The following is a 288,358-nucleotide window of genomic DNA, read 5'->3' on the forward strand; positions in this document are numbered from 1 at the left end:
GTCAGTCTGGTGGGAAAACAATACCCTTAACCTAAGCTGGCTCTGGGGCCAGATCCTGCGCTGGGCTCAAAAGGCTCGAGCCACGAGCCACGAGCCACGGCAGCTGACTTCCCTCCGTGTGCATCAGAAACGGGGCGGGTGGCTTCCACCTCCCAGGAGCCCTGCTTCTAAGATCTCTCCATTCCTTTCCATCTCCAGTCTCTCCTGTCTTTTCTTTAACCTGCTGGCGGCCGCAAAGACCAGCAACCAACACACTGATATTCCAGCTCTTTCCAGTCACTTCTCTTAAGAGCCGTGAGCTCAGCCAGCACACGAGCAGCCTCCCAAGGCGTCACAAAGATGGTTTTACCACCCGCTTTGCCGAGGTCGAACGAGCATCTCCAACCTTCCAGCCTGCAGCGCCTGCACTCTTCCCACCTGCAACAAATCCACTGAACCGATGCCTCAGTTTAGGGGTTCCGTTAGAACAGCAGTAATGGGGATCCCTGGGTGGCCCAGCAGTTTAGCACTGCCTTCAGCCCAGGCTGTGATCCTGGGGTCCCAGGATCGACTCCCACGTCAGCTCCCTTCGTGGAACCTGCTTCTCCCTCTGCCTGGGTCTCTGCCTCTCTCTCTCTTTCTCTCTCTCATGAATAAATAAAATGTTAAAAAAAAATAACAGCAGTAATAAACTGCCAGTATTGCTGTTTGTTTGTTTAGGGTCAGGGAAGGCTGCTATGATAATGAGACCCGATGATGGTTCAGTGGCTCAGAGAAGATGGACGTGTGTTTCTCTGGCACGTCATGGTCTGTGAGGGCCGTTCCAGATTGGCGGCCGCTGGGTTCCACAAGGTCATCCAGGAGCCTGGGGGCCTTCCATCCTGTCGCCCTGCCGTCCTCTAGTCCATTGGCCTGGGCGGCTCGATCGCCGCTGGGTTGCAGGCGCGTGCGTCTATGTTCCCACTCGCGGGAAGGGGAAAGAGCGTGGAGGCGGTGGGAGGGTGCGCTTCAGGCAGAAGCCTGGAGAAACGTGCTGCTCTTCCCAATATATGCCATTGGCAAAACCTTCACTGAGACCTACACATAAGAGCGTCTGGGACCTAGACCTCGAGCCTAAGCTGGGAGGACGGGGATACCTTGGCCTGTGTGGGAGGCCCTGGCCCTCTGGCCGCACACACAGGCCACACTGGGCTCACTGCCTTCCAGAACGCTGGGACACGCGTTTGCTGGCAAGCTGGGCCGTACCTGAATGTACTCTGCAGGACCCCTCAAGTGACGCCCAGCATCCTCCCCTGTGCCGGCGGGTGCTGAGAGAGCCGCCGCCGGGCAGCCCCAGCGACCTGCTGGGGGACAGAAGGGTATGCGGGCCTGGAGTCTCCAGGAAGCAGACGCTGAGACGATGAGGTGTGCAAGGGTGTCCTTGGAGACGTGGCTGTGGGAAGTGAAGCAGAAGGGGTCGGGGAAGGCCCGGGGCTCAGCGGGGCCGCGCGTGCAGGAGGGGCCCTGGGAAGGAGGCAAGACAGGGGCCCTGGCATCTCCGGAAGCTTCCGCAGAGCCACTGGGAAATCCTGGAGCCAAAGTCAAGCAACACAGAAATCCGGGTCTCCCGGGACAGATCTGCGCTGGCATTCAGCTCTGTGCTTGGTCATGGGGGGGCGGGGGGGAGATGCTGGGGGGGGCATGGCAGGGACCTAGAGCCAGGGCGGCTCCCCCTCCCTGTCTGCAAGGCCCATTCTCGCGGCTGCTGCAGGGCTTTGGGAAGGAATTGGGGTTCATGCTCTAGACAGAGCACAGGATTTAAACATTCTGAAATTAAAAAGAAAAAAAACCCAAATTATATGGGGTTGCCACTCCAGTCGCCACTGACGAGCTGTGTGGCACCAGGCTGGGAACTTGGCTCCTCTGACCCTTATTGGCTTCCTCATCCTTAAAATGCCCAGGAAATGTTTTCAGGAGAGAGCAGGCTCCCAGGGGTGGAGCCACCACCTCATCACCCCTCTCCCTCTGCCAGCCAGAGGGTCCAGGGCCCCCAGGGCGCCCCGAGGGGGGGTTCCCGCGGCCACAGGCCCCTTCCTTCAACGCCCGGGCCCAGCGCAGCAGCGCCTGCGAGGCCGCCGGAGGCCCCGGTGGGGAGGCCCCTGGTTCCCGAGTGTGGGGGGGTCCGGGCTCCAGCTTGTTTGAAAGCCCGTCACCCAGGCTGGGCCGTGGGCGAGGCCCAAGTGGGGAGGAGGAGGGAGGTGGCTCCTTGGACGAGCCTGAGGAGCGGGCGGGAGGCGGCAGACGGTGCAGGCTCCCACCCCCGCTGCTCTGCTCTGGCTCCTCGCCCTGGCCCTTCCCCGCAGCACCTTCTCGGCCTCCCTGTCTCCCGGCCCCCCCCCCCCCCCCCACCAGTGCTGGCCCAGCCTCCTCTGTCTCTCGCGCTGTCTGCATTTCCCCGCCTCCCGGCTCCCGAGGGGCCTCATTCCTCTTTCTCATGCTCTTGGGCTCCTCCTGCACCCTCTGACCTCCCGGCCCAGCGCCCTGGGAGCTGCTGGGAACGCATTCAGGCCACAGGACCCCTATCCCTACCCGCCCTCTTCCTGCCTAGGGACCCGGGACGGAGAATGTTCCCAGGGCAGCACCCCACACCCAGCCTGCTCCCCCTAACTATCCCGCATCCCCCCCCACCAAGCCCCTCTCTGGGTCCCTGCCCCTTCCACACTTCCGTCTGTATCCAGCCCTCAGAACTCATGGCTAGGCACAGGCAGTACTACGAAACAGGGACACATAGGACATGGTTTTTATACCAAAGAGTGGAAAATTGGCTTAATTAGAGGTGGAGTATCTATTCAGCAGGATCTTATAAAAACCATGATGTAGATCCATACGTATGGATGTTAAATACAAATCCAGGTAGGCCGAGAGCAGATTAAAAAGAGTATTTGGAGCATAAACCCATTTCATAAAAGAAATGTGCACAACACCCCAAATACCGTATGTATTTCAGGTGGGGGGGGATGAGTGACTGGTTTTGTAGGGTAATGAACAAATAAAGCAAAGTAGGACTACGCAAGGTGGGCATCGCCCTTCCTCACTGCCTCTTTATTGATTTTAACTCTTTATATGATTTTGGAAGCACCAACCGGGGGCTGGGCCCGACCGGAGGCTACACAGAAACTGGGGTGATCAGATGCCGCCGGACGCTGTGCCAAGCAGTCCCTGGACATGGGCGGGGCCCGGGGAGCCCTGCGGCCGGGGGTGCAGGAGGGCAGTGGAGGAGGCTCCCCGCTGCCGGGACGGGGCTGGGATCCCAGGCATGAGGGAGGTGAAGCCCCCAGGCCGCCCCGGGAAGGCTCGGGCACCCGCCACTTACACGGCAGGAGCGGGACAGTGGACAGGGGAGAGGGACGAGGGAATAGACTAGGGTCGAGGGTTCTGGGCGTCACCCCCTTCCTCGCACCCCAAGGAACAGAGCAGCCGGGCCTTGGCAGCTGCAGAGGCTGAGTCTCGGCTGCGCCAGGCCGCGGCCTTGCAGGTAAGGGGCGGTGGGTCCGGCCCCCCAGCAGGGGCACCTGGGGCGGGACGGGGGGGGGGGCGCAGACCTAGCCCTGGCGCCCGCCCGTTGTGGCTCCTTTGCTTCCCTCCCTGTGCCCCCGTTTTCTGCGGGGCCGGCGCTGGGGGAGGTGCCGCTCAGGGGGGGCCTTCGGGTGCCGCGCCCAGGTGCCGGCGTCCACACTGCGGCCGGGGTGGGGCTCGCGCGGGGCCGGCCCCTGGGCGCGCTGGGGCGTCCCACCTGGAGGCCTCTCCCCCAGGTTTGTTTTGTCGTCTGTGCACTCGGGGCGTGGGGAGACGGCGGGGACGGCGGGGGGCGCCGTGCGGGGGCTGCGGGGGGCAACGTGCGGGGGGCAGCGCCCGGGGCCCCGCGCACCCCTGGGTCAGCGCGAACCGAGCCCTCCGCGGAGGCCCCCGACGGGCCGCCTGCACCGAGGAAGGAGGCGCCCCTCGGTCCGCACCGCGCCGGCCTTCCCCCCGCGGGCGCAGGGCTCCGGGGCTCGGGCGGGGGGGGGCAGGAGCGCTCCCCGCGAGCGGACCCCCGGGGGCGGCGATGGCCCCGCGCAGCCTGGGCGCGGCCGGGTCGGTCCGGGGACGGGAGGTCGGAGCCGCCCCAGCGCTGCCCGCCCGGGCGCCCCCCGTCCCGCTCCCGCGTCCTGAGCCTGCGCCCCGAGGCTTGGAGGAGTCAAGAGCTTGGAGGAACGCGGCCTGCAAATAGACGGACTTTATTCGTCTCGGCTCGGGAGCCCCCGGACCGGCCCCGGGACGAAGGTCGTGGCGTCAGCGCCGTCCGCCGCCGTGATGCAAAAATAAATATCCGTCCCGCGGCGCCCGGCCCGTCCGCGCCCGGCAGCTCCGACGGTGCGTGCGGCGGGCGCGCGGGGCGCGGGGCGCGGGGCCGGGCTGTGGGCTGCGGGCTGCGGCGGGCGCCCCCCGCACACGCCCTTCGCGCCGTCCGTGCGTCCGTCCGAGCGAGCGTCCGTGCGGGCAGCGGCGGCGGAGCGCCCCCCCGCCCCGCGGCCCCCGCCGTCACACGGCCGAGTCCGAGTCGCTGGAGTCCAGGCTGTTGCGGAGCCTGCAGGCGCCCAGCGGCTCCCTCTGCAGCGACAGGCTCTGCGTGCTGCGGCGCAGGCACTCCAGGCTCTGCAGGAACGAGCGCCGCGCCTTCTCCTCCTCCAGCGGGGACGCGCCCTCCTCCTCCACCTCCTGGATCTCGTCGAAGGTCACCGGCTGCGTCTTGAAGCGGGACTGGCGGGGCCGCCGCAGCCGGGCCTTGCCGCGGGCGGGGCGGGCGGGCCGCGCGGGCTGCGGGAGCTCGGGGCCCAGGCCGGCGCAGGGCGGCATCACCGCCTGGTAGCTGCAGCCCACGCGCGGCGGCTCCACGGGCGCGGCGGCCGCCATGGCGCTGCCCGCGGGCTCGGGGCCGGGCGGCGGGGCGGCGGGGCGCTCGGGGGGCGGCGGCGGCGGCGGCGGGGCGCCCCGGGGGGCGGCGGCCTGGGGCTCGCGGGCCGGGGGCTCCAAATCGGCTGCGGGGCGGCGGCGGCCCTGGCGGGCCCGGGCGGCGGACTCGGGCGGCGGGCGGGGGCCCGGCGGGGGCGCGGGGGCGGGGGGCGCGGGGCTGCGCTCCGGGCCCTGGGCTCCGCGCCGCGGCTGTCGCCGTCTGCCCCGCGGGGCCCGCGCGCCGCTTATATAGCCCGCTCCTGCCCACTCGCCGCGGGCGCCGCCGCAGCCCCCGCCCGGAGAGCCTGCGCGCCCCGCGCCCTTCCGCCTGGCGCCGCCCCGCCGCCCCGGAGCACCCGCCCGGCCCCCTCCGGAAGGCACGCCCCGCCCGCGGCGCTCCGGGAGCGGCGGTGGGGGGGGGAGGGAGAGGGAGGGGGGAGGGGGCGGGGGCGGGGAGGAGGAGCGGGGGCGCCGCGGGGGGGCCGGCGCGGGGAGGGCAGGCCAGCGGCTCCGGCTCGCAGGGCCCGGCACGGGAGGCGGCCGCGCTCCTCTGGGCCCCGCCTCCCCGCTGCCGGCCGGCTCCGCCCCCCGCCGCCCCGCCCCCGCCCCCGCCCTCATCACTCGGAACGACGACGCCCCAGGCGCCCGGACAGCAGCGCCCCCAGCACCCGCAGGGTCACCCGTCCCCCCCCCGCCCCCAGCCCCACCACCCCGGCGCCCCCCGCACTCTGCCCGGCCCACCCGCGAGTCCCCGGCGGACGCCCGCCACCCGCCAGCGCGCCCAGGCCGGCCTCAGCCTCACTGGGGACCCGCGGGCCAGCTCGGGGTGCCCCGGCCCTCAGCAGCGAGTCCCTGAACACGCCCGCGTTCCCGTTCCCGGGTGCAAGGGCGGCGGGGTGGAGACTGCGGCCCGGCCGGAGGCCCCTCAGCGCCCACAGTTAAGGTGACCCCGAGACACAGGAGTGACCCTGCTGTGGCCCACTAGGCCCACTACGGCCGCCCTGCCTGCGGCCGCCTCTCACCAGCCGGGGAACCACACTGTGTCGCGGTCATTTACACACGGGCCTCGGCACAGAGGAGCCCGGCCGCTCCCCCAGGCACGGCGGAGGCAGCGGGGTTGGGGCTGAGATGCCCCCAGGTGCTCCAGCGGGACCCTGTGCCCTGGGCAGAGAAGGAACCGGAGTGTGACGGTGGGACAGGAGGGTGCTCCAGGCAGCGGGGACCGTGCAGAGGCTCTAGGGCAGGGAGAGCATGGCTCCTTCCAGGAGCAGTGACAAAGCCCAAGTGGCTGATGCAGAGCGGGAGGGGGCGAGGAGGAGGCCAAATGGGAGGCCTGGGCAGCCACGGTTTGATCCTAAGGCAGTGCTGAGGCGCGGGGAGCCTGGGCACGGAGGCTACAGGCGGCTACAAGCGCCGTCACATCTCTAAAAGCTCACCGCGGTTGCCATGTGCAGCGCTGACTGGGGGGCTTGGGGAAGAAGCAGGGAGCCCACTTACAAGAGTGTGACATCACCCCCAGATACGAGGCTCGGATGACGTGGACTGGGTGAGGGCAGTGGGCAGGTAGGGAAATGGGCAGATGTGGGATTTGTCCGGAGGTACAGTGAGAGGACTGGATGGGCTGCTGGGAGGCACCCAGCTTTGCTTCCATGGATCTGGCCTGAGCAAGTGCCAGGCGGGCAAGTGTAAGCCGGGGATGGGGGGTGGGGGAGAGCAGGCTGGCGAGGGGTGGGGCCTGGAGCCTGCCACTAACCCTCAAAACCCCCCACCTGAGGCGGCAGGGCCTGCAGTGCTCTTATCAGAACTGTATCATGTGACAAAAAGGTAATTTATCTAATCTTAAAGTCATTGTATTTGGGATTTTTTTAAACAGCAGTTTAGCAATACTCTAATACAGAAATTGGTACCAGCAATGCAAAACTGCCAGGTATAAAAACCCTAAAATAAGGGCGCTGGGTGCCTTAGTCACTGAAGAGCCTTGGGCTCAGGTCATGATCTCAGGGTCCTAGGATCGACCCCCACATCCCACATCGGGCTCCCTGCCCAGGGTGGAGCCTGCTTCTCCCTCTCCCTCTCCCTGCCGCTCCCCCGGCTTGCGTTTGTGCGCACTTTCTCTCTCCCTCTCTTTGTCAAATATAAATAAATAAATAAATAAATAAATAAATAAATAAATAAATAAATAAATAAATATCAATCTAAAAAAAAAAACCCTAAAATATGTGGCACTGGCTTGGCCAACAGGTGGTGAGCAATCAGAAACAAGGAGCAGAGGATGGAAAGCTGGTGACCCTTGTTATGCTGTGACAAAACATTTATTAAAAACATTACCTGTGATCATTTGGAAGACGGGCCACATGCCCACTGAGCCTGTAATTCTCAAAAGACGGTTGGAAAGAGCCAGAAACACTTGCACGTGTTGGCTGCTCAACGATGCTTTTAGCAAGGTCCTCCAGGGCACAGACTGGCTAGCTTGCGGGAAGAGGGGAGCAGAGGGGAGGCGATCCAGGGACCCGCTGCTGTCGGGGTGGGCAGCCCCGCTGGTCCTGTCCGAAGAGCAGGTCAGGCTGCGGGGCTCGCGCCAGGCTGGGCTGCAGGCCGCGCACCGGGCCGCGTGGGCAGGGCCTCTGTGGCGAAGTGCTGCAGTCGTTGGCTCGTTGCCTGGCCCTGCGCTGCGGTCCATTATTTTCGATGCCTTGAGGGTAACTTTCATTTAACGTGAGAGAGGGGAGCGGACAGGGCAGGTGGACCGGGGCGAGCAGGAGGAGCTCGGGGGTGGCTGCGCCCGGGCTGATGGAGGCCCACGAAACTGCAAACCCGCACGGCTGGGCTTCAGAGCTCACGCGTGTTCTGGTGCTCAGAGAAGACAGGCTCTGCTGCCCCGTCGGCGGTGCTGGGGAGGAATGCCCACGGGCGACCTTGCCGGGGGCAGTCGAGGGCTGGGAGGCGCAGGGCGGAACCTCCTCCACCGCCAGGGCAGCGAGGCCTCCCCATTCTAGAACGGGATGGTGGCGGAGCTGCTGGCTGTTCCCCAGGTGGGTCACATTTCCCAGCCTCCCTTGTAGCTAAGGTAGGGCCATGTGTCAAAAGATCGTCTGTGGAATGTGAGTGCAAGTGGGCAGTCCGACGTGCTAGAGGAAATTCCCACCCCAGGCTCCCATCCCACGGCTTCCCTCATACGGACTAAGTGGCCTCCTAAGTGGCCTCCGGGTTAGAGGATCCCTGCAGGCCCTTGGGGCGGAGCTACCACCCCCCGAAACACTTCCCCTGGGCCTGCTCCCTGAGGAAGTCCTCACCTGGGTATTCTTGACTACTCTGGTTTCGGGTCTCTATCCTAGTGACTCAGCCTTGTCCCAGCCAAGAGAGCCCTTAGCCACCCAGGCCAAGCAGGACGCTGGAAGAGCCGGGAGGAGTGAAGGATGGAGGAAGGCGCGCTGGGGGCAGCCACCCCTGCGGGTACGGTGAGTCAGTCAATGACTCGGAGGAGCAACGTCCAACACGGTGACAGGGAAACCAGGGAAGCATGTCCGAAGGCAAGAGAAGGATGCTTCTAGAAGGAGGAAGCTGATGAGAGTGGGAGTCCAGAGACTCCCCCTAGACCGGCCCACCTGACCGTCCCATGTGGCCTGGGGCAAGCCGCTTGCCCCGCACTGTCGGAGCAGTCTCCCCTGGCCCCCGACTTAGCGCTGAGCCTCGGTCACCACACGAGCAGCCTTCTCACCCGTTTGCTCCCCATCAGGGGGCCGCCTCCCCCAGCAGCCGGGCCAGCGCAGGCACCTGGCAGGTGCACCTCCACTCTGCCCCCTCCACCGCGACCTCGCTCCCAGGGCCATGCCAGCACCTCTGGACCCCCAGTCCCCGAGCCACCACGGCCTGGGGCACCCTAGGCCACTCCGCTCAGCTCCCCCGGATGAGAGACTCCCCATCTCCGGCCTCAGGAGGTCAAAGTAGGAAGGGAGGAGGCCGGCCCTGTTCTCCCCCACTGGCCCTGGGGGTCGGGCCTGGGGCCTGCTCACTGGGCCTTCCGGGGGAGGGAGGCACGGGGAGAGAGGTGGCCCCCCCCCAGGGACGGCCTCTGAGCTCCCACCCCCACCGACCCCCGCCTCCATGCCGCCGGGCTGCCCCAGCCCCGCTGTGCCCTCCAGACCTGCAGGAGTCAGCCCAGGGCCCCGGTGGGTTGGGCCACATGGCCCTGGGGTCCAAGGTCGCTGTGGCACGAGCTCACTCCCTGCCCTGAGCAGGCCAGCCTGCCAGCACCTCAGCACCCAAGCAGCGCGGCTGGGCATCGTTGCCAGCATGACACACTCGTCCGCCTGGTGGCACGAGCTCGTGCTCAACCCTCCCCGCAGGAAGCTCGGCTCCACGGGCGCTGGAGGGTAGAGGGTTCGGGAATCCTCTGTCCGCCTGACTCCCAGGGCCAGGGAGGGAGCAGACAAAGCAGCTGGCTCCGGTAGGCAGCGTCCCAGCGTTCCTGCCACGGCCACGCGTGCTCCTAGGGGCCCTGGGGTTTCAGCTGTGTAAGGGGCGCCGCCCAAGCCCGCCTCCCTCCAAGGGTGCTCAGGCTGCCCGTGGGGGGAATGGGGCGCCCCGGCGTCGGCAGGGGCTCTCGGCCTCTGGGCCTTGCTGGTCGGCGCGGGCTCTCTGGGACGGACGCAGTGGCCTCCCCTGGGCCCACGGCGCAGGGGACAGCCGTCACAGGGGGGGTTGGAGCAGCCCAGGGTCCGCGCCCTGCCCCTGCTGCTTTGTGTGTGCCTCGGGGGGGGGGGGCTAGTCACCAGAGGGGGACTCGGTGCTCCGGGGCTTGGCGGGGCCACTCTCAGCGCCTCGTGTCCCCAGCCCCAGCAGGCGTGCCCGACGCAGAAACTGTGCTCACCGCCTGAGCACCTGTCTCCCGTCCGCTGCTATGCCGGCCACGGCACCCGACGAGTCCGACATGCAGGGGGCTGCGGATCGGCTCGCTCACCCTGGGCTCCAGGGCCTTGGAGCAGCTGCCCCCACCCCTGGCCGGCTTCCTGGGGCCACCAGCCCTAACGTCAGGATCCTCAGAGGCTCAGGGACAAGGTGACCCATCCACAGGCCGTAGATGCTTCCCCTGGTGCCGGACGGTGGCCAACGGCCCAGGCGCAGGCTGTGGGGCAGGCTCGCGTCCCTGGGGGGCTGCAGGGGAGCAGATGGGGCAAGAGGATGGGACCAGACCACCGAGGGGCCTGGCCACCACCTCCCCCACCAGCCCCAACCACGCTCTGGCTTTTGGGCAGAGCCTAGGTTTAAAAAAAGCAACCACCAGTTCTTCAGCTATTAACAGGGCTCTGTTGCCAAGGAGCCTGCAGCACCCCGGCCGGGTCGTCCTGGGAGCAGAGGCTGGGCGCCACGGAGGTCCCGCGCAAAGCTGGCAGCGCCGGGGTGGAGCAGTTCTGCTCACAGGTGTGCCTCTGCGTCTGGGGGCGGGGGGGGGGGGTTAGGCCCCCTCCTGCGACCACTTCGCCCCCCTGGCCTGGCCGGTTGCCAGCTCGAGCCCTGGCCAGTTGGGTCCCCGCACACACCCAGGAGTCTCCCCAGAGTTGATCTCAAGCCTCCAAAGGCTGAACGTGGAGACAGCTACTCCAGATGCTGCTGTTTTATGGGGGTGTTTGGTCCCCACTGTGCATGTCCGTGTGCACATGTGAGTGCGTGCATCTGGGTGGATGCAGTGGGAAATGTGAATGTGGTGGAGGGGAAGGGAGGGGTCGGCAACAACTACCACCTGAGTGCCAGGCTGTCGGGCCTGCTGAGCCACCCTCACCTCGTGCCCCCAGGAGCCTCCCTGCAGAGCCTGTGGCTTCGGCCTCTTACCACCTGCTTCCGCCTTGCTCAGAATTAGCACCTCGTCTGGTCTGGTACGAGTGTGAGCACAGAAGTGTTTTGATAATTTTGCTGGAGAGTTGCCATGACAATCCTCAGCAAGCTCCAAGAGGGGGTGTCAGTGTGCATGGGAGGGAGGGAGGGGGAGGGAGAGAGGGAGGGAGAGGGAGGGAAAGGAGGGGGAGGGAGGGAGAGGGAGGGAGAGGGAGGGAGGAGGGAGGAGGGAGGAGGGAAAGGGAGGGAGAGGGAGGAAGGGAGAGGGAGGGAGAGAGGGAGGAAGGGAGAGGGAGGGAGAGAGGGAGGAAGGAAGAGGGAGGGAGGGAGAGGGAGGGAGGGAGGGAGAGAAGGAGGGAGGGAGAGAGGGAGGGAGGGAGAGGGAGAGAAGAAGAGGGGAAGAGGGAGGGAGGGAGCCCAGAGGCGTGGAGAGGGAGAACTTGCCAAGGCGGGGACAGGAGCCAGGGCGGCCCAGCAGGTGTCACCAGCCCGCAGACACCCGGGGCAGCAGGGCCGCTGCGCTCCCAGGGGACCCCGAGCCCCACAGCCCGCGGTGCCCGTCCAGCCACTGGGCTCCGCCCGTCCGAGAACTGCCGCCTGTACGGCCCGCGGCGTCCCCTGTGTCCCACGACCGAGGCCGGCCCGAGCAGGGGCAGGGGGCAGGGGGCAGGGGCAGGAACGGGTGCGCGGCGGGCCTGGCCGGGCCGGGCGGGAGCGGCCCACGACCGCGGATGCCCTCCCGAGCGCCGGCTGCCCGGGACCTGCGCCGCCGGCCCGTCCCCGCCTGGGCCCTGGGCTCCCGCCGCAGCCCCGGCCCGGTGGTGGCGAGGGCGCGGCCAGCACAGCAGCCCCGGAGCCGCCGCCAGCGCCCCGCCAGTCCCCGCGACGCGGGGGGCCTCGGCCTGGCGCCGCCTCCTCCAGGACGGCCGCGGGGCAGCGCCGGGCCACGAACCCGAGGACGCGGAGCTTTGCAAGGAGACTCCGAGAACCCGGGCGGAGGGATCCCTGGGTGGCCCAGCGGCTTGGCGCCTGCCTTTGGCCCAGGGCGCGATCCTGGAGACCCTGGATCGAATCCCACTTCGGGCTCCCGGTGCATGGAGCCTGCTTCGAGACCCTGGATCGAATCCCACTTCGGGCTCCCGGTGCATGGAGCCTGCTTCTCCCTCTGCCTGTGTCTCTGCCTCTCTCTCTCTCTGTGACTATCATAAATAAAAAAAAAAAAAAAAAAAAAAAGAACCCGGGCGGAGCGTGGGAAAGGTGCCCGCGGCCGCCGGGAGGCCCCGCCCGCCGCAGCGTGGGCACCGCGAGCTGCCGCGCCCGTGGCCTGCCCGTCGGGGCCGCGGGGGTCCTCCCGGGCCCAGCTGCGCGCGGCCTGTCCGGCTCTGGCCCCGCTGTCCCCGCCACGGGCCCCGCACACGGAGCTGGGGTCGCTCCCAGGCCCGCCGCCGCCGCAGCGCATGGAGTCCCGGGCTCCCGAGCCTGGGCAGGGGGTGGGGCGGGCGCAGGGGCTGGCGGCGGCCCCAGGTGCGAGGCCGTGCGACGGGCGGCCGCCCTGGGGCCCAGGCAGGGGAGGCCCGAGGGAGGCCGCGGTGACCCGGCGGGACCGGGCACCCGAGGGCCGGCGCGGGAAGCAGCTTCGGGCGCCTCGGCTGCAGCGGAACACGCCGCGGGGGCGGGGACGCAGGCTTTTTTTTTTTTTTTTTACCGTGGGTTTTGGTCAAAGAAGCTCCTCCAGGGACGCCGGTGGCTCAGAGGTCTGGCCCCCCATCGGCCCAGGGCACGACCCCGGAGTCCCCGGGCGCGCGGACTTCCCTGGCGGCGGCTTGCAGGAGGCACCGGGTTAGGGACCCGGCATTTCCGCTCCAGCGGCTCAGGGCGGGTCGGGCCCGGGCCTCGGTGGGGGAGCAGGAGCAGTGGTGGGTGCGGGTGTGGGTGCGGGCGTGGGCGGTGGCGGCCGCAGCCAGGGCCTCCCTCCCAGCTCCGTAAGGGGCCTCCGCTGTTCTCACCCGTGGCTCGGCCTGTGGGGGTCTGGCTCCTGCGATCCTGGGGTCCCCAGCGGCCACGCTGCTCTCTGCTGGGGCTGCCCTGCCCCCCCGCTCCTCCTGAAAGCGGCCTGCAGCCCCCTCCCGCCGGCCAGGCCCCGCAGCAGGCCACCTAGGCCGCCCGTATCACCCGACAGCCCTCTCCACTGGCTGCTGCCCCTGCGCGCAGCCCTTCCCCACAGCTGCCCCAAATCCCATCTCGCTCGGAGCGCAGCGGCGCTGTCAGGGCCCCGTGGTTCACATCTACCTTGTCACCGAGCTCCTTTGCCAAAGTGTGGGTCTTGTTTTCTCAGCAAAGGACACAAGACACAGTCTCAAGGCTGACGCTGCCGGAGACAGACTGAAGGCTGGCGTGCTCCGGGCAGGGCGGCCTGCTGCCTCTTCCTTCCTGGACAGAGAGGCCTCGTGGGGGGGCCCTGCGTGGGGCCTGAGCGCGGGGCCTGCTACTCCCGGTGCTCAGAGCGCAGCTGGGGGTTCTCAGGTGTGCTCAGCACCACTGGTAGAAGCAGCTGGCAAGCCCTTTCTGGAAAGCCACGGACACCATAGATTCAAGGCTTCACGGATACACAGAGCCTTCCAACTCCGGGCAAGGACCCTGCTTTTAGGGACGTACTCTAGGAAATAATAATGGACGGGCACGAAGGCCAGCCACAGGACAGCAGCCTAAGTGAGGGGGTGCTTCTGTTTCCTGAGTTGCAAAATGAGGATAAAAATAGCTCCTGGCCCCAGGCCGCTGTGAGGGTTAATAGTCATGAGGCGATACAAGTTTGGCACTGAACACAGCCTGGGCGCCATATCCAGGCTCTGTAGAAACGTTACCTGTTCTTTTTATTTGAACTGAAGTCTGAATGAGGCCAAAGCCTGGGCTCTTAGCTACCACGCCACCCGGCCTCCCACGGGCCCCTCTCCTGATTTCCAAAACTCACCGGTTACTGATAACAGCAAACACCACCCCAACGTCAATGACGATCTAAATATCCAACGTGATGGCACAGGTTAGAGACCACCACGACCAGACACAACAACACTACACGGCCACGCAGAGCCATTTAATGGAGAGCGATTAATGTCCCGACGGAAGAGCAGCCCGGGAGCTCAGCGGGTTAGCATCGCCTTCAGCTCTGGGGGTGACCCCGGGGTCCTGGGATCGAGTCCCCACAGGGAGCCTGCTTCCCCTCTGCCTGTGTCTCTGCCTCTCTCTGTGTCTCTCATGAATAAAAAAAATATTAAAAAAGTCACATACTGATGTTCTTTTTTTTTTATGGTGAAAAAATTTATATTTAGATTTATAGCCAGCTGGACTCAGTTTAGATGATCCCAATCTGATCAAGGTGCTGACCTTGGCCACATCAATGTCATAGAGCTTCTTCACAGCCTGTTTGACCTGGTGCTCATTGGCCTTGACGTCCACAATGAACACAAGGGTGCTGTTCTCTTCTGTTTTCCTCATGGCTGTTCAGTAGTCAGGGGAACTTGATGGCATAGTGATCAAGCTTGTTTCTCCCAGGGGTGCGCTTTCGAGGATACTTGGGCTGACTTTGGGGCGCAGGGTCTTGGGCGATCGGAATGTAGGTGACGTGCGGATCTTCTCTTGGTGACTGTGCAGCCTTTCAGCACCGCTGTCTTAGCTTTCAAAGCCTTTGCTTTTTGGCTTCGGGTTTGGGAGGGGCAGGGGCTTCCTTCTTCATCTTCAGCACCATCTTTGTGAAAGGATGCACTGATGTTTTTTTTTTGCACTGATATTCTTAATAGAAAAGGCTAGGAAAGGAGGAGTTCCGTACAAAGTTGCTTTTTTTTTTTTTTTTTAAGCTACAAATACGTACAAAAAACACTGCAAAACGTGAAGAGCTATTTGTGGTCTCTGGTTGTAAAGTTACAAGTGATTTTCCTCTTATCTTTCTTTTTAATTTCTTGCAAAAGAACACATACTGCTTTTGTAGTCAGGAATAAAAACAAATTTTTTTTTATAAAAACAAAAAAAAATTTTGAGAAGGAAAATGAAAGCCATGCTGGCTTACTTGCATCTGTGACGGGAGGGTCATGTCCTCCTCTTGTATGTTCCCCGCTGCATCTGACACATGCTCTGTGGACGTAAGAGCCCTGGTCCTGAACCACGTTCCAGCCTGGCAATACTGTTTAACCTTCCAGGCCGAGGCGTTCTGCACAGAACTTGGTGCCAGCAAGGACGAGAAAACCAAGTGACTGTGGGGGTGCGTCCGAGCCTGGCTGGCGACCTGTCCCCCAGGCTGAGGACCCTCCAAGGCAGCCCGGGGAGAGACAGGCAGTGGGGTTAGGCAGGGGACCAAGCCTAGAGCATGTGGCGGGGCTGCGGGGAGCACGGGGCCCTGAGGCCAGGCCGCTCTGGCACCTGGGAGCGCTCGGCCCCGTGGCCTCGGAACATCCCAGGAGACGCCTAAGTGCAGCCGGATCTTGACAATTTTAAGTTGTGGACAATTTTCATTTCGGCCATCCTCCTCCCGAAGCTCCTGGGCCTCCCTCGCTGTTGCCCGCAGAGCCGTGAGGCCCCGGAGCCCACCAGGGGCACAGGCAGGGGCACAGGCAAGGCACAGGGCCGCGGTGGGCGGCAGAGGCACAACTCGCCCGCAGGAGGCCGGGCTGCGGTCACCAGGGCACGTGTGGAGTCCCACTTGGGGCCAGCAGCCCGGGTGACCAGCCACAAAGGAGGCCTGGCGGGGGGGGGGGGGCGCGGGCCACGAGCTGAAGCCACCCGGCTCCCTGCCCCCACTCGGCTGCCGTGTCCCCACTGTTCCCGGTGCCCGGCGCCGAGCAGCCCTGGACCTTGGCCTCCTGATCAGGGCGGGGGCAAGCAGCCTGCCAGCTCCGGCCCCCCCCTCCCCGCCCCGGCTAGACCCGGGGCCTCCGCACCTCCTGCGGGCCTCCTGCAGGTGTGGGGACCATAGGCTCCCGCCAGAGACGGTGCGGAGGAAGTGGGTGGCCAATCCCCAACATTGCAGAGGAAACACTGCAGTTTCCTCTCCCCAGCAAGAGCGAGGGCGCGGGAAGGCATTCTCGGGGGCCTGCCTGGGCATCCGCAGCATGAACCCCGGGGCCAGAGGGGGAAGCCCCCCCCCTGCGGCGTCCCTATCCACCCCTCCCACGTTCCTCTGGCAGGGAGGCGTGTTCTTGGGGGGTGCGCACTCCCCTCCTGGAGGGCCCCACCCATGCCATTCTCCAAGCACAGGCGGGCGCAGGGTGGGGGCTGGCAGCACAGGGACAGATGGGTCGCCACGGCCCGGGACGGGGTGGCCAGCCCTACACTGCCCAGGGTGCACAGCTTCCACCGGCCTGCACAGGGGCGTCCTGGCCACGTGTGCTGCCCCGCAGGCCGCTCTTGGGGTCTCTGCTGCTCCGGTGTGAGGACCAAGAAAGCAGCCCCTGCAGCCCCAGGAGTAGGAGCAGGGGCGGAGGGAGAAACCGAGGCCGACTCTGAGCGGAGCACCCAGCCCATGACCCGTGCGACTATGGCACGAGCCAGATCCTGAGCCCCCGAGCCCCCAGGCACCCCCAGGCCCAACGCAGGCCGGGGAAGCCCCTTCTGGCTTTCACCTTTGCTTCTGCTCAGAAACCTGTAATCTGCGTCCAGAGGGACAGCTGGTGGGATGAGAGGCCAGGATCCTGCCTGAACACACCCACGCTTCTGGAGGCCCCAGGAGAAAGGGGACCAGGCGTCCAGGAGTGTGACAGGGGCTAGGGTGACGGCACAGACGCTTCTGTAATGACGATGTGGTCACTCATACCGTGCACAGCACCGAGAAAACCGGCTTTCCAGGAATGCTGCTGCAAGCATCCCATCTAAGTGCCCCTGCTCCCCACACTGCTCCCGGACACCAGGCCCCTCACCGACCGAACAGTGACGAGGAGGCCGGCAGGGCACCGAACAGGGGCGTGGGCCAAAGCCCGCTGGAGAGGAGCCCGCTCCACTCTGAGGGACGAATGCCCGCGTCATCTCCCTGCTGACCTCACACAGGGCGCCGCGTGCCAGGCTGGGCTCCAGCAGCCACCGACGGGCTTCACGCGAGGGGTCTTTCTAAAGAGGAGATGGGGAGAGGGGCACGGCTACGGCCCAGGCCCGTCCGAGGGCAGCGCGGGGCTGACTCATGTCAAGTAAAGATTCAAACCAACAAAATGCATCGCTATGGAAACATTCAGCTTTTTCAAAACCATTGTTCAGAAAAATAAAGCAATCAAGACTTCAGATTCAACACTTCTCAAGTGTTTATGACCAGAAAAGGCAATGTGGGTCTTGGATATTCCGCAGCCAAGTAAAGCTGCCAGACTCAGCGGGGCAGAGACCCATCACGTGCAGGATTCCTCCACAGACCCCCTGGGGCCTCTGCTCAGCACAGCACCCTGTTCTGTGGCGATTCAGGGCACAGAGCCACGCACTGAGCAGGGCCAGCCACAGGGGCCAGGAGGCCGCGGACTCAGGGGAAACGTCAGGGTTACGGGCTGTGATCCAAATGCCACCGAAGTCAATGGACCAGGTTTCACGGCGGAGGATACACAGATGCTGGCTGCTGTTCTGAGGCGGCCTGCCTGTCGTCGAGGCGCTTCCAGTGCACCACCCGACCCGTTTCTTTGGGCCACCTGCTCGCCACAGCAGTACCCTCGTGAAGTATGAAGCGTGATGCTGACTTTGGGTGTCCTCGGGGGCCCCAGATGTACTCACAGGTAAGCATGAAGAGGAAGGGGCCACCACCCACCGGAGTTTGCTGGGATACCACCAGGAAACACGGTCTGGGTCACAGGAAGGGTGGATGAGATTTATCCAACTTGCCAGAAACTGGGTTCTGAGCCCCAAAATGAACTTCCTTAGTTAAAGGGCCAGTTAGAGCTGCTAATGATTAGGAAGAGAGGAGATGCAGAGGCCTGCCCTCGCATACGGGAAAGCAGAGGACAAACACGGGGGCCTGGCAGGGGCCTAGGGTGAGCAGGGCCTAGGGTGAGCTCTAGCAGGGGCTTAGGGTGAGCGGGGCGGCCAGCTCTGCAGGAGCGAGCGCAGGGGTCCAGGTTCTCAGGGATGCCCGGCAACTATTGGGCCTACATCCATCATGGCGGAGGAATAAGCACACAGTTTAAGGGCTCACCTGTGGTCTGAATTCTGGTTCTGCTACTTCCAAGGCCTATTACCTCACTCTACCCTGCTTGGGGGACTCAGCTGCCGGTCTCTGCAATGGGAAGAGCATCCCTCTCCTGCAGGGCTGTGGGGAGGATGAAGGATGACATAGAAAGTTTCCAGGACAGTGCCTGGCAGGTTACTAAAAATCAAAAAAGGGCAGCAAACAACTAAGGGGGTTTTTCTTCACGGTACGTTGTTATATTTACTTCCTCCGTTTTACAAGCGCTGTCGGCAAAGTAGCTCAGCCCCGAATTCCTGGCTAAGATTTACGGCCAGTAAAACACAGCGGCAGGTTGGTGCGGTCACGGAGAGTCCTCGGCCAGGTTCTGAAAAGTCCTGTCCAGTCCTAAACCCTGTGCTTTAACTCCACGGCAAGTATCTGCTTGTCATTTCAAAAGGGACATCATCTTGTGGTTAGAGGAGAAAAAAAAAAGGCAGTCCTACCACCGGGTGCCGAGAAACAGAAGATGCAGTTGCTGCTCTCAGATGAAGATGCCCCGGCGGTGGCCCGGCTGCGGGCACAGAGCACGCATCTGTCTCCCTGGCAGCCCCAGCAGCGACGAGGGAAGAGATCAAATGTGCAGCTGACATGAGGGGAGGCCCTGACCCTACCTTAGGAGGGACGCCGTAGGACCGGGGACCAGCTGCGGGTTCTGTGGTCTACGGGGGCGGAAGAGGAATTTCCCGATGTCATGCATCAGACTCACAACCCAAGCTGGCTGTACCACCCTGGCCAGATTTTGTTTAATAGGAAAACAGCCAGGAATTAGAGGCTTTATTTTATTTTTATGGTAATTTGTATCTCCCTCCCCGAAAGGCTTGGTGTGATGTTCAGATTTTATAAAGCGCTGAGCATTTTTTACAGAAAGGAGCTATCCACACGCAAAACATCACCAGAAAAGGGAGGGGGTGGGAGGGAGCTAGAATCCGACAGAGAGCAGGGCCTGCCTGGCCCAGAGTCCCATCGAGCTCCGGGGAAGAGCCTCCAGCCAGTGGCAAGTCCCACCATCCCCGAGACCATGCATCTTACAGCCCGAAACACAAACAGGATCACAAGCAAGAAGCCTCTACACATTTTCCCAGCAGGCAGCCAGGGAAACTCTAACTCTCCTGCCCTGTTTTCATCCCTTTAATTCCATTTTCTTTCTCTCGAGTTTTCCATATCTTGGTTTGGAATCAATCCTGGGCAGTGCTCTTAGGTCAAGAGGTCAAGATGACACCTGATTTATGATGCAACACAGGGCGGCCACCCTGTTCTGTTTTGGGAACCTCGGTGACATCACGGACCAACTGTGGGATCTCGGGAACTTGTGTCTAAGAGGGCAGACACAACTTGTGTCTAAGAGTCAGAAGACAGCTTTCGTCACAGGGCTCCCGGAACCTAAAGAAAAAATGACTATTGGGTAACAGAGTGTGTCCCCAGGGGACTGCTCCTGCTTCTCTCTGGCTTGGGCTTAAGTGACTCAAGTCGTTCTCCAGGGGAAACTCATCTGTGCAGGACAGCTGTCACCAGCAGGACATTTGCTGCTCTTCAGCCTAAATTTCTCATGACATCACTCCATTACTTCTCTCTCCGAGGGGACAGGCTTCTCTCGTGTTACAAGTTTCCCGGTGGCTGCCTGCAGATGGCTGGGCTACCGGACGAAGCCTCTGCTCCTTATTCAGAGGCCTGTACCCAGCGTGTCCCAGGAGGGAGACTCGGTTAGATGAAGTGCTCCCGGAACACGCAGCTTTCCATTACGGAAGCGGCAAGCCAAGACACTGGGCCGTCGAGGCGGACTTCACGAGACTCGGCGAGGCCTCCTCTGGGTCCGGGCAGCAGTCTGCCTGCCGAGGGCTGCGGTCGCCGACGCCTGTTTATATACTACTTCACGGAATCACAAGGAGCAGACACGTGCGCATTTACCCTGGCGGCAGGGCCCACTCAATTGCCTCAAACGAAGCAGGGAGGGCAGGAAGAAACGGTCCACAGACAAAATCACCCGTGAGCACGGCCACAGCAGTTTTTAATTTGCCTAAAGAAAATATGTGATTTCAAGATGCGATCGGGGAGCAGCGTTCCTGCGGTGAACAGAGCACGCACACGAGCCGCTGGCCGTCTCTGAACAGGACTCCGAGCTGGGAAGCAAATCCCACCCCGTCTTCCCTACAGCCACCCCACGAGATGAGCTGCACCAGCCTCTGCAGGTTTCTTCATGGCAGAAGGTGTGCTCGGCGTCAGCACGGCTGCTCTCTCAAGGTCTCACACCACCAGTGCCTCCAGGGTCTGGATAAACCGTCCGAAAGGTCAGGTTTATTCTCAGTTCTCTAGAGTGGTACTCTCTGGGGACTCGGTGCTGAACAGAAATATAAATAACGCTGACATAAACACATTTATGACGACAGGACGATTTTGATTTCACCCCCCCTCGTCCTCTGTGAGCATCAGTAAAGGATCTGAAGTCTCGTGGAGAAAGGTTTTCTTCTCTGAAGCCAAGCCCCCCCCCCCCCCATCACTCCGATAAGCCAGCGCCTTCACAGGGAGGTCTGTATCTCTTGTAATCGTGGATCTTCCTCGCAGCTTCCTGCCACTTCCCACATCTCCTAAGCACATAAGCGGCTGAGCGCCAAGACGGCCATGAGCCCGCACTCCCGTGCTAAGCGTTTACGTGAACTTGCACATCCTACAGGTGACCTGGCTTTAACACACGCAGGCCTAAGATGTGAAGCTGTGCTAGCCACTGGCTACCTGAAGCTATTGAAACGAATTTAACTTAAATTAAAAATTCAGTCTTTCAGCACACTAGCCCCATGTCAAGAGATCAAGAATAGCTGTGGGTACTACACGGGGGCTTAGGAGACGCAGATACTTCCCCCGTCACAGAAAGCTCGACCGGACGCCCCTGCTGCGGATGTTTGCTCTGTAGAATCAAAACTCCTTGAAAATGTGCCACTGTCCTGCCTCTCGATCATGATAAAAGCAACTTGCTTTTCACCATATGTACTAGGGAAAGTACTACTCGTGGCCATCAGGGCACTGCCTCCGTGTGAATCCAAATTCCTTGCATGTTCTCACCTGCCAGTCGGCTTGTGTGGCTCCTTCCATGATTAACAAGGTCCCATGATCCAAGGGTATCTTCAATCTTTCCACATATGTGTAGTCTCCGTTCTCTTCCTAGAAAACAGCATTCATTGCACTACATTTTCTGCTTGTGTGATCAAGATGCAGCAGAATCTGACAATGGTCAAGGGACGTGAACCTCTGCTCAGCTAGACTGCAGGGGTTCACCTATTGGCTCTGTGCATGGCAGCCGCTGGGCCTTAGGCAGGTTGTGTCACCACTCTGTACCTTAGTTTACTCATCTGTAAAACGGGGACGACGACACGACCTGCCACATCGGGCTGTTTTAAGCCTCCACTGATGCGATTTGCGTAAGTCACTTGGAGACTGGCACATATTAAGTACAAGTGCCAGATATTATCATCATCAGCATCTAAAATGAACAAGAACCCGTTCTGGCCTGTGAAGAAATTAAGTCACTTACACAAGAACTCTTTATGTGTGTTTTATGCTGCGCTCTGTATTTTGACATAGTTAGTGTGGAAAAAAATGGGCTTTTAAACAAGACGTGGTGTGATGAGTTCTCATCGCCTTTTTAGAATTTATGCTAATTCACTAATCATGCCTATGTTAAAACAGTTTACAACTCTTCCTATGGCTCCTCTGGCGTCTTGGAGATGTATTCTTGTTTCTTTCCAGAAGCGTCAACAGCAAGATTTTCTTAAAGAAGGGAGCTCTGGCTTGACCCGAACACTGCTGCAAACCGGGACTGGTGGTCAAACACTTCAGATACAAATGCCTTGCATTTACATTGCCCCTCTACTCCAGGGAGCTCAAAGTCAACACCTGTCCGGGACTCTAGTGGAGCTTCCCGCATGGCCTGGGAAACAGCCCAAAGGTGGGGTCCTCCTGCTTTGCAGCCAACAAAGGGGTGCATCCGAAGAGCTAGTCAAGAGTTGAGACCCAAGTTTCCTGAGTTTTCCACGTCCATTCTGGGCAGATCCACCCATTCACCTACTTCACTTCTGATGCAAGGGATTGCGTTTGGCTTACTGTAGGATTGATTTCACTGCAATACTGTGTTTATGTTTATACTGTAGGGGTGCTTCTCAGAACATAACTATTTATAATGATTTCCTTTAGGAAAGTCAAAATCAAAACAATAATGAACTTGCATAAACAGTTTAAGTTCCAGGTCCCGACCCTTGGCAGTGACTCTGTGGAGCACAGTCCTAACTTTTACAGGCAGAAGATAAAAGCAATGTTTGAAATAACTTTTGGTCTTGGTGATTGACTTTAATTATGTCGCCACCTTTTCTTTTGTAGTAGCAAGTAATAACTAACCTCTGACCCCTCAGCCAGCCAGAGGGCAGTGCGAAGGTGACCTGGCCCTGGGTGGCCCAGTTCCATCTCCGAGAAGCAAAAGGCAGCTCTCTGAAAAAAAGGATTCCAACCAGAGAAGATGTATGTCCTGCTGGACAAAGTATACCAGAAGGGAGCGCATCATCCATGAGATCAGAGGTGCAAGGCTCCTGGATTTAGGCCGCAGAGTCCGTTACCGACCACGGCTCAACACAGGGAGGAGCAGACCTCCCGTGGCCCTCCGCATGCCGCATGCTCGGAGCGCAGCGCGACCTACTCTAAGTACAGACACGGGACAGGGCGGCGTAGTGGAGAGAGGAAAGACGCTGAACCGCACATGAAGCCAATCCTGAGACAAAGATCTCTTCAAGCGGTAGAAACACTACTGAGGAGGAAGGGGCGCCAAGGCCAGTGGAAAAGGAGTGAGCACTGTACTTCCGCCTGGAAACATGTGGCGGGCACAGAACCAGCAAGGGAGAGAGGGTTCCACGTGGCAAGGGGGAAGCATCGGCCCTGACGGAAAGTGACGTTCAACAGAGCCATGTTTCACTTAATGTTCCTAAGATGTGAATTTTTCAAATGAGAGAAAGCCTCAGGTTGCTGTTAAAGACACTACATTCCATTTAAACTTTAGCTCTACCTAAAAGCAGAAGACAGAAATCCTTCACGAGGGATAGAGCTACTCTTGATCAGTCCCCAAAGGACAGTGAGACCCAGGGCACCCACTGTAGGAGGTGAGGTCATTACTTTGCTGCTTGTTATCTGTCCCTTCCAACACCCTTTGCTCCAAAAGCGCATTCCTAATTTGTAGAAGGAGATAGGAAAGAGGGCAAGGGATTCTACTAAGGCAACACAGCTCACAGATACATCCTCCTCTTGAGGCCAGAGCGCCAACAGACCCCTGAGCCACCCTCTAACTTAAGCAGGGCACACACACACTTTTTCCACTTAGGAAACAGATAAAAAAAGAAAGAAAGAAAAAAAAAAAGGCCAGTGGAGCTCATGTGGCTGTGCCTAAAGCTCAACTTGATAAATGGATAAGCAACGCTGGAAGCAAGGGTCAGACTGTTTAGAGGAGTGTGTTCACAGCCATTAAGCATGCTTAAGTTACCAAAACACGGCTCTGTAGCCCTTTTCATTTACTTAGGTCTTTCTTCAAAACAAAACAAAACAAACCCCTAAAAAAACCCATGGCCTAGGATAAAATTTTCCATTCCTGATCTCAGTTAAAAGAGGCTTTTTAGGGGCGCCTGGCTGGCTCAGTCAGTAGAGCATGTGACTCTTGATCTCAGGGCTGAGTTCAAGCCCCATGTTGGGCAGAAAGCTTATTTTTTTTAAAAAAGAGTTTTTTTAGGGTCTCAATCAGCTTACAGGGTGGGCTCCGTTGTCACTGACATTCTGGTTTTCTACACAAAGTTTTACAAGTAGATGAAAAAAACAAAAAACATGCTTTTATATGGATTCTGATCAACACTCTCCCCCCTCTCCCCAAGCACAGCTGGTTCATCTGAACACTCAATTATGATTCCCAAAGAGCGCTGGGGCTTCACCTTCCTGGGTGAGGCACGCCCACCTCTGCCTCTCAATGTAAACCTATTCAATTTCCTTTAGAAAAATGGTATTTAGGGGAAAAAGTCTGGCTGTATTTATCGTTCTGTCATTACTAACCATCCAACAGATAGGAAACCTAAATATGTTTCTTTTTTTTTTTTTAAGATTTTATTTATTTATTCATTCATGAGAGACACAGAGAGAGAGGCAGAGACACAGGCAGAGGGAGAAGCAGGCTCCATGCAAGGAGCCCGATGTGGGACTCGATCCCGGGTCTCCAGGATCACACTCTGAGCTGCAGGTGGCACTAAACCGCTGTGCCACCGGGGCTGCCCCCCTAAATATGTTTCTTTTCACTGGAAAGGTAACTTCACATTTTATAAGCTATATGTAGATTTTTTTCACATATTCGCTCCTTTCTTGTCCTAAAAAGGTGCCTTAGGAATTACAACCAACGACCGATGCTTGAAAATCCGCAGCAGCGGTGTTTCTCTCTACTAAAGTAACACACGTTCACTGAAGTAGGAGACACATGCAAACGACTGGTTTGATGTCTGCCTTCCTGCTCCCTCCCCGATAAACCCCGTGAACAGAGGACTGCGTCGTTCCGTCCTCTGAAACATGCTCCGCGCCTACCGCAGGCACCAACTAATACCTGCTGAAAGACTGAGTGCCAAGAGCACCAAGAACATACAATCCTATCATCCAGGATCAGCGCCATGCATGCACAGGAAACATCCTCTCTACATAATCACTTTACACTTGGAACATTAGAGCGTGAGCAGGTTCCTTCATCTCAAATGTATAGTATTTCAGAAATGGGGTTATAGAATATTCCTTTATATGAACATATCTTTCCTTCTTTAAACTCACAAATATTTTTTCACCACTCGTGTCTGTCAGGCACTGAGCGAATGCTAAGAATATAGTAATGAGTACACAGTGTTGGACACGGAGATTTTAATACACCACCAATGCTGGGAAAAAAAAAAAAGAAAACAAGAAAGAAACAAAGGCTACTGAAGTAGATACTGAGCAAAACATTTTTGATTATTTTTCTAAGGATATGCTCTCAAAAATGGAATTACTGGATCCAAGAATATGAACTTTAAACCAGTTTGATTTATACCATCAAACTGCTTAAGAAGGTTGTGGCAATTTAGAATTCCATCAGGAAAATACTACAGTACCTATCTTTTGGTCACATCACCAATACCAAACATTACCAACTGAAAATGACGAAAAAAAATTCAGGGGAAAAGTGACAATTCATTATTCAGAGAATTCTTTAATTATTAACCCCGTTCAACATTTCTTCCCATGACTATTTGCCGTTTGCACTTACTCTGTTGTCAACTCTCTGTTCATGTTCCTTGTCCATTGTTCTACAGGATGTTAGTATTTCTCTTATTGATCTATAACCACAGATAGATGTTTATCCTTTGTCATACTTTCTGCAAATATTTTTCTCATTTGGTATTTGTCCCTTAACGGAGTTGATGATATTTAACATAGAGTAGCTCAAAGACTTTTGGAGTCAACTCTGACCTTTCTTTGGTTCTCCTCCATGGTTTTTATGCTTAGAAAGTCTTTTCTCAACCTGGGGGAAGTTAAATATACAACTGCATTTCCCTTTTGGTTAACAAAAAAAAAAAAAAAAAAAAAAAAGAGTTACACTTCTTTAGATTTAACTTTTTAATCTACCTGGAATTTGGCGTCCCCCAACACCAGGCTTTTTTTGGTGACAATTTCCAAATACTTAAACCAAGGTATCCTGCTAGACTTTTTGGACAGGATCAACCAGTGTATGCTGCCCAGGGACAAGGCTTATTAGGAACTATACGTACATCATTGCTAATGCTCATTACAACCCCATAAGGGAGGTGATACTTTCCATTTTATCATAAGCAAAGGGAGCTGGAGGGAAAGCACATCTCCAAGGCAGAAGGCCACAGGAGGAAGGCAGGGCTAGGATTTGGATTTAGATCTGCCTAGCTCTAAAGCTTATATTCTTTCCATTATACTGTGTTCTCCAAAGTGCACTCTATTCCTTCTGAAATCCCACAACACTTTCTGTCCTAATTACACGGCACCCTGACTGAACTGTTGAGGGTCACAGACACCAACAAGTGGCATAAATGAGGAGTGTGGGCAGGATGCAATGCAGTGGGGGAGTGGAAACCGTGCAGAACCAGAGAAAATGGGGTCTACACACAGGCGGGGCTGCTCCACGGCTCCGGCTCACTGTTCCCTCAGGGTTGTCTGATTCTCTGGGTTTTCCAGGGAGGCTAATATATGGGATTTTTATGTGAAAGCTCCTGAGTCATAAAATTTGACAAGTAATTGGATTTCTTTAAAAACGCTGAGCTGTATAAATAAGTCTGAGGAGCAGATTCACCACAAGAGCTGCCCACCGGGGCTGATGATGGGCCCATTCCATGACTCCTTCTATGCCCACGTCTTGTCATCCTATCTGGCCTGGAAGTTCACAAGCAAGGCCCGTTGTAATCTGCTGGGCTTCTTTGATCCTGCTTTGCATTCCACACAGTAGTGCCTGATAGAAAGTTCAGGAAATCTGCTATTTCAAGTATATATTCTTAATGCCAGTGACCCAACTCAAACAGAAAAGGTCATTCAAAGCAAAATATACTTCCAAATTAGTGATCTCAGTTTACAGTGAGAGATCTGAATTTTCAAGTCATCTCTGATCCTCTGATAAGTAGAGAAGCCATTTTTTAAAAAGATTTTATTTATTTATTCATGAGAAAGAGAGAGAGAGAGGAGAGAGGAGAGAGAGAGAGAGAGAGAGAGAGAGAGAGAGAGAGAGAGAGAGGCAGAGACACAGGCAGAGGGAGAAGCAGGCTCCATGCAGGGAGCCTGACGTGGGACTCCATCCGGGGTCCCAGGGTAATGCTCTGAGTCAAAGGCAGATGCTCAACTGCTGAGCCACCCAGGCGTCCCCAGATAAGCTATTTATTAAAAAATTTCCATCATTTCACTAAGAAGATGTTGATAAAAACAAAACGAGCAGAAAGAACAAAGCAGGAGCCTGCTACCTGTTTCTCATTTCCTGAGCTCTCAGGAAGCACCCGACACGCAGTAACTATGATTAGTTTCTACACTGGAGGCATCAGGGAAGGCTTCAAGGCTACAGAGAGCCTGAATCCTAGAGCGGACTTAAGTTAACAGGTAGGTGGAGAAAGGTGGAGAGTGAGCGCAAGGGAGGGCAGAGGTGATCTCAGGGATTGGTGCAATCACACAGGGAACAGGCAAGACACCGAAGCAGGTTGGGCATAGATTATGTAAAGATTTGACAGTCTGAGTGAGGAGTGGACATTTATCTTTTGTTCCAATTGGAGCAAATAAAGGCTTCTGAGTTGGGAAACAAAGTGAAAACAGTGAGCCCAATCCTGGCTCTCTGCTTCTCTTTAGCTATTCTCTTGCTCTGAATGATGATGTGCGATTCCGTAGCTTCCCACATTACCTACATCATTAGTTCTAACTCAGTGTAACAAACAGTTATCTGAGACACGCTACGCAAGTGATTTACCAGTGAGCTTCAGCTGCCTCATCCGTACAGCGGGGCGATTAGCGGTATGAACTCCCCAGGGTCATCGGAGGGCTGAATATAAAGCACTCACAACAGGGCCAGGCAGAGGCAGCACCACACATTTGCTATTTATCATCATCAGTATCCTGTTGTCATTCTGACAATTCCCAAATGACGTTCCTAGCACAGGCCTGTCATCTGAACTGCATACCTAGATAGCCAACGGCCTGCTTCCCGCTGGAAGTCCCAGTATCTCCAGATAGAAGGAACTCTTGATTCCATCTACAAATCTTCCTTAAACAAAACCACAATCGAATGCAAAAATCCCTGCTCCATCTCCATCTGAGTAAATAGCACCTCTACCCACCAACTGCTCAAGCCAGAGACCTGGAAGCCACTGATTCTTACCCTTGTATCTAAACTATGGTTGACGGCTTCTATTGGCTCACCCTCAAAAACACACCTCAAGTTCATCCACTTTTCTTCATCCTCATTGCTACCACCTTAGTTCAAACCAGGAGTCTCCCACCGAGTCTCCCATTCTATTTATTCTCCTGCTCTTGTCTTTCCTCAAACCATTCTTCACACAGCAGCCCGAGTGATCTTTTCAAAATATAACCAGATCGTGTCATAATCCCATTTACTCCTACTGAATCTGGAGTAAAATCCAAACTCAGAGTTCTAACTACAAGTTGTAATTATTTCTCTGTTCATTTGATTACTGTCTAGCTCCTAAGACCCCCACGACGGTAGGCCATGTCCATTGCTCTATCTTCAGAGCTGAGCATAGTACCTGACATATAGTAAATAGGTGCTGAATTAGTATTTGAGGGACAGAGGAGATAGAGAGAGAGCAACCTGTTCTGACTCTTCATGTGAGCTGGGACTGTGATCTCAGGGTTGTAAGATCGAGCCCCCCCATGGGGTTCTGTGCTCAGCGGGAAGTCTGCTTGGGATTCTCTCTCCCTGCCTCTCTGTCTCCTTCTCCCCACTGAAATAAATAAATAAATAAATAAATAAATAAATAAATAAATAAATATATATATATATATATATATATATATTTTTTTTTTTTTTAAATGAAGATAATTTCTATGTGAACCTGACCAAGAGAACAGTGATATTGTGGACATAAATGGACTTACCAACAGGTAGAACTGTGGAGTTTTCTGAGAGAACAAGAATACATCTGATTTTATAATTTCAGTTCAGAAGCCACATATGCTATTTAAAGTGGAAATGCCCCCCCCCAATAAATAAATAACTATAAATGTCCTCTGAACACGTAAAAGTGATGACCTGAACTTGAGATAAAAGTCAAGACTGGAGATAAGAGACTCAGGAAGTCACTCCACCTTAAGAAGGAACCGTTGAAGCCATAAGAACAAATGAAATCATGATTATTAATTTATTCAACCAAAATACATATATACCCACACACAGCGCTAAATAATGGGGACGTGGTAAGAGGGAAATGGACCTTGCCCATATGGCATTTACAATCTATAGCCAGTTGATAATCTCCTAAAAACTAACGGAAACAAAGGTTAACAGACAGAATCAAAGATAATTTTGAATGTCTGTATCAGAGGGGTTGAATGGAAAGGAAAAACCCTTAAAGGAGGTAGGGAAATAGCAATGAGAAAAGAGGGAGAGTAGCTAAAACAACAGTATTCCAGCCAATAGGAAAAGGAAAAGGCAGCTAAGAGATGGTTGAGTTTCAAGCAGAGAGGTGATGGATACGGAGACCAATATACAAGGAAGACAGAATGATGATCGAGAAAAGGCTCTTTAGGACAATGGTACCTCTGTGTTAGTAAAATGATGGAGATGGATCTACAGAGCAGGTGCTCAAGAGTGAGTTCCGTTGTAAGGAAAGGCAAACTGCAGACGTAGAAAACTTATTCCTAAATTTGTGCCTCAAAAGCAAAGAAACAAAAAGCCACCCCAGATGTTAGTAAGAATGTCTGCAGAATCAAGGAAAGGGTTTCCTCAAGATGGTAAGAGGTAGAAAGGGATTTCCCGAGCTCTCTGGTCCAAGCACCGATACATGATGGAGCTGCCTGACAAACACGATTAAGGCTTTCTGCAGACTGAAATGATTATTGAAACTGAACGTCAGCCTGTGCTACAATTATGCAACCTGCTGAGGGCCAGCTGTCCCTTTACTTGCCCTGCCTCCCAACTTAGGACTATGCCAATGCTGTCTCCCTCTCTGCCTTTTTTAAAAAAAGATTATTTGAAAAAGAGACAAAGAGTACATGTGCACGTGTCGGGGGGCTTGTGGGGGAGAAGCACAGGGAGACAGTCTTCAGCAGACTCCCCACTGAGCGCAGAGCCCAACTCCAGGCTGCTGGACATGGGGCTCGATCCCACAACCCTGAGAGCATCACCTGAGCTGAAATCAAAAGAGTTGGACACTTAACCGACTGAGCCACCTGGGCACGCCTCCCTCCCCACTTTTTCAAAGATTTCTTTTCAGCTTGTTTTTCCAATTAAATAATGGCGTTTTCTCTTGCCCTTGAGAGCCCAGCTGGCTTCTAGACTGCTTCAAGGATCATCTAAGCTTGCAGCTATATTTCAACTGCAAAGTTGTTCCTACATTATAGAGCGCTGATACGGGAACACAGCCAGACTTAATCTTCATAGTGGTAATATACTTTTTAAATCTGACATAAACAAAATATATTAGTCATGGAAATTATGGAAAGAGAATAAAGCTAGGACCTGACAATGTCATTTCTAGTTATTCCGCTGACTCAAACCACACTTTAAGTGATGGCATCCTCAATATTGATCTGAGTAGTAGCTGTTTCTGAAACAAGATCTGCTAAAGTAAAAGGCTGGCTGGAAAAATAATAGATTTGAAATCACTGAGGTTATCTGTTCAAACAAGTTTAAGCTCTCTTGCCACATACAAATCCTTGGGTTTTTATCCAACTCTTTCCTGATTTTTGGCACTGATTTGGTGTGGAAGGTTCTGATGAGGTGAATGAGAATACTAAATAGGCGTGAGGGACTGGTACGGGCGATCAAGCATCATATCCCAGCGATGCTCAGTGATCTCAATGGTTCAGTAAGGCAGGACCTCACCCAGGTCTTGCTTGGGAGGTCTGGGCAGTTGTTCCTCACAACAGAGGCTCTGTTAAAACCTTAGCACGGGGGACCAGACTAGCAGAACTGCCTGTCCTTCTGGATGGAAACACATGGAAAGGCAAACGGAGGGAAATACTGCTGGCAGCGTCTGTTGTTCAGACTTGTAGTCAGCATGGTGTTGGGGGCAGCAGGGGAGCAAGGAGTTAATGAGCTTCAGCAAAAATAAACATGGCTTTACCCTCATTACAGTCATCTAGCAACACTGAATGTGCATTTGCAACCAGAAGACTCGATGTAATGATGATTCCATTCTTGGTAGGATATTTCCAAGAAATGTAACTTAAAGGAACTGCTATCTGGAAAGAGCTCCCAGCCAACACTGTAGCGCCAGAAACAAATGCTCTCCTTCGTCTAAGGGCAGGCAAACGAGAACAAATTCCACCACGTCTGACATCCCGCTGACCCCAGGCCCCAGCCAAAGTGCAGGGTTCTCCAGTCATCCATTAAAACCACATAACTCATTCCCCAACCGTTCTTGCCCGTGAGCTGATCACACACAATTCCCCCACTCTCTCCCTCCTGTACCCCTCCAATGTGTGCCCCGGAATTCCCAGTCAGGGATGAGCAAACACTCCTAAGCCCCCAACTTCAAGTGCTCTGAAGGTTCCCCTGTCCTGCGTGTCCTAAGAGAAACTTTGCTATCTCCAGGATCCCGAATCCCTGAAGCCTCTCATGTGGAAAGTGACTGTATCTTTCACCTCCAGACAGCCGGGAGCTGCAGCACACGAACACTTTCAGACCATTATTCCCATGCCTCTTCTAGAAATCCCTGCTCCTCTGAGCTCATGTCCCTGCACCTGCTCATTTCCGCCTTCTCTGCCTTGGTGCCAGGTAGGCACGAGAACTAACAAGCTCTTAATTGGTCTCCTGGCTTCCCCTCTTGCTCCTTTCTAGTCCGGGCTCCACACAGTAGCAACTGACTCTGTAAGACGGTAAGATTATCCATCAGATCACGTCACTCTCCTGCTTCACACATTTCAGTGCTTCCTCATGTATCTCAAATCTGCTCTTCCTGAGGCTCAGGAGCCTCTCCACGGCTTGGCCCCCGCCCACTCTCCCTATCTCTTCACCTGCTCCACTCCTCGCCTGCTCACTCTGCTCTGGCGTGGAGCTTCCTTCTCCTTCCTCAGACTCACTAAGCCCTCTTCCGCCCTAGGCAAGCAGTCATCTACCATGAAAACAGCACTTAGGAAAGAAGAGAACATCACCAGAAGGCTTAGGAATACTTTTTAAGAGTATGGCAAGGGGAGAAAAAAAACTCTACCATTGGGACACGATTTTAAAAAGCCAAGTTTGGAAGCAGACCTCCTTCCTAACCATGGCACATGCAAATCTGATGAATCACTTTGGAAAAAGTTGTTCTTCCAACACTAAAAGGACTGTCAGCAGCACTATAAAGCTGGGTGATCCTTGGCAAAAATTACTTCTTCCCAGTGGCAGTCAGGGCACGGATTCCAGCTGAGACAAGGCCCCAAGGCAGCAAATGATGATTCCAATTCCTACAGGACTTCGAGTCTTAAGATAATTCAAGTCCTACCAGAACTACTCAGCTTTATCAGCTCAAACGTACATTTTCATTTGTCCACCCACCCACCCACTCACTCACTCACTCAAACCAAACCATTAAACGGCTCTAGAGCTATGAGCTCAAAAACTCAGTCCACATTCCTGATGCACAGGTCACTTCACCTTCTTCCCCAAGTCTCCCTTCTACTCCCTTAATGAATCCCATTTCACAGCCAAGGCAATCTTGGGATTTTGGTTTTCACGGCTATTCATTTCCTTTTCCGATTTCTGCATCTGAGAAGTCACTGTGGCATCTACCATTTTTAACAGCTTAAAAATTCACTGATTATTCCAACAGCTTTGCTCCCATAACATAGCCATCAATTATCACCCCATTTACAAAAAAAAAGAAAGTATAAATGAGATGGATAGGTACTTTTGACAGAAACAGAAAATAAAAAAGTGATCTTCTAGATTTCATTTGGAGTTGTATTAAAAAGACCATAGCTACCAACAATTTCTTTCCAGTATTTCTCATAACTTCTCAGAACAGACGCTCTGAACTGTAGAGGGGCTGATTAAGAAATACGGATGACAGGCCCGGCAGCAGAGGGGTGCCGGCTCCATGAAATACTGCACCGTGTAGTTTATCTAGCTCTTAAATCTAGTCAGTGTTACAGTATTTTGGATTCTAATATCCTCACTTCTTCTGAAGTCCTGGAAAAATAGGAGTATTGATGATTAAAGTGAGCTGCTCACACTCCACTCTCCCCTTAGTGGGCAAAAAACCTACGAGCAAGATAGGTACTAGGAACTCTAATCCACGGGAAGCTCACACGGCCTCCACCATTGGAAGTGGTTTTACAACCATCTCTTCTGGTGCTATAGACAGGGTCCGCATTCATCAGAAGGTGCTAGAGAAAGAAATGGCTTGAGAAATGTTGAACTTGCCTCAACTCAATCACCCTGGGTGGACAAAAGCCCTTCACATTTTCAGGATTCAGCTGATCAAGGGCAGAGCTTATCCATGGGTGATGTGCTATAAGAATAAGGCTTCTGGCATCTAAACCTCCAGCACATCACAAACTTCCTGCTATTATCTAATATCCCCCCAACTCAGCCATCACTGTTTCCATGGTAACCGACAGAGAAATAGCAGCCTGCCAAATGGCTTTTGTAGTTCCTTTTCCAGCTTGTTTTTCAGGATAGAATTAAAGCTAGCTGGGAAAAGAACCAGACTAATCTTTACAGCAGAGACACGATGCATTTTGGAAAGTACAACTGGGTCTGGGACAACGAGTATAGACAAACTTTAATGAGCCCAGCTTGACAGAATAAAAAAAGGTTCTTGGTTTCTAAAAGAGTGTCCACTAAAGTATACTTGGTAAGCTTTACTTTTGTCTTGAGATAGTATATCCTGACATTGGCCAGAAGGTGGATATGGTGCTATTCACACTGTCTTTAACTGAATTAACAAAAGAAGAGATGGGGTGAATGGAACGGCAAGATCAGGCAAGTTTACTTCACCATCAAGTACCTTGTTATCCTTAAAGGAAATGGTGGGACACCTGGGTGGCTCAGTGGTTTGGCGCATTCCTTTGGTTCAGGGCATGATCCTAGGGTCCCGTGATCGAGTCCCGCATGGGGCTCCTGCAGGGAGCTTCTGTCTCTGCCTCTCTCGTGCTTCTGTCTCTGTCTCTCTCTCTGTGCGTCTCTTATGAATAACTAAATAAAATCTTTTTAAAAAAATAAAGAAAATGGTAATTTACTCTAAAATCAAAATGAATGAGCAGGAGTTGACTGGCTTGGACTAGAGGACAGTGAAGAAGGATAAGCATCTTGGAGGAACAAAACATTTATCCTAGGGATGATGCCTACATGAGGCTGGCTGGGCCAAGTACATGGATCAGTACTTAGGAAACAAAGAGCTCTGAGCCCTCTCAGCACAGGGCAACTGTGAGGAAGGCCATGTAGAGAGTAGAACTGGGGCAGCCTTCAGACGATCAGCAGCTACGGAGACCTGCCTAAGGTGCGAGACAGCACGACAGACAGCTGCCACAGGGGTGGAGGGGATGGCATGTAACAACGATGACAGCAAAATGGCCCCAAACGGATGCTTTTCCTGTCTCAAAACTGCATACTTGAATAAAGTACACAAAATCTCATGATTCTTCTGTGTCACTTTCAGATGAGAAACTTTGACTCAAGTCAAACAGGTATTTAGCTTCTCTTCCGATAGGTTAAAACAAACTGGATTTTGAAAGAGATTCCCTCCCACAACCTCTAACATACTCTGAATGTCTCGTTGACAGACGTGAAAATTACAGCCTATAGTGGCCTACTAAGTTGGGTTCCTAAGTTTCCTGACAGAAAATCAGACTCCTACAAATTCCGCACAGAACACTAGCGTAATTTATACTTTTTAATTTATGCTTTTACCCTGAGTTGTATGAATCATGAGTCATGCTCTCAGAGCCTTCACCGGAGTTTAGCAAGAAGATTCACAATAACCACTTCCTTTCAATCCTTCAGAAAAGGGATCATTATGATGAGATAAAGATGATGTACTCGAACATGCATTTCTAAGGCTGTCAGCTCAAAGAAAGGCTTCTGTACTTCCAGTCTAGCTTGATTTATGAAGCCCTAAGGTTTGGCGTCAAAGAAACCTGAGTGCTTTTTGAAGTTTAAACTTGGGTCTTATTTACCCAAGAACAGAACTTACAGGTTCTGGGGGTAAAAAGCCACTTTTAAACATATTCACTAACGCATGATGATAATTTCCAATACATTCTCCTTCAATCTTCCCATCTTGAACAAACGTCAGAGTTGAAGGGATGTACAATTACAATAAACTCAATTGGAATTCAGATTACACAGGAAGCCATGATGTATTAGAGTCAACAGCCTGGGGTAGGACACTGACACCTTTATGTTTTTTCCCAAATCTGTTGCCTCAGCCGACTCAGTTTCAAGATCCCAGATGAATTTTCTTATGAGGTCTGTATTTTTATTAAATCGGCCATCATAGGTATAGTGTAGATTCCTTTGTTACTGGCAAATAATTAGAGGGATGTTACCACATTTTCAGTATTTCATGGCTTATATTTTCACTATACTCATCAAAATAAACTGTAAGCAGCCTTGAGAAGATACAGCTTCAGTAGGGGCAGTCTCCCTCTTAAACTGAGATTTTATTCCAAATGGTTCCCTTCAAGGCTGCGTGGTAGCTGTATTATCCATCTACTCATTAACCTAGAACATAAGTCAGGTGTATTACCAAGAAATAGCTTTTGGTTGCCACGAATAATGTTTTTATACGAGAAAATGAAGACCTTCCGCTGTCTGGGGGAGAAATGGAATAGGGGTATTCTGGGCACCAGAACACTGCTGATGCTTAATGGCTGGAAACTGCTTCTACAGTAAAACTAATTATCCAGACAGCACGCTTTGGGAATCCTTAGGCTTCAAATCTATAAATAGGCCAAAAATGTTTGTAAAAGGGGGTGGTGGCGAATGTATGTGTGTAAAGAAACAGTAATTGGACACTTAAATACCTGGCAACAAAGAAAGTAACTGAAAGGAACAAGAGGCTGGGATTGTACCAAACATTATAGTGGATCTCCCACAGCTTATGTGCTGGAGCTGGAAGGAAAACTGTCGTAGGAAGGCACAACACTAACATGTGCTAGCTCATAAGCTCCAGGAGGGAAAACATGACTTCATCTTACTCAGTCATTGCTACAGCCCCAGCTCCCATGACCATGCTTGACAAAAGGTTGGTGTTTCTTACTCCCGGCTTGAAAAGAGGATCTGAACTTAAAAATGAGACACATGGTGTTCCTCTGCTATTCATGTAACAGGAGTCTTACCAAGGGCAGGCTGAACCATTCATATAATTTCTTTAACTGGGTTTTAACTGAGTAGAAGGCTGCGTAAAAAAATATAACCATACCCGAAGACAGTATGGCAAAGGCTGGGTTGTCTGCTCCTCGAGTGGTACTCCTGGTACGTGAGAAGGCTAATAATCACCAGTGAAACTGTGAAGTCTCTTCGAAGTGCTCAGGAACAAGTTCACTCAATAAGTCACTGGCAACTGACAATCCCCTGCTAACACAGACCAAAGAAACAATGCAAAGAAAACCTAATCAATGGGAATTATACCAACAAAAGCTGCTTCATGGCATAAATGCAAAACAACACAATATGCTTCAAAATACCATGCTTGGAAGCCGAAATCCATGTCAGGGAAAGAGCCCAGTCCATTAACTATATTCTTAGAAGCATATCTGATGAAGAACAGACATGAGCACTGACACACTAACTATTTGGTCTGGATTAGGTCATATTCTAAACATAGCCTTATAAGCCTTTCCACACGGACTGGGTCTGCTTTAATGTTATAAGCTAAATGGCTGTGAACCTTGGTTAGAGAAAGACACAAAGATAATAAGATAATCTGGTAGAGGTTTGATCTTTTGAGTTCCTACTACCCTTAGTCCTACGGTCTTATACTTCCTTGATTTGAGAAAATCAACAGTCTTCGTGTCCCTCAAATGTCATGAAATACAGGCAAAAGCTGGGATGGAAAACTAAAGTTATTATGTAGTTTAGTGACAGCTTCTCTAGCCTGGACAGACCACCACCTCTGGTGATCTGGCCTGAATATATACCCTGTTTCTTTCTTTTTTTTTTTTTTAATTTTTATTTATTTATGATAGTCACAGAGAGAGAGAAAGAGGCAGAGACACAGGCAGAGGGAGAAGCAGGCTCCATGCACCGGGAGCCCGACGTGGGATTCGATCCCGGGTCTCCAGGATCGCGCCCTGGGCCAAAGGCAGGCGCTAAACCGCTGCGCCACCCAGGGATCCCTATACCCTGTTTCTGAAAGCACTGCAGGTTCACCTCTGCCTCAGAAGATGGCTAAGAAGGGAGTGAGGATGCTCACAATGTTCGCTCACAGGGAGGCAGCAACACCGCCGCGGGGAAGCCTTACTTACACTAAAGTGTTCTTCAGGGGCATCCTTCCCACCTCACATCTACTAGCTCGAGCCTTCCCTTTTCAAGCCTCCTTCACAGCACTCATCGTGGTTCCAATATTTCAATAATTAGCACTATCTGTCTATCCCGGGTCTCCCGAGGACCGGGATTACGGCTGTCTTTTCCACCCAATGGGAACAGCCCCAGGCGCTGGCGCACGGTAAGCAATCTCTGTCGGGTAAGTGAATGAATGAATGAATGAATGAATGAATGAATGGCTGCTTTGGGAGTCCAGAGTTAACCAGCGGAGAGGCAACCAGCTGAAAACGTTTCAACAAAAAACACATACTCCTATTTCCTACATCTGAAAACGTGAGCTTTTAAGAGCTCTACTTTTTTCAGAGTATCAGAAGGTATGAAAAAGATTAAAAAAAAAAAAAAAAACAGAGAATACTCACTGGTGGGGGCTTCCTTCTCATCTCAAAAGTGCGTGTGGCACCAAAACTCAGTGAAGCAATGACGGGACATCTCCCCAGCGAAGGTTCATCGTCGCTATGCCAGTCAACGCTGTCCTTCTCATCTCGGTAAAGGTTGCAGAGCAAGGAATTGAAGGTGTGGCCAGTGTTCTCTTCGATTTGGTCCTTTAGTGTGCACAGCACAGCAGGCCACTGCCATGGCAGGCCGGGAAAAGGGGGCAGAGACGGTTCACAGAAGACACAGGGTGGCAGCCACATGTAAAACAGAGGAAAGTGTAAAATCGGCCATGTTATAAACAGGGGCGTGGAAGAGGCTAAACACTTGGAGGGAACAGCCAGAGGCACGAGGAGTCTATTCCCTCCCGCTGTTTCTATTTTGAAGCAAGGTGACCTCCACGATCTTATTAAGGTACCGAATTGGTACAGCAAGGTCACGAGGGCCAAGCCCACGTACCCATCTCAGACATTCCGTGTGAAGGAGCACCTGTCGTTACACTCAGGGCAGCCACCTCCTTAAGGGACCAGGTCGCCCCCATGGGTGCCAGGCGCCCAGGTAGTTGGCAGGGACAGCCCGAAGTATGGGGAGTGAAATAACTTTCCCGCTGGGTGGGCCTCTGTTCATTTGATTGCTATTTTATCATGAATCACAGACTTGCTTTAAAAAAATATTTAATATTTCCAGAGTGGCTAACTTCCTAAAAATAGAACCTGAAGGGAAAAAACATTCTACAGAATAGAACCATGACGTGGCCTGTGAACTAGAGTTTAACCAGATTCCACGGCCCTGCCTCCTGAGCACCAGCTCGCGTCTGTGCAGTATCTGGGACTCGCTGTCCCGCCGCGCGGGCTGCAGGAAGCTGTGACCCCTGACCTTGGGTCGTCCTGGAGTTACCGCAGCAGAGCTCCTATCAGTCCTTGTTAGACTCCTGTCCTTCCAAGAAGACTCAAGAATTTTACAGAGCTTCCTTTTCTGACAGTCGTTCTCTTATCACTATCAAAAATTATTGAGGACCTCACAGAACTTTCTGTTACAGCTATGGCGTTTATCACATTAAAAATTAAAACTTAGAAAATTAAACTATTGGTTAATTCATTTAAAAACTACAAACCTGTGATGCGTTAACATAAATATTATTTCACAAAAAATAAACTCTATTTTCCAATACAAAAAATTAGCAAGAAGAGTGGCACGGTTTTCCAAATCTCTTTAATGTTTGGCTTAACTGAAGAGAGGTGATTCTCCTGTCTGCTCCTGCATTCAGTCTGTTACAATATGTTGTTTTTATAGAATTATATGAAGAAAACTGGCCTCACAAGAATATGTTGTTAGAAAAGGGCACGAGTCTTTTCCAGCCTTTCCAAATAATTGTGGATACTCTGTGCTATTTAACACCAAAACTTAACAAATGCTGATCTCCTAAATGTCCGTTGCAGTGTGGGATCTGAGGTGTGGGATCTGAAGTCGTATCAACAAAGTTCTCATATTTGGTTACATTTAAATCTACTGGTCTGGGACACCTGGGGGTTCAGCGGCTGAGCGTCTGTCCTTGGCTCAGGGCGTGACCCCGGGGTCCTGGGATCAAGTCCCGCCTCGGGCTCCCTGTGAGGAGCCTGCTTCTCCCTCTGCCTGTGTCTCTGTTTGTCTCTCTCTATGTCTCTCATGGATGAATAAATAAAATCTTAAAAAAATAGAATAAAATAGATCTGCTGGTCTGGCTTGCACTACTGGTCTTTTAATCCTGCATGATTCTGTAACATCAAGCATTGGTCATGTGGAAAATACTGACCCACTGAGTAACGCAGGCTGACATTCCTGTTGATACATTTCATTATATAATTTTTAAAAATCATACCCACTAATATCACCACTGATCTCATCAGAAAAGACTAAGTAATAGAAAGAGGTCAGGATTAAAGTGGCAGATACAGCTTTTTCCAAAATTCTAAATTTCTTGAAAACTCAATTTTCATAAGTAACAAATTCTATCCATTGTTTTCCTTGCAGTAACACTCACTTCACTCATTCATGAGAAAATGTCTACTAAAAACTCAAGCCTGAATAACTACAGTTTGTCTGCTAGTTGTTCTACTAAACAAAAATGGTCCGTGATAAAAATAGGTAGTTCAGCTACAGCTTAAACAATCACACAAGTGTTTTGCCTTGACAACCACCATAGCCTGGCTTGTAGCAGGAGGGCTTTATGCATGTTTCCACTTCTTCAAACTATCAAAGAGACAGGAGCTAAAATACTGAGTTTTAATGAAACTAATAATGTTTACTGGTTTGAGGAACATTCTTAAATGAAACCAGTTTTTTGTTTTTTGTTTTTTTTTAAAACTGGAAGTACATGGTGGTGAAGAATACCATGATTACTTGTATAGTTTGGTGACAATGACCTGATTTATGCTCAGGCTCCAGCAGTTTTATCCACCATTACTTTTGTATCATCAGTGCAAATTCGACATAGTGAAAATGTCATATATTCTTAGTATTATCATAAAAATAGTTTGGACTTGGCACTCCTCAAAAGGACTTTGCAGACCCCTCCAGGTATCCACAGATTCTACTTTAAAAACTTTATTTTAGTGAAGGATGTTCAACAAAGCATGATATATAAGTATATCCCATGGCTACTTTGGGGTAAAAATGCCAAGGAAGCATATGTGGGAATCACTCAGCTTTGCTGTGATGTAGCAGTCATATAAACTGGGATTTCTTATTATGATATGAGCATTACATTCTAAGCAGGGTTTTTTTAAACATAAACAACGACAACACCGCATCCAACTTAGATCAGTAAAACAGAAATGTTATTAAACTAACCTACGTTCAAGAGAATAATTTCAAAGTGAAATCCCATAATAATGTTAAGTAAGCTGTATTTCCTATTTATTTTATGGTTTTAAGCTTATCTTCATGGAGATAAAGATCAGATGCTAGAATGATACACTTAGCAAGAAAAACAAGAATGTAAAAGAGGAAGATAGCTCTTCTGTAATGTGACTGAGAAACTAATTAGCACCTCCCTGACTTGCTTAGGGACTGAGTACTGTGATAACTCCAAGTTTGCATTATGTTTCTAAGTGGGCATATATTTTTACTGGTTATTTTTGGTGGTGAAGTAAGGAGGAAAAAAAGGGGATAATGAACTCGAGGATTAATTTAGACTCTCCAACCAATACTCTATATACAGATCCCTCAGAACTGAATGTCTAAATTAAAATTCAGCATCATCTCACTGTTCAGTGAAGATATTCTATCCTTAAAGGACATTTAAGGAAAAGAGTAGGAGAAAATATGAATCACAGAAGTAAAAGGACCTATTCAGTGGGTTTCAAAAAGTGTTTTGTAGAGTCTTAGGTACCACAGAGAGGTGTCTCTGGCATTACAGTAGGAGAAAGGAGAGGTCAAGCTGGTGGGACTCTCAGCCAGTCAAGGCACTCCTTCATTTTCATACATTGGATTCATTAAGATTTAGTTCAAAAAAGGCTAAAAGAAGTTTCATAACCTCTGACTGAATTTGCTCCTGTGCTTTAGGTTATTAAGCTTGAGGTAATAATTTTAAAATTAAACAAGTTAAAATTAAATAAGAACCCCCAACACACCTATATACCTTTAAAAAAATCTGAGAAAGAGGCATCTCTTTTGATTTTGTTCAAGATGGCATATAAACAAAAATCTTTTAGCAATAAATGCAAACTTATGAGCCAGCCAAATTCAAATAAAAGAATTCTAATTCGACACCTTAATATCCAACAAAAAAGCTTGCTTGAATAAATTACGGTATGTACATGTAGATTATGGGATACTACAGAGCTATTAAATATGATGGAAAAGAATATTTAATGATATTAAGACATGTTAATGATATAGTTAAATGAAGTATAGTATACATAATTGGAATTTTTATAGAAAAACACTATTTCCCTAAAATGAAAAAAAAAGGGGGGCCTTGCTGGCTCAGTTGGTAGAGCATGTGACTCTTGATCTCAGAGTCGTGAGTTCAAGCCCCATGTAGGGCATGGAGCCTACCTGCAAAAAAAAAAAAAAAAAAAAAAAAAGACTGGAGCCAAACATCAGATGGAAGAATTACCCAAAATTTTAATATTCTTCATGTTAATCTGCAGTTTGTAAAATTTTCAGTAATAAATTCATATTACATACATTGTAAGAAAGACTGTCAGCAAAACATTATTTTGAAGAGTTGTCAGATTGTCTTCAAAGCGTAGGTGGCCATATCTCACGTGCCTTATGTTTACCTAAAGCAGTGGTTCTCAGCCAAGGGCAATTCTGCTCCTAGCAGATGTCTGCAATATATGGGGTCATTTTTGGTTGTCACACCTGGGTAAAAGAGTGCTCGGGCACCTACCGGGCACAAGTCGTGGATACTGCTAAATATCCTACAGTGTACAGGCCAGCCCCAACAGCAATGCATTATCCAGCCCCAAAAGTCAGTAATACCAAGGTTAAGAAATCCTGTTCTACAAGATTAACTAAAATGATGGAAAAGAACTTCCCTAGAGCCTATTTAATCCTCAACTTCTCTGCTATGACTGTTGACAAGCAGGTAAATTAATTTTGGCAGGAACATGGCCAGCCATCTGCTGGATGGGTCTAATTCAATTCTCTTCATGTTTCCAAACCAACCTCAGCTAGAAAGGGTCTCAGCACCTCGCTGGTCACAATTCTAAATGCAGCCCTACAAACAAAAGCATGCAGCTATCTCTTAGGCGAAAAAGCCACGTCCCCACTCCCACCTCCATCAATATTCTACCCTCAAACATTTTAGTTAAGTGGGAGTTTATTATTACAAATTACTACAAGCTCTAAAATGTGTCGTATTTCTGCTTATCTCAATGTCCTAAGCAACACTCCATTTCCTTCAAAGTCTCGTTCAATAAAGCACAAAATCATTTGCCAAAGGCAAGATTCCAAGAACTAAACAGGGAGCTAGTTCTTGGACCTTAACTCTATCCTTTGGACAAGCTTAATTTATATACTAGAATCTCCTTGTCTACTGTCATGGAAATTTTCAGAAACAAAAGAAGCAGTAGAAATAAGCCAAAAGCACAATAAGATTTCCAGAGTCTAAGAGCTGCAGCCACAAAATGAGTACAAAGCCAACAAGAAAAACACCCAATTTTTTTTCACAAATGGCAAAAGAGCCTGAGAAATGGAAAGAGATGTTCTGACCTCACTGGCCAGTCATAAGAATTTGGCTCCATAGCAACGTGTACCAGAAGGCTATGGTCAGAAAAGTTGGGGAAAGGGGAAGATTTGAAATAATGGTTCATTTTCCTGAAATCCTTGAGCCTAGTTCCAGTTTATTCTAGTTCCAATTTTTCTCATTCTGAGTTCATCTCTAGACCAAAAAATACATCAAGAATAATAAGCACAAAGACTCAGTGTTTGAACCCAGAGGATTTTTGGAACTAGGAACCAACATGCAACTGGGTAAGAAAATATGCGTTATTTTATAGTAATCTACATTAATAGTACATAGTCTATAAAACCATACCAACAACAATATTCCAACATACGTGAGGATTTGGTTCCATAGTGATTCTTGAGTAAGTGTAAGGAAGTTCTCCATACCATGCTGTAAGTCTCGGTTGCTTGTAAGTTACATCTAAGAAAGAAAATATAGGGCCTTTGAAATGGTTTAATGCCATTTAGGGTGTATCTACTGAGTGCCATGCAAATGTGCAAGAAACTATGAGAAATACACAGGCAGAGTAAAGATGGGCTCTGACCCAGGGTTCCATGTTCTTAGAGGATATGGGATTTCAGGAGTAGAAGCAGTCAAAGGAAGAAGACGAGAGGGTACATGGGCAGAAACCACGTCGGCAAAGGCTCTGAGGTGAGAGTATGTGTGACTTGTTTGCATCAGCGATGACATGAACAGGAGTGGAGGCACACTGCAGAATGGTTCAGACTAGGGAGGTCTACAAAGCTGCGTCTGAACACTTGTAGGTAGGAGTCTGTGCCACCAACATCCACACAAGAAACAGGCAAACTGTTCATCCACGTGTCACCTTTTGATTTTGATGAAGACAAAGGGGCTCTGACCAACCACAGCATGCAACCGGCTGTAGTCAGAAGTTTCTGATGTTCAAGTGATCTAGAAGGGAGTTATGCATACATCTATTTTTCCCTACAACTGATATCAACTGCTATCATTAGACCGATAATGATAAAGGCAGCCAACCTTCACTGAGGGCTTACTGTGCACAAGTCATTCTGCTAAGCACTCATCATGCAGTATCCCACTTTATTATCACAACAACCTTATGAGGTAGGTACTATCATTAGTCCATTCTACAGATCAGAAAAGGAAGGATCCGAAAACTATTTAACTATAATTTGCTCAAAATTAACATTTACTGGACACCTGGGTGGCTCAGTGGTTGAGCGTCTGCCTTCGGCCCAGGGTGTGACCCCAGGGAGCCTGCTTCTCCCTCTGCCTTTGTCTCTGCCTCTCTGTGTGTCTCTCATGAATAAATAAATAACATCTTTAAAAAAAAATTAACATTTACTTTGTATGACAAAGCCAGCAATCAAAGCCAAGCTGGCCACCAAAAGCCCTACTGTGGAAACTCTGGAAGTCAGGAGAAAAAGTGGACTCCTATTCTATCGTCTGAGTCATAGAAATGAAGCCAGTATACTTTGCCTCTTTCTTTACAGAAGATCTGAATTCAATGTACCAGAAAGCAACTTTTACGCTGGAGCATAGACGTCCTCAAGTGGCCACGTCTGGTACAGCAGAGACCGTTGGCCTGTGGATGCCCACAGAGGAGCCGGTTCCAAGTCAGGTAATCTTTACAAGCTCACGAGAGCACAGATGCTGAAATGAAAGGACACCAGACTCTTCCAGTGAAACTAAAATGAGAACAAAAAGCCAGTAACAAAGATTATAAAAGAACGTCTGCCAAATAGTATCAGAAAAAGGAACGCTCTGCAACTTTCTATAAAGAAAGAGGAAAGCTGGCACTATTTAAAGTAATAAAGGTAATGAACAAACCTGAAAAGAGAGATATCAACCAGTGATCGGCCTAACAAACATCCTTTGGTTCCTTGACCACCCCCCCTCCGTATCCAAGTTCCTGCCCATGGCCCAGATCTCTGAGCCTGCCACCTGCTGTTTCTTCTGCCTGGAAGACTCTTCCCTGCCCCTTTTGACTGGTGAGTCCCTACTCATCTCTAGGGTCTCTGTTAGGTTTTGAATCTGTTTAATTAAGACTGGCCATGGTCAAAGAGGCAACGGCATCAGAAAACATTCTAGAAAGGGAGACCAGGCAGCAAGTGCGATCTCAGACATGTACTTACCCTCTCTGATGCCGGTCCTCTGCTTCCAGGGAACGACCTCACAAAGCTGTTTCAATACCCAGTCGGCTTCTTTTAAGTCAATAAAACCAGGATACAAACACAACCTTGATGCAGAAAGAACCATTATTAACTAAAGAACATAGAAAAGAGAGATGCCTAGGTGGCTCAGTTGGTTAAGCATCTGACTCTTGATTCCCATTCAGGTCATGATCTTGGGGTCCTGGGATTGAGCCCCATACTGGGGGCTCCACACGCTCACTATGGTCTGCTTGAGATGCTTTCCCTCTCCCTCCGCCTCCTTCCCCACTGGTGTGCACCCTGCAAAATAAAGAATAATAAATTAAATAAATGAATAAATAAATAAATAAATAAATAATAATATTTTTCAAAAAGAACACAGAGGTGTTCCACCTGGGGGGCTCAGCAGTTGAGCATCTGCCTTTGGCTCAGGGCGTGACCCCAGGGTCCTGGGATTGAGTCCTGCATTAGGCTCCCTGGGCAGAGCCTGCTTCTCCCTCTGCCTGTGTCTCTCATGAATAAATAAAGTCTTAAAAAACAAAACAAAAAAAAGAACAAAGAGAAGACAGGCTAGTCTCTAACCGTTAGTGGAGGAAGTTAATCTGGATGCTTCCTTTCATGGGTAGATGAAATCATCTTAGCACATACGCATGGTAAGCAGAACCTAAGTATCACTAGGTCATCACGTTCCAAATGTGAAATAAACTTTCATGTTAAGGCAAATAAAAGAGGCAAAAAGGGAAAAAGAATGCATGAGGGCTTTTAGAAACATGCCTCAGACAGTGCTCCATGACCACCTACTGTGAAACCTTGGGCAAATAACTTAACCTCTCTGAACCTTGGTTCTTCTTACCTGTAACACAAAATTAATCCCACCTCATAGTTTCACTATGAAATGTAAAGAAACTAATAAAATGCCTGGCCCTGTGTATTTTCACAATTGCTCGTCTTCTGAGACTGTTATTGATAGGGAAAGCCATCACTTATGACCGGATCAAAATAAACATTGCTTAATGAGGGTTCTTTCTCTCATTGAATATACATGCATTTCAATAATGACGAATCAGCTAAAAATCATTTTGAATATCCTTCTTAAGAAATGTTCTCAAAGGGATGCCTGGGTGGCTCAGCGGTTGAGCACCTGCCTTCGGCTCAGGGTATGATCCTGGAGTCCCAGGATTGAGTTCCGGGATCGAGTCCTGCATCAGGCTCCCTGTGTGGAGCCTGTTTCTCCTTCTGCCTGTGTCTCTTCTCTGCCTCCCCCCCTCTCTGTGTCTCTCATGAATAAATAAATAAAATCTTTAAAAAAAAAAAAAAAAGGAAACGTTCTCAAAGCCCTTGGAACATTCTGTTGAACTTCACACTCTGCAGGTGTGTTTGATTTTTTTGAAAGAGCCAAAGCTCACTTCAGCCATACCTGGTTAACAATGAGATGCGACCAAAATAATGCAACTGGTTTTCCTGCCTGATAGTTAAACTGCTTGGAAAGAAGTTTCTGAAGTTCTTTCTAACACCTCATTTAGATATGCAAGTTCTGATATATTCAATTTAAATGCCTCATTGTTATAGTGACAATTAGTATACTCTTGCATTAAGGGAATGCTTTCAAAATGTTTTAAGATTTTTATCTATGTATTTGAGATACACAGAGAGAGTGTGTGTACAAGCAGGGGAAGGAGCCGAAGGGGAGAAAGAACCTCAAGCAGACTATTCACTGAACACTGACCCTGATGTGGGGCTCAATCTCACGACCCTGAGATCGTGACCTGAGCCTAAACCAAGATTGGACACTCAACCACCTGAGCCACCCAGGCATCACTCAAGGTGTTTCTGTTTTTAAGATTTATTTATTTTAGAGTGAGAGAGAGAGAAAGAGAGTGTGAGTGCACGAGTGGGAGGGGCAGACGGAGATGGAGAGAGAAACTCAAGTAGACTCTGTGCTGAGCGTGGAGCCCGATCTCACCACAGGCAAGATCACAACCTGAGCCGAAACCCAGGGCTGGATGCTTAACTGACTGCACTATCCAGGTGCCCCTCCAAATGTTTTTAATGATTAATGCTAACTATACCCTAAAGTGTGTATGCTTTAACTTGACTAAAACTTACCTTAATATAGATTACTCATGTAGATTAAGGATTAATTTTTTAAAATAATATATATGTAATAATATTATTAATGTGATGATAATAAATGTAGTAATACGTATAATGTAATATAATAATAATATGTAGCACTCAAAGCACAGCAGTGGAGGCTAGATAATTTAATTTTTTTTTTATTTTAATATTTTTTTTTAATTTTTATTTATTTATGATAGGCACACAGTAAGAGAGAGAGAGGCAGAGACACAGGCAGAGGGAGAAGCAGGCTCCATGCACTGGGAGCCCGACGTGGGATTCGATCCCGGGTCTCCAGGATCGCGCCCTGGGCCAAAGGCAGGCGCCAAACCACTGCGCCACCCAGGGATCCCGATAATTTAATTTTTTAAAAGATTTTATTTATTTATTCATGAGAGACACACACACACACACAGAGAGAGAGAGAGGCAGAGACACAGGCAGAGGGAGAAGCAGGCTCCATGCAGGAAGCGTGATGCGGGACTCGATCCCGGGTCTCCAGGATCATGCCCTGGGCCGAAGGGGGCACTAAACCGCTGAGCCACCCGGGCTGCCCTAACTCTAATTTTAAGTTACTATGTGGCACTAGGAAAAAGTTCTCTATCTCCCTTTGGCCTTCATTTCATCTGGAAAATTCTAGAAGTAATAGTTATTATACCTGACAGAGAGGCTATGAAAATGTTTTGAAGTTAGAAATGCTATATAAAAAGAGATATTACTAAATTCTCACTCCCCAAGACCTTCAGAGGCAGAAGTTAACTATTTCAAGTAAGGGAGCAGAATATCCTAAGAGACTATAACTCGATAATAATTATGGTCACTTTGTAGAGAGGATTCACTTACCTAGATATGCCTGTGGGTGACACGCTGATTTCATACACACCCTCTTTGCTACAGAAATTAAGAAAACAGACTCGTTAATACCAGGCAAAATAATATATTCCACCCAGTGAAAGAGCTGTGCTTAGTAGTTCCCAAACGTCTGGTCACCAAAATCATTTCAGAATGAGGATGCGCTACGAGGGAGGCATAACCGCACCTTCTTCCACCACTGAGGTGAAGGGCAGGGTAAGATGGGGGCAGATCACTGATGTCACTGGGAACTGAACTCTGAGAGTATCAGGCCATGGAGACAAAGACTGGGATAAAAAAAATTCTGACTCTACTCCACTGTATTTCATCCATAATTTAGGCTGACGTGGTCCAGAAATCTAGCCAGGTGGTACCAAAAGGAGCATCTCTTTGGGGACTCTGGATTAGGTGCATCTTACAGGTAGCACATACACCTCAGGGCTGAGCTGCTGCTGCTTTCACATACATGTCTGATGAGGTTCTGCTCTGATTAAATCCTTCAGAGGCTCCCCACCAACTTCTCAGCACTGCATTCAAGGTCCCCCTGATGTAGCTCCCATCCACTTACGATCCTCTGCTGCTGTTTGGAATTTCCTGAATACACCCCAGTATTTCTTTTTTGTTGTTAAAGATTTTATTTATTTGAGAGACAGAGAGCTCAAGCACGTGCAGGGCAAGAGGGAGAGGGAGAAGCGGCCTCCCCGCTGAGCCGGGGGCCGACGACGGGCTCTATCCAGGACCAGCCTCCTGGCAGACACTTGACCGACTCAGACACCCAGGCGCCCCATACCACATATTTCTAATCCTGCTTTTCTACAAGCTGGAAGGCCTCCCTGCCACCCAGCACCCCAATCCAATCCACCTGAGCTTTGGTCTGGCAGAAAATTCTAATTCATTCCTCAGTATCTCAGTTCAGCCTCACCTTCCGTGATGCGTTCCTGACCTTTACCCACCCACCCAGTGTTGACCATCACCTCTTCTGTGCTACCTCTAGACCTTACTCCAAGTCTACTGTTTCACCATATACATGACTGCAATTTATCTGAGCCCATGCCCCTTTCACTTACTAAACTTTGGTGCTGAGGGGCCAGGAATGGGTTACTGCTCTGTCTCCCAGTGCCCAGCACGTAGCAGATGGGCAGTAAAAGCTTGGAATTTAATCAAATGTGCAAAAGTACAAAACTGTTCCAAATGTGCAAGGTGGCCAGGCCACAGTGAGAGAACTGATCCAGGCTGCACAGGCTCCTACACCAAGCCAACGGCATCAGATCCTTCTCTGACCCAGAACAACATGAAGGGACAGTTTCTACGTCACCGTCTGCCATGCGAGTTAGCAGCTGGGCTCTTAGGCAGATGTGAGAGCGCCTATGAGCAAATATGTAGGCAGTTATTGTCACGTTTACCACATCCCTGAATGAGTTGCCTATAGTTTCTCAGAAGGCAAATACACTGTTTCAGTGTGATTATTTTGGACCATGTTTAGAGATTAGCTAACGTCAAACATGGGTGAGATTTTTATTTAATAAAAATCTAACAGAGTTAACTTAAGATAACCAGAATTAACAAACCCGGGGGTCAAGCAGGAAACAGCTGTGTCATTTTGCTCTGACTTGAATATTCACAACTGCTCATTTTTTCAGCCTGCGTGTCCCATCTGTACCTGGTAACAGGTTTCATGGTTTTGTTTATTCTCCTTATCACCAACGGAGGCAATGTCACATTGATGTTCATAAAGCAGACTGTTAGAGCCACCAGACTCTGCCTTAAGTGATCATGTAGTCCAAACCTTCAACGTTACAGACAAGGAAACTAGAGTCCAGAGAGATGGCCTTAACTTACCTAAGGACTAGTCACATAGCTAACTAGTGGCCAGGCCATGATTACATACCCTCTTTGAAAGTATGATGACATTCGTGTTGGTTTTGAATTTTTCTAGGCTATACAAGTCAACCTGCAAACAGCCAAACAGCCTAACAAACCGTTCATGAGCAATAACATACACACGCTGATTTGTTAAAATAAAAGGATGCTTTCTAGGGCAACCTATCTATATCAGAAGGAAACACAAGGAAAGGAGAAGTCAAAGCATTTTTTTTTTTTTTTAAGATTTATTTATTGGGATGCCTGTGTGGCTCAGCGGTGGGGCGTCTGCCTTTGGCTCAGGGCGTAACCCCAGGGTCCTGGGATCAAGTTCTGCATCACGTTCCCCGCAGGAAGCCTGCTTCTCCCTCTGCCTGTGTCTCTGCCTCTCTGTGTCTCATGAATAAATAAATAAAATCTTTAAAAATAAATAACTATTTTTATTTATTTAGAGAGAAAGCACACAGCAGGTGGAGGGGCAGAAGGAGAAGGAGAGAATCTCAAGTAAGCTCCACCTCCCTGTTGAGCAAGAGCCCAATGCAGGGCTCGATCTCCTCACCCTGAGATCATGACCTGAGCCAAAATCAAGAGTCGGACACTAATCAACTGAGCCAGCCAGGTGTCCCACAAGGCATCTTTCATTAATTCTGCAAAAGAATATTTTACATACAGATCAGTGTAGGAGGAATTATAAATTAAAAAGGATATTTTATATACAAATCAATATAAGAGGAATTTAAATTGCTCTGGAACAATTGCAAGAACACGTAAGGCCCTTTAGATTTCTAGCAGCTTTCATAAGTGTTGCTAGTAAAATAGTACCTGACTAAAGTCACTTCAAAAAGCCGTGTTTTAGGGCCCCTGGATGGTGCAGCCAGTTAAATGTCTGACTCTGGTTTCAGGCCAGGTCATGATTTCTGAGTCTTGAGATTGAGCCCTGCAATGGGCTCCAAGCTCAGAGAGGAATCTGCCAAAGTTCCTCTCTCCCTCTGCCCCTCCCTGAACACACTCTCTCAAATAAATAAATCTTAAAAAAAAAAAAAAAAAGCGCCATGTTTCAATGACTCAGAAAAAAATTCCCCTCTGTTTTTAGCTAGGAGGTACTTTAGCTTACTATCTACAGGGATCTTAATGAAACAGGGTCAGGAAATCAACACCAGTGTCCGAGTTTAAGGTACACACATAATCTTGTTGCATTTTTCACACCACCAGCAAATCGAGGAAGGCTTCTCAAGAGACCAGGTGTAAAGACATGTAAAGATATAACTATTCCAGCCTCAAATTAAGACAGTGATTGGGCCGTTATCTCTTCCAGATGGAAAAACTGGGTGAGGGAGAGACCTGGGCTCTCCATTTTACTGTGGGCAACAAATGCAGAAAGGCAGGAAATTACTTACTCAATCACTCGTGGCTCTGGGGCTCTGCGTACTACCTGTAAGGAAACAGGCAGGTTTTACTTCTGGAATGATCCTTAATGCTCAGAAAGGCTTATTTGCAAGATTACCATATCCTCTCATTTCTGGCAAAAATTAAGTCAGATTTAAAACTATCTCTCTCTTATTTCAAGCTCTTACTATCTCACCAGAGACCTTGTCTAATTTTCTTAGAACTATTTCACAGTTGCTAGTGGGGAAGAAAAAATAATAAAAGCAGAATTAATCCATTTTCAGAGCAGCCGATAATTCTGAAAAACCTTCATTCCAGGAGATCTTCTAAAATAGAAGATATATTGGGCCACCTGCATGGTGCAGCCAGTTAAGCGTCCGACCCTTGGTTTCAGCTCAGGTCATGATCTCAGGGTTCTGAGACCAAGCCCTGCCTCAGGCTCCACAGTTAGCACGCAGAGTCTGCTTGAGCGATTCTCACCCTCTGCCCCTCCACTGGCTCATGAGCATGCACACTCTTTCTGTCTCTCTCAAAAAATTTTTTTTTTATTTTTACTTATTTATGATAGTCACAGAGAGAGAGAGAGAGAGAGAGAGAGAGAGAGAGAGAGAGAGAGGGGCAGAGGGAGAAGCAGGCTCCATGCACCGGGAGCCCGATGTGGGATTCGATCCTGGGTCTCCAGGATCGCGTCCTGGGCCAAAGGCAGGCGCTAAACCGCTGCGCCACCCAGGGATCCCGACTTTCTGTCTCTCTCAAATAAATAAATAAAATTAAATCTTTTAAAAAATAAAACAGAAGATATAAACTTTAAATATTATTTATGCAATCACTATTACAGAAAGATGCCTGATTTTTAGTTTTCCATGTTACTGAAAACAGTGAATCTTCACTGTTTCTTACAAGTTTTCCCCACAAGAAAAAAAAAAAGCTAAAAAATCAGGCATTGTACTAGCTGAAAATTTCAACTCAATTCCAGAGACGTCTGCTACACTAGCACCAAAGACGATATGGTTTTAGAACTGTTAGAACTCAGATAACCAATGTACGTGTTAGTCGTGGTATAACATCCTTTCCCCCAAAATGGAAATTCTATGTGGTCATGTTGGGAGCAGACTATAAAGAATCTAGACAGACTAAAGAATTGGTGCTCCACATTTCATTATTATTACAGGCCTTTTATTCATGAATTTATCCAGCCACTAATGGAATGCCTACTATGTGAATATAGCTTTTACAAGCAAATCTGTTAGTGTCCTAGCAGAAACAAGAACTTACCTGCTGGGGTTCTTCGAACACAAACTGCTTGTCCAAAAGCTGATGCTCCTGGTTCATCCAGGTCTGACCAGGTCTCTGGTGGAGATGGCTTCTAGCAGTGGCAGCTGAATCAAGAGCGAGAACAGATTCAAACCAGACTCAGAAAGTCTGTTCTAGAGAGCAGGGGCCCACAAAATCTACCTGAAGATAGCCTATGACACCCAGAAATTAACTATAGTCGGTTGAAGACCCCACTACACACACTGAGACGTTTGAGAGCAGTGACTAAATATGAGGACCACCAAACACCAATCTTCAATAAAAGATCACCATCAAGAAAATAGAAGTACTAGGTACATTTTAAGCAATTCCTTAACATCAACAGAAATGCAAGTGCATTCACACGAGATCCCGACAAGTCCTTGCCTGGCTGCGCAGTGGCCTGGCTCTTAGGGCCAGCCCAGGCTCCCTGTACTCGGGCTCGGCGTCTTTTGTCCTCCATGCTGACCAAAAAGGCTTCTGCAGTTAGCTTTCAGATTTCACTGATTAAAACCACACAATGGTATCTGTTTAAAAAAAAAAAAAGTGCTTTTAGTTAGGATTGGGAGCATGGACTACCTAAGGGAGTAATTATAATCCTTTCAGTGTCAATGCAATCAGAGATTCTATGTAAAATTAACTTGTCATCACAAAATCTCAAACAAGGAGCCTACTATCACTTAGGACTGCTGGTTTTAATGTTTTCTTTTGCAATTTTATAGTCCTTTTTTCCTTTCTTTCTTTCTTTCTTTTTTTTTTTGAAATAAAAATTTTTAAACAGGCTTCTTGCCCAGCACTAGGCTGACGTGGAGCTAGATCTCACAACCGTGAGCCAAAATCAAAGAGTTGGACGCTCAACCAACTGAGCCGCCCAGGCGCCCCAACAATCTTAGAGTGCTTTTGCTTCTTTCACAACAAAGTACATATTAAGAAATTCTAAGATCTGGGCCCCCCGGGGTGGCTCAGTGGTTGAGCTTCTGCCTTCGGCTCAGGGCGTGACCCAGGGGTCCTGGGATGGAGTCCCAAGTCGGGCTCCCTGCAGGGAGCCTGCTTTTCCCTCTGCTTGCATCTCTGCCTCTCTCTGGTCTTGAAAAAAAAAATTGTAAGACCTATCATAAACCACATTAGCCTTACTAGTCTGCAAGAAACTTGTACTACTCCGTCACCTGTATGGATACTGAGAAATAGGCTGAGACTCCGTTTCCAAGGGCATTTCCATATTCCATTATAACTGGGGCACATCAAACTTCCCTGGAAGCTCGTTAATGCTTGTTAATGGCCTTGTCTCCGAAGATCTGACCCTGGACAGATACAAGTGTGGGTCTTTGCGACAAGCACTGCAGATGCCGTTAGTGGGCCTGTACAAGGACCACCGGGTTGATGGAAAATCAACTCAGGAAGTCAACAGGAGGCAGATTAACATTCAAACTTCATTAACTGGGCAGCCCCGGTGGTGCAGCGGTTTGGAACCGCCTGCAGCCCGGGGTGTGATCCTGGAGACCTGGGATCCAGTCCCACGTCGGGCTCCCTGCATGGGGCCTGCTTCTCCCTCTGCCTGTGTCTCTGCCTCTCTCTCTGCCTGTGTCTCTGCCTCTCTCTCTCTGTGTCTCTATGAATAAATAAAATCTTAAAAAAAACTTCATTAATTTCCAGCTTATAATAATAATAATAATAATAATAAAAGACACCTCATAATTGCCATTAATACTAATTTGACTTTTTTTTTTTTTTTAGCCAATAGAAACTTTAGCTCCCCTCTGCAAACACAGGAGCATGGCTGCAAAAAGACAAAAACAGGGAGCTTCGTGCCACGTGTTCTGAACCCGTGATCCATTTCCTTACTGATCCAAGCAAGGAGAGGTCGGGGTTACGATCTCTCCTTGTGGCCTCTTCGGCCTACGGTTTCCAGCCCTGCTGAACTGCGCTGAGCTGGGCCCAGGAATGTGGACCTTTAGCAAACTCTCCGCAGGTGATAGGTGTGTCATTCCTTCTCGTTTAATAGCTGGGGGGAAGAGGGAGCCTGCCACCCGCCCAAAGGAGTTACGGGGAGGCAAGCAGCAGCCCTGCCGCCCGACCCCGGGCCCATCCCCGAGCACACGAGCTGCTCACTCAGCCTACCTTGCATCCTGGCTTTTATTTTATTTTATTTTATTTTATTTTATTTTATTTTATTTTATTTATTCATGAGAGACACAGAGAGAGGCCGAGACCCATGCAGAGGGAGAAGCAGGATCCCTGCAGGGGAGCCCGATGCGGGACTCGAACCCAGGTCCCCGGGTCATGACCTGAGCTGCTTAGACCCCCCCCCCGATCGCCCCTCCCCCCGAGCCACACCTGCCGGCCCGCCCGCCGAGCGCCTCCGGCCCGAGTCCCCGCTCCGGGAGGTCGGGCGCCGCGGTGCAGGCCGCGCGGTCCCCGCGAGGGAAGAGCCTGGGCCTCCGCGGCGGCCGCGCCTCGTGTTCCGGGAGCCCCGGGCGCGGCGGGGGAGGTGGGGGTGGGCGGCCCTCTCGCCTGGAGCTCCCCGCGCCGCCGCCGCCTCGCAGCACCCGCCGCTTCCTCTGACGTCACGCGCCGCCGCTTCCGGCGCATTGACGCCGCGGTCCGGGCGGCTCCACGTTCCCCGCGCCGCGAGGGCCGGGGGCCGAAGGGGCCTAGAGGGGCATGGGGGTCACAGGGGGGACCGGGGGACGCGCAGCGGGGGCACAGCGGGGAGCGTGGGGGAGGCCGCGTTTGCTGGGCCGGGCCCCGCAGGGCGGACCGCAGGCAGCTCGGCCCCCGCCTCCCGGGTCCGCGCCGCGGCGGCGGGGCTGCTGGGACACGGGTCGTGGTGCCCTAAGCGCAGGACCCAAGGTTAGGGACGCTCGGGGGCTCCGCGGGGGAGCATCGGCCTCGGCTCCGGGCGTGACCCCGGGGTCCCGGATCGATTCCCGCATCGGCTCCGCGCGGGGGGCCTGCCCGCGTCTCTGCCTCTGTGTGTGCCTCTCACGAATAAATAAATAAATAGAATCTTTAAAAAAAAAAAAAAAGACTTGAATGCTCCCCGGGAAGGCCCGGACGCCCACGGGGCGCGCTCCCATCAGAGCCAGGCGTGACCTGGGCGTGACCTGGGCGAAGCGCCGAGGGGAGGCCGAGCTGCTGCTGCGCGTAGGGTTGCGCAGGGGCTTGGAGCTCCGCGGAAATTCGACGAAGACGGCTTAAAAAATAAAAAAGCAAAAATGCATCTGATCAGTGGAGGGGCGGGGAGGGAAAGAAGGGTCTTCACCGCATTTGAGTCTCCGAGAAGCATCTCTAACCGCGGATCTCACCTGCGAACGTGGCACGAGCAGCCCCGCCTGTTCCCAGGCCTACCACGTAGCAGGCACCAGGGGTCCTTAAAACCTGGCCTGTACCACCTGCCGCTGACCTGCACACTCGGGGTACCCCGCCCACCTGATCCACGGCATCCATCATCCTTTGTTCTGCTTTGTGACATTGAGCAAAAATGATTTATCCTAGAACCGTAAGTAATGAAAAGTAGTAAGGCCACACTGTGATTTCTGTCTTTTTGGTTTTTTTTTTTTTTTTTTTTTTTGTTGTTCTTTTTTCTTTTTGGTCCCCATCAACTAGTAATTTGAACAGTGTCTGTTCCTGGATCGGGAACCTTGGCTGTGTCTCCCAAGGGAGGTCATTTCTTTCTTTTCAGTGATTACAGTTTTGGAACAGGGACAAAGAAGTTTGGACGAAGGGGTCCCTAGGAGTAGTGATGAACACCTCTTCAGCCACCAAGTTGAACAGTTGTCAAAAATCAATCCATGGCCCGCTTGCATCCAAAATAACTGTCTTTTTTTTGAATTTTTATTTATTTATTTATGATAGTCACACACAGAGAGAGAGAGGCAGAGACACAGGCAGAGGGAGAAGCAGGCTCCATGCACCGGGAGCCCGACGTGGGATTCGATCCCGGGTCTCCAGGATCGCGCCCTGGGCCAAAGGCAGGCACCAAACCGCTGCGCCACCCAGGGATTCCCAATTAACTGTCTTTTTAGCAAAATCACCTGCATTTTTTTTTTTAAACCAAGTGTTCAAGGTGATTCGGATGCAAGGAAAGTTTAGGAACCTTCAGGATGCATGTAGGGCCCGAGAGGTTTTCCAGGACACAATGCTAAGGGCAGGATGGCTCAGGTTGGTTACCCTCAATACCCGGGAGTATATAGTATCAGAAAGCTGTTGCACGTGAGCCTCTCATCCGGGTTCCCCGTCCCTGCAGCGTCTGTGTTGATCAGGGGGCGCCCTGCCCATCAGGAGCCTGCATTGGCCTGCCCGCGCCAGCGTGTCTCCCCCGCCATGGGGTCCAGCCCTCAGCATCTCCGCAGCAGGGGCTGCAGGTGCGGTGGAGGGGAAGGGGCTCCTGCTGACCTCAGGGCCCCCCTGTCAGCGGGCAGTGCTCAGGCCTCCGTGGGCCAAGTGCAGCCTAGTGGGGCTCCCAGCCTCGTTGGGCTCCTCTTGTGAGGCAACAGCATCGGCCTGAGAGCAACAGGACCCCAGGGTTTGGAGGAGCGACATGTGCTTGGACCCGCTGGCCCCGAGGTCACCCTGCACATCTGGAGGCGCTGCACATCACTTGCTCCTGTATCCGAACAGACTGCCCGTCCTTTGCTTGAAAACCCCGTGAAGCCCTCACGGGGAGCCGAGGACTCGGAGCGTGCCATGTAGATGCGGACTTCGCAACAGACGGCAGCGCCTCCCCGTTTGGTGGTGTCCTTGGGGGCTGGGTTACCATTTCGTCCCTGCCGGCCTGGACCAAGGTGTTGGTAGTGGTGTCCCCGCACCTGCGGTGTCTGTGTCCTTACGATGTCCCTTCCCCTTGAGGTGATACCCTATGATGGGATTTGTGTGTGTGTGTGTGTGTGTGTGTGTGTGTGTGTGTGGTTTGTGTGTGTCGGGGGTGGGGTGGGGTGGTGGGTTTTTTTGTTGTTGTTTTTTGCCTGGAACTATATAGTTTCTGTGTCCTTTTGGTTCCTGTTTCAGGGTGATCGTGGTAGCAGGCTGGGAGCAACAGCCGGCAAGTAGGGGCAGCTGGGCCTGGTCCTTTGAGTAGCGGGCGGGCCCCCCTGCCCAGCCACCCCCGAGGCCGGGTCGTGCGCTGCTTGGGCTGCCCTGTCTCCCTGCCCAGGCCGGCGGCTCCGCGAAGTCCGCCCGTGTGCACCGGCGACCCTGGGCTGCGGGGCCACACCAACGTCGCCGCCCATCGAGGGCTGGTGGGTGCGGGTGGCTGCACCCCGCGTCTGTGCCTGCTCACCCCAGAGGCCGTAGGTCAGGGGCTCCGTCCAGCCGCAGCGACTCCAGGTGCAGACCGACGCTGCAGGCTTGCCTTGAGGGCACGAGGGGCCGCGGGCCGGTGGGGCCGCCTCCGAGCATACGGCGGGGTGTCCGCGGCCAGGCCGGGACCTCGGGCAGGCTCCCGCGGCTGCAAGGACACGGCTGGGCGGCTGGGCCGGGAGCGCCCACCCCAAGCTGGCAGCCAGGCCGCCTGGCCCCTCTGCTGCCTGCGGGCTGCCCCGTCTCTCACAGTGATCCCGAAGTATTGCATTATTGCAACTGACACTTCATATTCACATAAAGCATTAAAAGCATTAGTGCAAAACCACCAGAACTGCAGAACGACTTTTGAAAAAGAATCAAACATAACAGCGAAAATTAAAAGCCCAAATGAGGTCTGGAAGTGTCTGCCCCGGGCTGGGGCCTCCCGCTCGGCCTGGTCCCCTGGTCCCCGGGTCCTGGGATCCACCCCCACCCACTCCCTGCTCAGGCTCAGCGGGGAGCCTGCATCTCCCTCCCCCTGCTTGTGCTCTCTCTCTCTCAAATAAATAAATAAAATCTTAAAAAAAAAAAAAAAACAAACCAAAAAACCCAACGAAGACTCTACTTCTGGGTGGGCCATGGTAGCAGCAGGCCATTACTCCACTGGGACACAGAAAATAAACAAGTATTAAAAAAAAAAGAAAAAGAAAATAAACAAGTAAATTAGTTTTGTTTTTATTTTTTTCCCCTCTTTGAAGACTTTAGAGCTCTGTGATGCAGTGCAGACTAGCTTACCTGAAATGCTGAAGAACGAGCCCTTGCCGGGTAAGTTGACCGCATTGTTCTCTGGGGACATTTTCTTTTTTTTTTTTTAATATAGTCAGAGAGAGAGAGAGAGAGAGAGAGAGAGAGAGAGAGGCAGAGACACAGGCAGAAGGAGAAGCAGGCTCCATGCACCGGGAGCCCGACGTGGGATTCGATCCCGGGTCTCCAGGATCACGCCCTGGGCCGGCGGCAGGCGCCAAACCGCTGAGCCACCCAGGGATCCCTCTGGGGACATTTTCTGTGTGACAGCTGGGGATTGGGCTTGAGAAAGGCAGTGGCATCTCCAGGGGGAGACAGAGAATCCAGCAGACCCCCTGACAACTGGTGGGATGGCCTGATGGCCTGGAACCCTGGGAGCCCTTAAGTGCCCCTAAATGCACGAGTTTGCGGAGCCAACTTGGAGGCATTTGCAGAGCCACCAGAGCAAGAAAAGGGAGTGGGCTGGGCCGGGAAGACAAGGCGAAACCGTGTACAGTCTCTGTGCTTAAAAAACAAAGTTCTGAGGAAGAAGAGCCCACAAGAAACATGCGACAGGTTTCTTATGCCGACATTTGAAACCACAGGGCACCGAGGCTAAAAAGGTGGCAACCTAGCCCTGGCTCAGCTCATACCTGCTTGGATCCATCAGTCCTTGCTCTGAGCCTTCTCTGGGGAGCAACATCATTGACCTCAGTCTTTGTGGTTCTTTTACAGAGAATTTCTGGCATATAATAAAAGAACAATTATGGGACATGCAAGGAATCAGAAAAATGTGACTGATCATCAAGAAAAAACAAAACAAGTAGATCTCCAGATGACCCAAATGTAGAAGTAAGCAGAAGGAACTTTAAAACAATTTTTATGAATACATAAAAACAGAGGAAAAGCAGAAAACAGGTGAATATGGTACATTTTCAATAGATAATTGGAATTAAATGAATCACATCAAGTACATAGAAAGATAATAAAATGATTGAAAAAAATACATACTACCAAATACTAATCAAAATAAAGTAGAGATGGCTAGTTTGGTAACATAGAAAACAGATTTTAAGGCAAAAAGCATTAGCAATAAGGCTGTCACTAGATGACCAAAAAAAAAAAAAAAAAAGAAAAAAGAGAAAAAGTTCAACTCGTCAGGAGAGCATAATTCTAAACTTTATTCACTAACAAGATAGCCTCAAAATGTATAAAGCAAAAACTGATAAAACCAGGAGAATTTGAAAATCCATCATGACAGTGAGAGATTTCAGAGCACTTCTTCCAATTACTGACAGGTCAGGCAAAGGACTGTGAGTGCAGATATGGAGGTTCGCACAATCAACAAGCTTGGTGTACGTATACAGAAAACACTCGGAAAATAAACATTCTTCTTGAGCACAGGGGGTCCATTTTAAAAAAGAGAGGGAGGCAAGCCGTAAGAGACTCTTAACTCTAGGAACCAAACTGAGGGTTGGTGGAGGGGGCGTGGAGGGGGACGGGGTCACTGGGGACGGGCAGTGAGGAGGGCACGGGGTGTGATGAGCACGGGTGTTGTGTGCAGCTGACGAATCACTAAATTCTACCTCTGACACTAGTAATACAGTATATGTCAATTAAATTGAATTTAGGTAAAAAAAAATTAGCCACACCTAGACATAAACTACATCTCAAACACTTTCTAAGAATCCGTAATATTAACAAGTTTACATTTGTATTAGTTTCCTATGGCTGCTGTAATATTACCGTGAACTCAGTGGCTTAAAACACGATTACTCTCTCACGGTTCTGGAAGCCAGAAGTCCAGAGTCGGTGTGTAGACCAAGATCAAGGGGTCAGCGGGGCCCTGACTCCCTGGAGCCGCTGGGGAGTAACCCCGCGCTGGTGACTGATGGCATCTGGAGGCTGATGGCCTTCCTTGACTTCCAAGCTCTGCCTCCGAGCTCACGCTGCTTTCTCCCCATGTGTAATCGTCCTCTTACTAATGTGTGATTCCATTTAGGGTCCGCCTGGATAATCTCATCCCAAGATCCTCTAACCGAATCACATCTGCAAAGACCCTTCCCCACATAACACAGCAGTTACAGGGTGCAGGGATGCGGACCTGGTATCTCTGGGGGCTGTTGCTCAGCCTTCTGCAACATGAATAAACATATTTACTTTATGCCACGTTACACCTTGAGCACTTCAGAAATAGGAATTTTTGCTCACCAACAGTCTACGAGATAGGTGCAGGTGCTGTTGTTATTCTCATTTTTAGTAAGGCAAAACTGAGGTAGAGGAAGTATAACTCACCTAAGCTGTGTCATACCCACATGTTCTCTGGCCACGATGCAATTACTTAGAAATCAATAACAAAATATTTAACTTTTATCCTGAAAAAAATTCAGATTTATAGGAATTTTGCAAAGCAGTACATAGAATTGCCATATACCACCTTTCACCTATATTCTTCCAATGTTAACATTTTAACACATTTGTTTAATCATTTTCTGTCACATAATTTTTTCTGAGCCCTTTGAGATTAAGTTGCATAGTTAATGTCTCATTATCCCTAAATACTCTAGTGTGTATTTCCTAAAAAACAAGAGCTTTTTTACTTTTTTACAGCACAACGATCAAACTCAGGAAATTAACACGGTACAGTGTGATTACCTAAGCTACATGCCTTACTCAAATCTCACCCATTGTCTCAAACATGTCATTCTTAATCAAGATTCAACCCAAGATCATGTTAACATTTACTTGTCACATTTCTTTAATCTGAAACTTTTGACAAATTTAATTTGGTTCTTTAAAAACTACTAAGGGAGACAAATTTCTAGCAAAATGGTCAGGGAAAAGAAGGTGAGAAGACACAGAGGATATTGGGAAAGGAACGAGCAAGCTCAAAAAAAATCTAAGATTCCTCAAGTTATGACAATAAATTTGGGAAAAAACAGGAGTCAATGCTTAGAATTTTTTTTTTCAAAATTGACTCAAAAAAAAAAATCAAAAGCTTGAGTAGTCTTATCACCATGAAAGCAACATCAGCAGTAGTTAAAAATCTTCCCACAAGTAAATACCAGGGTCAGATGCTTTTATAAACTTCGAAGGACAAAGACTGCTCCGATCTTCTCGTCTTCCAGAGCCCAGTAAAATGAACCACATTCCCCAGCTCATTTAATGCAGTTACAGTATCGACACGAAAGGCAGACCGGTTCCTAAATACAGATGCAAAAATTCCAAGTAAAATACCAGCAGCTTGAATCCAGCAGTCCAACGAGAGCAAATGATGACCAAGGACGTAAAGGTGATTTTATACTAAAAAGCAGCCACGTAAACTTGACAGTATGTGTCAATTAAGTTGAATTTAAGTAAAAAAAAAAAAAATAGTACAGGATCTGAGGTCTCCAGCAGACTCCATGGAGGCAGGTACCCCCGGCACTTCTTGGACGTGCCAAGCATGTGCGCCCCCGCTTCCTCGGGTGGGCGGGTCCCGCCGGATTTCCCTCCTCCCCGAAAGGCTCCCAGGACCCTTCAAACGCCACCTGCCGCACGCCCAGCCTGAGTACCAGCCCCCCACTCTCACCCCGCGCACACTGGTGCCCCCCCTTACCTTGCGTGACATCCTCCCCTGCAGCACACAGCACTTCCACTATGTCTCTGTCTCGTCACCTGTCTCCCTCCTTGACTTGCCTCCCCTTCCCCCAGCTCCCTTAGAAGCTCTCGGGGGCAAGAACTTCTGTTCCTTCGTTCGCTGTAGCTTCTCCAGCACCCTCAGGAGGAGGGACGGGCGCAGGAGGAGTGGACGAGGTTGTAGGGTGCCATTGTCACACGGACACGGTTTCATGTAATATGTGTGTGTTCCCTTCTAGAGGTTTCCGCACAGCCCTCTGCTGAAAGAATCCCATTCTGTAAGGAATTCAGGTTCTGTCCACATGTGCAGGTTTTCATCACGAGGTGAGCAGCAAAGTACAAAGCCGTGAGGCCTTCAACATTTCTAACTGAATTCGTTTCTAACGTGTTCGACAGAGAGCTTTGAGAATTTCCTTTGACACTGTAACTGCAGAGCAAGTAGCAGAATCCGGGGCCACCCAACCCTCAGGTAATTGCTGGTGTCAACAGACTTAAAAAAAAAAAAAATCAGAGCACTACCTGAGTTCATCCTGCGAGGCGTCACCGCACGCCACCACTCGCCGCTCACTGGGCAGTTCTGCTGTTTCAACGCGACAAACGATCCCACAACGGGAGCTCATCTCTTTAGGGCAGGGCCACGGTTGAGGAGGCCGAGAAGGAGGACAACACCTGCAGTCCCTCCCAGCGCGTGCTGGATGGGCACAGACCAGCAGAGCGGCGACGTCATGACGCGGGCCACATGATCCTGTCGTGCTCCCCATGCCACCGCTCGGATGGGCGAGAGAATGAGAAGCGTGAGCCTGCGGATTCTACAAATCATTCTTTTACTTTACTGGTTCGGGTTCAAACCTTACCTGGCACGCATCAGACTAGGACATCACGCGGAAACGCACGTAAATCTAAAAAGCGTGCTCCACTATTTTGAAAGTTCAGAGTGTGCTGGGCTCTCTTTTAATGACTTCACCTGCCTAGAGACAGATTTTCATGCCACTATCTTCAGTCTTGAGTGTCAGATACAAGAGGATACTTGCCAAGTTGAAGTAGGAAAAGCTACAGCTCTGGAGTTTGGAGATGGCGACAGGATTTCCTGGTCAGAACACAACTGTTTTCCAACTTGGATAGAAGAGAACATATTTTGCGTGTTTGTACATCGATCCCTCCCCAGCGCTACAGCCTCCACCGAAAACTACTTACTACCCACAACAGTCAACCAAACAACGTGTGAGAGTAAATGAAATATCGCCCAGGTGGTTTCACCATTTCAACAACAAAATGAGAGAGAAAAAGGCAATGTGTTTTTCATAAAACTAAGTTTATTCAATTTGAATGATTCTGAGATTATGGTCTTGCTTTTTGGGTGCTAAAATGTCTTTTCTTCTATATTATGATGCTAAGAGCGATAGTACTTTGAATCTTCCGGTTTTTGCTTTACATCCTTAGCTGGCAAAATTAAGAGCTAGAAACACCTAAACAATGTGATTACTTTTTCTTATTTATTTTTTTGGAAAAATCTCCTCGTGCTTAAAACTCAGAGCCTAAGAACCAACAAGCCTTGGTAAAGACCTACCTTCTGTGTTACTTGTTTCATAATATTGAATTATTTCTTGGGGATTTCCCTAAAACAAGCTTTGGAGCAGGATACAAGTAAAGTTTAATTTATAGTAAAAGCAAGTGTAAAAACAGCCTTAATTTCAAGCACCAAAGAAATACATCTTCAATCAACACTGTGGTTATATCACCTTTTATTAAAACTAGTCATCTTGCTATGTATAGGGTATCAATTTAAAAGCAGAAGGCCACTTCTGTGTTATCATTATGGTTTTAGGAATAGCCTGCGGTCACATACACGAACAGGACTGGTGCGGTGCAGAAGCGAAGGTGGCAGAGGCCCAAGCAGGCCACTCTCCTGGGTCAGGGTGTTAGTGGCACCATCGGTGGCTGCTCATATCAATGTATTTTTTGGTCCTTTTACTTATAAATCATACTATCTAGTTTTCAGTATTTACATGCATTTAAACTTGAGAAGAAATATGTATTAGGGGAAAGCATGTATTAGTGGGCTTCAGGTGTCAAAAGGAGCTCCATATTTCTGTGTATTATTTTTACGTCATTAGCTATCCTTGAGAACAAAAAGTTCCACATAAGTGTACAAATTGGGACATGTTTTTAGGAAATTTCGTAGCAACGCGTATTGCAGTGTGTCCTTCCATAAGTGAATCATTTAATCTCCACTCCCTCAAAGTGTTAAAAACAAAAGAAAGTAGCTAGCCATTACTTTGTAAAGTATATTTCAGAGAAAATACAAGAACCATCATCAATGGTATCTGGGGCCAGATGAAACCACTGAAGCATTATGTCTGATTCTGTCCCTCTGTGATTTGCCAAAATGGTGTTGCTTCCCATTACACTGTTCTTGCTAGTATTCGTTTTATGTCCAATTGATATGAGCATTTATCCTAAACTTCAAAATAATTCCTGGTAGAATTCAAAATATATGTCCAAAACTCCTGAAAGCAACTTCTGCTTTTCTCCCAATTATGCCAATTTCTAGCCTAATAATAACTGATAAAATGACCACCGCAGATTTTGGAGAGGGGTGGGTGCCTTGCCATCAGCGTGCGTAGGATGGCACACCTGGCCAAGCTACTCAGTGCAGTTATCAACGCTTAGTTCTTCTTGGCTTTCTTCATGTAGTGAGCCCGCGTGGACTTGCCCAAATTCATGGTTATTTTAAAATACAGCCAGGTAGGCATGGCTGAAATTATTGAGTCCTATGGAAAGAAACAGAGAGATATGTAATTACAGCCTACAATTTGGGCTAATTTAGAGCATCTGATCTTATGTTTCACTATATTGTTGTTTTGTCAGTAAATTTTAAAGTTCTTGGGCGTTTGAAATAAGACGTAAATGCCTCATTAGTAAGTCTAGACGGTGTATGGATGCTAATACATCACATGCTATTGTGTGGATGCTAATACATCACACGCTATTCCGTGACTCCGTGGGGAAGAAAACCCCAAACCAAAGTACTGACTGGAGACTCGGAAATCCACATACCATGAGAGAATGGATCAGATACCCGGTGGTTCGGGACTGCAGGCCCACCGTTTGAATCGCAGACTTCACATACGTCTCTGCAGATGGCTTATCCAGGGTTGGCTTTCGGATTTTGGATAGCTTGGTAGCTACGTAGTAGGGCAGGACACTCTGGAAAGGCAACACACATCCGCACCACAAAGAACAGAAACAAAAAAAAAACATGCTGTTGATTAGGGAGACCACAAACTCGGAATTCAGTGACGCTTGATTTCTCCTGGTGCAGAAACATGGGGAAGACATTCGGGTGAAATCTTTAGAGAGAGAAGAAGGGAGAAGCACACCAAGAGCCAGCTTGAGAGAATACATGACAGCGTAAAATAAACTACAAGGCAATCTATCAACCAAACAATTTGAGACTGAGAAAGCATTAAAAATATGCACAAATAGGGATCCCTGGGTGGCGCAGCGGTTTGGCGCCTGCCTTTGGCCCAGGGCACGATCCTGGAGACCCGGGATCGAATCCCACGTTGGGCTCCCGGTGCATGGAGCCTGCTTCTCCCTCTGCCTGTGTCTCTGCCTCTCTCTCTCTGTGTGTGACTATCATAAAAAATATATATATATATATATATATATGCACAAATAGACCTTTTTGAACCTTTAAAAAGGAGGCACTAGACAAACCTAGAGAGCAGAGCTTCTGGAGAGGATACTCTTTCTACCCTCACTACACTGAACATGGTTACAAAACCACCATGAAGACTTTTGACATTTTATCCTCCTAAAGACATAATGCTCATTTTCATAATTTGTGGCTCATTAACATGGTTCTATCAGCTTCGGTGCCTCGAAAATAAGCATTTCGGGCAGCCCAGTGGCTCAGCGGTTTAGCACCGCCTTCAGCCCAGGGCGTGATCCTGGAGACCAGAGATCGAGTCCCACGTCGGGCTCCCTGCATGGAGCCTGCTTCTCCCTTTGTTTGTGTCTCTGCCTCTCTCTCTCTCTCTCTCTCTCTCTGTCTCTCATGAATAAATAAAATCTTTTAAAAAATTAAATAAAATAAACATTTCCCTTTCTCAGACCTTAGCTACTACTACCCTTCCTCCTCAGTTTACTACTCTGTGTCTGAATTTTATACACTTTGCTACTGTAAGACAGGATCATCCCTCCCCCCACTTTTTTTTTTCTTTTTTCTTTGCAGGGGAGACACTATAACCATACGGAAACAGACTGGGTAACCAAGAGAAAGACACTTGACGGGAGTGGTGTGAGATGACAGATCTGAACACTACTTGTTAGAAAACCGTAAGTAGTGCCAGGTTCCTTACTGCCTAAGTTTGGTTCATTTGGGGAGGATTCAACATAGGACACAAGGAAACCCTATTACAATGGGTCCTGAGTCATGGCACAAGAGGTTCCTTCTATAGTTTGGAATAACTGGTTTGGTTGTTCAGTAAAGACTCAATGAATGGGTTTTGAGAATTTATCACTATTCATGTATTCCCCCACTTACTGAGCAAAAATATTTTGTCAAAAAGGTCTTTAATTTCAAAGCCACGCTGCAGCAAGGATATAGCATGTGAGAGCACAAACCAAAGAGAGATCTCAGACTCACACAGTATGAAATAGAGTTCACCGAGGCCCTAACAATCGGTAAGGAAAGAAAACTTTGTTTACCGGGGTGATTAGCAAACAAAGCAAAAGAAAGCACATGCATATGGACTATCTCAAATAATGAAGGAATATAAGCAAGTCATGTCACATCTCTGTCCTGGTTACAAAAAAACCGTGAAGATTTAAAAAACCATTTCCATCTACAGATCACAAGCCTGCTAAGGGTACTGTAAAGTTCTGAGTGTCTCAGGATGAAGACAGTCTGATAATTATACCTTCCAATTACACCATGATATTATCACACACACACAGCCTGTAGATACACGGCATGAATTGGACTATTTTGATCTTGTAGAAGAATTAAGTGGCACTGCCTGGCTGAGCCACTTGATGGTGCCACAAGTTAACTCACCATTCAGCTAAACCATCCAGATAGCTGAGGGAACCTCCTAGCTCTGGAGGTGGAGGCAAGAGACACCTGGCTAGGAATTTCAAGCTGAGCTGTGTTTTTCCAATGAAGAAATGTAAATTCTGTTCTGGAAAGGGTGTTTATTTCCAACAATGGCTCAAAATCAAGGCAGTTACCTTGGCCTAGCAGAAGATGCAAAGGATTCAGAGAAGAAATGACTTTAGAGCTAACGTCTTAAATAAAGTGGAGGACATTGCCAGGTAAAGAAACAACGGAAGAACGTTTTGGGTAATGAGAACAGCAGGAGCAAAGAAAGGGAGAGACAGAGAAGATGATGTTCTCAGGCAACTGCAAGCTATTCAGTATGGTTCAAATGCCAGAAATGTGTGGAGCAGGGGCAGGAGGAAAGCTAAGTGGAACAGAGAACTAAACCCAATCACTGGACAATAGTGATTTCTAAAGCATCAGCTCCATGAAAACACGGTCTTATTCCCCACCACGTTGCCAATGCTCAGAGCAAGTAGTACCTAGCAGACAGGAGGGATGCACATAAGATCTGCTGAGTGACTTAGCAACAGAGCACCTCCATGTGCATGGAACTGTAGAACTGTACTGGGGTCCCCTTGCACTGCTAGGGGTTAATTACACCAGCAAGTCGACGATGTAATATGAGATTTTAAACCAAAATTTTAGATATATTTTTTAAAAGATTTTATTTATTTATTCATGAGAGACACACACACACACACACACAGAGAGAGAGAGAGAGAGAGAGAGAGAGAGAGGCAGAGACACAGGCAGAGGGAGAAGCAGGCTCCGTGCAGGGAGCCCGATGCGTGACTTGATCCTGCGACCCCGGGGTCACGCTCTAAGCTGAAGGCAGATGCTCAACCACTGAGCCACCTAGGTGTCCCTATATTAGATATTTTCAAGCTTAAGCAAGATCTTCTCTCTAAACCATGACAAACTTACCGGTCTAGCTACTTGCCAAGAATTTAAAAAGGAGTATTTCAAGTTCTATGTAAAAGCAAAGAAATCCACCTCAAAATGTCATCTAGGCATATCCTCAAAGAGTTTACCAAAACCACAGTAAATGATAATTAATCCATTTTCCTGCCTACTCAAGGAAACATTTCAGTGAACAGATTGAGAATATACTCACCCTTCCACAGGACGTATTTTGGGCAGAACAAATTTCACCAGTCGCTTAAGCTCAAAACTTTGCCATTATAAAGATTACCGCTTGGAAACAACCTGGGTCTTCACAGCCACAGGGAGGCAAGTGCCTTGGGATTCCAACTTAGAAGCCCAAAGTGAAAATAACTAGTTAGGCCATAAAGCAAAGCTACTGAGGTCTGTCCTTATTCAGCTTGTTTTTTAAAAAATAAAAATCCCTGGAGACAAGATGGTATCTTTTTTCTCACCCACTAGAGTAGCTTGCTTAGTTAATTTGGTCCTTAGAAAACAAATCAGGCGGCCTGACTCAGAACAGGAAGGCCACTGTAACTAAATGTCATGGAAAACTGGAAAGGTGGATACCCAACACCGTGTGGGGTTCTGGTGGTACAGCACCATTGGAAAGGGCCAAGCAAAATAGAAATAACATCTATATAACATCAATGACAAACCCGGAGATTCACCTGGCTGGAAAGGATCGGAGTCCAGTGATCCCCAACAGGACTAACGTTACTATTTTTTAAAAAAATATTTTATTTATTTATTCATGAGAGACACACCGAGAGAGAGGTAGAGACACATGCAGAAGGAGAAGCAGGCTCCCTGCGGGGAGCCTGATGCAGGACTCGATCCTGGGGCCCTGGGGTCATGCCCTGACCCTACGGCAGACGTTCAACCACTGAGCCACCCAGGTGCCCCCTAATGTTACTATTCTTAAGCCATTTTTTAACGTTGGTACAGCTGACCAGATAGGATTATTTCCTGGGAGAATTATATTGCTTTATAGTTCTACTTAGATTCCATCTGTACTAACAAAGACACACTCCATTACCTCCTTTTATTGGCATTGGCAATTAACAAGAAAAATGGATGAAGAATTCTGTTTTCAATCCTAATAGCCACTTCTCAGTGTTTAGCTTTCTAGCTCTCTGAAGCCCAATAGATGTCTATGATTATTCTAAGCTATAAAATATTTAACAAAATATAAAAAAGGAGTATCTTTTTTCATTTTTAAAAAAAACTTGAATTTTATTTTCTCCTTCATCTCAATGTGTCCTATTTATTTTTTAAATTTGTTCTGATTAGGGCAGGCTGGATGGCTCAGCGGTTTAGTGCCGGCCTTCAGCCCAGGGTGTAATCCTGGAGACCCCGGATCGAGTCCCATGTCGGTCTCCCTGCATGGAGCCTGCAGACCCTCTGCCTGTGTCTCTGCCTCTCTCTCTCTCTCTGTGTCTCTCATGAATAAATAAATACAGTCTTAAAAAATAAATTGTTCTGATTAAAAACTATATTTAGCTGAATTAACAAAACCACCAACTATCACTACCCAAGAGGTCCAAAGCACTGGAAAGTGATAAATTAAGAGAAGGGGGCCCAGTGAATGTCCCCATTACAGTGAGTTCACATCTAAGCGAGTATTCTTCTGTAATCTCACACTAAACATGATAAAACCCGTTTCATTTTCAGGCCAGTTGAAACCTACAACTGCCTTCTCTGGGTTTCTTGGTCTCAACCTATGTCCTCATCTATCCTCTAATAAAGAGTCAGATAAACTAAACCCTAAGGGATGGTTTCGGTTTGCAAATGATCTCCTTGTTGACAGCATTTCCACAGACTTGGTTTCCCAGCTCCAAGGCAGAAAATTCTATGAAGCAGAGCAATGCCTCCGAAGATCACAGACTTCGGAGGTATTCGAGCCCAGGATACAAAATCATGTGTGCTGTTTTGGCCAGGAGAGCATAACATGAATCTAATCATGAGGAAGCATCAGATAAACCCCAAATATGGAATGTTCAATTCAGAAAGAGCAAGAGGAGTACTGTGCTCTTTAAAAATGCCAATGTCTGCTGTTTGAAGCTGGTAAAATAAAAAAATAAATAAATAAAATAAAATAAAATAAAATAAAATAAAAAAGAAAAATGTCCATGTCATATAAACAATGAAAGGCTGTGGATATATTTCAGATTAACAGAAACTGAAGGGATGGGACAAATATAGGATACATGGTCCTAGACTAAATTCTTTGCTGGAGGATAAAAAATGCCATAAGGAGTATTATGGAGTCTAAAACTGGAATACAGACAGTAAATACGATAAAAGTATTATATCAATGTTAACTCTGAAGTTGATAACTATGTTGATAACTATTACATAAGAAAATATCCTCATTATTCGGCAACAGACACTGAAGTATTTACAGGTAAAGAACCATGACGTCTGCAACTGACCTTTCAATAATAAAGCAAATGGAATAAGTTGCATAACATTAAGTGAATCTGGGTAAAGGGGACTAGGGTGTTCTTTGTACTATTCTTATTCTTACAGTTTTTCTGTAGATTTGAAATTATTTCCAAATAAAAAAATTTTTAAAAACAAGGCAGTTAGTGAAGGTTTTACAGAATAAAAGTTCAAGAAATATAATTTCAGGAAGTTGGTGCAGTCTTAGCTACTTCTTATACTTTTTCAGCACCCTAGCTAGCTGGTACATGGCGTACAGAAGGAGCCAGTGCCCAGTCCTACCAACTCGCCAGTTGGGTCACTTAGGATTTTGCCCTCTGAAAGAGTTAAGCGTAATTCTGACTGGGCTTTAATTATAGGGCAGTAATGAAAGCAGTCCTCACCAACATACCAAGAGCACACTTTTGATAAGGCCTACTTAAGAACGAACTTCTTACCCTCAATTCAAATGTAAGAGACAGAATTTATCAGGTCCCAAATTCACCTTTCCATTTGCTGTCTCCACTGTTCATTTGCATTTCCACAAAATCCTTATTTCACAGCAAATCTGAATTTATGAAGTAAATTTTAAATGCTCTCAATTATTATTTTGCTCTCAAAAATTATAGGAGAGAAGTTGAGGGAAAGATGGGAAGAGAAAAGCAAAGGAAAAATACGGATAAGGAATTAATATAAAACAACCTAAATTCAAAAAACATATTCTCTTCCTCTCCCCAAAGAGCCATCTGATACACATTCACACACGGAGGCAGACCTAAAAAGATAGTTTTCCTCCCAAGGATTACGAGAAACTGAAATTTGGTAACACAGCATTAGCCTGAAAGCCCTCTAGATAGAGAGGTCGAAAATTCAAGACCAGAGGCCTATGTGAGCAAGAGAAGCAGCTCAAAAGGCCTCTAAAATGAATGTCTGTGTCCCGCAAAGCATGGCCATGTGTAACCAGAGTCTTCCGTGACCCCAAGCAAAAGGCAGGTCCCTGGTGTGCCCCAAATTACATGTGCCATTAGCAACACAGAAACAAACAAGGTTTAACCCCCCCCCCAAAAAAAAAATCCAGATCTCAAGAATATATTGAAGTGTGGGGAGGCAGGGGGGCCAGACTCTCTGGCCAAGGTAAATAATAAGAAACAGGAGAGCAGAAGGAGAGGCGCATCACGCGGCTGAGATCGGGTTTCCCAGGCAGGTGAAGTGTGGCCTGAGCCCTGAGAGATGGACCGAAATCAGAGGCTCAGGTGTGAATGGGGTGCGGAGACGGGGAGGGGAGAGGAGAGGAGAGGGGAAGGTATGCCAGCACAGGCGCTAGTCCTGGGCACTGCCGGGGGCAGAGCATGTGCTGGACGCCACATCGCCCAGGCTGGCTGGACATACGGAGAAACGATGGGGTGGCAGGAGAGGCGATGGCCAGCTAGAGTGTGAATTAAATCCTGAGCATCGCAGGCAGCCACTGGGGGGCTATGAAGGAAAGCAACATTACCTAACTTGGGTTTTAGCAAAATCACCCAGGAAACAGTATGTGGGATGGAGTGGAGGAGAAAATTGCCAATAAATACTCCTGGTCCAAAAAAATGTGCAGACATAAACCACCACCAAAGAAAAAAACCAATAATTTTTAACTCTGAGCTTTATTTAGACCAGATGTTTTTGTTCCTTTGGTCAGAACTAGTATGATATCCTGAATAGGATAGAAGTAGAATTACTTCAGCATTCTGATGTGTTCACACAGAAATGACAACCGTATTCTCCTTCCCAAACATGTGCGTTTTAATTTTTTCGCCAAATTCACACTACATTTAAACCTTGAATGAATTCATTTGAAGGAAGACAATGAGCAATGAAATTACATAATTCAGAATTCATTATTGGGGAAAAACAAGTTTATCAAAGTTAAATGTCTCAAAAAACAAATGCTAATATGTTTTTGTAGTAGCTTCCAGTCATGCCAGACTAATAGGCGGAGAATATGGAAAAAAGATCTTTGAGGAAAACAAGCTGTGGGAATGAGAGAGGAGACAGTCCTGTCTATTCAGAGAATTTCAGAAGTCGCTCGTCTGTGCTCACAGAGTGTAATATCCCCCTTTGTCATTCAAACACTTGCAGCTTCTGGCCATGCTGCCTGAAGGTCACCCACTGATGGGTCTGTAGGATTCCTGCTTAGTCTCAGGAGGTGTTTAAAAATTCTGAAATTAATAACTTGATTACAATAGATTCCTCAGAATGAGGAAATGGCACGACTCCGTGTGGCACGGGATGCCTGACCTCCCATGAATGCTTTGCTGCTTTCTTGTTACTGAAAGCCAGCACGTTCTGTACGGCAGATTTCAGCTACTGGCATTAAAACGAGAGTCGAGGGCAGAAGGGGGAGCATGATAGTTCAGTGTAAAATTCAGGATTCTTGAAAACCCAGTCTTCTTCCCCAATGTGCCCCATGTATTTACGGGAAGCTGCAAATCACAATAAGACCAAACGGCTAGGGCGTCCCTGGGTGGCCCAGCGGTTTAGCGCCTGCCTTCGGCCCAGGCGTGATCCTGGAGCCCCAGGACCGAGTCCCACGTCGGGCTCCCTGTGTGGAACCTGCTTCTCCCTCTGCCTGTGTCTCTGCCTCTCTCTCTCTCTTTCTGTGTGTCTCTCATGAATAAATAAATAAGATATTAAAAAAAAAAAAAAGACCAAAGGGCTATGACGTCTGAGGTCCACTTGGGCGAGACCTCAGGTGGAGGCTTAGAGGAAGCTGACTCTGGATGGTCCTGGAAGATGAGGAAATTCTGACCTGACCCTTCCCTAATGACTACTCCCTCTCACTGTGGGTGCAGTCTCCACAGATAGAATAAAAAGGGTTAAAAGCTAGATCTACACAACAGGTAGGGCTGTCTTGACTGTCCAAAGAGACAAGGGATGAAATGCAACCACTCAGCTAAGTACCTTCTGATTCCAGAAATGCCTGAGCTCAGATGGCAGCAACGTGTTCAGTGCTGTCCTGAAGGCCTCAAATAAGGAGCCCAGTCATTAAAAATAAAGGTTTTGGCGCCAAACAGCCTTGGATTTAAGTCCTGGTTCAACATGGACAAGGGGCTTAATAACCTCTTTAACCTCAATTTCCATAAATTTACAAAAGATGATAATCACACCACCTTATGAGGTCATTACGAGATAAAATGAAATAAATGGATACATATAAAGTGCTTAGCTTAGCGCTGTGCCTGGAAAGTAACCCTTCAAATATTAGCTATTGCGATGACTGGTCATCTGGGGCTTCAGGGTGCAAAAATTGAAATACTGGGCTCCCAGTAATGAGAGCCATGATAACAATGGGGTGCGTCAAGAAGTGGGGGCAGGTCGCAGGTGGGAGTAGGAAAGGGGTTTAAGCATTGCAACTTCTCCTAAGACATTGTCACAAATGTGCCTAAGCATGGAAATGCTGTGAGACATTATTACTTTGTGTTGAGCAAGAGCTGCTTTGAGACAGATACTCGTAAAAAACTCCTACATTTGCTTCCTCTCACATTTGGTATTGTATTTCCACAGCATTGTATCTGTTAGCTACATAATAAAAGCAAAGATCTCTACAAAAATTAAGTCAAAATGGGTCAAAGGCCTAAATGTAAAAGCTAAATCTATGAACTCTTGAAAGAAAACAGGGGAGACCTTCATGATATTACATTTGGAAATGATTTTTTGCAAAGGACACCAAAAGCACAAGCAATGAAAGGAAAAATAGATAAATGGACTACATCCAGAGTAACAACTTTTGTGCCTCAAAGGACACAATCCACAGAATGAAAAGGCAACCCACAGAGTAGAAGAAAATATTTGCAAATCATGTATCTGATAAAGGGTAAATATCCATAGTATATAAAGAACTCCTACAATTCAACGATAAACAGGTAAATGATCCAATTCAAAAAGGGCGAAGGATCTGAACAGATGTTTCTCCAAAGAAGATATATTATGGCCAATAACGAGGCTGAAGAAGTGCTCAACGTCAACTAATCATTGGGAAAATGCAAATCAGAACCACAGAGACCACGTGCTACCCATTAGGACAGCTAATACTCAAAAAACAAAAACAAAACAAAATAACAAGTATCGGCAAGGATATGAAAAAATTGGAACTCTGCTATGTCGTTGTGGGAATCTAAAACAGGTAAGCTCCTATGGAAGAAAGTAAGGGAGCTCAAAGAAAACAATACATACACACACACATACATACATACATTTAACTGCCACCTGATCCAGCAATGCCACTTCTGGGTACATTTCCAAATGACCTGAAAGCAGGGCGTCAAAGGGATAGGTGGACACCTCATGTTCACAGCAGCCAAGAGGTGAAAGCAACCCGAGCGTCCAACAGCAGCTGGATGGATAAACACAACGCAGTGTACGTTCACGGTGGAATTCTACTCGGCCTGACAAAGGAAGGCAGCTCGCACATGTAGCTGGACGTGGAAGATGTTCGATGGAGCGCACTAAGCCAGGCACAGAAAGACCAAAACTGTATGAAGGCCCCCGAACGAGGTCCCTAGAGCAGTCAAATTCAGGGGGACGAAAGCAGGGCGGAGGCTGTTGCCCAGGACGGGGCGGGAAGGGAGGCTTACTGTTGAACAGACACTGTCTTGGTTCCGGAAGATGCAAAAGTTCTGGAGATGGATGGTGCTGAGGGCGCACAACAAGGTCCACGCACCTAATGCCCCTGAACTGAATACCCACAAGTGATTTAAACGGTGCTTTCTGGTACATGTTTTTACCACAATTAAAACAAACTGAACCTCACTCCCACACGGCAGTCATCCTGAGCATGCCATCCACCTGCTCTAGGAGGAGCTGGCTGTCTTCCGCTCCCCATCAGCCCTGCTGGTTCTTACACAGCGGCCTTGGGAACAGTCACAGCACACCTTACACACCTGGCAGCTAAGAGATGCCGACAGTCCCAATTTTCTCAAAATAATACTGCAAGAAATAAAACCGTGCACTTGGTTCTTCTACTTTAAGAATCCCGAGTTAAGAATTCTAGGGGATAATTTTTAAAAATCTAGGCATAAGTGCATAAAAGAAAAAGAAATCATGTCTTTAATGGTGTGCTAACGTCACACTCACTTCCTTAGGAATGGGATTTTCTTTCGTTGCCAAGACAGCAACAGTTGCTGTGGAAACCACACAAAAACAGGGACACGCAACTGAAACAAACCCCACTCACCTGCACAAAGATGCCCTTGCTCCTATATTCCTCATGGAGGCACCGAGAGAAGAAATCCACAAAAGCCTGGGATGGGGTGGGAGTGAGAAGGAAACACACGTTACATCAATCAGCCTGATTTGTAGCCATGGCAACACAAATAACAAACTACCCATTTAACACTGGAGTTTCTAATCATTCTTATTTCAAATGCAGAAGAGACCCTAAAAAAAAACCCCTCAAAATCTCAAGTTGTTTTCTTTTCTGCCACTAAATCAAGTATTCTTAGCAAACATAATCTCCAGATCAAATTTTGACTTAACCAGAAAAGGATCTTTTCTTTTTTCAGAAAATTAGTTTTCAAGAAGAAATGTTTTATTATATAACAAAGGCTATGTTCCTCCTCCCCACTTGCCATTCAAACAGAAACACAATATGAATTCTGTTCCACTCTCCTCTATAGGGATTTTGTTGTCAGTAAAGAAAAGAAAAGAACAAGAATCCTCTTGGTCCTTTGGGATGGCAAGATCCAAGAAGTGCAGGTTTGAATGTGACAGCCCATCCTCTGATAGTATAGTTTTAAATCTATTTGTAAAATATAATGTATCATTCTTCAAATACGGACTCAACTCAGGCTTAAAATGCAAAGTATCAATAATGACTCCACTAGGACCCAATTAATCATGTGCCCATGGAGAGCAGGGTGAGAGGGTCCAACAACCACCTCAAGAAACATGGTGTCCGTTTTGACCCCCCTCCCCATATTTCAGACACAGAAAGCAGGTAGATTGCAGGAGGGGGCGCGGCGCCTCACTTTTCCAAAACAGTAGTCACTGTTGACGGTTTTTCCAGCGGACAAAGAGCCAAGTGAAAAAGAAGGCAAGCATTTTGCTCTTGGAAGTTCTTATATATTTTGCTCATTTTCCCCTCAAAGCTGGTTTAATCTCAGCATCCCAATGGTCCTTTTCATTTCAGGGATGTATCCTTTGCCTCAACAATGTATAAGGTGCCATGGACCTGCAGGCAGCAGGAAATGTATCCTAAATAACATTTCCTACTAGTAATGTGAAGACGTGAGTCGTGACGTAGTATACAATTATGACATCTTACAGAGAGTTCTAGAAAACTCTGGTCTCATTCCTGGAGTGACAATAAATACCCAGGATTCCGAGTAAGTGGCAAAATACACTCTCACCCGGGCTACCTTGCACCTACTGAGTGAAGTTACGTCCTGACTGGCTGCAAATTCTTCCTCTGGGCTTGGGAGAGTTGGAACTTCTGCTGGAGGAAGCTGCCTCATTCATGAACCAAATCCCCAGTCATAAGCCTCACGCTCTGGTCAACAGAGCTGGCCTGGGCCAGTGAGCTCTCTGTGGAAAGCACAGTCAGGCATACCCTGTTCCCTTGCACTTCGCTTTGCCTACTTTACACAGACTGTGCTTTACAGAACTGAAGGTTTGTGGCAACCTTGCAGCAGGCGAATCTGTTGGCAGCATTTTTCCAACAGCACGTGCTCACTTCTTGGCTCTGCGTCATATCTGCCAATTCTCACAAGATTTCAAGTTTTTCATTATTATTATATGTGTTATGGTGATCTGTGTTCAGGGATTACCACATCTCGAAAGCTCAGATGACAGCATTTTTTAGCAATAAAGTACTCTTTAATTACAATATATAGACTGCTTTTGTAGACACAATGCTGTTGCGCATGTAATAGACTACAGCAGAGTGCAAACATAACTTTTATGTACACTGGAAAACCAAACCACTCATTTGACTCGCTTTATTGTGACACTTGCGCTTCTGTGGAGGTCTGGAACCACACCTGTAATAACTCCGAGGTGTGCCTGAATCGGTTTTAAAACCAGTCAACTATTAGAAGAATAAAGCATCTGTGGATCTGGGATGTTGGCGTCCCACCCTTTCCTTCCCAGTCTGTTTGAAAACAGCCAAGAAGAAAACTTCAAGAAGCTTCTATGCTTATTTCTCAGACTGAATTGTACTCATCATTCTTATTCTGACATGATTCACTAAAAAATTGTTCACCTTGGTTGCAGAGTAGATGGCCAACAGTGGGACTGGGGCTATGCCACTGGCAGAGGAGATGTTCAGAATTGCCCCTTTAGACCTAAAAAGGAAAATGCACCAAGTAAACCGAATGAAATCATATACATGATGGTTTGTAAATTACAGATCGAGATACAGAATGATTTTAAACAGAAGAGCAGAGCTGTCTAACACACATCTCTCCGCGCCTTTCATCAGCACGTGATATCCGTGGTCAGTGAATGAGGCATAACTCAATCAACTAAAAATAGCTCTTGTTTGCCATGAGCTCATTCCTGTGTTAGTAATCCAGGGCATGACCAGATCAGAGCCACAGTCTCCTCAGTCGATCGCTCCTGTAGGAGGTCTCCTCTGGCCGCTTCACCAAGAATCCTCACTCTTAGAAACACTCTCATAGTCCTTGCGCGCCTTTATTTTGGCCTGCCGTCACATACTGCCTTGCTGTCCTGTTTAATCATCACATGTGTTTTTCACATGTTTCGCACGTTCTTCTCCCTCAACAAAACTACAAGTTTCTGTACATCATAGTCTTTGTCTTCAGCTTTTCCTCAAAACTACCCTGCACAGTCCTGAGCACGTAACAGGTGCTTAATAAACCCACCTGGCGCGAGTGAATGGCTAGGTTCTGCCCTCCTGCTTCCTTCAGGTTAGATATTCAGGCGCTAAACAAAGAGCTGACGATAAAATTATGTAACTCTATAGGTGATCAAACCATATTCTTTGCTAAAAGGCAAAGCTCAATTTCTACTATAACTTCTAGTGACTTCTGAAAGCTGAAAGTCAGAGAGTTATAGGAAATACTGATTTTACTAATAAACGAAAATTAACTGGAGGAAAGCAATGCTGTAAAATACCCGTTATTAGCAAGCACATAAGGGCAAAAGGGTTGCCTGAAGTGTGGAGTTAGGGTTTTAGGAATTTTAAACAGAATTAACGGCCAACTCTTCCCTTTCTTCTCAGGCTGGAGGATGGGATGTCCCCTTCAGCTACTGCGAACAACCCTACCTACCTCCCAGCCTCCAGGTGAGGTTCCTTTCCTTTCAACTCAGCTTCCCTTTGTTCTTTTTCTGAATTTACCTCCTCCAAAACCTATTTTTTTCATATTTTTTAACAAGAACTATATAGGCCTGTTTTATGCAAAATAATAAAAGAAACATGATTAAATGGAATCTAAGTTATTTTAGACATAAATCTGAAAAGAAATAATCCCAAAAGGTCACCCAGTCCATCTGCCAGCCTCTAGGCGAGATGCCACAAACGAAGTCTGGACCCTCAGCTTCCTGTGTTACCGGAAACAAACTGTTGTCTTTGTTTTTATTTTTGAACCCAAGTCCTTATTAGTAACATAAACGTTCCTAGGCAGTGAAATCCACTCACATTTTGGTCATTGAAGTCAAATTTAAAATTAAAAAATGTAATATTACGGTTTTAAGGAAAGTTGGAAATATTTAGGGAATGTGTTGATTATATCATTCTGGTATGTTTTGCTTGTATCTCAAGAGACAGAAAAGCCTTTTGTTTTTATTTTTTATTTTTTTTTATTTTTTATTTTTTATTTTTTTTTTAAATTTTTTTATTTATTTATGATAGTCACAGAGAGAGAGAGAGAGGCAGAGACATAGGCAGAGGGAGAAGCAGGCTCCATGCACCGGGAGCCTGATGTGGGATTCGATCCCGGGTCTCCAGGATCGCGCCCTGGGCCAAAGGCAGGCGCCAAACCGCTGCGCCACCCAGGGATCCCAGCCTTCTGTTTTTAAAAAGTGGTAAGAGAGTAAGAGTGTCTCTCAGGAGTTAGAACCCAGTCACTCTAAGGTAAAAGCTAGTAATTAGGAATGAATATCTAAGATTTTGATTTTATCTATATTTGTGAGAAACTCCTCCTATCAAAATGGACTAAAAGCAATTTCTGTTACTGAAGACTTTTAATAGAGTATTAATTTATGATGTTTAAAATATATTTATCTTTTTAGGGTGTTGAAAATGTTCTCAAATTAGATTGTGGTGATTGCTACACAGCTTTGTGAACACACTAGAAACCACCAAATTGTACACTTTAAATGGGTGGCTTTTATGGTATGTGACATAGATCTCAATAAATGTGAAAAAGATAAATATGTATTTTTGATATATTTTAAGGTGCCACCTGTAAGCTCAGAGTAAATTCCAACCAAGTGGAAGCTAAGAGAGCTATGGGATCTTCTGCAACACAGAATGCTTTCTGAGAAGTAACTCCAAATCCTGATAAGTTGCACCCCCTCCTGAGCCCTAAGCATCCTTGTAGCTTTGGGTAGCATTTTATTTTAACCTCTTCTCATGTAACCGGGAATTGCTATGGCCTCACTCATTCGGAACAGATGAAGAAAAAACTAGTTTAGAGTAGTTGTAGATGATAATGTTCTTCACTGAAGCTGTATTATATCAGTGCTGGTTTTATTAGCTGGATTATGTGCTCTATTATACTCAGATTGGCAGAGGTGGTTGCATATGCCCTTGAACAAAAATCTTAATATTTTAAATTTCATTCCTCACAAATGAAATGCATTTTAAAAGTCTTCCAAAATTAAAGTTTAACATTACCAAATACACTTTAAAAATTAAATCTTGATCTTACTAACACACGCTCTTAAAACTTCACTCACCAAAGCAATGATTTCAATGAAGGAAAATTTATTTAAAGGCAATAAAAACTACCTGTTTTAAGAAATAATAGACTAATGATCAAATATGCCACAATTATGCAGGTATGCCCTTTGAACTGTTTAGTTCCTTTGAGGGAACTAAGATCTTTGTTTCTCAAATACTCTATTCCAATTAAAATTTCTAGGAGGTAGAGTTTGAATTAGCGAAAAGTCAGAATTTGAGGGAACATTATTCAAACACTCTAGAATACATTACACAAACCCGAGACCAATGAAGTCTAAAGCAAGAGCCCACTAGACCTGAGGAAATAAAAGGAGAGCATTTATAATTGTATCATAATGACAGCGGAGAAACACCCCTTCTACGAAAACTCTGTGCTAACAAGAAGCACACGTATTTGTCTAGCAAAAACCTTCCTCCCACACCCACACTAGCACAGAATTCTCTTTCTCTCCAAGGATAATAATATTCAAGTTAGTTTTGTCTGAATCATAAACAACACGCTGGTGCAGCTGTCTCCATCCCTGTACCGTGTGCGGTCTCTATTCCTCACGTAGGGATGGGAATGAACACTTGGGACCGCGAGGCACAACGGACTCATCTTTAAAATCAACTACTTTGTCTGGCTTTAATCCTCCATCTAAGCAGAATTAGTGACGTCAAACCAGTTTCCATGGCAGAGGCAGACTCATGACAGCTCTGTTATATCAAGCAGAAGGACAAAATGGGCTTGTGCTTAATTGCACACAAAAACAAACATAAAACCGAACCTTGGTTAATCTCTCATTTTCTGGGGACTTGGGGAGCAATTCTAAGATTGGAAGGTACATTAACAATATTTGCTGAAGTTCCATAATGAAGACTCATGTTGCTCATACTTCAGCACACTTCCCAGCCCGTTATGACAAATACCCAAATAAACAACTCAAGTAATATTTTCTGTGATAGAACATTCTTAATTCATCACACTGCCTACTTGCTAACAGCCACACGATGGTGTCTCAGTGGTACAAATTACTGAGGATCTACCAGAACTAAAATACCACAAAAGCAAAGCAGAAAACACCACTGCTGATAAGGAAGCACCTCTCCACAGAAACACACTCTCTGCAATTACTGCCCTTTCACCAGCCAAACGTGAAACTCATCCAACCCTACAAAATTCAGTATCTGGTATTTGTGGCTTCCTATCGCTATGATCTCCAGTATAACTCCCTCAGACCTGTGAAAACCCCATCCTAATACTCTCCTTAATTGTCACCTGGATAAAAAAAACTGGCCAGGCCTTAATTTTCCCATAAGTGCCCCCACTATTCCATCAAGCTGTTGCAGGGTCCTCGTCCACAGCTCTATAAAAATACTATTGTCATAGAGGGAATGCTAGGTCTCCTTTGAATAAGTCACTGATTTCCACCTTCCTCGGGAACCTCGGCACTGCCCTGCGACGGGGGCTGGGCGGGGGTGGGGGTGCTGCCGTGAAGGACTGGAACACAGGGTCAGCTCCAACACGGGAAGCTAACTGTATACGGCGTTTGATGGCAGACAGGGGAGACTGCAGAAAAGACTCCATGATGATCCTTCCTGTGTCCATTTCTTCCTGGAGGGTCATTATTTATTTATTTTTCTTTAAGCTTAAACATAACACTGAAATTGGTACAGACAATTCTCTAACAGACTCTCAAGACTGAGAAACATATCAAAACAGAGTTCTATGTCAGAGAAGAATCCTGGAACATAGGGGTCAGACATATAATTAGAACCAGCAATCCAAATACATTATACAAATCCTGCTTTGCTGAAGAAGTTTGCAAACATTTCCCACATGAAAGAGAACTGCCTGCCCTAAAACACCATAACATGTCATAATTCCACCTTAAGCAATACAGTATGAAAGGGGCTATTTTTAGCTTTTCCATGGTTGTTATGGCAACCACCTCCTGGCTCCAGCTGTACACAATGTTTATAATTCCAGAGAAGTGGAAAGAGCAAGTTTCCTCTATAATGTAATTATGCTTTCTACTTCTGTGGTAATAATACCTTAGTTTAATTATAGATACTTGTTTAGTGATAGTCAGTTGGCTTTAGGCTATCGTTCTAGAGGGTTTGGAAAATCTTATACATCAGAGGTAGAAATCAGTGAAAGGGGAAAAACAACAAAAACAACAAAGGATCTTTATAAAGGACTCCGTTTTACTCAATGGAAATACGACTCCTATGGAAACCAACCATAGGAAATACGCCATTTAAGGATGGTGTAAAGGGCAGGCTATACTAAAATCACTTGCAGATGATCCTCTCCTCCTGGGCACAAAGCTAACAACATTTCTGGACTCCTAGGCAGTTAGTCGTACCCTGCAACTGAGTTCTGGACAATGGACTGTTGGCAGCAGTGATGTACACCATTTCCAGGCCTGGCCCAAGAAACCTCCCATAACACCATCCTCATTCTCTCTTCCCTCATCTGCTAGCTGGATGCAGAAAATACAGCAGAAAACTACAAAGCCCAGGGGAAGAAAAGCCCCTATGTGGAAGGAGTCTGAGATCCCAGATTGACGGGGTAGAGCAAAGCCCAACCACTGATCCACACCGGCTGTGTACCAGCAATCAGGGGGAAAAAAAAAAACCTAACCTCTAGAATGTTAAGCCACTGAGATCTTGGGATGGTCTCTTCTAGCACTCAGCCTACCTTAATTAACACAACTAGTAACTCCTTTAATTTGAGTGGACACCGCTGTCCCCTCCTCTCCCAACCCAAAATACTGATTCACAAAGTCCACTTCCCCTTCTTACTAGTTCTTAGCAAGTGCCACAGTCACCCTCATGGTGTCAGGTTCAGGCCACAGCCTGTGATGGCTTCCCACCAGATCATTTCTCAACCTTAGTCTAAATCAACTTGATTTCCTACAGGCAAAGATCCAGTTCATCTTCCGTATACTCCATGATAAACTCTGCTCGGTGAGTGCCTGCTGAATGAATGGATCCCCTTCTTTGCATTCTTATCTAATGCTCCAGCTATGACTGCAATCATGGCTGCTAGGTCTCTAGAGATAGGAGTGAGGTTCCTGGCACCCTAGGTCTGTATCATTTACTAATTATGAAGCTTCACAGCACTCCAGTTCTTTGGGACTCCAACTTTCCGTCTATCAAATAAGGGAGGGGCTGGTTTCAATTACTTAAAGTACTAAAATTCTATGACTATTGAAATCCATTATGATCTGCAAGATTATTTCACAACCATCATCTCTTCTGATATGGTTTTCACCAACTTACTTAAAAATTCCTTTTCCAATACTTCTGTGGCTTATAAGTATTTTGTTTTTAATAGATGGATTCACTGTCCTGAATTAACACCAAGTCACTGGCAGATATCAAACTGGGTTAAGATGATGGCCAAAATTTCATCCCTCCTGAGTTCTAATCTGTCAGCCTCAATTCTCTGTAATTTACCATTTTGTCTCCTTTGACCAGTTTGTCATTTCCACATCAGACCATTGGGGGCACACTCCCACTGTCGACCAACTCGAAGCAGTGTCAGGGTTTGAAGGGAAATCTTACTAAAGGAATTGAAATATACCAAACTTCATATAAAATGGAATTACAAACAAAGACTGCAAAGAAGCAGTTTCTCAACCAGTCTCTGCAGATGCCAAGCAAAATGGATTCCTAACCTCGCTTCCTCAACTCTGTACAGTGGTTGGAGGCTATCAAAGGTAAATGAGTTCACACACATCAAGTCCTTGTATACTTGGCACATAATCGGTACTCAATAAATAGCTGTAAGCCCTGCCTGAAGCTGGTCATAGAGGCTTCTTCACAGAAGTAGGGTCTTTGGGCTTTGCCCTTTCCAAAGCTGTGATTCCTCTGGATCTCTTCCAAACTCAAAACTGTTTTGCAGAGAAGGATGACTGTGAAGCCCTAAATTTAGCAAATGATCAAGCCAGCTCAAGATGTAAGCCCAGATCTTTTCAACAGGTTTCCTTTGAAAGCCTAGACATCATTCAGGCTTTTCCAAGGGAGAGACAGAGCTTAATTACAATTTTACACTTCGTGCTATTTCAAGAAGAAACTCTACGACACATTTCTCAATGAAAATGAAGACATCTAGCATATCTTAGTGGAACCCAACTCAAACTAGAACACACATGGGGCTCCATGGTGCAGGTTTGTGCTCCAAGTGTGGGTTTGACATCTTATAACCATTTTAGAACATGCCTAAGTTCTTCATATGCCCATTTATCCATTAAGAACTACCTCCCCCCCCCCAAGAAGATGGGGTCTTGCTTTGTGAAACTCCACTGATTGTAGTTCTGAGAGCATATAGCTTTAAGAAGGCATTCCCGGGAATACCCCAGGAACTCTGTCCGCCCCCTCAGAATAGCAGGCAATTGAGTTGGTGATGGTGACTCAGGCAGACTTTTTAATCCTGATCTAAAGGAACCACCACAACCCTGGAGAGAGAAATAAAAAGGGAATCCAGTGGAAAAGGCCTCCACCACCAGATGACTCATGCTCCATCGTGTGACTCGCCAGGCACATTACTCTGTTGCTAAGACATGGAGGATAGGTTCATTAGTCACTTTAATGAATTTTGCAAAGAAAGGATTCTCCCTATAAATAATCATGAGCTGTCTCTCTAGTGTTTGTGTGAGAGCTCGTGACTCACCTTTCCACCATGCCGGGCAGCACCAGTCGTGTCATCTGCAAAAGAGAAAACAAAACATTCATGATGGCTGAGAATGCAAGCAACAGATAAAGAGTAGAGAGAAGCCACCCACTCAAAACAGAAGGGAATCACGAAACCACTCACCACTCTACAGACAGCAGTTTATTTTATATACTGTATATAATTTGGCTGTGTCAAGAGTGCATAAAAAGGAATCAGATGAAATCGCTGGAGATAACACTGGGGATACATTCAGTACACTTGGCTAAAATTGGCCTTGCCTTAAACGTAATACTGGCACAGAGATCTTCAAATAATTAAGGACTTACAGTGAGATCTCCCAAAATGTCCTCCTGGAAAAGGACATACTTTATCAAAACAAATATCTGCAAACCAAGATTACTTAAGATTTCTAATCTTAAACACTCCAATGATCTTTTCCTATCAAAAGAGACTTTAGAAGAATGTCATAAAGTGACAGCTTGGCAAATGTTACGTGTATCTTCCTCTTGTTGGGCAAGCTAGCTGTGAGTAAAACACATCCTTGAAGAAAGTTAAGGTTATCATGATCTCTCGTAACCAATGACAAAAAAGTGACACCTCATAATAGGTCAAAGGGCCTCATAATAATTGCTGATGACATACACTGAATATGAGAGAGAGGCTACTTCTAAACTCTGTTGTAAGATATTATTAAGTAAGAAAAGGTAAGACATCCGCCAGCTTAGTCAAGGCCACATCATAGTTAAGTACTGAGGTTAGAACATGAATTCCTGATTTGCAGGTACCGTTAATCTTCTAAGAAGCAAATGCTGCTTTGTCATAGAAAAGTTGGCATGTATGCCAAACACCGGAATTTTAAGTGTTTTTGTCTTGAATAGTAGTTGTATGTCTTAATGAAAACAGTACTCTGATGAGAAAATAATTTTTTTTCCTAGAAATACTTTGAAGAAAGAAAATGTATTCAGCTTTACCAAGGTAAAATCTGCTATGCAAGTGCTCCCAACCCAGATGTTAAGCTGGGAGCTGCTGCATACACTTTTCCAGGAAAAACAAGTTCAAACTGATACTGCATCATGGAAGACAAACTGACACACTGCCAACTTCGAAACAAAGAAGTGTCTTCAAAGCCTAGGGGAATCATGTTGACAGAAATTTCTGGATTTGACTGAATCTAATGGCCCAGATTTAAAAAAAAAGAAGAAGAAGAAGAAGCCATGAGAAAGCATTTGGCCTAAAGCATCCCATGTCTCCCTCCTTCTTATGTACAAGTCTACGTTTTTCATGTTAAGCTCATCTTCACAGAATGAGGGGCATGTGCTCTATGACTACATTCTACAGCGTGAGATGTGATCAGAAGTAACACCTGCAACTTCTTGGTCATGGCCTTAAAGGAGAGAAAAACACACATCCTCTTCTTTACACATTCCTCCTCCTGATGGCTGGAATGTAGCCGTGGTACAAGGAGCTAAAACAATCCACTTAACCCCAAAGATAAGAGTCATGTAATAATGGTGGCTGAGCAACGAGATGCAGAGGCAGGATCCCTAATGACTGGGGAACTACCCTGCCAAACCCTGATTACCTACCCAGCTTTTTATCTGAGAGAAAGATACATTTCAATTTTGTTTAAGCCACCGGTAGGTCTCTGTTTGAGCAGCCAAACCACTGCTCTAATAAAAATTGACCGTTTGTGTTGATGAAAACCAAGTAATGTTAGGTTTTTAAGACTTAAAGATGAAATAATCCCCAGAGCAAACCCAACCAGAGATTATGCTGACAACCCAAATGGCCTATCTTATAATTTTTACAACATGATCCTGTTTCTTCTCTTCTCCAGGTTTGCTGACCTGATTCAGGATATGCCCTCAGAGCCTCGAACCAAACTGGGTGGAGCCAAGGCAGAGAAAAAGCTGATTTCAGAGTTGATCCTTTCAACACTGTAGTTATTTCTGTTTTTCAAATTAAATAACTCTTCGAACTTCTTACATGCTTCCCAAGATGTGCCTTCTTATGGGAGCATACAGTAATTGCTCAACATATAGCTACTGAATGTTCCGACAAGTGTGGTACACAGCAGGCCCCGTTCAAATCCCAGCCCTTCCACTTACTAGCAGTGTGACCTGGGGTTACTTCCTTTTCTGCAGAGTGCATATGGATTCAACAAAGGACACTTACACAACATAGGTTTTTATATTTTTAATCTCAAATGAGGTAATGTATATAATGGACCCAGCACAGAGCTCGTCACAGAGCAAGCCTCTGAAGAGAAATCAACATCCCTTACTGCCACCACGTACTCTTCTTTCAGGATGCAGCACCACCAAGTATGCAGGCCTCTTGTACATATGTTGTATCCAACATAGTCCAGAGCCAAAAACAATGATAAAGTTTGAGATCATCAAGTTCAACCCACAACACAAGTTTCTGGACAGTTCCATCATTCCATCAATACTTAAGAATACCTCAGTTGGGATCTTCTTGGGGTAATGGAATTTTTCTAAAATTGGATTCAGTGATGAATGCACAACTTTGTGAATTTATTTACCCTTTAATTATATACTGAAAGTGGATGAATTTTATTGGTTTATAAATTATTCTTCAGTGAAGTTTTTATTTTTTTATTATTTTTTATTTTTATTTATTTTTTTAAAAGATTTTATTCACTCATGACAGAGAGAGAGAGAGACAGAGACAGAGACAGAGACAGACAGGCAGAGGGAGAAGCAGGCTCCGTGCAGGGAGCCTGACGGGGGACTCGATCCCAGGTCTCCAGGATCACACCCCGGGCTGAAGGCGGCGCTAAACCACTGGGCCACTGGGGCTGCCTCTCAGTGAAGTTTTTAAAAAGATTTTATTCATTTATTTGAGAGAGAAAGAGACCACGAGCAGAGGGGAAGGGAGGGGAAGAGGCAGGTTCCTGCGGAGCAGGGAGCCATGGGGCTCAATCCCAGTTCCCCGGGGTCATGACCTGAGATGAAGGCAGATGTTTCACCAACTGAGCCACCCAGTTGTCCCTCAATGAAGTTTTAAAAAATATCTTAATAATCATATGACTGAGTTAAAGAACTACAATCACAAAATACAGTGGATATTACTTTATCAAACCCAGGAGAAAAAAGAGCTCTCAGGGCTCTCAAAATGTTCTATGTTTATCAACTTATGGCCTGAGCAACCTGAGGTAATAAAGAGACATTCTCTTGTTTAGTCGAGGCCACGTGATGTACTTGAACCTGGGCTGGGTGACAGGAGCTCACTACCTAGCTGGAGAACAGACGTACGTAGAAACAAATCATTGCAAGACATACTATGAGTGGGACAATAGAGGTAAGAACAGAGAGCACTAAACCTTAGGAGAAAAACTAGTTATGTCTCAGGAATCAGGTCTAGAGCTTCACAGATTGCATTTCAGTTAAGTTCTGAAAGAATAAATAGGAATTCATCAGGCAGAAAAAATATTACAGTTGAAGGAATAGAATACAAAGTCAAGCAGCTGCAAGAAACAATGTCCGCCATAGAACTGATGCATTTTAAAGAAACTTCTGTTGAATGGAGTTTATAAAGAAATTCACGTGCATCCTGTGATAGATGTCATGCAACCTGCATATCATACTACATCATGGGCAGTTTCCCATGCTCACACAAACGGATGTACTTCAGGTATATCAACAGTTGTGAAGCATTGTATCGTAAGCCTCGGTTAGATGCATTCCTAGCAACACCTGAAAACATTTTTTATTTAGCACATTTCATCGGGGGACCATAATGCTTAGCTAACGTAAGAGGTCCCCAAGCACTCCATGGAGAGAAGCGATCATTTGGTCCTCCAAGTCCTGAGATCACCAGAAACAGAATAAGGAGACTGACAATAGACTGTTCTCGCCCCATGGCAGGGATGTGTGCATGCGTGCCTGCTTGTGCGTATGTGTGCATGCACGTGTACACATGTGCACGCATCTATAAGAGGAAATGAGACTTGTTAACTGAAGACTAGCTAAGTGGAGTTCACTGGGGTAGCGATGACTGGCCCCCCGACACAAAAGGAAAGGATGGGATTTGTAGGCAGTGATCACCCTGAAAAGCTATCAGGGAATTCTACAAAACCTGTCGATAGATTCTTTTATTCTGACCAGGGAACCCAGAACTATATGGCTATGAACAAGTGGTTGTGCAGAATTGTAAAGTTCAATTTAGATTTTTTCCAAGATATAAATTTACATCCCTAAATATATCTAATAAGAAATATTACTTTAGCTGGGATATTGAAGAAATACAAATGCATGCATGGGGAGCTATTTTTTCCTTACACTGTGTGCATGTCATACATTAAATGTTTCCTTTCTGAATGGCAAAAACAATTATCCACAATCAGAGACAAAATAAAACCCTGTAAGATAGAATCTTACTTACAAAACTACATTAATAGGTAAATATTAAATATTTGTGGGATGGTCTTTGATGTACAGACATGTTCAAAATATATCCTTCCCCTCTCAGTTTTAGTAAGATATAACTGATGTAAACTGTATTAGTTTAAGCTCTACAGCATAATGATTTGATATACGTATATACTGCGAAAGGATTACCACAATAAGTTAACATCAAAATTATGGAACGCTGCATGAATTTCTAGGTCATCCTTGCATATGGGCCATGCTATCTCCATATCATTTCAATTTAGTAAGTATACTGCTGCTGAAGCAAGCACCAAAATGTATTCTTTATACACGTGAATTAAAACTCAAGAAGTTCAGGGGCTCCTGGGTGGCTCAGTCCAGTTGAGTGTCTAACTCTTGGTTTTGGATCCAGTCATATCTCAGGTTCGTGGGATAGAGCCCCACACCCGACTCCACACTCAGCTCAGAGTCTGCTTGTCCCTCTCCCTCTGCTCCTCCCCCTTCTCGCTCGTGCATGTGTGCTCTCTCTCAAATAAGTAAATAAATCTTAAAAAACAAAAATAAAACCCCTCAAGTTTAAGTAACTTAACATAAAGATGAAGGAAGAAGCAGTGTTTTTGACGCCTAGCTATTAAAGGACCAGAAATACTTGTTGGATGCCCAATGACCAAATAATCCATCAAGTCCTCTCATGAAAAAGTTAATTCTTTTGCATTGTTCATTAGCTTCACCTTTTGAATTCTGGCTCTAAACTATTTCTCCTTGCCACAAAATGGGATCTTTTTTGATCTGTCAAATAATAACACCGCAAAGCCTAAGAAAAGTTAACTTGAAATCTGCCATGCTTTTATAAATCTGATTAATAACGCTTTCATCTATACTTAAATTCTCTTTTCTTCTTTTAAAGATTTTATTTATTCATTCACGAGAGACACAGAGAGAGAGGCAGAGACACAGGCAGAGGGAGAAGCAGGCTCCCTGCAGGGAGCCCGATGTGGGACTCGATCCCAGGACCCCGGGGTCATGCCCTGAACTGAAGGGAGACCCTCAACCACTGAGCCACCCAGGGGTCCCTAAATTCTCTTTTCTCCTAATAAGATTATAAGTCATAATAAATTCGACTTCAAGCCTTCTTTGTTTTCATGTGTATATACAAATAATTCTTAAAATTCTATGCATAAGCAAAAAAAATTCTATGCATAAGCAGAGAGGCTTCACCATGTTCAACATCAAAATAAATCTCCTTGACATCAAGTTTTACATAGGATATTTTAACTAAGCTATCAGTAGTCTCATTTTACTTTGCATGCATCGATTGGTATCTTGATATCTGGTTATTTATACCATATACCAAGCGTTTCTGTGAAATCTCACTATCTATCTGAACTCCCATTTCACAGCTCACAAGCTGTTTCTGGAGTTAACTCAATATGCTAATTTTAGGCCATCTGCAGGTGATAATTGCTGTACCAGGAAATTTTTTGTTCCTTTTAAGATACTGCTAAAATAAAGTTACCATAAATTTTAAGTTCAGTGGTTAAGAATATTAGAAAAGTAGCAGTAAACATGATCTCTAGACTTGTTTTCTTCTGTGTTGAAGTTGTTTCCAAAAGTATAGAGCCGACAATTTAAATTTAATTCTTTCCTAAAAAGTGATAAAAGTTGCTGCAGTAGTACCTCTCCAACAATGAGAGCTTCAAATCTTTGCAGAAAAAAAAACAAAGACTTAAAGATTTCATATATATATATATATATATATATATATATATATATATATATATATATATTTATTTATTTATTTTAGTGACAGTTTCATCAATCTTTGCCACAAAAAAAGTCCCAGAAGCCTAAAATCAAAGGGAGAAAGGTCAATATATATCATATTGCATCTAGATATTGTGTTACTTTGTATGCAAGTTGGCCATAGAGTATACAAATATACAAAGATAAATGAAAGTCTTTAGCAATGACAGCTCAATTTAGAAGTCTTTCTGGGGAATACCACATATTCAATCTCAAGAGTGAAATATTTACTGGTATTTATTACCACAGCTATATATATTCTGGCGAGGAAATAAATAAGAGGCTGATTTAACTCATAAAAAAAAAATCAAATCAGGATTATTAGATCATTTAGCTGAGATACCAGACTTAAAAATGCATCGGGTGGCTTAAAAAAAAATCTCTGAAAATGTTATATTAACATGTAACCATCTTAGTATTCTTAAACTTTTCTCACATTTTCGGCAATCACTTGTATGGTTTTTGTAATTAGAAAAGCCCCTACAAATAATGTTATTTCTGAAAGAAATTAACATGAATAAATTTTTTTTTCTCTTTCACTTCTCTGGTATCAGTAATCAAGAGCTCATGGAAAGGAACTTTATTTTACACTCAAAAGCCCTAAACTTGTAATACAAACAAATTATACAAATTACGCAAATTGTTTTACAAGCAAGTGATTTATTTTAGAAGCAAATTATTTTTGTATAGTGGAACCTCTGGGATTTGGTCAGTTTCTGTAGAGAACAGGACAAAGAAAACACTAGTGTATTATGCTCAAAAAGACAACCAAAAACCCAAACGGGAAGATTAAAATTCAAGACAACTTAGTAAAATAAGAAAACAAATATTGTCACCCACATTGCCATTATATAGAAATAGAATTTAAAGCGTAACAACTTAACCTTAGAATCTCGGCAAAGCCCCAAGATCCAGGCTGTTCATATAAATAAGTGGGTCATCACAAATCACCACTTTGTCCACATCTGCCCTGCCTTTTATCCCAGAGAAACCTGCGTGGGGTAAACAGGATCTGAATTCAAGCAACTGAAATACGAACTCATACCAACTAGAAGGAAGTAGATACAAATGCCTTAAACAAGTTTTCAATTGGAATCATTAACAGTAATTTAGAGAATCATAGTCTGATAGTGAAAAGCATTACATAAAGTGACAATGATGTTACACCATGCCTGTTTGGGAGGAATTAAAGGGTGACTCATTGGAAGTCATGCTGGAATGGCACAGCACACATTTCCTTTAGCAACTGTGTAATTTGAGCTCCCTGGCACTGAGAATACAACTTTATTAGAAATTCTTAGAATGTCACCTGTATGGCTAATGGAATATTTAATGCAGAGGGGATTTGGGGTGTAGGCGGTAGTCCAAAGCTTAATTAGGTAAAAAAAAAAAAAAGCGTGAGTGTTTTGAGGTCTCCAGGTATTCTTTCATTTTCCTCTTTAATCATGTTTTAAGTCTATGGAAGTTAACAGCCTTCCTTACCATGGCCTGCCCCTTACCACATATTACTTAACCTGAAATTCAACCCCACACCATAAAAAAAAACACAAAGTTTTTCCTATCATAATAAATTCTATTTTGATAAATGTTAAAATAATTGAACTAAAGAAAAATAAAGAAACCTTCCAGAACCAAGAGGGCTGCACGCCAACGGATAATAATGAATTTAAAGGCATAACCTATAAACTCTAAACAAAAATTAAAAAAACACATAAACCCCCATACACTCACTGCTTTTCCAAGTTTAGCGCATTATGATACGCTACGTTTCCATTACTTAAATTTTCCCCAAATAAGCTGACTTCTCAAAAAGTGACAGATTTTAGGAGGAGAAAATAATTTCTAAAGTTCTCAAAGAGATTTTCACATTTTCCCCCACATAGAAGGCACCTCTCCTATAAACTAGCTTTGCTTTGAGCTGGGAAGAACCTTAGAACCAATCTACAACTACTCACTCGTTTTTCACAGATGAAAGCTATGCAAAGAGTGGTTGTCATGCGGTTTGGCAAACCCATCATTTTGTAGTTATGCCTGAAGCAGCCCTGTTACTGTGAGGCTCTAAGGGCTAAATGTACCCAATTATTTGGAAATTTTTAGGAGCATAATGGTAGTGGCTTTCAAAAAGGATTAAAAGACTCTGGAGACTAACTTGGAACGTCTTCATCTAAAAAGCCCCAGGTGGGGGTCAGGGCTGAAGGTCATTCTCTCCCTTCCTACAATTTATTAATTTCCCAATGCTGTTAACGTAAATTCTTGGGGCAGGGTGGAGGAACGCGTTCTTAGCACAATCCCTAAATTAAATCCAATTAGACAGATGAACAGAGATCCTTCTCATGGATTTCCAGATTAATAGAGGGCTCCCTCTACTGGCACTGCGTCACATGCCAAAGGCAAGTCCAGGTTAAGAAGGAAGCCAGGGCTTCTGTGCTTTCCCCCCATCCGCAGGTTTCTAACCTACGCTGTGGGCCGAGCGGAGCCTTACGCACTTCTGGCTGAGCACGATGGAGGACTGACTACCTAGCGGTAATAACAGGGAAAAAATAGCTTCTCAAAAGCACGCAAAGCACTCCGAGTGCTTTGATTTTAGATAATCATAGGGATGGAAGAGCCTGATTTGGTTAAAACCGTGCTAATCCTTCAACTCCATCAGGCAGGTATTCCGTGGAGGAGGACCTCCGGAGGAGGACCGGGCACCTGGCGGTACCCGGTCCACCTGCCCGGGGGAGCCGACTGCAAGGCCTGACGGGCCGGGCGGGTGTCACGAGGGCGCCCGGCAGCCGGCGCAGGCCCAGCGGGGCCGGGGGCCTGGAGGGGCAGGCCTCGCCCCCGACGACCTGCCCCGACCTGCCCCCACCTGCCCCGCGCTCACGTCGGGCGGCAGGTCAAGTCCGCGCGTCCCCTCAGACCTCCCCGGAGGAGCCGGACGCGAGGTGGGAGTGTCCAGATCCCGAGACCACGACCCGAGCCGCCGGGGTCCGCGCGGGGCACACGCACCCGGGCCGGGCTCGCGACCCCGCCTGGAACCCGGAGGGCACCCGCCGGCGGGTCCCACGCTCCCGCCGCTCACGTCAGTGTAGATGCCGACCGCGGGTGGAAGCTCGGCCTCGCACACACAGTACGTGGGCCCCTCATCCCAAAGACACAGGGTTTTCCGTGTTCTAACTCATTCATTTACTCGGAAGCATTCGTGCTGGACCGGCCCGGCGGGAGGCCCGGGCTGGGGGCGGCAGAGAATACAGAGAACGCGGGTCCGGCCCTCGGGCTCCCCGCGCCGCCGCCGAAGCTGGGCGAAGGGGACACCCGCGAGCGTGGAGGCTCCCGCGGCCCCGCGGCCAGAGCTCCGGGCCCCCACTTTGCCTGAATATCTGATGAAGGAAAAACTAAATCGGGATCCCCCGTGGGAGACTCCTCCCCGACCAGTGAACCCAACAGAGCTGGGGGCCCTCGCCGCCCGGGGAGGCTGAGCTTACCCGCCCCGCCCGCGCCCGGCTCGGAGGTACTGCAGGGGCCCGAGTGGCCTCTCTGCTGTCAGGTCGGCGGCCCGGGACTCTCCTGAGGCGGTCAGGCCCACGCAGGCCCACCACCCTCGCCGCCACCTTCTTCGGCAGGGCCTCCGCAGCCCCAGGTCAGGGCCACCAGAGGGACCGGCTGTCCCACCCCCAGGCAGGAACTGCAGGGAGTTCAGCTAATACTGTTCCGGTAGGGTCGCCTCAAGATACCCTAGAACTGTCACTAAAGTCCCTCTGAGGCCTGGGACCACGACTCCCCCCCAGCAATCAACGGCAGTACCAGTTTCCCTTGACAACTCTGGGGCTTCTGAGATGGAAAGCCCCCCAGGCCAAAACCACAGCATTTTGGAAGAGTCGGGGTTGCTACCCGGAGGCTTAGTGACCTCCAAACGCCCCCCATTCTGCTCCGAGTGTCGCTGCTCTTGAGGAGAAGGGAGACTTACCTCGGATTTTAGTCACAGAGCATCTGAAATCACATGAAAAAAACCCCAACACCCTGGCCAGTAGGGCCTCTCTCCCAGAGGAAGGGTGCCCCCCCTGCCATGCGGGTCAGCCTCGGAGCTTCCACACCCCGCTCTTTGCGCCTGCACTTCCCTGCGCGGCAGAGGCCGAGAGCAAGACCGCAAGGCTCGAAGCAAGGCCTCCAGAGAAACGCCCCGGCTGACTTCCACTCGCAGCTGTATGTCCCGTTAAGCAGGTCTCCCACAGCGGCCGGGAGGGCCAAGCTGGGTGCCAGGGTCACGCGGCAGGGCTCCAAGGTCAGAACTATTCTGGTTAACAGTACCCGACTTCCCGGGACCACTCACCAGCCTGCACCGGGGATGACCCACAGTTTCTCTGGCCAGGATATCTCGCTTTTATTAGTCCTCTGTTGGCACGTAGAACGGAAACAACTTTTTAGAGTCCTCTGCCCCCTACTACGGGAGAACCGGACCACGACCTAATCCTGGTCCGAGGGACCAGGTCATTCAGTGTTCGCAAAGCGGCCCGGGACCTACAACAAGCTGCCGGGGCTTCCCCAGCAAACAGCTCCAAACTAAGGGCACAAACCCGCGACGGCCAGGGCACGGTGACTTCTCAGCCGGCCGTTTCCTACTACGTGGTTTGGCGAGGACATAAAACTTGGAGCAGCCTGAAGATGAGAAGACGCTCTTCTCTTTCTTGTACAAACCTTTTTCAGTACACGTGTTACGACATTAGGCGGCAGACACCCCTGCCCCAGATCCCCTGATGTCCAGCCACCATAAAATCTTCTAAGATTCTAGAGCCAGACCAATTTTCATCTTCTTTTAAGTTACCCTGGGGCTCCCAACAAAAGTTACATTTCTATGGAAAATGCAGCCCTGGCCCTGGCAACGTAACACAGTCAACTAAAGCACAACAGGGACAATACACCCTAGGGCAAATCACAGCAGCACCAAAGGACAGAAACCTGGGAGCCTCACACAGAAAACCTCATCAAGGTGCAGGCCCTTTGTTCAGGACAAAGAAAATAAACACCCACACCACGGAACACACAGGCCATGTCACTCTGCCACCAGACCCACCTCTTTAAAGGTCCGTGGGATCATACCTTCCTTCTGCTCCTAGGCTTCCCAGGGCTCTCCATCCTCCTGCGCCCGGCACCCAAGCTCCCGCACAGTCGCATCCTCAGTCCCCCCCCACCCCCCGGCTGCTGGTTGGTCATCCACTGCACGACCCTCGTCTCCCGCTGCTCGAGTCAAACATTCTCCCCCTGAACGAGTACTCGCTAGTCAACTGTGCGACCGAGATGCCAGCCCCACAGATCCTGTTTACGGCACAAAGGCCACTTGGCTGTCCTCCAGATGCATCAGGTTCCATGACGAATAAAGCAAGAGTTTTGGACTGTTTTTCCACTACAAGTGCCCATCACAAAGGCACAGGAAAATTCGTGTTTACATGAAGGAGAAATTAAAGGATGATTAGTTAGCATAATGTACAAGTGGTTTAAATAGCAAACTCCCTTACTGCTTTGTAAATGGGACTTAATTTGCAAAAATCAGGCTTATACACACACGTGTTCAGCCTATCTATCCAGTTCATCTGGCGGTGACGCTTCTCAGTAATAGGATTCACGGTGGGGTATGACAGGACGTGTTTAATAAGTCAGCATGCCCCCCCCCCAACTCATTTCGTGGGAACAAATACATATGCCAACGTGAAAAGAGAAAGTGGAAGAGGAAGACTGAAGAAGTGGGAGAAGCATTTTGTAATCTGTCCAGATCTTAGGACCGGTGCCTCGTTATTACCTCATTGTTGTTGTAAAGAACCTGAGCGGTACGATACCGTGCCACTGGACTTGAACGGCTCCATCCACAATGCCTCCCGGAACTACTCATCTTCAAGCAGGAACATGAGGAGCTACCACCGTCACACCTGCTCTTGCTCAGATGCGGCGTGGCCATGGAGCACAGCAAGCAGACGGGTTCGCGCAGGTCAAGGTCAAGACCCCGGCCTTTTATCATTAGTGTTCTATAGACTGCCAGTCAAAAACACATCTTTTGGGAGTCAGAGGTGACCAGGGTTTTATATTATAAAGGTACACAAACATTTAAGTACACTGATAAAAGCAGGACGTTGCAGGAGAAAATACTAACGTATCTTGAGTAAAGACTTTGCACGCATCTGACAGAGGAGTTACAATGATCAGAATTAACACCGCTGTAAAATTGAATTTAAACACTTAAACATATTTTCATCATTAACTCATTAAAATATATTAAGAAATACATGTACATAGTTTTAACACTCATTATTTTTAGGCATTTGGCCAGATGTTCCAGAAAAGATAATCAAAACAATAGAACACATCAGTCATTTCAAAAGGCAAAACCACAAATCATAGACCAGAATGCTAATTTTGAACAAAACACTTGGCTTGCTAAAAAATAAACTCACGGTTGCACTATTTACTACAAATCTTAAGTAACATTTAGTGACATTCTTTAGGGGCCTTACGATGATTTGCGTACTCTTCTAAGAGATTTGCACATATGACCTTGTTCAATTCCCAAAACGACTCTATGAGGTAAAGAGATTAACACCCTTAATTTACAGATGAAAAACTGAAGCACAGAGGGCAGGTAATTTGTTCAAGGTCATACAACTAGTAAATTGTAGAGTTATTTAATTATCTCTCGAAACCTTACACAGTTTATTGAAGAATGTTAACATTTATACAGGTGTACCAAGGGAAATACCTTCCAAACTTACAGACGGCACCCGGGTGGCTCAGCTGGTCAAGAGACTGTCTTAGGCTCAGGTCATGATTGAGTCCTGGGCTCTGTGCTCAGGGGGAGTCTGCTTCTCCCTCTCCTCGGCCCCTCCCCGCTGCTCATGCTCTCTCTCTCTTGCACGCACGCACACAAGCACTCTTTCTCAAATAAATAAAAAAAACCCTAAAGAAAAAAAAGCCTATACACATCTATTCATATCGACCATGTTTTAAAAGCATCCATTTTGTGTGTGTTGGGTCTTGCTCCAAATCTACTCAAAGATCCACTTGTTAGTAGTTTATCTTACTTAAACCAAATCTTATGTAAGAAAAAACGCTGGCTAAAAACAACAGTGGAAAAGACATAGTAATTATTTCTTTTATAAAACTGCCATATTGCAATATAATTCGGATGAAGTGCCTTTAAGTAGCAAGCTACCAAATGTTACATGGTATGCATACAGCAACGGTGAAGCTTTCGTTTTGGTAGCTGGTTTATGTGAACCCACATATTGCTAAAATTGTATAAGATCACATAAAAACTGAATTACCGGGCAGCTTGGGTGGCTCAGCGGTTTAGCGCCTGCCTTCAGCCTGGGGAGTGATCCTGGAGACCGGGATCAAGTCTCACGTCAGGCTCCCTGCATGGAGCCTGCTTCTCCCTCTGCCTCTCTCTCTTTCTCTAATAAATAAATAAAATCTTAAAAAAAAAAAAAAAACCTGAATTACCTAAGCACTTGAAAAGCAACATATATATTATATTACCCAAGGAGATGGGCACAGCCATACATGAAAAGTTGGACAAGGCATGAGATTTTAGGGTCCTTGCACTTGAAATCAAAGCAGGTAACAGATACGATTTCTCAGGACATGAAGACATAAAGAGACTTTTTCTTTGAACATTCCCAATAGTGAAAAAGATCAAGTCTGTGCCATAAAGTGAAAATTAGTAATTAAGTTCTTATTTGTATTTATCTGGTTAATTCTGATAGTTTTGAGGTATTTTTTATTTCCTTAAATCGAGTATGTAAGAAAATGGATTTGGCTTTTGTCAGTACAATGGCTCCTCCTCCTTTTTGTTTTTGTTTTTTTTTTTTAAAGATTTTATTTATTTATTCATGAGAGATACAAAGACAGGGGCAGAGACACAGGCAGAGGGAGAAGTAGGTTCCTTGCCAGGAGCCCGATGTGGGACTCGATCCTGGGACCCTGGGGTCACGCCCTGAGCAGAAGGTAGCCATTCAACCACTGGGCCACCCAGGGGCCCCATAATAGCTCCTTATCTTCCCAAGGTTTCAAGTTACCCACAGTCAACCCGGGTCAACTGCAGTCTGGAAGCAGATGATCCTCCTCTGACCTACACCGTCAGAAGGTCAGTAGCAGCCTAACACCAGGTCACAGCGCCTACGTCCTTCCTCTCACTTCATCTCATCGCGTAGGCATTTTACCATCTCACATCATCACAAGAACGGTGCGTACAGTACCATCAGATATTTTGAGAGAGAGAGACCACGTTCACATAAATTTTATTACAGTATATTGTTACAGTCGTTCCATTTTATTATTATTGTTAATCTCTTACTGAGTCTTATTTATAAATTAAAGTCTATAATGGGTATGTCCGTACAGGAAAGTATGTATGTATAGGGTCTGGGAGTAGCTGTGGTCTCAGGCATCCACTGGAAGTCCCAGAACATATGCCCTGGGGACAAGGGGGACTGCTGTATGTTCAAATGTGAAGCATTGTCTATGGAGCTTCTGCCTCAGGCACTACTCTCTGCTAGGCGAGGATGTATAATCAAGGTACGGTACCTTACTTTTAGTGATTGCTAACACACAAAGTGTGCTCAGAGGCTCATATTTGCTACCTATTCTTCCTGTTAGCACATGATTAGCTGTGGTATCTTTGGGCAGCACATACAAGTAGCATGCCCACCAACTAGAAACCATGTGTGCCTAATAACAGTCACTCTTGCATTACAGCCCCACACTACCACACAATGCTTTACCCCAGCATTTAACTCATCCATTTACATGGTCACAGGGGAAACAAAATGTAAATAATTTATCAGTGAAGAACTGTGTGTAGATGAAAACTCTGTAAAAATCAATCCTCAGTCTAAGCTAGTTTGTGAGGTCCCAGGGCTACTACACTGTTTGCATATGTTTGGTGGTTGTTGTTGTTTAAACATTTTATGTATTTATTCATGAGAGACACAGAGAGAGGCAGAGACACAGGGAGAGAGAGAAGCAGGCTCCCTGCAGGGAGCCCAATGTGGGGACTCGATCCCAGGACCCCAGAGTCATGCCCTGAGCCGAAGGCAGACGCTCAACCACTGAGCCACCCAGGCATCCCTGTCCGGTTGTTAAAAAGCAAAATTATACATTTTTTTGATCTTCAGCTCTTTCTACTTCCTGAAGACATAAGGAAACAGACGGCCTTCATCTGGAATACATACTTACATGGAAAACAGGAGTTTGAAGAGAACAAAGTGATCATGTGATTTTTAAATAGAACGAACCAAAAAAAGATGACGTATTTATAAAGAAGCTGCTTACCTTACAAACAGAAAGAACATTAATATTAATCAGTTTCTTGATGGTCTGCAAAAGAAAATATTGATAATTTTATATACATATGATCATGGAAGGAACCATATTAGATATATACGTAAGTGATCTAGCAAACCACAGAGTATTTCCCCACGTAGAGACAAATACTGGAAAATGACAGGAGTCAGGGTAGAGAGGCAGATTTTATTTTACTCTCAGTCTATAGTACTTTTCTACCAAAAGCAGCAATTCATGCTAATATGCAAAGTTTAAGGTAGATGTATTAAGGAAATTCTGGAAGCAAAAGACACTAAATCTAAAATAAATATGCTATTTTCTTTCTGCTAATATCAAAAGGAGAAATTATTGAATCTGAGATCCTCAACAATTTTTTAAAATTCACGTTATTTCTTCAATGATATGCTTTTCTAATTTTTATTAAAGAATGATGTATGCTGCAAGAATACAGCTTTCATTTTGGTAGGTTTACTTGAATCAACCATATTGCTATATATTAACATATTTATGATTTCTAAATTGATGTTTAGAATCCTGATACTTAAAAGAGAGCTATTTTGATATAATAAAAATAGAAATAAAAATAATACAGTGAGTTCTTATTGAACCTGGCACTATACTAATGAGGTTACATTTTCTCATTCAATCCTTCTAACATCCCTATGAAGTTGCCTATTTTATGGACATGGGAATGGACACTAAGCGTGGTTGGGATCATCTCCAGTAACTCAGGGATGAGTCAGATGAGCCCAAGAGCCAGAGTGTGAACCTCGGGCAGGTGGACTCCAGTGTTCACACTGTGAACCAGTATACCATACTGCCTCGCCAATATTCACATGCATTCTTTTTGTTACCATACTATACAAAGAGAGACTTACATTGTCCAAGTCAGGAACATCCAAAAAGTATTCGGGATACTCATATGACATTCCCACATTGTTCACTGAAATAAGACAAGATCGTTAGCTGGCTGACGTATATTCTATTACACAGATTTCTTGAAATAATGACATTAATAATATCAAGACTAAAAATGACACATAAAATAACTAAATACTGTCGACGGCTGGTGTGATTTTTTCCCACACTCTTGCATCCAAAAATCTATTAAGTATATAGTTCAACCGTCTTCTCCGTCATTAAACCCTTCCTGTACCTACCATCCAACCCTTGACGAAGGGACTTTTTATTCGCTTCCATTTCCCTGGCCCCCTGGAGTGGGTGTACTCTGCCTCTGCAATAGCTACTTGTACATATCGTCTATCTCCTCTCTAGACTTACATTTTCATAATGTGGGAGAAAGAGCGAAGAGCCCTGTGGTGTGAGGGACTGGAATCCAGAGCTCTACTAGAAGGGGAAAGCATGTGACTTGGGATAAGTCACATATGAGATGCATCTCGGTTTCTTCATCTCTAATGTGAGGGTTTGTTTAATCATTCAACAAATATTTGCCATACACCTGTGTTTGTTTGCCATTCGCATGCACTAGGAACTAGAAACACCAGGAAGGAAAATGCGGTTTCTGGCATCATGGAACGTACTGTATTGCAGCAAGAGAAAGGCACTGAACAAAAAGAAACAGTTATTTCATTATAAAGGACAGTGCCGCGGGAGCCTATTCCTGTGGTCTGACCTCGTCCAGGAAGTGAGAGAAGGCTTCCTTGTGGAGGCCAAGAGAGTGGGCCAGGCTACACGTCTCCAGTGAACCATCCATCCTGACCACATCATGAGCCCTCAAGGATCACGTTCTGGTCCTCCTGTACCTTCTCTCCTCAGTCACCTCACCTAAGGTTGGAACTACAACACAATCGAGAAGTCAAGAAAAAAAATTATATACAACTAGATATAGGATTAACACTCAGATATGATTTTCCCTAGCTTTGGAAAGACAAACCCCAAATAAGGAACATTTGCAGGAATCAAAAAAATACATAAAATATCTTGGAATTTATTTTAACTAGTGTTGAACTGGATAATCTTCTCTATCTACATTTACTCACTATAACAATCCTATTAGGTAGTTCCTATTATAATCTCCCTTCTACATAGTAGGAAACCAAAGTTCACAGCAGTTAAATAACTTGCCAAAGGTCACAGAGCAAAGAAAGGCTGGGACTCCGACTCTGGAGATGTGACTTCGGGGGCTCGGCTCTTTACCACCACCATTAAAACCACAATATGCCTTCATCCAGTATTCAGTTTTGGGGGAAAAATCAGTAATAATTGGATAATAAACAGAAATCTGGTAGCAATTTTTAGTAAAACTAAAGAATTAGAAAAGAAAGGTTTCAGTTGCAAAAAAAGATGATGAAATTATCAGACTGCTAAAACTTAGAAGGAATTGTGCCAAATAAACTTGACAGTAGTAACAGTTACTTTTTCAATAGACTATCAAAATTAGTAGTTTGAAATAAATCAATAAGGGTTATATTTAGCAGTAAGCCAGTCACTTGAGGCCGTGAGTCTCAAGATGTTACTCGCACAATTTGGTCATGACGGATTGAACAACATCACTGAAACTTATCTGAAAATCTGAAAACAAAGGACAGTGGCAAAGCAAACTGTACTTAATTATGATTCATGACCCTTTGAACAGGGACTATATCTAAACCTAATTGATAACTGTAGGCCCAAACCCATTTTTAATTTATTCAACAGGTTCTCTGCCCAACAGAGGCTCAAGGAATGGAGTCTATAAAAGACCTTTCAACAATTGAGGCTAAACATGAGGCAGTATGTTCCCTTGCCTTTGCCTCACCCACCAACAGAATTATGAAGGACTAGCTCACAGCCTGACCAAGAGAAAGAACAACAACTAACGCATCTGCTAAAATGCTACAAATAAACAAAATCTTTGTTACAAAGTCACTTTAAAATAACAGAATCCTCAAAGAAAGGTTTTGCCAAATTGTAATGTTCTTCGGATGGAAGAAAAATTCCAACACATATAGCCAACCCCATCTGCCCTCCCTCTCCTGGATCTAGAAAATTTTCTGCCTTCAGATTTCTTTCTAGCCAATGGAAATATTAGTGCTCTATTTCAAAATGCCGAAGAAAACTGAAGAGTATAATTATAAATCTTTTAAAATCTGGATTTGGGCTGAGGATTTTTTTGTTTGTTTTTTAAATCTGGGAACTCTAGAGACAACACACTTGACTTTGTAATCTTAACATGTACTCCAAGTACAAAGTTGGGGTAAGGAAGCCCACTAAAAACTAAGCAAAGCAGGGAAATGACACTCTGATGAAGGTGGCACTAACAGTAGACAATCTTCAGATCTGTTTCTTTCTTTTTTTAAAAATTTTATTTATTTATTCATGACAGACACGGAGACAGAGACACAGGCAGAGAAGCAGGCTCCCCGAGGGGAGCTTGATTCGGGACTCGATCCGGGGACCCCGGGGTCACACCCCCGGCCAAAGGCAGATGCTCAACCACTGAGCCACCAGGAGCCCCTTCAGATCCGTTTCTAACCAAGCAAAGGAGAGCTGTCAAAACTACCTACTTGCGGGGGCAGCCCCGGTGGCTCAGCGGCTTAGCACCGCCTTCAGCCCAGGGCCTGATCCTGGAGACCGGGGATCGAGTCCCATATCGGGCTCTCTGCATGGGGCCCATGGGGCCTGCATGGGGCTTCTCCCTCTGCCTGTGTCTCTGAGTGTCTCTCGCCTCTCTCTCTGTCTTTCATGAATAAATAAAATCCTTAAAAAAATAAAAAAAAACTACCTACTTGCACAGTGAAATGAGGACATCTATTTAACATAGTTCTAAAGGAAAACAGGTTCAACACTGAGAACTTCAGCTCAAAGAAATGAAGAGAATCACATAGAAGGGCCATGTTGTTATAACAAAACAACACACAGAATTTAAAAAAATGTTAAAGCTAGAATAGATCTTTCAAAGCATGAAGCCCAGTTTGAAGAGGGAGAGGTACATGCCAAGGTCACACTGACAGTTTGTCAATGCTTGGGCTTAGGACTCTTAAATCCCTTTCTGTTTTGTCAGCTGCACATTTTGTTTGCGAGACAGACACCACCCAGAATCTCTCCACGCTTGGTCATCACTTCAGAGTGCAGAGAAAAACAACTGTTGCTCCTAAACAGCTATTTCCATAAATTGTACACTAGTGCAGATCTTGGAAAAAGGCAATCCCATTGCAATTTTATTTTGAGACATGAGGTGGCAGCAATAACCAAAAGGCAGACAGAAAGCTTTCAGGGAATTGGAAAAGGAAGAAAACAGGCGTTGGGTAGGAGTGAAGGAAGGAAATATTTCCATTATAATGTAATCTCATTAAGAATGGGTGCGTGCAATGCCATCTTTATATATTACAGGATTCATTATGGAATTTACCAAACCAAATAATGTCGCAAGTTGTTCCAACATTATTCAGATTATTGGAAATCCCTTCTAAACGGTAGCCATTTAAATTGGCATTAAGTATCTGTTGTCTAGTAGTGAGAGCTATTTCTTTTTCTTTTTTTAATTCTTCAAGTAAGACACCAGAGACAGATTTAAAATTTTTTATTCAGTGACCCACAAAAACCTTTCACTCATGTGAAAGACACCGAGTCTTTCTGAAAACAAAGGATGTCCATGTAATCTCAGAATTCCAACCAGGACTCCAACAATCATCAGAGGATCACGAACAGATATAAAATCTTCCCATCAGTTTCTCATTGGAGTTCTAGGATAAGAGGAGTTCAACAGAAGAGATGAAGCAAACAGAGAGCAGAGGTCGCTAGAGACCAAGAACAAGGACAAGTTAAGTGGAAAGAGAAGGGGAGATGGAGGCCAAAGGAGCAATCCTACGAGAGGGGACCCTCGCTGGGAAGAACTGTCAGCGTACTATGCTCAGCTGTGCCCTCCACGCCCCCCTGGGCCGGACTTTCTCAAAAACACCAATACCGATGAAGTACGATATTCTAAAGCCTCAAAATCCAGAGTAATTCTGAAATGTTACATAAATATCCTCTATCATACTACTGCTAAAAATCATTTCCACACCTCCTTCTTAAAAAAGAACATACACAAGATTTCGGTTTCTTCTAAATTCATTTGCTGCTGTTTTTTTTGACATTACGAGACTTTGAATCCTTTACCAAAACCAGCTGCTGTTGAGATAATGCTGTCATTAGAAAATCAGGTATTTGGTGTCTGGGTTGGGCATGAGGGAGAAGCAAACAATAAATTACTAGAAAATAAAAATCCACTTGAACAGATGCAAAGATGACAGATACAGGTAACCACACACAGAACACCTTCAACCTGCTTTTTCTAGATTAATTAGGCTTAAGAAATTAAGGTGGTATTAAAGTCCATCATTAATGGTTGGGATTCCCAAAATATGTCAGGTAATGTAAAGTATTCCCGATTTCTCACTCATCATATCAAAGTACAAATGCTTAGGTAATTTCAGTCCCATACACACCACATTTGTAGTGATACATACAAACCCAGTTCAAGCACTCAAATTCAAGTCTAGAGAAATGGAAAACCTATTACAGTTCGTTAATAAAATGGATTAGGAAAAAATGCTGCCACTTCGTTATATTTCAAAACAAACTGAATTTTTAAAATGTAGATGTCAGTAATAGTGTATATGCCAAAAGTAGGGGGAAACCTGTTGGGTCTTAAGCTTTTGAATTAACAAGGTCTGGATCTCAGGGTCCAACAGGCCAGAGTTTCAGCGCAGGGTCTCCTACCGCCAGCTCCTACAAGAGGCAAGTGATTTCACCACCATGAGCCTTGGTTTTCTCAATGTCCTTCTATATAAAATAGGGCTAATAACTTAAGAAAATGAGATGGTAAGTATCAAACTTCACGTCAAGGTCCAGAACACATCAGTGTGAGAGTAAGTGGAGGAAGAAGTATTGTTATTTTTGTGTGGTCATTTATTTAACAGGTAGTCATGGAACTGCTCTGTACCCGACACTATTCCAGGTGTCAGGATGCAGCAGGACGGGCAAGGTCCCTGCTTTCATCAGGTGTGAGCAGCGGTACAGGGGAGAGACGGAAAGATCGCTCTGGACATACTGCTCGTGCTGATTAAGGGCATCCCAGTTGTTCCTCTCTACTCTCTTTCAAGTGGATCTAGTCTGACAGTCTACAGAGAGTTTGCAGAGTGAGGCAAAGAAAATTCCTTCTTTGCCTTACTTAACATATTGCTGTAGCTAGCACATGTTCATACTCTGACAGATGATATTTGGAACACCATGTAAAACATTTTGCAAACTTTACAGTTTTCATACACTTGTGAGTAGCAATTTCTAAATAAAAGAGAGTTTACAAGGCTTTAAATTTGCAGCGCCTTTAATCAGAAATTGAAAAGTTAAGACTGAGTCAGAAGCAACACAACAGAACATTTCGTTTCCACTGTTTAATTATAAATTGCTATGTGATCCTCACTACAAAACGAGGTAAGATCTTCCATCCGTAAACTCAGGAGAGGAGGAAAGACGGATGACATGAAGTTGGTAGTTAAATCTTAGGGAACGGGAGGAACATTCATCAATTTCTTGAATTATGGTTCTATTTACATTTCTGAGATCACAGCTAATTACCCAGTTTTAAGTTAAAGGTTCTGCTTTAATTAATACTATTAGTGGTTTTCGAGTGAAAGGAGATACATTTGAATTCTAAGTCTTATTCTCACTTTAGAAATCCAATTTCATCCAACACATCTAATGGAACTATAAGGCGCTACACTTAGTTTGATAATGTTCCTGGTGAGTCTCCCAGTCTTTAAAAAAAAAAAAATCCACATATCTATTCCACTTGCCATGATTGGCGACACTAGGCTCCGGTCTCATTCAAGATGAAGGAGGGCACAGATGCCAGAGATCCAAAGGTCTACTTGGATTTCTCTGTCAAGTTTAACATTATCCCAAAGTGAAACTATATTTTTCTTTACAGAATTTGCTCCTGATCCAGGGTTTCTTGTCTTTGGCAGAGAGCACACAGTTGTTCAAGTCAGAACCTGTAAGTTGCTAATTACTACTTGTATAATTCTGGAAAATGTATTTAACCTCCTTAGGTCTTGTCCATAAAATGGGCACAAACCCAGTAATGCTTACCTTATATTTACAGTATTGTTGAGGACTGCAGGAGATCCGTTAGCATGGTGTCTGACATATAAAAGCACTTGAGGATGTTGGCAATAATGATCAGAAAAACCAAACAACTGCTACTGTTATCGATCATTCCTTCTATCAGACAAAATCTTCGATGAGGACCCTCATCAACAGATGTTGGTCCTGTTTCTATTTCCTGCACATCTCTGTAGTCAATCTACTTCTAACCATTCCCATTGCCCGCATCCTAATGTAGCCACCATCATCTTGTGTCATTGCTTAAAAGAAGCTTACTGGTCTCCTTTGATTAATTCTCGCCCTCTTCCACTCAAAGTCAGACTAATCTCTCTAAAATTCTAATAGGATGTCAATTTACTGCTTAAACTCCACAATGTCTGCGTTGTCCTTCCATTAAGCCCAAACCTATTAAACAAGGTTTTCTAAACCTTTCGTGATCTAGCCCTGCTTAGTCTCCTGACTCTGGCCACGGTCCCCTTTGTGGTTCGTGCTCTAGATTTACAGGTCTTCCATCAGTTCCTCCAACCTGCCAAGTGCATTCACTTCCGGGTTTTTCTTCTACCTGGAAACCCTTCCCGTATCTCTTCTCCCAGGGTTGATCAGTCTTTAGGTCTCAACTTAAATGTTACTTCTCAGAGACCATCTCTGACACTCTCCACTTTCTCAATAACACAATCTTTTCATCACATGTAACACATTCCCAAATCTTCTTTAGTAGATGTCATCCAAGATGGCAGAAATAGCATCAGCTTTATTTATTGCTGTATCTCTGGAATTTTACTTGTTGAATGAACTGGTACACGAATCAACCAACAAATAGGAAAGGAAAGGTGTCCTGTGATGAAGTATTGGTCTGGTCTTTGTTCTGGATTCCCGGGGGACAGGTTCTCAACTCTTGCCATTTCCAGAGTGACAGAAGTTTCTTTGTTATTCATGGTGGGCCTCTGGATCATGCCTGAGTTTATGCTAATGAGATGAATCAGGATGGGGCTTGGTCACCAAAAAGACCAAAGGTGTGACTAGAAGGTTAGGGCTTTGAGCCAGCCCAACCTGTGAAAAGGGAGGGGGGGAACTGGAAACTAAGTTCAATCTAAGAGCCAATGATTACCTACATAATGCCTACATAATGAAACCCCAATTAAAAACTCTGGGCACTGAGCTTCCTGGTTGGTGACCATCAATGTGCAGGGAAGGTATTGCACCCTGACTCTACACTGAGGCACAGAGTTCAGAACACTCTCAGAGCTCACCCTATGTGTCTCTTTATTTGGCTAGTGTTAATTCCTATCCTTCATAATAAAACTGTAATTGTGAGTATAGTGCTTTCCTAAGTCCTAGGTGTTCTGGCAAATCAAACCGAAGGGATCATGGGAACCCCCAAATTTGTAGCCAGCTGGTCAGAAGTGCAGGTGGCCTGGGGACTGCCGAACTTGTAGTAGGTGTCCGAAGTAGGGTCAGTTTTGTTTGGCACTGTGCCCTTGAGCTTGTGGACCCTACACTAACTCTGGGTGGTTAGGGACAAAATTTGATTGTGTTACAAAAGGGAAATTTTAGAAGTGTCTTAAACTCCTAGAAGGCACAAAAAATCCTATCCTGGTATAATAGGGAAGCTCCACTGCCTCTGCAAACTGTCATCCCATCACACTCCTGGCAAGCCTTTCCTGTAGACCTCAGCTAACAGCCTCTGCCCTTTCTTGAGTCTGAGCCATTTTATACCAGAGCTACAGGGGTAGGAGGGGGAGAGAGGGAAAGGTGGGTGGTATTTCTAAACACATAAAATTGATCTCTGGTTCTCTCTCAACTAACTTTATTTTGTCCTATTCTTTCTCCCTTTCTCTGCACCCCACTGATGACCAACCTACCACTACAGTTTCCTCTTCAAGTCTCTTCCATTTCAAAATGATTTTTCTACATCTTTCACTAACTATAATAGCCATTTCCTCCACGTGACTGACCCAGTAAGAAGTAGACTGGTAATAAACTGAATGTACTAATCTCAGTAAGATGTAAATGAAGATGTCACTGACCCTTTCAGAGACTTTTTCTCTTTTTCTTAGATTTTTTTAATCCATGAGAGAGAGAAAGAATGAGCAGGAGGGCAGGTGGTCTGAGGGAAGGGGACAAGCAGATTCCCCACCGAGCAGAGAGCCTGACACCGGGTTCAATCCCAGGACCCCAGGATCATGACCTGAGCTGACGGCAGGTGCTTAAGAAGCTGAGCCAGCCTGGCACCCCTTTCAGAGACATTTTAAAAATGTCTTAAAGGTAAATTTTTTTTTAGAGAGAGAAAGAGAGAGAAAGCATATGTTCAAGAGCTGGGGGGTGGGGGGTCAGAGAGAAGAGAGAGTGAATCTTAAGCAAGCTCTGGGGCTCGATCTCAAAACCCTGAGGTCAAGACTTAAGCTGAAATCAAGAGTCGGATGCTTAACCAAGCCACCCAGGTGCCCTTTCAAGCTAATTTCTAATTAATAAACTTCCTGAGGAGAGCAAGAAGGTAGTAAGTAGCTTTATAAATTTCTAAGCTCTCTGAAAGCAAGACTCTTTGACTTGTAACTTCCTGAATCAGTTGGGACTGGGAAGCTGCACAACTCCTAACAAGTTCCTTCCTTCCTAGAGATTCCAGAATAGTTTTCCTCAACCCAGTTCCTGCAGGCCCTTGGCTCTCTCTCTCTTCAGTCTGTACGTATTCTTCTTCCTTTGATACGTTGGGAATGAACTGTAAGGAAGCCATCTCTGGATTCCAACCCAAATAACCTGGGAGTTTGCCATTTGGCAGCTAAATGGCCCTTTCCCTGATTAGTCAATAATACTCTTGGGTCTTCTGTTAAGCTTTAAGGACTTAAGTATAAACAGAGATAGAGTAGACTTATCTTACTATTCATCTCTGCTCAAACCATATTTTAGGATAAATATTCTCAACATTCGACTATTATCTACCCTAGAACATTCTGGAAAATGTAGGTTTTATGGGAGAAAAATGGAACACATATGCCTTCCAAGTATTTCCTGTAATCCATAAGGTTGCATTGGGCAAGGGTAACAAAAAGATATTCTGGGATTTAGCTGAGGAGAAAGGAAGGAATATAATTAAAAAAACAAAACAAAACAAAACTATCAAATATGTAAGTGGAGCAAGTATTCACTTACAAAGGGCAGGGGAAGAAAGAATAGTAAGTTCTATTCCAGCTTTTGCAGTCAATAATTTTTTGTAACTAATTGACATTTATTATCTATAGTATTGTTGGATCTATACTATTTTATTATCTATGGCTATTATTATTATTATTATCTATACTATGTCTATACTATTGTTAATATGATACCATTAAAATGGTGGCATTTGGGGCGCCTGAGTGGCTCAGTTAGTCAAATGTCTGCCTTTGGCTCAGGTCACGATCCCAGAGGCATGGGATGGAGCCCCATGTTGGGCTCCTTGCTCAGCAAGAAGTCTGCTTGTCCCTCTCCCTCTGCACCCTGCCCCCCCCCGACTGTGCTCTCTCTCTCTCTCTCTAATAAATAAAAAAAAATCTTTAAAAAAAATGATGCCTCTTAATGAAATTGTGGCATTGCGTACAGATAGAAAAAAGTCAACAGGTAACCAAGAGTCCTGAATACACTAAGTGAGCACAGCATCACATCAGCCTGTACCAAATGATTCTCCTGATTTTGCAACTTACACAAAGCACGATAGTATGGGTGAGAAAGACCTTGACAGCATTTGGCATGGGGAAATTCTTGGTCTAGGATGCATTAAGAGCTCGAATAAAGTAATGATTGGCTTTTTTAATGAATCACAAATAAAATAACTATTTTCTTCCAAGAGGACCTTTTCATTTTTCTTCTAGAATAAAGAACATCACTTTTTAAAGGTTAAAAAAGTCATAGTAGGGGAATTTGAAAGAAAGTATTATTTGTGGCATACTTCAAATCCAAGGCTACTCTTTTGGCCTTGGTAAACTACGCCTCCTGCAATGTATTGTGCAAAGTCCTCCAAACCAATTTAGAGCATACATGAGAATCTCTCCTGAGGAATCAAGTAAGTAAAAGCATTATAGCAATCGCATTTTGTTAACCGATTGTTTGCTTATTCAAAGCAGTATTGATGTCATTTTCTCTAAATAGTTGAAGTTTTTTAAGTTTTCTCAAATCTGTGTTTCTTGGCATTTGCCAGAAAGAAGACAGCAGATGCTTACTTACTTTACATAACAGAGTTAAGAATCCAACTTCTCCACCTTAAGCATTTATATAGTCTTATCAAGTTACTGTGACCTTTCTGTATAAATCCAGACAATTCATGGCCCTTTTCTCCCCACTTATCTTACTGAAAATCTGATGTTTCTTTCATGACAAAGGGCTTTAGCATTTTCCTTTGTAATTGAGCCAATACTAATTTTCTTTATTAAGCACTGACTACATACTTTGGTGGTTAATGCCTTTCAAACACAGAGTACAGCTTGGTGATTTATTTTTCATTTTATCATTACTGGTTTCATTAATACTCAGTAGAAAAAAAATCCTTCGCCTTCCTATAGATTGCAAGGTCTTACTAAAAATTGATCTACATGTTTATTATTTTAGGAAATGTTATGAAGGTGAGACTGACATTAAGCACAGGAGGGCGCACAAATAAGACTACTTCCTCCTGATGAAGCAGAGATGGAGGTATGTGGGATCTGGGTGGGGACGAGAGGGAAGAAAAAGGAGCTACATACTCAGGGAACCATAAGAAAAAGATATCAGACCTTCATCCCCACCCCAAACAGGTTCTACAGTGTTACATCCACACTAGAGAAGAAACTCTAAGATTAGAGTTGAAATATGACCTGGTGAAAACATGTAGCTCATAAAAAAGTGTTTTATGCTTATATTGAAGGAGTTTTAATAGTTCCCTCAAAAACCTTGACAAATTGGGACACCTGGGTGGCTCAGGTCATGACCCCTAGGTCCTGGGATTGAGTCCCACGTCGGGGCTCCCTGCAGGGAGCCTGCTTCTCCCTTTGCCTGTGTCTCTGCCTCTCTCTGTGTCTCTCATGAATAAGTAAATAAAATCTTAAAAAAAAAGACCTTGACAAATTAAAATTACAAAGCAACATAAGTATATCTGCTAGTAACTGTCAAGAATTATGAACACCTCATGGTTCACGGTTAAGGAGCCAGATGTGGTAGGACAGGAAGAAAACTAAACACAGAGCCAGCTAATAAGAGGATGCATGTGGAAATGGCGCCACAGGCTTGAAAGGATTATGTAAACATCAGCTACAACTATTCTTATTATTAATTTGTCACCAAATGGAAATCTACAACACAGGAGTGTGTGAGATCAGTACTCAGTCAGCACAGTGGAGCGACAGTGTAACTCTAAAGCAGGGTGTCCAGCCTCAGGGCTGCGGAGACCTCAGGCCCTTGGCTGTGGGAACGCGGCCCGGGCACTGGAGGATGTTTCGCAGCATCCCTGACCTCTACCCCTCGGGGCCAGCAGAACTTCTCCCACCTACTCCCTCCATTAGTGAAAAGTAGAAATGTCTCTGGACACCGCCAGACAATGCAGAACTGCTCCTGGCTGGAAACCATGTTAAAGCATAAGAAAAACAGAAATTATGGCTCTTCCACACAAATTGAGGATGAGAGACAGCCAATATGAACTAGAGTAAAGATGTCCCTCACTGGGCACAGATGGCTGCCGAACACTTAAAATGTGGCTACTCTGAATTGAGATACGCTGTACAAGTAACACACACTCTAGACTGGAAGACTTAGTATGAGAAAGAGAATGCAAAATATTTCAGTAATTTTTTACATGCTTCTTCTGGGATGTCTATCATGCAAATTAAGATAATATTTTTTACATGGATTACATGCTAAAGTAATATTTTAGATACAGTGGGTAAAAATAAAATACATTATGAAAATTAACTTTATCTGTTGTTATTTACTTTCTGTGTCTCACATTGTATTTCTACATTCTACCAGACAGTGCTGAACTTGTGCAAAAAACTATCCCTCCTCCATACTGTATATTCCATGCAGCCTTTGATGACAAAGAAGGGAACTAAAAGTGCTCTGTCCTCAGCTTTCTTCTTATACGCTCTATATTCTCCTTGCACGATCTCCAGCCTTGATGCTTCAATGAGATTACTACTAATCTCCAAGTTCTATCTCCTGTTCAGAGCTCAGCTAAAGCCTAGATCTGGGGGGCCTGGCTGGCTCAGTTGGTAGAGTATGTGACACTTGATTTCAGGGTTGTGAGTTCGAGCCCCCACAATGGCTATAGAGATTACTAAATTTTAAAATAAACTAAAAAAAAAAAGAGCGAGAGATCCCTATGTTTTTAAAAAATAACACATAAATAAAACCTAGATCCATATACCTAACAACTTACCAATTCCACTTGGACATCCTAAAGTAACCCCAAACTTAAATGATCCTCATTTCAAAATAGATTCCTCCAGGAAGTCCCCATTTTAGTAAACGGCCCCATTGACCAGGTTCTCAATCAAGAAACCTGAAAGTCATCCATGACTTCCCCCTTCTCTTTCATCCCACTTGCAATCTCTTACAAAGTTCTGCTTCATTTACTTCCTAAATATTTCTGGAATCCTCCTTCCTCCAATGCCATTGATTGGGCCCAGTCACCATTACTTCCCTTTATGTCAACTCCTTCCCTCTTCCCTTTATACTTTTTTTTTTTAATATTTTTTTTAATTTTTTTTATTTATTTATGATAGTCACACACACACACAGAGAGAGAGAGAGAGAGGCAGAGACACAGGCAGAGGGAGAAGCAGGCTCCATGCACTGGGAGCCCGATGTGGGATTCGATCCCGGGTCTCCAGGATCGCGCCCTGGGCCAAAGGCAGGTGCCAAACCGCTGCGCCACCCAGGGATCCCCTTCCCTTTATACTCTTATTAAACCCTGCCCTGCCCTGTCTTTCCTATTAGAACATTACCCTACACGAGGTCAGGAACTTTCTTGTTTTTTGCTGTGTCTCCCGCTCTCTGATGAATGAATGAATGAGAAAAGAGGGTACAAACTGCTAACTCACAGGCTGCAATTTACTAAAGAGCTAGACTACAAAAACAACGGTTCCATTAGCACAGGAGGCCTGGAAAATATCTGTCTTCATGTCTAAAAGCAGTGCTGATATGTTGACACAAGTCTTAGGATTCTAGAAGTGGAGAAAAAGTGCTTGGCCACTATGTGCCTTGCACACTCATCCCTAACAGATCTTTCTATTGTGCCTAAATTCACACTGTAAACTTTCTAGATGCTGGATCAGGAAAGAACAGCTGAAGAATGTCTTTTATAATCCTCCAGCCTTGTGGGAAAAGGATGCTTGACATTTTCCATCTTCAATGTCATAGTCCCAGAGTACCCATAGTTTCCAAGATACCCAGGGAAAAACAGCTAAAAGTTATGCAAAGCTTCAAACAATCATGAACTATTTCTGAAAGAAAATTATTCTCCCAGAATATAAATTCAGGATAAATCTCTCCTCATTAGGGATCCTCAATTTACTTTCGTGCCTAAGCCAGCCTCATCCCCCTGTGCACGCACGACTAGTTTGAAAGGGGTGAGGACAGACTATGGCAGTGTCTAGCCTAACTAGAAAGTTACAGCTGCTATTGATGAGGACGTGTTAAAGAGTCAAGAACTTTATAGATGTTGGTGGTGTTTTGGGTATTCCAGAACTAGGCTAAGGAAGAGGGATTTGTAAAAAAGAGTCCAGGCAATACATGTATTTAGAGAAGAGCATGTAGACACAGAAGCAAAAATCAGATCCGTGTCTCCATTCACCTTTTGCCATGGGCTCTCCCAGAAGTGGGAGTAGGGGTGGGGGCAGGAAAGACACAGGTTATATGTGTTTAACTCTTTTATTGTCTTACCCAGAAATCATATAAAAGACCAATCTTTTATAGTTATGGGGAAAGGAGGTGGGGTCTTGATTAAAGAATGTTAGGAAACATTTTTTGTAAATGTATTTTCTCTTCATTTTTTCCTCCTTTGATAACCCCCAAAAGAAAATGATGGCAATTATCAGGTTCATACCAATTCAGCCAGTGGGATAAAAAGATTTAGCGAACAAGCAACTTTTTTTTCTCAATTAGATGCTCTGTTTCTTTCTGGGAAGGACTCAAAAATGGTGGGTAACTTTCCAAAGCCCATTTTTCCCCTTAAAATCTGGTAAATCTTTACCATCATAATGTCCAACACTTGCCCTATCTCCACAAAAGCACTGGGTTTTGGTAAGAGTGAGGTAGCTGAGGAATTAACAACAGGGAGTAGTAGACTTGGGAGAAACACACAGAATCCCAGTCGTACCACCCGGTCTTCACACGGCCTTCAGTAAGTCTCTCGGTCACATGTGCTCAGCGGGGGTGATCTCACTCCCAACAGGACAAAAGCTGGTTCAGGGCTGGGCAGTATATGAGCTTGCGCTTTGTGTGATGAAGAAGAGAGCTGCAGATAGCACATGAATAAGACATACCGTGGACCTGTGGTGTTAAATTTCATGAGAGGGAAGATTAGGGGAAAATGATGTCTAAAAAGGCTCCTTGGACGAGAGGAAAGTTAGGTAAAGAACAGAAGGCTGAGAGATACTGCCCTTAGCCTTTATTCCTCAACTGTCAAAATGGATCACCATCACCCACTGTAAGGAATTATTATGGTAAAACCGTATCTAAATGCACACAAGAGAGGGGCACCTCGGTGGCTCAATTGGTTCAACAGCTGGTTCTTGATTTCGGCTCAGGTCATGCTCTCAGGGCCCTGGGATCAAGCCCTGCTTCGGCTTGCTCTGAGCTCTGTGGAGAGCCTGCTTGAGATTCCCTCCCTCTCCCTCTGCCTCCCCCCGCCCCCGCTCATGCGTGTGCATGCACATGCTCTCTCTCTCTCTAAAATAACTAAATCTTTAAGGATAAATACATACATATGTATGTACATCCAACAAAATAGAATGAATGACAGAAAATAAAGCAGAGAAAACAACAAAAATTGTAAAAACTCATTAAAATGTAATTAAAACCACAAAGATCCAAATATATATAATGTTACTAACAATCAACTGTATGAACAAGATAATTTCCTTCTCCCTACTCATTTTACCGACTGAATACCTAAAATCCAAAAAGAAAACGTACAGTTAAAGTTAAATAAAAAGTGCAAGATGCAATCTATAAATGTGGCAAAGATACGAACCTAAAACACCAATTTTAAGACCTGCCAAGCTTGTTTTAATTTTATCATAAATATCTTCTGATGCAAAGTCAACAGCAACGGTCCTTGTTTCCACCTTGAATTTTTCTCCTATGGAAAAAACACAAATGGAGAGAGAAGGAAAATTATAACATGGCAATTAAGATTAAAGCATTTGATGACATTTCCTTTTCAGGCTCTCACCCTCCCCCACCCCAATTTGATATGAAATTTAGACTAGGATCATGTTAAGCAATCATGAGACCACCTAAGAGATGATACAGAGTCAACACAATAATTCTGCAATAAAAACTCCAATGTTGTTACAGAGCTGCCTGCCTGTTCCTTAATCAGTTCTCCTTCTATAAATCAGTGACTCCTTTTTAGACCCTTAGGTACAAATAATAAAACATGATTCATATAATAATGTTATATACTCTTTAAATATCATTGGTTTTGTGTTTTAATTGCAAATTGATATTTCATAATTTTAGGTAGAAGTCTTTATGTTGTAAAATGTTTTAAAGTGTGGTTAGAAAAGTCCATCTTATTAAAATGTAAATAAGATGCATATGACCGTTGTGGAATTTAGGGGCTTGGGTAATAGTTAATCGTCACTACATTAAAAAGAAAAAAACACAAAATACACAGAAGCAGAGCTACAAAGTGACAGAAGAGAGATCCCAGTGTTCTGCTTCGCTCAGGACGACTGAGCACACGCGCTACTGGACATTGCGCGTGGAGAGGTGGGACTCTGGAGAAGCGGGACTCACTGAGGTAGAAATGCAGAATGTTTACTTGTGCCCTCCCTCGTGAGCCACTGGAGAAGAAGGCGAGGACTGTGGGGTCCCCCGGTGTGGGTATCAGTTTTATTTTCATACCTATTTGCTAAATAACTTTGAGTGGGTCACATACCTCCACCAGCCTCAGCATCCTCTCCTGAAGATGCAAGTAGTGCTGGCCAACCCACGAACCAAGGCCCAAGTGCTAACTGGTGGTACACAGGGGCACCTCATAAATGCTAAGTCTCCTCTCTCCCCCACCGACCTCGCTCTCACCTCACTTAGTGCAGTGCAGGTGGCTAAGAAGGTTTACTCTTTGGAACTTTACTGAGAGTTCAAAAGAATTACTTGAAACATCCTGCTTCCAAAAAATACTTTTTTCTTCAATCGAAGTTGATGTTGGCTCATCACAGGGCATACGTGAGTCCACACAGACGTTACTGTTCTTGATCTAACAGGACTTCTGCCTACAGCTGAAGAGCTGGTTCATAAGAGATCTGTTTTTTAGTCTCCTTGAAAAGCCTTTTTTCTTTAAAGATTTTATTTACTTATTTGAGAGAGCAAGCGCACATGAGCAGTGGGGAGGGGCAGAGGGCGAAGCAGGCCCCCAGGGAGCAGGGGGCCCAAGGCGGGGGTCCAGGCCAGCCCCCACCCTGGGGCCCTGGGATCGCGGCCTGAGTCACCTGAGCCGAAGGCAGGTGCCCACCCAGCCAAGTCACGCATGTGCCCCTCAGGGAGAAGCACTGCCCGAGGCGGGAACCACGAAGGGACGCAGAGGAGACTGCGGCCCAGGCCAGACCGCATGCGGCGTCAGGGGCACACTTGCTCTTGCAGTGCACGGGTTCTTGCACGTGCTCGTGCAACGGGGCCACAGACAGAGCTGTCCCCTCGCAGCAGCTCACCAGCAGGTCTTCTCAGAAATGCTTCCCAGGATTTCACCCCAAGTACAGAACACTGCCCCCCTAGAGCCACAGACCCGCCAAGGAAGGAGGCGCACAGCAAAAGGCTGAAGGATACCTTTTAGTAAATGTAAAACTTCATTCAGGAATGAAATAAGATAAATTTATCTATTTGTTTTGGGAAAAACAAACTGTGTTTCCATACTAGTGCTATATCCTGACATTTAAGAAGATTCTCTCTAGTAATAAAAGCACCTCACAATTCCGGAATCAAATTTACTCTTTTAGATCTCACCGGATTTGGGGAATGTACTTATAATGTGGACTCTTACAGCCAGGCTGCTAAAAATATTCAGAGACCCTTACAGAAAGAATGTCATCTTATTTAATAAGAACGCTCAAGTAAGCTTCTCTTTGTGCTCACACTGGGTAAGCCAAATGGCTTCTGACGCAGGCTTTCTGGAGAAATCCAGTTTTGACCTCGCCCGTGGGTGGCTGCGCGTCCCAGGCTGGTGGCTCCGTGGCCGCCGCAGGCCCCACTGTGGCTGCTTCTCCAGGGCCCGGGCCTGGCTGTGCCAGCCCATAAAGCACAGGCCGCCGAGCACAGGCCACTGAGCAGAGGCCACCGAGCAGAGGCCACTGAGCAGAGGCCGCCGAGCAGAGGGCACCAAGCAGAGGCCACCGAGCACAGGCCGCAGAGCAGAGGCCACCGAGGAGAGGCCGCAGAGCACAGGCCGCAGAGCACAGGCCGCAGAGCAGAGGCCACCAAGCACAGGCCGCAGTGGTGGCCTGACGCTGCTCGGGCCCACCACCCCTCCCTGCCCCGGGTGGCCCCGGTGCCAGCCATACAGGCCCTGAGCAATTCTCTCTCTCTCTCTCAAGATTTTACTTATTTATGAGAGCGAGAGAGAGCGAGCATGCGTGCACATGATGCGGCAGGGAGGAGTGGACGGAGGGGGACAGTCTGCGCCACACTGAGTGCAGAGCCAGTCGCAGGGCTCGAGCCCAACCCTGAGGTCACGACCCGAGCCAAAGATCAAGAGTCCGACGCTTCCGGACTGAGTCACCTGGGTGTCCCCTGAGCAATTCCTTAAACTCAGAATGTCCCCCAAACACATTCAGAACTTTTGCACTTACTGTTCTCTCTGCCTGGAACGCTCGTCTGCATCCCCTGCGCCTGTTGGGTCTTTAAGCAAATGTTACCTCTTCAGGGAAGCCTTCCTTGACTACCTTTAAAGACCCACAACCACTCCTCCGCTAGCACCCTCCTGCGCCCACCCCCCCGCTTTATCTCATTCCATGGCACCTAACTGTCCTCTAATATTCTATATGCCTTAATGATGCATGTGTGTTTGTCGTCTGCCTCCACCAGCATTAAACTTAGTGAAGGCAAGAGCTTGGGTCTGTTCTGTTCAGTTGTTCAACAATATCACAAAGAACCCAGGGTCTTTCCTCCCTCCTCTCTTACTCCCTTGGGTTGGCTCCCCTCCCTCCTAGTTTCACAAGGGCCACTGCCCTTGCAAGCATCCCATATGGATGGCAATGTGCAATGGCAGAAATGGGACATCAAGTTATATGTCCCTTTTATAGGGTCAGGGGAAATTTCCCCAGAGTCCAGCCAACTCCTCTCCCATTTGTTTTCCCAGAATTATGAGATATGCATGCTCTTGACCTAGCCCATGGATGGGCTTTAAGGATCCCATGAACTGCCCCTACTACCACCATGCAGTTATGTGAGATAAAAGTGCCGGATGCACCTAAGAATAAGACAGGACATTCTTCTCTCTCTGGGCCCAGGTAATCAGGAGAGAATTTCGATGAGTGTCTCAAAATGCTGAGGTGGGAGGAGCTGACTTCCTTAGGGAACTGGGGAAATAAATCTAGGTACCTTCCTCCTTTCCGTAACCCACCAGCCCCCCATCTGACCCTGCCAACAGAAGCCAATGCAGATGAACAGACATCCTCTAAATTTAGATGTATTAAAGCACCTGGAACAAAAGTGGGTACCACATGTACATAATACAACCTTCATTTCCATTTTCTCCACCTCCCTAAATCCAGGCTCTTCATAAGACCACCAGCCCACACCTCTCAGCCATAGCCCACTGCTGGGGAAGAATAAGAATTTGATCAAAGCCTTTGCAGAGATTACTTTTGAGGACACTGATCCTTGCCCACCACAAAGGTGTGAGGGATGACAGCTGTAATAAGTTAAAATCAATACACTGTACATGTAGGATAAAGACACAGAAACAAGCGAATTTGGACGTTGCAATGGAAAGTCATAGACACTCAAATGCCCCTTCAAGGAAATTCTGGTTGCCCTACCTGCCAGAATATCATCAGCAAACAGCTTTCGGGTGTCAGCCCCTTCAGAGATGGCCTCGGCGTCAGAGAGCTGCCTGGACCAAGATCATGCCTCTCCCATGACACCCACATCCAGGGACTGTGATCAAGGTGGGAGTATGAAGCCACTGGACAGCTTGTACCTGCCAGCTTCTGAGTCCAAAATTATGGTCTGTTGGCTACCCTATTTTCTGTTCTTTCATCATGCCCTAGCTATAATTATTCTAGCTTTAAGACAAGTTTTAATATTTCTAGTGGTGCAATGCTCCATTATTATTCTTTCTAAAGTTTATTGATTTATTTTTTAAGATTTTACTTATTTATCTGAGACAGCGAGAGAGTGAGAGAGCAGGGGCAGAGGGAGCAGGAGACTCCATGCTGAGCAGAGAGCCCAACGCGGGGCTCCATCCCAGGACCCTGGGATCATGCCTTGAGCCGAAGGCAGACGCTTCACCGACTGAGCCAGCCAGGTGCCCTCTTTCAAAAGCTTATTGGTTATCCTTACTGTTTTCACTGGGATTCCATTAAACATTTCAATTAAACTTATGAAGGATGACAATGTGGCATTCCCTCCAGGCTTGCCATTTACTCAATGTCTCACAGTAAAATCTTGAGGTTATAAATTCTTAGAGATATTAAAGAACTAAAAAATTCTATTATTAGAATATTATACCCTGTCATGCAAAGATACTCAATACTATTGATTATTCCTACTGTCAAATCACTTGGTATTTGAAATTGATAGGCTGGCATCCTGCTACTTACAATTGTGGCCCAATACAATCATGCCTTCCCTTCCCTTTTTCAGACTGAAGTGATTCTGAGATGGTCTTGGCCCACTGTTTCTCAGCCTAGTGGTGAAGACCAAAAACTAAGAAGCAAAAAGCTGATGTGTGATATGAGCTGTTCAAGGCAGTCAACTCGCCAGAAATGAAGACAGAAAATCAACTCTGGCTTATAGGGAATGAAGCTAGGAAATAGCTGGGATGATAACGTTATTCCCTTTTTACCTACTAATCCACTAAATGCTGCCCAACCACAATTGTAGAATAAGACAAAGAAATATTATTTATAACTATAGAGCTACATAATGACCAGTATCCTTAACTGCCTCAAGCCATTGCACCACTTCCAAGCATGGGTGCCCTGCTCCTCCAGTCATATGGCTGATTTTCACTCCGAGGATTGTAAAATAGTACAAGGTCACGTCTGGAACGGACGCAGAAGGAACTGCACTTACTAAGTTCAGTCTCAAGATGTTGCTAACACCTCTCAATATTAAAACTAGCACATCTTTAGGTTGATGCCTAGAGAGGCCATGAAACATTCAGAATAGCTTTATGTTTAACATACTTCTAGGTCTGACCATCATTATTTTTATTTTGCTCAACAAACTGAATCTCTTAAATTTCAAGTCTTTCCTTAAGTATAATCATATAGTCTTAGAAAGACTTTCCCCATTTTTCCTCTGGGTGCCTGGGGACAGTGAGTCTGAGAATGCTAGAACAGAGATCTAATCTACATAAACTCATGTATTATTTACAATTTTTCTATCAATAAAACCAAAATTAATATATTAGTTCTCTTGTCCCTACATCTGCTCCAAATAAATAATGTTTTCCCCCTAAGTTTCAGGTACTATCCATTATGAAATTCTTGTTACATTCACCCTTCCCATCTTTTCCATATTATAAATTTCATCATTTAAGATTCAAGTTGGGTCACCAGCCCTGTGGACTGTCTTTTCAGGATTCCCATTCCTTCAAGGTAAAACTACTTATTCTCTCGGCTGTGTTCCTAGAGACCTTCTCTGTAACCTTAGTTAACACTTCCTATAATATATTATGCAAACAGTCTATTCCCTAACAAACACAGATCACTCTCTGTCATCTTTGTGTATCCTGCACCCAGCGTAACGCCTGGCATAGAGCAGAAGTCACTCAAATGTCTGCTGAGTAAGTAAAAAATCGAGGCTGATGCAGCTGATTTATTAAAATCATCTTCTCAGTATTTCTTCAACTCTTCCCTATAGAAATAAAACTATCTGCTAGTAAGAGATGTCCATTATGAGACATAACAACATAAAGTGCTTACTATCAGGCATTTTAAAGCATTAAGAGAAACTGAGAAACAGCTCAGTCTCTCCACTTGTCCTGCATGCGTTGAACTACCGTTCCTATAGAGGCAGAAACATTTTAGAGTTGCAGGAAACCAGCCAGTCTCATGAATAAAGTACTCGAGGAGCTTCACTCAGGGCCTGGAGATGAAGGCTGAAGGTATTTTAGTCACGGGCCCCTCTCCTATCCCCAGTCCTGAAAAAGATAATTAGGGGAGAGGAGTGACTCTTGGGGAAATAGTACTATATTCCATACCTCCCAATTTTAGCTTCTTAAATCTAAATTCATCAAATGCAATTTAGAACCATAAAAATGTATCACAGTGTTTTAAAAAACCCTCCATTTTCACATATAATGTTTTAGAGTATTTACAGTGTAAAAAGCACAATGAGCCTTTTGCACTTTCTCTAATTTTAAGGGGAAAACAAAGAAAAAATGTCCCCTAACTACATTCTCTCTACTTCCCTCCTTTGGCTATTTTCCTTTTTCACCCCCAGGCCTTACCATCTCCTTCCTCCCCTACATAGGGTGTCACATCTCCCCACAGAGACAGCCTCCCTTAGGTAGCCATGAAGCAACAGTGATTGTGCCCTAGAAGGGAATAATTCTATCTAACTCCATTTTTAAAGACTCATTTAATTATAATTATCAGAGATGCTACACAAATAATGGTCCATTTCTTTTTTTTTTCATTGCCCTTGAAAGCACTCTCATGATCATTTTAACCTCATACGAAGAGACCCATTTTCGGTCAAATGAAAAAATTCCTCATAGCATCACCAGGATTCCATCCCAAACCAAGTGTTTCTTTATATTAACCCAAGATTATTATATTTTATTCATTACAGGCTATCTTACTAGAGCTACCACCTGAAATAAAAACAAACTATATATGATGCAAATCTGTTCTACTGAAAGCACATGAACAGGTTCCATTCTTTTGAAAGCCCCGATTTCCACACTGGGTTCAGGTATTGCAGACCCTCGGGCAAGGCACCTTTGGAGACATTTTCAAATAAAGATTTTTTTTTCTACACTTAGGAACAAAACCAAACCAAACTAAACAAATGGCCCGCTAATGGAAACATCTGAATTTTATGTTCTGAGGTGAGAAAAATGCTAAAAATATTCCGAACATTGCTAAAGGGTCCAAGATGAGATCACTAATGTGATGTAAGGAGAGCGTCTGCGTGCCCCAGAACTCCGGTGCTGAAGCCCTACCTCCAGGCCCCGGGTCTGGAGGGGCCTTGGGAGGCCACAGGGGAGGCTCTCCGGGGGGCTGGGTGTCCCCAGGAGCGGGGCGGAGCTCTGCCCACGTGCAGCACCGAGGCGAGGGCAGCTCCTCAGCAGCGGGCGCCCTCCCGGGCCCTTGATCTTGGGCCTCCGCCTGGAGGACTTGGGGGGCCCAGGCGTCCTTTAGGACGCGCACCCGTAGGCCGTGCTCTGGCGGCCGCACCGGCCAGAGCGGGCGTCGTCTGAAGTCGCGGGGCACCCCGGGGCCTGGGCCTGGCCGCCCGCAGGAACCCCGCACTGCGGGACGCAGCAGCACCCTGCGGAGTCGTGGGGGCGGCCTGCGGCACGGGGAGCCGCCCGCCCGGCCTCGACCACCACGAGCGCGGGCGCCCTGCCTATTCTCTGTATCATCCATTCTTTCCTCTTCGCAGCAGCTGCATATCTTTTCTCAAACTGCATATGTACATCCAAGTCTACTTTAAAAAGTCATTTATTTGTTCCGGTATTCGTGGAATCAATGGTCATGTGCTATTCTTAGCAACGCCTTTAGTGTCCAAGTCCTTCCTTGCCCAATCTGCCTGTAATTAACCTTTGAATTACTCTGTGTTATCTGTTCCAAAAGGCACATTTTTACTCACATTTTTTGTCTCTGAAATCACGATGCCATACAATTGATGGCACGCCAGTTTAACTGGTGATTTTTCTTTCTTAATGCTTACAAGCTGCCTCATTGTTTCATGATCACTGGTGTCTCAGATTTGATGAAAGAACCCTAGAACCCTGCTGACAATCCAGCTTTCTTTTTAATGTCACAAAATAGACCAAGGACAGCTTCCAAACACAAGACTCTCAGTATTCCAGTGCTTATTCCACCAGCATCACTAGTTCTGACGGCAGATTTCCCATCCTAAACTAAGACCCAAAAACCTTAGCATACGTTCATTCATTTGCAACCAGACAAAGCATCTCACTCTAAGTTGTCAGCTATGAGAGCAATGTCCATGTCTGGGTTTTTCTTTGCCACTACACACTCCGAGCCCAACAGTACCTGACTCACTACGGGAGCTCACTATACATGTTTTGACTAAGTAAATTCAAGAAGGACACCCTGAACAGCCCCCACTTGTCAGACTTTACCCTGAGTATAACAGCAGATACTCTCAAATAGGTCATATTTTGGTGAAGGAGAGATGTGTGAACCCAACTGTTGCTCATTTACATGAACAAAGAGTGCAAAGAGGAAGCACCTCACTCTTGCACAGTGGAATTTTAAATAGGAGGTGACATCTGCGTTGAGTCCTTGCGTAGCAGTTGGCCATGCAGAGAAGGGGGAGAGGTAGGCAGAGGCAGAAAGCAAGGGAAAGAAAGAGCCTCCTCTTCTGAGAATTCCTATGGACGGAGTATGCAGTGCAGAGGAGAGGGAGGAACACAGTCTGTAGCAGGAAGCGGACAGAGGTTTCATATGCCAGGATAACAAACAGGGCTAGTGACATAATTTGCGGGGCCCGATTTAAACAAAATAAAAATACAGGGCCCCTTGTTCAAAAATTATTAAGAATTTCAAGATGGTAACAGCAGAGCATTAATTAAACCAAGTACGGGCCCTTCTAAGTGGGAATGCAGAGGCCACACGCCTATGAAGGCAGCCAGCCCTATAAGGCTCTTAAACTGGGAAGTGACAAAATTACACTTGTATTTTAGGAAGGAAATGCTAGTGGCAGAGGAGAGGACATAGAGCCTGTTCTAAAGAGTGGCGGGCAGCAAGGAGAGAACACAGCAGCTGCTGCTTTCATCCCTTGTCGAGAAAGTCCCCTCGTCCCTAAGGGGATAGGCAGGCCGCCTGGGAGAGACTTCTGATTTAGCTTTTTGGTTATTTCTTAGTAGAGCAAGTTTTTTCTTGAGGTAGCTTACGTCTCTCTCTTCATTGGCTTAAAAAAAATGAAATTACTACCAATGAGATTTGGGCCAGAGTTGACCAACTTTCCACACAGGATCACCATGAACTAAAAACCAAGCTGGCAAGCAAAAGATACTTTTTTTTGTAACCCTCCATATATTCCTCCCTTTGTCTTTCAAAAAGAAAGATAACTAAAATTAGTCAGAAGTCAAATATCACACAGTACCTTCTAAAAATTCTGATTGAGCTACTTTTTTTTTTTTTAAAGTAACCACTTTTTATTTTAACCTGTCACTTTGTTCTCACAAGACTGTTGTGCTTTTGTGAAATCTTCCCACAGGAAGAAAGTATTCTTTTCGAGATCTGGGTCTCTCATTTTGGTATTTAGAAAAAAGAAGCTTAACGGTTGCTTTTATTTCTTTAAAAAAAAAAGGAACTTTTGAAGAAATTACCATAAAATTTAAAATATCAGCTATTGAAATGAATATTTACTTTATGGCAATTAACACTTTGAAGATAAATATAGTTCAACAACATTTTGCCAAGAGTAGAACCATCCTTCCGTGCAACACATACACACAAAAAAGCCTCTTCATTTAAATTGTTAAAAGAGCATAGTTTTTTACATATCAAACCAAAATAAAAGCAAAAAAAAAAAAAAAAAAAGCCTGATTTAGTTTCTCCTGCACTTTTAGAAGTCAGGATAAGAACTTGACACAAATCATCCTGACTCTATGATACCCTGAAGAGCCCAGAGGCACCATGTAAAAAAATACACAGGGTTGCAGTTAACATTCTACCAACTAAACAGGAGTAATAACTACTATAGTTATCAGTTACTGAACATCAGCTGGATGTCAAGAATTCTACTAAGTGACATTACATCATTTAATCTGCATAAGAATTTACAGGTATATTGCTGAAACTTGCAAATGATTATTCTCATAATTTTCAGTTTTCAATATTTAAAAGGCCATTATTTATTTGGTTGTTGTTTTGTTTTTTAATTTTGAAATAATCTCAAGCAAAGAAAAGTTGCAAATACTGTACAGGTAACTTTTTTCCTGAACCATGTCAGATTCAGTTGCTAACAAGATGTCATCCATCACCCATAAGTACTTCAATGTAGTGGTTCTCAAAGCGTGGGCCATGGCTTTGAGGGTCCCTGAGAGTCAAAAATAATCAGACGTTAATTATCTGCATTCTTCAGTGTGTTGACACTTGCTCTGATGGCACAAAAGCAATGGTGTATAAAAATGCTAAACCCGTACCATGAATTAGAGCAATGGCACCTAACTATATCCTCCACAGATTTGCAGGGAAAAGGAAAAAGTCAGTTGTGTTTGAGAATGTCCCTTGAAGAAGCAGTAAAATCATTAATTGTATTAAATCTCTACCCTTGAGGACACATTTTTAATGTGCTGTGTGACAAAATGGGACGTACACAGAAAGCACTTTTTCTGTGTGCCTAATTCAATGGGTGTCTTGAGGAAAGCATCTGTGCAACAGAGTTCTGTAAGCTGAATTAGGCTCTGTTTTCATACTGAACCATTTTACTTGAAAGAACAACGGACAGAAAAACTATGCTTCTTCAGGTTTAGCACATTTTTTAAAATGAAATGAGTCTGTCATTTTAGAAAAACAACCAACAGTATTTGTTGTCCATGATAAAATTTGAGGTTTTAAGTGAAAAATCAGAATTTTGGAAAACCTGTAGCTACCTTCATGTGCTTGAGAGAAAAGGTTTTTCTGATAAGATTGGGAATGATAATAATGATTGGGATTTTTTTGGTGCTTTGTCAACATTTGTGAAATCTGCAAAACTCCGGAATCAATACTAATGACCAACACACACAGTTATAAAATCGTAATGCATAAAAGACTTATGCAAAGTGCAAGGCAGACAAGTGGATTTTAATGTAACTGATTATGAAAATCCATTGATACGTTTTCAGATTCCCTGCTGCAACTAACTTTTAAGAAACTTCCATTTATGGAGTTTTGATGTAGTATCAAAGAAGAATATCCACAACTACCTGAAGAGGCTATTCAAATCACTTCCTATTTTCCAACTACATTACCATGTAAAGCCAGATTTTCTTCTACTTCAACCAAAATAACATCGCAGCAGACTAAACGCAGAAGCAGATATGCAAATGAGACTGTCTTCTACTGTGCCAGATATTAAATAGATTTGCAAAAATGTAAAACGCCACTCTTGTCACTGAATTTTGTTTTGCTTCAGAACATATAGTTGTCTTTCCTGCTAAAAAATGTTAGATGAACATACAATGGGTTTACTGTTATTCTTATAAGTAAATAATTTTTTAATTAGTTTGAATTTCTAAGGTAATTAACGTTGACAGCTGTATCCCAGGTAAACCGAAGCTCTTTGGGGCCCCTTGACATTTTAGGAGTTGTAAAAGGGTCCTGAGACTAAAAAGTTTATGAATGCTGCTGTTGTATGTATTTCCTACAAACACAGTCTCCAAAATCAGCCATCAAAAGCAGGAAATTTATACTGATGCATTACTGCCTCTAGGCCTCAGAGTCTGATCCAGTTTCACTGACTGCCCCAACAATGTCCTTTGGAGAGAAAGGATCCAAATCAGAGTCACCTGACACATTTAGCTGCCACGTCTTGTTTAGCCTCTTACAATCTGGATCAGCTTTTCCATCTTCTCTTGACCTTTACGACTCTGATACTCTGAAGATTACAGGCCAAATGGTTTGTAGAATATCCCTCAACTTAGGTCCGTGTGTGTTTCCGCACGATTAGCCTTAGATCATGCACCCTTGGCAGGACCACCGCCGAAGCGAGGCTGTGTTTCTCACCACATCCTATTGGGTGGCACAGTTTCAATGTCCCACTACTGACTGAAGGAAGTCTGACCTCTTACTAAGATGCTGTCTGCCCGACTCCTCCCCGGTGAGGTTACTATTTTTCCCTTTGTAGTCAACAAGTATTTTGGTATTCTGTAGGGAGATATTTTGATACTATATAAAATCCCATTTTTAAAAAATTGAAGTGTTATTAGCATATGGTATTTTATTAGTTTCAGGTGTACAATATAGTGACTCAACTATTCCATACGTTCCTCAGTGCTCATCAGGATAAGTATATTCTTAAGAGCTATTCCACACTCATCTTCTATTCTCCCAGCCCCAGCCCTGAACCAGCCATTTCTCCAAGGATCCCCGGATCCTTTATTAGAAAACCTATCTAGAACCAAGATGTAGGTGCTGAGTTTGCTCATTGCAGTTGGGGTGTTGCTGCCCCCAGGAAGGACCATAGGCCTGGGCAACCAACACTGGCAGGGTGACAGGCAACCACATACTGGGGACTGTCCCACAGAGCAGCTAGTTGCCCACTGAGAGACACCACTAGAGATGCTTTTATAGAGAAGCCAAAGATCCAGTAGGGGGGCCTTGAGGGTTCTCCTCCAGAGTTCAGATTTACATTTACGTTGTAAATCATCTTGGATACTAAACACACAAATGTCTTTGATGCATGCTGTGCAATAGAGGCTGATAAAATACTGTTAAGTTAGGCTTTGGTTTGAGAAGGGATAGGTTTGTGGCCTTCACTTGGTGAATAAAAAAGTAAATAAATACTTGAGCTCTGTAGGGGCAAAACAAGCTCTTGGTTACTTATTGAGTTTCATGCTAAATGTATATAAGCGACTAACTGTATACTTTGCTCAGAGCATTTCCGGAAAGTGTGCCAAACAGATATTGAAAAGTAAATCCCATCTGCCCACAGAAACAACTTTATAATTGGAATTTCTGTTACTAAAATCAATCATAGCTAAGCCCAGTAATATACCATAAATACACAAACATACAATGCCATTAGCCTCTGTAATTTGAAATAGTAAAACTGTGTGCCCAAATACTGATTGTCTCGAAGACCCAATTTACTGTGAAGTGTGTGTATGTATGAGTGTCCGTGTGTGTGTGTGTGTGTGTGTGTGTGTGTGTGGCCTACAATACATGGTATATAAAAATGTATATATTTGGCCTTAAAACATATTAGTTAGTCACATTTATCTTAATATACAACAAAACTGCCTCCTTAGAATTTAGACGAATGATTTAAATAGTATGGGCTTTTAAAAAAGAAGTTCAAGGAAGTATAAATTAAACCTTCTATATCAGCACATTTCTCTAGGGCTGACAGAGGCAGTGTCACTTCCATTGCCCATATACTTTCAAAGTATTGCAGTAGAAGCTCAACAGATATTAGAATAAAAAGGGATGAACCAAGATTGGTATTAGACCATAATGCCAATACACACTGGCTGGATCAAAACAGTTATCAGAGGAGTCCCTGAATTCCTTAAAATTGCAGGCAAAATATTCTGTATATTCCAGTGACCTTGAACAACACGGGTTAGACAGCATGGGTCACTTATACATGGATTTTTTACAGTACAGTACTGTAAATGTATTTTCTCCTTACAATTTTTCCAATAGCATTTTCTTTTCTCTAGCTTACTTTAGTATAAGAACAGAGTATATAATAGATATAACACACAAAATGTGTTAATTGACTGTTTATATTATAGGGAAGGCTTCTAGTCAACAGGTTATCAGTACTTCAGTTTTTGAGGGGTCAAAAGTTACACATGAATCTTTGCGTGGAAGGTCAATACCCCTAAGCCCCAGATTATTTATAGGCCAACTATATACATACATATTTTTATAGGGATGTTTTTTATCATTTTGATTCACAAAAAGGTCCATGACCCTCAAAAGAGTAAAAAATTTGGTTGTTAAATTAATACTCCCCAGAAATAACCACCATGAATGGTCTGAGCTACATAACCTTGCAGACCTTTTTTTTTGATACATATCTATATGTGTTATATACATACAAAATGTTTTCATGAGTTTAGTATTTGTCGGGTTTTTATTATTGTTGTTTTACAAAAGTAAGACCAGACTTTCTTGAAATATGCTACTCCACAACTTGTTTTTTTTCAGTAAAGATGGCCTTCCATGTCAATACATATAGATAGACTTTTTAAATTACGTGGAAAGGCTGGGCCATAATTTATTCAACCAGTCATTCAATACACAGTATGAGCAGGGACAGATCAAAGGAAGAATTCATTATACTAGAGAAGGGGAATACATCAAGGCAAGCTAAAAAAAACCCAGAACGCCAATGAAGTCAGGGGTACTTTTTTAGGTCATCAAGACCTTATTAAAAACAGAATAACAATAGCAAAAAAAAAAAAAAAAAAAAAAAAACAAATGAAAAAGACAAAATAAGGATGGAGAAACTACAGAGTGTTTACATGGTACCACCAATACCAAAAGCAGTTTGGTCAAAAAGGATTATGGGTGCATCTAAGGCGAGGCTCCTCACATGTGCCCCCTATTCCAGGACCCCTCCCCAGGCCAAAGACACGATAATAAGAGAATAAATATTGCATATTTTATATACAAATAAAGTATGCAAAATAAGCCCTACCTCAAGGCAGAGTCTAGTCAAGCCCACCTTGGGGAAAGGTCTGGGGAAGAATCTGAGGAAGCCTCTACCATAGGCATCAAAGGCAGAAAGTCATAAAGGAGAGACCCCTGGAGTAATAAAGAGCCGTACTGAGCCAGAGCTTTCCAGAGTATCTGGGGACGCTGGTCACTATGTTACCCACATAACTACGGTCAGACAGGTGACAGCATACGGCTGCAGTTTTAATAATCCATACCAAGATTTGGAAGGAATCACTGACCAAGAAGAGGTAGCAGCTCACATTCTCACCACCTTGTGTATGAGCTGATCTGATAAGACAGAGTAATCTAGCTTTTTCATCTCTAGTGAGGCCTGGGCTCTATCTTTGCTCAAAGAGGACACTGGAATAGGGGGCCATTGACAGACATTCAGATAATTTCTCATTTTTCACATGGTATAAACAATACCATGAATATCCTGCACATAAATCTTTGTGCAATTTACCTGAGTTTTTCTGTAGGATAAACTTCTAGAAGTAGGATAGTCAGATCAAAGAGTGTGTGTGTTTATAGAGATGGAGTACAGAAGAAAAAGGGAATCAACTTTCACTTTTTATAATTCTATACAGTTTGAATTAATTGGTTAATTTCAGAAAAATATCACTTTTCTCATTTTATTTATTTATTTTTAAAGATGTTACTTATTTATTCATGAGAGACACAGAGAGAGAGGCAGAGACACAGGCAGAGGGAGAAGCAGGCTCCCTGCAGGGGAGCCTGACACGGACTCGATCCCAGGACCCCAGGATCATGCCCAAGAGCCAAGGGCAGATGCTCAAGCACTCAAGCCGCCCAAGCGCCCCTCACTTTTCTCATTTTAAAAGAAAAGAAGTACTTCCTTAGGTCAAGATTGGCTCCCAGGTCTATAGGAACTATAAAGAGAGCCAGGCTGCAAAGAGTCAAATATATAAAGAGACAAAGTCTTCACTAGAAGCTAGAGGAGTCGCTGGAGAGACCTGGATACAAGAAATAGGAGTCACTGAGGCAGGTAAGTAAACATGACGGACTCTCTCGACACTCGTGACCACACACACTCCCTGGCAATAGGTGGCATGCTCACGAAGGAAGCCTCTGGCTCTATTTTGGCTTCCTTTATACATGCCAACAGGGAGCAGTTACACTGCTAAGTGCTACAGCCTGCACGGCCATTATACTTAAAAACAAACCAATGCAAAAAGAAACAAAACCGGGCATTCAATTTTGTTTATCATCCTACTAAACTTGATTTCAGGCAAGTTTTACCTTAAAAGGTATATGTATTCTTGAGTCTCCCAACAGAAGCAGGTTTCAGGGCCTGCAAATTTATATGCCAGTTCCTAAATCTTGGTTAGTTCTCCAGGAGCTCTGTTTAGAACTGAACAGTGTGAAATTTAAGTGCTTGGTCCTGGACACGTCAAGCACGTGGGCTCTCCCTCCCACATCCCCCACCCCCCAGGACAGTGTCCTGCGGCAGCAATCCCCAACATATCACTGCTGGCCACGCTGAGCACCTGGCCCCTCACCCTTGCACCCGGCTCACAGGCCAGACTCCACACTGCGTACTGCAGCTGAATACACGCCTCTCAAAATTTGGAACTCTTGTTACTCTATTTCTCCCATCTCACAGGGCTCTTAAAAAAAAAGAAAATCATAACAGCAACTTTTGAGTGCTTACTCCATGCCAGGCACCCTGTCAAGTGTTTTGTGTGGATTATCTCATTTAATTCTCCAACTATCTTATATGACACAGTCAAGGACTGTCTCTGTTTCAAGATGAGGAACTGAAGTGAAATAGTTTGCCCGATGTCAGAAAGCTCTGTTAGAGACCAGCTGGGAACCTAGACACCCAGCAATGGAGAAGGTGGCTTATTCCCACCTACACTACTCTCTTGATGATGTCAGGTGCTGCTTCCCTAGAAGTTGAGGCTGGACGCCCTACTACATTCAGATCAAAATTCTGTGAGGAACAAAACAAATATTTCAGTTTTAGAATTACTCTCGCCTTGCTGATAACTGTCACTACATTTAACTCATAAACTCACTTCTGAAACTCTCACTAAATGAGAATATCTGGAAACACGGCCCTGAACACTCTGACTTTGGCTTACCAGTTTTTAGGTAATTCGATTCTGGATAGTGTCATAATGGTACCAAAGCATATCCTCCACAGTTTCTTTTTAGAAGGCAGTTGATGCTACAGGCATTTATTCACCCACTGAACAAATTTTTAGAGAATACCTGCTATGGGTCAGGTGCTGTTAGCCACGACCGAAACCAAGTTGCTTACCTTGGAGCTTAGAGACTATTTGAGGGAGAAAGGAAAGAAATAAGTAAAAATATGATACATCAGATTTGGTAATAAATGCCACCAAGAAAATATGAAGCAAAGCAAGGGGGATAGGGAATGAAAGAACAATTATTTAAAAATGAGAGTATTTTTTGAAGCTAAGAAAATGTCCATTCCAAATTTGTCAAACTGATACCTCATTCTGTTTAAATTCCTGTGTCAAATCCTAATGTGCAACAAATTTGTAATACAACAGGTAATTAATGGATCAAATTACACAAATAATTAAATGATGAATCCTAAAGAAGTAAATTTTATTTGTTTTTGCTATACTTTTCAATTATTTTTCTTTAAGATTTTATTTATTTACTTATTTGAGAGAGAGAGATTGGGGGGGGGGGGCAGAGGGAGAGGAAGAGAGAGAATCTCAACCAGACTCCATGCTAAGCACAGAGCCTGATACGGGTCTCGAACCCAAGAGTCAGACACTTAACTGAATGAGCCACCCAGGCACCCCACTTCTCAATTATTTCTAAGCAAAAAATTGAATGCTTGAAAATTTTTCAAAGGATAAATATCACACAATGTAATGTAAAATATAAAACACACTGTCCATCTTAATAAACCCCATGTCCCTATATATGTACTTTCAGTCCAATTTTTAGGAAGTCTAATTGTAGATTTGAGGAAGCCTATTGACAAATCCCAAAGATTTGTTAGCCTACTTCTGGTGATCACACCTAATGTGGGGCTTGAACTCACAATGCTGAGATCAAGAGTCTACCAAATAAGCCAGCCAGACATCCAATATCCTTTTACCTTTATAAGCTTCAACAATGACCACAGCAGCACTGTCATGAAAAGTTACCCGAAAAGTAAGGGCCATGTCTTTTTTCTCCCTTTTATCCGCTCCCATTCCTCATTATCAAATGCCATAAGCAAACAAGAATTAAGAGCTATGAAAGCGGGATCCCTGGGTGGCACAGCGGTTTAGCGCCTGCCTTTGGCCCAGGGCGCGATCCTGGAGACCTGGGATCGAGTCCCACGTCAGGCTCCCGGCACATGGAGCCTGCTTCTCCCTCTGCCTGTGTCTCTGTCTCTCTCTCTCTCTCACTGTGTGCCTATCATGAATAAAAAAATAAAATAAAATAAAAAGCTATGAAAGCACATCACATTTCATTGGGAAGTCATGAAAAGTATTTCACTGTAGGAAGTTTTGTAAAAAAAAAAAAAAAAAAGCAATAGGTGTTGTATGTAAGTGAGGAATCACTAACTGTATACCTGAGACTAATATTACATTGTATATTAACTAAATGGAATTTAAATAAAAACTTGGAAGAGCAGGGCCTGGTGGCTCAGCCCTTCAACCATCAGACTCTTGATTTCAGCTCAGGTCAGGGTCTTGAGATTGAGTCCCCTGTCTGGCTCTGTGCTGGGCATAGAATCTGCTTAAGATTCTCTCTCTGCTCTCCCTCTGCTGCTTCCTGCTCACTCTCCTTCTCTCTCTCTCTCTCAAAAAAACAAAACAAAACAAAAACTTGGAAGAAAAAAGGCAGTAAAGAGGCTTGTACATCTTCCTTAGGAAGACTAAAACAATACAAGAGATAATATCCTTATGTGTGATTATGTCACGTATATGATATGTAGAAATGCAACATACATATGTATAAGAATATATATATGTAAACATATATTTGGCAAGATACATATAAGAATAGCACACGTAGGGGCACCTGGATGGCTCAGTGGAACATGGGATTCTTGGTCTCAGGACTGTGAGTTCCAGGCCCGCGCTGGGTGTAGAGATTAGTTAAAAATGAAATCTTAAAAATAAAAAATAAAAAGCATGCGTATGAGATGCTACCTTGCACAGCACACAGTATGTGAGGCAATATTAAACAGAGAAAGGAGAGTAGGGAGGAGTCTGGGAAATGTGAGGGAGCAGATCACCTAGATCCTGCTACCGGTTATCTCCCATGAAATTACGGAGATGCTAACTTTTATTATTCTCTCAAACACCTGAGTCGGCAAAATTATTTTGCAAATGTCAATGAATTCCAACAACTTTTCAAATGGCGGCCTGTTAGAACCAGAAATGGGAAAAGCAGCGGCATATTTTCTTTAGCAGTAGGTATTAGAGGCCTGGATGACGAAAAGCAGAAAGATGAACAAAATTCAGTAACCTGCCGCAAGCATCCTGCCCACAGGGAAAGCAGTGTGGATCGTGTGGGAGACATTTTGTGGACTGCCCTGGGTGAAAACCAGTTAAATTTCTCACTCTGCCCCAAGAAAGCAATGAACATATTATACCTGGAAGGGCAAAGATTGAAAGTTAGACCTTCCCCTACGTTCAAAAATGTCTTGACATTACCTTGTTTGATCTTCACAACAATCCGCTAAGTTACACAGAGCAGGTATTATCAATGTCACAGACAGGAACGAACCCATCCTGCACAAAGTACAACAGACAACCAGCTGTTTGAGGTTACAAAGATGCCTGGTGCAAGACCCAAGATGGATCCAGGTCACCTAAAAACTAATCCATGGTCACAGCATCATGCTCTCGTAACAATTCCTGGTATTTAATAGAACAATCTGGATAAAAACAATGTTATCAGTTTCACAGTCCAGAACACTTTTTTAAAAGGTCTGGATTCCAGCTCATTTAAGAAGGTGGATAATCCTTAATCATTCAGATCCACTAATTATTAATGTCTACAACAAGACCTGATAAATGCCTATTAGGTTTTCCTTAGAGTCTTTCCTGCCCACACAGGAGATTATATATACTCCTGCTACGTCCTCCCCACTGCTTTGAGCAGGTCTCATTTGCCACCCAGATATTTAAAGTAGATGAATGGTAAAGTGAAAAATGATAAATTCCACCTCATGATTTTGAAATGTAAGTAAGGTAAACTGCAAATTCTGAAGGTCAAGAAGTTCAAGATGAATGTCATTAATTAAACCACCAAGTTCTAAAATTATCCATCATCATTTTCAAATTGAATCAAGGAAAATAAACTTTCCCCAATACCTCACAGAGTTTTTAGCACTTTATTTACATACTCTAAAATGATCAGTCTTTACAATTTTATACCAAAGAAATTAGAAGGGAAACATTAATATTAGTTCACCATACAGAAAAAAGTTTGCCTTTTTAATAAAACAAATTTTAATATATAATCTGTAAGTTATTGTTAACCATGTATATAACTGTGAGGGTGTAAGTATGTATCTACCAGCTTTTTAATTTAGGGGAAAAGATTAAAATGAGAACTTGAAGAAATTAATTTGGTTGCTTATAAAAGTGGGTTTATGAAGCAGAACATCATAGTGGAATGTACATGTTGTGGTCATGCACGACAGAAAAGCAGCTTTAAAAAAACATTTTCACAATGACTTGTTCAAAGAGCTTTCTGGAATAGCGTGCTCGCACGAGGCAGTACACCCTGTAAGTGGGCTGCCTGGGCCCAACCCTGGCTCTGCCACTCCTCAGCAACGTGATCCTATTAGCTTCCTGTGGCTGCATCACAAATTCCCCACAAACTGAGTGGTTTTAAAACAACACCCGTTCCTTATCTCAGTTTCTGTAGGTCAAGAATGTAGCCACGGCATACCTGGGTCCTTTGCTCAAGTCTCAGAAAGTTGCAATCTCATCGGAGGCTCAGGTTCCACCCTCAAGCTCACCCTGTGTGTGTTCACAGGATTCTATTCCCTGTGGTTATACAACTGGAGACCCCTCTCCTTGAGGCCACCTGCCATTCCCTGACACGTGGCCCTCCCCACACACAGCAGTGTGCTTCTACAAGCCAAAGGAAGGGCATTTCTGGTGCTTTCAATCTGCCACCTGAGGGAAGACTTGAGGCTTTTAAAGAGATCACCTGATTGAGTCAGTCCCACCAAAGATAATCTTTTGACTAACTCGAAGTCAACTGATGGGACCATATATCTGCAAACTCACTTCACCTTTGCCATATAATGTACCTAACCACAAGAATGTCATCCATTATATCCACCAGGCCTGCCTACACTCAAATCTGGGATTACGTGGGGTGTGTACACCATGGGACAGGAATCTTCAGAAGTATCTTAGAATTCTGCTTACCACAAGTATCTTACTTGTGTCCTCTCTCAAATGGGGACAACAGAAGTACCAATCTCAGAGAGCTGTTCAATGATTCAAGGAGCTGATTTCTACAAAGCTCTCAGAGCAGTCTCCAGCACATGTAATCGTCACAGGAATAATGGCTCAATAAAAATAAAGAAGGAAAATAGTGGTCCATGAGTTGTTGGGTGCTCAACTTTGCTTGGCCCTAAGACTAAGGTGATACAAAATTGCAAAATCTTATATAAGTCATCTTCATTTCCTTTTTAAATTCTTCTAATATAACTGGAAAATATGGCACCCTGGGCTTGCATTGCCACATGGTAACAATAAGGTGGAGCTGCCATCTCTACACAGGGAGGGTTCTTCAGTTCTCCAGGCCTCTCCACTCTTTCTTATCTCACCTTAGCCTACCTGATTCATTTCCATCTGGTCTCTAGAAGCATATGCATTTATCTATCTATCTATCTATCTATCTATCTATCATCATCATCATCTATCAGGGACAGTGAGTGAGAGAGAGAGAACACAAGCAGCAGGGGATCAGCAGGCAGCCCAATGTGGGGCTCAATCCCAGGACTCCAGGATCATGACCTGAGCCAAAGGCAGCCACTTAACTGACTGAGCTATCCTGGCACCCCTGCATATGCATTTCTGACTGGAAATCTAGACTGATCCCTTTCAGCATATGCCCAGTGTACAATATAAAGACAGAAAAGATAGGCATGTAGCAAAATATATTTTTTGAAAATATAAGATGTTAAACATAAAAAATGAAAGGAAAAGAAGCAAATAATGTACTTCTCATGCCATTTTTTAAAAGTCAAAGGGGAATAAGGTAAGGAATCCAAATGCAGCCATCAAAAAGAAATAATTTTGTAGGCAGCACATAACAACAAAAGTTTGAGATTTAAATTTATTGCTTCCAAGAGTATGAAAAACTTATACTGAACTATGGGTTTGGGGGTTATACTGGTATGTCAGCACAGGTTCGTCGACTGGAACAAAGGCACTACCCAGGACTTTGGAACGGACGCTTTGTGTATATGGTCAGGATCTGTACCTTCCACTCAAGTTTGCTATGAACATAAAACTGCTCTAAAAAATAAAGTGTACTTTTAAAAATAAATAAACTGAAATATTTTAAAAATCTAGTAAGACAAAAAATTTCTCCTCAAAACATTCTTTAAAATTTTTCAAAACATCTTCAAAATGCCTTGAAAAGTATTTTCTTTCTCCCAAAACCATTCCTAAGCATCTGACAACTTAAAATTCAGTCACAAAAAAAGATCAGGAACAATTCATATTCCCACAATGCTCATACTATTCAAGAAAAAGTAACCACTCCTATGGATTGATTCTCCATTCATCCTGGATCACAGGCTAATACACAGGATATTTTATTTGCTTTTAAAAACACATTAATATCCCCCTAAAAGTCTGTACCACAATACTTGATTTCCTTCATCTACCATAAGCAGCTGCATTGTCAAAGAGTCCCAGAGGCAGTCTGCTGTGTAAAATGATGATTGGAGTAATATTAAGCCCTTCTTAAAGAGATCATCATGCAGTTGTGCCAGGAGAAAATTAATAATGCTTTAGTACTGTGTGTGAAAGGGTGACAGAAAGAAGACAAAACCAAAGAAATAAAAATATTTTAATTCATGATTTGATTATGATGGTACAAGGTAACTTTATAAAGACACATATCTGTTCTTATGTTTTCAAGAATGAACTTGAAAGAGAAGACAAGGGTAGAGGGGGATCTTACAACTGCTTATTTTCCATTTAACGCAGTAATTTGCAGCATATTTAGTTCCTTCATCCTTAACATGATCTTTGAAATGTACTTTATATCTCCTGACTAGTAACCACTCACCACTTGGGAGGGCAAACTGCTAGGTCAACTGACTTACAAAATCTTTATACGTTAAAAGTTAAATAAAAAAGTCAGACATTCAGCTTTCAAACTATAGACATGTTTAGGTTTAACATTCATAAAGCACACCAAAAGCTAGGGTATAAAAATCAAAACCTTCATATGAATGATGACACTGCAGCCGTGTGCTGTCACCTGTCTAACCATACTTACAGAGGTAAAATAGTGACCAACGTCCACAAATATTCTGGAAAGCTCTGGCTCAGTACGGCTCTTTATTACTCAGGGGTCTCTCCTTTATGACTTTCTGCCTTTGTTGCCTGTGGTAGAGCCTTTCTCAATTCTTTCCCACACCTTTCCCTAAGGTGGGCTTAACTAGGGCTTAACATTTGACTCTGACTTGAATTAGGACATATTTTGCATACTTTATTTGTATACGTGGGGTCTCTTATCTTTATTATCATGTAGTCTCCGTAGGTGTTTTTTTTTTGTTCTGTTTCTGAGGAGGCAATCTGCAGAAGGACTTTGTCTCAGTGCTAATTTCAAGTCACCTATTATATTTGCAACATTATCTTAAGAAATTATTTGATAGTGCCAGCAATGTTTTTTGTATGACAAGGAGACTCTCAGTATGTCTAAAGAGTTTAAGTCCTCTTATAGGTACAGATCCAAAATAAATACTCAAAAATGGGCAACTCAAATGTCCATCAACAATGCAATAGGTAACTAAATTGTGGTAAATAAATGAACTATACTTTTTTACTATTAGTAATGTTACTGGGAACAATCCTGGGCATGTCTTCAGAGCATATGAGCATGCATTTCTGTTGCATCTATACATTACATGCTGAATTGAAGAATCCAAAACTCAAAAGAATGTATATAAACCCAAATAAGTCAAAATTAATGATAATATTAGAAATTAATATTAATGTTTGAAATTTAGTAATAATTAAAATAAAGAAATTCGGGGTGGGGGGGAAGGTGTAGTAATTGGGAGGGAACATGAGATTCCCGGAATTTTGCGATCTCTTGCTAACCTGTGTGTGTATGGTTTTCCTACATCCTGAGTTTATATTGTCTTTATTAATTAGAAAAAGTATTTATTTATGTTTGTTTGTTTGTTTATTTATTTGAGAGGGAGAGGGAGAGAAAATCTGAAGCAGACTCCTCACTGAGCACAGAGCCTGATGTGAGGTTTGATCTCATAACCACAAGATCATGACCTGAGCTGAAACCAAGAGTCGGATGCTTAACAGACTAAACCATCCAGGATTTTAGATATCCTTTATCAGATATGTCATTTGCAAATATTTTCTCCCATTCCCTAGGCTGCTTAGTTTTGTTGTTTTGTTGACTGTTTCCTTTGCTGTGCAGAAGCTTTTTTTATCTTGATGAAGTCTTAATAGTTCATCTTTGGTTTTGCTTACCTTGCCTCCTGACGATATGTTTAGTAAGAAGCTGCTATGGCTGAGATTGAAGAGGCTGATGTCTGTGTTCGCCTCTAGGATTGTCATGGTTTCCTATTTCACATTAAGGTCTTTTATCCATTTTGAATTTATTCTTGTGTATGGTGTAAGAAAGTGGTCCAGTTTCATTCTCCTGCATGTTACCGTGCAGAATTCCCAACAGAATTTACTGAAGAAACTCTTTTCCCAACAGAATTTACTGAAGAAACTCTTTTCCAACAGAATTTACTGAAGAAACTCTTTTTTCCATGGATATTCTTTCCTGCTTTGTCAAAGATTAGTTGAGCTTATATTTGACGGTCCATTTCTGGGTTCTCTATTCTGTTCCATTGATCTATGTGTCTGCTTTTGTTCCAGTACCATACAGTCTTGATGACTATAGCTTTGTAATATACTTTGAAATCCAAAATCATGATGCCCCCAGTTTTTTTCAGAATCACTTTGGCTATCTGGGGTCTTTTGCGGTCATACAACTTTCAAGATTGTTTATTCTTGCTCTGTGAAAAATGCTGGTAGTATTTTGATGGGGACTACATTAAATATATAGATTGCTTTGGGTAGTATAGACATTTTAACAATGTTTGTTTTTCTAATCAATGAGCATGGAATGCTTTTCCATTTCTCTGTATCGTCTTCAATTTCTATCATTAGTGTTCTATAATTTTCAGAGTATAGATCTTTTACTTCTTTAGTTAGATTTGTTCCCAGGTATCTTATTGTTTTTGGTGCAATTGCAAATGGGATTAATTCCTTGATTTCTTTTTCTGTTGCTTCGTTATTGGTGTATAGAATGCAACAGTTGTTGATGAGAATGCAGAGAAAGGGGAACCCTTTTACACTTGGTAGGAATGCAAACTGGTGCAGACACCCTAGAGAACACTATGAAGGTTCTTCAAAATGTTAAAAATAAACTACCCAATGATCTGGCAATTACACTACTAGGCATTTATCCAAAGGATACAAAAATACAAATTTGAAGGAATACATGCACCCTGTTTACAGAAGCACTATCAACAATAGCCAAACTACTATGGAGAGAACCAAAATGTCCATCTAACTGATGAATGGATAAAGAAGATGTGGTGTATACACACACACACACACACACACACACACACACACACACACACACACGGAATATTACTCATCTATCAAAAAGAATGAAATCTTGCCATTTGCAATGACATGGATGGAGCTAAGTGAAATAAGTCATAGAAGGGCAAATACCATATTATCTCACTTACAGGTGGAATTTAAGAAACAAACATAAATTTATGGGAAGAGGGGGAAAAAGGAGAGAAGGAAACAAGCTATAAGAGACTCTTAATGATATAGAACAAACTGAGGGTTGATGGAGGAAGGCGGGGAGGGATGGGTTAGATGTGTGACAAGTATTAAGAAGGGCATTTGTTATGATGAACACTGGGTGTTGTAAGTGATGAATAATTGAATTCTATTCCAGAAACCAAGAGTGCACTGTACGTTAAATATCTAAAATTTAAACTAAAAAATGGGCAGAGGATCGGAATAGACATTTTTCCAGAAAAGACATACAGACAGCCAACAGACACATGGAAAGATGCTAAGCATCACTAATCATCAGGGAAATACAAATCAAAACCACAATGAGATCTCACCTTACACCTGTCAGAATAGCTAGACAAGAAATATCAAGTGTTGGCGGAGGATGGATCAAGGATGTGGAGAAAAAAGAGCCCTTGTGCACTTTTAGGGGGAATGTAAACAGGTGCAGCCACTGTAGAAAACAATATGGAGGTTCCTCAAAAAATTAAAAATAGAACAACCCTATGATCCAGTAATTGTATCTCTGGGTATTTATGCAAAGAATATGAAAACACTAATCTGAAGGAATACATATACCCCTAGGTTTATTACAGCATTATTTGCAATATCCAGGATATGGAAACAACTTCAGAGTTCATCAGTTGATGAATGGATAAGATATGGTGTACACACACACACATATTGAATATTACACATCCATAAAAAAAGTATGAAATCTTGCCATATGCAACAACATGGATGAACCTAAGGATATTATACTAAATACTATATACTTATACTAAATACTATATACTTATACTAAATAAGTATATATACTTATTATACTAAATAAGTCAGACTGAGAAAGACAAATACCATATGATTTCATATGTGAAACATAAAGGAAACAAGTAAAGGAATAGAGAAACAGAAAGTAGGATCAATCTTATAGAGAACAGATCGTTGCCAGAGGGACATGTTGTGGGATGATAGGAAAATGAGTGAAGGGGAGTGGGAGATACAGGCTTCCAGTTATGGAATGAGTAAAGGCACAGCACAGGGAATATAGTCCATAATACGGTAATAATGTTATATGGTGACAGGTGGTAACTACACTTGTGGTGAGCATATCCTAATGTATAATAGAAATGTGAACCACTGTTTTACCCCTGAAACTAATGTTAACATTGCATGTTAACTATACTCAAAAGTTTTTCAAAAATTTAAATAAGGGATCCCTGGGTGGCGCAGCGGTTTGGCGCCTGCCTTTGGCCCAGGGCGCGATCCTGGAGACCCGGGATCGAATCCCACGTCGGGCTCCCGGTATATGGAGCCTGCTTCTCCCTCTGCCTGTATCTCTGCCTCTCTCTCTCTCACTGTGTGCCTATCATAAATAAAAATAAAAAAAAATTTAAATAAAAAAGGAATAAATACATCCATTTTAATAAAAATGTTCACATATCCTAAAATTGATCCAATGATAATAACTGTAATAGGTAACTGCATTCAAACACAGACACGATGCAAGTTCAGTTTAGTTTGTTTTCTAATCTCTAGATGCTACATAACTGTGATATTATGTTTTGGTGATGTTTGCCTCCCCCAAATTACCACTTAGTTCCCCAGCTACAATATTTAAAGCACAAATTAAGAGCAAAGGGGTAATGGAGAACATAGCACAAGAAGCCAGACTCTCCCCACTTGAGTCATTAACTTGATATGACTTGGGTTTCTCAGACTTAGTTTCCATATTTAAAAAGTGAGGAGTTTAGTCTATCAGTAGTTCCTTTTTTTTTTTAAGATTTTATATATTTATTCATGAGAGGCAGAGACACAAGCAGAGGAAGAAGCAGGCTCCCTGCAGGGAGCCTGATGCAGGACTCGATCCCAGGACCCTGGGATCACGCTCTGAGCCAAAGGCAGATGTTCAACCACTGAGCCACCCAGGTGCCTCCTATCAGTAGTTCCTGAACAGAAATGACCCTGAAAATCACATAGGGTATGTTTGTTAAACTACACATACCTAAACATGATTCTACTGTGTTCCTCCAAAATGAATATACTTACATTTTGTGGCTTAGTATTTTTATTGAAGAGTGATTACATTTTAGATTTTACAATGATATCACTACAATGTTAGAATGGAAACATAATAAAAGCTGATTCAACATCAACATTTTTTATTACTATTAGCTTGTTGTCATTAGATATTAATTGTATTCAAAGTTTATGAAATTTCTTGTCAGTTTTAATGACTCATCTTCCATTTGATTTTGGCATCGTATATAGCAAAAAGTCATTTAAATTAGTACTTTGTAGCTAAAGATTTATAGTTATAGAGTAGCATGTAACATAAACTCTGCATTTAAGATGTAATGGTACAATAAGATTATTAAAACAGTGGATAACTGACAAGAAAATATATAACTTTATTTGACAGAAAAATCAAGTTAAAGTGAATCTTTTCCATAACACTTTCAAAGTACTTTCCCTCCGTGATGAAAAGGGAAGCAATCTGTACATAAAAGCACTGAAGAACTACATAAATACATCCAAAGAATACGCCTTTCCACGAATTCCTTTACAGTTTAAGTCCATACCCCAAATTACAATTATCCACTTAGAGTAACAACTAATAATTTTAAAATGGGAGGAGAAATACCAATCATCTGCTTAAATGGGACTCATTTCAGAACACCTAGGTCCCACGTTTCCTCAACTAAAAAAAGTTTTTTTACATAAAAGTTACTGAGCCATCAATAATCCAATTGGAACAACCACTTACTGTTTTAAAGAAACCATGCAAACATAAGCAAATGTTTTAATTAAGAGGTATAGCTAGTGTCTGGCCATGGTGCAATCCACTCCCACATGCCTAATGCCAGCTGTAGAATAGCAACATTCAAGCAGCTGCCTTAATTGGAGATGCAGATCAACACATGCTAATTTGGCTGGGCCAACTAATTGGTAGGTATGCTACATTTCTAACAAAATATCCACCCATATTACAGATGTTGTTCTGTAGCAGAGGAAACGATTGGTAACAAACAGTAATGAAGTGGCAATAAGGTACACTTGGTGAAACTATTTAGTTGGACAGCTTTACAGGATCCCACATTAGCTTAGAAAACCACTTATGCCAAAATTGGAACATAAACTGAATTTCAAAAATATCTTTCTGTGCAAGATTAAGAATACTAAGACATTTTACAAGAGCTCTTCAGTCACCAAAATAACACTTGTAAAGTGGACCCATCCCCCTTGACCATACCAGGCTCACTGAAAACAAGAAAAACAAAATTTAGTCCTATTCTTTCTTTAAAGCCTAATGCAGACCAAACATTTATAGACATGTGCAAGATAATAATTATATTTACCAGGAAATCTATAAGGGTAAAAACGAAGGGGTATGGGCCTCTTCTGTTTCCAACCATGATGGTATAACAGAGACTAGATTTACTCCATTGCCTTAAACTGAAAAAACTGGACAAAATATATGAAATGATGGTTTTCAGTGAGCGCAAGGTAGACAGTTCAGAATAGTAATACCCATGAGAAGGAGGAAAAATGAGGTGAGCCCTACCGCTGCCTTAACTTATTGCCTAGAGACTTTTTTAGATGGGAATGAAGAGGGGAACTCAAAGAGAGATCAATAGTTCCCCTGAGTTGAGGAAACGGGCTTGAGCATGTGGGGAAGCAGAGCCCCTCGGGTTACCAGGCAGTGTAGACAGAGCATGAGCAAGATGAACAGCAAGGAAGACAGGGACCAAACAAGACCAAGAGCACACTAAGAGCAGTAATCCTCCCTTATTCACATACTGCTTTCCATGGTTTCAGTTAGCCACAATCAACCACCATCTGGAGGCAGATGATTCTCCTTTCAATGAACTGTCAGCAGGTCAACGTAGCCCAATGCTAGGTCACAGCGCTTAAGTCATTCATCTCATTTCATCTCGTCACATAGACATTTTATCATCTCGCATCATCACAAAAAGGGTGAGGACAGTACAATAAAACATTCTGAGAGACTGACACTCATATAACTTCTATTACAGTATATTGTTGTAATTATTCTATTATTTTTGTTGTTAATTTCTAGTATCTAATCTATAAGTTAAACTTCATGATAAATATGTATATACAGAAAAAAAAAACAGTATGTACAGGGTTCAGTACTATCCACAATTTTAGGCATCGAGTAGAGGGTCGTGGAACACATCCCCCATAGATAAGGGCCACTGTATGTTCAAAGAAGTAGAGGGTGAACATTTTTTTTAAAGATTTTATTTATTTTATTCATGAGAGACACAGAGAAAGAGGCAGAGACACAGGCAGAGGGAGAAGCCCAATGTAGGATTCCTGGGACTCCAGGATCACGACCTGACCTGAAGGCAGACACTCAACCACTGAGCCACTGAGGCATTCCAGAGAGTGAACATTTTTAAGAGATAAGGGAGATACAAAAATGGCCTAAAATTTTATTGAGAGAAAAATATAACGTCTGGATTATTTAAAAAAAACAACACTAACAGGATTAATGGCAGATTAGACACTAGAGAAAAAAAGATTAGTAAATGTGAAGGCACAGGATCCCACATTAGCTTAGAAAACCACTCCCTAAAATGAAACACAAAGAGAAAAGAGATTCCTCCCCAAAAAAGAAAAGGAAAAACAACATCAGTGAGTTGAGAGATGACTTTAATCCATTTATTTTCTTTTAAAGATTTTATTTATTCATGAGAGAGGCAAAGACACAGGCAGAGGGAGAAGTGGGCTCCTTGTGGGAGCCCAGTGTGGGACCTGATCCCAGGACCCCAGGATCATGCCCTGAGCTGAAGGCAGATGCTCAAATACTGAGCCACCCAGATACCCTAATCCATTTAATATATGTGTAACTGGAATTCTACAAATAGAGTGAAGGATAGAAAAAATATTTGATGGCCTCAATTTTTCCAAATATAATGAGAACTATAAACATGTAAATTTGAACTCAATAAACTCCAAATAGGAAAAATATTAAGAAAAGTACACCAAGGGACCTCAAATTACTTAAAACCAGTGATAAAGAGAAAAATCTTAAAAGTAACCAGAAAAGAAAAAAATAAAAGTGTTTTATACAAGGTGGTAAAAATGAGATAGGAATGACAACAGACTTCTTGTCAAAAACACTACAGGCCAGAATGCAGTGAAGCAAAGTAAAGTACTGAGAGGGGGAAAATAGAATCTGTCAGCCTAAAATTTTATACCCAATGAAAATACATTCAAAAGTAAAAATTTTTGTTCACACTTAGAAAAAAGAATTCATCACTAGCAGATCCGCACTGTAAGAGATATAAAGTCTTTCAGGCAAGAAAGAAAAAAAAGAAAAAAAAAAAACAAGATTGACTGAATTATAAATCTATACAAAAGAATGAAGAGCATCAGAAATAATAATATATGTGCACATAAATAAGACTTTTAAAAATAAATTTAATTCTCTTTAAAATATAGTTGACAAATTATGGCAAAAATGTTATACAATTCATAACATACATAGAATTACAACGTATGGGGAATAGGAGTATACTGCTATCAAGTTCTTATGCTCTACATGAAGTAGTGGGAGCCTGTGAAAAGCTAAACACTGCAAAATCTAAAGCAATCACCAAAAACAAAGAAAAAAGATGTACAGCCAATAGCCAAGGAAGGAAATAATATGGAATGATTAAAAACATGTTATTAATCCAAACACAGGCAGAAAAACAACAAGGGAATAAAGAACAGATGAGACGAACAGAAAACAAAGAGGAAATGGGTAGATCTTAACCCAATCATATCAATAACAATAACATTAAGTATAAATGTCCTGAGAATCCCAATTAAATGGCAGAAATCATCAAATTGTATATTAAAAAAAAAAAGACCAAATCTATGCTGCCCATAAGAAACCCACTTTAAATATAAAGGACATATAGGTTAGAAGTAAAGGCAGAAAGAAAATATATACCATGCTAACACTAACCAAGAGAAAGATGAACAACGTTGATTTCAGTGCAAAGAATATTACCAAGATAAAGAAGGTCATTTCATAACGCTAAAGGAATGAAGTGATCAAGAGAACACAAGGCCCTTAAATGTTAATGTATCTAATAACAAAGAAATAGACACAAAGAAACAGACAAATTCATAATGATACTTAGAGATTTTAGTCCTAATTGAGGTAGAACCTTGGCCAAATTAGAACTGGTTTGACCATTTGAATTTTAAAAGTGACTGTATGTCTCCTTTCTGATCATATCAGTCTGAAATATAATGTCACTGTAGCATTCTTTGAACTTTTAAATTTGCTACATAGATTTTATCAGTTAAGTTTATTATCACTGCTTCCACAAACGATTTCAACTTATGATAGTTGGTGTCTTTATGAAAGGATGGGCTCTTCTAAACTTTAGACAATACTGCAAATCACTGATGTGAATTACTCTTCCTGTCCTCCGTGTAAAATTTGCAAATGTCATCTTTCTGACAAACTTGGTATCAGTAATGATTGTATTGCTCTTCACTGTCAAATATAACTTCTATGATTCTTAGTTGACCCTAAGATACTATACTAATATCACAGTGAGTTAAAGAAGGAGGCCTCTTAAAGAAAACTCCCAATTGGGATGGCAGAGTCACTGTGATAGGTGAATCTTACCATGTAACAACAGAACATAAAGTTAACACATTCTAAGCTTCAGGTGAAAGTGTTAACTTATCTAAATATATGTATAAGTAAGTGTATAAAATACATTAAAATCAACAAAGAAAGCTTATGAATTAAGTAGTTTGAAACCAGTTGTTGAGAAGAACTTGATTTTTGATAATATAGTCTTCTCTTAATGAGAAAGCTGTAAAAAAAATTATTCTGAACCTTCAGTATCCAGTCTGGCCAACAAAGGTTCCTTATCTCCCCCAAACACTCTCACTTTCTAATAGCCTGTTAACTTTTTAAGCTTTTGTGTTGACTTTTGTCATGCCCTTGAATCGTTTTTTTAACAAAAGTTTCTCATTTCTAAAAAAGCTGTATTTCCTAGTAACTATTGTTTCAAGGCTACGTTTTATTTTAATCACTGTCACTTAAACCAAGACTCTAATCATTTCTTGTCTCAGGCACCTGTGAGTATGCTTGTATTTTGCTATAATCACTAGTCTCCTGGCAACCCTTTATGCTACTGCCTTCACAAATTTGGGCCACAAAATTAAAAATAATAAAATTGATTTAGACATATTTTATACCCAAACTATCATTGGTATTTCTCAGACAGCCACTAGGTAGCACTACTGAGCAGAGAGGATATTAGGAAAAACAATATAGGTAGTATGTCCTCAGTATCTTTAATTAGCTCAATTCTCTTAGGAGAGCTGATCTGTTTATCAAGCCCACAACATGGGGAGAGCCAAAGTGTAACTAATAATGAATATCGTTCAACAAGTATGTATTTTTCAAGATGGACAGAAACATATTCATGATCCTGTGCACAGACTGGCACACAACTATGAACAAAATGATATCTAAGATTACGGTTAATTGGCGACAATTGTAAAACACACGTTACAGAGGTCCCTGGAGCTTTATCAATGCCTTTAGCGTCTACCATAAGGCTCATGCCCTCAGGAAAATCACTGACTAAATCAATACCAGAATATGGTATTCTATTCTGACACTTATTTACTATAGTAAGTGAACCAGAGATCATCAGTCTTATTAGCAGGTGGTTCCTATTTTTCCTTCAAGTTTGCCCAAAGCTGGAAGCCCATAAGCCAGGTCAGGAAATTGAGTCTTTAGGAAGAAACATCCAAAGAATAATAGCCTCAGTAGAAGGAGGCCTATTGTAATACTCTTGACCGTCACTCATAGCTGTAAAAAATCAACTCCTGTGTCAGACTTCCTATCCAGTGTAACCTGACGCTGCCACCAAGCTTGGACTATGGTACAGATTATACCAGGAAACTGAGCCAGTGTCTAGAGGATTCTTATTTGAAAATCAGACACTAGCATGTTTTTGACCCAAGATCCAATAGAACAAGAATTCACTTTGCAACTGAATGAAATCAGTTTAAGGAAATTTAATAGTGCTTTTGAGAAAACATTTTTCTTTCTTAATTTTTCACTACCCACCTTTGTGGCTGTTGTACTTAGGCAAACTGGAATGAAGTACTCTTTTTTTCTCTTTAAAGATTTTGTTTATTTATTCATGAGAGAGACATAGAGAGAGAGAGACATAGAGACAGAAAGAGACAGAGGCAGAGACAGGCAGAGGGAGATGCAGGCCCAACGTGGGACTCGATCCTGGGACTCCAGGATCAGGACTGGGCTGAAGGCGGCGCTAAACTGCTGAGCCACCTGGGCTGCCCATGAAGTACTCTTTGAATGGTATGTTGCTCCAGCCAATCCCCCAGGAATCAAGAAAAATATTTCCTGAAAAAAACTTAATATAGCTCTTATGAGTTTATACTGTGGCAGATGTATTTTCCAGATCCAGATTTTATTTTTCAAAAATCTCTCCCTTCCCACACGTTCTTCCAATGTTACCATGTCACTCCTCCATCAAGAGGTCAGGTCTATCCCTTTCCTCTTGAATCTGGGCAGGCTCAGGTCAGCTTTGACCAAAGGAATCTGGCAAAAGTAATATTCTATGAATTCTGAGAGCAGGTCACAAAACGATATGAGCTTGTGCCTTGTCTTGCAACATTCACCATGAGGGACAACAGTTACCCTGTGAGGAGTCCAACTACCCTGTTCTGGCCACGCTAGAGAGACTACACATGGGCACTCCGCTCAATAGTCCCAGTTGAGTCCAGCTTTCTCGTCATTCCCAACCACAGCACCAGCCCTGTGAGAAAATCCACCTTAAATCTTTTGCACCAGTCTCTCCACAAACTAGTATCACAGTTAGGGAACTCAGTAATGCCATAAGAAGCAAAGGAATTGTCCTCCGAGTCCTGGTGAAACTCCTGATGAGCATTTCTGACCACCTAAAGTGGTTATTATCTCACATTGGTAAGTTCGGGGTAGTTGTTATGAAGCAATAGCAACTGGAACAAAAACTATTAAATTGTTGAGGTAAATTTAAAGATGGAAACTGTATAGAAAATACAACACATATTGATCGGCCTTGTCTGTAATAATCAGAACAATGGTCAGATGGTATACATGTCCTTACTGAGTTCTTTCACCTTACATGGCAATGTAATTATTTGCATAGGCTCAATAAGAATCCATCCTTCTTTCTACTAGGATATAATTAGATAAAACAAATTTGTAACCATGACCATGCCAGAAATGTTTCATTTAAAAGTAAATCTCATTTCATTAGGCATGACAAACCCACTAGTAAGGAACAATAATTACACTCCAATATGTAGAAACAACAGTTCAAAGAAACTATCCTGTCACCTGCTCGATGGCTTACGGAATCTCAGTCTCATGGGTGGGACAGAATGTCACTTTCTGGGAACAGAAAGTTCACAGACAAATCTGGGGATCTTGGAGTCAGAGGATACCTCTACAATCACAGGTACCACGAGCAAAACCCGGAGAGGCAAACCGGCTGGGTTTTGGTTCCTGGTGGTTCCTTACCTTAGAACATGTGAACTGCAAGGGCAATGAAAATACTTCTGGTAATTACAGAAATGACAGAAATACATACATGACTCTAGGTGCTGCATGATCTCTGATCCTAACATCATGTGGTTCTAGTTTCACTAACCACAAAAGTAAAAAGATGCACTAATATCTTCTGGAACTTATGTAAACAAAACAGGCTAAATATAACAAGGCATCACATTAATGATACTGGCAGTGCACCAGAAAATTGCAAAACACGCTTATTAGGTCAAATCTACACTTAACTATACAGATTTGATCAGAGCTAAGTTTTGAAAAAGTGAAACTAATTTTTTCTTTTTCTTTTTTTCCCTCTTCCTCTGTTGACTACAAACCAGTAAGATTTGCATTATTAAAAGCTTTACATTTCAAGAGCTTATGGAGTTACACAGCTATCCCAAAGATTTATACCCTGAGATAATTAACAAAAAAAGAGAAACTCCCTTTCTGGGTTTTTTTTTTTTTTTTTAAATTTATTTAGGCTACCTCTACACCCAACATGGGGCTCAAACTCATAACCCTGAGATCAAGAGTTGGATGCTCTTCTGAGTGAGCCTGGCACCCTTTGTTTTTTAATCAGACAGAAATGTGTGGTTTTTTAAAATCAAAGCTGATTAAAGTGGATGTAATCAGAATTACCAACTGCTATGTAAGAATATGAACATAAATATCACCATCTCTATATTCTGTGAGCCAATAGGTTGTTCTAAAAGCTAGTCTTCTTTAAACTGTGTTTTTTGAATGTAAAAATTTAGCTCAGAGTTCAAAAATTATCTAGAAGTTTTTTTCTTTGACAAATTAAAATCAACCAAAATGCCGAATATATTAATAATCCTGGCTAACAAAAAAGAAAAATCCTGGCTAACAAAGATAATAAAATAAGCTTATTATATATGGGTTGACTCTTAGCTTGTATTAATTCAACGGGTGACAGTTATCCTTACAAAGAAGTGAAATTCATCAAAGCAGTCGATCCTGAGAAGGCACTATCCATTGTTGGCAAAACATTTAGTTCCCTACTAAATTATATATAATGCTTTAAAAATTTTCCTGAAGAACTTTGATAAAATATGCTGTCCTCCCCACTCACAAGAAATTGCTTCTAAAGAAACAGAGTCCCCAGGTTTATATAACAACAGTGGAGAGGGCAGCCCAGGTGGCTCAGTGGTTTAGCGCCGCCTTCAGCCCAGGGCCTGATCCTGGAGACCCGGGATAGAATCCCACATCAGGCTCCCTGCATGGAGCCTGCTTCTCCTTCTGCCTGTATCTCTCCCTATCTCTCTCTCTCTCTCTCTCTCTGTGTGTGTGTGTGTGTGTGTGTGTCTCTCATGAATAAATAAATAGAATCTTTAAAAAAACAAAACAAAACAGTGGAGAGTCAGAAGGTGACAGGAGCTCAGAAGAGTCCCTATTTTTTCTCAATTGGCACACGGTTTCTTTTTCAATCCCCTCTTTCCCTCTTTTCTTCTTTCAGTCACATGGAAAAGAAGGCGGGATGAGTTTAACCTTCTGGAGTGAATGTAAGACCTGGACTAGAAAAGACAAGTTAGCCTAGTTATAAACTAACTTGCTTAACCTATATTTTTTGACTAAAGTCTGAGTGATACAGAAATTGGTATCAGGAGTGGGATTCCCAAAAACAGACCTCAAAGAATTTTGGTATTGGTTTGATTTGATCCATAATGCAGTCCTATCACTATTAGTTAAATTAAAGCTGGCTGCTGATTATAATAAAGTATCTAGTGAAGAAGTGCTTCAAGGGACCAGGTGGTTGTCACATTTGAGTTGGGCAGAAATGATGAGTACAGAGATTAGGGTATGGCATGGCTTTTTCTGAATGCACTGTAGCACTTACAGAAAGAAAATGACAAGCTTGGGTCCTTAAATACTCAGCTCTCATTTATGAACAGAGAACCAGAGAACTTCTATGGCAGCCCCAATAAAAACCTTAATGTCTTACAGCCACAGGGCTCACCTTGCTAACATCAGATTTAACTGTGCCAGGTACAGAATTACAATTTAAGCTGAACTCCGCAGACTCACCATGTCTCATGTATAAAAGTGAAAACACTGAATGAGACCTGGGATGGGGATATCTGGGTGGACTCAGCTGAAGCCAAGGATCTTGAAGTCCCCAGCTATTCTGAGCCTCCCTTGCCAGTGGAAAGAGAAGAAGCCCGCTCTCCTATGTCTGAAGAGATTAGCTTTCCCAGGATTGAAGAACCTGCATAACCTCATGATAACTCTAAGTGCAGTTTCCATGCAAGAGAATTCCTCTTCTCTTCAAGACCCAACTAGACCATCTCTTACTGCTACTCATAACAGAGTAAGATCACAGCATTCTTTGGGGGAACAAGTAAAAAGTCTGATCCATAACGTAATAACTTATAAACAAAAATAATTGCAAAAGTTTGCTAATTTGTATTGGTGGATACCTAGGAAATCTGTGTGAGAATGAGTTTAAGAATGTTAGACCAAGGAAAACATAATGTAATACTGGACTGGGGTATTTTTTAAAATATGAATCACTTACTCAAGATTTAGGACTTAATGGTTAGCTTATATAACTGGATGAGGCTCTAAGAGTTAACTTGGCTGGCTGACTGAAACTTGGACTCCATGATGGCCCTATATTTAATAAGTTTGAGAAGCCACAACTTCCCTGGCATAATGTAGAAGCAGCAATTCAAAGACTTAAGAGAATAGGAATGCTAGAGTGGATTTATCATGTGCAACTTGCACAGACAACCCCTCCACCACCACACCCCCTAAGAGAACCTAGTGGATCCTCTCTTCACCTAAGGTTCCAGCATCATAACTGGAGTGCCATTATGTGGGCAAGAGGCTATTAGTCTAGCCCTTTAACATCCTGTCAATCATAAAATTTACCACACTGCTACAAAATGAAAACCTCCCCATGTCCTCCCTTTGTTTCTTACCTGGCACTATTACAAGCTGCAATTATTTCTTTGTCTGATTGCTTTGTTTTGTTTTTTGCTTTTTACAACTATTTTTTTCTGTCTCCTCCACTCGACTATAAGTTCCATGAAAGCAAGGACTGCCTCTAACATGTTCACCACTGTCTGCTGACCGCCTAGCAGAGGACCTTGTACACGGGCATGCAATAAAGATGTGTTAGACAAACTAACTCTGTCAACATTCAATTCGGGTCCCTCCTTCTCCTGAAATAGATATGTTCATGGAAACATTATCCTACCAAAGAGATGATTTACATCTGAGTTGAAAACCTGTACAGGCATATATAATCTCCTCTTTCTATTTCTTCAGCTTAGAACTGAGGATCTGGTCTGCTGATACCACTTTTGTCATTAAATTTACATGATGTCCAGGAAAACATAATAAAGGTCAATTCAGTGCGTGACCATCTGTCCCTTCATGAAAATGTTTGAACAGGATCCTGTCTTTATCCAGAACCACATCTCTGCCCAGAGTTACATGTCACCTCATATCACACATTAATAAATTCTCAAATATCATTAAAGTATACTTCTGACTTGTTGAACAATTTTTGTACAGGCTGGAGCATTTTCTAAATGACTGGTAGGAGCTTCCACTTCTTTTGGGAACAACTAGATGCTGGATTTGTTCAGATCATAGCATTTCAAAATTCAACATTCCATTTAATCAAAGGTTCTATATTTCACCTATGAACTGTTACTTCCAGTAACTAGTAAATGCTTCCATTAACAGCCAATTTTACCCACTCACATGCACAAATATAATATTTTTATGATTTTAGGAGTTAATTATATATTGAGCATAAGTAACTAAGAAAAAACAGAATTAAGGTCCAGGTAACAAGTTAAGTTCAACTAACATCTAAGTTAACTGCCTCAGACTCATTAATCTCATGGCTTAATTCAAATTTATACCTTAGCACAACTTCAAAATACTGTATGCCTTGGAGCTTCAAGTGTTGTGTTCACATAGTTCATACCTTGAAAGTTAAACCCCTTAAATGTCAAAGATGTAAAGATCTGTGCCCACTAACAGGATTAAAAAAAAAAACAACAAAAACTTTTTTTAAAAGATTTAGCATACTTAGTATTATAAAGATCTGTTTTTTACATAAAGATGAAGTGCATTTGTATGTAATCTGTCCAGAAGGACCAGCTATGGTCTGGAAAGAAACAATAATAAAAATATATACATCACAATGATGTTTAAAAGATAAAAGAAGATAATACATATGAGGGAATAAAGAAGTAATAAAGTACCATATAAATGCTAATAGTAGGTAGTAATGTTAGTAATATAATACAGTATGTGGTACACCTTAAACTTACACAATGTTATACATCAATTATATCTTTAAAAAAGCTGGAAAAAAAAAACCCAGCAGAAATCCTCTCTCATCTGAAAGAATTGGAAGAGTTTGTTAGTTGCCCACTCATAGAAGTTAAAGTGGGAATCCAGAAAACAATATATATTCACCGTAACCATTTTATTTAATTTAACTCTTGCACAAATGTATTTCATTCACCAATCCTGTGTAGGACCCCAGGTCTTACACTTGACTTTAGATCTGCTGACTGGTATTCCAGACTTTCCTGCCTAACCCACGCCCATAACACATCATTTATGATTGCAGTTTCAGTTCTTTTAAAGGGCAGCAAAAATTTCAACACATATGGAACAATTAGAGAACAAATTTCTTTTTTATCATTTTTTTCCAATTATTTTACATTTGACTTGTTTATCACTATTTGACAGCCGATTTCTGAAAAGAACTCGTTTTACTCACTTTTTTCAGAGCATTCAAATGAGTTTTTGTAGAAATAACTCCCCCTTTCTCCACAAATACTGTATCAGTGTGCAGAATATTAAATAATAAATGCACTCAGCATAAGTTTGGGAACAAACATAGCTGACTCATAGCAAATAATTTGATTTGTGGGGGTAAAAGCATAAAAGTATCAACTGAGAAGCCTACCAGCCGTAAACAGCACACTGGAAACAGCAGTCAGTATGTTCTACCAAGGAAATGGACAGCACTGCTTTATCCATCTGGTCGGTTAGTTAGACGTCAGTTAAGAATCTCTGTTATATGGTAATTCAGGTCTCGAGCATAGGTGACTAAGAAGAAAGCTCAAAAGATTCCCTCTTGTGTGTGTATAGTCTTTTGTATTTTTCTTCAATTACATATACCTTTAGAGGCAATGATGTCACTGAAACTAGTAATGTACTATCTGTTGGATAATTGAATTTAAATTAAAAAATAGTAAGAAAATTGTTTTTTAAAAAATGATGTCAAAGAGTTAAAAATGCAAGATTACTGAAATAAAGCAACAGAAAAGGAATTCAGGTGTTTAAGTAGAATATGATAAAATAATCAGATAATCTGACTCCTAACAACAACTAAACAAGTCAGTAAAAAACATTTTAAGGAAATTTTAACAGTCCTATTATTAATTTGAAAAAAAACGATGATCCATTTTAAGACATCCCTTTAACAACATTAGAAAGTTTTCTGAACTCTAAATAAATGTCAGTGCTAAATACCTACTTGAAAACATTCAACTTAGATTAGCTGTTTTCCTTTTGTAAACATAAAAGGATAAGAGGGTGTGTGAAAAACTTACTTATTTCACTGGAAACTTGATTCAGTTTATCCTGTGATCTGCTGATAAGGACAACCTTCATTCCATGTTTCGCTAACTGAAACAATAGAAAACCACCAAAAAGTTGAATTACACCTGTAAAATTCATTAAAAAACAAAAATCAGATATTTTCTCGTTTTAAGAAAACCGGGTAATATGCTAAGCCCAACTAAAAAAGCAATAAACCTAAGCGGTAATGAATGGGCAATCCAAAACGAAGACCTTACTAAAGGATCCCCCCAAAGGGTTATATTTCTAAATCAAGCTAGTATATAAATGTCAAAGGGCCTCAGAAGGAGTAAAACTTTTACTTTTCATTTGGTACCCATCTACACTTTAGTTTTTAAAATCATAAATACTAGGTGGCATAGTTGGTTAAGTATCTGACTCTTGGTTTCGGCTCAGGTTGTGATCTCAGGGTCAAGAGATTGAGCCCCAGGTGCAGAATCTGTTTGAAAGTCTCTCTTCTTCTCCCTTTGCCCTTCCTGCTCGTGTTCATACTCTCTCTCTCTAAAACAAATCGTCTTTAAAAATACATAAATAAATAAAATCATAAGTATCTATTACCTCTATAATTTAAAAGTCAGCTTTAAAAAAAATTCTGTTTTGGACTGGATACATAAAGACTGAAAGACTGGCATCAAAGAAAGATTTTAAAAAGATCCCCCATTGAGAATGACAAATGAGAAATTCAGTGGATCTGCTAGGATTGTCATCACAACTGGGCAGTATCATAAGCTGTGGTGCCTTAGCAGAACTAGAAGGCAGGGAAGCTTGCCTTAAGAGTACTACCATCAGGACACCCAGGTGGCTCAGCGGTTGAGCGTCTGCCTTTGGCTCAGGGCCTGATCCCGGATTCTAGGGATCGAGTCTTGCATCGGGCTCCTTGCATGGAGCCAGCTTCTCCCTCTGCCTGTGTCGCTGCCTCTCTTTCTGTGTCTCTGATGAATAAACAAATAAAATCTTTAAAAAAAAAAAAAAAAGTACTACCATCGCTCCTGCTTTGTACAGTGGTCCTCAAGCTATCATGGTCCCTCTCATTTCATGACATTACAGAGAACTTGAACCCTTTGCCTATGTCTGTTAATTTTCTTTTAGTCAATTATAGTCCTCCATATCAAAAAACGAAGCCATGGACTAGCCTGGAAATATAACTATCCCATAATAATACAGCCATCTTTCAGAAAATAGTTCCAAACAACTGACATTAAAACTAATGACTATCCATAATTACACATTATAAAATAAAACTACACTATATTTTCCTCAACTTCAACTTACTGGGATATAAAGTTTTATACTCCTTTTGCACAAAAACTTATTTTAAAATTGTCTTTGTGTAAGCAAACATGTTTCTTTTTTTTTTTTTTTGGTGTTTCTGACTAGACATAAAACATATCTATTGTACTATATAACATTATATTGAACTTCAAAAATCAAAGCTACTATAAGAAATCATCCCACATTTGTTCTTTTATTGTTACACCAAAAAGAAAGGTCTTGAAAATTACCTACCTCTTCTGCATATGACTTGCCAATTCCATCAGTACTACCTGTGACAACTGAGAAAAGAAAAAAAAAATAGTTTAGATTAAGAACTATAATGAAGAACAAATTATAGTTAGGACCCACCAGTTACACATCAGAGGACCTGTATAATACTTTGATGTAAAAGATGAAGCAATACTACTGGTTCCAATTTAAGATGGAACACCCACCACAGTGGCTAAAATTTAAAAGACTGCAATACCAAGTGTTGACAAAGTTGTAGAGCAACTGAAATTTCATACATTGCTGGTGGCTCTTAAATTGATAGAATCATTTTGGAAAAAGAAAAAAAAAAAAAAAAACCTGTCTGGCTTTATGTCCAGAACTAAATATATGCCTAGCTCATGACCTAGCAATTCCAAAGAAGTATGAATGCATCATGTCTACCAAAAGAATATCCATGGTAGCTTTATTTATGCATGATAAACATGCCCAAATATTGATCTATAAAAGAAGTAAACAGAGGTATATTCATATAATGCAATACTAAATAGCAATAAAAAAGAACTACTGATATATTCAAAACATGGACAAATCTCCCAGACTTTAGCTGAGCAAAAAAAAATAAACAGTGTGACAAAACTCCATGTATCCATGACCCAGCTTCCAAGACTAGCAACATGATTTTAACTACTCTTGCTTCAACTATATACCCCCCACTGCTTCTTCCCACCTCAAATCATTTAAGTAAATTACTAACATCATGACTTCATAAGAATTTCAGTATATGCTATTTAAAATAACCACAATACCATCATCACATTCTTAAACTGTAAATAATAAATCCTAATGAAATTTTCTATCAAATCAAACATCAATTATCTAATCAGTATGTAAATTTCCCCAAGTATTTCAGAAAACTCCTAATAATTTGATCAAATCAGGATTAAATAACCTCCATACCTAAAATTGGTTAATGTCTATTAAATCTCTTTTAATCTATAGGTTCTATCTATCCATCTACCTTTCTCAATCTCCAACTCTTTCTCCTCCCCTCCCTCTCCAGCCCCACCCCCAATTTCCCTACTATTTGTTGAAGATACTGGGTCCTGTTACTTTTCCAGCCTGGCATTTGCTGATTACATTTCCCTAATATCTTGTAACATGTTCTTCTGTCCTTTAGTGGTTACCTATCAATTCTTGATCAAATTCAAGTTTGGTTTTTTTGGTAAGAATATTCATAAGTGATACTGCAGATTTATACAGCTGGAGACACGTGTCTGGTTATCTTTCTTTGTTGTTTTATCAGCAGCCATTGATTACCACTGGGATACAGAATTTCATTAGAGGTTTCAAAACAGTGATCTTTGGGTTCTTTAGGGGTTTGGGGTGGGGGGAGTGCACTTGCACTGGGGAGGAGGGGCAGAGGGAGAGAGAATCTTAAGCAGGCTCCATGCTCAGCTCAGAGCCCAACAGAGGGCTTGATCTCTTGATCCTGAGATCATGACCTGAGCAAAACCAAGAGCTAGACGCTCAGTGGACAGAGCCATGCAGGCACCACTCTCTTCTGTTTGAATCCTTGTTCTAAATCCTGTGCTCACACTGTTATCTCCTGATTCATCAATTTTTATATTACTTATTATAGTTGGTTGAGAACACCCACTCCCCTTTATCTTCCATCTCCTTCCAATGAAATTATAGCACAAGGCTCTGTCAATAATCAGTGTGTATATCAGTATAATAATGCAACTTAATTCTGACACTAACCATAGGACATGGGCCCCAGCAAAACTGTCCACACTTCGAGCATCAGCTGCAAGTTCAGAGGTCCCCACAGGCATCCACCCTGACTGCAAAATTCAGGGTTCTCACTACTCCTCATCAGCTTCAGCAAAATTCACTAAATAATTCACAGGACTCAGGACAATGTAACTATTTGTGGTTACAGTTTTTTTTTAATAAAGGATACAAATCAGGATCAACCAAATGAATACCCACAATGGGGCAAGGTCTAGGAGGGTTCTGAATGCAGAGCTTCTGTGCCCTCTCTGAATCAGAGCACTTCACTCTCACAACACATCAGTGTGTTCACCAACTAAGAAGCTGCATCAAGCTCTAAAGTCCAGAGTTTTGGGATCCCTGGGTGGCGCAGCGGTTTGGCGCCTGCCTTTGGCCCAGAGCGTGATCTTGGAGACCCGGGATCGAGTCCCACGTCGGGCTCCCGGTGCATGGAGCCTGCTTCTCCCTCTGCCTGTGTCTCTGCCTCTCTCTCTCCCTCTGTATGACTATCATAAATTAAAAAATAATAATAAACAACAAAAAAAATAAAGTCCAGAGTTTTTATTGGGCATCATTACAAAGGCATAGTTGACTACATATTGACATCTCACAGAACTCAACCTCCAAACCCTCTTCACTCCCAGAGGCTGGAAGGTTGAACTGGTATCATATGGCTCAGACCTCCAATCTTCTAGTCATATGGCTGGTCTTTCTGGCATGACTAGCCCCCATCTTGAAGCTATCTAGGGTTCAACCATGAGTCCTCTCATTGGCATAAAGGATCAGGGCCCACCCTGAGTAATAAAGACAATCCTATCACTCAGGAAATTCCAAGGATTTAGATGCTCCCCACCAGAAACGAGGATTAAGGCCAGTCATATTCTTTATTACACAACAATTACTGTGGCTAGATAAATCTATTATTCACTACTGAACCAAATAATATTGTACAACTACATTTCCTTTCTTGGTCAACATTTTTCTTTTCCTATAGTTTAAACTGCCTTTTTTCTTCCATTTGCATAGTTTTCTTTTTAAATCTTCCTCATTCCCTAACAGCCTCTCAATACAATTTCCCACATAATCAATCCCATGAATGTATTCCATTCCTGTTTTTCCCCCAGATTACTTTCCCAGAGCCTTCCAGCTGTTCCTCCCTGGAATGGCTACTCTACTGCACTGTTGTTGCTCTAGAATTCCCTTGGCCTCCCTCTCCTGTGCTGAAGCTCTTATTTCTAGATCTTGTTCTAGTCCCTTATTAGGGAGCATATCCACCAGTAACTTCCCATGGACAGATGCATGAAGACATATTTTTGTGAACAGTTTTTTAAATAAACTTTTATATAAGTAAACTTTTTATTTTTTAAACTTTTTAAATAAACTCTCATTCTAAAACTATTTTAGAGTCGTTTTTTAGACTTCCCAAAAAATGTAAAGATAATACAAGGTGATCTCTATATTCCAAGTCAGTTTCTCCTATTCCTCACATTTTACATTCGTCATAATTCATGAAAGAATATTGATACATTATAGTAGTCCCCTCTTTTCCATGGGGATGCATTCCAAGACCCTCAATGATGCCTGAAACTACGGACAGTACCACACCCTGCATATACTACGGGTTTTCATAGCCATACATACCGATGATAAAGTTCTATTTATAAGTTAGGCATAGCAAGAAATTAATAACCATAACAAAATAGAACAATTCTAATGTACTATAATAAAAGTTATAGGAATGTGGTCACTCTCTCATAAAACTTTGTTGTACTACACTTGGCCTTCTTGTGATGATGTGAGACAAAATGTCCACGTGATGAGATGAACGGAGGTGAAAGATGTAAGGCATTATGATGTAGTCTTAGACTACTATTCCTTCTGACAAGATGCCAGAATGAAGATCATCTGCTTCTGGACCACAGTTGACTGCAGGTAACTGAAACTGTGAAGAGCAAAATCTCAGATAAGAGGGGGACTACTGTGTTATCAACAAAAGCCTGTATCTTTTTACCCTTCAGTGGGTGTTTTTCCATTGATTGCTTCTAGGCACTGATGAGCCTTAAAATCCATTACCTTCAATTCTAGCAGTTTTCTTATATTGATTCTTTGATAATTTCTTTCCCACACTTTTCTCTTTCTGGAATTCTTATTAATCAGAATTTAGATATAACCATTTCTCTAATAATCATACTTTTCATTTTCTACTTTCCTTGAAATTTCTTCAACTTTATCTTCCAAACTTTCTATTGACTTTTAAATTTTAGACTGTCAAGTTTTTAATTTTGAAGAGCTCTCCTTTCTTATGATTGCTCTTGCCATCTATTTTTTATAAGAGAATCTTTTTTTTTAAAGATTTTATTTATTTATTAGAAACAGAGAGAGAGAGAGAGAGAGGAGAGAGAGAGAGAGAGAGAGAGAGGCAGAGACACAGGCAGAGGAAGGACCAGACTCCACACAGGGAGCCCGATGTGGGACTCGATCCCGGGTCTCCAGGATCATGCCCTGGGTGGAAGGTGGTGCTAAACCGCTGAGCCACCTGGGCTATCCCAACCATCTTTTTTTTAAAAGGAGCGTCTTGTTCTTTAATTAAGACCTATTATCTTCTCTTATCTCTGAGGATATTAATTAGATTTTATTTATATACAGTTGACACTTGAACAACAAAAGACTTGAACTGCACTAGGTCCACTTATCCACAGATTTTATAAGTACAATACAGTACTATAAATGTATTTTCTTTTCCTTATGATTTTTTAAAGATTTTATTTATTTATTCATGAGAGACAGAGAGAGAGAGAGAGAGAGAGAGAGAGAGAGAGGGAGGCACAGACACAGGCAGAGGGAGGAGCAGGCTACATGCAGAGAGCCTGACGTGGGACTCCATCCCAGGTCTCCAAGATCACACCCTGGACTGAAGGCGACGCTAAAACACTGAGCCACTGGGGCTGCCCTCCTTATGATTTTCTTAATAAACTTTTTATTCTCTCTAGCTGAGTGTAAGAATACAGTCAGCTAACATGAAATATAAAATATGTTAATCAACTGTTGTTATCAGTAGGACTTCCAGTCAACAGTAGGCTATTCGTAGTTAAGCTTTTGGGGTTCAGAAGTTACATGCAGGCTTTCAACTGCACAGGACCCCTAATGCCCACATTGTTCATGGGTCAATTGTATTTATATTTTCTTCTTATAGTCTGTTTCCTCCACATTCCTTTTGACTGATTTGCTCTGTCTCATCTTGGAACCATTAATACGCAACTAATATGCATACAGGGGGTGATTACACTGTGAGCCTTGCTCTAGGGTAATCAGTGAGCAAACCAGCTTTTTTATTAGGGATTCCACAAAAGTCCGTATCTTTTCTGAGACTCTTTGGTATCTAAGACGCATTTCCCAGTTTCAATCTTCTGGCTGTGGGGTAGTTGAGTAGCTATTAGTTTGCAGACTTTTTACTCAACTCCTGTTCTCAGTCAGGTATCTGACTTCTGCCTTCTCCTGTGCCCAGTTTCTCCGAGTCTCAAGCACATCTGGTTCAGTGGCCTTTCCTACCCCTGTCTTTTGAAGTACCTGATATTCCCAGTTGGGCTTTTCTGTGACCCAAAAGCAAATCTGTGTGCTTCCTAATGGTGGACTATCTGTGAGCACTCTGGCATCCACTCTGTGAAGTCAGTTACCACTCTTCTACCTAACATTTGCTGTTACTGGGGAATGAGGGATTTCAGTTCCCTAGTCTTATCAAAATGGAGCTTTCTGTTTCCCATTCTCCTGATTTTTAGAGAGGATTTTCAAGAAATAAAAAGCTAGGAATATAGTTATTGAGTCAGTTCTTAGAAACTATTATGTGCACAACTTTGAAGACTACAATGATGTATAAGGTCCATTCTGGATATCAGCTGTTCTAGAAATCACCCATTCCATGGTTAGGACTTTAAATATTAAGCAGAAACAATATGACTTTAAACAGTATAAATATTAAAAATTTGCCTGATCTTTTTAGAGAGATAAAAATATCATTTTTCTAGGGGCGCCTGGGTGGCTCAGTGAGTGTCCAGCTCTTGATTCTGGCTCAGGTCACAATCTCAGGGTCACAGATCAAGCCCCATGCAAGGTTCTACACTCAGAGGGGAGTCGGCTTCTCTCTCTCCCCCTCTGCACCTCCCCCTGCTTGCACATGTCTCAGGAATTCTCTAAAATGAGTAAGTTTTTCAAAAAATATGCCATTTTTCTATATCCTAATAATTCTCAAAATCAAATCCAGCACTGCATAGTTATATATGAGCCAAATATTACATCACAAGTACATTTTTTTGTAAGGAAATAGGAAAGTATAAAAATTTTTATGGGCACAAAGAAATAAAAAATAAAATTGGAAACTCAAAGGCTCCCTTAGTCATCTCTGCAAGTACCTCTGTAGTCCTACAATAATCAGTCACCTACACAATGGCCAGGCAATGGGGGATCAACTATCTCTCCTCCATCAAAGGAAATGGCAAAATTCTTTAGTTCTCTATGCAATACAGTAGGTAAGTGTTCACAATAACACTTGGTCATGTACAAACATGACCAAGTCATCTGTCAAACTTCAGTTGACCATAAGTTTCACTTGATGCAAAAAAAAAAAAAAAAAAAAAAAAAAAAAAAAGAACTTTATTTAAGACACAGACAATGAAGACAAGCATTGTCCTGCTCCTTTTGCTTTTAAAGATCCATTCTCTGCTTTAAAGCTACATATCTTGCAAGTGGTAGCATAGATAGCAGCTGGTAGCTGGATAGAAAAATCTCCTAATCGAGTTCATTAATTTTTTATTTTTTTAAAATAATAGTGTGATTCTATGAAGATGATACCATTTTGTCTGGGGAATCAACTCATCATTATTAATTTTAGGAAGCTAATCAAAGCATACCATATCTTAAATCAAAAGTCTTTTATGTTGCTTCTGGGGCACTGGGAAAAGACATGAAATAGATTACTATTTTTTATCCTTCTTGCTGTTGGTATTTTTTACCCATGTGCCTGTCCTGTCTTTCTAACAAAGAAGTCCTTTCCTACCACAAATAGAAAGATGGTATAAACTGAGCCATCTAGTCCAGTTTCCCAAAAATCAACATAGCACTGCTTAAACCCTGGCTTCCCAAGGTACTTAACATTTTCTTAAAATAGAGTTCTTAAAAATAAAATTTAATGGAAAATTTACTTGAGCACTATTTACTGAATTATTATTGTAAAAGACCACCAGTTTTAATTAATGTAAATAGAATATTAGTGTAAAATATGTATGTATGTATGTGCCTATTAAAATTTTTAACAATTCATCAGTGCAATACCTAAGATCATCTTTTGTTCTGTCTTTTGGGAAACATTTGATCTAACCCTGAAATACCTACCTTGCAATGAAAACCAATGAAGCAAAGACCAGCTCCCATATCATTCATATTAGAAGTATTGCTTGATTTTTTGTTGGGTTTCTTAAAATGAAAAATCAAGCACTCAACCACAATGAAGTAAGGCGCAAAGTACAGAAACACCCCCAGGGACTCCTCCTTCACATATTACATGCACATCTGGGACAGAGCCCAGTTGGCAGCCGTCTTCCCTTCCTTTTTTCCAGCAACTGTGGCCTGGAATATAGACTTCCCCAAACTCCTTAGCAACCAGGTATGGCTGTATGATTAGATTCTGGAAATAAGAGGCGAGCAGTAATATGAGGGGCCTTGAATGGCTGCTCACAGGAAGCTGACTCAAGCAGGGAGAAACCCCTTTGTGACCCCTCATCTAGCCAATTCCAAAGTGATGGCAGTAAGTCTGGCAGTCTTAAACTACGAGTAACCTTGAGGGTAGATGCCATGAGCTAAGATGAAGGAAGTTTCCTAAGGACTCCATGAAATTACCATGCCATGTTTTTAAACAATCATTTCCTTTTTCATTACTTATCACAGAGTATCAAACATATACAGAAATTCTAGTCTTCTTTAAACTGGGTGAAAAATAAACTTCTACCTTGTTAAAGTCATGATTATAGGCTCAGAAAAGCAAGAGTAGGCTGTCAATAAAGTCAATTATTAAAACAAAACATTTACTATTCACATGATTACAAGGATATTTGCTCAAGGTACCTCATTCATATCAAACAGTGAATTCTCATAATAGCTATCATCCCGACCTAAGTAATCATCCGAACACATACAGACTTGTCCAATGAACTTTTCAGCCTTTCCTCCCTTATTTCATGCTCACAAAGTTAAGAACTATCTTTCTCAAATACCATTTTTATGATCTCATTCTTCTGTCAAGAAGTGACTGTGTTTCCCTATTACCAATTATATAAAACCTGAAACACAAATCCATTCACTTTTGTCACCACCCGGGGCTACCATCATTCATCTCCCACAGTAACTATTCCAACAGCCTACTAAATCATCCACTGCCATTCCTTTAACTCCCCAACTCACTGTAGCCAAAGTGATCCCTCCAAAGGGCAACTTTGATATCACTGCCCTGTCTAAAACCAGTCAATGGCTTCCTACTGCCCCTGTTTTCCACGAGGTCTTCCATGAGCTTATCTTATACCCATCATTTTCCTCCTACCACTCACTTCCCTGGTCATGCTGAAGTTTTTCCAGTTCCTCCCAGGTAACAAGCTCTCTCTTTACAAATGTTTTGCTCTAGTCCCAATTCCACTCCAACCAGTGTATCCATCTCATCCTTGAAGTCTTCACCTGAATACCCCCTCTCCCATTAAGCTTTCCTTGAGCTCTAGACTAACAGAATCTCCTCGCTCTTTGCCCCCACAGTATTCCATGCCTCCCCTCCCCTAGTGACATTCACCACAAAGGTTTATCTAAGGGTCTGTCTGGATCGTGACAGCCTAACTGCTAACAGAGTGCCTGGCAAAAAAGTAGATGATTAATGAGGTTTTGCTGGATGAATGAATGAAAAAAGATTATGAATGGAAAACTAGCCTCATAGGATACTATCCACTGTTTTATCAACTCCTTTTTTTTTATTTTTGTAATAATGTCCAAACACCTGCTATACACAATCCCATATATCCCTTGGCCCCTCTCAACATCAAGAACCAGCAACCTAAAATGAAATTTAAGAAATTTAACAAAGAGAAGTTTAACTTTACTTATGATGAATTTGTAGAGACACATTTTCTATAGATGAACCTGAGGCTGTCTTTGAAAAGAAATTCTTTTCAATGTTAGAGAGAACTACTTCATTCATAATGTGCTATGGTGGATATGAAGTGGACAAATCCAAAGCAGGATAAAGGGGAAGGGGGCATGAACCATTTTGGTTTAGTAAAGCATGTCAGATTACCAAAGTAGTGACAGTTTATTGTTCTTGTCATTGGGATTTGCTTCTTCCATTAACACTGAGTGTTCTCAGATTCCATTTTGCTATGGATTAAGTGAGTAAATAAAGGTAATCTTCAACAATACATAGAAAAAAGCTACAGGTACCACCCCGAACCCTGTTGGTTGTGAGAGCAGGTATGATAGCCAGGGGCAGAACTGTGGTAGAGGAAGTAAAGGGAGGGAAAAAGGGGAGGTTAAAAAAAAAAAAAAAAGGCCTCTATCTTCCTATATAAATATAACAGCAGAACCCAAATTTGCAATCCTTTGTGAGGATGGAAACTGACAACTAGAAAGAATATCCCAACTTGGCATCCAGAAGTGTCTAGCTTGTTATGGATTATATAAAATACTGGCAACTGACCAGGGCTCAGCTTCCAGATTTTATACAGTCAACAAAAATACTTTAGTTTGTGTAGGTTAAAAATATTCTACTCTTTTTGTCCTCAACTTGCTAAGAACAGATATTTTTAGTAAGTACCCAATCAACCTTATCAAAATCAAACATCAGAAATAGACTAGAGGAACACTGGAAGCAAATATGCTATTTTTAGCTCTTCTGACTATTCCCTGCCACTACCCACCAAATTCTGACTGCAGAGCCCATGCATAAGAGCTTAGTTATTCTAGGCAGGTTCCTTCTCCTGACCCTTTTTTTCTCCCTCCCTGAACACCTGAATGCAGAAAACACTCGATTGATTAAAGATTAATACTGCCGCAAACCATGACAGCTGCCTTTCCTCTGAATGCTTTTGGGGGATGGGGACAATAGAAAATGACAGAACTTGCATCAGTATTCCTCCTGGGGATCTATTACATGAAAAAAAATTGCTATTTCAATTCCCTTTTGTTGCTAAAAATAGCAGTCTCAATTGATTCAAGCAAACAGGGAAGCGGCTTAGCGGTGCTGAATTTAGAAACCACTGAAGTCCCAAAGAGCAAATGCTAACGTAGTCTAACACATGCCAGCTCATATTTAACAAAGAACAAAGAGAAGCATGCAGGCTGCAAGTTAATAAAACAGCAGCAACTTCCTGCATTTTTATTCAAGAGAGGCAGCGGAAGGGATGCAAAGTAAGACAACTGTGACTTATTCTCCTAATCATGTTTTTATAAAAAATAATTTTACAGGAAAAAGAGTATGCATAAACACAGGTAGTGTGGGCATTTCCCACAACCCCATGGTTTGGGAAAGTACACATCTTTTTTCATGCATGGTACATTTACTAGAGAAAGAAAATGTCCAGCTTACACATGTGCCATCACAGGAGAGGCCCCCTTACCCACGCCCTGTGCCCACCAGGCTCCCTCCTGAGCGACCCTCCCTTCCTCTTCTCCTGACCCAACCAGATACTGCAGACAGTTATGGCTTATCACTTGAAAAACTAACATCGGACAAAATAAACAAAGCACCTAGGTTTAGGATGGCAAAAAAGCAGAAACTGAAAAGCACTTAAGACAGCTAATCCCGTGGGCCGACTTCCTGTCAAGGCCTTGGATCTCCTGCTAGCACCACAACCCAGGAATCTCTTCTGCCTGATTTCTTCACTTTGCTCGGTTAACTGAAAACCTTTCCAGCTAATGATTCATTTCAGTTAATGCCACATCCTCTGGAGAAATGCAAAGCCTTGTACAAGAATTAAAAGGCTATCAATCCTTGTGCCCCTGTGACTTAGTGGATTCAGACTGCTTTGTGGTTTCCTTTGGGGATATCCAAAATGGGGGGACAACAGGGAAAGGGCATCACGAGTGTTGGAATTCTGACCAGGAGCTAAGGAATTACTACTCTGGATCACAAGCCTAAGAAGACACCACAGCGTGTAGGGGCCAAGGGCAGGCTGCCCCCAAAATGTGCCACTTTGGCATATTGATTATTTTAAATAAAAGTTATGGAAGAAACAGCTGCTGCAAGGACATTTAGACCCTCATGTGTCCCTTTGAAAGCGGGAAATAAATCTGCCATATGAAAGGTACCCTCCCTGTGCTAAGAAATAAAAAGACATCCTTATCACCAGAGACAGGAACTTTACAGCCAAGAAAGCTGTAGAAACAAACCTGTTATTTTTTCCTATCTCAGCCCAAATTCTGCTTAGAATTCCTTACTAGTTAAAGCTCTCAAACATCTGTTTTCTTTATCCCATCAATTCTTCAAAACGTATTGTCTCTTTGCCCAAAAAGTATGAAAACTGCCAGCCTTGGTCATTTCTTTGGGTCTCAATTTCAATATTGGGCTTCCATGCACACATGATAAAATGTCTGGGTTTTTTTCTGCTGTTAACCTGTCTCATGCAAAGTTAATTACTAGCTCAGCCAGAAGGCCTTGAAGGGTAGAACAATTTTTCCCTCCCTACAGTGGAAGGGCTTTTGCTATTTTGGTACAAAAATCAGTGTGTGAAGTGGTTAAGAACATGGGTGGAAAAACCAGACCAGAAAGGTTCAAGTCCAGGTTCCAATCCCAACTCTGCCACCTGTCGGAGGCTGGTTAGCCTCTAGTGTCTCAATTTCTTTATTTGCAAAGTGAAGACAATACTAATAATGTCAATAATAGTATTCATCATTCAGGATTGTTTGAGAATTAAATAGGACAACATATAAAATACCATGTACTAAAGTACATGACTTGACAGTAAATTCCCAATAAATGTTAGCAATAGACAAAGAACACTAGAAAGTAAAAGGGGTATAGAAAGAAAAAAGAGCTACTAAGGTTAGATATGACACCAAAAGTACAAACAACAAAAGAAAGGCAGAGGGAGAAGCAGGCTCCATGCACCGGGAGCCCAACGTGGGATTCGATCCCGGGTCTCCAGGATCGCGCCCTGGGCCAAAGGCAGGCGCCAAACCGCTGCACCACCCAGGGATCCCCAGATTCAGAATATATAAAGAACTCCTGACAACTCAACAATAAAAAGACAACTCACTATTAAAATGAACGAAGAAATTCCAGAGATATTCATCCAGAGAAGGTATACAAATGGCCAACAAGCATCAGTAGGGAAATGCACAGCCACAATGACAATCTAGTTTGGCCACAATTTTTTAAAAAAGAAAATGGAAAATAACAAGTGTTGGTGAAGATGTGGAGAAATTGGAGCCCTAGTACACTGCTGGTAGGAATGTAAAATGGTGCAGTTGCCCAGGGAAACAGTTCAGTGTTCTTTAAAAGGATAAACATAGGGATCCCTGGGTGGCGCAGCAGTTTGGCGCCTGCCTTTGGCCCAGGGCGCAATCCTGGAGACCCGGGATCGAATCCCACATCGGGCTTCCGGTGCATGGAGCCTGCTTCTCCCTCTGCCTGTGTCTCTGCCCCTCTCTCTCTCTCTCTCTGTGACTATCATAAATAAAAAATTTTTTAAAAAAAAAGGATAAACATAGAATTACGATGTGACCCATTAATTCCACTCCTAGGTATTACTCAAAAGAACTGAAAATAAGTATTCAAAGAGAAATTTGTCCATGAATGTTTGCAGTCACACTATTCAAAACAACCAAAGGTGGAAATAACCAAATGTCCATCAACTGAAGAATGGATAAACAAAATGCAGTCTAACCATATAGTGGAATATTATTAAGCCATGAAAAGGAATGAAGTACAGACATATGTTAAAATATGGATGAACCATATGGATGAACGTTATGCTAACTGGCGGATGCTGGATACAAGGATCAGAAGCTGTATAATTCCATTTATTCGAAACATCCAGAATAGGTAAATCATAGAGAAAGAAAGATTAGTGGTTGCCAGGAGCTGGGGAAAGAGGGATGGGGAGTGACTGCTTAATAGGATATGTTGTTTCCTTTTTGGTGTCACAAGAATGTCCCGAACTAGACTGAAGTGATGGCTGCATAACACTGTGAAGCTACTACGCTTCACTGAATTGTACACTTTAAAACGGTTTATGGTTCATTTATGTAATGAGAATTTTACCTCAATTAAAAAAAATCTCCTTCAAAAAAGTTAATAAAGATTAGCTTTTTACCAAGGACTAGACCAGAAAAGGAAAAGAAATTCCTATTTCTCTTGCTGCATCATCCACTGAATTTTGCTGCATTGTCCCCTGAATTTAGGAAGCAAAAATCCAATCAATACATCATTCAATTTATACAACAGAATACACAGGAACCTAAGTTTGGACAGAGAACAGCCCCTTTCCATGTATCTAATACTGTGTGCCTAATATGTGTCAAACACAGTAGCAAGCACTTTAGAGACATTATCTGTTTTAATTGTCCCCACACGCTATTAGGCACAATTAGTACCTGCCCCAGGACTAAATGACAGTTACAGAAAATAAAAGATTACAGCATCTAGTTGACAGATAAAGAAAGCATCTCAAGCCAATCGTCACATCACCCTGAGTCTACCTGCCAGAACATGAACCCACTACACAATAGAACATGACTTACGAACTTGGAACAACCTGCAGTACTCACGTTAGCAACCATGCATGCTGCATACACTCCAAGGGGTCCCTTCCTCATTAATCTGATAATGTAAAATCCAACTTTATTTTTCACTATTCCTTAACCAGCCTCTCAGCCCAAACCAGTCTGTCTGATGGTTCCCAAATATAACACACTAGGGACTCGGCTCCATGTTGTGCCCAAGTCAACCCTCATATTCAGGGTGACATTTCTCTTCATTCCCCACTGCCATCAGCCACCTTTCAATCACCTGAACTTCTAAACTTTACAAATCACAACTATCACTAGGTCTACCTATGTGGCCTTCAGGATACCAAAGCCCTGACTACTCTCCATTCATTAGTGGAATGTATACAAATTCAAAATAATTGGAACCAAAGGAATAGAACCAAAATTCCCTGACTTTTGGTCCGGTTCTTAATCCTAATGATTAATTAGATCATGAAACATGGCAAGGAAAAAGTTGATGGTATAGTTACAAGAGTCTTATCTCTGATATGTTATGTAATCTTAGCTTTTACTTTTTTAAAGATTTTATTTATTTATTTATTTATTCATTCATTCATTCATTCATTCATTCATCATTCATTATTTATTTATTTATGAGAGTGTGTGTGAGAGAGAAAGAAAGCATGAGCCGGGGAGGAGCACAGAGAGAGGGACAAGCAGATTTCACACTGAGCATGGAGCCCTAGGCAGGACTCCCAGGAGTCCTGCCCATGAGTCCCATGACCCATGAGACCATGACCTGATCTGAAACCAAGAGCTGGACCCTTAAACCACTGAGCTACCCAGGTGCCCCTCTGGCTTTTTTTTTTTTTTATGATTTTATTTATTTATTCACAAGAAACACACACACAGAGAGAGAAAGGCAGAGACACAGGCAGAGGGAGAAACAGGCTCCATGCAGGAAGCCTGACGTGGGTGAGACTTGATCCTGGGTCTCCAGGATCAGGCCCTGGGCTGAAGGCAGTGCTAAACTGCTGAGCCACCCAGGCTGCCCTAGGTTTTTCTTTTTAATGTGGATGGAGCAACTAACATTCAAATGATAACTGCCTCTTCTATGCAACTGCTTTATGTTTAACATAAACCATAACATTCCCTTTACTCCTGTGTAAGATTTACTCATAAAGGCCTATAGGCTTGAAGTTCCTTAAACAAGTCCAAATTGGAACAGTCCTGTAGCTCAAAATAAGAAATACTAGTTTTGGGGGCGTCTGGGTGGCTCAGTCGGTTGAGCCTCTAACTCTTGATTTTGGCTCAAGTCATCATCTTAGGGATCCAGCCCCAGGTCACGCTCAGTGGTCAGCTCAGAGTCTTCTTGAGATTCTTTCTCTCCCTCTCCCTCCGCCCCTCCTGCTCATGCTCTCTCTCATTAAAATAAATACATAAAATCTTCTAAAAACAACAAAAAAGAAATATCAGCTTTTGACACATCTTATGGTTGTACACATTTAACTGGTAGTGTCAACTAAATCAAACATTTCCTTAGCTTGTAAACCGTAAGCAAACACACTAGCAGGTCAATAGTGCTCGCGACATGAGTGTCCTTGAAACATACAACTTAAGCCTGATAAAAGTAAGAGTTGTAAGGAGATCTGCATGGTAATTCCAGTAATTAACTTCTTCTGAATGGTCCAAATTCATATACAGCAAGGTAGATAAATATCCAGACAGAGTCTAGTGTAAATTATCTGGCTTATTCCAACCTAACTCAACCTTAAACTGGCTTTTAACGATATTCTTCAGCTAGAAGTGGGTAAAATCCTCCAGAACAAAGATACCTTGGATTTCAGTCACTCTGATAGGTAAGTCCCTCCCCACTAAGAAGCCAATCTGCTTTTAAGCCACTAGGGTTATCACAGTAACACTATAATAAAGCCATAGTTTGAGCAAGAGTCTCCTAGTGAAGAATTTCTTCCTCAAGGAATAAATACTTCCTGAAAGACCTATATGTTAATGCTTTAATCAAGGAGGCCTCACCACATCCCCTAGGTACTTCATACCTAGGAGAAATTAAATTCATCTATGTATAGTTCCTGACTCAAGTCCGGTCAAGAACTTCAAACCAGCCTCCCCGAGACACAGTCTGATGAGCAATTTATGATATGTACCTCGAAGACTGAAATAAATAACATGTATCAACAACAAACAAATTTTTAAAGGAGGTTCAAATTTATCTATTTACTTATTTATTAGTTTTATTCTAGTGAGCTCTACCCCCAATGTGAGGCTTAAACTCACAATTCCAAGATGAAGAGTCATATTCTACGAACTGGACCAGCCAGGCACCCCTCAACAACAAATATGAGGTAGGAAATGAAGAAATCTATTCTCTCAAGTGTTTTTCTTTTTTTTTTTTTTTCCCCTCATCCCTCAAGAGCCAAAACCATGGAAGCACAATTCCTGCCTGTCAGACAACATCTGGCTGGATCCTCATTCTACTTTTGAGGAAAAACCAACACTGCCAATGCAATTATGCTAAGCATCTCAACGACTATCACACTTTTCAAAATGAACACTCAACGAGATACATTTCCAACAGAATCTTTTAAAGGAGCTTCATGTAATCCAATATTACTTTTCTCAGTTATTGAGATTGTATTCTACATAAAATAGTTGTGAGTTGACCAGCCGTAAGGAAGCCTATGATCTAGTCCTGGCTCTGCTAGCTAAGTGTCCCTGGCCCAGCAATTAATATTTCCGAGCTTCACTTTCAGCATCTCTTAAAGTGCAGTCACAGATTAAATGAGTGGCCAAGACTCTGATTCCATGACTATGATGAATATAGTTATAGCAATAATTTCTGTCTCAACTTTAATTTCCAAAACAAATATCCAGAAGCTTTAGAAACAGTATAAGTCAAGTGAGAGCTGTGATTTACTTAAAATAATAAAGTGGACCCTACAGCTAGCTCATCTTCAGAAATCCAAGAGAGAAAGAACATGAAAAATTAAATTTTAAGAAAATCTTTTAATTATTTTCAGCTTTTCTTCCACAGATCTCTAACACAAAAGGTAAAAAAAAAAATGTGATGCCTATTTCTGCAACTTTTACTTTACCTGTGAACCCTTGGGTGGGACCAGTGAAATAATTTTCTCCTTACCATTTGAAGTCTACCTCATTCAACTTCACAGATAAGCGACTATTGCAAATGTAGTGGTTAGGTACAAATGTAGTGGTTAGGTAGCAAATACAGTTGACTGGGAGCATTATGGAATCAAAAGAAGCATCGTCTCCTTCCCTCCTTCCTCCACCTCTTTTTTACTTTTTTAAAATTTATTTATTTATGATAGTCACAAGAGAGAGGGAGAGAGGCAGAGACATAGGCAGAGGGGGAAGCAGGCTCCATGCACCGGGAGCCCGACGTGGGATTCGATCCCGGGTCTCCAGGATCGCGCCCTGAGCCAAAGGCAGGCGCCAAACCGCTGCGCCACCCAGGGATCCCAAGATCCCACCTCTTAAAGGCAATCTTATGTTATCTTTCAATGGTCTTATTCATTTACTCTATCCCTTTTTATTCTACAAAGGAATTATAGAAACTCACTAGTCTAGCCAAAGTTCCCATAACTTTTTCAAATGTAAATGATTTAACAGTTCCATTCTCAAACTAGACTGAAAGAGTGAGGTCTCTGATGCCTTAAGTTAAAGTCGTCTTGTTTATTGACCTACTCCCCTACCTCACAGGTATGCTGGAAAGATAACACTACCTGCTATTTAATTTTCTGAAAATACCTTCAATACCTCACAAGATGAGGACAGTGCTAAATTTATAAATTTTAGTGTTCTATTGGATTCTGTGAGACACAGAGTAGCCCTGGTTTTTCTTAATTGGTCGTTGATCCTTAAGATACAAGGGCATCTGAAGCAATTCTTTATTATTATTTTTTTTGAAGCAATTCTTTAAATGTCACGCTCCTTTCCCTGCCATCTGCTGGCCCTCACTAACTTAATGCTCCACTGCCATCCCTTTTCAGTTTTTCAGAATGAGCATGACCTTTAAGATGCTGGTAAGTGGCAGCAATGTTTGCAATAGTAAAATTGAAACCATTCCACACTAAAGGACCACTAAATAAATTATAATATATAACCAAAGAATATATCTAGTATATATACACCGTGTATGTATAGTTTATATATAGCACATATGGAATATAATGATGGCATACATAGCAATATAGAGTATACCCATATCTATTATTATATATAGGATATCTATATTATATATCATAGTACATCAATACAACAGAAACACAATGCAGCTATCAAAAATTATAGCACCAAAGAATAGCTACTGGTAGTAAAAAGTATCTGTAATATATTGTTATATTAGGTAAATCAGAGCAAAATTGTGTATTGTGTGTATTTCTTTTAACAACATTTCTCCTGAAGACCTTTAATTGGAATTTCTTTCTTTTTTTTTCCATCAAAATATCTTGTTTAAACTCTGGTTAGTTAACATACTGTAGTATTGATTTCAGGGATAGAATTTAGTGATTCATTCATATAACACTCAGTGTATATTACAAGTGTCTTCCTCAATGCCCATCACCCATTTACCCCATCCTCCCACCCCCTTAGCTGGCTTTTTTTTTTTTTTAAGTTTTTATTTATGATAGTCACACACACAGAGAGAGAGGCAGAGACATAGGCAGAGGGAGAAGCAGGCTCCATGCACCGGGAGCCCGACGTGGGATTCGATCCTGGGTCTCCAGGATCGCGCCCTGGGCCAAAAGCAGGCGCTAAACCGCTGCGCCACCCAGGGATCCCCCTTAGCTGGAATTTCTAATGACCATTATTTAATGATAAGCCAAGTTTACCAATAATCTAGCTTATAAATAAGCCAATTCCCAGATGCCACAGGAGTAACAAGTCCAGTTGACATCTTTTATAGAAAAAAAAAAAAAAGATTTGTATACACATAAATGTGTATGTTTGTTTGTACACTGGAGAAGGTCTACAAAGTCTAAAAGGTCATACATAGACCAAGAAGTTGATGGGAATTACCTCAGAGGACTGTTAAGTACTTTCCTTTACTTAGTGGCATTTTCTATTATCTAAATAATAACTAAAGGCATTTCTTGAATAATATTTTTATAAAGTTTAAGATTAAAATAAAATTGTATTCTGTAAACGCTAACTTAAACAGAATTACTCTATGGAAGCCCCTATATGGCTATTGCCACGGTGAGATAGTCTTTTTAATTAGTTACCATTGAAAGCCTAGGACAGAAAAAGCATTTAATAAATTCAGGCTTTCCAGAAAGGAAGCAAAAAAGGGCACTGGACCTATTTTACCACTTCTGGAAAAATGGGCACCTTTTTCAAGTCCACCTCCCCTGGTCTGAAACCAAGAGGTACAACAGGCAAAACACGGAGAAACAAGACTGATTGTAGAGGGGGATTATTCTGGATTTTTCCTGCTTTACCCTAATACCTGTACTTGAAGAGTTGTAAAACAGCAGTAGGAGATGGGGGTATGTTCTATGAGGGGAACTTACATGAACAAAGTGCCTTGTAATCATGAGTCATGCCTCTAGCATGCTAAAATTCAAAGAGTCTCAAAGTTCACATAAAGTTCCTTCTAAACGGGGTCTTCACTAGACCCTTCTTATTCAGGTTTGATTTAAATATGACAGGGCCACTTTAGGTGAGTTAGCAGATATCATATAAGAATACTCAGGGAAGGGTGCTTAGGTGGTTCAGTTGGTTACGCATCCAACTCTTAATCTCAACTTAGGACTTGATCCCAGGGTTGTGGGTTTGAGCTCCACATTTAACTCCAAGCTAGGTATGGAGCCTACTTGAAGAAAAAAAAAAAGAATATTCAGGGAAATAGCTACCGAAAATGAGAGCTGCTGTAATATTTTACAGTGAATTTGTTGTCTGATAGAATCTACATATTCCTTCTAACAAGGGTTACTCAATCAAAGGGAACCAGGAAGGCCGCCCTCAGCTTCAGTGGGCCTCTCTGTCATCTACTATCTGCCTCTCTGTCACCTAGTATCTGTCCCTGTCACTGAGAATGAACCTGATCTTATACCCTAACCAAGTCCTCAATATAAAGTATATTTAAATAAGTTTACCCTTAAAGGAATAGCTGTGGCTTCACATTTATATACTATATAAATAAAATCTATTCTTAGAATCATTACGTAAAGCACATTCCCTTCAACTAGCTTAAGAGAAATCTGAAGAATCTTTTTAGAATACAAACAATCCCTCCAAACCCAAGTTTCGCTATTTTTATAAATTTATATTTTCTTACACCAGGTTTTCTTAAGAGTGGATCACACCTGTATTCTGACAGGTTAGCAGCTTCTAATTTGGGACAGAATATGTACAAGAAATCAGATGGAAATTTAATAGACAGACCATGTCATAACATTTGTTCTTGTAAGAGTGTTTCAGATACTACCTAAATGTGTTTAATCTTGGAAACTCACCCATTAGGAGGCCAGTAATGAAGTTGGGAAATTCCTCTTTCATTCATTCAATTCATGAGGTAACCAAGTGGAGAAACAAATAAACAAAAAGACACTCTCTCCATGAGCAAAGGATTCTAAGAGTAAGAGTACCTGCTGAGTAAGGTATGTCCCTGGGGCTTGGCACTAGGAAGCTCTGACGTAGGACAAAGCTCTGGACCAAATCACAACCAAAGGTAAGCCTCAGGCAGAGCTGCAGAAATCATGAAACAGTGCTTACATGGGCCACCTCAGGCGTGACGCACACCCTCAAGGTCTCCTTTCTTCCTCTGCTCAGGCTTTTGGGATTCAACTTGCTAGCGCCTCCATCGGCATTACTCTCACCTATCCTACCCCCTCTTCTTGTCCTCACAGACAACCCTGGTCTGAGTTACTTAACTAGCTCAATTCACTCATCCATAAAATGGCAACATTGGTAGTATTTAACTCAGAGATTACAGTAGGAATATGGTATCAAATCCTTGCAACAGTTCCTGGCACACAATTAGACTGATGGGAAGTGTCAGCCATTATATGTTATTATTACTGCTGTTTAGAACAATGTTTGATATAACAGCACTATATATTATTATTTGCTTTAAAGTATCTGGTTCTAGTCATTATAGACAGTGAGAATAGTAATAAGAACAAAGAAAATGTTTTTAAATTTAGAAATCTTACCCAAATCTTATCTTATATTCATGGTTCCTGACTACTTGTGGACCAAGAGTACTCTCATCAAAAGTCCACTTTGAGGATGACACCTCCATCCTTTCTCACATCTGTACCTCCATTGTGCCCTTCTCTTACTGAGCCTTCATTTACTAAAACTTAATCATTCTCTTGTAGCCTAATTTAAATGGTCCCTTCTCTATGAAGCTTTCTAAGGCCCACCATCCAATATGCTAACAATTTGCATTTTCCTTTTATTTTGCCTTTCTCCTCAATTAGAATATAAGCCTCATGAGGATAGAGATTGTTATGCTTTATTTATGGACGAATCCCTGTTATACTTTATTCATAGAATAGTACCTGGCATATATATTTTCAATAAATATTGTTGAATGCTGACTATTCAATCTGGCCTACCCCAGACTCATCAAATAAATCTTTGCTTGAACCACCATACTCAGGTGTTCTGTTGCTTACAGCTGAATACATTCCTGTCAAAGTACCATAGAACTCGGTAAAATATTTGTCATTATCCCTGCTAATGTATTACTGTTACTATGAATTAACTAGTATTTATATGTGCTTACTATGTTCTAGATATGATATTCCATATTTTTGGCATATTGCTAGATAACAGTAACTTTTGAGGTACATACCAATGTTTCAGATCAAGAAACTGAGGCTCGAGGCTCAGGAAAGCTAAAACATCTTGCCCAAAGAAACACAAATAGGAAATGACAAACACAAGTTGTAAGCCCAAGTTTCTAGCTCCAGTGCCTATACTTTTACCTAGTTTAACATACTAGGTCTGTGAAATAGCCATATATAAGTCTTCTTTCCTTAAGATAATTAAGTTTAACAAGTAAGGAATCCTATTATCCAAGCCATGGTATCCACCAAAGCAACTACTGTTTTAACCCCTTAAATATCTACTCTGTAAAAAACATTCGTTAGAAAGATGGACAAGTGAATACTAAGCCTGCTTGGGAAATGTAAGCCCTTGTAAAAATAAGACCAGATTAAAAAAAAAAGACTGTTTAAAAATTAATTTGCTCTATTTATGACTTTGCCTTGTTTTCTCTTGAGTGTGGGGATTCTCCTTCTGTTTGGATTATTATTTGCTACTCAAGGGTCCAGAAGAAGAAAAAAAAAGAAAAAGAAAAAACACCATTAAATGATTGGTGTTATACGTATTTAGAGATAATGATGGATTTGATGGATGTATTTTCAATGCAAACCAGCAGGTTGTCTGCCACATATGGCAACCCCTAGGCCCTTGTGCAACCATTGCTCATACAAAATAATGTCGTCCCTAGGTGGGTGAGACAAGGAAACACACACACACACACACAGAAGGAGATATCTGGAGGAGGCAGAGCCAAAAGCTAAATGGACCCATGAAGAGAGCCTGCAACGCACGCATTTCTCTTTTCCTCTCCTTCAACTCAGTAATCTGTGACAGTTCCCCCTAACAGACAATAAGTAGAGATGTGTAAGCAGCTGCAGATAGATGAATGAATTCTGTGACACTGAAAATCTGTGAATTGAAGTACCTAATACATGAACTGAAATAAAAAAAACATTCGCCTCCTCCAAAGAGTTGTACGAACAAATCAAAGGGAAAAGAAAAAAGCTGGAAAGACATTAAGACAAAGAACAAAATCTGGTCTGTGTGACACATTTATAAAACTGATGGCCTGTCAGCAAGACACTGATGAATATTTTTTCAGGATAAAAATGGCAACCTAGTGTCTAAAAATAAACCACTGTGCTGCAGACCTGTCTGGTTCAGCTACACCACTGGAATACAAACACTCTCACTCACTAGTAAATCTTGACTCAAGGTTTCACAAAGAGAGAAAAACTGAACGTTTTGCTAGCAAGAGAAGATATTTTACACAGTTTTAAATCAGTGATGTTCTCTATACAGTATATACATTTGAATTTAAGTTCAAATGATTTTCATTTACTAAGAAAGGTAAAATAAATGGTAACAGCAATAAACCATTAACTCATCTTAAGTAAAAGATTTTCCCCCAAGCCAATTACAGTAAAACAGAGTAGTATTATGACCATCTTGTGATAATATCCTAAACTTGCAATCTAAAAATAAAATTATAAATTATTTCTAAGCTATGCTGATTGGAATGGCAGATCTAGTCAAAATGCTACGTCCAAATGACTTGAGATGGAGTGAAAACCTATTATCTCATTTTGCAGCTAAACTCTACAATAAAAAGCTGCTAGCTAAAATGCAAAAGTAAATTTCTGTCCTTTACAAACAGCACTTTTATTCATCAAATCCGTTCGCCTTACTCAATCCTGCCTATGTATTATGATTCTGGTCTCAACTGAATGGTAATTTCAACTCTAAGAGTCACAAATCTCTGAGAAGCTCTTCCAGAACATTTTGATTACTATCATGCCACTATTTTTAATAGTAAAGATGAATTAATTCTCCCGAACAATATAACACGAATATTTACACTTGATCCTTTAAGACCACACACACCCAGTTCGAATAAAAAGCGAAAAAAAAATCAGATCAACATTTCAGGGACCAATGACATTTTCACAACACAGTACCCACACTGCCTGATTCTAAATGGTATTCAGTTGTGCTACTCACTGCACAGTAAATAGTTACACATTAAGTAAATTTATCCTCCAGTAGTCATCCGTATACTCCCTCCATTGCAGCTCACATCTCAATGTAAAAAATAGCCAAGTTTCTTAATGAAAAATGTATGAATAAAGAATCATAAGATAAAAACAATGTCAACTTTAGGAGTTTTAATTATCACTGATCTTACTTTCATTAGTAGACCTCACAAACTTAATAATGGTCTCACTTCAAGCTTGTTCCTCTGTCAGAATTCCCGTTGGGACCATCCGTTCATTCCACTGACACCAAAAGCCTGGTAGTCAGCTTTGAGTCCTTTATGCCCACATTCTGTATCTAATCCACCTACAAGACCTGGCTACTCTCTCTCCAATACATACCATATACAAGCACTACTCATTTCCTAAAGCACTGCTCCCTAGGTTCAAAGCACCATCATTCATATCTAACCTAGATGACCATGAGGCTTCTTAATGTCCATCCCACTTCCATCACTGGCCACTACAGTCTATTCACCACGCAAAGCCAGAGTCATTTTTATAAAAAGCAAATGATATCACATCACTACCCCTCCTGAATTCCTCCAGTGACTTTCCGCTACTCAGAACAAAATCCAAAGTTCTTCCTATATCCTACAGGATCTTTCATGACCTCATCCATGCTCACCTCTTGTACTACCATCTTCCCCTTGTACACTCTCTACCTATTTATGTAGCTCAGCCGGAGGACTTGCCTTTTCTCAAACACATCAAGCCCAGTCCTACTCTGCCTCTTTTTACTTGCTTTTCCCAGTCTAAAATCCTCTTACCCTTCAGAAAACTGTCTCTTTCTCATCACTAAGGTTTCCACCCAACATGTCTTCAAAGAGTCTCCCTACCTCCCCTAACACACACCAGTTGCTCTCTATCCTCTTTATCCTTGCTTTATTCCATTAGAGCACATATCACCATCAATGATTATATTATTTATGGGTCTAGTTGATTATTGTCAATCTTTCCCTACTTGAAGTTCTTTATCTGTCTTACATACATCACTGTATCCCCTAAAAATTCTAATATATAAATCAATCAGCTATAGCAACAGAGAATACAAACTCAAATACCTATAGAAGCCTGACAGGTAATGTGAGTAAAGCAGGCAATTTCCAGCTAATGTGGAAATGCAAGCCCAATACTATTACTTACCATTTTTCAAGAGAGGTCAGATAAACAACCTTCTGGATAAATCCTAATGTTGGCAACTTATGCTTTTTTTAAAACTAAAACTCTGTACCAAACATTGCCAAATAAACCATGTCTGTAAATCAGATACATACATAGGCCATCACCTGTTATTTTTTCTCCTATAATAAATCTCCTAAATCTAGACTTAGTAGGTGTGATAGATTATTCGAAAGGTGATTACAAGAGCCCCTTCCATCCTACATGACCTTTTATAATGTACAACTGTCATTCCTCCTATCAAGAGAGGGAATCTATTTTCCCCTCCCTATGGATATAGGACTTGCTTTGATTAACCTGCTGACCTAGGCCTTTGGGAGACCTTGCAGTCATGTAAGGAAGTCCAGCTATAACTATAACCACTAGTGAGAGAACTTGTGGAGATCCAAGACCCTAAAGATGAGGGAGGCCATCTGAGATTCTCTAGGCTCCATCAATACTCCAAAAGCAGCATAGGGCCCCAGACATGTGAGGATATAATCTCTAATCCTCCTGCACCAGCAAAGCCATCTTCACGGACTCCACATGGTATCAAGGTGAGCCATCCCAGCCAGCCCTGCCCAAATTCCCAACCCACAAAATTGTAAGAAATGAAATGATTGTCGTTATAAGCAATCATAGTTTATGGTAGCATGTTTCTCAGTAATAGAGAACCAAGAGAGAAACTGATACCCAAAAATGAGGTGCCAAAAACAAAAACCTAAAACATGGTGGCATTGCTTGGGACCAACTGACAGGTAGAGGCTGGAGAAGTGGCAAGTAAAATGGTAGCAAAGGCCAGAGGTGCCACTAGAATGCTATAAGAGGCAGGAGAAAAAGCAAGCCAGGTCACAATAGTGGTAGGATGTTTGGCAAGGATGTTGCCCACGATGATGTGAAAGCTGGACTATCTAATGAACTGGTGGATCTGGCTAAAGATACTTCCAGGTAGAATGTTAAAAGTGCCAACTGGCTTCTTTTAACTGCATGTGAAGAAAGAAATAAAGACCTGTTTAATTTTCAAGCTGAACTTAAAGATACAAAGGGCACAGGACAGTCTTGCCAACTAGCATAAGATTCTCCAACTAAGAAATGGCCTCAGGGTAAATATCACATTAAGAGTTTGTCCAGGGATCCCTGGGTGGCGCAGCGGTTTAGCGCCTGCCTTTGGCCTGGGGCGTGATCCTGGAGACCCGGGATCGAATCCCACGTCAGGCTCCCGGTGCATGGAGCCTGCTTCTCCCTCTGCCTGTGTCTCTGCCTCTCTCTCTCACTGTGTGCCTACCATAAATTTAAAAAAAAAAAAAAAAAAGAGTTTGTCCATAAAATCTTTTGTTGAGACCTTGCAAAGATTTAAGTATTGCCTAACAAACCCTTCTCACCTATACAAAGGGACTTGTAAGAATCTTAAGGGCTTTATCTTATAAGCAGCCTGGTTGCTCCAAAGCACAGAGAAGTTTGCCTTGGAAAGGACTTACAGATGTGGCCTTGGGGACATGGAATCAACCCCCAATAAAATGCATAGAAAACTCTTGATGTTTTTAAGAAAATTACAGTACTAAAACTACCACCAGGTTGGATTAAAAGAGAAACAGTTCAAAATGAAAAAAAAAAAAAAAAGACTCTGAGGGGCTGCAACTTCACATAGAGGAAAAATAGGTTGAAAAAGCTACTCAGCGGTGAATAAGACTCATTTCTTGTGAAAAAACAAAACAAAACAAAAACAAAAACAACAGAGAAGGAAGCCAAGAGCAGAGTACAATAGCCTCAAAAACAAATGTCGTAGGAAATAAATCAAAGGAGCAAAACTCACTTACTCTCATGATTCTCAATGTGTGTAGTAAGAGAGCTGGCAACAGGTGCCCAGATGGATTTCAAAATTGCTACGGACCAATGCTGGCTATATTCTTCCCTTTCTTCTCCTCCTCGTTGAATGGACTGTCTATGGCAGTTTTCCCATCCCTGTCTCACCACTGTGCACTCAGTGCAGGCAGGTGAGGTGGAAGCGTAGGCAACTCCTTCTTTTTAGTTAACAGATTCCAGATGAGAAGAAGGTGCACCAAAGCAGCTATGCCCAAGAAACTTCATGTGCATTGGGTCCTTACTTAAATAAGGTCCCGGACTTCAAGTTGATGCCATAATGAAAGAAGACCTCTGGGAGAGGGAAGTGCATGCTGCACGTGGAAGAGATGTGACCTGTTATGTTCAGAGGGCTGGCAGCAGCAGAGATTCTCAAAAATAGCTGCAACAACACCTCCCATCTCACCCCACTTTGCAATGGGAATATGCCATTCTTCCATCACAGGGTGGAATCTTTTCTCCTCTGCGTTGCTTCTGGGCTGGTCCCATGACTTGCTGTGGCCAACAGACTGTAGCAGAGGTGACACGATGGGACTCCCAGGTCAAGGCTTTAAGATAACTAGCAGTTTCTGTTTTTACCTTCTTGGAACAATCTCAGTGCAAGTATAGCTCAGTGTAGTCTAGCGAATGACGACAGACCCTATGGAGAGGCCACATGGAGAACTAAGGTTCCCCAGTCAACACCTAGCACCAAGGCCCCATATTGGATAATATTGGATCCCCCAGTCCCGGTGGAGCTGCCTCAGCCAACACAGGCAGGGTCCCACTGAGCCCTGCCCAAATTCCTGATCCACAAATTATTAGCAGTTAATATATCTGGTTGTTTTTCTAAGCCACTGAGTTTAGGACAGCTTATTATATAGCAATAGGGAACTGAAACTGAGGGAAAAGCCAGTCTGAATAATGGAAACATCTAAATGTTTCCATTTTGAAAAAAACCACATTTTTAATGCTTTTAAACATTCACAATGACTTTTTTTTTTAAGATTTTATTTACGTATGAGAGAGACACAGAGAGAGAGGCAGAGACACAGGCAGAGGGAGAAGCAGGCTCCATGCAGGGAGCCCAATGTGGGACTCAACCCCAGAACCCCGGGTTCACGCCCTGAGCTGAAGGCAGATGCACAACCGCTAAGCCACCCAGGCATCCTTCACAGTGACTTTTATAATGTAGGATTCATTTCTGAATTCACCAAATATTTACTGAGCATCTAATATGTGCCTGGCACTGTTCAAGGCCCTGGAAAAAGAGCCATGGATTAAAGCCCTGTAAAGCCTAGTGAGAACAAGGAGAGGCCTTTAGGGAGCTGCTTTAATAAATAAAGTGATTTTTAATTAGCCCATCAATATTGTAAGTAAGTGTTTGCCAAATAACTAAATCTAGTTTTAACTTTCTCCTTGAAATTGTTACTTGGATATTTTATCACTGTACTAGGAGCTATTTTTAGCCCAGCCCTTCTTCAGACTGAACTAGAAGAAAAACAAGGTCAAGATGATATAAGAACATGAGTAAATTTTGTGCACCTGAATTTTCAGATATCTTCAACATACTAAATTTATTCCCTGATTTAAAACATTAGCACTTTCACACCTTTGCCCCTGCTGTCTCCTCTTCCTGGAGTGCCCTTCCCTTGCCTTCTTCACCTGGAGGACTCCTGCTGCCCTCATCAATCACCCCCACTCCAGGTGCTTCTGCCCTCCACTGCATCCCATGCACACACATAGTAGTCCCCCAACACACACACCAGCGCCTCAGTGGATGCCTGAAACCACACATAGTACTGAACCTTATACGTACTATGTATTTTTACTATACACACATACCTATGACAGAGTTTAATTTGTAAATTGTGCACATTAAGAGATTAACATAGTAATTAATAGTAAGATAGAAAAATTATAACAATATACCGTAAGAAACTATGTGAATGTGGTCTCCCAAAATACTTTACTGTACTATACCCATCCTTCCTGTGATGATGTAAGATGATAAAATGCCTATGCAATGAGATAAGTGACTGACAATTACATCAAAAGGAGAATCATGTGCTTCCAGAACCACAGCGAATCGCAGGTAGCTGAATGCACAGCATAGTATCGGGCATACCATATTATAATTTCATAGTTTTTTGTTTAATTGACCCTACTATACATTCCCTGCTCCTCCAGGGAAGTAACTGTTTTCCATTCTCAACCTAGAAACTTATATGTAACAGTAAGCGACAAACGTCTATTGAATTGAAATGAGTGTTGAAACTTTGATGAAAAACCATGGTTCTCTCATCTGTAAAAAGAGACAAGCACAAGATGAAATTCCAACTGCCTGGGAAGCTATAAAGCATTATTCAAACTTTTTATCATTATTTACCAGACATGAGCACAAATTTCCTCTTTCCAATACTCAAATTTACTCTCAAAATAGGAAGACTTGTTACACTTGAGGACCTTCAGAAAAGCGTATCAACTCCCAAATAAAGTTCCTACACATGTACAAATGAATTCTGGTTCGGGGACGAACTGGGTGGCTCAGCTGTGGAGCATCTGCCTTCAGCTCAGAGCGTGACCCTGGGGTCCTGGGATCGAGTCCCGTGTTGGGCTGCCTGCGGGGAGCTTGCTTCTCCCTCTGGCTGTGTCTGCCACTCTCTCTCTGTCTCTCGTGAATAAGTAAGTAAATCTTGGGGAAAAGAAAAGGATTCTGGTTCTTTTTTTTTTTTTTTAGTCATTCCATTTGCAGTCACCTATTCTATCCTATTTATATGTATTTTAATCCAAAAGCACCAAAGAAAACCTTCAGGGTTTTAGACACACCAAACAGGCAAACACAATTTAATTGGTGAGTTTTTAGAGTCACAGAACTTTAGACCTATTAGGTCTATTTAGACTTACTAACTTAGTTTTCAGGACACAATTCCTCTCCTTTTCACATAAATGTAGTTATTTGAAAATAAAGTGCTTACATATTACAGTATCTCAAATAAGATTATAAAAATGCATAGAAAATTCTATTGGATAAAACTCCCTTAAATGAAAGAAACACGCTCTCAAACCAAATTGCTGAGAGACGTCTTCCAATATAGCTTTCAGCCCACAGTAATGAAAACATTGTGATATTTCAGAAGAAATGTTAAACAGGGGGGCATAGTCTGGGGAAAAGAAAATAACCATTTTTTCACAGGTTGATAGGATGCAAAAAGCTTACGTTAAAATTCATCCTTTGACATGACTAATATTCCAATTAAAGACAATTCATTTTGTTTAGCATAATACTCTCCTTGTAACATAGACCTTTTTCTTAACCTACATCTTCAACATCACCACCTCTAGAATTTGAAATAAGGGAGTGATTTTCTAATCAGCCTTCCCACCCTAAAAGTCCGATCATTTTCTTTAGATTAATATACACACTATAGTTTTAAAGTATCCTACCTGTTAAGATATACGAGGCATGTGTTATGTGGAACCCTAAGAGCTAAAGATACTTTTCAATCGATGATGCCTCCAGAGAATATTGAAGGAACTAAGGCTGTTGGTCTCTGTACTAACGTCCTCAAAGTGGTGTGTATTACTGGTTTAGTATACTCCATGAAGGTGGGTAGAGATTTAAGTCTCTTTTGTTCAATAAGGTAGTTCAAGCACCGAGACCAATACGTGGCACGTAGCAGCTGCTCAGTAAACATTTGTTTAGTGACTGAATAAATGGATGAGTATTTTGCTTTGTAATAAATAAATAAATGTTAATTTTCTAAAACCTAAGTTTAGCATAGCATATACTTTTGAACGGCTCTTTCTAAAGACAAAATAAACATCTCTGTAAACTTATCTGAATTTATATTTTTTAAAAGATTTTATTTATTTATTTGAGAGACAGCACAAGCAGGGGGAGGGGCAGAGGGAGAGAGACAGACTCCCGGCTGGGTAGGGAGCCCAACTCAGCACTTGATCCCAGAACCCTGAGATCATGATCTGAGCCAAAGTCAGACGCCAAACTGACTGAGCCACCCAGGTACCACCACACTTATCTGAAATTTAAAAGATGACAAATTGGGGCACCTCGTTAAGCATCTGATTCTTGATTTTAGCTCAGGTCATGATCGCAGGGTTGTGAGAGCAAGCCCCACATGAGGCTCCACACTGGCCATGCAGCCTGCTCAAGATTCTTTCTCTGCCTTCTCCCCTGCCTCTCCCTTCCTTAAAAAAAAAAAAAAAAAAAAAAAGACAAATTTATCCAGTACTTAGACTTACATTTTATAGTCATGAATTAGGTCTTTTCTTTTGAAACATTAAGCTTTCAAAAGTGGGATCCAAAGATGGTTTAAAGAAAGTGCACAAATTCAATGGCATTTTCAAAGAATTTCAAAGTACAAGGGTAAATTATTTACCCAACTAAAAACAACCACAGAGTATCTTTGTTTTGGAGTCTCCTGGGAGGCAAGCTGTGTGTTTTCAAGCACTATATTAAAACCCAGAGGAAACTTTACTAATATGAATCATCTTCAATAAACTTGCAGAAAGTGTTCGGTGCTCATCAGCACCCTCTAGAGTTCAGTTATTACAGTTACGACAGATCTTAACACATAGTAATTCATTATTTAAAATAAAAGTGATAAAACAAAGGTAAAGAATTTTTAAGAAATATAAATCACATTCTTTTTTTAAAAAAGTTTGTTTATTTGAGAGTGAGCGAGCATATGAGCAGGGGCAGAGGGAGAGAGAGAGAAGCAGACTCCCTCCCCTGCCAGGCATGGAGCCAACGCAGGACTTCATCCTCAGATCCTGGGATCATGACCTGAGCCAAAGACACTCAACTGACTGAGCCACCCAGGCGCCCCCATAAATCACATTCAAGTTATGATTTTCCTTCAAAAATTTCAAAATTCCCCTCTAAAATTCCACATATCATGTTTTAAAATGAGCTGTTTGGTAGTATCTCTTTAAGAAATTTCTCTTGTTCTGCAAGATGGTTCAAATGAAAGACACTATGCCTTTAAACTTTACTATGCAGGGGCCCCTGGGTGGCTCAGTAGTTGAGCACCTGCCTTCGGCTCAGGGGGTGACCCTGGGGTCCTGGGATCGAGTCCCACATCGGGCTCCCCGCAGAGAGCCTGCTTCTCCCTCTGCCTATGTGTCTGCTTCTCTGTGCCTCTCATGAATAAATAAATAAAATATTTTAAAAATAATAAAATAAACTTTACTATGGAAAGATTCTTGCTTAAAAGCTTATAAATTAATTAGGTATTTTTATTTCTAATTGTCTTCCATACACCTAAATTTTAAGACTCACTCTAAATGTAAAAAGGTTTATATAACACATAGTCACTTAAGATAAAGAAAACTGCTTTTATTTCTTGGATATATAAAAAAAATTCAAATGATAATTCATTATAGGGACACCTGGCCCAAGTTTTATAAGAATCAAGAAAAAGAAAGCCTGTGTTTACTATTTTTCAGATACCACTCACTAAATTATTTCAGCAAATTTTACCTTCAATTTGCACCAAACACCAAATTACTATCAAATCTTTTGTTTCTGTTTCAACTAAGTCATCTGGTTCTCCCACCCTTCCCCTGGCAGAGACAGAGGAAGCCTGCAGGTACAAAGTGCACATCATCATGCAGCAAAATTCAGCACCCCCTAACCCTGGTTCCAGTGCCCAGGCCAGACCTGCACGTGTACCAGCCCGTGCTCTGAGCATGAGCCACGGCAGTGCTCTCAGGGGCTCAGGCATGTGCAGTCATCATTCCCACAGACACCAAGAGACCAAAATCAGGCCAGGCGTCACAGCACAAGAGCAGTCCTTTCTATTTAGAAAAGAGGAGACTAGTGTTAAATTTCCCGAGTGCTATGGTCATACATAGGTGCTGCAGCAAAACGTTTCCTGTTTATACCCACTAAATTAATTTGGGGTATTTTTTGTCTTCAAAAATTAAAAAAATAAAAAGTTATCATCTGAGTTCATTCTAGGTGGAAAAAATCCAATTACTTCCTACTTTCAACTCTTACTAGACTTACCGAATATTTCATAAACTGAATACATCATTATGGAGGGTACAAAACACAGCAAAGCACTGAATCAGCTACTTTGTGAAAGGCAATTATGTCAAAGCAGTGCTAATAAACCCCTTTTTGGATCTTCAACAAACTCACACAGTACTCATGCATAATACTCTTGTTTCTGAGGAGTGAAAACCATCTCTTTTGTGCAGAAAATAGTTATGCAGCTCAGATCTTACCTGGATGCGTTACATCCTCTCCTCCCTGCTGCTTTTATTACTTAGGCTACTTCACTGCCCTGTGTTTTCTCCACTGGAGGGCACAGTTAGCTAAAAGAAAATTTGGTAAAACCTAATTTGGTCTGTTCTATAGGTCCAGAAAAAGTATAGGTGAGAAGAGGTTAAAGCTGCTATCAGAACACATCTTTCAGTAATATATCTGAATTTCATTTCTCTGTTCTCCTTGAAAACCAATTTAAAAGATAATCACTAATTGACTAACAGCTAAGACAAAAAAAAAAAACTGTTCCAAACACCACTACCTATAAAGTATCCTTAAAAAGAAGATGGAAAACAAAGAATGATTTTTTTAAAAGTGGAAATGACCGACTCTAGGTACAGAATAACCTGAAGAATAAACACAAATTAGAAATTCTCCTCTTCAACAAGAGTATACACAGCTACTAGAGACTCAACAAGGCATCTCCAACGTGTTGTTGAATCACTCAGTTTGTTTGCTATGACATAAATCATACGCTTGGCAAAAATACTTGTTTTTATTTTCTTTTCTCTTAAGATTTTATTCATTTGACAGAGAGAGAGAGAGAGCGCGCACAAGTGGCAGGGAGGGGGAGAGAGAGAAAGAGGCAGACTCCTCACTGAGCAGGGAGCCTGATGCGGGACTTGATCCCAGAACCCTGGGATCATGACCTAAGCCAAAGGCAGACGCTTAACTGACTGAGCCACCCAGACATCGCTTGTTTTTATTTTCACTGATCTTTGCCCAGAAGAGCCGAGAAGTGATTGTTATTTTTATTTTCTATTTTAGTTTATCATTTTAGAAATAAGCCAATAGGAGATGCTATTTGGCAATTCATTCACAGCTCCCTTTTCTTTATAAACCTAAGCAATCCTAACAGTATAGTCTAAAATATTTTCAAGATATTCAGAAAAAAGATCAGTAAAGAGACATGTAAATATTGCACTTCTAGATAAAGTCAATAAATATACAATTTTCAGAAGAGCTTATAAAACTTTGTTTTGTTGTTTTAAAATTGCTTTTGAGGAGAGCCTGGCTGTCAGTTGACTCTTGGTTTTGGCTCTGGTCATGATTTCAGGGTCAAGGGATGAAGCCCCACATTGGGCTCTGCGCTCAGCATGGAGTCTGCTTGTCCCTCTCCTTCTGTTCCTTCCCCTACTCCTCCTTCTCTCTCTCTCTCAAATAAATAAAATCTTTTATAAAAAATAAAATTGCTTTTGAATGAAACTGTTAAGCTTCAACTTACCAGTAAGCTTTCTAATAAGCTTTTGTTACATTGAAAAGAAATGTGATGGAGAATAAGTCTATGGATATTACCCAAGGGCATCATGTTTTATTAGTTCAACTGAAAAAAAATTATAACTTCATCTGTTATGATAGTCCATGTTAATTTTTTTAAAGCAACAAATGGAGTAAAATAACTTGGGTGGGATTAAGTCTCCAAAAAGATGACCTAGGGGTGCCTGGGTGGCTCAATCAGTTAAGCATCCAATTCTTGATTTCCACTTGGGTCATGATCTCAGGCGTCATCAGGCTCCTCACTCAGCGGAGGTCTACTAAAGATCCTCTCCTTCTCTCTACCTACCACCCCCACACATGCACTCTATTTCTCTCAAATAAATAAATAAATCTTAAAATAAATACATCATCTAGGGTGCCTGGGTGGTTCAGTCACTTAACTGTCTGCCTTGGCTCAGGTCATGATCCCAGGGTCCTGGGGATAGAGTCCCGCACAGGAACCCTGCTGAGCAAGGAGCCTGCTTCTCTTTCTACCCCTCCCCCCTGCTTGTGTGCTCTCTCTCTCTCATGCTCTCTCTTAATAAATAAAATCTTTTAAAACAACAAAAAAGAGATCATCTAAATATCATGTATTTTTAAATAAAGTATTTGTTATTTTAAAAGTGATTTGCTAAAAAAAAAAAAAAAAATCCCAGCTAGGGTCTTCAACATAATTCAGTGGTAGCCAGACTCACCTCTGCCATTCTCTTTTTTTTTTTTTAATTCATGAGAGAGAGAGAGAGGCAGAAGGAGAAGCAGGCTCCATGCAGGGAGCCCCGGTCTCCAGATCACGCCCTGGGCTGAAGGCGGTGCTAAACCACTGAGCCACCCGGGCTGCCCACACCTCTGCCATTCTAAGAGAAGGAATTCCATTTGCTGGATAACACAGTTGATCACTCCCAATCCTTCCCCCTACTTATTTAAATCACTGCTCCTCGTAAGAGTATTCTAGGCAGTGGAGTAAGCTAGTACAAAGTTTGTGCTGTAGATGCACAAGGAACAGTAAGGAGGCCAGTAGGGTTACAGTGAAGAGAGAAAATTCCATTCAAGTCTGAGTTCAAATGTCACCTTAATGGGAAAATCTTGCCTGATTACCTTACGTAAATTAGCAGAATACAAACTTCCCTCTGTCCTTAGTTATGCTCTATCATCTACCTTGCTTCATTTTTCTTCTTAGTGCTTCTCACCACCAGCCTTACCAAATATTTATTTGTTTGCTTATTGTCCATCTTTCCCTATTCAAATGCAAGCTCCATGAGAGCAAAGACTTGGCCCATTCTGTTCACTGCTATACCCCCAGCACATCACAAAGTGTTTGGCACAGCAGAGGTGATCAAATATTCATACATGAAAGGATAATTATGGAAGTAGTGAAAGGGCTCCAGAATAGAAGGTACAATCTCTCTGATGATATCTTATTCTTGATGATATTTCCACAATACGGGTCATATGCCCAATACGAGGTACCAATCCCGAAAAGGAACAGAAATTGTAGTCACATTAAAAAATGTAACTAAAGAGCTGCCCTAGTCTTCTTGTACTTGCCTTTGATTTATTACCAAAGAATGAAATTCTTTATTAATCAATAATACCCTACCTTAAATAATACTTGTTCCTTAAATACAAGAATAGTCATCTCTCCAAGGCCAATGAGTCTTTCATATATAAAAGAGGAAGGCTGCAAAAGAACGCAGAGTCCATGTCCCCAAGTTCCATATATTGTTGCTCTAGCTCTCCAGTGACCCAGATGGCACATTTCCCCCACACTTGGGACTTCAAAAATAAAGGAATATAAATAACACTGAATCTCTAATTTTACACTCGATTATCTTCCAAAACAGGAATATCTGAAGCAGATTTCATAATTTTTTAATTTAATAGTACATTAATATGGGGAAATGGCAAAGCTAAAAATATGACAGCAGGATAATGAACACTACTGACTTCTTATTAGCTTTGGAATGGATTAGAGAGAAATATGTACTCAGGACAGTACAGACACAGACCCGCATGTAAACATGCTCACATCACCTTTGCCTCTTCATACAAAGTCCTCATCTTTTTCTAATTCAGTTAACTGATACTGGGTCAAGGTTCCCAGATTATCAGGTACTCCCTAAAAATAAACAGTTACTTAGACTAACTTAAAGTAGACTATACTAAGAAATTTATGTCAAATTCATTAAAAACCCAATATTCTCATCTGGTAACAGTTCTCAAAGAGTACTGGCAATAAGACAATCCTTATACACCTATTGTCTTGGGATTTATAAACTGTAAACCTGGGCACTAAAGTAATTTAAAAGCCCAATACTCAGGGAGCCTGAGTGACTTAGTCAGTTAAACGTCAGACTCTTGGTTTCAATTCAGATCATGATTTTAGGGTCTGGGATAAAGCCCTGTGTCAGGCTCATGCTCAGCAGGCAGCCTGCTTGAGGATTCCCTCTCCCTCCACGGCTGCCCCTCCTCCAGCACATGTGCACACTCTCTCTCTCAAATAAATAAATTTTTGCAATAAAAAAATAAGTATAAATAAAAGCCCACTATTCAATGACCAGCATCATCAGGAGGGAGATTTTATTTAATGAGACTGCAATCACGGCTCATACCAAAGCTGGCCTCCTTTCGTCCATTTCAGTATCTGAATGGGCTGCAACAGGGTCGACCATACTCAAAAGGAAATGAACAGCAATACTTTACATTCACCCAAATCTATAGGATTTTAATGATAAAATATTCAAAACAAGAAATTTCCCTCCTTTTCTTTTGAATCTACAGGTCGAGATGCTTTTAGCTGCAAGTAACAGAAAATAGCTTTAAGAAAGATGGGATTATATCTCAAAATAATGGGCAGGATAGGCACCTCCACAGGAGTCATCAGAAGCTCAGTGAGGGCGCCAAGTCCCGGGTGCTTTCCGTTCTTCCGTTCCACAGTCGTGGGTGCGGGCTCCGTCTGATTTGCACCTCGGGGCCCCAGGGGGGCTGCTGGCCCCCATGTCACGTAAGCTCTTTCCCTGGGTGGCCTCCTCGGAGGCCTCCATCGGGCGGGTAATCCCTCGGGCCTGGGAGGTGGGCTACTGCCCAGTCCTAGGCCAACCCCGCCAGGGGACAGGGCCACCGAGATGAGCTGCAAGCGCCCAGGCCGCTGCGGGCCCAGGAGGGCTATGGTCGGGCACCCCGGGAACAGAAGTGGGGCCCCGTTGGCAGGCAGCTGCGACCGCGCACCCAGGGCCCGCGGGCACCCCCTGCCCTCAGCAGGCCCGGACGGGACCAGGGAGGGGAAGACGTCGCCTCACCCCAACCTGTACCCTCATCAGGCCCAGTTGGTATTGATTCAGTCTCACCGGTATTTTTTGATGCTAAAATACTGAAAATAGGCCAGAATTTCACCCTGAGAACTCCACCCCCCCCCAACAGATCTACTTTATTTATTTTATTATCTCCAGGAATTAGCTCCCTCTCTCTTCCTCAGGCTTACTCCATTTGCTTTAGAGGAGAGGAGACGGAGCACGGCCACTATGGTGGGAAACCTAGCTCCCGAGCGCCACCCCATCCCTGGGCAACACCACCAGAGGCAGGTGCCAAAGCCAGGACACCCAAATGCGTGGTGCACAGAAGTGCGTTCAAATCCAAGTTCCCCCCCACCAAGAGCCCACAAAAAAAGACAGTGCCATTGGTGCATAAACACCTGGGCTTCCTGGACCTGCAGGTGAGATAACCCTGAAACATGCCCTCTGCACCAGCCCTGGAGTTCTGCGCGGGCCCAGGTTCGAGTCTACCGCGGTGCTTGAAAATGTCCCCTGCACTGGCTGTGCTCCCTTTCCTGTCTCACTCCCTACTGGTGTTTCTGGGAATCACCTTCCAAATAAACTGACTGCACCCAATTCTTGCCTCTCAACATCTGCTTCTGGAACAACCCAAAGACACGAATAGAAAAGGAGAAAAAAGCAAATGTTTCCAGTTGCAATAATATTAACAAATAAATTGTCAAAACATATATTAGCTTACGAATTGCAAAGAATTAATATATCTTGAAGCAAATATTACTAAAACCTTTGGGTATTTATATATAGTCCTAAACTTTTCTAAGTTTTTTAAAAAAAATAGATTCCAAGTACATTCTGGAAAATATTCCCTCATTTCCAAGATAATACCTTTGCTATAGAGATCTAAAAGGTACTGCTTTGTCATCAACCTTGTAATTCATAAGAATCTAGCTGAAATAAAGATGAGAACAATAGAAAATCTCTCACTAAAGAAAAAAGAACTCTCTAAATATCTTTAAGCCTGAGACAGGAACAGTGAGGTATTGAGTAAGAAATGACAAGAACTTATAATCATCTTTTATAATGATGCTTATAATACAATAATGGGACTTTAAACAGCTATGTCAAGTTTGAAAGTCTTCCAATTATGTCACAGTTGAAATAACATTTTGCTACCAATATCTCAACAATATCGTCAATCCACTATACGTAACCATAGCTTTGGCATATATTAAAAATAAGGTTGTAGTTTAAGATACTTCTTTAAAACTAACACAATTTGTGCTTAAATTAGTTTCACTTTTAATACACATAGTCGTAAAAAAATTATTTTAGGTGTATTCTAAAATTGACATATATTAGATAATCACATTGAAGGAGATTCAGGTGTTGATCACGACAAAGTTGCAACAGATCTGAAAATAAATCTGAAGCAATTTGAGCCTCACATAAACAATTTAATCAACTCCTGGGGCAATTCTATTTCTAGATTTCTAATTGAAAATGGAAAGGAAAAAGGCCAACATCGGACACGTGTAAAATGCCTTGAGCTGTCTGCGAAGGGGGCTCAGGGGCTCAGCCTCTGGGAAGGCGGGTTTGGTGCTGTGGCAGCTGTACCCCCCCCTCCTCACTTTCTGCGCTGCTGCAAGGAAAGGGGACGGGGACCAGGACGGGACGGGTCCCTGGCGCTCGGTGGGGCTCTGCCCCCCGGCCTCCCAGCCCTAGGGGTCGCGGGCCCAGGCTGCGACACCACCGAGGCCAAGAGTGGGAGCGTTAGGCTGCCTGCGCTCATCTCTCCAGTGGCGGCCTGTGCGGCACCCAGGGGGACCCGGCCCGGATTGCCCCAGGCCGGCCCCCAGGTCTGCCCCGAGGTTGGCGCCCAGGTCTGCCCCCAGGTCAGCCCCAGGTCTTCCCCAGGTCTGGGCCCAGGTCGGCGCCCACCCTGCCCGGGGCACAGACCATCACGCAGACAATCTTTGGGTCCAGGCTCCACCACCTCCTTCACCCCGCCACCTGCTGATGACAGAGGCCCCAGCCCGTGCCTCCCCCCACCGCTCCCTCATTCCTGCACAGGCTCCTGCCCAGCTCCTATCTCCTCAGTTACTCCCTCTGCGTCCACCCCCTAGGTGTCAGTTGTCCCAAATACAAATGTGATCATGACGCCCAACCACTTACCATTTTTCAAGGGCTTGCTCAGAGCCCCGGGTCCACCAGGAGCACCCAGCCTCCCTGCTCGCCTGTCTCCTCCAGGACTCTCCAATAAGCGACCTCAAGGCTCCCCTCTGCTCCTACTGGCTCCCCTAGTTCAGCAGGGCAATGGGCAAAGCGGCCAACAGGAGTTGAGGACAGTACTCCAGGCCCAGAGCCACCTCCGCTCACCAGCTATGTGACTGAGCAAATCGCCTGCCCTCTCTTTCAACTTAGCTTCCTCTCAGTAAAATGAGGACATTAATAGAACCTACTTTATTATCGGATTATGTGAGGATTAAATAAATTCATTGAGGTACATAGAAAAGTATCTGGTTCATGGTTAGCTTTTTTATAAATATTACATCTCATTATCATTATTAACACCATCATCTTTTTCCCTCTACTCTTTTTCTTCTATACTTTGGATTAAACATTATTTCTTCTAGTAAACCTTCCCTAAGTCCCTGAACTAGGTCAATGCCCCCAAAGCTGGTTCTCTTACACTTTCTGGAGCTGCTTAAGTAATGATCTCTGTCCTCTGCTACACCAATGGAGGCAGAGACTATGGCTTTCTTGCTCACCACTATTATTCCCATACTTTGTACTGAGTGACACATAGCCGAGTAAAATGGAAATGTCTTCTGATTACACTTCGGCCTGTTTTCTTTCTTCATCATTTGGTAGACTTAACATTTTTTTTAAAAAATTTTAAAAAGATTTTATTTATTTGAGAGAGAGAGAAAGCAAAAACACAAGCAGGGCAGAGGGAGAAAGGGAGAAAGGGAGAGAAGGAGAGAGGGAGACAGAGAGAGAGGGAGAAGTCGACTCTCTCCACTGAGCAGGGACCCTGATGGAGGGCTTGATTCCAGGACCCTGGGTTCATGACCTGAGCAGAAGGCAGACGCTTAACCAACTGAGCCATCCAGGCACCCTATGGCCTTAACATTTTTAAAGAAAAAAATGGGGCACCTGGGTGGCTCAGTGGCTGAGTCTCCCTTTGGCTCAGGTCATAATCCCAGGGTCCAGGAATCAAGTCCCACATCAGGATCCCCGCATGGAGTCTGCTTCTCCCTCTGCCTGTGTCTCTGCCTCTCTCTCTGTGTCTCTCATGAATAAGTAAATAAAATCTTTAAAAAGAAAAATAAAAGAAGAAAAAAATAATTAGAATATCTTCTCTAGTTTTTTGGCCCTTTAAGAATCATCAGTATGTATCACTTACGTTAATTTCACAATAAAGATAACTTTTAAAAAATCCACCTACAATGAAAGAAAGAAGACTTAAAGGTTTCTTTCCTCTAAATGTAATAAAAATAAACTTAAAAAAAATGAGGCCACAAAAAAAATAGTATCACAAACAGAAAATAAGAAAATATTATTCTCTCAATTCTTTCTAGTTAAGTTTTCTTTTTTTTTTTTCTAGTTAAGTTTTCAAAGTCATCAGCCATCCTTCTATGGTCCTACTTAAATTAAACTTCTATTATTTGCACCTCCCCAAAATCACTCTTATTGACACCCCTATTCCCACCCCCCAAATCTCCAATTAGTAAAGACTGGGAATTACTGGGTGTGCTGCTGTGGTTCTCATTGTATAGCAACATACTTAAGTTCCAAGTGGTTGGATTTTCTTTTCCCCTAACCTATTTCAAATGCAGAAATGCAGAACTAGCCTTAAATAGAAACTCTATTTCACTGTCAAAATTATAAGTAAATATTTAGTACAGAAATCACTGGGAGTTTTAACACTATTATAAATCAAGCCGTGGTACCAAGAATAGACATCCGGCTAAAATGTATGCACATTTAAGTCCAATGTCTTCTTCTAGGAGTAGCTTGACCATAGTCTGGTGTTCCCTGATAAGCATGATCCCAAGGATCATCTTATTTGTTAAAAATACACTTGCCCATGTTCTTTTCTTAGAGATTTTGATTTAGTAGGCCTACAGGGAAGCCCTAGACTCCATATTTTTAAAAGCACATCCAGTTATTTTTTTATGGTCCATGTGAGTTTGGGTATCAGCACGGCAAAAATAGACCTTTCATTTTCAGACAAATTTGAGGAAGTCTCCAACTTAGAAGCTCTTGTGTGGGTATTCCAAATTGCCTTAAAAATCATTTTTATCAGGAACTTTGGCAGCAAAATAGAAAGAACATGGAGCCTGGAGCCCCAAAACCCAGATTCACTTTCTTCTGCCACTGATTGTAACCCTTACACCAGTCACAGTATCTCCCTCTGATCCTGGCATATTAAGTAAAAATAATAAAACCAATCCTAACTGGTTTCACCGGTTGTTGTGGAAATCATTTGAGAATGCTTGCAAAATCACTTTGCAAATTAAGATATGTCATCATTACAGTAAAATTTCATTAATTCAGCCTCCTCTAATTCAGAATGTGTGAACACTATTGTCTAACTCACTGTGGGTTTTTTTTTTTCACATTATCTATAAAGAGATCATCACCTCCTTTCACATGACAGGCAATGGGAGGTATTGGAAAACACAGATAAGCAGCAGCTCCCTGTTCCCTAGCAAAATTATTAGACTGAATGTGCAAGATTAGAAAAGCTTGTTTACTGTATTAGCTCCATTTATGTGACAAGTCTGGAGGTTGAACTATCATTAAAACAAGCTTGGCAATATTTCTACTGGAGTTAGCTTGGTCGTGAGCAGTTAATGCCAGTCATTACAGTAAAACCAATCTGGAGAATGAGTTTTCTACATACTAGGAATGTTAAGGGAGCACTAAAACTGGCATTTAAACTTCTAAAAGATACTGTAGCCTTTCCTGGCCACCTTGAGGAACACATATTAAACAAAACAATATTTCCTTGGCAATTCAGTGTCATCGACATAATCTGTAGTTGAGGGGATAAGCAGAAGTGAGACAGTAGGTAAGAGATACTGGATCAACTCACTTAACTTATACCACTGTACACATGAAAAAGACACTCCAGGGATGCCTGGGTGGCTCAGCGGTTAAGCGCCTGTCTTCCGCCCAGGGTGTGATGCCGGAGTCCTGGGATCGAGTCCCACGTCAGGCTCCCTGCATGGAGCCTGCTTCTCCCTCTGCCTATGTCTCTGCCTCTCTCTCTCTCTCTCTCTGTCTCTCATGAATAAATAAATAAAGCCTTAAAAAAAAAAAAGAAGAAGACACCCCAGTATAACATGGTGAAGCAGTGTTCTGAGAGCATAACACGTGTGTCATTTCTTCCAGGCTCTTGCACAGTGAAGGCTGTTTTGCCCCATACCAGTTGCAGAAATACAGAATGAAGTCCAGTTCTGCTGGCATCCTCATGGCTACCACTGATCACAAATCTCTTCTACTCTATGTCAGAGCCTGCTGCTCATCACTCCCACCACTGCTTTTACTCAGTTTACCAGAGAAGCATCCACCATTCTCTGCCCTTAGCCACTGACCCGCCTTGCCTGGCCATTCTCTAACTGGATGTATGAGCTTGCAGCATATTTCTGTAACAGTCTGACTGAAGAGGTCACCAACAGCCCTTCTGGTTTCATTACTCCATCATTGTTCTCTTCTGCCTCCTAATGATATTTCAATTTTCTTAAGTCTCTCAAAAAATGACTGACTAATGTTTTGTAAAGATTATCAGCCGAGGGATCCCTGGGTGGTTCAGCGGTTTAGCACCTGCCTTCAGCCAAGGTTCTGATCCTGGAGTCCTGGGATCGAGTTCCATGTCGGGCTCCCTGCATGGAGCCCGCTTCTCCCTCTGCCTATCTCTCTGTGCCTCTCATGAATAAATAAATTTAAAAAAAAAAAGTATCAACCGACTGTTGTATTCATTCCTGTGCATGAAGCAAATAAACTATATATATCCAATACTCTGGGGTTAACTTTCTAGAAGTTATTGGCTATATATATGTACAGTCAAGGCTTTCCCATCCAGAGATCTTCCAGGGAATTTAGCTCACTATCTCCAACAATTCAAAAAGTCTGAAGGTTTAGAAGGCATGGGAGTATTTTATCAGGCCTTCAAAGTAACAAGACTACATTTTGGTCAACAGATCCTAGAATTCATTTTTTTTTTCCACTAATTCACTCAACCTTACCATTTAGCAGGGTTTTGCTGAAACTTTAATTGGAAAAGTCATTCTTAATAAAATAAAGTCTATTCCCAAGAGTTTCGTAAAAATGTGGAGATAAATAATCTATATATTACCCAAATTCTATTAATACTTAAATGTTTATTAAATGTGCAGAGTGACTGCCTTCCTGTAACAATCACCTAAAACCACAGATGAAGGTTAGCTTATTACCAATGCTACTCAAGCACATCTTTCTGATCTCACTGCATTTCATACTCTCAAAACTGTTATCCTCCCTGCTATATTATAATAATTCTGTAACCAATCTTTATGTAACCAGCCTTGGTTTAATTTCATTCTAGCTTCTTAGGTGTGTATCACTTGAAATTTTAAAACAAAAAAGAGGGATCCCTGGGTGGCGCAGCGGTTTGGCGCCTGCCTTTGGCTCAGGGCGCGATCCTGGAGACCCAGGATCGAATCCCATATCGGGCTCCCGGTGCATGGAGCCTGCTTCTCCCTCTGCCTGTGTCTCTGTCTCTCTCTCTCTCTGTGTGTGTGAATATCATAAATAAATAAATAAATTTAAAAAAATAAAAAATAAAAAATAAAGATTTAAAAAAAAAAATAAATAAAATAAAACAAAAAAGAGAAAGGATACACACATTTGCAAAACAAAACAATACAAAACCAAAGCAAAACACCCCTCCCCCAACTGAAATACACCAGAACCTTAAGGAAAAAAATATATTTATTCAACTAATATTACTTACTATGCACTCCCAAGGGGCTTATAGCTTGGAACAAATGTGGTAGTGCATGCATGTGCATGCACACACACGCAATGACTAACAAGGTAAAGTGTGAAAAAGCCCACAAGACAGAACAAAACAAGCACTATCAGAGTTCCAAAAGTGCATGATCACTTCCACCTGGGCAGCCAGAAGAATTCATAATCTGGCCTCTGAAAAGTAGATAAAACTTCACAAACAGGAAGAGTGAGGAAGGATGTGCAATAGGAGGAGAAAGAACCCTCCGGACAGAGTGAAATCAACATCCACCACCAACCAATGAAACCGCAGGTCTCGGCACAAACTCAAAGAAGCCGAAAGAACCTGAAAGTATAAGCATGTCGGGACACACACTCAAGGGTACATCCAAGGAAAGATACAGAAAGGGCCATGAAATGACACCAGAAATAAGCATAAGAACATGAGGAGAGAGGGCCAAGGAGCTTGAGATCTGCATAGACATTAGGTAACTTGAAATTTTGGTGGAACATGTAATGGGTAACTTGTATGGAGACTTTTTTGGAAGATGAAACTTGCAACAGAGTGTAAGATTCAATGGGGGGGGGGGGGAGGTGACACACCGGGGAGCTTGGAAAAGCACAGATGGGAGAAAGCCTGCCAGGGTACATTCCGTGAGATCCGGCCAGCTCCTCTAGAGGCGGAAAGGAAAGTGTGATTGGAAGACGTAGAGATAGAGGAGCAAAGTGGCCACTTGCTGCGCTTGGCCCACTGGCATAATTTATTTGGCCCACAGAGTAAACTTGAGAAATGTGCATCAATCTTAAAAAATTAAGAAACTTTCCATGTGAAAATGGCTATTTGTGGCTTCTGATGAAAAATCCAAGAGGACAAGGTCAATGTTATGGAAGGGTCACAACTGGAGGAGAGTCCACGCCACAACACCATGCAGTATCCACATGCGTACTTACAACCTGGGCCATTCACTCACTTCCTTTACCTGCTGGAGACATCTGAATTCGCCATCCTGATTTAGAGGCTGGGTGACTCTAAAATTAGCAAAAATAAGGCAGTCCAGAACAAGCTAAGGAGAGCAGAAAAGCTGTTTATAGGCACACTAGGATTGAGATCTTTGATAACCACCCAGAAGGGACTATGCAGTAAATTATTAGAAATTTGAGACAAAGTCTGGGAACAAGAAGATGGACAGAGATGGGAATAAGAATTATGCCCACAGGGGGTGCCCTAAGTGGCTCAATCAGTTGGGCATCCACCTTCAGCTCGGGTCATCCTGGAACCCCAGATTGAGCCCTACTTCCAGCTCTCCGGGCTCCCTTTGCCTGTCATCCCGCCCATGTTCGTTCTCTCTCTCTCAAATAAATAAACAAACAAATATTTTTTTAAAAAAAGGAATTATCTCCACAAATAAGTGAGAGCAGACAAACATCAGCTAACATTTATATAGCATTTAGTACATAAACACTAAAGACTGCTCTAAGTATTTTATACCCTTTAACGCATTTAATCATTACTTCAAACCCATTATTATCCCAGTTTGACAGAAGAGGAAACTGAAGCCCAGAGGTTAAGGTGACATAGTTTGTAACTGGCAGAGCTGGGGTTCAAAAGCAGGTCGTAGACGAGTCCAGAGTCCATACTGTGGGAACTTCTTTTTGTTATTAAAATCTGCATTTTGTTTTTATACTAAATAATTTCATTTTAGAGTCTGGGAAACTACTAATATTTCTTAGATTTATAACTAAGCACTTAAGAGAATACAGAGACTAGAACCCCCCCTCCCAGTACATTAACCCTAGGTATTAGGGTATTTTCATTCATTCAACAAATGCCTATCTGCATTTACTATGTGCGGGCACTATTCTAGGTGCTTGTGATACGTAAGTGAACAAAGGCAGATGTTTGCCTTTGTGGTGCTTCCACCGTAACGGGGTAGACAAACAAGAAACATCATAAATGAGCAAAGTATACAGGATGGGAGACAGTGGCAAGTGCTATGACAGAAAGGACCAGGAGAGCAGGGTAATGGGGATCAGAAGTGGAGTCAGGGTGAGAGGACTGTGAGTTCAAAGGCAGGAAGGAAGGTTTCACGGACCGTGTGATATTTGAGGAAAGACCGGGAGGAAGTAAAAATTAGCCATGTGGCTATCTAGGGGAGGAGCATTCCAGGAGGGGGAATAAGCAAAGGCGCCAAGGCAGCAGTGTCAAGCATATCCAAGGAACTGAGTTCAAGGAGGCCTGTTCAAGGAAGAAGTGAAAGTGATAAGGAAGGAGGGAGGGAGGGGGAGGAAGACCGAGAGAGAGGAAAAGTGGACAGAGATGAGGTCACAGGTAAAAGAAGGCAGGAGGCAGGTGGCTCACAGAAAGAATTCTCGTTTTTATTTTTCATTTTTTTATTTTTTAAACAAAGCCCCTTCTATCAGAGGAGTTTTTTTTTAATATTTTATTTATTTATTTATTCATGAGAGAGAGAGACACACACACACAGAGGGAGAAGCAGGCTCCATGCAGGGAGCCCGATGTGGGACTCAGTCCTGGGACTCCAGGATTATGCCCTGAGCTGAAGGCGGCGCTAAACCACTGAGCCACCCAGGGATCCCCAGAATTCTGGTTTTTAATATGAACAGGATGAGAAGCCACTGGAGGGATCTGGGCAGAGGATCACATGATCCAATTTGAGCTTTTCAAAGATCACTGGCTGTTGTTTAAGAATCGGCTGGGGACCCCCCCCCAAAAAAAAAGAATCGGCTGGGGGATCCCTGGGTGGCACAGCGGTTTGGCGCCTGCCCTTGGCCCAGGGCGCGATCCTGGAGACCCGGGATCGAATCCCATGTCGGGCTTCCGGTGCATGGAGCCTGCTTCTCCCTCTGCCTGTGTCTCTGCCTCTCTCTCTCTGTGACTATCATAAATAAACAAAAAATTAAAAAAAAAAAAAAGAATCGGCTGGGGGGTGGGGGGGGGTGGAGCAGTGTGGAATCAGACAGGAGGCTGCCATCACGGCAAGGCAGGAGATTTCGGCGGTTTACACCAGAGTGCAGAGGGGACTGGATTCTGAATATTGTGAAGTTAGAGTCAATGGGATTTCCTAAGGACTGTGCACGGGGTGAGAGAAGAGGAGTCAAAGATCATTTACAAATCTAGTTGGAAAGGTGCACAGAACTGAATTTTCCTAAACCTCCAAGCTTAGGCTCACTAAGGGGAGCCACAGTTCAGGGAAGCACTTGATGAATCTTTTCACAAAAGCAAGAAAGCCTGCTCAAGTAATGCGAATTACCTCTCAGCTGATGTATTCAGAACTTCAAGTGTCTAAGTTTACCGGCTGAGTGAACTATATTCTTGGTTTCGGGGATCCCTGGGTGGCGCAGCGGTTTGGCGCCTGCCTTTGACCCAGGGCGCGATCCTGGAGACCCGGGATCGAATCCCACGTCGGGCTCCCGGTGCATGGAGCCTGCTTCTCCCTCTGCCTGTGTCTCTGCCTCTCTCTCTCTCTCTGTGTGTGTGACTATCATAAATAAATTTTAAAAAAATTATATTCTTGGTTTCAAGGATCTCTCTTCATCAAGTAAGAGTAACGTAAACAAATAAAAAAGGTCCTTAAGTATGTTGGTATACTTGGATACTTGGTATCCACAAAAACCACAGAGGACTACGCTGGCGCCTCAGTCACCTGTCCCTTCAGGTCTAACACTCCTGAAGAGTATCAGCCCCACTGGGTAGATGAAGGACGTTCCTCTCGGAGGTTAACCATCTGTGCCCGACGTCAAACATTTTAGCCCCCGGCAGAGCGCACGGTGCTGCCCTGAGTGCTCCGGGCCTCCCCAGCGCTAACCCCCGGAGTGCTCCGGGCCGCGGGCTCCGTCCAAGTCTGGCAGCCTGCCTTCCCGTTCCCCGCCGGCTGCCTCATTTAAATAGAAAATAACCTCATTTGCCGGCGGTACAGAGACCTCTGGAAGCTGCATAGTCCGCCGGGAACCCGCCAGTCAGAGACCTGGCAAAGTGCCACTGGGCAGGATGAGTAAGCTCAGCGGAGCATCCTCGCGGAGCATCCTCATGGAACATCCTCGCGGAGCATTCCTCGTGGAGCATCCTTGTGGAGCATTCCTCCCACCGGGCTGTGGCCGCCTCCCGCTCCCGCTCTCGCTCTCGCTCGCCCGGGTCTGCGGCCTGGCCTCACGGGGGAACCCCTCGGGCTCAGCAATGGCCCGGCCCACAGGCCCTGAGGAGAGCACCTCCCGGCTGCAGCGATCAGCTCTCCCCCGGGGAGAAATGGTCTCTGAAAGCGGATAGCCAGGAGGGCACAGCGGCAGCCTCCATGGTCTAAAACATGAATTTGCACTTGGGGTTCTTTGGGTTTCTTGATGGCAATTTTGACTAATTATCAAATAACTTGCATTGGTCCATCTCTGCAGCAACACAGCAACGTCAGGAAGGTCACAGAAACCGGGAATTCTGTCTAAAGCGAAACTCAACATCCTCCTTCTGCTTCAAATCCCTTCTCCTGCTTTCCCTGTCCTGGGGGAGGTGAAACAGCCCTGCTGCCTGGCTCCTTCCCCAGCCCCTCTCTCTCCCATCACGCCCACCCCTCTGCTCAGGCTGGCTCTAGTCACTCAGGCCATTGCACAACGCCTGCAGCCTGCCATTCCCTCTGCTCCTGCTGCTGCCCCTCCCTTCTCATCAGCCCACCCCCTCCCCGGCCCCCTCCTCAGCCGCCTCACTCCCAAGCTCTCACACAACCAGGCGTGTCTTCTTTCCACCACTTAATGCAGCACAACTGCTCATATGACTACGGTCCATCTAAGGTCCACGGGCGGCACTCACCAGTATGTCTGGCTGCTGATGGACAGATGAACAGTGTTGTACCACACTCTCCTCCAAGCACAGGAAGCCTCTGCTTACCAAGCCTCCCAGCCTTAATCTCGGTCTATCTCAGAAGACATGGGAAAATGGCTCTATTTTTATTTTCACTAAAGATGAGAAAAGAAAAGCAATAAAGGATCCACTGTGCTAGAGACTGAATTCAGATGGTATAAACAAAACTTCGGTTGAAATCCTAACCCCCAACGTGATGGCATTAGGAGCAGGGCCTTTGGGAGGTGAGCAGGTCAAGAGGGTGCAGTGTAGTGAATGGTATTAGTGCCCTTGTAAAAGAGCCTCTGGAGGGATTCCCTGGTCCTTCTGCCATGTGATGACACAGCAAGAAGACAGCTTTCACCAGACACCAAATCTGCCAGCACCTTGATCAGGGGCTCGCCAGCCTCCAAAACCAGGAGAAAAATTGTTGTCTAAATCACCTAGTCCAGGGTGTTTTTGTTATAGCAGCCCAAATGAAAAAGATACACTATTTTTTTAAAGTTTTTTTTTTAACATACCTTCTCTACAAAGACATTTAATGGTACTGGAACTGATCTATTCAAATCCACTTACCCATGTACTCTAAACTTATAAATCTCATTATTTAAATCTTTCAACACATTTTTTTTCTGAAGCGGAAAGAAATTATCCTCAATTCAACCACACAAAACAACCAAAAAAAAATTAGTCTTGAAACTCAACAACTTCAGTTGAAGCAGCAATGGTCATCCTCTTTCCGAAGATGTGGTCATCCATATGGATTTGCTCTTACTAAGCCTTACCTTGTCAACTAGCTCAAGTAATTAGTGCAGAATGCTACTACAGCTAATATTACTAACAATGTTATTAAGCATTTGTGTGCCAGGCACTGTACTATCTGTTTCTTGTTTACCCTTCACAACGATCTTATGAAACAAACACAGGTATTATCCCATTCTGCAGATGGAGAAAAATAAGGCTTATGAATGCTTCATACATTCCTCCGTGTGACAGTGCTAGTAAGCAGAGGAGCTGGATTTCAAGTCCAGGTGTGAGTCTCCAAGGGGGTTCAGGTTTGACTTTTAATTGGGAAACTTTAACAGTGCACAGAAAGGAAGGGAAGAAAAGAAAGAAAAGAAAAAAAACAGAGTGGCAGGAAATAATGAGGGCTAATGAGAAGGTGTGGGGAAAAGATATTCGAGTTCAGAGTACACAGGCTGAATTTCTAATTCCATGAAACCATCTTTAGTTTCCCCTCCACGTAAGATGAAGGGAGGCTCTTAGCTCTGGTTCTCCAGATACACCTGCTTCGTCTCACACAGCTCTAGCCCTACATCTTTAAGGTTCCCCTGCTAACTCCAACCTGGACGGCCTGCTCCATTTAGGCCCATCGACTCCCTTTTTGGAGCTAATGTGCAGAATGAAAAGGTATCTTATCTTCCAGAACTTTTATGACTAAATTCATTTGTTTCTCTGCCCTCATCCACCTGCTCTGCTTTAAAACAAAAAACAAACAACCAAAAACACAGCTTAAAAAAACAAAACAAACAAACAAACAAAAAACATGGCAGGACTGTCAACAACAACTCACCAGCAAGACGAGTTATATTTGAGTTTCCTGAATGTCATCAGGGAGCATATTATGTTTACCAAGCTGGACCTCCAGAGCATCACTAAATCCACAAAGAATGCCAGAGTGATAAACAGGAAAAAAACAAACAAACAAAAAAAAAAAAAACCAGCATTTGAGGTCTGATCCACTCACAGTGATGACAGCCAAACTTTGCTTCATTAAGGCATCTGAGCGCCTTTCCAATGTTTTTGCATGCAAGAAGATTCATTGATTACAAATCTGAAGAAAATCCCATGCTACTTGATTCTAAAACGTGCTACCTAGACCACAATGCTTCCAGAAACACCAAGCATGTGCAAATTTAAAAGTGAGCCTTCAATTAAAAAGCAGTATATTCCAGGGCACCTGAATGGCTTGGTTGGTAGAGCACATGACTCTTGATCTCAGGGTCGTGAGTTCAAACACATGGTGGGGGAAGAGATTACTTAAAAATAAAAGCATCAATATCTGACTTTGGCTCAGGTCATGATCTTAGGATTCTGGGATGGGCCTGGTCAGGCTCCCTGCTCAGTGGGGAGTCTGCTGCTCCCTCTCCCTGCTAATGCTTGCATGCGTGAATGTTCTCTCTAGCTCTTTCACTCTCTCAAGTAAAATCTTTAAAAAATAATAAAAATAATAAAAGCTGCAAAAATAAAAATAAAAACCTAGTACATTCCTAGGATATACAGGAATCCACCCCCAAATACCCATGCAGTCTATAAACCAATCACCAACACACAAGCACATGCATATTGCAGAATGGACAAACTGGCTTCAAATCCTCATCTTCCAACTCACTGGCTATGAAGCCACAGACAAAGGAAGTCATTTACCTAAGCCTCCGTTTCTTCCTCTGTACACTGGGGATAATAGGGCATAGCTCAAAGGCTGATTTAAGCTAATCTATGTCAAGTGCCTGGAACACTTCAAGCATTCAATAAATGGCAGTTATTAATATTTCTTCTGGGCTTGCCAATTTAAATAATTAACATTTCATACATAATTCCTCAAATCATGTGATACTTCAAAGCCTAAAGAAAGGGACCTACTGTCAATGAGCCCTGGTTACTCAAGCAGCCTTCAACTCCTGATGTAACTAGACCAATCCTGTGTAGTTATTCAATGTAAAAACAGCAATCATGCACCACACCCAATTTTGAGAACCCTTTGATTCTTGGAGCTTGGCTAAGCAAAGCCAGTTTGATTAATGGTTTTCGCTACAAAAGAACCCCACACCCCATGACCTTTCTAAGTCTTCATTGTCCACTGAATTAGGAAAACCTTGGAATACACCAGGCCCAAATGAGTTCCATCAGCATCCACAGCTGCAAAATCTCAGGGATCTGCTAATATAGATGCGCAGACAGCAAAATGCAGAGGTAAAGACCCTTTGCAACATCTAAATCCACTACACAGAATGGAATATTATTCAGCAATAAAAGAGAAACAAAGCACTGTAACATACCACATGGGGGAACCTTGAAAACACTGTGAAAATGAAAGCCAGTCAAAAGTATCTCATATTGTAGGATCTCACTTCTAGGAAATTTCCAGAACAGGCATATATATAAATGCATATAGACAAAAAGATTAGTGGCAGACTAGGGCTCGAGGGGGTAGAGCATGAGGAGTGACAGCTAATCGGTACAGGGTTTCTTTCAAAGAGGATGAAAATGTTCCAAAATTAGATTATAATGGTTGTGCAACTCTGTGTCTAATAAAAATCTTGAACTGGACACTTTAAATGGGTGAATTCCATTGTATATAAATTATATCTCAATAAAGCTATTTTTTAAATCTAACTGCTTAGTGGATCCTTTATTCTTTGCTGCCTGGAGCAATATTCTCTCCATTAAAAACTAAAAATACGAGCTCAGAGTGCTGTCTTGGGCCTAAGGTTATAAAGTATCTGGGCTTTAGAAGTATACTTACCTTGCCTTTCCATCTATCACCTCCACCTTATTTCTGTATCAATCATTTTAGATGAATTGCAATGATGGAAACTGCTCAAATAAATGCAAAATTTATCTATGCTCAAACCAAAGCCTACAGATTACATTCTTTATTGCTCCATAGTAATGACTGTTCTCTCCTTTATTTAGTACAAACTGACCACTTTTGTCAGCAATCTTCTTCCCATCACTTGCCATAGTGACCTTCAAACAACTAAAGCTCCAGTTCCACAGGAGCTCTTTGTTCTCCTAAGAAATACAGGCAGTATCCCCTAACAATGACAGGCAAAACTGGCAAAACCCATCTGCTAGGGACCTGGTGAAATCAGCGTAACTCACTGGAGTGGGAATTGTACTGGACAGAACTAGAGAAAAGAGAGGACTTCACTCTGGATTACATGAAGGAGATAAACCTGAGTATGGGCCAAGTAATGCATGGTCTTAAAACCCTAACTAGATTAAAGAATATGTGGTCTGAAATATTTTTACTGATTGCAAAGCATCTCCGTTTTCAAGTTTTTACAAGTTTTGGGGGTTTTGATTTTTTGTTGATATGAGGACATACAACATTATACTAGTTTCAGGTGTACAACATAATGATTTGATAGTTGTATATATTGTCAAAGGATCACCACAGCAAGTCTTGGTAACATCCATCACCATACTTATTTACTGAATTTTTTTCTGGCCAATGTGGGGCTTGAACTCACAACCCCAAGAGCAAGGGTCACAATGCTCTACCGACTGAGCCTGCCAGACACCTCTTGTGATGAGAACTTTTAAGATTTAATCTCTTGGCAACTTTCAAATTTGCAGTAAAGTATTATTAACTAAAGTTGCCATGCAGGAATCCCTGGGTGGCTCAGCGGTTTAGTGCCTGCCTTTGGCCCAGGGCACAATCCTGGAGTCCCGGGATCCCTGCAGGATTCCCGCGTCCGGCTCCCGGCATGAAGCCTGCTTCTCCCTCTGCCTGTGTCTCTGCCTCTCTCTCTCTCTCTCTCTCTCTCTCTCTCTCTCTCTCTCTCTATGTCTATCATAAATAAATAAATAGATCTTTAAAAACATAAAAAATAAAAAAATAAAGTTGCCATGCTGTCCATTACATCCCCATGACTTATTTTTCCAAGCCTTCGTTTTTAAGTTTACAAGCACTTACATCAATGCACCAGTTACTGTGGGAAAAGACCAAAAAAGAAAAAAAAAAAAAAATTGGGGACCCACACTCCCCTCCCCTTCAGATTCTAAAATCTGAGAAGAAATTAACTAATTAAATTAATACGCACATGAAGAAACTTAACAATAACAATAAATATATATTATCAACTTAATGAATGTTACTATATCAAACTTAAAATATTTAATTGGCTATGGAGAGAAAGATGTTAAACACTACTACAAAGTAGAAAATGCCTCCCTAGTACTGCCTGCTACCACCATTTATTCAAAGAAGGCTGCACAGGATTAAGATACCAATTTTATATGGGAAAAAACTTGTGAGTGCTAATTAATTAATTAATTAAAATTTATTAATTTAATTTAAAAATAATTCTTAAGTCCTAACTTTGGTTAAACAATTATCTACCTAATTTTAATCACAATTTAACTCTATTCAAGCATCATCTCTGCTGCTTTGCTTGTCAAATTATTTCAGTGCATCCCTCCAACAGATACAAAGCTGTGGAAGACTTTGTTTTTCAAAGACTCCTTGAATTTGGAGAGGTAAATATTGTTAAGTTCAGGCCACCACATATATGTAATGTTACAAATAACAACTTATCATTTCTTCTGCTTAAGTACCTAAAGAACAGATTTTTCTAACAATCCAGGATAGACTGAACTCAACAATCACAAAGTCACTTCACAACACTATGATCCTCTCTATTCTATCTCAGCATTCTGGTCCAAATTTCTTTTCTAAATTTTTTAGACATTTCCTTCAATTTAGCAAGTATCCTTCCTCTAGGATCAAACCTTTTCAATGATGACTTAGACCATCTGAGTTATTAGTCACTGTGGCCTATTATATTTTAAATAGTTTTTTTTTTTTTAAGTTATTAAGGGACACCTGGGTGGCTCAGTGGTTGAGGTCTGCCTTCAGCCCAGGGAGTGACCCTGGGGGTCCCGGGATGGAGTCCCACGTGGAGCCTGCTTCTCCCTCTGCATGTGTCTCTGCCTCTCTCTCTCATGAATAAATAAATAAAATCTTAAAAAAAAAAAGTTATTATCATTACTCTTTGCTGACAAATCACAAAACTTCATCTTGATATGCGATTTCCTAATGCACTGGAATCTTGTGTAACTATCTCAAAAGTTAACAAGCAAGTTTTCCAAATCAAGAACTTAGGCAAGTCAATTGTGAAATCATAAACTCTATTATAATCAAGTTGAGCACTTCACTTCTTTTTCAAGGAATATCAGAAAACACTAAGAGACTTTTAAAAATAAGTATTATAATATGGGATCCCTGGGTGGCTCAGCAGTTTAGTGCCTGCCTTCAGCCCAGGGCCTGATCCTGGAGTCCTGGGATCGAGTCCTGCATCGGGCTCCCTGCATGGGGCCTGCATCTCCCTCTGCTTCACTCTCTCTCTGTCTCTATGTCTATCATGAATGAATGAATGAATGAATGAATGAATGAATGAATGAATGAATAAAATAAAATACGTATTATAACGTGAATAGTTGCTTCACATCCTGGACAAAGCTCTTACACATCCATCCATTCCTGCTTGAAATCTCTTTACGTCGCTGTCCAAAAGGTTAAATTTCTTATGTTTTTTTCCTACTAAGTTCTTTAAATGTTTTTGAATGAATAAAGTGAGGACTGTGGAATTGTCTTATTTGTGTACTTACTTGAGCCTAGTCTGACAGCAATCCCTAATCACTCCAAGATTCAATCAAAATGCTTAGTGAAGTGAGTGTACTTCAATCATGAAATAGCAGGATAATCGCAGACACAGAGACCGACCACAGCACACCACTTGGTTTAGAAGAAGAGGAGGAGGAGGAGGAGGAGGAGGAGGAGGAGGAGAAGAAGAGGAGGGGGAGGAGGAGGGGGAAGAGGAGGGGGAGGAGGAGGGGAGGATGAGGAAGAAGAGGAGGAGGAGGAGGAAGAAGAGGAGGAGGAGGAAGAAGAGGAGGAGGAGGAGGAAGAAGAGGAGGAGGAGGAGGAAGAGGAGGAGGAGGAAGAAGAGGAGGAGGAGGAAGAAACGAAAAAGACAGAAAAGCAACAAAAAAGAAGAAATGAAAGGTAGAAAAGCAACAAAAAAGAAGAAGAAGAAGAAGAAACGAAAGACAGAAAAGCAACAAAAAGGAAGAAACGAAAAAGTCAGAAAAGCAACAACAAAAAAAAGAAAGAAAGCACAAAACTTCGGTGCAGGTGATTTCCCCACTTCTCCCCCGCGACCTTTCCCTTCCACCTCTAAGGCCCGCCAGCGGAATGGAACGAGGCCTTTTCCTATAAACCTCCTGCAAAAAAAAAAAAAAAAAAAAAAAAATTGCTCCTGACTTCTACCTGGAGAGCAGCCGTGTGCAGAAGCGGTGGCTCTGTGACACCGCAGGACTCCAGGGAAGTTTAGGACAATCGAGAACAAAACAAAACCCCGTAGATCCTACGAAACAGACCGAATCCAAATAACTGGGAGAGAGGCAAGTTTCAAAAAAAAAAAAAAAAAAAAAGCAGGAAGACTTGTGAAATTCCACGTCCTCTTCGTCCATCCTCATGCCCCCCAAAGTCCACAGAATGCCTTTCGTCCTGCGCACGGGGCCACTATTCAAATCAAGCGAAAAACTTTATTAAAACACACACACACAGACACACACACACACGCGCCGTTCCGGGGGCGAGCCGCGGAGCGCAGGGCACCGCCCGGGGGGCCGCGAGGTGAGGGGTCCAGGCCCCGCCCCCCGCCGCGGCCCCTCCGGGGGCGGCCGGGGGCCAGCGGGCCCGCGGGGAGCGGGGGGGGGCCCGGAGCGGGGCGCCGGGCTGCACTCACCTGCCCACTCTCCGAGCTGCGGCCCGACCCCTGCCTCGTGACTCAAACCCCAGAGCCGAAGGGCCGTGAAGAGCAAGCACGAGAGGCGCAGGGCCACGTAGGCCACGGTGCCCGCGCCGACCCAGTACAGGAGGCCGGCGGCAGGAAGAGCGCTCTCCATGGCTCCAGCCGGGCCTTACTACCTCCGTGAATGGAGCCGCGAATGAATGAATCCAGGAAGAGGCGCGGGCCGTGACGGCGAGGACGACACCGACGCGCGCGGCTCCGGCGCCGCTACGGGCCTAAGCCCCGCCCACGGCGCCATAGCCGCGCCGCCATTGGCTATCCGGCGCGCCCTCTGCGCGCAGCGCGTCAGCCATTGGCTGGCTCCAGCCTCGCTCCCCGCCCACGTCACTCCCCCCGCCCCCCGGCGCGGGTCCCCTCGGCGCCGGCTGATCGCCCGCCTGCCAATCCCGCGGCAGCCCCGCCCCCCGCGTCGCCACGCCCCCGGGATGCCGCCCGGCTCACCCCACCGCGTCGCGCCGGCCGCTGATTGGCTGCGGCCGTGCTCACGCCTGCGGGAGGCTGCGCTCCGATTGGCCCGCGAGACCCGGCTGGGCGGGCGCCCGGGACTCCAGGGGGCGGGGTCCGCGATGCTGCGAGTGAATGGAGGGCGGTAGTAACAGGTGGGCGGGGAGGCGCGGGCTGGTTCCCACCCGGAGTTCCATCCTGCCGTCAGGTGCACGTGCCGCCGTCGCCCTCGTGAAGTTTCCCGGGTGGAGGCTCGCGTCGCGCGCGTCTGTGCCTGCCGCGGCGCGCACCTACCCCCGGTGACCCGCACCGGGTCCTTCTAAGCGCCGCGTCTCCGAGGCCCTGGAGTTCAGGGCAAATAACTCCATGGACCCAGGTAAGGACTATGGACCAGGTAAGGACCACGCACGGGGACATAGGAGCTGGAAGATGAACGAGAAATAGAGGAACACAGGCTGATGAATAAGGAGTTTGGGGAAGAGACTCCATGACCATAGAGAGGTTTCTTTTACTCTCTTTTTTAAAAATCTAAAGAAAAAAAATTTTGGAGGGTGTGGGGAGATAGAAAAGTGTATGGACCTAGTAGAGATAAGAAAATCATCTTGGCAGAGCTCCACAAGGTAAGTGCGAGCACCTGTGTAACGTAATAGACTGCTTCGCCCTCCCTCTCTCGTCCACCTTTTGTTTCCTTTTTCAGGCATGGATCTGGGTTCATATAAAACCCCTAACATTTTCTTAGCCGGTAGGGACTGCTGATTTCGAGGCTTTTTTAAAAGGCACGAATTGAAGGGTAGTAATTGTAAGAATCAACAGCCCGACATATCCTGAAGCTAAGGTAATATGTTCTGATATATGTGGTTTCAGAGCCTTAGCCCTCTGCCCAACCCCCCTACTCTTTTTCCACCCTCTCATCAGATTAATTAACTATAACCCTGAGGCTGTTACTGTTCTTTATAAACTGTCAAGTGTCTAGCAGAGATCAGCCGTGTGAGTCGAGCAGGCACATTGTGTTTTGATTGAATTTGACACCCCCGGCCGAGGCTGCCTGTCCAAGTCCATGAAATCCCACCATTGCTCTGTCTCAACCTCGCCCTCCAGCCAGTCTTCCCCGCAGTATAGCCCCTGATGCATGTATCCTGATTGATCATCGCTCACCAACTAAGGGCCCTCAAGATCTTACAAAAGGGCAGCGGGAGGGGAAGAGAGCTATTATGAACCAATAATGCAGGGTGCCTGCTGGCTCAGTTAGGGTTGAGTTGGAGCCCCACGTTGGGTGTAGAGATTACTGACCACTAAAACCTTAGGGGCACCTGGATGGCACAGTCAGTTAAGTGGGGTCCTGATCTGGGGTGGTGGGATGCACCCTGCATGGGACTCGGGGCTGAGCGGGAAGTCTGCTTGAGGTCCTCTCTCTCCTTCTGGCACTTTCTCTCTTTCTCTCTCTCAAATAAATAAATCTTTAAAAGGTAAAATCCTAAACAAATAAATAAGCTAAGAATATGTGTTTTTGTGGCATTTGTATGTATGTCTATGCCCCCCCCCCAGAACTTATGATTATTGGGAACACTATGCTGTGAGTCCATAGGACCTAGAACAGTGCCTGGAACCCCGAAATAATAAAAATCTGGCCAAAAAATGGAAGTCAAGATTCACTCATTCAACAAATATAACTGTGCTGTAAGTGTGTACCAGAAAGTGAGCTGGGTACTGGATATCCAGGGGTGAGCAAGTGGTCAATTCTTAGTCTCATCCTGTTGTACCATTCCGTAGTGAGTGGCCTCTTTTGCCCTTACCAGCTACACTACTCCTTCCCAGAGCCCTTCAATGGCCCCTCCCCGTGCTGGCTTCTATACGATCCAGTGCCCTTGGACTCAGACCCCTGCTCTTTTTACTTCTCTACACAGTCTCTCTACATGATTGTATCCAGTCCCTTGGTTTTAAGTGTCAACTGTAGGTTGATGAATTCCAAACGTCTCTGGCCAGGCCCAGCTTCTGCACAGAGGTGTGCATGAATGCGTCACCTCTACCTGCCTACTCAGCGTCTCCATTAAGATGTAAAATAAATACCAACATCTCAAGTGAAACATGTTCAAAACAGGTTCTACTCCATCAAACACACACACACACACACACACACACACACGTGCACGCGCACTTCTCTTCTTCCAACTGTTAAAGGTACCACTATTTACCGACCTTCTAAGGTCTAAAACCTTAGGGGTCAGTTCTTTCCATTACATTCCCACATTCAGTACCACCTCCCAAATATATCTTGTTCACACTGCCTCCAAAATGTATCCCGACTGACCACTTCTCTCCACCTGATCCAAATCACAAACATTTCTTCCCTGAAATATGGCAGTAGCCTCCTCACTGGTCACCCTGAAATGGTCTTGGGGTTTGTTCTCCATGAAGCAACTTGAGTAGGTTTTGGGTTTTTTGTTTTTTTGTTTTTTATAACTCAATGAGATATTATTTCTTCTCCTCAAATCCCTTCAAGGACTTTATAAATCAGATTAAGAACAAAATCCTCCAAGACTAGTTCATCTGCCCTGATCTCTACAGCAGCATCAACCATGCTCTCCTGTGCTCACTTGATTCCAGCCACACGTCTTGAATTTCCTGAAATAAGTCAAGTTCATTCCAGTCTCAAAGCAGTTCTATTTCCTGTTCCCTTTCTAGAACCTCTTAACCTCTATCTCCCAAGGCTCATTCCTTTATATTATTACACATTCTCCCACTTAGAGTGGTTTTTCTCTGATGGACCTACCTAAATAGACCAAGTCGCCTCCTCTCCTTTGCCCTGTCACTACTTATTCTTTTACCCTAATTTATTTTCCTTATAACACTTAATGCCTTCAAATGGTTTAATTATTTGGTTTTTGTCCACCTTCCCAATAGAATGTAAGTTCATGAGGACAGTGACCTTTACTTGTTCACCATTGTATCTTCACCTAAGATGTGTACCTAAGAATAACTCACCCTTAGGAGTGTGCAATAAACACCAATAAATGAATGATGAATAAATGGAAATAGTCTAGCCGGAGAGGCAGACATTAAGCACATCCAACGAGTTATATGATAAAAATTGTAATGAGTAGAAAGAAGAAAAGAATAGGGCTGAAGAAAAGAGGACCTAGTTTAGATGGGAAGGGGGGACTACCCTGAAAGGCCTTTCCAAGGGAGTAACATTTGAGCTGGGATCTGAGGCTAAGTAGAAATTAATCTGCCAGAGTCAGACTGGGCAGAGGAAGGAGAGAACAGCAAATGCCCACTGAGGGTTTTGCTGTGATTTTGAAGAACACACACATGTGCTTCTAGCACCTACCACAGCATCTGCCATAAAAATAAAAAGGCAACAAAAAATAATTCTTGATTTTGGATTTTTTTTAATGAACAAGGATAGGTACCGTAGAGATGGTACTTTCTACTGTTGTTAGTATTCATATTGAGTATGGTATTTTCACTCAAGGAATATCGAAGATTGAAACCATCTCATTTTGGTACCCATTGTCTTTCTTTAAGGTCTGAGGAGAATGCTTACAATTAATAGGAATAATCTTTATTAAGAATGCACACATTAATTCTGATCACCTTGGCCTTTTAGGAACATTATTCTATTGACTAAAAGAAAAAGATAGCAGCATCACAGAGTGAAATGATCTGTGCCAGAGAAAGCCCTTTGGGGTCCAGATGGCTCTATACTTTGGGAATTGAATAGCAATCCTCTGTCTATGGAAAAAATTTATGAACCACTGAGAACCTCTAATGCAGGGGCATGTGGGTGGCTCATTGGTTAAGTGTCTGATTTTGGTTCGGGTCATGACCTCAGGGTCCTGGGATGGAGCCCCACATGAGGCTCCCCGCTCAGTGGAGAGTCTGCTTGTCCTTCCTCCTCTACCTCTCCCTTTCCTCCTGCTCATGTACTCTCTCTCTCTCAAATAAATAAAATTTAAAAAGTAAAAAAATTAAAAAAAAAACCTAATGCGTACAGAAACCTACAATGATTCAGCAGTATTCCATGCTAACATTTAACGTACAGACCAGGGATTGGCGGAACCATCCTAACCAAACATATGAAACCATTAATGGCTCTCTAAAGGGGAAGCAATACTATAAAACTCTGGGCTTTGGTGTCAGGTAAATCTGGGACCAGATCCAACTCCAACTCTTATTAGCTGTATGATCTTGTATGGATTTGGCTACTAAGCATCCAAATTTTACATCAGTAAAATTGGACAATGGAATATTGAGCATTTAGCAGTGATTGGCAGAGAGGCATTAAGTGTCCAGCGAGAAAAATGAGGCTTAAAATACCTAAGTGACTTTCCTTATGGACGCAGAGCGAGTAAGTGGCAGAACTGAGATTTCAGCTAAAAAGGTGTGTTTATGAAATTGTGTCTCAGTAACTAGCTCAGAGAAGGCAGCATAAAAAATGATTAACGGAGAGGTGAGGAGTCTCTGGAAACGGTTGGTTGTTAGACAAGTAACATGCTCAGACACAACCACATTAAATTTCAGTCTCATTTATTTAAAAGATTTAGAGTTCAGAACAGTCTTTAATATGGAAAAAATGTGAATCAACAATATTGCATCATATTAGTATACAGATGGTCTCATTTAATTTTAGATTCATTTTTAGTATTTCCGTAAATTGAGTTTCAGATCAGATTTTCATGATGAAATCAGGAGTAGTTCAATATAATGAAAGAAAATTCCATAATTAGGGAATTTCACAGAAGCTAGGAATTTTTAGGAATACCATTACAACAGAGCTGAATCCTTCATTTGGCTAAATAATAAGACTTACATGTTTTTAACAGTTCTGTCTTCTTCTAGCTCATCTTCATTTAAACACAGCTCGAAACATTGCACTTAATCTCTCATTTAAGTTCAGTTTAGATGGTGTTCAATCCTGGATTAAAAAGAAAAAAAAAGGAACCATGATTAATAAACAGGTTTTAAAAAAATCTGAAATTTTTGGCATTAGAAATCAGGTTTCCAAAAAGTTAATGTTTCTTTAACAATATTGCACATTAACATTTATTATGCTTCATTATTACATTAGCATCTTCAAAGTTGACTTCACATACATTATCCCATTCAAAGGTCACAGTAGCACTCCCATCTTTCCAACAAGAAAACAAACCCTTGGAGATGAACTCTTGCCTAAGAAAACTAAAACCAGTCATCTTGAAATACGTGATTAAAAAACATGTTTTAGGGGCAGCCCGTGTGGCCCAGTGGTTTAGCTCTGCCTTCCACCCAGGGCCTGGTCCTGGAGGCCCGGGATCGAGTCCCACGATGGGCTGGCTCCCTGCATGGAGCCTGCTTCTCCCTGTGCCTGTGTCTCTGCCTCTCTCTCTCTCTCCCTCTGTCTCATGAATAAATAAATAAAATCTTTAAAAATAAACATGTTTTAGTATTTTATTTTTTAGTTTCAAAAGCTCACAGAAGTATATAAAGTGAACAACTATCCCGCCCCATCTCTGATTGCCACAAATGGCAGCTAGCAGTTTGGAGTCCATTCTTTCATTTCTTTTTCTATGTAAATATAAACTTATATGATATATACAAACATACACACTCTTTTAGTTTTATTTTTTTTAAGATTTTATTTATTCATGAGAGACACACAGAGAGGGAGAGAGAGAGAGGCAGAGACACAGGCAGAGGGAGAAAGGCTCCCTGGGAGGAGCCCGATGTTGGCCTGGATCCCAGGACCCCAGGGTTACACCCTGAGCTGAAGGCCGGTGCCCAACCACTGAGCCACCCAGGCGTCCCATAAACATATTTTTTTAAAGTTAAAACTGAGATCGTACGAACATTATCCAACAACTTTCTTTCTCCACTCAACAGACAATTACAAATATCCTGGTGAGCAGGGCCTGGCCTGCTCAGTTGGATGAGCACGCGACTTCTGATCTCGGGGTTGCAAGTTTGATTCCCACATTGGATGTAGAGATCACTTGAATAATAAATGAATACACTTAAAAAATATACCATGGTGAAAACTTGAAATATCAATATTGTGCATTAACTGGATTTATTTATTGCACCAACAGATCTATTACTCATTCTAACAATATTATCCCAAATACTCTTTCACTTTAAAAAAAATGAGTGCTAGGGTGAATAAGTCAATTAAAAACTAGGTAAAAGGAAAGGTAAGCAATGTATTTCATCAACATCATACTTCCAGCCAAAAATAACCAAATTTCAGGATGGTTATGCAAGCAAACTGAAGTAACATTAGGGAATTCAGGGGAAGTTTGTCTTCATCTGAGTGCTTACTTTAGCAATGGACTCAGGATTTGCTATGTTTACTCATATTTTTCTAAAATTTCTAGCTACTTTAATTGCTATTTTGCCTAGTTTTCTTTGTTCCTTTTATTATATTTGTAAATATATTTAATACAGGGGTATCTGACTAGCTCAGTTGGTAGAGTGTGCAATTTTTTATTTTGGGGGTCATGAGTTTGAGTCCCATGTTGAGTGTAGAGATTATTTATTTGATACATACAAAAGATTACATGAAATACATAAGCTAGTTATAAATCATAATATAATGAAAAACTATAAACTCATCACCCAATGCAAGAGTCAAAAAACCAAGAACCTACCCTATTCCGTAGTTCTAAATGTTCTGTATCATTCTACTGCTTTTAGGTGTAAATATTTGAAGTATATATATGTATATACATATACATGCATGTACATACTTTATCCACATTTAATATGAAATAATAATATTGTACACTTTTGCTTATTTTTGAGATCTATTGAAAAACATAATAGAGTGGATGCTGGCGTATGCAACCCCGATAGCCTCTCCAGGACCAAGACAGTCATTCGCAGAGAGTGCTAGTTGCTGAGGGCTCCCAGTTGTGTCCCCCATGGGGATTGTTCTTGGCGGAAGGGAGCTGCTTTGCTCCCTCCCATGGATAGCCTGCATCCAATGCCTAGTTAATGCAGGACTACAGATGCCTGGCCCACTAATCTCAATTATGGACATCTGTGAGGCCGTCCTACCTTCAGAGCTCCCTGTGGGATCAGCCCAGGCTTCTGTTACTCCTGCATCACAGCTCAACTACTCCCTCAGCATAATCCTCCTTCTCTCACTCCCTTACTGATGCTGCTCCCCAGAGCACTCCATAAATAAGTCCCCTGCAAGCAAATCTCAATTTCAGAGTCTGTTTCCTGGGAAACCTGACTGTATTGGTTGAATTGTGTCCCCTGAAAGATATGTTGAGATCCTAACTTTCCCTCACCAACGTATGAATGTGGTCCTATTTGGAAATAGAGTCTTTGCAGATGCAATCAAATTAAGTTGAGATTAGCCTAGACTACATTGGGCCTTAAATTCAATCACAGAAATGTTAAGGATTGCCAACAACCACCAGAAACTAGAGGAGGCACGGAATGATCCTTCCCTAGGGCCCTCAGAAGGCCCTGCCAACACCTTGATTTTGGACTTCGAGCCAACACAATTGTGAGAGAATAAATTTTTGTTCTTTAAATCTACCTAGTTTTTACCAATCTGTTATAGTAGCCTAAGGAAACTCATATATAAACCTAAGACCTATACTTGGGTAGTCTTCTGGGACTTGCTTTTTTACTCAACATCACGTTTCTAAGATTTATTCATGTTGTTTTACTGAAGCTGTAGCTAGTTCTTTTTTCTTTGATATCAATGGCAATATCTCATCAGAGACATATTAATAATATACATATGAAAAACTACTTTGTCTAAAATGTTTGTGCCTGTTTCAGGGGGCCGTCTTTTTGTTTACATTCCTTTTATTTCCATTTTTCTGATAAAAATTTCCATATAAATGTAATATTCATTACATAACTACCTTTGTATGTGTAAGTGTGCGTTTGGCAAAATAATGATCCTCCCCACACTTAAAGAGATACACATCCTAACCTCCAGAACCTGCAAACGTGACCTTATAGAACAACACATTGTGATGATGTGACTAAGTTAAGGACCTCAAGATGGGAAGATTATCCAGCTGACCCTAATCTATGTCACATGGGTCCTTAAAATTGAAGAACCTGCCCCGATTTGATTAGAAAAGGAGATGCAACTATGGAAGAGTGGTCACAGAGATGCAGGGATGCTAGCTGGAAGATGGAGGAAGGGGTCAGTGAGCCAAGGAGTGCAGGCAGCCTCTAGAAGCTGAAAAGAGGCAAGGAGACAAACTTTTCACGAGAAACTCTGAAAGGAATACTTTAACTTTAGTCCAATGAGTCCCATCTTGTAATTCTAACCGCAAGCCGTAAAGGTCTGTCTGCCCTATAGTCTTCAAAACCACCAAAGTCCATCCACCAGCAACCATAAAGGTCTATGTGTTTCACTCATCAACAGAGCCCTGGTAAACAGTACACTCTCAGAATGCACTCATTAAATGAACGAATAGGTTATTATGGTTGAAAGAAAGGGTAAAAATTAGTGACAGGGAGCAATAACCTCCACTTGAGAAAAAATCAGTCACAACTTAAAAACCATGTAGTTTGTCTGTTGGCTCTACTTCTCTCTTCAGTTACATATAACTCATGATTTTTTTTCCTATATAGAACCAAGAACTGACATTGTATAATAATGGAAAGAGTCATATTTTATTGTCTCACCTACTCCAACCCAGTTTGTTTGCTGTCTGAGGTGGAAAGAGCAAGCTTTAAAAACAATTAGTGGGTTACTCTTTGACATCCCAGTTGGGCCATCTGGTGTGTCTGCAACTTCGTTGTCCCCTCTTACTCAAGAATGATGGGCTCTTAGGAAAACCATCTCATGTTACCCAGTTTATAGGACATTAAAAAAAATGCTGGTTATGCTTCTGTGAAATAGATATTGTTAGTGATAATTATTGTTATCTGTAAAGGGGAATCTAAATAGATTTTCCTTTTTCTAGCTCCCTTCTATTTTACTTTATTTTGCATTATGAGAATTTTAGTAAGCCTCCTCAAATCTTGGAAACAAGGTCAGAATAATGGAGAAATAAATAGCCCACCTTTCCTAGCATCCCAGCATTGAGGGAACTAAGAGAAAAGCATGCTTAATGGCTGTAAGGTAAGAGCACTAGGAGGGAAGCAACAGTAGCAGGACTACAGTGTAAGGGCAGTCGGGAGGGCAGGGAGGTGAGACCTCAGGCAACATACAACTGCAAAACCTCCTTGGTGTACAATGAACTACATTTACTTCTCACCCCCACGTCTATGGGTAGGCCAGGGTTTGGCTGACACAGGCTGGCATCAGCTGGGCTTTGCTCCTGGCCATGGGCTGGGTTTATGTCTGCTCTGTTTCTCAATCATCTGGGAATCACGTAGGTCAGAAAATAACTCTAGAGAACTCATTATCATATATATTGCAAAATATTTCATCAACAGAATCTTCTTTTCCAGTAGTAGAAGGAAAAAAACAAGCCCTCGGTTGTGTGACCTTGGATAAATCTGGTATTTCGTTAGCTCTCTTGTAAAATGGGAATGGCAAATAATGCCCACCCTTTGGAGAAGATGGAGATGACAACCAAGAAACCATAAGGACCAACGAGATTTACTCTCCCACCAGAGAGTGACAAATGGGACTATTTACTTTACCTCATCCTCTTCAATAATTCTCATTAAACTTCTTTCTCTGTCAATTCTAAGGTGAAAAAAAATATCTCCTTTCCAAACGTGTTTTCCAACACCACCAAGAAATTAAATTAACTCAATTTGGATACTACCTGGTGATAGCATTTGACCCCATAGGCTTAGTCCCACAAGACTGTCCCCGCTTCAGATATGCTACAGGTCCAGGTTGTTGCCTGTGCTCCTGACCAACGGGCTGTATCTGGAGGTCCCCACGACTTCCTCCCTGGGTTCTATTAATGTGTAGAATGGCTCACAGAACTCAGGACGACAGTTTACCTGACTGGGTTACCCGTTTATAAGGAAGGATACACTTCAGGATACAGCCAGATGGAGAAGATGCAGAGGGGAAGATAAGGTACATGGGAAGGGACACGGCAGTTCATTGCACTCTACAGACATGCGCCCTCCCAGCACGCCCACGTGTCCAGCAACCTGGAAAATCCCTGAACCCCATGCTATTGGGTTTTTATGCAGGGCTCATTACATAGGCATGATTGATTAAATCATTGGCTATTGGCAATTGATTTAACCTCCAGACCCTCTCATCTCTCCAGAGATAGGGTGAGGGACAGTACTGAAAGCTCCAACCCTCCAGTGATGGCTGGCTCTTCTGAGTACCAGCCCCCATCCTCACCATTTTCCAAAACTTATTAACATAAACTTAGACGTGATTGAAAGGGTCCTGTTATGAGTAACAATATGCTCCTTCCTCCATTTTTATGGCCATGGAGCTATTTCAGGAACTGATGACATAAGGCTGAATATTATAACCAAAGATGCTCCCATTACTCTTTTTCCTTAGGAAATTCCAAAGGTTTGGGGAGTTGTGAGCCAGTTAGAGTGGACGAAGACCAAATATATGTTTCTTATTATAAATCACAATATCACACATTGTCCTAGTTTGCATGGTTTTGGGACTGAAATTTTCTTCATATGCTTATTTGCCATTTATATATGTCTTTTGCACACTGCCTGTTCATATCTTTCCCTCCCTTGGTATATTTCTATTTTCCCTAATGATTTGTAAAAGGTTATTATTACAAGGTTATTTGCATGAGATTATTAACACTTTTATTTACTTTTTTAAGATTCTTTTTTTAGTTATTTTGAGAGAGAGAGAGAGAATGCGTGCATGCATGAGGAGAGGGAGGGGAAGAGGGAGAGAGAGAGAACTGCAAGCAGACTCCATGCTGCCTGCAGAGCCTGACGTGGAACTTGATCCCACAACCCTGAGATCAGAAACTGAGCCAAAATCAAGAGTGGGACACACCAACGGAGCCACCCAGGTGTCCCTACTAACCCTTTTAGAAATATGTTTACAAAAAAAAAAAGAAAGAAATATGTTTACTGGGACCCCTGGGGGGCTCAGCAGTTGAGCATCTGCCTTAGGCTCAGGGTGTGACCCCGAGATCCCGGGATCGAGTCCCACATCGGGCTCCCTGCATGGAGCCTGCTTCTCCCTCTGCCTGTGTCTCTCCTCTCTCTGTATCTCTCATGAATAAATAAATAAAATCTTTTAAAAATGTTTTTACCTTTTTGTTATGGATAATTTCAAACATATAAGAAGGTAGCCAGGATAATATAATAAGCTCCCATGTATAATTAACTTTCCTAACTATCAAGTTATTCCCGATCTTATTTATACAACTACTTCTTTCCTATATTACTTTTTAAAGTAATCTCTGCGCCCTTTGTAGGGTTCAAACTTATGGCCCCAAGATCAAGAGTTGCATGCTCCACTGACTGAGGCAGCCAGGTGCCCCCTTTCCTGAATTATTTTGAAGCAAATCACAGAAAACAATAATTTTATCTGATTACTTCTGCATAGATCTCTAAAACTATAAGGGGCTCTTTTTCAAAAACAAAACATAATACCATTATCCCACCTAAAAAATTAACAGGATTCTTACCATCAAATTAGTGTCTTTTGTTTAAAATGGTCTCTTTGCAATTGTTGATATGACTAATGTGCTTTTGTCTGAAGCACATCTAGATCAAATGCCCCTGAAATCACAGGCTGCATTTTTTTTTCTCTTTCAAAGTTTTCAGCATACTTTCCATCTGTGAAAAGTAGTAAAGGAAACCTCAATGAAAATGGAGTTGGAAAGCCCTAATGGGGGAGCGCTGACATGTAAACCACTGGTTGCAGCCTGCTTGGCCAGTAAGAAGGAAGGTTTTCTTTTTGCCCGGGCAACAGCCACAACCTCAAGCTTGTGTTCTTCTCCAGTGAGCTTTTGTTCAAAACAGCCCCACCATTTCTTCCCAGAACCTAATAAAGGCTTACCTTCCCTTTGTCTCTTTAGACGTACCAATGGTTTTTCTAGTTTACTTGTCGTGAATTGCAATTCATCTGCTATTCCCAAATAAACTCATTTTGCTAATAAAATAACTGACCATCTTAAAGTTGACACACATGGAAGATTCATCAAGTTGAGAACATTATGATGAGCAGGAAAAACTAGCAAGAAAGTAGGGTTATTGAAAAAATGTGTTTAAGTAAGCTGCAAAAATAGGTAGAGGGCGCCCTGGATGGCTCGATGGTTCAGCGTCTGCCTTCGGCTCAGGTCATGATCTCCACGTCATGGGATCGAGCCCATCTGGGGCTCCCAGCTCATGGGGAGTCTGCTTTTCCCTCTCCCTCAGCCTCACCCCCTGCTCGTGCTCTTTCCGTCTCTCTCAAATGAATAAATAAAAAAATCTTTTAAAAAAAATGGGTAGTTAGGTTGGCAAAACAAAGAACTACTGAGAGTGAGCTGCTAAAAACATGTGAAATCAATAACTAGACTCACCCAATGAATAATCACCAGAAACATGTACAAATGGTCTATTTAGGAAATAACATTCCACTTTCTGAATACCGAAGGGGGAAAAAAGAGAAAAAGAATATGTGAATACAGTAAAGGTGAACTAGCTTCCTTCTTAGAGCACAAACCTTGGGGGCCTGATTCGTCGTTGGATGCCGTGTGAACAACTGCTCGCTGGGCTCTTGCACACCTGTCCGAGGTGAGATTCAGAGTGAAGGAACATGTCTGGGTATAAATGACAAGAACTCCTTGATACCAGTCATCTGGGAATAAAAGGCTGACACTCCAGTTTTAATTAGGGAGAAATGACCTTATGCAAGACACGAGTAGTTCCAGCATTCTCTTTTCTATTCCTAATCCACACATTGTCTTAGACATTTCTTCGTAAGAATTGTTTTATTTATGACTATATTTCACATTTTATTATATGTGTTTATATGTGTGTTTGGTGAAGATACATGAATGAACACTCTTTCTGTAAGTTCCTTAATATGGGTTACTTTTTGGCCTGGATTTGTAGATACCAAAGTTCCAACTTTTAATATTTTCAAAAGTTCCCCATAAAGAAGTTACTCATTCATCATTTGATGAATGAGATATTTTAACTATTTAAATGGGAATGTTAAAAAACAAACAAAACTTGCTTTCTAAAACTAAGAATATTTATTTACACAAAATTTTGTGTTTTAAAGATTTTATTTATTTATTCATGAGAGACACACACACACACACAGAGAGAGAGAGAGAGAGAGAGAGGCAGAGACACAGGCAGAGGGAGTAGCAGGCTCCATGCAGGGAGCCCGACATGGGACTCGATCCCAGGTCTCCAGGATCACACCCTGGGCTGAAGGCAGATACTCAACCACTGAGCCACCCAGGTGCCCTACACAAAATTTTTAATCAACTGGGCTTAACATAAAATAAGACCTTGTGTACAGAAATCCAATTGATTGCAAACTTACAGATAAAACAACAAACAATTTGTGGACAAGCTTATAATTTTTGGAGGTTTCTAAGTGTAGAGAAAACACGATTTAAAATGTTCATGGGACGGGGTGCCTGGGTGGCTCAGCCAGTTAAGCATCCAGTTCTTGATTTGTCTCAGGGTTGTGAGATCAAGCCCTACCTCAGGCTTCACACTGGGCATGAAGCCTGCTTATGATTCTCTCTCTCCCTCTCCCCCTCCCCGCTACACTCTCTCCCTCTTAAAAAAAAAAAAGTTTGAATACTGCCACAAACCTTTTTCTACTTTACTTTCAAAAAATTAATGGACACTGGAAAATATATCCGATTTTATTTTTCAAAGATTTTTATTTTTTAAGTAATCTCTACACCCAGCATGGGGCTTGAACACACAATGCTGAGATCAAGAGTTGCATGCTCTACCAACTGAGCCAGCTGGGCATCCCAAAATATACCCAATTTTAGATAATTCCGTGTTCTAGGGTCTGTCAAAGTTGGAGATACAAAACTAGAGATTTCTGAGTTAATCCATTCTTTCAATCATGAAATGAAAATTTCAGGATACCAAGAGAGAGACTAATCAAAGCCTTTCACAGGCCCTTTATTCCCTAGTTGACTGTATATTCAAACACCATTTACTTTACCTTCCCTGGCTCAAGGTGGGAAAATTTTTTTTAATTTTATTTATTTATTCATGAGAGACAGAGAGAGACAGACACACAGGCAGAGGGAGAGGCAGGTTCCCTGTGGGGAGCCCGATGCAGGAATCAATCCCAGGACCCCAGGGATCACGCCCTGAGCAGAAGGCAGATGCTCCACCCTTGCCACCCAGGCATCCCTGAAGGTGGGAAAATTTAATTGTCTGAATGTCCTGAACTCCTGTTCTGGGCTGTTCAACCAGTATATGGGATATTTTACCGGCAGGCTTTAGATGGGATGAGCTATTCTGATCCTTAATATATCCCAGGCAATGTACTAAGGGTCCACGTCTAATTAATCTCATTTTAAAGCTCTTCTGGGGGATCCCTGGGTGGCTCAGCGGTTTAGTACCTGCCTTTGGCCCAGGGCATGATCCTGGAGTCCTGGGATTGAGTCCTGTGTCGGGCTCCCAGTGGAGCCTGCTTCTCCCTCCTCCTGTGTCTCTGCTTCTCTCTCTCTCTCTCTCACACACACACACAAATAAATAAATAAACAAATAAATAAATCTTTAAAAAAATAAAGCTCTTCTGATTTTTATTATTTTTTTCTCTTCTGATTTTAGATACAGATGGATAAATGTCTTCTTAAGCTAATTCAGGGAGACTTTTTTTATAAAGTCAAAGCTAAGGGTATCACCTTGAAGATTCGTAAATATTAGTATCTTCAGGGTACATATAATCTGTTTTATAGTAAGAAATAACGAACTTGGCCTATCTTGTTGCTAAAGAACATTGGTCTAAACATTTAATCTCTTCCATTTCCCATTAGAAGAAAAAAATATATATGGGGGCAGCAGATTTTCAGATTGTATTTGCATAATATCACAAAAATCCCACTTGCCCCTCATTTATCAATGACAGTGAAAAATGTTTTGCTCTATTAACATAAAAACAAAAGTAAAAAACTAGAGCATGTACTGCATTGTAATCTGTTTTTTTACTTAAAGTAGCACATGTTTCTCCAACACCCATTTTCTATGTAATTTTTAATGGCTTGACAAATTTCCTGTAGGAGCATCATAGGCAGACCTAAACAGCATTGTATCACTGGGTATTTAGGTTGTTTCAAGTATTTAGCTATTATAAACAATGTTGAAATGAACACCCTAGTATATTTTAAACATATCTGATTATTTCTTTATATTAAATTCTTAGAAATGCAGTGACTGGGGTACTAGATGGCTCAGTTGATGCAGCATGTCACGCTTGATCTCAGGGTCATAAATTCAAGCTCCATATGGGTGGGGGGTAGAGATTAATTAAATAATTTAAAAAAAAACTTTAAAAAAAGTAATGCAATTACTTAATTAAAAAGCGTAAGTACTTTTTTTTTCTCAGCCCATCTTATTGAGAGATAATTTAAATACAATTCACAAATTTGAAGTGTTTGATGACTTTTGATAAATGTGTAGAGTTGCGTAACTGCAACGGTCAAAGCAAGACATTTCCTCATGCTTTATAGTCAATCCTCTCCCAGATCCTTCATCCGTTGTAACCAATGGTTTTGTTTACTGTCACTCGGGTTTTGCCTTTTCTAGAAATGCATATAAATGGAATCATACAGTATATAATCTCTTGTGTCTGGCTTCTCCATGAGCATAATGTCCGGGAGGTTAATCCACGGTGCAAGTATTGGTAGTCTATCCCTTCTCATTCCTGAGCAGTATTCCATTTGGCTGTCCATTCTTCAGTTGATGAACATTTGACTTTCCAATTTTTGACACTATGAATAAAACAACTATGAATGTTCACATACAAGTCTTTATGTGGACATATGCTTTTATTTTCCTTGAGTAGATAATACTGAGGAGTGGAATTACAGATTACATAGCAAATTTTTACTTTTGTAAGAAACTGGCAAGCTGTTTTCCAAACTGGAGGTGTACTTTTGCACCATGTCTTCACCACCACTTGGTATTGTCAGTCTTTTTCATTTAGTGGATATATAGTGGCAACTCAATGTGCCTTTAATTAGTGTTTCCCTGAAGAATAAAGATAATAAGCATCTTTTTCCATGCTTATTGGACACTTCTTTTTTTGTAAAGTGTCTGTTCAAGTCTTATAGGGGATTTGAGGGATTTGGGGATTGATCAAGATAACACGAGAAGCAATAGCACATGGGCTTACTAGGCAGCACTTATACAGTTGCGGAGGCTGACAGTGAGGGGGTTGCCACCCAACAAAGGAGGAGGGCAAGGGAACTCCTGGAGGAGGGGGCAATCAGACAGGAGGCTCACACATCCAGGTGATGTGCTCCCGCAGCACAGGCAGGGTCTTTGTGTCAGAGCTTTGAAAGGCAGCAGCAAAGCCTCAGGCCTTTATGGCTCACAGGTTATCTTATTGACAGCAGGTGTGGAGTTAGGTTTCCTGGAGTATGCAAAGCAGAGGCAGGTTCTAAATGGCTAACATCCATTTGTTTGGGCTATCTTGTAAATAATGGAATGTGTAAAAATGTGAGTTAGGCACTGGTGGGCTCTTAGCTAAAAAGTTTGAGACTGTAATAAAGAAATAGACTTGAAACCAATACACAAAGGCCCAACTTTGGTTCACTTAAGAAAGTTTTGCTCATTCTTTTTTTTTTTTTAATTTTTACTTATTTATTTATGAGAGTCACAGAGAGAGAGAGAGAGAGAGGCAGAGGCACAGGCAGAGGGAGAAGCAGGCTCCATGCACCGGGAGCCCGATGTGGGATTCGATCCCAGGTCTCCAGGATCGCACCCTGGGCCAAAGGCAGGCGCCAAACTGCTGCGCCACCCAGGGATCCCTGCTCATTCTTTTTTTAAAAAATGTTTTATTTATTTATTCACGAGAGACCCAGAGAGAGAGAGGCAGAGGGAGAAGCAGACTCCCTGTGCGAAGCCTGAGGCAGGACTTGATCCCAGACCCCAGGATCACGCCCTGAGCCAAAGGCAGACATTCAGATGAGCCACCCGGGTGCCCCAGCTAGTTCTTTTAATTAGGTTGTCTTACTACTGAGCTCTAAGAGTTTATATATCCTGAAGAGGAATCCTTCATCAGATGTGTTGCAAATATTTTTTTCCCAGTCTATGGCTTATCTTTTTATTTCTTAACAGTATATTCTGATGAGCAAATTATTTCAATAAAAGCCAATTTATTAATTTTTAAAAAAAGATTTTAAGTAATCTCTTCAGCCCATTTGGGGCTGAAACTCATAACCCTGTGATTAAGACAGTCGCATGCTCCACCTACTGAGCCAGCCAGGCACCCCTATTTATCAATTTTTAAAAACCGCTTCCTGATTTCTACGTTTCATCTAACAAATCTTTGCATTATACAAGATAACAAAGATTTTCATCCTGTTTTTCCTAGAAGTTTAATCTCTTATATTTATATTTGTGACCCCTTTTCAAGTTAATCTTTGTATATAGTCTCTTTGAGACTAGGAACAAAGCTCATCACTTTGCCAATGATATCCAACAGTTCATATACATCATTTGTTGAAAAATTTTCCCCTAGTGACCTACCTCAGCACTTTTGTTGATAATCAGTTGATGATACAGACACCTCCACTTTGTTCCACTGATTTATGTCATTATGTTAAAATTACATTCTATATTACTATAGTCTCAAAATCAGATACAGTATGTTCTCTTTCTTATCTTAGCTACTCTAGAGTCTTTGCATTTCCATATAAACTTAGCCTGTTAAATTCTATAAAAACAATTCAAAAGCCTGCTGGTATTTTGACGGGATTTTTTTTGGATCTGTTCAATCAATCTGAAGATTGGTGAAGTCTTAATAATATTGAGTTTTCCAATCCATGAACATAGTATCTTTCTCATTATTTGATATTTAGTTTCTCTCAGTAACGTCTTAGAGTTTCCATATACAGGTCTTACACATTGTTAAATATATTTCTAAATATTTTGTTATTTAAGTGGTTTGTTTCCTAAATTTCATTTTATAATTGTTTGTTGCTAGACCATGAGCATTTTTAAGGCTCTTCACAAATACTGTCATTTATAAAGGTGATACCAATTTATATATCCAACAAAATATGAGACTGCCTGTTTGATCACATTTTTTATTATTTTTTAAAGATTTTATTTATTTATTCATGAGAGAGAGAGAGGCAGAGACATAGACAGAGGAAGAAGCAGGCTCCATGCAGGGAGACCGACGTGGGACTCGATCCCAGGACTCCAGGATCACACCTTGAGCAGAAGGCAGGCGCCAAACCGCTGAGCCACCCAGGGACCCCCTGATCACATTTAAAAAAAAAAAAAAGATTCATTTATTTATTTCAGACAGAGAGCACACATGAGCAGCAGTGGCAGAGGGAGAGGAAGAATCTCAAGCAGACTGCGCTGGGTGCAGAGCCTGACAAGGGGCTCCATCTAACCACCTCGAGATTATAACATGAGCTGAAACAAGAGTCAGAGGCTTAACCAACTGTGCCACCCAGGTGCCCCTTGACCACTTTTGTAAATACTGTTTTTATTTAAACTTCCCTCCCCTCTCCAAGGGTGGCAGATTTAACAAAGAGTTCCTTTTTTTTTTTTTCAAATTTTTTGAATCCTGGAGAATTATAATCTTTTCTTGAGCAGAGTTAGGTGTTGTTAGACCTCAGGCACAGAACATTGGTCCACAGCATGCCATCACCTCTGGCCTTTAATTTCTTTTTACTTCATTCCCCATTCTTTCTCCCTCTATGTGCAACTTTTTTCTTGCCCTTGAGAAACCATTCCAATGTGTCTAACATAGGTTTTTGAAAATATTCAAAAATGTCTTAGAAGACATTTTTGTGTCCATGCGTTTTAAATGTACCCAAAGTGATATTACAGGCTCCATTATTATTTTCACCAAACTGTATTAAGACATATACAGAAGTGGCAGATATGTGTAGTCCTTTGCTTCTATCTAATACATAACTGTGTGTGCTTCCACCATATTTTACCTAGCCTACTAATGATTAAAGAAACCTAGATTGGGGCATCCCGGGTGGCTCAGCGGTTTAGCACTGCCTTCAGTCCAGGGTGTGATCCCAGAGACCCAGGATCGAGTCCCATGTCAGGCTCCCTGCGTGGAGCCTGCTTCACCCTCTGCCTGTGTCTCTGCCTCTCTGTGTCTCTCATGAATAAATAAATAAATAATCTTAAAAAAAAAAAAAAAAAAACCTAGATTGGTGGGGTGTCTGGGTCAGCTGGTTAAGTGTCCAATTCTTGATTTTGGCTTGCCCTGTGCAAGCCTCTATGCTCAGCATGGAGTCTCCTTGTCCTCTCCCTCCCCCTCAGGTCCTTCCTCACCTCACTTGCCTTCCCGCTCTCTCTCAAATAAAATCTTAAACAAATCTAGATTAACTTGAAGTTTCTGCCACCAAAATCCCAATGTAATTAATATTCTCATATTTGTTCCTTTAAAGACCTATGTAAGACTTCTTGAGGACATATACCCAGAAACAATTACTATCTTTATTAAATTATGACAGACGGCTCTCCAGAACCGCTCCACTTTACACTACACAACAGTGTATGAAGGTTCCTATTCATCCTCATCTCCATCAACACTTGACTTTACCTATCTTTCTAATTTTTGTTAGTCCGTTGGGTAGTAGCAGATATTTTATTGTGGCTTTAATCCGAACCTCCCTCATTAATGCTGAGTCTGAACATAGCTTTCTGTCATTAGCCTGTTCATATCCTTGGTCCATTTCTCTATTGAAGCTCTGGTTTTTTGTTTGATGATCTTGGTATTCCTTATTATACTGTAGATACTAGTTCCTTGTTAGGTTTAGACATGTAAATATATTCTCCTATACTGCCATCTATTATAAGTATTAAATCTTTTTTCCCAGTATTTCTTACAGATAACTATCGACGCATACAAAGCACCCAAAAATCTCAGAAGCTTAAAACAAACCATTTTATTTTGTTCACAATTCTGTGGGTCCAAAATTGGGAAGGGCTCTACTGGGTGGTTCATCTGATTTACACAGCAACGGCCATGGCAGGTGGGGCTGGAGGATCCATTTTCAAAATGGCTTCTTCACTTAGTCCTTTAATGTCCCTTGGCCTGTCCAACAGATGTTTTATCCTTGACGACCTCGTTAGATGACTTTGGCCTTCTTACAACAGTGATTGTAGGGTAGCTGCATCTCTTATATAGTATCTGGCTTCTAAAAAGGCAGAAAGAAATTGCCAGGCTCGCTAAGAGCAACACCTGGAACAGGCATATCATCCACTCTATCATGTTCTCTTGGTCTAAGCAGTCCAAGGGCCTACCTAAAATTAATGAAGTGGAGACAGGTTACCATGATGTCAACATCATATTGCAGGTGAGCATATCAGCTGAGAGATATTGCTGTGGTCATCTCTGGAAAATGTAGCAGACAATCTGCTACATTATGCAATGACATTTTTATTTTTTTCTTTTGTGAACTGTGAAACCATGGCTTAGCTTTTCTATCTTCTTTTACTGATTTGTAAAATTCCATATTACATACCTCAAACCTTTGCATTTCTAAAAATTATGTTCTTTCCAAGTTTTTCTTCTCAGGTAGAAGACTACATGTCAGTTTCATTTACTTTACCATTACTTTTATTTTTAAAATCTTATGTTAGAATGAAAAAATTTAGGGCATCTGGGTGGCTCATCCAGTTAGGCATCGAACAACTCTTGATTTCAGCTCAGGTCATGATCTCAGGGTTGTGAGACTGAGTCCCATGTCAGGCTCCAGGCTTGGTGTGGGGTCTGCTTAACCTTAGATTCTATCCCTCTCCCTCTGTCCTTCCCCCACCCTGCTCACATGCTCTGGCATTCTCTCAAAAAAAGTAAAAAATTACTTAAATCTACATATCTGAAAAAAATATATATTATAGAATCTTATCAAGGAATAAGCCATTTCATAAATATCTTAAAATTAACTCCACTGTATTATAAATTAAAATTCTATAATTATAATAGCACAAAAAGTTTAAAATCACTGATATCTTCATTTTAACTAATACGACGGGACTTTTCTCTCCCTCTGATAAGCTGCACATACTCTATACGTCTGATTAATAATAAAATATAAAGGAAAAAGCTAGCCATTCTTTCAATACAACTTCACTGAAAATACGGTTCCTACCCCCTCAAAAAAAGATCCCAAAATCCCACATCTTTAAAAATGTTAAATCCAGAAACAGGGATTTAAGTTAAAATACATGAAAGGAGTCTAAAAATAATTTTTTAGATTAGTAAACATACACAACTGCTCTCTTCTATTCTTTCACATGAATTAAAACATTTCTTCTTATATGGTCTTAATACAAATTTCACAAATACGTATGTCATGAGTGTCAGGCAAAAAGTAATACTGTCTTCAATTAAAACTTGTCTGAAGGGATCCCTGGGTGGTGCAGTGGTTTGGCGCCTGCCTTTGGCCCAGGGCGCGATCCTGGAGACCCGGGCTCGAATCCCACGTCGGGCTCCCGGTGCATGGAGCCTGCTTCTCCATCTGCCTGTGTCTCTGCCTCTCTCTCCTTCTCTCTCTGTGACTGTCATAAATAAAAAAATAAAAATAAAAAATAAATAAATAAATAAAACTTGTCTGAAAATGGGGATCCCTGGGTGGCGCAGTGGTTTGGCGCCTGCTTTTGGCCCAGGGCGTGATCCTGGAGACCCGGGATCGAATCCCACGTCGGGATCCCGGTGCATGGAGCCTGCTTCTCCCTCTGCCTGTATCTCTGCCTCTCTATCATAAATAAATAAAAATTAAAAAAAAAAACTTGTCTGAAAATGACAAATCCTGCATCTCTTCATTAAATACTGTTGATAATAGAAAGAGACTAAAGACATACACCTTAGATTTTTTTGCAGGCCACATTCCAGCACTTAGCAAGTCATTAACTCATTTTTCCCCAGAATATAGAAATACAGCACGTATAGCATTTAGTTGTAGAAATGTAATATGACAAGGGGCACCTGGGTGGCTCAGGTTAGCGCCCAACTCTTGATTTCACCTCAAGTTGTGATCTCAGGATCGTGGGATCCAACCCCAAGTCAGGCTCTGCATTGGGCTCTGTGCTGGGGCATGGGGAGGGGGGGTCGGGTCTGCTTGAGATTCTCTGTCTTCCTCTGCCCCTTCCCCTGTTTGCGCATGCTCTCTCTCTCTCAAATCTTGTAAAAATGTTAATATGGCAAGAATGCTTCATTAAAATAATTTTCAGCAGTTTGATTTTGGTTTGTCTGGTATGGATTTCTTTGAATATATGCTGAGATTCATTGACCTTCTTGAAATTGTTAAGTGTCTATCTTTCACCAAAACTGGGATGTTTTCTGATGCTGTTTCTTCAGATGTTTTCTGCACTCTTCTCCTTTTGAGATTCTGGTAAAATGAATAGAGATCTTGTGATATTGTCCCAGTGGCTCTGTTCATTTATTTTTTTCTATTGTTTTCCTCTAATCATCAGATTGGATAATTTCTATTGCTCTAGCTTCAAGTTGGTTGACTCTTTTCTTCATTATCTCCATTCTGCAATTGAGCACTTCCAAGGAATTTAGGGTTTTATTGTGGTTATTGCATTTTGAGTCCCAAACTTTTATTTTGTTTCACACACATATATACTATAATCTTCTCTCTCTGCTGAGACTCCTTTTTTTTTTTTCAAGGATATTCTTCTTGACTTCTTGAAGCATGGATATTTTGAGTGAATATTATGGATATTTTGGGGGGGGGAATGGTTTTTAAAAGTTGAAGCAAATAATTTGGGAAAAAATCCAAAATAAATAAAAATGTCATTAAAGATCTGAAGCCACAAAAACACAGTAAAGGAGAAAGTTGAACAAAATGAAAAATAAGGAAGGCAGAGGACAAAGCAAAATCACCTCTTAAGGTCTCTTGAGGTTTTAAGATATAGACAGAATCCTTTAAGAGTTGGAATATACTCATATGATCACGTTTTATTTCCAACAGGAAATGAATATTTTTAAATCTAGATATAACCTTCTGACGTAACCATTGGTATGCTGTGCCTTGCCTGTAAAAATCCTATGACTAATAAATTGTCTTCAAGATACAAGGCCCAGCAAAGCAGAGATAATGTAAGAAGCAGCAGAAAATAACATTCATTGAAAGGCATGAAAAAATTCAAAAACTTTTCCTCTTTCAGGCAACTTGTCCTCCAAAAAGGTGGAGTGAGTGGGTGGAGATGCACTCCATGTCTGAGGGTACTGCTATCTGTAAACAAAATACATAAACCAGTGCACAAAACATGATCAACAAGTCTTCCACTTCAAATTAACATAAATGAAAAATAAGGGCCAAATTCTGAGTAGGTGGTTTGCTGTCTTCTAAGTGGTTTTATCACTCACAAATGTTCACAGATGCAGAAACACATTAATTAAGAAATGTGTTTTCAGCAATGTGAAGAGTATGGTACAGGGAACCAAAATTAGAAAGGACTTGTGTAAAGCCCTCAAACAGATATTCCTGCTCAACCCTTCCTCCCAAGTGTTTCCAAATTTTGGTTAAAATTTAAATAAAAAACTTAATTTTTTGTTATCTTCCACACTGTATTATTTGGAAGTGAGTTTGTATTTATTTTTGAACGAAAACCAGAACTAAAGGCTTTCAGGACGCCTGTGTGGCTTAGTTTTAGTCAGCTAAGCATCTGCCTTCAGCTCAGGTCATGATCCCAGGGTCCTGGGACTGAATCCTGCATCGGGTTTCCTGGTCTGCTGGGAGCCTGCTTCTCCCTCTACCTCTCTCTCTCTGTCTCTCATGAATAAATAAATTAAATCTCAACGACAACAACAAAACAAACAAACAACCCACCCAAAACTAAAAAAACCCAAAGGATTTCATTTATAACACCTGTGTCAAGAATATTTCCAGTAGGGTGCCTGGCTGTCTCAGTCAGTAGAATGTATGATTCTTTTTTTTTTCTTAAGTATTTTTTTTAATTTTTATTTATTTATGATAGTCACACAGAATGAGAGAGAGAGGCAGAGACATAGGCAGAGGGAGAAGCAGGCTCTATGCACCGGGAGCCTGACGTGGGATTTGATCCTGGGTCTCCAGGATCGCGCCCTGGGCCAAAGGCAGGCGCTAAACCGCTGCGCCACCCAGGGATCCCAGAATGTATGATTCTTGATCTTCAGGTCTTGACTTTAAGCCCCACACTGGGTGTGGAGCCTACTTAAAAAAAAAAAAAAAAAAAAAAAAAAAGCAAATGTTACCAGTTACACTTTGGTTCTACAACTCACGGAAAGGAGTTTCATCAAAACCACACAAAGCCTAAGTTTTAAAATGATCACTTTTGACACACTTATCAAATACATAGCCACACCTTAGTAATTATCTTCTCCAAAAGGTAGTGGATCTTACCAATTTTTTTTTCTGAATGTATAGTTGACTTTGGTGTATTTCAAGACACCTCACACCAGCAGAATTCAAGTGATGAAGGTAGAAAGCAGAGTACAAAACGGCCTCAGGCACTAAATGTGAAAATGCTTGGGTGTAAAATCTCACCATTTCAGAGATGTGGCTACTCACAAACATCCAGAAGGGCTCTCTGAAAATACAGAGATACGTTTACTTCTAAACGTATCTAACTTATCAAAGCAAGTACCTATGTACTCACCAATCACCTTCAAATGAATCATCTGCTGAGTACCTGAGTCACAGGTAATTTGGCCATTAAAAATGTATGCATCTTCTTTTTTTTTTTAATTTTATTTATTGATTCATGAAAACAGAGAGAGAGAGAGAGAGAGAGAAAGAGGCAGAGGGAGAAGCAGGCTCCGTGCAGGGAGCCCGATGTGGGACTCCATCCCAGGTCTCCAGGGTCACGCCCTGGGCCAAAGGCAGATGCTCAACCGCTGAGTCACCCAGGCGTCCCTGTATGCATCTTCTTTAAAGCAAATTGTGGCTGTCGTTGGTTTTGAGAGCTTTTCAACAAGTTTCATGATTCCATAAATCTACAAGTTTCAGCCATTCACTCTTCCTAAGATACAAAACCAACTCACCCGCATTTTACATCACCAAACAGCCACAAATATGAACAATACAGACTATCTGAAAGTACCTTTTTCAATCTTCTTCAACTGGCAAGTTAGTTAATATTCTGCGATACACTGGGGGCAGGTCAGGGTGAAGGAAATACTTTCCTGAGATCTGACTAGCGAGCCAACAGCATCAGTCTATCAATCTGTTTTCCAAAATCACATTCAACAGAAAGAAACCCATCCAGCTTTGCCACCCTCTCTACGACTACTAAATTTCCAAATACTCAACTACTAAGCAAACTCAAGACAAAAAGTGGGTTAGGAAAACTCAGCCAGTCACAAAACATCATCTATGAAAGCAGTCGAACAAACTGACACAGAAACAGGTTTTGCGGGCTTGGAAATACCAAGAAAAAGAACTTTTTTTTTTTCCACTCTAGGAAGCTTTTGTGTCACACGGCCAGCCCGCAAAACTAACCGTTGATGGATGATTTCCAAGACCACTTTACACCACTGTCCCTTATTTTAAATCCCCGGTTTCACCAAACTTGAATGAAAAAACTTTCCAGATGCCAATTCGACTTGGAGGGTTGGGGGGGGGGGGGGGGGAGACTGGTGTGTGAGCAGCGGCTTCTCCGGGCGGCTGGGCCCCGGGTCACACAGACCACGACCAGGCGGTCGGAGCACGCGACTCGGATGCTGCGCTTGCGCAGGGTGTTAGGACAGGCACTGACCTGAGGGGCCCGCCGGAGGTCCCGATTCCTGCCGTGACCCGTCAGTACAAGCGTTCCCGTTCCCCGGACTCAAGTGCGGAGATCATGCAAAAAGAGAAAAAAAACAAGTCACATCAAAGGTCCCAACACGCCAAGCAGAGGCAACCAACCTCAGAGCACCTCTGCGGTGAAGGGCCTGCCCCAGGGCTAAAGCTCATTATGCGGGTGGGGCTGGCTTTCAATGCATTTTTTTTTTTTTTTGGCACACAATACTGTTCTACAAACGCGTGCAAAAAAAAAAAAAAAGAAAAAGTCTTCCGGAGGCTCCCAAAAGTTCAGGGACACGTGCAAGCGGACGGCGTCCTGCAGGAGGCCGTGCCCGACGTCCCCCCGCGAGGGAGGTGCGGGGCAGGTGCGGCGCCCCCCGCCCCTCCCCGCCCCCCCCCCCCGGGCAGCACGCGGACTAGGCTCAGGCACCGGCCGCCCCGCTCCCCCAACCCCAGCGGGAAAAGCGGCCGCCCGGGCCCCAACAGGGCGGGGGAGCGGGGCCTCCGAGCGCAGAGCCCCCGCGCCCCGGGGAGGCGGCGGGGCGGGGTCCACACCGCGGCAGAGCACGCACGCCCCGGCGCTCAGGCGCTGCGCCCCCCGGGGTGTCCAGGGCGAAGGCCGCGCTCCCGCAGACCCCGCCGTCAACGCAGCCGCTAATGCACCCCGCGCGGCGGGCCCTCGGCAGTCTGGGGGCTGTGGGCGGCCTCCCGACCGCACAGAGAGCCCCCCGAACCCGCCGCGGCCGCAGCACCCCGACTCCCGCCTCGGCGGCCGCCATCGCACCCGGAGAGCGAGCTTTTACGACAGCTCCCACAATGCCCGCGGCCTACAACTCCCACAATGCCCGCGGCCTACAACTCCCAGAGTGCACCGGGCGGCGCGCGGTGAACCCTGCGGGGGCGCCGGGCCGTGAGCCCCGCTGCCCTTCGCGGGGTCCCAGCTGCTGCACCGCCCTGCCCCTGCACCCGGCCGGCGTGCCCGCTGTGCCACGCGGCGCGCTCGTACCCTCTCGCTGCCCTCCTGCCCCCCTCGAGCCGCCGCAGCTGCCCCCCGGGTTCCCGGCGGCCGGCTGCTTCCCTGCGCGGTCCCGGGAGCCCTCCCCGCGGGGCCAGATACTGGGGGGGGGGGGGGGGGGCGCGGTTCACATGCCCCTTCGCCTTTTTAATTTTCTGGCATTTTCCTAGGTTGTGGTAGCACGGATATTCCGGTTCTCAACACTTATCAACTCAAAAACCTGTGCTTCTAAACTCTGGACACCAACCACAGAGGAGGGCAGTCCTACAGTTGGCTGCAGTGGTCTCTAACTCCACGTTCCCTAAGATGAACTACCCCCCCCCCCCAAAAAATGTATGCAACTCCAAACAAGTCCCAATAAGAAACGTAAGGCATGGGCAATCTATCTTTTCGATTTCAAGTTCTTTTTTTTCTTTTTTTTTTTTAAAGGAAGAACTCTGTTGTGCCAATATATACTTTGTTTTCCCTTTTCCTTTCGATTGATAGAAAAATAATCAGAAATAGCCTGCACTCCTACTTTATCCCTTTCTGACCTTAAAAACTAGCAAGCAATCAGCCAAAAGACAGTTTCATATACTTTGAAAAGAAAACCCTGAGTGCATTCTTTGAGAAAACTGCACAATCACACATTTTGCTGATGAGAGAACCCCTTTTAAAGTTCCTCGTTTCAATTAAAAATAAGTTTTTAAAATGCACTTCTTTTAAATACACTGCCCATAATTTCAGTAAAGATGACAATCGTATTTAGGGGTCACTGTATCATCAATATAAGTTAAATGTGTAAGATACTCTTTACACAAACTGTAACTTGCTCAGACGTGTAACCGACTGACACACAGAATAATTGTTTGGTATTTGATGCATGCACGAAAAACAAAACTAGAAGTCTCCTACAGTACCTGCTTTTTTTCTCCTACCAAAATATAAAATGAAATGTACATAAGGTCTGATTTTAACACGGAAAAATTTTGCCGTTTGAAAGGGCACTCAAAATGTATCATGGATTTCAAATCACAAAACTTAGAAATCCTAGCACACACACACACACACACACACACACACACACAAAAAAAAAAAAAAACCCAAAGTCTTTTAGGAAAGATACGTCTTCAGCAAAACTCAACAAAATCTAATTTTAAATTTAAACATGACCCTTAACATTACATTTAGCTTATTAGTAATTTTTTTTGATCTAGTAAACTACAATAAGAAAATACTTCTGCATCATTCATTTTTTTATTCATGTTACAGTATATGGTTTCATTAACAAGATAAATGTTATATGTCAAGACATAAAATATATATGTATTTATATATTTTAAATCTTAGTTTATTATACTATCTTAGCTTCTGTATTTTTCTAATTTTAACAACATCTTATCTCGGTTAGAATTTAGCTAGGCAAAGTTGCATTTTTTTCTATTTTTAAATATCTGCTAGACCGTAAAAATATAAAGCATATTTTATATATTATTCTGATGCTAAAATATACGATTCATAAGAAAGTCTCAAAAACAAGTCAGAAATGAAACTGATCTCTTCATATATTTATAAAATGCTTACAACTCTTTTCTCAGTACTATAAAATTATATTTTCTATTACAAGGTTTGTTTTTTCCATTTTTTATCTTTTAAAATATAAGATTTAAAAACTGACATATTAAAGGACTTTACTTAAAGAGTACATTAGAAATAATGTTAGAATCTTTTTCAGATTACCAAAATTATTCTTTTAAACATAACTTAGAAGTTTAATATATCCTAATTAAGTAATTTAAGTAAGTCTTAACCTATATGCTTGATATTAATATGAATGTCTTTATAAGGAGAAAAATTTATTCTTGAAATGAATTTTTCAAATCCATATAAAAAATTTAGTACTTTTCTCTCAAAGTTTTTAGATTCTATTTAACCACATGAATTTTTACGTGTATTTCTTAAAAACCGAAACCTCTGTACTGTGTCTCTTAGAAATATTTATATGTAGCTGTTTCATGTATTTAAAATCAGGAGAAGTCTTGTTTATTCTCCAGAATATAAATTAACAGAAGACAAACATTGCAATTTATTTCTTTTTTCAAATATGGTATTGGTGAGAAGGCTAGAATGTACATATTTGCATATTTTACAACAGATTCTATATATAATTTCTCTAACTGCTTCTTTCGTTCTTTTAACTTCATAAAATACTTCAAAGCATCTCTAAATTTTGTTTAGACGTTTTAATTGTATTTTTAGTTTATCTGCTTTAAAACATCTAATTTTCATAAATGTGATTTATACTGTTCATGCAAGTAAACTGCACTAATAGAATTACTGACAAAAATAGAGTTGCTAATATTTTAATATACTTAAAAAGGTAGCTGTCTTCCCTTTTCATATGTTACCAGTATAACACAAATAGAAAGTGAAAAGAAGTTACACACAAAGGAAAGGTTCTTGCCTGATTAAACAAATTGTTTATATTTACATTTTGACCCTACAAAGCAATATTTTCCTAGCATGTGAGTATATCCCAGAGTTTAAGCTTCTTTGTTACTGCCCAAACCTTAAATAACTTTATTTCACTGGCCTGCTTTTAAAGCAGTGACCAGTCTTTCACATTTATCAAAATAGTCTATTTTTTATTATCACATACGTTTATATTTATGTTTAGGGATATTCTAGGTGTCCCTAGATTTTGCAAAATATAATTTTAATTTTGCTATATCTTAAATACTTGGAAAAGATCCTGATGGGAATCCTATTATAATGTCCGTCTATTAGAAAATGCAAAAAAGGGGACTTTTTTCCCCCCAGCAAATGAATTTTTTTTAGTGAAAAATTTTCAACTAGTTTGTTTTATTTAACTTAAAAACCCAGCTCTCTATCGTCTTTATAATAACTTATATCAGTTAGCATAGGCAAAGCTTAAGTTCATGATACTTCTTTCCTCTAAATGAGATGTTCTCTTTTCAATAGATGGATAAACAATAGAAAACGTTTCCTTACCTAAAGATGAAAAGTTTCACCTTTAAAAAAGTCTCCGAGGTTCTTTAGAGGATAAAACTTGACATTTCCTATAGAAATAAAAAAGATACAAGTTAATGATTATGATCACTCTAAAAAATCATAATAGGATGATGGATATTTGAATTTTTTTAGTCCTAATTTTAAACAGCAAGGTTTAAATATAATTAAATTAAATCAGTGCTGCCAATTAAAATATCATCCTCATTTTAATTTAAAATTTTGCCACAGAACCATCATGAGGTAATAGTTTCCTATACTTAGTTGTCCCACACTTTATTCTGCTATTGACATATCATGTGGATCTTATTAAAGACTCCATAATTTTAATACTCCTTGATATACATCATTAACTATCCTAATCCGTTTTAATATGTTTTCTAATACATAATAATGTCTGTTTTACACGTAGTTTCTATAGGCTAAATTTCTAAATATGTGAGAGAAAAAAGTCCAAATCTTAAACTTTGTAATTTTCAAAGGCTTTTCTGGCTTCAAATCAATTTCCCAAAAAAAGAGTTATTTAACACATGACATACTCTAAGAAACAGTAAATACTTTAAGACAGAGTAAGACTTAGACCGAATATTTAAAAACAATTGTCATGCTCCGCCCTCTCCCTCTTTCTGCTCATAATTTTTCCCCCATTTTAATACAGGTTTACATTCATTAACTCACAGTCCTTCTTTCCAAAGAAAAATTATCTTCTGCCTAGAAAAATTTCAGAATCTTTACATTTTCCCTTAACTGCATGTAAGGATCTACTATTTCCAATTCCAGAAGGGGAAAATGAGTATTAATTATACTATTTATCCCCTAAATTTCTTTTCATAGAGCTATTTTGTAATGCTTCCCTCTACATGACTGCTATGCCCCACTTTGCTCTTTTTTTTTTTTTTAACCGACCAAGAAGATTTGTCTGACTTTCCTCTCCCCAACATTTGAGGGCACATTCTAATTTTGTTTTTGTGTTTTGATACATATACCAGTCCGGCTAATGCCACCTCTCCATACTCCAAACATGACCAGTGTTCACTCATCTCGAGGGACTGGTGGGCTTTCATTCACCAGATCCCCCCATTTCCTGTTCTTCACCAGGACATCCCATTTGGAGTCCTCATAGGGATGAATAGGGTCAGAGAGCATGGGGGGTTAAAGCCACAGGCAAGAAAGCCAAGCACAGATGTCACCAATCACATCACCAAAAGTGTCCGGCTCCTAGCCTTAATGCTTTCCAGCGAGAGGGAACCTATAAAACTCATATGCCCAAGCACTAAAATGGTCCTTTTTGTTACATCACCTCTTGACTACCTTTGACTTCCTAAGCCATTGTTTGTTTTTAATATGTCCTTTGTGGTTCGAATGATCGTGCAGGTGCAAAGCAGAGGTTTCTTTTGAGGGTCGGAGAACTGCGCAGGGTCCAACCAATTTCTAGGTCAGAAGCAGCTCGACCTACTGGGCCTCCACCCAGACTGAACGCTTGACTTGGGCCTCTCATTTCGCCTTCTCATCTGCTCCTGATAAGCCTGTAATCATGCAGTTTCTTGGTCTCCAATTTGATTCTATCACACAATGTGACAAGACCAGCAGGTCATCATGTGGGAGCCCAATCAAAAGGCAAAAAAGACTTAGACTATCGGGCATTCGTGCCTCAGCTCTACCCATTTCCCTGAAGCCTTTCTCCCAGCAATGGAGGTGGGCTGTGGTGTTGGGCAAGGTGCAGGGGTACAGTATGGAGAACCTCCAGTAGCCCCAAACCCCTCCACAGTGCAAACAGTAATATGGCCGGGAACAATGGCAATATTTTTCCTTTTTAATTAAAAAAAAAAAAGCCCAAACTAAAAGCCTCTTTCTAAAATACTGACATGGTAGGTGAATGCTTTTTGTAAAAAATAATACACAAATGGGTTCGTAGTCATAAAAATCCTCTCCTTGCTTCAGCCTCAGTGCTGTTGGCTTCTTTTCCTCCACGTAAACATAGGAACTGGTCCTCATTCAGTAATCCCTTGCTATTGTAACTGGGGAGCAAGCACAGTGGGGAGCCTCTAAACCCCTCAGAGAAACTCCCTCCAGCCCCACCTGGCTCTGTGAACTGTAAAGGGAGCCCAGCGGAGCATTGCAAGTCTTCAGAAAGAGGATTCCTGCCCCACTCCCCTGCTCAGAACTCCATGCCAAATTAATCTGACTCATTAGTTCCTATTGAGACGCTCCGTTATTTAAAAGAAAGCACTAAGCATAAACTTAGTGAAAAGTGATTTTTTTTTTTTAGAAAGCCAAGATTTATTCATCCTAAACAGTAAGAGATTAACGTTAACCACTTCCCAGTTTCAACACCAGCTGCAAATGGATTAATTCATTTGCTGGAACAATCAACACTACCAAACTCTCTCCCAAACTTCCTTTCCATTTTAGGAAACCAAGTTCTTAGGAATAATAAAATAAGAGTTTTCCTCATCACTGGGTTTGAAACGTTAACTACAAATCCAATCTAAGACTGGCATAAAATTAAGAGTATCCTCTCTCTCCCTCTTCTCCTTCTTCCTCCCTTCTATTCCTCCCTCTTTTAATTAGGGGGGAAATCCTAGTCTTCTGTACCCTGCCTTACTAGCTGGGTATGACTCCAAGATGGAAGGAACTCCCTCCCTCTTTCTCTTCCTCCTTACTTGAAATCCCTCTTTAAAAACACCAAAATTTTTCCTGGTTTCACTGTACTGTGATGCTGGCTAAATTTCACCAAACTATCTTCACAGAAACTGCAAAATGTAAAATGAGGGGGTTGTGCAGGACAATCTCCAAGGTCCCATTTAGCACCAGCATTCTATATGTGTCTCCGATGATCCAGAGAAATTGGAATAACTCCACAGAAGCACCCAAACTGGGGCCTCACTTCTGTACGTGCTGCTGCTGACACTGCGCGCCTGTAAACTTTTTGCTGAATTACAACACAACACACGTTTTTCTGCCTTTCGGGGCTAACGGTCCCCTCTTCACTTTGCTTCTTCAACCCTAATACTTTTCTTCCTCTAAGAAACCATTCTGTATCACTGATAATGCTAACTCCATTCTTTCATTCAAACCATCACTACCACCAGCAGACTTTTCCGGACCTAACTGGGGAATCTCTTAATAACACTGCAACACATTTTTCTAAGAAAACCTCAATGTTCACTTACCCAGGCTTTACGGTCCTCACCCTCGTCTATAGCATTCCGGGAGCTTCCTAGGCGACAGGCACTGTTCTAAGCATGGCACGTTTAACCCGAACACCCGGATAATGCGAATTATAGTATCATCCCCATTTCACAGATGAGCATATTGAGGCAAACACAGCTTAAGTCATTTGCTTGAGGTTTATTTCTAATGAATGAAGGATCCAAGTCTGAAAACCACACATTTTGGATATAGGGCTTGCACCCTCAACCCCCTGATGCACTGCCTCTGCTTGATGATTTCCGTGGACCTTTCCACCTCTAAAATTCTCTGATCACCCAGCACTTGATTCTCTCAGTCTCCTAACAGATAAGTTAGGCCTAACCAGAATATCCACTTTATAGTGTTGTTGGGGAAAAAAAATATAAAAGAAATGTAATGTAAGGAAGGCACTCAAAACAGTGCCTGGCACAGAGTAAAGAGTTTGAGGAAATGTCATCAGTTATTTCATGGGAGAGCTCTCAGTTTGCAGATGAAGACACAGAGGTCACTAGGTAGTGGGAAGACTGGGAGCTAGGAGTAATGCACCTGCTTCCTTCAAAAAAAAATACCATTTATGAATGCAGTGTTAACTTCAGAGACACTTAAATTTTAAGATTTCAAAAAACGATGTACATCTTGTGTTTCTCAGGCTGGGACTTTACCTACTGAACTGGACTCTTCTTGCTGAAAGGCAAATTCCAAGCAATCAAGGATTCTGGACTTGCCTGCGTCTGCCTCCTAACCCATGGCTAGGCTTTGCTACCAGTAAACCAACAACCTCTAACAGTTTTGGAGAGAGCGAGCTTTCCAGAGGCTTCCCATCTGTTAAAAGTCACCCCCACACTGGGGCACCCGGAGGAGGGGGGACTCTGTGGGCTGAGCGCGTTCTCTGGATTTCGGCCCAGGTCGGATCCCGGGGTCGTGGTGTTGACCCCGCGGTGGGTCTGCCCTGAGCACACAGTCTGCTTTGGAGTCTCTCTCTTGCCCTCTGCCGCTCCCCCTGTGTGCTCTCTCTTTCTCAATAAATACCTAACATCTTAAAAAAAAATTGCCTCCATATTGAATATAGGTTGAAAGTCTTTGCAGATGGTGACAATGACCTGGTGGGATGCATTTCTCACCAGAGGCCCCATGCTTGAGCAGGAGCCCATTTTATATTTATTTATTGAGAAAAATAGCGGCACCTGTCCGGCTCAGTCAGTAAAGCATGCAAGTCTTCATCTCAGAATCATGAGTTTGAGTCCCACATTGGGAGATAGTGTTTACTTAAAAAGAAATACGGGTTCAGGAGGAAAGATCTCTTTCCCTGTATAAAGAAAACTGGGGCTTGCAAGGGTTGTGCAGGTAATATTAATATTTTCAAATCAGTGTGATATATTAAGTGTGATAACAGTAGATCTGAGTATGCATTTGTGTACAGTAAAGAATCAAAGCGCGTAAGGTCGACACAGCTGAGGCTGGGCTCCGCACTAGAGTTCTACACAGAACTACTTCTTCACTGTTGGGGGTATATTTTTTTCCTACGTCTTCATGGCAGTAGATCAATAAACCACACACATTTTGTTATCAACAAGTGCTATACTAACACATCAAAAAAGTGTTACGTTACTCAGGTACAACTCAGCCACTATCATGATAACATAGTTAAATAAAGTATGTAAAAGACAAAAGAAGAATCTGTAAGAAGTGCGTTAAGCTGGTAACTCCAAACAAGAATAGAATGAAATAATCTTGGCACAGCTTATCTTGTCATGATTTGTATCATTATCTTCGGACTTTCAGTTAGCTTCTAGCATCACATCGGCTCCTCTCACCACTTCTCAGGTTCTTATCGCAGAAGCCAGGGCTCTCAAACCCCTTCCCTTCTATGATCTTCTTCAAGGAACATTGTCCTGAGGTCAGTGCCCCAAACTTCTTAGCAATTAGCTCAAGCCAATAAAAAGGAGTACGCCTTCGTTTGTAATGTCTGCCACATGCCTTTCTTCTAGCTTCAATCCTAGACTTCTGAATGCATTCAAAAAATAAAATAAGTGGTGTTTTGCCCCGGACTTTCATTTTGTACTGGTTTGTGCATTAATGGCCACACTCTTAAGAACTAAAGCCCCACCTGAGAATTTTCAATCTGTCTATCAGTTCGGAAAAATTTCAAATCTGTGGTCCACTCTGGTGCACACACAAATAATTATCTCAACAAGGTTTTATTTTATTAATATGTGTGGTATTTTTTAACACTAGGAGATTGGATGTCAAGTGTTTTTTTTGCTGTTTTTTTTTTTTTTTTTTTTTTTAGAATTTGTTTTGGAAACTTTCAAGCAAAGAAAAGTAGAAAGAGTATAACACGCATCCATGCACATTATTTAACAGTTAACAGTCACATTTGCTTCGTCTTTCTTTCTTTCCTGAGGTACTCGAAAGGAAATGACAGACACCACAGCATTTTACTCCTAAATACCCCGTTGTGCGCATCTCAGAGGTAAGGACATTTTCCTACGTAACCAGAATGCCACGATCAGTCCTACAAAACTGACAAGAAGGCCCCGCTTCCGAGGCCATGCCCCACTTGGGGAGGCCGGGGAGAGGCAGAGAGAGAACCTGAGGCAGTCTCCATGCCCAGCTTGGAGCCCACCTGGGGCTGGATCTCACGACACTGAGCTCGTGACCTGAGCCAAAATCAAGAGTCAGGTGCCTAACTGACTGAGCCACCCAGACGCCCCGGCCAGATTCTAATTTGCCTGTTGGAGATGTTATGATAAATCAAACACTGATACACACTGGGTAAAAGAGATGGTGGGATTTCAAATATATATTTTCCCTCCATAATCAGCATGCATTGGGGAGCAAAGGGAGTGGGACAAGGGGCCACAAAACCCTAAATACAGTCACATAGTTTGAAATGGGCTTCTTTTGTCTAATTATTCAGTACAGGTCTACACAGTCCAATCTGCACAAGATGCAAAGGTGGTAATTTTCTGTAGAGTCCAATTCATTGAAACTCAGAGGGAAAAAGAAATCACTTCTCCTTCACTCATTTAGTTAAGATTACAATCCATTGGAGGAGGGGATAACTGGATTAGCTGGGTTTTTGAGGAGTAAGAAATAAAGAGGATTTTTTTTAGAGGGTGAGGAGAGGAGAGACTGGGAATTGACCTGACATAAATTTTAAGTCCTGCTCAGTCATAAAGACCAGGGTAAAAGGTCTCTCTTGTCCTTTTGTTGGAAATAATCAGAAGGAGAAATAGATCAGCCAAGATTATCTTTTTGCTTCAATTCCGCCTGCAAACTACTTGCTTTTCTAGTAATGATCATGTATATAGGAGTCTCTCAAAAATCGATGTAAACAAAAGGAGACAGTCAAGGGTTTTGCAAGCTCTGACACTTGAAACTATCTCGGGGGCTATTCCTTCACAGTACTGAGGGGGAGAACACTGCTTGGAACATCCTGTCTTAACCTTTACGTTCCACGTCTTCCCCTTGTCCCTGAATCCACAAAATCACCTTAATAATGTGTGTGACGTTATTGTTTTAAGATTATCATTTTAGGGGCGCCCTGGATGGCTCAGTTGGCTAAGTGGTTGCCATTGGCTCAGGTCATGATCCTGGGGTCCTGGGATCGAGCCCCTCATTGGGCTCCCTGCTCAGCCCCCTGCTTCTTCCTCTGCACCTCACCCTACTCGTGCTCTCTCTCTCTCTCTCTCTCAAATAAATAAATAACAATCTTTTTTTAAAATATCATTTTAATTGATTTATATATGACTGCAATAATTAAGGACACACACACATTTTTTTTCCCCACTGAGGTGAAACTGTATGGGGAACAAGATAAAGGTGTCTCTTCCTTCCATTGTAACCAAAGCACACCAAGTTATCCTTTTCTCCATTTCCCCCCTCTTTTTAAAAAAGGAACTATAAGAAATGTATAAGGAGACAATATTTAAATCTGACAGTGTCAGAATTGAGGAAGGCATGGCCATCAACACTCAGCCATATGCCACCCCCTTAAGAACCTCATTCTGAAAGACATGCCAACATGCCCATGTGCCCATTTACAAAAATACATGCGTAAAAATGTTTACACTTGATATGGTAATTTATGTAGAGGAAGTCAAAGTGAGCTGCTTCCAAAACGGGACCAAAGGAAGTGTCGTCCGAAACCAGAACCGGAAGAGAGTCCTCAATCTTTTCCTTTAGTCACCAAAAACTTTCCAGAAAGATCAATAAATAACTTAGCTGCTGACCACCTCCCCTTACCACTCTCCTGAATAAAGGCCTCAATGCAAGAAAAAAATGGCAAATACGCAAGAAGTAAAAAGAGCTGTAAAAGAGCTATAGTGATCCTAAAACTCAGAAGTCTATCCCTGACCAATGACGTTGGCTGCAGAGCCCCCCAGGGCTGACCAGGATGGACAGCCAGCTGTGCCCACATCATCCCTGCTTGCCGGCGCTCGGGGATGTTACAAGAAACCACCTCTAAATAACACATACTCATACATACACCGACACTACAAAAAACTTTAAATGCCTCCCAGGAAAGGGATTTTTTTTCCTCTAAAGAGTTACTTTGCCAGTGAAGTTTACAGTACAAGCAGGCATCCCACTGCCCAAAGAACAGAATGTCTGCCTCACCTACTCATCTAATAAACAAACCGATTACCTCTACCCGCCTGGTACTAGAAACATTGGTCTTTAAAGTCAGAAGGAGCCTTAGAGATCATCTAATTCAACTTCTTCAGTCTGCGGAGGGAGACAAGAGAGGTAAAATGACTTACCAAGGCCATATGGCTTTCTGAACTGATTCTCTTCTCCGATAGATGGCAAAGAGCTCAAAAGAAGGAAGTGACAACTAAAAAGCCAGGGATAGGGTAGAGAATACCTACCAAAACCAAAAGACTGAGGGTTTACCTTTTGGACAACTTTTCAGAAGAAGAAAAAGAGGCTGTCCATTTGCCCCGTCCTTCTTTTCTCAGGTCACTTGCTGACCACACGCACTGGGGAAGTAGGGGTGGGGGTGTCACCCACCTGCCCCCTGAATGGTCTCCACCTGCCTGGGGTGGTGAGAAGGTGGGAGGAGGGACAGAGCAGGACACGCTGCGGGACGTGGAGTCTTGCCAGAACCCAGGATCGTGACTGGATCCCTACAGAGGCTCAAGTATTGATAAGGGGGCTCCTTTCTCCTGGGGCCCAGAGCTCATGGCAGTGGGTAGCTGCAGGGTACCTCTAGGCCAGAACTGCTAAGAGTGACAGAGAGAACAATTCCTACAGTGAAAAGAAATGGAGGGAAAGAGAAAAAAAATGTATATAATTTTTCATTGTTCATTCAGTCTCCTGACATGGGGCCTTCCTGTCTTCTGGTATTAACTTTAATGGTCTCGTTTAACAGAATGGCTCAAAAGGAGCTCAGCTGGTGCCTATTAGGAGTGACCACACTCTGGACAAATTAGAAGCTGCCTTTAGAAATTCTGAGGGAAAATGTTTGAAAGGTCCCCCCACCCCCTTTTTTAAAAAGTCATGTTATAGTTGTTAGCATGTATTTTAAAAATTTTTATAGTATTAAAATCCTTATTCTAATCTCTTAAAATAGTTGCCAAAAACAAAGAAATCTTAACGTGTAAATTGTGTATTTCTAAAATATATTTTAGAAAGTTCTCTTGCTGCAAGAGGACTTGAAGCTCTCTTATTAAGACTCCTCATAGACACCTGAGATCCCTTAGTTTCTTCTCAATCTGTATCTGTTCAAAAAACCTTATAGATTTTTTTTTATCCCTGCCACACCGTCAACCATCTGTTTTCTGTCTGCACGAAACTTAAATTTCCTTTGAAGTCTAAATCGTGTGTCCAAGCATCCAACAGCCCTAGCTTTTGAGAGATAGAGGTACTCTGTGTTTTTTTTTTTGTTGTTGTTGTTATTTTATTTTATTATTTATTTATTCATTTATTTAGAAGAAAAGAAACCCACTAGACTATTAGGATTTCATTTGTGGGCATTAGGGCCAATGCGAAGCTTCAACAGAGGTGACATTAATTAAGGCAATAAAAAACTTGAACATCTTTTCACCTATCAAGTTAGGTTCTTAAAAGGAGATGAACTTTTAGAAACACAGAAGTTGAGATAGCCGAATATCCAACCTTGGCCCAGGCCCACGTCTACACGTTGGCAAGATACCTCATTGCAGGGCACGAAGACAAAAATCCTTCTGGCTGTCAGAGATACCTGGACACACATCCAGGTGTAGCTTGGAACCTTGCTATCTTGTCAGTAAGTACTTCTCTAATGTTCATCATCATCCCAAAAGACAGGTTGTCAACATCCCAAAAGACAGGTTGTCAATGCTTCAAGACGACTTATAGGTTACATAGGCCATTTTTCATATATTGTAGATATGGGGACAGATCCAGAAAAGAGAAGTGCCCAAAGTCACACAATCAACAGGCTTGAAAAACCCAGAACGTCTGCCTCCCATCCAATTCTCCTCTATGCCCTGGAATTTCACCTTTCCAAAATGTTTAACCACATACCAAACACACCACCTCATTTAATCCTGTAAGAAATCTCTGCAGTAGATCAAGTGCCATCCTCATTTTCCAGACAAAGAAATTGCTATAGAAGTTTACACCAAGTCACTGCCAGATTCAGAATCAAAATGTGGTCTCTTGACACCGAATTGGTATCTGAAAACAACAGTTTCTGTTTAACTAACATCTACATTTGTACTTTATATTATGATTTCTCTTTGGTTATCCCAATTTTTTTTAAGAAGCAAACACAAATAAACATATAGTATTTGATTTGGAGATCAGACTAAATACAGTTACCTTGAAAAAAAGTTCTATCACTGCATCCTCCCTACTAAGTGTTTCTGGAGAATGTATTGATAGGCAAAGTCCCTTCGGGACCTACCATCAGCTGTAGTCATGGCTGGGAAGTCCAACCCTGTGGGCTTTCCTATTTCATAGCGATCATTCAATACAGAAAAAAAGCTATATTCTGAGTCATTAGGAATTTACCAAATGAAATTGGTGCTAAGGCCCACTGAGCCTGCGGCCAAGGTCATATGTCCTCCCTGGAGATAGAGAAGTGACACCTAAGGAGGGAGACATCACCGCGCAGGCTTAATAAGCTCCACGAATGGGGCCACTGAGGGGTTCCAATCATTGACCATTGAGCTCTTTAGACTAAATACCCCATAATCTATGTTGGTTTGCCTGACATTGAAAACTCAGAAGCAGAGAAAATTGAGCAAATACCAAGGACAAACAAAAATATAATAACAGTAGCTTTCTTGAGGTACATTTAGAGATAATGAGCCAGACTGAACTCCTGTTGCAAACAAAAACACCGCACACGACCACAACTCGAATACCGAGACATTGTAGGACTCCATTAGAATCACTTGACACTGCCCATTTGGAAAATTGTGATCATATAAAAATTACTATATTTTGTCAAGTAGTCTGGATAATTTGTTCAATGCAAAGGATTGCAAATAGGCTTTATCAGAATTGGCAATTACCTAGATCTTTTCAAGTTTGTGGACAGACCGAAATAAAGATGTTTCTTCACCCCTTCCATTTCTCCCACCCACACCCCCCATGTATGTTTCCCTCAAAAAATATGCCTGGTAAATCAACTCCCAAATCCAGTAACATGGGAAAAGATTGGTAGGGATGGGATCATGTTTGGCCAAATAATTGCTTCATATCAATTACAAACATAGACTTAGACATTGGGTGGAATGTGGTTATGATATGAATGGTATGGGTTATCGTATCAGTAAAGATGAGTGACATCCTTAAATGCTCATACTGTATAAGCCCTTAATACTTTTGATTAAGTCAGTCAAATGGCATTGCAAAAGTCAACAATATTTGTTTGAAAATTCTTTAGATGAATCTCGGAACTTTTTAAGACAGGTTTGAGATAGCTCTGTCAAAGGTGCTATGCAGTATCACAGTGTAGTTAGAGCCATGAATACAATAAGTATATAAAACCAAAAGAATGTAAATGTACGTTTCCATATATTCATTCATCTCTCATTTCTTCAACCATGGCTATCATACAGGTTAGAAAAAAAAAAGGTTTAGAAAGTTAACACAGCTCTGGAGACTAGCTCTAACCCAGACAAATCTGTATTAGGACATAATGTTTTTAAGTGAAAGTAGCCTGAAGAATTGCAACAGGGAAGTGATCTTCTTGTACGTTTTTCTTGACATTTGTATTTGCACAGCATCTTTTTGGCGGGGAGAGGGTAGCTGATTTTTTTTCTACCTGTTAAGTTGTGAGTCAGTGCTCATCTGAATGCCTAACAAATCTTGAGAATTAAAAATGATTTTAAAATTCTAATCAGTAGTGACAGTGAAAAGTGATCAAGTCCAGAGGCATTGTTTGTTTTTGTTGATGTTTTGGTAAATATATAGCCAGTGAAAGAGATATAGTTCATAGTTGCAGGGCATAAAGCAATAATGATGTTACTGAAAATGCTTAAATCTTTATTAGGGGTAAATTTCATATACAAAGTTATTTAGCAAAATGGGATATCACTATAAAAACAAGAGAAGCTGACAAAAAAAGAAAAAAAAATTATTTACCAGATGAAAGAAAGTTTCATTGAGATGGGATCCAATTTCAGCAATTAAAAAAAAATCATTACTTTGGGATATTTATTTTATGTGGCATGTTGCAAACGTTTTAAAAGATAATTTTATATTTCTTCTTATTTGGCATTTTGTGAAAAAAAGTCATAAGACAAAAACTTCTGGAATAATATTGGGAGTTTAGTATGACTTAAATAAAAACTAGTAAAGGGAAAATTTTGCCAGTGCTTTAAATTTTGTAATAATAATTTTAAAATACAGATAAAAATTTATTAGGCAAAATAAAAACTTCTTGAAAATTTATTTATCATGAGCAAGATTTTAAAGTTTAGCATTATATCAGAATTATGTGATAAAATTCTAAAGAGAGGAATATCATTTAGAATATCTGAAAATACATTTTAGAAATGAACTGAATTTATGTGTTAAGCTTTCATTGACAAAATGGCAAATTCTTTAAGGGACCAGAATATCAGTTTTTTAATACTATGAAATTTTTAAAAGTTAATTAAAAATTACATGCTAACAGATATCACTATTAAAAATGTCTTTTAATATCTAGTGAATGCATAATGGTAAATAGTAATAAAACAGTAAAATGCTATTTTACTTTCCCTCTATGGCTCTTATTTCATAAGATGTCGCTACGGATTTTTTGTGAAGTCATGTCATTTTATTTTAATTCATAAATATATATGTATATATTGTTTTTAAAATGCAACTCATTGTGATCAAGTTCTTTTTTTTTTTTAAAGCAAGGTCTGATACTTAAACATTTAGATAGCAATTTCAGGAGATACCAGGGCTTATCCCAAACATTTCTTTTAATGTTGGTATAATTCCGTATAATCGCTATAAAATCAATTACTGTGTTTTTATAATGTCAGTACATCTGTCTAAAAAACCAAAAAACTTCACAGGGCTATGTTGCCTGGGTGATGCCTGACAACTGGATGGATGTTTGCAAACATCAGGTAGCTAGAGCATATAACCTTTTAGCACCTTCTAAAACCAAGCTGTCCCTCTTTAACTTTCAAAACTCATGAGATTAATTCATTAAGAAAGTAAAGCAAAATAAATGCAACTTGTTAACCATGGAACTGAAGTTTCTAAAGCTGTATTAGACTCTCCCTCTTTATTGATTCTTTCTATGATAATTTTTATGTTCTGCAAAATACCCTTTATTATTATTATTATTCTTACCCTGTAGGATGTGTGGCATTTATTTCTGTATCAATGCAAATACTTAGTTTAGTAAGATGTGATTATGATCCATGTTTTGAGTTACATTTTGCATCAACACTGTAATCTGCTGCAGCTGCTTCATGTAAGTCTATGAGTTGGCAAATAGAAAGTTTAAAAACAGTGCTATTATTTTCCTAACGTTCTTGAAAACGTTACTTAGTATACTACAGGTCTTAGATAAAATAAAAATAATCCTTTTCCTTAAATCATTGTTTTAGCAATCTTCAAAAAATAAAATGTGAGAAAAGTTCAAATTCCCATAGTTTCTGCTTCTTGCTACTAGTTTATTTGTATGTAAAAACAAAAATGCACTATTTTAATATGCATTTTAAGAGCCAGTAAAGAAATATGTGACTAGTTCTCAAATGTATATTCTATCTTTAGAATTTACAAATAAATTGAAGTAAATTAAAGGTTTATATTCTTAGGAAAGGGGACAAAAATCTGAGCCAGCAGGATACCAACTTTCTTAAATGTTTGGCATTCAAATTAAAAAATGTTATTCTGCTTTACAATTTTAAAAAGAGATTAACTAAAATAATTGAAAAAGTTTTATATATAGTTAAGATTGCTTTTGGTTTTTAGCAAATGCTTTTAAATAGAATTTCTATCCAGATTATATACTTTTCTATTGTTTTACAAATAGATATAATGCAGAGTTTTTTCAGTTCAATTTTTCAAAAATTCAAATAAAAAGTCCTAAGCAATTAATGCTTGCTTAGCAGCTCTTTGCTTTTCATGGAAATAAAACTTTTAACTAAGGAACTTAACTCAGCTTTCTTTTAATATTGCAAATATCAGTATTTCAAAAATCAAGAATTTAAGCTGTTTTTAAAAACAAAAGAAGAATGTTAAATATTTACAATAATTTTATTCCTAAGTAAACATAGTTATGAATTAGAAATAATTCATATTAAAAATCAGATATTGCCTGTGATTCCTTATGGGAGAAAAATAAAAAATTGTATTGGTTTTTAACAGTATCATATGTTAACTATTAGTCCAAAATTGCTTATTTTGGTCTTTTTAAACCTTTTTTGAATTATTAAAGACAGATTTCAGGACTAGATTGACAATGAACTTCTGTAGTTATCAATTTGCCTTCATCAAAATGTTCTTACTTGGCAAAAATTTAAACAACGCAGTTTGTAAGGGTAACATCTTCTCTCTGTAACTAAGCTGTTTCTTTTAAAATAATGTCCCCATAAACATGTGATAAACTATCTTGCAGTCTTACAACATATTTATAAGATATGATTCCTAACTCCTTTATCTCTGAACTATAAATTAATTGCCAAAGAAATGGGTTATTTGTTAAGAATCAAAATTTAGTTTTTCAGATTATTTTAGAATGATCTATTTTTACTTTTATTTTGAAAATACATGAAGTTAAAAATATATAATTACATCATTTTTAAAGTAACCATTAGTTTTGGCATTTAGTGATTCAGGCCAATATTTTGCTACAGGCTTTATTAAATCTTTTGTTAAGAGTTCAAAATATTTAACTAGCCATCTTTAAAAAAATCTTCAAATATAAAATTATACTGAAAGATCTTAAAAGTTAAATTTGGAGAAATTTTAGTTTTTGGTTTTGTTTTCTTTCTACATTTTGTCAATCTAATATCACAAAGTTTAGGCTTTTTGTAAATAGATAACAGCCATTTCATGTCTCCTACTTGGAAACATTGTTTTGATAATATTTTTATTTGTAGAAGAACTGTCTTTTCAATTTTGCATGTGCCTGGAACTTTCTTAAAACAATACTGGAATTAATGTGATTTTGTTGAATGTATTCCACAAATCTATATTTGCAGAACAAGTGAGATAAATAATAAGCATTTTAAAAAATATTCATTTAACTATTTCTGTTTTAAATATTATGCTTCTAATTTTCTAATAGGGCATATGACAGGTCTTGCCAGTACTCATTTCTGGCTTGAATGAGTTTCAAATTTTGTTTTAATTTAAATATCTGATATATTTCAGGGACTATTAATCTATCTGACTTTTACCTTGAAATTTGCAGTCCAGTTCAGTTTTCTGTGAATATTTATTTTTTAAAAAATTTAAAGATATTCATACTGGGTTTAAAAAATATTTTCAAAAGATTATCTATCTTTAGCTGACTAGATCAATGTAATTACTTTTGAATTTCTGAACCTTTATAATTTCAAAGCTTTGCTGTTACTTTAGCATTTATCAATAACCATCCCCGTGTGCACTAGACACACAGGTAATAATTCCTTTCTTGATTTATATTGTGTAATTCACAAGAATATACAAATACCACGTGAACAAAACCATAGGGTATCACCTGCAGCTGACAAATAGCTTAATGAGCTTCTTTTAACTTGTGTTAAATCTTGTCATCTCATCTGGAAAAGAAAGGGACTTGCAGGGTTAGTGTTGAGAAAACTTTTCTAGGGGTGAGAAGGAGTATTACTTGATGCAACATATAACTATCCTTCATAAAAATAACTTTAGATTTTCTTGAAAGAAGATTCTCTAAGAGTCTTACTTTCTTTTCCTTTAAATTACACACATTTCATTGAGGTTGAATGTACAGAAAGAAAAAAAAGAAAAGAAAAGAAATGTTCATGAAATTTCTCCCTGACTTAAATCCTATGGTTTTCTTCAAACTCTCAGGGTAAAGAGCAATTATCTGGTGAGTTGATCAGTGAGGACAAACAATCCACATAGTTCAGTCTCCTTGAATCTTCTGTTTTCAGTGAGGGGATTTTTTTCTTCCCCTTTGAATTATCTGAATAATTGGTCCAACTCTTCAGTTCAATTTGCATGTCTAGACAGGAAACTAGACTGAATAAGGCTTGGAAGGACTGTGATTTTGGAAACTGCTTTTTTTTTTTTTTAACTGCATTTTGAATTGTAATTCTTACTATCTTCCACATGTCATCTCACCGGCTGCTTGCATCTGAAGCCTTCCAGAAATCTTGTGACATTTTTAAGTAGTCGTTATCTAGAAATATGTATATATACATGTTTTAAAACTTGCCAGGGTCTGTTTTACTTTTCCTCTTCTAAAAGCCTACCACAGGCACTTAATTTGTCACTTTTAGGCAGAAAAATATAAATTTTCTCACAGCCCCACCCAGTTTTCATGAACAAATAAAAATAACTCTTTAAAAAAAAAAAACCTCTTTATATGAAAAGAAAGTCTTTATTTGTGTTTCTTTGAAACACATTGCTGAATGACTACTTAAAGGTAACTCTTTTTAGAAAAGAACAGAATGGTTTCATTTTTTAAATATGACATTTATTCAATCACATTTTGGTGAAATCCCTTTTTAAAAAAGTTATTGATCATTTCATAAGACAAAAATAGGCTGCTCCCAAAAATCATGTTTTTGTAGGAATACGCAAAAAAAAAAAGTTTAAAGCTTTATTCATCATTCTTCCAAATGGCTAATGGCAGACTAGAAAGAGTTAAAAATGTGATTGAATAAAGATGATCAAAAGGTGCAAACTTCCAGTTGTAAGATAATCACAGGGGGTGTAATGCACAACGGGATGACTAGAGGTAACACTACTGCATGCTATGTTTGAAAGTTACTAAGAGAATAAGTCCTAAAAGTTTTCATCATAAGAAAAAAATATTTTGGGGGTAACTATGAGTTGCCTAATATGAGTTCAGTCCCCTATGAAATGATGGATGTTGACTAAACTTATGTGGTAACCATTTTACAAATATATATGCCACGTGTTTATGCCGTACACTTAAATTTATGTAGTACTGTATGTCAATTTTATCACAATAAAACTGAAAAAAAATTCCAAAGTAAAAAAGAAAATATGATTGAATTAAAAGCTCTAATAAATGTCAGCTTATTGCTCCAATAATTGCTATTGCTTTATTGATAAAGCAAGACCATGCATGGAATACTTCATTTTCAGACATTTTAAATAAATTATGCTCCCTCCAGATTAAAATCTGGAAAGAAAAGCTTTAGCCACAAATCCAAAAACCATACACCTCTGAATTTTATTAATTAACTGAGCTTAAAACATTACTCAAGGAACATTATTTTTCTTTGCTGTTATTGTTGAGATCCACGAAATGGCTGCTGGGGAATACACTTTTTGGCATCACAAATGGGACCTGTTCACAATTAATCAAATTGAGCTAATCAAAAGACCAAAAAAATTTTTGAAACCAAAGAGGTTTTGATCATAAATGTCATGGAACTGTTAGACCTCATCCCGATGTTAAAATTCATGAGACTCCCTTCTGAAATGGTCCTATCTTAAAAGCCATTTTGGTTTGGATGCATCTAGATAAATTCTCATCAGCTTTTCCCCGACAAAACATTTCCCCAAAGGGATGAACGTCTTCATTTCTCATATGAGGATTCCTTATTCATGCCCTCTTTATTTCTCAAAGTGCAAAACTAGTACAATTAAGGAGAAAGGAGGGTAGGCTAGGAAGTCTGCAACATCACATTTCAGAAACATGGCAAATTCCACCAATTAGTTGCAGTTCATTTCTTTATAAAATCTGGTCACTTTCTTTATCATATATCCTCTTCTGTTTATTTTAAAAGTAATCCTCTGGACGCCTGGGTGGCTCAGCAGTTTGGTGCCTGCCTTCGGCCCAAGGCGTGACCCCGGGGCCCCAGGATCGAGTCCCCTATTGGGCTCCCCACAGGGAGCCTGCTTCACCCTCTGCCTGTGTCTCTGCCTCTTTCTCTGTATCTCTCATAAATAAATAAATAAATAAATAAATAAATAAATAAATAAATAAATAAAATCTTAAAAATAAAATAAAAGTAATTCTCAACGATCTGCCTAATACAATGAAAGTGATCCTCCAACTTCAGATAATTAAAGCTATTACTGAGTAGTTGGGACCTACAGGGCTCTGAGAAGTCTATAGGGTTTACTAGGGATTAAAAGAGTAAAAGAGTAAAACTCCTATCCCCCAAATGTTGTGCCATGCACTGAGCTGCCTCATCCGGCATCTCCCTTCCTAGGATAACCCGTCTCAGGTTCACCCTTTCCAAGGACAGAGCCCATACAACTTCATAAAACCACTTCAAACTGTTTAGAGTGCAAACTCTTTCCTATTTTTGGACAAAAGGGGAAAGACTAGAGCACGAGCTACATAACTGGTTCTATGACTCAACTAAACCTTCAGCCAGAGGCAGCTTTGGTTTTCAGAAGGGAAGCCTTTACAATTCAGCAGATGGAGATCTGCTAAGATAACCCATAAGTAGGGAGATCATTCACTGTGGATCTTCTAGTGCAGCCCCAATTTCAAAAAAATGTTATTCTTTTCAATAAAAAAGTATTAAACATGCACTGTAAGTGGTGCAAATTTATAAGTCCAAAAGACTTTTTTTCCCTCAACAGTCTCAATATTCAGGAAAAAAAGACATTCATCAGATAAAATATCCCCATTTCTAGTTGGGGAATTATGTCACTATCAAGAATTTGGAGAATATCGCGACTCCTGGGTGGCTCAGTGGTTGAGCATTTGCCTTCGGCTCAGGGCGTGATCCTGGAGTCCCGGGACCAAATTCTGCATCAGGATCCACACAGGGGGCCTGCTTCTCCCTCTGCCTGTGTCTCTGCCTCTCTCTATGTGTCTCTCATGAATAAATAAATAAAATATTTTTTAAAATTTGGAAAATTTTTCTTTACAATGGATAGAACCATGAATTCTAAGTCTTCAGTCCTCAGGGTCCCCAAAGGGTACAAAATTGAGTAATCAGGGTATGAACTTAGGCGTTCATTTTGAGGCACACTCTTGACTACGGTCTCTTGAATCTTTTTTTTTAATGTTTTTTTAAGATTTATTTATTCATTCATGATAGACATAGAGAGAGAGAGAGGCGCAGAGACACAGGCAGAGGGAGAAGCAGGCTCCATGCCGGGAGCCCGACGTGGGACTCGATCCCGGGACTCCAGGATCGCGCCCTGGGCTAAAGGCAGGCGCCAAACCGCTGAGCCACCCAGGGATCCCCATGGTCTCTTGACTCTTGATCTGTTATTATATATTCATATCTATTGCATAACCCTAAAATAACCAGTTCAATCAATTCCATCAGTACTATGGGAACTAGAACAAGGCAAGCCTGTTGTTTGACCCTAGAAGCTGTATGTACAAGAGACCCCATCTAGCTGGCCCATTTAGCCATGGCCTTCCTGCTGAGGACTGAAGGAAGGGTTCTTGTTGATAGGCCAACAGAAAGAAGGCAAGGACCTCAGCCTTCTCGTCTATCTCACACACCTACCTGTCAACAGAGTTCTGACTATGGACATGGGTCCATATAGCAAAAGCAGAGAGCTCACAGAAGGTTTTCCCCTTCTGAGGAACCTACAGATCCAGTAGAGAGGGAACGTATGTTTGGACTTTGTGGCCCAATCGGGTTTTATACTTTTCTTAGAAGAACCGTATGAAATTCGAAAAAATCTTTTGAAAATCCTTGTTTTTTGTTTTTGTTTTCGTTGTTTGGGTTGTTTTTAACTGAAAATCTACAAAGCATTTTGATCACCGTGTTTCTAAATTTACTGTTTGTAAGGTCCCTTTAAATTTCTGTTTGAGGGACATGGGTGGCTCAGCGGTGGAGTCTGCTTCTCCCTCTGCCTGTGTCTCTGCCCCTCTCTTTGGGTCTCTCATGAATAAATAAATAAAATCTTTAAAAAAAATTTCTGTTTGAAAATAAAAATAACTCTGTATCGTGTATATTTCATTGTGGTGGTGATTTAAGGAACATTATGTCTCCATGTCATATAGACTCTGATCCTCTTATGTCCTACAAGCAAACAAACAACACTTTCTCGATTATTGTTAACCTACATTATTGTTCCTGGGGCGTTTGAGCTGAATTTCTGTGCAAATGTCTTCATAACTTAAATAAATAAGCAGACCAGTGCTGCCTGGCTCAGAGGTAACAAATAGACCAGGGCCGCTTCTTGTCTTATAGCTTGCCCCGCCTTCCAAAAACTGAAGCAGGATAGTGAGACCTGATTTATGTAATATACCATGCTTAATATTTTGATGGGATGTTGTTGAGTAAAATTATGTATTCAGGAAATTCTAAGTTGGTTTACAAAGAAAAAATATGCTCCGGTTTATAGGCATTTGAAAGTCCTTTTTCATGACCTTGTCAAGTAACTATTTTTTCGTTTTCTCTTTTCTTAAATGATCTCCTTCTAACAATTATACCAAGTGTAGGTGACTTCAATGCTTTTACAAATATGATTTCTTGATCCTCAGGGTGCTAGTCCTGGTGTTGTTACCAACCCTTGCAGGGTGATTAAAAGTTCAGACCCTGAACTGAGACTGATGAGAATGTGTATCTCGGTCCTCTTAATTCTCTGTGTAACTTTGAGCAAGCTTCATGGCCTTTCTGAGCCTCAGTTTACTTATCTGTAAAACGGGGATGATAATAATACTTACTCCACAGGATTGTTGTGAGGTTTCAAGGAATGAAAGTTCTCAGTATAGTGGTTGGCAAATAGTAAGTGCTCAGTAAATGTTGATGTTTAAAGAGAAGGTGAACAAAGTTTAGAGACATTGATGGGTGTGCCCTCGATACGGCCAAGGCCAGGACCCAGGTTTGCTGCCTTCAAAGCCAATGATGAAGCCCTCTTGCTTTGTTTGCAGTGCAGCTGTTTTAAAGTGTGACTCAGCAATGTTCCTTACTACCTTCTGCCTACATTCTGATCAAACGCAAAAGCACTCTTTCCTCTTAACCAGTGGACTTCAAAACCTTCCATAGATGCCTTTGTGAAAGTTAATGGACAACTGGGTGTTGTCCTGATACGGGAAAATGCAGCAAGGTTAAGTCATAAAGGCGAATCACTGAGAAAACATATTCTACAAAGATGAGCTTCAGTAGTAGCCCATTGCCTGAGCAGGAGGCTGTGCTGAGAAGCAAGTCGGTGAGACTGAGGCAGGTCTCAAGGTCTTTACACCAACATATTTTGGTCTATCTTTTATAACAGACATTCTTAGTACACACGATCCAGCTATTCTGTTCATTTAACAGGAAAGGTACCTTGGCTTGAACGTATGGCAAGTGCCCAGAACTCGCAAACACAGATACCAGCCCCTTACATCAACAGATATATATTCTTTTCTCTGTCTGCTGAGAAAGCTTATAAATGAAGCTCATGTTGGTACCGAGGTTCTTTGAGTTTTCTAATGAGCCTCTTTCCCTTGAGTTCTAAGTGGGGCTGTTCTCAAGAACAAAATCCCTCGTTACTGCTGTGCATCTCTGCTCCCAATGTGCCTTCTGAGTCACTTCAGTTTAATTTATTTACCCTTTGGCTGCCTTCAATGCACGTTTGAGCCTTACTGATGTTGGTGGGGACTATGTCATAATCATACGCAATAAAGCTGTGGTCTTCTATTTTTAACCTTGGAGGCAATACCATTCCATTTTAGAAGTTAATGTTCTAGGCTATTGAGCCCTAAATCCTAAAGATTCTGGTTGAGTTCTGATCCTGGAATCATCAGAAACTGATGGGGATGTTTCATGATTTCAAGTTCAGCATTTTCTTATATGGAGCTTTGCAAGTGATTTGCCAGAGGAGGGATGCTCTGTTTTGTTTCTGGAAGAACTAAAAGAGAGAGAGAGATGGAGTATAAGTGTACAAACAGAGCCAAAATTTATCTGACCCTTCAGTAGGACATTTTTTTAGTTGGATATTATTATTATGGGTGACTTTCAAAACAATAGTTCCCAAATATTTAACCAAAAATGGATGATGCAAGGTGACTGGATTTTTTTGTTTCGTGAAATGTCAGTTGGAAGATATCTTAATATACACAATGTAAAAAATATTTTTTGGTTTTATAGGAGGCATAAGTTGTCAAGCACTATCTTAAATTCTTCATGAAATAAACAAAAAACAGCATCAAGTTTTGAGGTTTTTCTTCAATCAGCACAGGGGAAAATTTTTTTAAAATTCTAATCCAGGATCTCTGAAGATGACACAGATTTTAATGGGGAAAAATAATAAACATAAATAAAATCAAAGCTATTTTGATGTTATTTGTCTTACGGGAAAATTCCCTGGAACTTAGGCATCTCTTTAGATTCTTCCTTCAGTGGGAGACTCCTTCCAAAAAGAAAAGAAAAATAACAATTATATAGAATAATCGCAGAACTGTGGTTGACAAGAGAAAAAGGATATACTAGTTTTCTGGTTTTAAAATGGACCCAGGTGGGAAGCCTGGGTGGCTCAGCGGTTTAGCGCTGCCTTCGGCCCAGGGCGTAATCCTGGAGACCGGGGATCGAGTCCCATGTCGGGCTCCTTGCATGGAGCCGCTTCTCCCTCTGCCTGTGTCTCTGCCTCTCTCTCTCTCTCTGTTTCTCATGAATAAATAAATAAAATCTTTAAAAAATAAAATAAAATGGACCCAGGTAGATCTCTCCAAACTCAGGTCTTCCTAGTAATTATGATATTATATTTCCAAATACAAACTCCACCTATTTTGTTTTATAAACTGTAATGTCTAATGCTGTTTCCATAGACATTACAAATAAAATATGATCTTCCTCGTACATGGCTTGATCCATGTAAAAAGATACTTAGGGAGATGATTCACTAATCAGAAACCTTGCAGACAGCAGAGAGAATAGACAATGGTCCCTCCTATCTGCGAGGACATGAGATTTTATGACCTGGAAAGATGTCAGTGGAATGGACACTTGAAGGTCCATACTAGCTGCCTGGCATGGATCCTGGCACTACTTTCAGCCCTATTCATTGCTGTCTTCCTGCTGGGCGCTGGGTGACTCAGGGGCTTGGTTTTGGCACACACAGACTTTCTCCTCTGAATTTCAAAGGCAGTTTAGTTCGACAGCCACTGAACAGAGTGGTTCATGACTCAGGGAACAACTGTTTGGTGGCCAAAGAGAAATGATCTTGCCATAATAATAGTCTGCAATCTGCTAGCTTCTTCCTTCCTAAAAATCTCAAAGACCACAGGAAGAACTCAGCCCAGAGAGATAGCAACTCTCGGGTAGAGAAGTGGAATCAAAATCCTAGAGAGACCCAGTGCCTCTAGTCTGGATCAGGATCCTCACCTACCCTTCCAGTCTGACCACTCCCCCTCAGAAACAGAACTAGTCCCAAAGTCTCCTGATTCAAATTACTAATGATCTAGGAAAGTGACTTTTTTTTTGCAACAACTTCCTATAGCTCAGGGAAGATGGGTCATCACGATCGTCACCTGGTTTCTCAAGCAGTCCAGATTAAGAAGATAGGCACTGAAAATCTCCATGAGTCACTCATCAACTTTTGCCCATATTTGAAGGTCAAGTGAATATCAAAAGCGATACTGACGGCCAGAACTGATGAAATGGACGATGCTAAGAGTCCAGGGTGGAAAAATGCCTGTCTCTTCTACTGTCAAGCATCTCTCACCAGCACCAAATCCCAGTGAGTTGTTTATTGCTCAGCAAGACTTAACATGGAATTGTTTTTCAGTCTGAGGACAAGGGAGGGAGGGAGGGAGTAGGGGAGAGACAAAATTCTTCTCTAATATGAAAGCAACATAGAGGTTAAAAATGTAGTTTTGGGAACACCTTGGTGGCTCAGCGATTGAGCATCTGCCTCTGGCTCAGGTCGTGATCCCAGGGTCCTGGGACTGAGCCCTGCATCGGGCTCCCCGCACGGAGCCTGCTTCTCCCTCTGCCTGTGTCTCTTCCTCTCTCTCTGTGTCTCTCATGGATAAATAAATAAATAATCTTTTAAAAAATGTAGTTTTGGATGCAGACCACCTGGAATCAAATCCCAACTTCTATCTATTAGCCTTATAACCTTAGGCAACTTGTACAATCTTTCTACATTTCAGTTTTTAATCTGTAAAATAAGGACAGTCCAGGCACCCATGACAAAGGGTTGTTGTGAAGACTAAATATATCGAAGTATATGAAGCACTTAAAAAAATGTCTTGACACATGATAAACATCAAAAATGTAGCTAATAGTGCAAGAAGAGTTAAAACTTTTTTAAGTTTTAAATTCCTTTAATGCTGAGTACAATTTTTTAAAGCATAAAGGTTTTGAGCCTTCCAGCATGTCTTCCCATCTATTCTATTAACTTGATCTCTTTTTCTCCTTTAAATATTTTCTCTCACTCTTACTCCTTTACACACAAATACACAAAAGCACACAGTCACACTTACAGGAAAAGTGTTAAACCAGTTTGTAAACACCACCTTGAATTCCACATGTCACCTTGGTCATGCTATCAGTCTATTAAATATATATATATATATGATATAGCTTCACATGCCTTTTCAGAGATATCTCATTTCTCAAAGATAAAACTATAGCTATCTAAGATGGAGGGGAATGAACAATTGGATATGAATCATTTGGTTGTGCTACAGACTTCCACCTTTAGCTATGATGGAGTAATTAGAGACAGACTAGTCCTCAGGCTGTAAACAAATATAATACCAGAGTCTTCACACTTCAGACAACAATCCGAGAAGGAATGTGATTCCTGAGCAAAGGAAAACACCGATGTCAGCTTCATAATCACCTGCAGCTTTCTATCTACAAATACCTTCTGCACTCTGGTGCACAAAGGGATAGTTTAGGCAAAGCAAATGCTCTCACTGAGCTGATGGGGTAAAGACTGGAGTTCAGGGTTGCTTAAGTGGCTGAAATTTGTGCATCAGGTACCAGAAAGAAAGAGGCTGTAGATAAAGAGAGAAAAAGCTCCAGAAATATGCATAAAAATGTCCTTGAACACTAAATTACCACATTCATGGAAAAAAGCCTGTGAGCCCTGGCAGAGAATTACCAAGAAACTGAGCTGACCAAAGATTCCACAGATTGCATAAGGCTTGGGGACATTTGAGATCTGACAAGACAGAACAGAGAGACCTCACTGCACATACTGGGCATTCTGCTGAGACCTCAGAAAGGCAAAGTCTTAGGAGGAAGGTTATTCTAGCTCTAGAATACAAGTTACTCTATACTCTCCCCAAAAACTTTAAGAACAAATCTCAAATGATCAAGCTCATCTGTGAGTAAATTAACCACCTGACAGAACACAGAACAAAAGACAACATTCTTTAAAGGAAGACAAATAAATCTACTTGCAACGATGCAAAAGCCACAATGTCCAGTATACAATAAAAACAAATCACTAGCTATTCAAAGAAACAGAAAAATACAACCAAGAGCAAAAAATAGCCAAAACGAAGAGATGCAGAGATAATAACTGATGCTGGAATTGGTAGAAAAGTTTCTCAAAACATATTAAGAACTCTAAGGAGAAAATAGACATAATTGGTGAACAGATGAAGAATCGCAGTACAGAAACAGAAACTATAAAAAAATACCAGATGAAAATTCTAAAATTATGGTATCTGAAATAAAAATTTACTGAATTGACTTAATAGCAGATTGCACACTGCAGAAGATCAGAAAACTTGAAGTGCAGAAAGTTAAAAGAAAAAAAAAGAAAGAAAAAGAAAAAATGAAGAGATCTCAGGAACCTGAGGGACAACATAAAATAGGTAATATAGGTATGACTGGAGGCATAGGAGAGAAAAAAGAGATTGAGTCAGGAAAAGTATTTGAAGACCCAATGACCAACTTTCTCCCTGTCATTTGATAAAAAATAACAACTCACAGATCCCAGAAACTCAAATCTCAAGAAGGAAAAATACAAGCAAAATCATACCTAGACACATTGTAATCATGTTACTGAAGCCAAAAAGATAAGCAGAAAAAAAAATTTAAGTTATTTATTTATTTTAGTAATCTCCATGCCCTACGTAGAGTTCAAACTCACCACTCTGAGATCAAGAGTCACATGTTCTTCCAACTGAGTCAGCCAGGAACTCTGAAAAATCTTTAAAATACCCAGGGAATCCAATATGGAGGAACAAAAATTTAAAATATTGCTGACTTCTCATCAGAAACAATGAAAGCCGGAAGACAATGGAATGACCTCTTTAAAATACTCAGAAGAAAAAAAAAACTTGCCAAATGAAAATTCTATCTCTTTCAAAAAAGTAATGGCCAAATAACGTCTTTGTTTAGAAAAACAAAAGCTAAGATAATTCATCACTAGCAGATTGGCAAGATTTGCACTATAAAAATGTTAAAGGAAGTCCTTTGAGCTGAAGGTAAATTGCATACACAAAGGAGCAAAGAGCATCATATATGTAACATATATACATATATGTGTATATATGTGTGTATATATTTTTTTATTTCCTAATTTTATAATTTCCTTAAAAGCAATTCTATAAAAATGTGATTTATAATATATGTAGAAGTAAAATATATGAAAATATCACTTTATAAGATTCTTACAATATACATGAAATAGCATATTAATTCACAGAAAAATATGATAAGTTAAGAATGCAAATAATAATTCCTAAACCAAACAGAAAAAAATAAAAATCAAGTAGTTTTATTAAAATCTAATAGAAGAGTTAGGACAGCACTACAGAATACTAAATTATTATAAAAGAAAAGGAGAAAAGGAACAAATACTGATAGGACAAATCAAAACCAAATAACAAGATGGTAGACTTAAACTCAACTATATTAGAAATTCCATTAAGTGGAAATTGATTAAAAATTCCAATTACAGGCTGTTATTTTCAGACTGAATAAGAAATTAAGATCTAACTATGTGCTAAGGATTCATGCTTACACATTAACAAACAGATGAGTTAAAAAGAATAATGAGAAAAGACATAATATATATATGACACTAATTATAAGCAGGCTGGAGAGTGATATTAACATCAGGTCTTATTAACATAGATAAAAAAGAATATTTCATAATGATAAGAATCACTTTATTAAGAAGAAATAACAATATTCAATGAGTATGTGCCTATTACAATGCTTCAAAATACATGAAGCCAAAACAAACGGAATTAAAGAAAAAAAAATAGACAAACCCATAATTATTGCTAGATGTTAACTCTCCTGTCTCAGAAATTGTAGAATAAGTAGACAAAAAATTAGTGAGAACATAAGATTTGAACAGTTGTATCAATCAACTTAACCTAATTAACACCAATTGAACACTATACTTAACAAATGCAGAATATACTTTTTTTCAAGTGTACAGGGAATGCTCACCAAAAGAGAGCATATGTGGGGCCATGAAACAAGTTCAAAGGTTTATAATCATATATGGTATGTTATCTGACTACAAGAGAATTAAATTATGAATTATCAACAAAAGTTCTAAAATAGCTCCCAATTGAACTTTAAATGAATAATAATTTTAAAAAATCATATCTGAAAAGTTGTGGAACACAGCTAATATATGCAGCTAAAGGAAAGATTTAAAGTAAAAAAATGTAGGGCACCTAGGTGACTCAGTCAGTTAAGCATGTGACTCTTGATTTCAGCTTAGGTCATGGTCTTGAGGTCATGAGATCAAGCCCTGCCTCAGGCTCTATGTTCAGCAGGGAGTCAGCTGGAAATTCACTGGCTCCCTCTCTCTCTTCCCCAACTGACCCCTTTACCCCCTACTCTCCCTCCTTCTCTCTCCCTCTCTCTCTCTCTCTTGAATACATAAATCTTTAAAATAAATAAGTAAATAAATAAACAAAGCAAGAAGCTAGAAAAAGAAGAGAAAATAAAGCCAATACGTAGGGATAAGTAATACTACTACTACTACTAATAATAATAATAAAGATAAAAACAGGGGCACCTGGGGCTCAGTTGATTAAGCATCTGCCTCTGGCTGAGGTCATGGTCTCCAGGTCCTGAGACCCAGTCTTGAGTCAGGCACTCTGTTCAGAGGGGAGTCTGCTTCTCCCTCTCCCTCTGCCCCTCCTCCCTCTCATGCTCACTCTCTCTCTCAAATAAAGAAAATCTTTAAAAAGAACAGAAATCAATAAAACAGAAAAACATCAATAAAATAAGAAAAAAATTTAAAAAGAACAGAAATTTTTTTCAGAAATTAATAAAATAGGAAAAAAACAGAAAATAAAATATTAGTTCTTTGAGATCAATAAACTTAATGGATTCCTAGTTTGATGAAGAAAAAAGAGAGAAAATACAAATTATCAACATAAATAGTAAAAGAGGGACATCACTATATATCTTTCAAACATTAAAAAGATAATACAAGGGCAGCCCCGGTGGCGCAGCGGTTTAGCGCCGCCTGCAGCCCAGGGGGTGATCCTGGAGACCTGGGATTGAGTCCCACGTCAGGCTCTCTGCATGGAGCCTGCTTCTCCCTCTGCCTGTGTCTCTGCCTCTCTCTCTCTCTCTCTCTCTGCCTCTCTATGAATAAATAAATAAAATCTTTAAAAAAAGATAATACAAGATTATTATCAATAACTTTATGACAATAAATTTGACAATTTACTTGAAATAGAATTTGTGTCCTAGACACTGATAGAAGACAAAACAGAAAATCCAAATAATCCTATGTCCTTTACCTATGGAAGAGAAATTAAAAACTTTCCCCAAAGAAAACTCCAGAGAGGGTCTCACTGGTGAATTCTACCCCAAGGAAATAAGAACAACTTTTGTAATTCTTTCAGAAGATAGAGGGAATACTTCCCTATTTACTTTATGAGGCTAGCATAACCCTGATAATAGCCAAGGACATTACAGGAAAAGAAAATTATAATTAATCTCTCTCATGAATGTAGACAGAAATATTTAACAAAATATTAGCAAATCACATCCAGCAGTATATAAAAATGATGCCATATTATGACCAAGTAGAGTGTATTCCAGGAGTTCGATATAGGTTTAGTAACTGAAAAATCAATGTAATTCACCACATTTACAAAATAAAGCAGAACAGTAACACGATCATTTTAATATACGTCAAAGAGAACTTAAAATTCAACAACCATTCATGGAAAAAAAACCAACCGTTTTAGTAAACTAGGAATTAATGAAAGTTTCTCAGCTAATAAAGAGCATTAATGAATAACCTACAACTAAGGTCCCTCACCTCACTAAGTTCAGAAACAAGACGAGAATGTCTGTTTTCACCATTTCACAACATTGTCCAGAATATCTTAGCCAGGGCAACAAAGGGGGGAGGGGAAGGAAATGAAAGCCATAAAGTTCAGGGGGGAAAAGAAGCAAAACTGTTGTTATTTATGGATGACATTTGTACCAGAACCAAGGATCAGTCCCCGACATATTACTGACCACGCCACCAATCACCAAACCACACGACCATGTAAACAACTGTCAGGAAATCTCCCTAATATTCTGGGCCTGACCTTTCAGGATTTGGGCCAAAACGAGGGCAAGCAACATTGCTAGGGAGGGACTGTTTTCTGCAATGGAAAGAGCCCTGGACTAGAAGTGCCTTATTGCCAGTAAGAAATTGTGGGACTTTGATCCGTTGATTTCCCTCATCTTTGCCTTTATCTTCACCTGTAAGATGGGAAAGTTAATCATTTCTAACTCTGAGATTCCGATTTTGGTCCTAAAGAGGCAAATTTTGTTCATTAAGCTTCCAGCCCTAGACAAAATAAGGGAAGCGGGAGCAATGCTCCATCATTCCAGGTTCCTGAGAGAACACACAGCCCAGACTCCAGGAGCTGTGTCACAAAAATATACCAAAGATACATCTGCTTCTCACCATCTTCCCTGTCATCTCTCACCTGCAAGAGGCTTTTAATTGGTTTCCCTTCTGAAATCTTGCCTTTCTTTAATCCACTCTCCACTAGCAGCCAAAGAGATATTTTTAAGAATAAGTCAGCATATATCATTCTTCTGCTTAAAACCTTCCAGTGGCTTTCTCATTGATCTTGGAATTAAACCCAAATTCCTGATGGGCTAATGAGGCCTAAATCGTGTGGCTCCTGACTACTCTGACCTCACCTCTTACCCTTGTCTCATCTTGCTTACTACACTCCAGCTACACTGGCCGAACTGTGCCCCCTGTGTGCCAGTCTTGTTTCTGCTCCATGGCCTCGGTGTTTATGGGGAGACTCTCCCCCTTATTCGGGGCCTGGCTGACTCCGCTTCCCTCAGGCCATGGAGGCCTCTCTCACCCACCCTGTACCAGGTGCTTGCCTCTCTGCCCTACTTCTTAACTCTCTCTCTCACTTCAGCTGTTTCCATTGTCTTCGTTGCTCAGTGCAGTCGGTAATTTTCCTACTTAGGCTTTATCTGCTTCCTTCACTAGGACTTCATCGCTCTTGTTCACAGCTGTTTCCCTTTATCTGGAGAAGTATCTATATTAGATGTTCAATACACCCTTTTTTTAAAAAAAGATTTTTATTTATTTATTCATGATAGAGAGAGAGAGGCAGAGACCCAGGCAGAGGGAGAAGCAGGCTCCATGCAGGGAGGAGGACTCGATCCCAGGTCTCCAGGATCACGCCCTGGGCTGAAGGCAGTGCTAAACCGCTAAGCCACTCAGGGATCCTCTCAATATACCTTTTTGAATGAGTGAATGAATTCTATGTCTTGCGTGAGTTGCCACTGAACCAGCCAGCTTCTGGGTCAGCCCAGACCAACCCAGACCGTTCCAGTCTACCTTTCAAAGAAAACCAATGCAAATTTGTATTATGCACAATATACTTATTAAGCATTACTTAAGTCCTTGTTCTCTGGATGTCAAGAACAAAACAGGATTCCTATCCTGCAAGGAACACAATCTAATGATGAAGACAGGCCAATCATAATAATCAGTATTAGAATATTATGATGTCCTAATCATTATACGACTAATAATTATAATGCCTCAAATTTTATGTATACTTTACAGTGTTCAAAGTATTTTCCTGTGAATTATATCATTTGATACCAAGAGAGTAGCCATCTTTTTCTGTCATTGTTTTCAGCCAGAAAGGAGTCAAACAAAGGAAAGATGATAGACATATCCTGATATAGCAGAAAGAACATGGAGCTTGGAATTCCCTAGAAGACCAATGTTCATCACTTTAAAATATAATGACAATAATAACAAACACTGCTTACAAAGAACCTACTATGATCCCAAATAGCACTACATTATGTCATACAATTAATTTAGGATCAGTATATAACAAGTGGCCTCAGGAGAATAACCTAGCCACTTTAAATCTCAATCTCTTGTCCCTAAAACAGGGAAAAATTATATGGTTACTGCCAGAATCTAAAATACAATGGGTAGTTGGTATATGTAAGAAATTGAAAATATTTGTGTTATTTTCAATAATTACCCCACACACATAGATCAAAGAAATAGTACAGAAAACCCAGAAATAAACCCACAATTATATTCCCTTCCTTCTGGAGAGAGAGAATATCCAATGGGAAAAAGACAGTCTTCAACAAATGGTGTTAGGTTTTTGTGTGGACAGCAGCACACAGATTTATTCCTGAGTTACAAGGGTGGTTCAATATTTGCAAATCAATCAATGTGATACACCACATTAATAAGAGGAAAGATAAAAACCATATGATCATTTCAATAGACACAGAAAAAGCATTTGACAAAGTACACATCTATTCATGATAAAAATCCTGAACAAAGGAGGTTTAGAGGGAACATACCTCAACCCAATAAAGGCCATATATGAAAAACCCACAGCTAACATCATCCTCAATGGGGAAAAACTGAGAGCTTTTCCCCTAAGGCCAGGAACATGACAGGGATGTCCACTCTCACCACGTTTATTCAGCATAGTGCTGGAAGTCCTCGCCTCAGCAATCAGACAAAACAAAGAAATGAAAGGAATTAAATCGGTTAGGAAGAAGTAACTTTCATTACTTGCAAATGACACGATACCATATATAGAAAAGCCTAAAGATTCCCACAAAAAAACTCCTAGAACTGATGAACGAATTCATAAAGTTGCAGGATACAGAATCAATCTACAGAATTCCGTTACATTTCTATACACCTATAATGACGCAGCAGAAGGAGAAATTGAAAAAACAATCCCATTACAATCACAACAAAAATAATAAGATACCTACAAATAAACCTAACCAAAGAGGTGAAAGATTTGTCCTCTGAAAACTACAAAACACAGATGAAAGAAATTGAAGATGACACAACGAAATGGAATGACATTCCATGCTTATGGATTGGATCAACAAATATTGTTAAAATGCTATATTACCCAAAGCAATCTACACACTGAATGCAATTCCTCCCAAAATACCAACAGCATTTTTCACTGAGCTAGAACAAGGACCCTCAGATTTGTGTGGAACCACAAAAGACCCCCCCATATAGCCAAAGCAATCTTGAAAAAGAAAAGCAAAGCTAGAGGCATCAGATTTCTGGACTTCGAATTATATCACAAAGCTATAGGTTTAAAACAGTGTGGTACTGGCACAAAAATAGACACATAGATCAAAGAAACAGTATAGAAAACCCAGAAATAAACCCACAATTATATGGTTAATTTATCTTCTACAAAGGAAGAAAGAATATCCAATGGGAAAAAGACAGTCTTTAACAAATGGTGTTAGGTATTTGTGTGGACAGCAACACACAAAGGAATGAAACTGGACCACTTTCTTACACTGTACACGAAAATAAATTCAAAGTGGATTAAAAACCTAAATATGAGACTGAAACCATAAAAATCCTAGAAGAGAGCATAGGTGGCCAGAGCAGCTTTTTTCTAGATATGTCCCTGGAGGCAAGGGAAACAAAAGCGAAAATAAGCTATTGGGACTACATCAAAATAAAAAGCTTCTGCAGTGATGGAAGCAACAAAACTAAAAGGCAACCTACGGAACTGGAGAAGATTTTTGCAAATGACACATTTGATAAAGGGTTAGTATCCAAAATATATAAAGAACTTACACAACTCAATGCCTGAAACATAAGAAATTCAATTAAAAACTGGGGGAGAAGACATGAACATTTCTCCAAAGAAGGCATCCAGATGGCCAACAGACGCATGAAGAGATGCTCATCATCACTTATCATCAGGGAAACGCAAATCAAAACCACAGTGAGATATCACCCCCCCACCTCCCCCACCCCCCTCAGAATGGCTAAAATCAACAGCACAATAGGTTTTAGGGAGGATGGGAAGGAAAAAGTCCACTTGTGCGCTACTGGGGGGAGTAGAGAATAAACTGGTGCAGCCACAGTATGGAGGTTCCTCAAGAAGTTAAAAATAGGGCTACCCTGTGATCCACTGATCTCCCTACTGAGTATTTACCCAAAGAACACAAAAATAGTAGTTCAAAAGGATACACGCCCCCCATGTTTACAGCAGCATTATTTACAATAGCTGAGATGTGGAAGCCGCTCTTGCCCACAGGTAGATGCACAGATAAAGAAGAAGTGGTGTATATACATATATGTGGGAATATTATTCAGCTGTAAAATGGAAAGAAATCTTGCCATTTGCAATGATGTGGCTGGAGCTAGAGGATATTATGCTCAGTGAAATAAGTCAGTCAGGAAAGACAAATACCGTATTATTTCACTCATATGTGGAATTTAAGAAACAAAACGAATGAGCAAAGGGGAAAAAGAGAGAGAGAGAGAGAGAGAGAGAGACCAGGTAACAGACTTTTAACCATAGAGAACAAACTGAGAGTTATGGGGGGGGGGAGGGTGTTGGGTGAAACAGGTGATGGGGATTAAGGAGTGCACTTGTCATGATAAGCATCAGTGATTAAAATAAAAACTTGAAAAAAAAATTATCCCCAATCAGATATTTTTGAGAAATCTGTTGGCAGCAAAGGCAAGTTCTGGCCACAGCCCTACTGTCACCAGCTCCTGAGCGGAGCTGCTGGGTGGCTGGGAGATCTGTATCTGTGCTAGCCCAGGATCAGTGAGGCCCCACACCGTCCCTGGGAGTCTGCAGTTCTGATGGATTAAAAAATAATAACCATAAAACCACTAGCAACTCTTAAACATACATTTCACACAGTACATTCTTAATTGCGATATTTTATCCACTTATTAAACAAATTAATGTCACTGAGCTGCCACAAAACTGGCCCTGAGCAAGAACTCATCAACCAATCTGAAATCGGGGAAGGGAGGGCTTCATAAAAAAAAGTGTCATCTGAGCTGGACCTGGAAGGATGGGTAAATTTTGCCTATCAGTTAATGAGATTACTCCTATGGGATGAATAATTTGAAAGCAGAGGATAATACAAAATATTTGGGATCCCATCTACATATTTCTAAAGTAGGTTTATCTCGCTGGCACTGTTTTCTTTGCTGCTGTTGCTCTTTTTAAAAAAATGATATTAAAGAAACTTGCGTTCCCTGAGCAATTCAATTAGAGATTTCAAAAGGGTTTGGGGGAGTTATTTTTGGTGTCAGGAAGGAGACCCACTGGACCCACGAGCACACACGCCGCCGATCAAATAGGCAGGCGCTGTGCGGATAACAGAAAATCAAATACACCAGGTTTTAGGAAGGACCAAATTTCAAAGCCTTGGAACACTGGACTTCCCTAATGAATTTCCAAGAAAATGTGCTCATTGTCTGCCAAGTGGCAATCTCGGAAGTGCTAAAAGTGTGCCCACAGGAGGAACAACACCGTGTTCCTCCAGAAGGCCTGTATTCCCGGGTGGGCCCTGCGTGGGGACGAGGGCCGCGCCGCTCTCCTGCAGGCCCAGCACGCATCCCGCCGCCCAGCCAACAGGAGAAAAGACCGCTCTGTTGGTGGCACTGATTTAAAGATGCCCAAGAACAAAAGTTTCTAGATTTCCCCTGCCGCTCCTGGTCCCCACGAAGCATCCTGTGTATCTGCTTCGACAGGAGCCCCGGTGCTGAGCCCCTGCCACAGGCCAGCGCCCTCTGTAACCAGGGCAGCGAAGTGGGCATCACCATTTCCATTTTCTAGTGAGAGACTGAGGTGCAGGCCCCTCAGCTAGTCAGGGCCCAAGCCACAGCTTCAACGTTTTCTGCCTCCACCAGGCTTCCTCCTAAGTTCCTGTGTCTTCTAAGTACTTCTTAAGGCTCCTGCTGAAACCAAGACTTGCCTAGACATCAGACCCCTCACACTGCATCTGCATCCCTGTGTGCTCCCCACTTCATCATTAACAACAATAGTCATTAATCATCAATTATTTGCCAAACATTATGTCAGATGTTGGGGGTAGGGAAATGCATACGACGTCCCTGGTCTCAAAGATTTCCTCATGTAGCAAGGACTTCAGTTTCATGCTGGGTACCTGTGACACCATATGTATTTTTTAAAAATTCCTTTATATCCGAATCAACCTAGCCAACAATAATCGAGCAAACCAATTGGATAAAAGAGAAAAATACTTCAAAAAAGGAATCTTCTATGGGAAAGAGGTAGAAAAACTATAATCCAAATGGTTCTTTGTAGTAACAATTAGGAATCACAAACTCTTGCTACCAGCGTTGCAAAAAGGAGCAGATGAAAACATGAACTATGCAACCATAGGTAGTGGATTTAACTTTGCTGGATCTTGTTTTCTTTATGGGACTAATGGTCTTATTGTGGGCCCATCTCGGAGTTGCCATTAAGGATCTATCAAAATCTTGCTGATGGCAGCCATGTGGCTCCACCCTCCATTTTACAAATAGTTCCAGAAAGAGAGAAGGACGCGCTTAAACCCTCAGGGCTAGGTACCCCCAGTTCAGGATTGGAACGCTTGCCTCCTGGCCAGGCCGGGGGTCTTCTTCCTTGACCAGGGGTGCAGGGTGTGCAGGAGATTGTGTACACCAAATGATATTCGTCGTACCTTACACATGAAAAGGTTTTCATTGTTCTAAAAAGGGAATGCACATATGTTACCTCTATTCTGAGATTCTAACACTCCAAGAGTCCCTACGAGGCAGATTCTATTATTTCCACGTTACTGATGAGGAAGGTGTGACTCAGAAGAGCCATAATATTCCCAATATCACACAGCATGCAGCAGAGAGACAGAGCGTCAATCTGGGCTTTTTAACTCCAATCCACTACTCTTATAATTCCTACACATTGTGTGTGGGGCAGGCAGAGAAAGGGAACTACACACAAAACCTGCTCTTTGAGGCCTCAGAAAACAGCAAGACCCTCCTATGGAAGGTCTGGCTTCACGTGGAAATGGGATTCTCCCCCACAGAAAGGCTCTCCCCATTAACCGAAGTCGACCCCATTTCTGCAGCTCCCCTTCCTCTCCTTATTCCCCTTGCTCTGGCTCTCATGTCAAGTGCTTTTAACAGAAGGTCTTCCAAAGTGCTTTCCTACTTGGAACAACTTTTCTGAAAAGTAATTTGGCCATGAAGTTAGCCAAAGAAATAATTAGGGATATTCATAAAATTTAGCTACAGATATTTTCATTGCTGAATTGCCTGTAATGGCCAAAAATAAATTTTTAAGTTGAGAAACTTTCCAACAACAAGAGATTGGTTAATGAGCCTGTTTTTATAAAACAAATAAAACTCTACACAGAAGCACACGCTAAGATGCTATCTCTGAGCAGTAGGATGATGGGTATCTTGTCTTCTTTTTGATTAAGTGTACTTCCTATGATTTTTTAAAGTTAAGAAAATTTTATTTTAATTTTTTCAAAATGCAAATGCCATACAATTCAATAGCAAAATAACAAACAACCCAATTAAAAAACGGGCAGAGGATCTGTATAGACATTTCTCCAAAAAAGACATACAGATGGCCCACAGGTACATGAAAAACTGCTCAACATCACTAATCATCAGGGAAATGCAAATCAAAACCACAATGAGATGTCACATCACAGCTGTTAGAATGGTGATTATCAAAAAGGGAAGAAATAACAAGTGTCGGGAAGGATATGGAGAAAGGGAACACGTGCATTGTTGGTGGGAATGTGAATTGGTGTAGTCGCTGTGGAAAACAATACGGACATTCCTCAGAAAATTAAAAATAGAACTACCCTTTAATCCAGCAATTCCACTTCTTTGTTTTTTTTTTAAGGAAACAAAAACACTAATTCAAAAAGATATCTGCATCCCCATGTTCATTGCAACATTATTTACAATGGTTAAGGCATGGAAACCACCTAAATGTCCACTGATGGATGAACGCATTAAAAAAATGTGACATATTCATATATGCACACTTAGGTATCTACACAATGGGCTATTACTCAGCCATAAAAAGGAAGGAAATCTTGCCATTGAGACGACGTGGATGGACCCAGAGAGCACTATGCTAAGGGAAGTAAGTCAGACAGAGAAAGACAAATATCACGTGGCCTCACATGTGGAAGCTAAAACAAAAACAAAACCCAGAAACAAAGGAAAGCAACCTACAGAAACAGACGTAGGGGTGCGGGGTGGGGGGGCAAACAGGAGGGCGGTGACGAGGTACAAACCCCTAATTATAGAGTGTGTCCTGGGGACCCTGTGCAGCAGGGCGACCGCAGCTACTGGTACTAATCGTGTGTCCAGAAGTTGCTAAGAGGGTCGATCTTAAAAGTTCTCATCGTAAGAAAAAAACAACGTAGAACTGTGTGTGGTGACGCGTGTCAACAGGATTTCTGTGACCATCTTGTGCACCTGAAACTGATGTGATGGTCTGTGTCAATTGTATCTAAATTAAAAAAAAAAAAAAAAAAAGACCTGTTGACAAGTTGAAAAGAGAGCATGTGCTCCTGGTCATCCTCAGAGGAACGTCACCTCACGTCCTGATGGTGCAGTCGTCAGCCCGACCTAGGCTGGGTGGAAAAGAGAGAGTGGGCTGAGCTATGAGCTGTGGGAGCTCAGAGCTGTGGGCACGTCCTGGGCCGGGTGTGCCCCCGAGTTCTCAGGCCTGCACTGTATGGTGCTTCTACTATCTCACAACCAGCTCCTCCAGCTTGTCGTCCGTGTCACAAGCCTCACCCCGACCTGTGGCCCACGCTTCTAATCTGACACAGGCTGGGGACTGGACTGTGAAGGTTTAGAGTCACTTACAAAAGAAACGCTCCTGAAAGTCACGGAGGAGGTCTACGGGACTGCGCAAATGTGCAGGCTCTGACGGCTTCCCACTTTTCAGAGTATTTTACACACGCATTGATTTTTGTACTATTGCTCCCCAGTTTCCGCATCTGTGAAGTGGGTGTCTTCTCACACCTGCCTCCTACCAGCAAGGAAGTTACTATCTGTAAGGCACTTGGACCCATGTCTGGCACGTACCAAGGAATGAGTAAAATGCTTGTTCAAGAAAAAAAAAGTGATTAGAGTTCAAATAAAAGCACAAGGGCTCTGAATCAGAGCCTGAAGGGCCTTGACATGAATACACTGCTTGAGCCTTGGGGAATAACCTGCCACATCTATTCCTATCTTGTCGGAAACTTGTCTGGTTTCCTTCATAGTTCTCAGGACTGTCGCACCAGGTGGGGCCACACACACACGCACACACACATGCACACGCGCACCCCGGCGCGTATGCCGCCACACCCGTCACCCTTCCTCCTCTCTGTCTTCTGATCCCCTGGGTTCTCACAGAACATTCACAGAAGGAAGCAACGCACCTTGGGATTTGAGATCACTTTTCTATAATGAAGCAAAGTCTCTGGATATCATAACAGCACGTGAATAACTACTACGCGTTGAACGTGCTCCTTTCTGAGCCAAGCGCTTTACACAGCAATTCATTGAACCTGCGAGCAATGGTCCGCCGTAGGGCCCGTCGCCGTAGGGCCTGTCGCCGTAGGGCCTGTCGCCGTCCTGCCGGTACAGATCGTGAAAGCGCGGCCTGGAGACCCCTGGTAAGGTTTCCAGGGTCGCGGAGCGCAGCCACTCCGGACCGGTGCCGCGCGAGGAAGGCCCGTATCTGCAGGTCCTTCTATGGGGCCCCGACGGGGAGATATTGACTAGACTCAGTCCGGGAAGGATGTGCCCACTGCGGGGCCTCGCATGGGCGTCTCGCAGCCCGCATCCTGGTGTCCCTGGCACAGCGCTGCGCTCCTCGGGCTGAGCGGCCGGCGGGCACTGGGCCGGCCCGGCTCTGCCCCGGAGCCCCAAGTCCTGTGCCCAGGCGGCGACGGCGGGGCACAGGCTGGGGAGGGGCCGGCCGCCCTCACGAGCCGCAGGGACTGAACCGTCCCCGCTGCCCTCCAGCCAGAGTCACAGGCTGCACTGGCCTCGGCCGCCCCAGGCCGTGACGACGGGCCTCCTGCCTGCGGGCACCCGGGCCGCAGACACGCGCTCGGACTGTCGCGGCGGTGGGCGCCATCGGGCGGGGCGGGCGAGGGCAGGGCCCTGTGAGCCCCGGAGCCTGCCCCACCCCCCCAACCTTGGCCCTGCCCCTCAAGGCCGGCTCTCTCCCAAACAAACAAAATCTTCTTTTTTTTTTTTAAATTTATTTATGATAGTCACAGAGAGAGAGAGAGAGAGAGAGAGGCAGAGACACAGGCAGAGGGAGAAGCAGGCTCCATGCACCGGGAGCCCGACGTGGGATTCGATCCTAGGTCTCCAGGATCGTGCCCTGGGCCAAAGGCAGGCGCCAAACCGCTGCACTACCCAGGGATCCCCAAACAAACAAAATCTTAAAGCAGAAAAGTAGGACTCGGAGAGTGGCCTTCCTGGGATGCTGACAAGCAGTAGGCCCTGCTCCCTCGAGGGGTTCAGAGGTGCCCGGGCAGGCGGAGGCCTCGATGTCGCGGCCCCTCCCCACCTGGGTCCTGCCCAGAGTTGCTGACAGCCTCCGAGGCACACTGGGGCACACGGGTCCCTGGCCATCTCCCAACAGCAAAGACAACCTGAAGGCCGCCTGCCCCCTGGGCCCCGCGGGGCGACACAGTCTGCAAAGAACACGTGCCCGTGCACACACCTCGGGGTGCAAGGCCCGTGGCACCCGGTTTCTCCAGAGGGGCCTGTAATTATGACAGGAGAATGAGCACCTCACATTAACCTAGTGCTTCATACCCTCCAACATGCTCTGCTTTGTTAGATTTCAAAGCCACTATTATGATCCCAAGAAGCATTTATTACGGTCCATATTTTATAAAAGACAAAATGGAGACAAAAAGGTTTAACAAGCTGCTCTAGAGGACACAGCCAGTTAGCCCCTGAAATGACCCTCGGAGGGGCACCTGGGGGGCTCAGTGCGTGAGCACCTGCCTTGGGCTCAGGGGTCCCAGGATCGAGTCCTGCATAGGGCTCCCTGCATGGAGCCTGCTTCTCCCACTGCCTGTGTGTGTCTCTCTCTCTGTGTCTCTCATGAATAAATAAATAAAATCTTTTTAAAAAGAAAAGAAAAGAAAAAGAAATGACCCTCAGATCCAGAGCATTTTCTACTACTCACCAAAAAATCAATCAATCATTCAATCCACTTCCGTCCCATGGGCCACCCAAGACAGAAACAGGATAAGAAGCGGCAAGGGATTCCAGGCCCATGTTCACGTGGCTATGTAATCTTCCAGTCCCCAGAAATCCCAGGGACTCCCAGTTCCTTCCTGTAACAAGACAACCTGCCCATTCTGACCACAGAAAACCCAGCCAAGTATTATGGTTGCCCTCCCTGGGAATCTTCCATATATGGCAGCTCCCGATAGCAAATCACGAAACTTCTTGCAAAGCCCACCCTCAGACAGAACACCTGACTTGAGGAAGACTAAGCTTCCATTCTGTCTCAACACGCAGAATTAAGGGCCTGCTAGGGCTGAGGCAGGGTGGCGGGTGTAGTTGTAATTTGACTTGTAATAGAAAATCGCATCGCAACTTCTAAAATGTTCCTGAAAAGTTCCCAACTTTAAGAACTTTTCAAATCACATCTAAGAGATAGAAGGAAGTTCACATAACTCAATTCAACACAAAGTCCAGATTCCTCTTGCAGTGTGAGCTGGTGCACATCCTGGATCCAGGAAGCTTGTGGAATCATGACAAGAAGGGTCCTGTATTTGGTGCGGGTAATGGATGGTGATGGAAACCTTAGCTTTAACTATTTTTTCCATTTTGGGTTTCAATTTTTTGACTCCATCATTTTATTAACAACAGTAGCCACTTTCAAATGGCTTTTGTGCCCCTTAAAAAAATAAAAGCATGTTAAAAATCACAAAAACAAGCTAAAGTACACAATTTTCAGGCAGGTCTATATTGACAAAATAGCAAAATTCCAACAAAAGTAACACGAAATAAAGTGGACCTTTACCCATATAAACCCATTAATGCTATTTTAACATTACTCTCTTTTGCAGAATAAAGGATATCCAGTTTAATTGAAGATTATTTGTCCAGAAAATTTTGAGCATCACAAAATTCAACCAGTCGAGGCCAAAATAAATATCTAACTATATATAATAAATTCTCAGTAGTTTCAAAGAAGAGAAATAAGAAATCATTCAACATTCAGAATTACTGTTTATTTTTAAATAATACATATTAATTTTTTTCATGTACAGTGCATATTATAAGGTAAGATATATCTGGGAATTAATAAGGAGGATGAAACATGTAGTTGCAATATTACAATTCAAAATAAGCCTATGTTACATAATAATGAGTTTTAAACACAAAAGCTTCATGTTATTTCATTTATTTCAAGTATTTCTCCAACAGCATCACAATTTTTAATTGTTGGTCACGAAATTATCAGGTTAGGACATCAGTTACATGTCTCACTTTGTATTAACAGATTATGTCTACATTTTCAGAGGCAAATTTGGATTAAATTCTTATATAACTTTAACACTGAGCTAAAAATAAACATGGAAAAATATTGGTCTGATTCTTTGAAGGATTTTTTAAATTAGAAATAACATATTAAAATAAAGTTTTATGTAAAACTTAGTATGGCATAATTGGGGCATAGATTTTATGTGATCCAAAAACCAAAAACTCAATCACCAAAAACCAGAAACAAAATAAAATAAAATAAAAACAAAATAAGCTTTTAGTTTTTAAGATTAAGCCATGAAATTTTGGAATATCAATAATAATTCTCCAAGTTACTTTCTATAACCCATCACTTACACTATCTTTCTTCAAGCTGGCCAACAAATGTGTGCTTTAGGAATACCAACAAATTTTTTGTTTCTCCTTCTGTATGCATTCTCCTACTTGGAATGAAATTTTTCCCAAATTAACATAAGTCCTTTATGTTTTTAAAAAGACAACAA

The 288,358-nt window shown here is 42.7% G+C and overlaps 3 protein-coding genes, 3 long non-coding RNA genes, 1 other non-coding gene and 1 pseudogene across 11 annotated transcripts; 3 read left to right on the forward strand and 5 right to left on the reverse strand.

Moving 5' to 3' along the window:
* Positions 1-3,008: 3,008 nt before the first annotated feature.
* On the reverse strand, positions 3,009-4,945 carry CUNH11orf96 (chromosome unknown C11orf96 homolog). The gene has a single exon (XM_055301067.1). The coding sequence runs from the start codon at positions 4,909-4,911 to the stop codon at positions 4,540-4,542; it is 372 nt and encodes a 123-aa protein (XP_055157042.1). The 5' UTR covers positions 4,912-4,945; the 3' UTR covers positions 3,009-4,539.
* Positions 4,946-19,942: 14,997 nt separating this feature from the next.
* Positions 19,943-54,997, reverse strand: ALKBH3 (alkB homolog 3, alpha-ketoglutarate dependent dioxygenase). Of its 5 annotated transcripts, XM_055300810.1 has the most exons (11): positions 54,771-54,996; positions 52,824-52,963; positions 52,419-52,522; positions 51,155-51,189; positions 47,889-47,936; positions 44,910-45,013; positions 43,124-43,212; positions 37,565-37,774; positions 22,349-22,438; positions 21,020-21,118; positions 19,943-20,300 (listed from the first exon to the last, which is right to left on the reverse strand). In XM_055300810.1, the coding sequence occupies exons 2-11, from the start codon at positions 52,897-52,899 to the stop codon at positions 20,199-20,201; spliced, it is 957 nt and encodes a 318-aa protein (XP_055156785.1). In that variant the 5' UTR covers positions 52,900-52,963; positions 54,771-54,996; the 3' UTR covers positions 19,943-20,198. The 5 variants fall into 5 exon arrangements, with proteins under 5 accessions (XP_055156785.1, XP_055156786.1, XP_055156787.1 ...); XM_055300811.1 differs by lacking the exon at positions 47,889-47,936 and having other exon boundaries at positions 54,771-54,997; XM_055300812.1 differs by lacking the exon at positions 22,349-22,438 and having other exon boundaries at positions 54,771-54,995.
* Positions 41,533-41,605, forward strand: TRNAK-CUU (transfer RNA lysine (anticodon CUU)). The gene has a single exon. It is a non-coding gene; the product is annotated as a tRNA-Lys (tRNA).
* A 3,328-nt stretch (positions 54,998-58,325) lies between the features above and the next one.
* Positions 58,326-79,351, forward strand: LOC129494108 (uncharacterized). The gene is made up of 4 exons (XR_008661297.1): positions 58,326-58,541; positions 59,235-59,417; positions 66,355-66,458; positions 78,788-79,351. It is a non-coding gene; the product is annotated as an uncharacterized LOC129494108 (long non-coding RNA).
* Positions 59,973-63,444, forward strand: LOC129494109 (uncharacterized). Its single transcript, XR_008661298.1, has 2 exons — positions 59,973-61,791; positions 62,357-63,444. It is a non-coding gene; the product is annotated as an uncharacterized LOC129494109 (long non-coding RNA).
* HSD17B12 (hydroxysteroid 17-beta dehydrogenase 12) lies at positions 63,843-216,301 on the reverse strand. The gene is made up of 11 exons (XM_055300815.1): positions 216,018-216,301; positions 159,487-159,533; positions 157,953-158,028; positions 116,931-117,038; positions 101,524-101,588; positions 100,634-100,678; positions 85,131-85,165; positions 77,807-77,888; positions 75,782-75,847; positions 65,175-65,324; positions 63,843-64,888 (listed from the first exon to the last, which is right to left on the reverse strand). The coding sequence occupies exons 1-11, from the start codon at positions 216,175-216,177 to the stop codon at positions 64,784-64,786; spliced, it is 939 nt and encodes a 312-aa protein (XP_055156790.1). The 5' UTR covers positions 216,178-216,301; the 3' UTR covers positions 63,843-64,783.
* Positions 89,734-89,833, reverse strand: LOC129494464 (U6 spliceosomal RNA; annotated as a pseudogene).
* A 20,191-nt stretch (positions 216,302-236,492) lies between the features above and the next one.
* On the reverse strand, positions 236,493-243,125 carry LOC129494386 (uncharacterized). Its single transcript, XR_008661334.1, has 2 exons — positions 242,316-243,125; positions 236,493-238,130 (listed from the first exon to the last, which is right to left on the reverse strand). It is a non-coding gene; the product is annotated as an uncharacterized LOC129494386 (long non-coding RNA).
* Positions 243,126-288,358: the final 45,233 nt, after the last annotated feature.

The sequence above is a fragment of the Nyctereutes procyonoides genome, unplaced genomic scaffold (assembly GCF_905146905.1).
Source record: "Nyctereutes procyonoides isolate TBG_1078 unplaced genomic scaffold, NYPRO_anot_genome, whole genome shotgun sequence".
Taxonomy (NCBI): Eukaryota; Metazoa; Chordata; class Mammalia; order Carnivora; family Canidae; genus Nyctereutes; species Nyctereutes procyonoides.

Coding starts and splice junctions, on each gene's coding strand:
- CUNH11orf96 (XM_055301067.1), bottom strand. CDS start 4,911: ATGGCGGCCGCCGCGCCCGTGGAGCCGCCGCGCGTGGGCTGCAGCTAC.
- HSD17B12 (XM_055300815.1), bottom strand. CDS start 216,177: ATGGAGAGCGCTCTTCCTGCCGCCGGCCTCCTGTACTGGGTCGGCGCG. Junction 85,166..100,633: donor ATGTTCTTTCTGTTTGTAAG/GTAAGCAGCTTC, acceptor TCTCTTTTGCAG/ATGACACGACTGGTGCTGCC. Junction 75,848..77,806: donor CCATCTACTCTGCAACCAAG/GTGAACAATTTT, acceptor ACCCCATCCCAG/GCTTTTGTGGATTTCTTCTC.
- ALKBH3 (XM_055300810.1), bottom strand. CDS start 52,899: ATGGAGGACAAAAGACGCCGAGCCCGAGTACAGGGAGCCTGGGCTGGC. Junction 45,014..47,888: donor TCACCCACAGGCATATCTAG/GTAAGTGAATCC, acceptor TTCTGCATCAAG/GTTGTGTTTGTATCCTGGTT. Junction 43,213..44,909: donor GAGGACCGGCATCAGAGAGG/GTAAGTACATGT, acceptor TTTCTTTCTTAG/ATGTAACTTACAAGCAACCG.